At 43.6% G+C, this 288,358-nt stretch overlaps 1 protein-coding gene across 1 annotated transcript; it reads right to left on the minus strand.

Moving 5' to 3' along the window:
• Window positions 1-12,381: 12,381 nt before the first annotated feature.
• On the minus strand, window positions 12,382-149,019 carry LOC126416287 (uncharacterized). The gene is made up of 6 exons (XM_050083937.1): window positions 148,688-149,019; window positions 60,490-60,870; window positions 60,122-60,390; window positions 59,096-59,256; window positions 20,802-22,178; window positions 12,382-12,950 (listed from the first exon to the last, which is right to left on the minus strand). Exons 1-6 carry the CDS (start codon window positions 148,996-148,998, stop codon window positions 12,702-12,704), a joined length of 2,748 nt encoding a protein of 915 aa, XP_049939894.1. The 5' UTR covers window positions 148,999-149,019; the 3' UTR covers window positions 12,382-12,701.
• Window positions 149,020-288,358: the final 139,339 nt, after the last annotated feature.

Consider the following 288,358-nt stretch of genomic DNA (forward strand, 5'->3'; position numbering starts at 1 on the left):
AGATACGAAGCCCACACCTACTACAGCAGTACAAGTTTATATGCCAACTAGCTCTGCAGGTGACAAAGAAATTGAAGAAATGTATGATGAAATTAAAAAAAAATTATTCAGATAGTGAAGGGAGATGAAAATTTAATAGTCATGGGTGACTGGAATTCTAGTGTAGGAAAAGGGAGGGAAAGAAACGTAGTAGGTGGATATGGATTGGGGCTAAGAAATGAAAGAGGAAGCCGCCTGGTACAATTTTGCACAGAGCACAACTTAATCATAGCTAACACTTGGTTTAAGAATCATGAAAGAAGGTTGTATACATGGAAGAATCCTGGAAATACTAAAAGGTATCAGATAGATTATATAATGGTAAGACAGAGATTTAGGAACCAGGTTTTAGATTGTAAGACATTTCCAGGGGCAGATGTGGACTCTGACCACAATCTAGTGGTTATGTACTGTAGATTAAAACTGAAGAAACTGCAAAAAGGTGGGAATTTAAGGAGATGGGACCTGGATAAACTGAAAGAACAAGAGGTTGTACAGAGTTTCAGGGAGAGCATAAGGGAACAATTGACAAGAATGGGGGAAAGAAATACAGTAGAAGAAGAATGGGTAGCTTTGAGGGATGAAGTAGTGAAGGCAGCAGAGGATCAAGTAGGTAAAAGACGAGGGCTAGTAGAAATCCTTGGGTAACACAAGAAATATTGAATTTAATTGATGAAAGGAGAAAATATAGAAATGCAGTAAATGAAGCAGGCAAAAAGGAATACAAATGTCTCAAAAATGAGATCGACAGGAAGTGCAAAATGGCTAAGCAGGGATGGGTAGAGGACAAATGTAAGGATGTAGAGGCTTATCTCACTAGGGGTAAGATAGATACTGCCTACAGGAAAATTAAAGAGACCTTTGGAGATAAGCGAACGACTTGTATGAACATCAAGAGCTCAGATGTAAACCCAGTTCTAAGCAAAGAAGGGAAAGCAGAAAGGTGGAAGGAGTATATATAGGATCTATACAAGGGCGATGTACTTGAGGACAATATTATGGAAATGGAAGAGGCTGTAGATGAAGATGAAATGGGAGATACGATACTGCGTGAAGAGTTTGACAGAGCACTGAAAGACCTGAGTCGAAACAAGGCCCCCGGAGTAGACAACATTCCATTGGAACTACTGACGGCCTTGGGACAGCCAGTCCTGACAAAACTCTGCCATCTGATGAGCATGATGTATGAAACAGGCGAAATACCATCAGACTTCAAGAAGAATATAATAATTCCAATCCCAAAGAAAGCAGGTGTTGACAGATGTGAAAATTACCGAACAATCAGTTTAATAAGCCACAGCTGCAAAATACTAATACGAATTCTTCACAAACGAATGGGAAAACTAGTAGAAGCCAACCTCGGGGAAGATCAGTTTGGATTCCGTAGAAATGTTGGAACACGTGAGGCAATACTGACCCTACGACTTATCTTAGAAGAAAGATTAAGGAAAGGCAAACCTACATTTCTAGCATTTGTAGACTTAGAGAAAGCTTTTGACAATGTTGACTGGAATACTCTCTTTCAAATTCTAAAGGTGGCAGGGGTAAAGTACAGGGAGCGAAAGGCTATTTACAATTTGTACAGAAATCAGATAGCAGTTATAAGAGTCGAGGGCATGAAAGGGAAGCATTGGTTGGGAAGGGAGTAAGACAGGGTTGTAGCCTCTCCCCAATGTTATTCAGCCTGTATATTGAGCAAGCAGTAAAGGAAACAAAAGAAAAATTCGGAGAAGGTATTAAAGTCCATGGAGAACAAATAAAAACGTTGAGGTTTGCCGATGACATTGTAATTCTGTCAGAGACAGCAAAGGACTTGGAAGAGCAGTTGAATGGAGTGGACAGTGTCTTGAGAGGAGTCTATAAGATGAACATCAACAAAAGCAAAATGAGGATAATGGAATGTAGTAGAATTAAGTCAGGTGACGCTGAGGGAATTAGATTAGGAAATGAGACACTTAAAGTAGTAAAGAAGTTTCGCTATTTGGGGAGCAAAATAACTGATGATGGTCAAAGTAGAGAGGATATCAAATGTAGATGCAATGGCAAGGAAAGAGTTTCTGAAGAAGAGAGATTTGTTAACATTGAGTATAGATTTAAGTGACAGGAAGTCTGTTCTGAAAGTATTTGTATGGAGTGTACCCACATATGGAAGTGAAACATGTACGATAAATAGTTCGGACAAGAAGAGAATAGAAGCTTTCGAAATGTGGTGCTACAGAAAAATGCTGAAGATTAGATGGGTAGATCACATAACTAATGAGGAAGTATTGAATAGGATTGGGGAGAAGAGAAGTTTGTGGCACAACTTGACCAGAAGAAGGGATCGGTTGGTAGTACATGTTCTGAGGCATCAAGGGATCACAAATTTACTATTGGAGGGCAGCGTGGACGGTAAAAATCGTAGAGAGAGACCAAGAGATGAATACACTAAGCAGATTCTGAAGGATGTAGGTTGCAGTACGTACTGGGAGATGAAGAAGCTTGCACAGGATAGAGTAGCATGGAGAGCTGCATCAAACCAGTCTCAGGACTGAAGACCACAACAACAACAACAACAACATTTTGCTGCTGTGACTTATTAAACTGATAGTTCGGTAATTTTCACATCTGTCGACACCTGCTTGCTTTGGGTTTGGAATTATTATATTCTTCTTTAAGTCTGAGGGTATTTCGCCTGTCTCATACATTTTGCTCACCAGATGGTAGAGTTTTGTCAGGACTGGTTCTCCCGAGGCTGTCAGTAGTTCTAATGGAATGTTGTCTACTACCAGGGCCTTGTTTCGACTCAGGTCTTCCAGTTCTCTATCAAACTCTTCACGCAGTATCATATCACCCATTTCATCTTCATCTACATCCTCTTCTATTTCTATAACATTGCCCTCAAGTACATCACACTTGTACAGACCCTCTATGTACTATCGGAGCTCTTGATATTCATACCAGTGGTTCACTTTTCTCCAAAGGTCTCTTTAATTTTCCTGTAGGCAGTATCTGTCTTACCCCCAAGAGATAAGCCTCTACATCCTTACATTGGTCCTCTAGCCATCCCTGCTTAGCCATTTTGCACTTTCTGTCGATCTGATTTTTGAGACGTTTGCATTCCTTTTTGCCTGCTCCATTTACTGCATTTTTGTATTTTCTCCTTTCGTCAATTAAATTCAATATTTCTTCTGTCACCCAAGGATTTCTACTAGCCCTCATCTTTTTACCTACTGGATCCTCTGCTGCCTTCGCTACTACATAGGGTGGTGGGGTTTCGGGTGCCGCTGGATAGGTCAGGAGTCCACTACACGCAACAAGCGACTACACGGGTAGCAGGGGTTGTGTGGCGTGGGCTGGGCGGTTTTTTAGGTTAGATGGCCTTGGGCAAGTACAGAAAGGGCATCAGCCTCAACGGGTGCAGGGCAAAGTCAGGACATGCGGGGACCAAGCAGCAATCGGTATTGTAATTGTAAACTGTCGAAGCTGCGTTGGTAAAGTACCGGAACTTCAAGCGCTGATAGAAAGCACCAAAGCTGAAATTGTTATAGGTACAGAAAGCTGGCTGAAGCCAGAGATAAATTCTGCCGAAATTTTTACAAAGGTACAGACGGTGTTTAGAAAGGATAGATTGCATGCAACCGGTGGAGGAGTGTTCATCACTGTTAGTAGTAGTTTATCCTGTAGTGAAGTAGAAGTGGATAGTTCCTGTGAATTATTATGGGTGGAGGTTACACTCAACAACCGAGCTAGGTTAATAATTGGCTCCTTTTACCGACCTCCTGACTCAGCAGCATTAGTGACAGAACAACTGAGAGAAAATTTGGAATACATTTCATTTCACATAAATTTTCTCAGCATGTTATAGTCTTAGGTGGAGATTTCAATTTACCAGATATAGACTGAGACACTCAGATATTTAGGATGGGTGGTAGAGACAGAGCATCGAGTGACATTATACTGAGTGCACTATCTGAAAATTACCTCGAGCAATTAAACAGAGAACCGACTCGTGGAGATAACATCTTGGACCTACTGATAACAAACAGACCCAAACTTTTCGACTCTGTATGTGCAGAACAGGGAATCAGTGATCATAAGGCCGTTGCAGCACCCCTGAATATGGAAGTTAGTAGGAATATAAAAAAAGGGAGGAAGGTTTATCTGTTTAGCAAGAGTAATAGAAGGCAGATTTCAGACTACCTAACAGATCACAATGAAAATTTCTGTTCCGACACTGACAATGTTGAGTGTTTATGGAAAAAGTTCAAGGCAATCGTAAAATGCGTTTTAGACAGGTACGTGCCGAGTAAAACTGTGAGGGACGGGAAAAACCCACCGTGGTTCAACAACAAAGTTAGGAAACTACTGCGAAAGCAAAGAGAGCTTCACTCCAAGTTTAAACACAGCCAAAACCTGTCAGACAAACAGAAGTTAAACGATGTCAAAGTTAGTGTAAGGAAGGCTATGCGTGAAGCGTTCAGTGAATTCGAAAGTAAAATTCTATGTACCGACTTGACAGAAAATCCTAGGAAGTTCTGGTCTTACGTTAAATCAGTAAGTGGCTTGAAACAGCATATCCAGACACTCTGGGATGATGATGGCATTGAGACAGAGGATGACACGCGTAAAGCTGAAATACTAAACACCTTTTTCCAAAGCTGTTTCACAGAGAAAGACCGCACTGCAGTTCCTTCTCTAAATCCTCGCACAAACAAAAAAATGGCTGACATCGAAATAAGTGTCCAAGGAATAGGAAAGCAACTGGAATCACTCAACAGAGGAAAGTCCACTGGACCTGACGGGATACCAATTCAATTCTACACAGAGTATGCGAAAGAACTTGCCCCCCTTCTAACAGCCGTGTACCGCAAGTCTCTAGAGGAACGGAAGGTTCCAAATGATTGGAAAAGAGCACAGGTAGTCCCAGTCTTCAAGAATGGTTGTCGAGCAGATGCGCAAAACTATACACCTATATCTCTGACGTCGATCTGTTGTAGAATTTAGAACATGTTTTTGCTCAAGTATCATGTCATTTTTGGAAAGCCAGAATCTACTATGTAGGAATCAACACAGATTCCGGAAACAGCGATCGTGTGAGACCCAACTCGCTTTATTTGTTCATGAGACCCAGAAAATATTAGATACAGGCTCCCAGGTAGATGCTATTTTTCTTGACTTCCGGAAGGCGTTCGATACAGTTCCGCACTGTCGCCCGATAGAAAAAGTAAGAGCCTACAGAATATCAGACCAGCTGTGGGGCTGGATTGAAGAGTTTTTAGCAAACAGAACACAGCATGTTGTTATCAATGGAGAGATGTCTACAGACATTAAAGTAACCTCTGACGTGCCACAGGGGAGTGTTGTGGGACCATTGCTTTTCACAATATATATAAATGACCTAGTAGATAGTGTCGGAAGTTCCATGCGGCTTTTCGCGGATGATGCTGTAGTATTCAGAGAAGTTGCAGCATTAGAAAATTGTAGCGAAATGCAGGAAGATCTGCAGTGGATAGGCACTTGGTGCAGGGGGTGGCAACTGACCCTTAACATAGACAAATGTAATGTATTGCGAATACATAGAAAGAAGGATCCTTTATTGTATGATTATATGCTAGCGGAAAAAACAATGGTAGCACTTACTTCTGTAAAATATCTGGTAGTATGCATGCAGAACGATTTGAAGTGGAATGAGCATATAAAATTAATTGTTGGTAAGGCAGGTACCAGGTTGAAATTCATTGGGAGAGTCCTTAGAAAATGTAGTCCATCACCAAAGGTGGTGGCTTACAAAACACTCGTTCGACCTATACTTGAGTATTGCTCATCAGTGTGGGATCCATACCAGATCGGGTTGACGGAGGAGATAGAGAAGATCCAAAGAAGAGCGGCGCGTTTAGTCACAGGCTTATTTGGTAACCGTGATAGCATTACGGAGATGTTTAGCAAACTCAAGTGGCAGACTCTGCAAGAGAGGCGCTCTGTCCAGGTTTCGAGAGGGTGCGTTTCTGGATGAGGTATCGAATATATTGCTTCCCCCTACTTATACCTCCCGAGGAGATCACAAACGTAAAATTAGAGAGATTAGAGCGCGCACGGAGGCTTTCAGACAGTCGTTCTTCCCACGAACCATACGCGACTGGAACAGGAAAGGGAGGTAACAACAGTGGCACATAAAGTGTGTTTCTGGATGAGGTATCGAATATATTGCTTCCCCCTACTTATACCTCCCGAGGAGATCACAAACGTAAAATTAGAGAGATTAGAGCGCGCACGGAGGCTTTCAGACAGTCGTTCTTCCCACGAACCATACGCGACTGGAACAGGAAAGGGAGGTAACAACAGTGGCACATAAAGTGCCCTCCGCTACACACCGTTGGGTGGCTTGCGGAGTATAAATGTAGATGTAGATGTAGATGTACATCCCTCAAAGCTACCCATTCTTCTTCTACTGTATTTCTTTCCCCCATTCATGTCAATTGTTCCCTTATGCTCACCCTGAAACTCTGTACAACCTCTTGTTCTTTCAGTTTATCCAGGTCCCATCTCCTTAAATTCCCACCTTTTTGCAGTTTCTTCAGTTTTAATCTACAGTTCATAACCAATAGATTGTGGTCAGAGTCCACATCTGCCCCTGGACATGTCTTACAATTCAAAACCTGGTTCCTAAACCTCTGTCTTACCATTATGTAATCTGATACCTTTTAGTATCTCCAGGCTTTTTCCATGTATACAGCCTTCTTTTATGATTCTTGAACGAAGTGTTAGCTATGATTAAGTTGTGCTCTGTGCAAAATTCCACCATACGGCTTCCTCTTTCATTTCTTACTCCCAACCCATATTCTCCTACTACATTTCCTTCTCTTCCTTTTCCTACTACCGAATTCCAGTCACCCATGACTGTTATATTTTCATCTCCCTTCACTACCTGAATAATTTCTTTTATCTCATCATACATTTCTTCAATTTCTTCGTCATCTGCAGAGCTAGTAGGCATATAGACTTTTACTACTGTCATAGGCGTGAGCTTCGTGTCTATCTTGGCCACAACAATGCATTCACTGTGCTGTTTGTAGTAGCTTACCCGCATTCCTATTTTTTTATTCATTATTAAACCTACTCCTGCATTACCCCTATCTGATTTTGTATTTATAACCCTGTATTCACCTGACCAGAAGTCTTGTTCCTCCTGCCACTGAACTTCACTAATTCCCACTATATCTCTCTTTAACCTATCCATTTCCCTTTTTAAATTTTCTAACATACCTGTCCGATTAAGGGATCTGACATTCCATGCTCTGATCCGTAGAACACCAGTTTTCTTTCTCCTGATAACGACATCCTCCTGAGTAGTCCCTGCCCGGAGATCCGAATGGGGGACTATTTTACCTCCGGAATATTTTACCCAAGAGGGCGCCATCATCATTTATCCATACAGTAAAGCTGCATGTCCTCGGGAAAAATTATGGCTGTAGTTTCCCCTTGCTTTCAGCCATTCGCAGTACCAGCACAGCAAGGCCGTTTTGGTTATTGTTACAAGGCCAGATCAGTCTATCATCCAGACTGTTGCCCTTGCAACTACTGAAAAGGCTGCTGCCCCTCTTCAGGAACCACATGTTTGTCTGGCCTCTCAACAAATACCCCTCCATTGTGGTTGCACCTACGGTACGGCTATGTGTATCACTGAGGCACACAAGCCTCGCCACCAACAGCATGGTCTATGGTTCACGGGGTGGTTGAGGGGGGGGGGGGGGGGGGGGCATTAATCAGCATGCTATCAAAATTTATAAGGTAAAGATTTGTTTTTAACTGGTTCAGTTTATGTTAACAGGTTGGTCTGATTACCCTTTCTAGAACAGTTGACCCACATTTTGTTGTTCAGAGGGTTTCTAAGCCTGAGGCCTGCATGATCTGAAATCCTGATATTTATGTTCTGACTCCAAACTTCTCACAACCTCTGACGAGGGCTCAGAGTGGCCAAATTGTGTGGTACTCAAATTGTGTGACATGCCACATTAGTAGTGGTGTAGATACAATAATGAAAGTGTTACTACAGTGTACAGTACGAAATTCAATTTTATTTGGGTGAAAGTTGCAGATTGAACTATCTAAGCAGGCACTGTGATTCACCTTTTTAGTCTTATACGTAACAACTATGTTAATATTACCAAATATCAGAACTCCACACTTTTTATGTTTTAAGAGTTATCAATTTTTCGAGTTTTCTGTAAATAATTAATCATTAATACTAGGCAAGTAGTATACTGACACCTATTAGTTTCTTATTTGGTATCCACATTGCTAAATCTTCAAAAACTGCTACCATACATAAATAACATACATCTAACACTTCACATTCTAAATTATTTGTTTCTTTGATAAAGACAACCACTACCATGCTTCATATTTGTTCCACACTAAATTTTTTCTAGTTGGTATTGACAAGGTATGCTCAATTCGAGTTCACTATGTGTGCATCAATATTCCTTTAGAAGCGAAATTTTAATTTAATTTTTTCAACCTGTATTCCATTACCGTAAGTTTAGTTTTAAGTTATCATGCATCAATATGCTAAAATACATTTTTGCCTCAATGTTTTTTGTCTGTTTGTTAGGCTGATTGGACATACAGAATTCATGATAACTGTCAGCTGGCTGCCCCAAGTGAAACACATCAGACCACAGCCTACACTTCCATTGGTTGGCTCACCGTAAGTATGCTAAGTTTCCTTCCTTGTGAATGTCATAGGGGGGTGTTATTTCTGCTGGCATTGTTGATGGAGGTGTTGGTGCTGTCTCAGCTGTAATGTGGAAGTGCCAGTTTAAAATGATTTCCCTTTTAGATGTTTAAGTCCTGTTGTTGATAATATTGTTTATGCTTGTAACACGCTATTTTTTTCCCTAGGCTTGTACATGCACATGTGTAATCTATGTGAAGCATGGAATCTATGGCCAACGTTGCTGACATCCAGTATTTCTACATTTTGCAAATGTTTATGTATCACTGACATTTGTTCATTGGTGACAGCAATTTCCTTGTTCACCCATGGCCATGACATTAAGTCTGGTATATTCAGCACAAAAAATTTTGTTTTTTAATTCCAGTTTTGCTTTGTAAGTTTCCTTTTTGTTTATACCATTTGGTGCCCTACAGAGACAAAATCATTGCACCTTCAGACCACATGTGATTACACATTATGGACATAGATGCACCAAGCTTTATGAAGCAATTTCATTTACCATGGGCTGTTTGTTAAGACGAGGAGCAGATCCATGTCAATGGCCATCTGTCACTACAGTTATGCCATTCCTCTGCTCAAGACACATACTGCTTTTAGATAATACACTTGTATAATTATTAACAACAGCAACAACATGTGCAGTTTTTGCAACAATACTTTCACTGTTTTTGTCATTTTCAAGTCTAGCACTTCAGATTTATTAGGATCTAAGATATTGTCATGTTCCTGGGATTTGCCTACTGTATTCTTTAGGAAACAAAATCAGATTCATCATTTTGAGAATTTTTTTTTTCATTCAAATCTGATGACATTCCTCACACTGACACTCCATACATGGTCATTGGTTTAATCATGTTTTGAAGAATCAGCTGTTTCTAAAAATCTTAAGTTACCAGTATTTTTCATTCCTAAATCTAATTTTTACCAAAATACAATTTCCATGCTGTGTAAAGCACATCATGAGGTTCTTAGTTCATCCAGGTATTGAAAGCTGACTCCTACACATTTTTCATACAGCCAGAAGTTGCTCTGAGTACACATCAGTCGCTTCATCACTTTTATACACTTCCTACAATATTGCTATGCAGAGCATAGTATATTTTATGATACCCATTGGTTACATGTCTACATCTACATCATTACTCTGCAAGTCACACTTAAGTGCCTGGCAGAGGGTTCATCGAACCATTTTCATTCTACTACTCTACCATTCCACTCTATAATGGCGCATGGGAAAAGGAACACCTAAATTTTTCTGTCCGAGCTCCGATTTCTCTTATTTTATTATGATGATCATTTCACCCTACGTAGGTGGGTGCCAACAAAATATTTTCGCATTCGGAAGAGACAGTTGGTGATTGAAATTTCATAAATAGATCTTGCCGCAAAGAGAACCACCTTTGTTTCAGTTAGTGCCACCCCAACTCGCATATCATATCAGTGACACACTGACCCCTATTGTGCAATAACATGAATTGGGCTGTCCCTTGCACTTTTTTGATGTCTTCTTCAATCTGACCTGGCAAGCATCCCACAACGCACCGCAATACCCCAGCAGAGGATGGACAAGTGTAATGTAGGCTGTCTCTTTGGTGGGTTTGTCGCATCTTCTAAGTGTTCTGCCAACAAAGCACAGTCTGTTTTGCCTTCCCCACAATATTATCTATGTGGTCTTTCCAATTTAAGTTGCTCATAATTGTAATTCCTAGGTATTTAGTTGAATTGGCAGCCCTTAGATTTGTGCAATTTATTGTATACCCAAAATTTATTGGATTTCATTTAGTACCCATGTGGATGACTTCGCACTTTTCTTTGTTTAGTGCCAACTACCACTTTTCACATCATACAGAAATTCTCTCTAGATCATTTTGTAATTGGAATTGATCATCTGATGATTTTAGTAGAGGGTAAATTACAGCATCATCTGCAAACAATCTAAGGGGGCTGCTCAGATTATCACCTAGATCATTTATGTAAATCAGAAACGGCAGAGGGCCTATGACACTACCTTGCAGAAAAATTCTGTTCCACTCGATGATTTACCATCTATCACTACAAACTGTGATCTCTCTGAGAGGAAATCACAAATCCAGTCACACAACTGAGATGATACTCCATATGCATGCAGTTTGATTAATAGTCACTTGTGAGGAACGGTACCAAAAGCCTTCTGGAAATCTAGGAATATGGAATCAATCTGGATCCCTTGTCAACAGCACTCATTACTTCATGGGAATAAAGAGCTAGCTGTGTTGCACGAGAACAATATTTTCTGAATGTGTTGGTTATGTGTCAATAAGTCATTTTCTTCAAGGGGATTCATAATGTTTGAGTACAGTATATGCTCCAAAATCCTACTGCAAATTGAGGTCAGTGATATGGGTCTGTAATTCAATGGGTTACTCTTATTTCCTTTCTTGAATATTGGTGTGACCTGTGCTACTTCCCAGCCTTTAGGAACAGACCTTTCATCAAGTGAGCAGTTGTACAAGATTGCTAAGAAAGGTGCTATTGTGCCTGCATACTCTGAAAGGAACCTGATTGGTGTACCATGTGGACAGGAAGACTTGCCTTTCTTAAGTGGTTTGAGTTGTTTCGCAACACCTAAGATATCTACTTTTAAGTCACTCATGCTAATGGATGTTCTGGTTTTGAATCCTAGAATTTTTACTACTTCTTTCATGAAGGAATTACGGAAAACTGTATTTAATAACTCTACTTTAGTGGCACCATCATCGGTAACATTTCCATTGCTATTGCGCAGTGATGGTATTGACTTTTTTTTTTTTTTTTTTTTTTTTTTTTACCACTGGTGTACTTTACATATGACTACAATCTCTTCATGTTTTCTACAATATTTTGAGACAATGTTTCATTGTGGAAACTACTAAAAGCATCTTGCATTGATGTCCGCACTAAATTTCAAGTTTCCATGAAACACAGCCTAGGGAAAAAACTACTTGTAAAAACATTTATATCACATGTATTTACTTCTTTACAGGTAGATGCAGCATCTGCAAGAAGTCTGAAGTTGCAATTACGTTGCCTGCTAGGTCCTTAATGTACAAGATCAACAGCAAGAGCCTGAACACAGCTCCATGGAACATGCCTGAACTTACTTCTAAATCTGCCAAGGACTCTCCATCCAAGAGCAAAGATCAATGAACAATATGCAATGAACTGCAGCTGGTGGTATTAACTTTTGTCAGGGGCCCCTTTAACAGCTGAAGAGTTCATAGAATCTGTATGTTTTATTTTGATTTTTTTATACCACTTTTAAGCTGATTTATAGGCATCAGTGCCTAAACATTGACAACATTGTAAAATTTCTGCTGAACTTCATTTCATTATTATGAAACCTGGAGCTTCATAATACCCACATTTGTTCCACTAGCATAAAAAAAATTGAAGTGAGTACTTTCGTTTGAGTACAATACAGATGTCAATGTGCAGGAAGCAATACTCTTTGCAACTACAGGAACGTCACAAGGCAATATCTTTTATTATTGAAAATTGTGTTTTTCTGGAATATGCTACTTAGAACAGGGAGGTTGATATGTGTTTAGTGAGTCACAAATCCCTCACATCTGATTGCTTATTTTAACAAATGCAATACAAAGAAATATGGTGTTTATGCCTTTATTATGTGACATGCAAACTTCCTTTTTATTATTAAAAATTCCGTAACAGTACAATTTATAAATACATGCATGGCAGTATATTGTTAAAAGGCTTAAAATATGTAGTGAAATTTGTGTTTCCTGTTTGTGTGAATCCATGATTCAATTTAATGACAAATATTCTACAGAGCATAAATAAACTAAGGTCTTTACTGCATACTAACTTATGGCTTTCTGAACAACCAAGAAAAAGAAGTACATGTCCAAATCTTCATTTAAATATTTTTTATGGTGTATTCTAAAGCTCAGAATGTTCTCTTTCCTCATCCCCATGTTGGCTTAGGTTCTTTAAATCTTTCATCTTGATCCACACTTGGTGGTGGTATGGCAATGTTTATAAATTTATTTTCTTCTAACTGCTTATCAATCCAGTCTCTGAAATAGGATAAGCTGGCATAGACTGCTGGTGTCCTGCTGCCGCCACAGCCGATGCCCCACGACACGATACCAACCTGAACATAGCGTCCGTCGTCGTCGGTGATGGGGCACATGAGTGGTCCACCACCATCCCCCTGCAACAAAGGGATTTGTTACTTTACTGACTGGCACATACTCTAAGCAGAGGGCTAAATCATTAATATACTCATAAAATGTAGTACTCTCGAAGTGTCTTCTCTAAATGAAAATTAGGACTGCAACATGTTCTACATCTTGAAGGAACTCCTCACTGCAGATCAATTGGAATGAAAGTAAATCTAATCTAATATAATCTAAATCATGTTGCGGCACACCTCAGTCCACCAGGGGACAAGGACATGACACAGTGCAGATTAAGTGCAAGGTATGGAACTTTCTGCGGTGGTAAGGATAACATTTATACGGTACTCTACCTGATCGTCATAACTGGGGAAATGACGTTCATCAAAGGTCACTAGGGAGGAATAAAGCCTCGAGTCAGCATTAGAAGACTGTGAATTTGGTTTACACACATGTGGGGTACGAGTGAGCAAACTCATAGTGCTCAGAAAATGGTTGCTTGAGTACATTTCAGAGACAATGGACCACTCAACCAACAGGCAAGTATGTCAGTGCAAGTCCAAATGGAAGAATAGAGGTCCAAATGGAAGAAAAGAGGTCCTGTGTGTGTGTGTGTGTGTGTGTGTGTGTGTGTGTGTGTGTGTGTGTGTGTGTGTGTGTGTGTGTGTGTGTGGACTGAAAGGAATGTGGGTGCTCCAGTGTTAAGAAGTTGAGTTGATTTAGGTCACATAAGAGGGCACGAAACTGATAAGTTCTGAGAGAGCCCCAAAGGGGATAGTGTGCATTAAAGTCACCAAACAGTGAAAAAGGAGTGAGGGAACTGACCAATAAACTGGAGTATGTACCGATGATAGCAAATGACTGGAGGATGCAAAGAGAAAAGACAAAGTGAGGAAGAATAATATGTACTGCAACAGCTTACAGTTGAGTGTTCAATGAGCTGGTTTGGCTATGGTTGTCATACCAGGTGAGCAGTGTGGTTTCCCTGTGAGATGGAATTCCATCTTTGGGGGGAGGGATCAAACCAGATCGGAAAGAAATGCAAGACGTCAAAGTGGTTCTGAAGACACAATTTTGTTTCTTGGAGGAAGGAAACAAATAGACATTGCAATTCCAATAGCAGCCATAATTCCTCGTTGTGGGATCTAATGTTGCAAACATTTGATTGGAGGAGAGTCATGGCAGGGAATGGGGAAGAGGGAGCAAATGAAGGGTAGTCACATCAGCTGCTACTGAGTACCAGCCTTTGAAGACTCACTGCTATGGTGCGCATAGGCTAGAGGATCCTGTTCCACAAGATCTACAGAGGTGTCTTAATTCTCCCTGGGTTGGCGTGTGAATTACAGGGCAGAAAAACAGTAGGTAGTGTGCACTGGTGAAATGTAGGTCAGCTGCTTGTGGGTATCAGGTGGCAACACCATTTAAGAGCATTTCTGAGTGGGGGGAGTGACTCATTTCTTAGAGCCTTTGCAGTTGGTGGATGAAGAATTTGATGTTTGTTAGCTCAAGGAATGTGGAAAGTGTTCACAGGAGTATTCCTTCTGTCCTTTCTAGCCTTCTGGTTGTGTAGCAGGTGATTTTGCAGCCGGGGCAAAGCTTTGGTGGCTTGTTGCACACTGTAGGAGAAGGAAACAAGGATGCTACCATGAACTGGGAAATTTTACAACTGCAGTGCTGAATTTGAAGTCACAAGTCTGTGTGGCCATGTCCTTTGTGGAGCAAGGCATAGCAAGAATGGTACTGTAAGTGCCAGATGGAAAAATGCAGGGCTTTCAACTAGCCAACAACTTACAAGTGACAGAGTAAGGTAAGGTTTCCTTCATCTGGAACTCCCAGACAGCCTGGTCATTGAGATACACAGGATATTCAAGGGATGAGGTGGCATGGTCACCATTACAATTGATACAGTGAGGAGAAAGAGGTGGGCAATCACCCACAAATAACACATTTGGCCATGTTTTGACAGCACATGCAAGTGCGGTTGTAATGTTGGCACTGGTAGCAATTCATCAGGTTTGGAATGTATGGCTGGACCATGATATCATAGCCTGCCTTTATCTCCAATGAAAGCACTACTCAATGAAACATGAGGAAAAGAGTGATGTAGGTACTAAGGATACATCAGTCTTTTTCATTACCTGATGGACTGCAGTGACACTGATCAGTGAAGTAATTCAGGATTTCTTCCTCAGTCAGACCACCAAGTGGCTGACTGTCAATGACACCACACAAAGAATTGAACTTACAAAGGGCCTCAACACAAACAGGATGCCATGGAGGAGCGAAGCTGTAAGCAGTTATTGGGCTTGAAAGTCAAAATTGGTCTCCAGAAGCTAAGTCCTTTTATGTAAACAAGAGCACAATTTCACAGGGCCTGCATTGCATCAACACCTGTCTGAATAAGTGGATTAGCTGCAGCAAAGCACAGACCAGTATGGGGTAATGCACTGAACCGAGGTGCAGCTGGGAAAGTCTTTGAATCTTTAGCCTCATTCTGTTTAGGTTTAGTAGATGTATACAGATGATGACTGCATTATTGTGAAAAAATCCCCATGACTGATAGCATCTCCGACGGTGCGCTCCTTCAACTAGGATCTGCCCCATCTCAGAGGGAGGCTCACCTGCCTTCTATGATTGACTACATCTCCCAAACTCCTGACAGAGGACCAACTGTCAATTTGGGAAGGTAACAGCTCAGTCAGTCACCCCTCTGGCCCAGGCCTGTACAAGGGGGTACATGCAAACCCTACTTGTTGACCTTGGGCTGGGAATTGTGTGTTACCTAGTCACCTGTTACATGTCAAATGCAAGGGCTGGTCTTCAGGGCCATATAGGAGAGGGGGAGGGGGGGGGGGAGAAGAAAAAGAAGAAGAATGGAGAAAGGATAGAAGATGCATGAAGAAAGAAAGAAAAGACAGATGAGGGACTGTTCTGATGCCAGGCTACCTAAAGTTCAGAACACATTCCTAAAAAATATCCCAGACACATTCCCCAAGGGAGAGGAAGAAGAATAGGGGGAGGATAGATATGCAGCATGGAAAGGGAACAGGTGCTGCAAAGACTTAGGCCCTTTGGTAGCCAAACACAAACTCACCATAAAGTAGTGAGACAGTGGGATGGGGGGAGTATATTGAATGTGATTCTTCCTCTAACTCTTGCACTTATGTCAAAATGATATATCAAAGTAAGTTACCATGAGGAAAAACAGCTACTGAAATTGCTCGAAAGAGGGAAAGTCTGAATTTTATGGAAAACCATTATGATTCTAACACAGTATAGAAAATAATATTGCACCTCTTCCGATAGCAGTGTGCCAGAGGTCTCTGAAGGTGCAAACTGTTCCTAATGATTGGAAAAAGTGTAAGACAACCCATTTTTAAGAAAAGATGTCCAAAAAAATGCACAAAACTATAGGCCTGTATCTTCAACATCTGCCTGTGTGGAATTTTGGAATACTTTTTATGCTTGTGTATTTTAGCATTATTGGAGAATAGAAATCTCCTCTGTATGAATCAACACAAATTTCAAAATACACCAGAAGCAGTCTATAACAGCACGCAGACTGATTCCGTATTCCTTAACTTGCAGAAGGCAAGTGACAGTTCTGTGCTACCATCTAATCAACGAAATAATGAAAGAAGTGTTACAGGGTAGACTTTTCATCTTTCTCCTCATGTAACCCCCCCCCCCCCCCCCCACCCGACCCGAACTGACCCCGTGTGTGTGTGTGTGTGTGTGTGTGTGTGTGTGTGTGTGTGTGTGTGTGTGTGTGTGTGTGTCTCAATTTAGTCTGCAATGACACACACATTTATTCTAATTATTATTACCAGTGACCATTCCTCAACTATGGAAATGTGTTAGCACATTGAACCAGATCATCCCCACAATTACAGTGGCAAAGTGGACCAAAACATAGTTCACGTTTACTCAAGAAAATGACAGTTCACACTTATCACTGCACAATAATACTTTATTGGAGAAGTTAACACTTCAGTAGTTCAATTAATCCAGTCCACAATGAGTTTAATTGAGACCAACAATTACAAGTTTTAATGACAATAAGATACCATTCCCTTGATAATCATAAAGCAATGTGTAGCCACAAACTGAGAATTTTGGGTGACATTAAACTACTTATAGGATGTAATGTGTCTTGCAGGAAAAGGCAGAAATACCAATTATTGTATTATTATATGATTACAGAACAGTCACTGGAAGACATTATATTCATACAATATCTAGGAATAAGTGTGCATAACAATTTGAAGAGGAATAACCATGTACAACTGTTAAGGTACATGACAGACAGATTCATTGGAAGAATCCTCAGAAGTGTTAGTTAAATGATGAAGCAGGTAGCTTACAAAAATCCTCATTTGATTACACTTTAATATTGCTTGTCAGTCTTAGTTCCGTACCATACAGGATTCATGGAGAAAGAGAAAAAGATCAAAATAAGGCCAGAGCATTTCATTACACATTCATTTAGTTAGTATGTAGGCAATGAGGAGAATTCCAGCTAATTCCTTTGGCAGATGTGGCAAGATTTTCTATGTGATGGTGTGGTTTACTGATACATTTCTGTGAGAGTGGGTTCCTAAAAAGAGGCAACAAACACATTGCTTCCACCTACATCTGCCTTGTGGAATGACTATTAAGGTAAAAATATATTCCTGCTCACACTGAGCTTTATCAACAATCCTTCTTCCCACAAAAACATTCTTAATTGGAACAGGAAAATAGGAAAGTGGTACACAAACTATGCTCCAACACATACCACAAGGTATCTTGCAGAGTATAGATGTACACACAGATGTAAAATTAAATATAAGGACCCTGTACTAAGTTTCATTTACACCAATTAATATTTTGGAGACTATAGTTACAAATAAATCTTGAATGCACTCATGGGAAGCATGGCTCCAATTTTTAATTTTTGGATTTGACAACATTAGTGTAGGGAAGTGGGAGGGAGAAGGATAGGTGGTGGATGTGCTTCCTATTGCCACCATTTTCCTCCACTAGGACAGAATGTGTGTACCCTGTTTGTATGTCTAGTGTTATCCAATATGAAAGTGTATGAACTTTCTCAAAAATTTCCTTGGAAATTTTCTAAATGTTTGCAGGTATGTAACTGAGGTGGAGCATGGGTGCCAGCCCAGTATTCACTTAGTCAAATGTGGGAAACTATTTACAAACCATATCCAGACTGGCTAGTAGATGAGGTGACATCATTAATCCACCTGGTGAATTTTATCCTGGTGTTGACATGCTTACTCTTATAACAGAAGTAGTGTGCTATCATGCACAGCTACTCAGTTGGGTCTTTGCCAGAGCCACCTGTGATCAGCATTATCTTCTCATGGTCTTTCACTAGGGAGAATCATGGCAGATATACTCAAATGTACTAGCTGTCTTACAATCACCCTTGTGCCTCAAACTATCAAGATGATAAAATGTAGAAGCAGTTTATTGAACCCTCCAGATTAAATTCAAACGAATTGAAACCTGAGAAGTGTAAAAATGGTACACAAATGTGAACAGCAATCAGTTAGCTGATAACTCAAGGGTGTTATAATTATTGTCCCAAATACTCATAATAGAAAGGCCTCTGGCATGGTCAACTGATTGAGCTCTTACATGGGACCTCTTGTGTATAACCTAAAATGAAGATATTTTGACTCAATACCCCTCTGATTTTGAGAAAAACTATCTGAACAGTCCTCAGAAGGCCAGACAGTTCTGTCTGACTGCAGTGTCATCCTCAGCTGATAGGCATCACTGGATGCGGATATGGAGAGGCACGAGGTCAGCACACCACTCTCCTGGCCGTTTTCAGTTTTTGTGATCAAAGGCACTGTTTCTTAATCAAGTAGCTCCTCACTTGGCCTTACAAGGGTGGAGTGCACCTGATTTGCCAACAGCACTCAGCAGATCTGTGTGGTCACCCAGTTGAATGCTAGCCAAGCCTGACAGCACTTCTAGTGATCTGGTGGAAACTGCTGTTACCACTGTGGCAATGCCATTCACAGTTTTGACAAAGCTGAACTTAAAATTTATAACACTCAACTCAAAATCCACAGGATAAAGATGACTGAAAACTGAGCACTTTCATCATATATAGGGTCCACAACCACATATTTTAATAGAAATCAAAATACCTTTGAGCCTTTCATTTCAGATTGTACACAAGTGACCTGCCAAATACGAGCTAATTCGGTTGGCTATGCCTGAAGCCGTCCCCTTGTCAATCTCAGCAAATGTTCATTACATACCTTTCAGGCTTGTAAAATAATACTAGGTATTCACAGAATGGCTACAGTTACATGCATGCTGCTAACTGATCTGTTTTAGTAATGACAGACCATGTCATACATATCACTCAAAATTTATGACAAAAGAAACATTACACTGGGAACACCCACTATCAGTTTACTAAATATACATTTGACAAAGTCAGCAAAGATGTGACTGATTAAAGGCAAAATTAATTCAAAACAAATCGAAATTTCTTTTGACTATGTCACCTACTTCGCAAATTAATATTTATTTAGAATCTCTCAACATATGCTGTTTGAATTAATAACGCAACTTACTATTGTCAGCGAACTACCATATCTTTCCAAATTTTAAACTATTATCTGGACATCGGCAAATGTGTGTAGCAAAAACAGTGCACAATCTCTGATTTTAAATAATTTTTCTGTGTGTGCAAACTTGGCTAAGAATTATCTTTCACAGCTCAACTACAGTCTTATGAGATTTACCATTAATGTACTAATGTGACTATCGATACGCAAGAGGCAAAATGCTCTATGTGCTCACATACAAATAATGTCCTCGAGTCACATATCAATCCCTTATACCAATATCTATAAAAACTAACTGCTGATATTATGTATAGTAAACAATTTTTGCTGGAAGCAGAGATCAGAATTACAGAAGCATTTAATACTGATTGATGCTGCAGCTTTTGATTAGCTAAGAGGGCTGGGACTGCCACACACTATATAATTCTAATTTATGGCTTATTTAAGGGCAGTCAAATGAAAACAAGAAAAATGTACAAAAAGAGTAAATTTTTTGTTATTGCAAATGTAATCACTATCACTATTAATACATTTATCCCACTGAGACAAGACTGTTAATGGCTTCACAGGCAAGTGTTTGCAGCTGCCTACAGAACCTCAGCTGTATGCAGGAGTGAACACAGTCATCTGAAGCAAATCGATAGTCAGCAGCTTCTTTCTTAAAGGCTTCAAAAATATGGAAATCTCATGGGAAGAGGATGGGACTGTGTGGAGGATGTGTAAGGGCTTCTCAGTGAAACTTCTAAATGTGGGTGCCCACATGTTGCCAAGAATGTTTTGACTTTCCTGCAGAAGTTTCACTCTGGAGCCCTTACACATCCTCCATAGAATCTCCGTGTCCATTCTTTTGGTGCCCCGAAGAAAGATGTTTGTGGCCATTAATTTGCTTTGGACAAAAAGGTAGGCATCCACAAACATTTTTCTATGAAGGAATTGACTGTCTTGCCTCACAGCAGGATAAATGTGTTAACAGTTACGGTGATTACTTTTGAAAGAACAAACAATCCATTTATTTTTTTCCCATGTATTTTGTTTCTGTTTGACTTCCCATTACACTTGCAAATTAAGTTATGAAAAATGATAGAGTCTATAAAATTAAAACTATATAGTGCATTAATTAATAGTACCAATTACTACTCTGAAATGAGCATAGTCTTCTTCTAGAAAAAAATGCATATTTTGCTCAGAAAGTACTGGCATGTTTTAGAGTGACTATGTTTTCAGTCCACATGCATAGTAACACCCTAGCTGAAATGTCAGATAGTGAGGTGAAATTCATTCACCATAGGAACTTACATCAATTGGTGTCACTTCAGTTGAACTCTCTTTGGAATCCTGTGGCCAGGAGTGAGCACTGTCATTTGTTTGTGGCCCTGTGACACCTCCAGTGTAGAGAGGTGTCACTGTATTAGTTGCAGCAGTTGGTGACCATGGATTTTTATGCTCATCCTTGTTTGCATTTTCTTGATATATGTTCGGGCCAGGGTAGTTCTGGTTCGGGCCAGGGTAGTTCTGGTTCGGGCCAGGGTAGTTCTGGTTCGGGCCAGGGTAGTTCTGGTTCGGGCCAGGGTAGTTCTGGTTCGGGCCAGGGTAGTTCTGGTTCGGGCCAGGGTAGTTCTGGTTCGGGCCAGGGTAGTTCTGGTTCGGGCCAGGGTAGTTCTGGTTCGGGCCAGGGTAGTTCTGGTTCGGGCCAGGGTAGTTCTGGTTCGGGCCAGGGTAGTTCTGGTTCGGGCCAGGGTAGTTCTGGTTCGGGCCAGGGTAGTTCTGGTTCGGGCCAGGGTAGTTCTGGTTCGGGCCAGGGTAGTTCTGGTTCGGGCCAGGGTAGTTCTGGTTCGGGCCAGGGTAGTTCTGGTTCGGGCCAGGGTAGTTCTGGTTCGGGCCAGGGTAGTTCTGGTTCGGGCCAGGGTAGTTCTGGTTCGGGCCAGGGTAGTTCTGGTTCGGGCCAGGGTAGTTCTGGTTCGGGCCAGGGTAGTTCTGGTTCGGGCCAGGGTAGTTCTGGTTCGGGCCAGGGTAGTTCTGGTTCGGGCCAGGGATTTTGTACTTCCATCCAAAAGACTGTGGATTACTACTAGTGACATGTGGGTTCCCACTGTTGATGTTAGACCCATGTAAGTTGTTACCATTGTAAAAGTTCCCAGAATTTGTGTTTGGGTATCCATTATAACTGTACAAGGCTCCACCAGAGTTTGGTACATTTTCAGCAGAGTTATGAGGGCCATTTTTGTTATCAAACTGCTTATTTTTCTGAGGAAATTTTCCAGGGGTCAGGGGGTTCGGGTGAACTGTAGAATGTGTGCCTTGAAGGAAGGGGTTCCAGCCATAGAAGACTTGGTTACGCTGATCAGTTAATGGGTTGCCTTGATGACTAAATGGCAGATACTGTGAGAGCCACTGCAGTGAAGGTATATTTGGATTTATTCCCAGAGTGTTAAAGAAATGTGCATATGTTCCTGGAGTACCATAGTTGGGTATATTCTCTCTTGAGCTTACTGCATGTCTTTTATGTCTACCAGAGCCATAAAGACTACGCCCATGATATGTACTGTCAGATAGGCTGTGAATGTCAGTTTTCAATTTGACAGAATCATCGTCATTTTCCTGTAGATGGTTCCTAACGAACGGACGTTCTGCTGGCACTGCTTCAGTGTAACTGGTATTGTGCAGAAGAGAACCCTGAAAAACCACAGGCAAATAGTAGTTTTTATGTTTCCACACCAATTATTTAATTCTGAGAGTGTACCATTGGTATAGAAAAATATGTATGAATTATTATAATTACAGCACAGTGTCATGCTACTGAAACATTCACCATATGATTATGCTAGAGACAATGATGATTATGCTGGTAGTAATTATTTGGAAAACTGAATTTCAGAAATTTCAGAAATTTTAGCATGAAAGGGCACAATATAAAGCACAAAAAAATTTGTTTGCTACAAGAAGACATATCTTAGCACAGCAGTGAATGACAGACATGTGCTACACTGCATAGAGATTAATATATTCCAATTAATGATTTTAAATACTGATGGTGGACACATGGCATTCATTTGGTGAGAATGTCTGCAACTTTTTTATTGCCTGGTACAACCTTAATGTCTAGATTTCTGCCTTTAATTTTTTCAGGAATATAGTGCATAAAAACATCAATATGTTTAGGTCTCATGAAATTCAGGTTTTTTAGCCAGTTCCATGGCATGGGCATTATCAACAAGATGAGCAGGAACAGAAGTGAAATTTCTTCATAGATCTTGGATAGCCATATTCCTATTCTTGGCACTCCACTGGCAGTCACATGTTCTGACTCTGTTGTTGACAGTTATATGCACTGTTTCCACTCAGTAGCCTAGGTAACTGCTGCTCCAATAAATCTTGCAATCACTTCACTGAGTGTCAAGTTGCTGTTTCACTAACAATCAGCATCAGTATACATTTCAGCCTTCTGTTTGTCTGGCTAGCATCATACTTCACACTCAATGACAATGACCTTTTTATATACTTCAGAATCCTTTTTACCAAAGACTAGTGATTTTATTAAGGATTCTCTAAAAATTTTTGTGCGTAACTCACTCCTAATGGTCCATCAAGACCTTGTACTATCAAGCCAAATGAGACCACCAATTGCTTTTTAGTTTGGAGCATTAACTGGTTTATCATTGTTCAACTCACATAGCTGTAGATATTGCTCAGCTGGAACTGACACAGGATTTGCTTCTGTCACATTAAATGGCTGAAGAATGTCTTTAGTATAACTTTCTTGACTAAACTCTATAGGTCCATTCTCATGATATATTAATATTTAAGAAATATCCTACTACCTCAACTTAAATCTTGCACTCTTCTTGAACATCCCTTAGGAATACTTCAGGATCTTTCATGCTTGCAGATATTAATCCATTGTCAACATACAGAACTACCGTCAACCTGTCACTGCAGTCTTCTTGATAGACCAGGTAGCTAAGGGTATGCCTAAGTTTTTATGGGCAGCAGTGATGACCACAGCCATCTGTTTGTTAAATAGAAATGGTAAGAGACATGTGAGTGACAGAACACCCTATGAGGTATTCTGTTGGTGTTTGCCATTGCTGTCCGCATAAACTTAGCCCTTTAGCTAGCAATATGGTTTGAGCTAGTTCCACAACAGTTCTGTTGGTATGCTCAGCACATCCATTTTTCTCTGCGGTATAAGGATTTGTGATGATGAGTTGTGAGTTGTATAACACTTATATATGATTAATTGTTATCTAATCTTTAACTCCAGTATCATCAAATTCTAACTCACCATTACATTGAAATGTTTTTTGTGAATGATCCAAAGATCCTTCACAGTGCTCACCATTTATGCAATCTTCTCTGGAGTCTCAGCCCTCTGCTTGAAAAAATATGCTATGCATAATCTTGAAAAATCACAAGTAAAGCAGAAAAATATTCACCTCTACCAAGTGATCTATACTCCATAGGTCCACACTTCTCCAGGTTGTGTGGCACACTACTATTGTGACTGAAAACTGCTGCAATGCTACTTCACTGTAACAGAAGACTGACAATATTCTTCACCAAAGCCTTCAGCACCACATTGTTTCAAGAATTGTTGGATATGACATTTGTTCATATGACCCAAGTGTTCATGCCAAATTTGCAGGTATTCGTTTCATGCAAGATTTACTCCAGGGTTACAAGAACGAATTTTTTTTACTTGAATAATCATCTTCAATAAGTTTCCATTGAATATGCTACATGCCTTACTATGCCCTTGTTTTGGAACTCACTTGTCTTTTAATAAATAGAAGTAATTTATTGTCCATAGCAGATGATACAGGAAAAAGATTTTTTTCTCCCATCTGCAGTACACAAAACAATATCCATATAGCATGAATTCCATTCTACATAAAAAAAACCTTCAAAATACATAGGCAGCCCCTTTTCCTAGTGTTTTCATTGCCAAATCATTGCTCATGCAGAGCTGAAGTGGTTTTGCAAATTTAGTAAACTACGTATACCCCTCAATTTTCTTATAAAATGTGATATGTTGCTCCACAACCAGTGATCCATGAGTCCTCTATCAATTCTGAACTCCTTACTTCAGCAATGAAAGCCTTTGTATTCAGCCCACTTTTACTTTGGTTATGGACTTTTTTTTTTTTTACAGTTCTGTACTTCTTTTAATATGGCCAGGTATACCACAACCAAAACATTTCACTCCTTTTTGTCTATTCTCTTTTCATAATTATTTGATGAAGTAACATTCCTGCTAGTGGTACCATCTGCATTCTTCATTTCTTAAGATTTTTTTTTGGTAGCAAAGAGTGCAACTCACTCGTCTCATTCCTCTCAATGATAAGCAAGATGACTCATTAGATGGTAACTTGTCCATTAAATGTTTTAGTGTCTGTTGATTTTCAGACCTTGTCCACCATGACTGCCTTAGACTTTCATAGCTGTCAGGCAGTATGTCAAGTAGTCACACCATTAATGTTTTATCAGGTTTCAAACTGAGTTGCTGCATTCAAAGAACTAAGTTATCAAAATGATCAAGCTGTGTCACCCTCTCATTGCCTGATCGCCTGGGAAAATGGAATTCTGGCTCAAAGAGTGTGCAGATTGCTTTGTTTTCTGTTCAAACATGGCATGTAGCTTGTCACTCACTCACTCAAACTCTACCAGCAATGCCATGACAGTTCCGGCAATGATATGACTTGCTACACAATCAACCTTGTCCCAAGCTCTTAGCACAGCATTAAACACACCTATTTCTCAAGACACAAATGAATTAATGACATTAGCTGCCAGTGGGCATTGATTTCAATCAATCGGTAAAGTTGAAAATTTGTTCTGGACCGGAATTTGAACCATGGTCTCCCACTTACCAGGCAGATGTACTGACCACTGCACCATCCAGACACAATGGTAATTGCAACTGCATGGGCTATCCTAGTACGACTCCTGTCAGACCCAAATTCTCAACTTAACCACACACTATTGATGTAGGACCACTGACTTATTTTCATTACACGTGGCATTTTGTCCATTCCTGTATGAGTTAAAACGTGGTGTGGCATCTGTAATGAAGCAAATGCAATGCAGTGAAGAGACGCTCCAGAGACCATTTTGAGTCAGCAGCCACCATGAACCAAGACACAGAGGAATTAAAAACATCAGCTGCCCATGTGCATTGATTTAACTTTCCCCATTGATTTAAATCAGTGGCCACTGGCAACTAATGTCATTAAAATGGTCTCTTCTTTCAGACATGTTCAAAAGAACAGATACCACATCTATAGCATCTGTTTACGTTTATGTCATATACACTGGCAAAGCCACCGGTTTTTGTATATACTTTTAATGTGTCATCTGACACACCTAATAAGTGTCTTTCTGAAAACTTCCATATGGTCTGATTTTCAGTCCCACTCAGTTTCTCAATATCACAGGAATCTAATGCAGCCTCATGGTACCCAAATTTACAGCTGTAAAAATTCAACATGAGAATGTGCAGTAATTTTTCACTTGTTCACAACACAAACTGAAGGCATTGCACAACACATGCTAAAGCATTTCTGGCATCACATAATGCAAAGTTACATCATCCACTTTCTTGAACCACAGACTGGGCCCATGACCTACTGCAGGGGGGGGGGGGGGGGGGGGGGGGAAAAAGACAGAACAAAGCACACACACGATACGGTTTTAGGTTAGTAACAAAACACACTTATGTTACAGTGCATAGAGATTAACATTAAATATTTAATTTCAACAGAGTTAACACTATCTCATTACAGCTTCTTTCACTGATTATTTCCGTGTTACATTAGTAAAATAATTAAAGTAAGTATAGATACAAATATTATTTGATGTTATACCATGAACTGAACAGCTTGCTGCGAATTTGATGGCAGAACTGTACCTGCAGCTCTGGCAGAAATCTTAACATTTCATGTGTGGATGATGAACACTAATATTTTCTGTAAAGCTGAGAAAGCCCATATTTTCTACTGGATGTTACCTTTGTTTTGAATTCTTTGATTTATTAAATTTTTTGTGCATGATGCAAATTTCTAACCCAATCTGAAAATGCAGTATACAAGTTTAAATTCCTGTCCAAGTTGTTTGGTAACCAAATGGCTCTGAGCACTATGGGACTTAACATCTGTGGTCATCAGTCCCCTAGAACTTAGAACTACTTAAACCTAACTAACCTAAGGACATCACACAACACCCAGTCATCACAAGACAGAGAAAATTCTTGACCCCACCGGGAATCAAACCCAGGAACCTGGGGTTTGGTAACCTTTCATTCTTTAGTCGGCCAAACTAATTGCTAGCACATGATTCTCATTGCAGACTCATCCTTTTTTCCCATTACATTTATGTTGACAGTAGTAAGTTAGGAACCTGAATGTGTTCGTGAGGCAACTATATCCCCTTCTATCCCAACTGTGTTCGAAGTCCAAGAAGCATATGATTTTAATGTAACTTTTCTAAATGAGATCAACAGGAAAGTAGATTTAGAGCATCTACTTGAGTCTTTGAAACAGATGACTCTAGTAGATTTTCTGGCTGTGGTTAATAATAACTGTGAATCTCTGACAATTGACTTATCTAAATCGAGAGTAATCTCTATCAGGGTATGTCCAATTTTAAGTGCCCTTACTGATCATGACAGCAGTTTTCTACACTCACTGACATCAGTCTGTGCATTCTTGGAAATCTTTTGGAATATTAAGTGAGGATACAACTATAGTCTGCAAGAGAGACTAAAGTATAGTTTTCGGTGAAACAGATGTACATAAAAAGTATTATAATTCTCAAATGAATTAATGTGTGTCTTTGAAGCTACCTTTCCCAATAAATAATTACAAAGAGCCCTATAATCACTGACAAGAAAACATTGGTCACTGCAGGAATAAAAACATTCTGCAGAACAAAGGGTTTGCTGTACAGACATCTCAAAACTTGTAATGACCCAAGAAACAGCAACACTACAGACTTTACTGTAGCACTTTAAAGAAATCTAAGAGTATGTGCATTAATATAAACTGAAATGTCAGAAACACAACAAAAACCAATTTAGAGTGTGCTAAAGAGGGAAAACTGACAAAAAAGAAAAACATGAAAAACATCATAAGTAGAAATTAAATAATCTTAAATGGTTGCAGAAATAATGAAATATTTTCTGACAGCAGCAGAGAAGGTGAGCTGTAAAGGAACTGTGGATGAAGCAATGGACCTTCACAGATTGTCAACCATATCAAAAGCCACAATAGCCTCAACAATGGTCAGTTTTGGTTTCATTCTGGTTTTTGTACTGACCAAGGAATATTCTCTTTTAATAATGAAGCCTATAATGGAAAAAATTTCTCTAGTAGGTATTTTTGTGGTATCTTGAAAGCTTTCTACTGTGTAAACCATCAAATTTTTTTTACAACAGCAGAGTGTAATGGTTTAGGCAGATTAAAGAAATAAATAAATAAATAAATAAATAAACAAATAAACAAGTAAACAAGGGGAAGCTAGAAAGTCAGGCATGGAAAAAATTTAAAAAAAGGTCTCTTGTTAATATTGTGGCCAATATTGGTAGACCAACAAACTGCCACAGAAGTTCACTTCTGTGACTGGAAATGTCAACATACAGTTAATTTAAGCTACGCCATAACATTTCACATATTCCCATATTGGAAAGTTTTGTTTAGTATCTACACTTTGTAATATTCTTATTATTCTTACAGGCTTTAATTCAGACCATTTCTAACTGAACAAAAGGCTCAAGGTATGTTTACTGGTCATGACCTTAAATAATTCTCTCAGGTACCAATGTGGCTGCATTTTAAACTACTCCCACTTTCCACTGATGTCTGCTTTATGGTACTCAAACTTATGTTTTGTCTTCCTTGTAAGTTATTTCTAGAGTATTAAGAGCTAGCCTAGCAGCATTCAAGTCAAATCTTTTAGATTTATACTTTTATTTTGTATGGAAATATGAAGGTTATGAGCTAGTCTCTTACAGTCAATGAAGCAGTCTCTAGTCTCTCTGTCTTTGTACCCACACACCTTACTCATTACAGCAGATCATAGAAGGTCTTATCTGGGTATAGGATGGCTGGAAAATTTACAGTTTTAACCAGAGTACATAATCTTACTATCAATTCAAAAATGCAAGTATGAAATCTTGGCATTTACATTTGGTTGTAAATCAATCTAATGACAATGACATTTAACATGGTTTCATTATCAACCAGAGTTAAAAGATATATGCATTAATCATACAGGGAGTGTGTTATTGCTTGTATTTAAGTTCCTTAATCATAGTGTTATCATTGGAGGACACTGATGTTTGGTTTGTGGGGCACTCAACTGTGCAATCATCAGCATCTGTACAAAGTCCCAATTTTTACACAGTCCAATATTTTTCACAGTCCAATCTAGCCAAAATCACAAATGATGATGATAAAATGATGAGGACAACAAAAACACCCAGTCCCCACACAGAGAAAATCCCTAAGTCAGCTGGAAATTGAACCCAGGACACCGTGATCCAGAGGCAGCAACACTATCCACTAGACCACGAGCTGTGGACATTGGAGGACACTGATGATCAGTCAGCCAATTGATATGATTTCAGTTTGTTAGAGGCGGGTGTGGCAAGACATCCTATGGCACATTACTAAATGCCTTCTCTGGAAACTACTGCCAACAAATTGACCTGACCTGACCTCTCTGAGGGAGCCTACACAAACTGGTATCAGTGACCATGAGGCAGTTGCAGCCATAATGAATACCAAAACATGAAGAGCAACTAAAACAAGCAGAAAGGAAGATAGATATGGTCAGCAAACTGGACTAAGAAACATTGTCATACCTCAACAAGGAACTATAAATGTTTAACTCAGGACAGGAGCAATTAGATGAACTAATGCTAAAGTTTAAAAGAGCAGTTCACCATGCACTGGATTGATGTGTACCCAATACAACATCCATAATGGGAGAGAACCTCCATGTTGTACAGTCACTGTAAAGAATCTTATAAGGAAACAGAGACTACTACATAACAGGTATTAAACAAAGCATAGGGCTATAGGGAGAGGCTGAATGAAACAGATTTAGCAGTGAAGAGAGCAATGCATGAAGCTGTCAATGACTACTGAAGCAGAATATTCTCAAATCATCTTTCACTAAACCCAAAGAAATTGTGGTCACATATAAAGGCTGTTAGTAGCACCAAAGTTAGTGTCCAGTCTCTCACAGACAAGACAACAACTGAAATTGCAAGTTGCAAAGTAAAAGCAGAAATCTTATCTCTGTTTTCATATGTTCCTTTACAAAGGAAAGCCAAAGAGTAATGCCCAAATTTAATTCTCACCCCACTTGAGCTGAAGCAAGATGAGTATCCACTCTCATCTGCTGTGTGTATGATCTTACATATTTAGTGAGTGGAAGGAAACTTATTTTGACATATTAATGCCTACCATTTGAAAATATATATCTCCAACTTTTCCATCACCTATCTCCAACTTTTCCATCACCTATCTCCAACTTTTCCATCACCTATCTCCAACTTTTCCATCACCTATCTCCAACTTTTCCATCACCTATCTCCAACTTTTCCATCACCTATCTCCAACTTTTCCATCACCTATCTCCAACTTTTCCATCACCTATCTCCAACTTTTCCATCACCTATCTCCAACTTTTCCATCACCTATCTCCAACTTTTCCATCACCTATCTCCAACTTTTCCATCACCTATCTCCAACTTTTCCATCATATATCTCCAACTTTTCCATCATATATCTCCAACTTTTCCATCATATATCTCCAATTTTTCCATCAAGTAGGTATCTAAAATTATCCGAAACTAATTATCTTCGAAATCAGTTAACATTGAAGCTTCAGACCACTGCTAACTTCAGTTAAAAATTATGTCTGAATTACTGTTAGGTTCTGATCTTTGGCATTATAATTTTGTTGACATATTTTTATGTTCAATTTGATGTACAGCATTGCATCAAGCTGTCAATGACTACAGTAGCAGAATATTCACTAGCATTAATTGGAATTTTGAGGGTCATAAAATATTTTATTTAAGATGATTGCCATCAATAATGAATAGTAGAGGTGGGCCAAACGGTTATTCTGGAGTAACCGTTATCACAGTTCCAGTTATTCTTTGATAACCGTTATCGTTAACGGTTATTAATAACTGCCAAGTTATTTTTCGCTAGCGAATACCGATAACTCCGACAGTTAAATAACGACATAGTTGGAATCCATCAGTTTAGTTATCAGTATAACTGCGAGTAGTGTGAAATAGCAGGAATGTCGTATGAATCGTGTCATAACCTTAGCTTATTAACTCCGGGTACATTTTAGTTGATGTTAGAACGATTATTAGTGTTTCATATTATATGTTTGTAGGTTATCGGTCGCTATTAGAAATATTATCTTCGCAGCTGCGACAGAAAGTACGCGGAACTTTGCCAAAGCACTGTTTAAGTAAAATGTTAACAACGTGCGTTTTTAAGTATGAAGTAATATGTAAACTGAGTACTGCAGGTTAAATTCGAAGCTTAATTTCTTGTGCTGCTCACATAATAAAGTGTACAGCCTTATAATACAACAAAAAATATACGTAATGTGACAGATTCGTTTACTCCTGTGCTGTAAAAGCTAGTCCTATTGGGGAAAGTGTGAGTACGCTAATCCAAGTTTTATGTCAGATTTGCAAACTGCTCGATTTCTCCAGCAACAGCATGTTTATAACATATGAAGACATGCAGATCGAAAAGGTTGACAGTGTTGCATTTCTGGGACTACAACTCGATAATAAATTCAGTTGGGAAGTAGCAAAAGTTTTTCGCATGTAAAAGCGTGTAATAAAAATAGTTTGTGGTATCAATTCAAGAACATCATGTAGGAACCTGTTCAAGGAACTTTGTATTCTAACCACTGCTTCCTAGTATATTTATTCCTTTATGAAATTTGTTTCAAGTATTTCCAACCAATAGCTTAATACATAATATCAGTACTAGAAATGGGAACAGCAATCTACATAAAGACCTAAAATTAGTTACCTTGGTCCAAAAGGGGTCCAATATTCAGGAATATGCATTTTCAATAAACTGCCAACAAGTCAGCAACCATTAAAAACTTGGTTTCAGATAAGGCACGGTTTACAGTGTGTTTGAAAGACTATTTGATACAGAAGTGTCTGATTCCACCCGTCATCAATATGCCGGAAATGGCTATTTTAAGTGTGTCTATGACGTCACTACATACACATGGCAACAAACACGAAGATACATATAAATAATACAGTAACATTTCCCACCAAAAATACAATCAAACCAATGGGACAACTGCGGGAAGTTGGGGGTTTTAGGGTGAGGACAAGCTAGTAAAAAAAAAACACACCATGATCCCAAAACACAAAATGAAGAACAAAAAGAAAAAAAAAATACAGCATTCTGCTACACCAACAAAAATCTGCAGGAATCGGACACTTCCCTTGAACAATATAGGTCAACTATAGGTGACCATACCAAAACACCAATACCCACAACTAAAAGTACGAAAATTGGAATCAGACATTTCCCTTGACCTACATAGGTCAACCTCAGATGACGATACTAAAACATCAACACACACAACTATGAAAATGGGAATCGGTCATTTCCGGTGACCTATATAGGTCCATCACAGCTACTGATGCCAAAAAACCAACACGTACAACTGCGAAAAATAAAACCACAATCCCAAAAGTCCACAAATCAATCATCCCTACATAAATTAAATCACATTCAATACTTCATAAATACACAAAACATCACAGCTAGAAAAAAAAAATATTAATTACCACCAGCAAATTCCAGCACTGCAACCTAGATCGACAGCCCCCCCCCCCCCCCCCCCCCCCACACACACACACACACACACACACACACACACACACACAGACACACAAAATCCAACACATAAACACCGTGCCGTAATGACATTCACACACCACAACACCTTTACGTCGAAGCAGACGGGTGGAATCAGACGCTTCCATTGACCCCTCCTTCTACTCTGTAGATGAATATCGTAACAGAGATTGATAGACCAGCTTAGGTAAAAATTCTGCTATATTTCAGTTTTGACAGCACTTGGTTGCAACAGTCAAGATCGGGTATTCTGTGTACGATAAATTTATTAAAAGTACGTAACTGTGTTTTATTCTGTCAGTGTACCAATTCTGTAAATATTAGCAGTTACTGTGATATATTCACATATTTTGACAATCTCCTGACAAATGATGAGGATAATAATTATTATATTCCACTGTATTATGTTATACTTTCTGACATGTTATTTGTCATTCGCGATGGCCAGCGGCTATTTCCGTAGCAGTACGAAAATATTTGTTCGCTCCAGTTACTATCCTCTCTGGAAATATCACCTGGAACTACGACCTTTAACTGGAGTCACTGAGTCAGGAACGTCTACACACACAGTTATTCCGTTACCAGCTTCCAGGTTATCTGTGGTGGTAGCCCGATAACTACCAGAGAACTAGAACTACGAGCCAATAACGATAACTGCCAGAGGAGAATACAGGTCTCTGACAGTTATTTCCATAGTCGCTCGAATTCCTAAGTAACTTTCCTTGTACTACCCGCCCAAGCTAAATTAACACGTAAGGCGGTGGCTTAAGGGAACGACCGTACTTGTTAATGCCCGTAATGCAGCTCCTATCAGCCACGGCTTGGACATTAACTTTATTTAATTGTTTATGCTAAAAGTAACGAAGGCCCACGAAATAGTACACAGTTCTTATCAACAGATGGCGCGCAGTCTCACAGTTATTCCCATAGTCTATAGAACGCCTTCCAAATGCGCAGTACGATCTTCGGTCAACAGATGGCGCGAGGCACTGTTGACACTAAACAGTTATTGAAATAACTGCCAGAATCAGAGGAACGGTTACCGCAGTAACAGTTACTTCTCAGTAACCGGTTATTTCTATCAGTTACGTTATTTTTTGCCACCTCTAATGAATAGTGTAAAACATTGTTCATAGGTGAAACTGCTTATAGACCTAGCACACCTGAGGTCAGGCAGTCTGCAGTGGAGAGTAAAGGGAGCAATATCTATGTCTCTTCTTGTGAGCACTGTGCTGTAGTCTGATAACCAAAATTCCGAAATCTTTGCATGTATTACATACAAGCCATTTTCTTCACTCATGGGTTTAATTTATGATTTCTGTGAAATAATTACTAATTAATTATGAGTGAGAACATAGAAGAGCACAGTGATTATTGACTCCTATGAACAACTGGTTAGCAGGGTAGTGTTGACAGACTTATGGATTATTTCTGTCCACTATCTTAATTGTGTCAAGTTCCTTAAATGTATGCAAGGACAGTGATCTGATGAACTGACACACTGAATTTTTATCTCATCTGTATCATTTTGATGTACTGGACCATGTTGTGTGATTACTGCACTGGGACAATTTAATACTATGAACTAGTGTAGTAGGTAAAAATCTACTTTTCTTTGATTCAAACTATCTATGAGACCCAAAACTGGCCATATCAGTGAATAATTTACACCAAGAGCATAATTAAAGTGTTTTAAATCTACCTCTGGTATTGAACACAATACTGCTATAGACTATTAGTAGAACTAACATATATCACCCAGTTTTGAAGCCAGTACAGTTATCAAGAAGAACAGAAAAGGCTTATGCAGAAGGTAGCAGGTTTGTCACACACTGAAAAAACATTTAGTGAAATAGATATTAGTGTCAGTGGTATTTAGAAACAGGTGAAATCATTGAAACTAATCAAATCTCTTGGGTCCATTGAGTCCTTGTCAGTTTATATATCCCATTTGCAAAGGAGTTCACCTCTCTACTAACTGTAATCTATCACAGATCTCTTTAGCAAAATAGCATCCCAGTAACTGAAAGAAAGCACAGATCACACCTCTCTACAGGAAGGGAAGCAGGAGTGAGCCACAGAGCTGCCATCCAATATCATTGACACTGACTTGTTATAGAACCTTAGAACTTATTCTGAGCTGAAACATAGTAAGATATCTCAGACTGTCATCCATTCCAACCAACATGGATTTCAATAACATAGATCATGCAAAACCTAACTGTTACTTTTCTCACACGGCATCCTGAAAGCCATGAATCGAGGCAGTCAGTAGATGGGCAACAGTCTCTATTTCAGAAAACTTTTGACTCAATAACACACCTATGCTTATTATCAAAAGCATGATCATATGTGGTATCAGACAAAATATGTGACTGGAATGAGCATTTCTTGGTAGGGAGGACACACCATCTTGTTTTGGATACAGTGTCATTGAGAGATGTAGCAGTAACTTTGAATACATCCCAAGGAAGTATATTGGGTCCTTGCTGTTCACTTTGTACATTAATCATCTTGTGGACAATATTAATAGTAATCTCAGACTTTTCATAGATGTTTCAGTTATCTGCAATGAAGTACAGTCTGAACAAAACTGTTCAAATATTCAGGCAGACTTTATAAAATTTCAGAGTGTTGCAATAACTTACAACTTGCTTGAAATATTCAATAACGTAAAATTGTGCACTTAAAAAAGAACAGTATCTTATGAGTATAAGATCACAACATGGAATTATGTAGCCTAGCAGCTGCAAATAACTGTTTGGTACATTGACCCAGGTTTTGATACCTACTAAGGGTGGCTTCATCAGAATGAAATTTTGAAAAAATGTAAAATTACATTGTGGGAAAGCAATGGTCAGAATTTAGAGCAGCTATGCTCAAGTCAGAAAAAAATTACACATTCCAGCCTTTGCTATGTGTGCCTAGCTACAGACAACTAATGTTAATGGAAAAATAAATCTAAGAGCTCCTACCCAATGATTGTTGCTTTGCTGCTCTGCTGTGGCTAACATCAACACAAAGCAAATGGTTACATGGTATGCTGTACACAGCAGTAATGATGACAATGTTGACTAATACCAACAGATGCTTCAGTATGCTATCCATGATTTACTTGCACGTGAGTAGTCAACTGAACCTGTTTTTTCCAATTTTGTTTGTTATCCAATATCTCATAAGATAAGTTTGATAACATCACTGAATACTAGTCCCCCATGCAACCCACCTCCTATGTAACTACTTTACTTTACATCATTTGAGAAACTTCCTCTGTTTATGCATTGGTCTCCCTCTACAGTTTTACCTCTCTCACTTACCTCCAGTACCAAATTAGTTCCTTGATGCCTTAGAATGTATGCCATCAACCAATCCCTCCTTTCTGTCAAGTTTGATATTGTGATTCACTTGTCTTCATTTGTTATTTCCTCTACCCACCTTATCTTCAGCATCCTTCTGCAGCACAATAAAAAGTTTCTATTCTCTCTTACTCTGTTAGATTTGTTGCCCACTCCAGACAAATAATGTTGGAAGAGACTAACACTTAAATCAATTTTGATAAAATCCCGCTGCAATCAGTTCAGTGAAATCTTACCCATATATTTAACATCTCTCTGAAACAAGGTGTCTTCCTTGACAGGATGAAGTATGCTATTGTAAAGTCCATCTATAAAAAAGGCAATGCCTCAGATGTTACAAACTATTGTTCTCTCTCTCTTTTGACTATATTTTCTACAGTCCTTGAAAAATTGATATATTCCAGGATAGTTAGCTAGAAAACTTTGCAATAATTGATAAAAACCAGTTTGGATTTAGAGACCATATCTCCACAACTGAAGCTACGTCTTCATTTGTCAGTAACATTTTGGAATGCCTTGACAAGAAGACATTGCTTATGGGCATATTTTGTGATCTGTCTAAGGCCTTCGACTGTGTGTCATAGAATACTTATAGAGAAAGCATGCCACTATGGGCAATTGGCACAAATCCAGTCTATAGGGCACACAACAGAAAACAGTTTTGGATGGTAACAATATGCAGGCAGGAGAGCAAAGTTCCACTAGGTTCTGTCCTCAGTCCTTTGCTATTTCTCATATACACAGAAGAACCAAGGAAACTGGCACACCTGCCTAATATCATGCGGGGCCCCCGCAAGCACACAGAAGTGCTGCAACATGATGTGACGTCGACTCTACTAATGTATGAAGTAGTGCTGGAGGGAACTGACACCATGAATCCTGCATGGCTGTCTATAAATCCATAAGAGTATGAGGGGTTGGAGATCTTTTCTGAACAGCACGCTGCAATGCATTCCAGATATGCTCAATAATGTTCATGTCTGGGAAGTTTGGTGGCCAGCAGAAGTGTTTAAACTCAGAAGAGTGTTCCTGGAGCCACTCTGTAGCAATTCTGGCAGTGTGGGATGTCAATTATCCTGCTGGAATTGCCCATGTGCATTGGAATGCATGATTGACATGAATGGATGCAGGTGATCAGTCAGGGTGTTTAAGTATGTGTCACCCATCAGGGTCATACTAGGACTATCAGGGGATCCATATCACTCCAGCTACACATGCCCCACTCCATTACAGAGCCTCCACCAGCTTGAATAGTCCCTTGCTGATATGCATGGTCCATGGATTCGTGAGGTTGTCTCCATACTCATACACGTCCATCCACTTGATGCTATTTGCAATGAGACTTGTCCAACCAGATAATGTGTTTACAGTCATCAACAGTCCAGTGTCAGTGTTGACAGGTGCCAGCAAGGTGTAAAGTTTTGTGTCATTCAGTCATCAAGGGTACACATGTGGACCTTCAGCCTCGAAAGCCCATATCGATGATGTTTTGCTGAAAGTTTCATACACTGACACTTGTTGATGCCCCAGCATTGAAATCTGCAGCAATTTTCAGAAGGGTCACACTTCTGTCATGTTGAACAGTTCTCTTCAGTCATCATTGGTCCCATTCTTGCAGGATCTTTTTCTGGCTGCAGCGATGTTGGAGATTTGATGTTTTACCAGATTCCTGGTATTCACGGTACACTCATGAAATCTTTGTATGGGAAAATCCCCACATCATTGCTACCTTGGAGATGCTGTGTCCCATCGCTCATGTGCTGACTAACACCACATCCAAACTCACTTAACCTGCCATTGTGGCAGTAGTCACTGATCTAACACCTGTGCTCGACATTAGTCTTACATAGACGTTGCGTGTTTACCTACCTCTGTATTTGCTGTATTGGAATATGCATGCCTACTCCAGTTAATTTGCCACTTCAGTGTATATCAGTGATCTACCTTTGTTCTCAAACAAAGCAAACAACTCAACAATATATGCAGATGACACAAGTATTGTAATAAACAATAAGACTTCCCCAACAAAAAATTAAATGCCAAACAATTACTTGAGGCTGTTCTGAATTGGTTCACGGTAATTATCTATCAATAAACATCAGCAAAACCTATTGCATTCATTTACATTCTGGTCACAAAATCTGACAGAGAGAAACATTGCACATGAGAGCCAGTGGATACAGAGGGCAGATTGTTTGAAATTCTTGGGCATACAAATGGCAAACAGGCTTGACTGGGAACACCACATCCATCAAACCCTCAAAAGACTAAGTTTGGCAACATTCGTCATCTAGATTGTTGCCAAAATTGGAGACATCAATGTCTCAAAATCTACTTACTTTGGCTACTTCCATTCACTTATGCGTTATGGAATAATCTTCTGGGGCAATTTTATCACTGTTGAAAAAGTCTTTACAAGCCAGAAAATGGTTGTCAGAATTTTGTGTGGATTACCTCTAAAGAGTTCATGTCACAATCTTTTTAAGCAAATAGTAATACTAACCACTATTTCACAATATCTCAATCATGACATTCATGCTACAGAATCTTCCTCAGTATGAAATGAACGAGTCATACTATCTTCTTAACACAAGGAGGAAGTGTGACATGCACTGTGACCTGAAAAATTTGCCTCTAGTGCAGATGCACAAAAATCTTCAGTGCACTTCCAAGTAATAATAAATGTCTATGAGGTAATAATTCACTATTTGAAAGTAAGTTAAAGGAGTTCTTGCTCAGAAAAAGTTTCTATTCTCGAGAGGAATTCTATTGCAGAGATAGCAAGATTATTTATCAAGTATTATTGTGTATTCCTGATTCAATATATCTTGCTGCTGTACTTAGATTAATTGGTGATCTTTAAGTCAAGAAGATGAGTCACCTTGTACCTTAAACTCTGTTCGTGAGTGTAATTAAAACTTACTGATTGTGTTACTTTATAATTATTTTCAATTTAAATTCTTAATCTCTGTTTATTGTCCTTACGGAAATAAATGTAATAAAAAATTAAATGTTTTGACTTGGTCCACATCCATGTGTTACCATGCAAAAAATGTATTTATGGATTATGTACTACAATAAATAAATTAAATCCACGGAAAGTCCGAAGTCCACAATGGAATAAGCTTAAACTTTTAGCAGTCTTTTCATTGTGCCTGTCTGTGACTCAACACCTCTTATGTGACGAATAGCAATATATCCTTTTTGTTATATTGCAAACATTTGAATGTACAAGGTGTTTCATTTATCTGATGACGATCTGGCTAGGGTATTTAAGGCCGGCCACAGAAGCCACGCCTGCCGATCGAATGGGTCCTGTGGGATCGCACTACACTTGCTCTTTTTTTTGTGAGGATTCTTAAGGCCTTACAGACATATGTGCCTCATTGGCTAATGTCATTTGAGCTGTGAAATAGGCATCATGATTGTAACAGTGAAGTTTGTGAATGCAACAATGGCAAGAATGGATTATTCAAGTCCACAACAAGTGTTTGTTTATGATTTGTATGTATGTAAAGAGCCCAATTTTACTGTTTGGAGATTGTTTGAACAGAAGTTTCTAAGTGTTTGAGTTCCAAGTCATCATGCAGTTCACAAATTAGTGAATAAATTTCATGAAACATGAAGTATTCAAGACAAGAAGCATAAATGACAACGTGTAGTGCTCACAGAAGTTCGTCTCTATGACACTGCAAACCACCTGGAAAATTACCCTAGAAAGTCAGACTCCTTTTGCAGCAAACACAAATATCATGCACTTTGTACAAAGAGTAAGCTGCTTGGACTTAGGCCACAAAGTATTAGTAGTACAAGAACATTGAACTGGTGATCCTGTGCATAGAGTTAAGTTTAGAAAATGTGTTTTAAAACAAGTGCATGGCAGTGTTGTTGTTGTTTTGTTTTATTGTGCAAAAGCAACTAGATTCACATGTGTACATGTCAAAACTGTAGAACTCAAACAGAGGAGTTAAAAATGACTACATGTCAAACTAAATCAATAGTAGTAGAAGAAGAAGAAGAAAGTTAGAAACAGGGAAATCGACAAAGGTCTATAAAATACACCATAGAGAAATGGAGGTTCTGAACAACAAATTAAATGGTCTTTGCCATATTGCTACAATGGATAAAAAGTAAAACACAGTCGACAGTCTGCACGTCGTTCGCTAAAACAACTGATAAATCAGACGGCAAACTCAAATGAGAACGTAAGCTGCTAAAAAGAAAAAGGGGCATTACATCAGGAAATGGCAGACCATCAAAAGTTGAGTGCAATGTGCAGAATGTGGAGGGGAAGCACAACTTAACTAATGCTGATGGCTAACAAAGACAGTGTCCAATAGGCAGCCTAGTTAAAATGATCTGCTTGCAGTGAGAGGGCCAAGACGTGGTCATCCAAGCCACTGGGAGAGGCTTAGTAACCTGCAGCTTGTTCCTATGAAGGAAAGACCAGCAGTGAGGCCAAAGAGGCACCACCTACTAAAAGACCAACAGAGAGATTATCAGAGGGAATGTAAGAACTAGCGGGCCGAGATACGAGCATGACACTAAAAACGGTGGAGCCAAAGAATGAATTTGCTAATCTGATTATTTCATCTATTATCTATCTTCGTATATCATTTCCTTGCACTATCCTATTGTAGTTTTCTTCTTTAGCATTCTTACCTTTCTACCCTACCCGGTAGGGGAAGAAATTTGGAAATTGGTTCAAATGACTTGATGCGTGTATATTGTGTGTACTGACGATCGTGGCTCGTTGGTTAATGCGTATCTGCGGTTACTTATCGAAACGTGATGTAAATCTGATTTGCTGTGAGCAAAAGCATCCTAGGAAATAGGGATAATTTTCCCGATTCCTGTTAGATGAAGTTTTGAACGTGAACTGAACGGCACGCTAAAGGGGGTATATTTTACTGATTATTGATGTAACCGAGTAAATGAAAAAAAAAAAAAAAAAAAAAAAAAAGAAGGCTATTATAGAACAATAAGAAAAGGAAAAGCATCAGATTTAAAATACATATAAAATCTAACGTGCTTCAGAAGCACTATTCAGAATAGCAAACACGTTTTTCGTTAGGTCTTGGACAGTAAAAACACACTATGTATGTTTTGTAAATGATCCTTTTATGATAAGTAATTTTAGCATTACCTGTGCTACTCTGTGGTATAGAGATACCTACATGGACACGTATGGATTGCTGCGTGTGACTCACTTAGTAGCATTACAAGTATTCTCACATTGCAATGACTATACAATGACTATCAGTCAAAGGATAGACAAGCTATTGTACTCACTGCAATAGGTGATAGTAGTCATTTCCATCGACGACTGTTCTTCGTCGCTGGTGCAGTAAATTTACCGTCCAGGTTGACCATGTCACCCTGACGAGCTGCTCCAGTACCCATGATTCAACAAAACGCACAATTTTTTAAAAAAAGATTGGTAGCCACTGAACTATCTGCCTCGCAGGACGCGGACTGCCAATGCTGTTAAACTGCCAGTTCGTTACCACGTGACTGAAGCACTGTGGCAACATTCAATGACTGCTCGCCAGCCCGCATTCAACAATAAGCATTCCTCTACATAACGGGCATGAGCGTGCTCCAGGTTTGAGATGAAAATGGACATAAAAATAATAAAACGTTGATAAACTACGCACAATTTTACTATATTTACATGAAAAGGACACTAATGATGACTTTTCCGGAACTATGAAAATTGCTACAGCAATATTGCTAAATACATTGCTTAAGAAAGACCTGTACAAGATGAAACGTGTTTTGCTAATATTTGCTAACCAAGGAATATAAAACCTAGACACAAACCATGGATAATATATAATGTATATGTACATAGTCCATGTAGTAATTTTTATTGTCTTAAATTCTCAATCTATATTCCCTTAGATTAAGATGCTAGTTAATGAGCAAGTCCTAATACAGATTTTTTTCTGTATTTACCTCTAATACAGATTTTTTTCTGTATTTTCATGTGCTGGAACATAAATTGGAATGAGATTAAGACAGCCACCAAACTGACTCATTCATCATTGGTTGGTTGTGTGGGGTTTAAGGGACCAAACAGTAAGGTCATCAGTCCCTTGTTTCAAATGTGGTCCATTCCACTAGTGTGACATCCCAGGAAAGTCAGAACAATAAAAGGGAAAAGGCTACAAACGTAAAAGGGCAGTCATGTTGTCAATGGTAAAAATAAAATGAGGGAAGTCAGCAAGAGAACGAACCCAACACTATGCTGAAGCAGCATAGGCAAGACCACCTGTGACTTAAAAGGTGCAACCGCTAGAATGTAGAGGTACGTATGGGAAAAGAACACTAACCAATCCTTAAAAAAAAAAAAAAGGTAAAAACAGAGTAAAAGGGGAAGAAAAGAGGATCTCGGTCAGGGAGGTGAGGTGAGGTGAGTCGGGAATCTCCAAACATGGCTTACAGTGGGAGACACCCTAACACTCACCGCCCTGCCCCAACACCAGAGAGTGATTAACAACCTTAAAACTGAGAATAAAAACCACTTTCTCAAAAGAAACCGAGAACCAGAGAGACCATCCGGGAATCGTCAGCCAACATCAAAGGTAAAGTGCGGAGGAGTCTGTACATAGCACGCAGGGCCAAAAGAAGGGGGCATTCAACCAAAATGTGGGCTACTGACAGGAAGGCTCCACAACCACAAAGTGGGGGTGGCTCATCACGCAAAAGAAAACCATGGGTCAGACTGGTATGGCCAATGCGGAGACAACACAGTGTGGTCGAGTCCTTTCGGGAGAGGCGAAAGGAAGAACACCACGGGCCTGGTGTCACCTTAATCACACGAAGTTTATTAGACAGGGGAGTAGCCTCCCAAGAATAGGCCCACAACTGTGTGAAGTGGGATTTGATGTGAAGCCGTAAATCCGCTGCAGGAGGGGTTACAGAGAAGGAGGGGTAAGTGACTGCTCTCCCAGCCAAATGATCAGCAAGCTTATTACCTGGGATACCCACATGGCCAGGCACCCAAAGAAAGTCAACAGAACAAGCAGCATGGTGAAGATCAGCGAGATGGTCATGGATGGCAGAGACCAAGGGATGGCACAAAAAACACCGGTCAATAGCCAGAAGGCCACTGATTGAGTCTGTACATAACAAAACGCGGTTGTGTTGGGACTGTTTAATAAAGGTAAGGGCCTGGGAAATCCCATCAATTCTGCAGTAAACAGCCCACATGCACGTGGCAGCAGATGATTTTCCATTCCAGCAGAGGACGTGAAGGCATATCCCACACGATCAGCAGATTTAGAGACATTAAGAGCCATTAGTGTAAAAAACAACAGCATCCTGAAATTCACATAAAATTTGGTGGAAAAAGGAACGGAACACCATCGGGAGGATGGAATCTTTCGGACCTTGGTGGAGATCCATCCGAATTCGAGGCCAAGGAACTAACCAAGGGGGGGGGGAGGGGGGGGGGGGAGGGAGCGAGGAATACAGGACAAAGAAGGAAGCTGGAAATCACGGCAAAGAGACGCAAGGCGGAGCCCAACCGGTAAAGCCGCCAGAGGGTGGGAATTGGGCGGGCGACGTCCATGGTCTGGGAACAGGATAGAATAGGAAGGATGAGTGAGAGAGGAATGGATAGCGAGTGCTTAAGACATCAGAAGCTGGGACTGCTGAACAGGAAAGGGGGGGGGGGGGTGTCCCAGCTTCATCCAGGAGACTATCAACAGGGCTAGTAGGGAAGGCACCGGTGGCCAAACGGATACCACGATGGTGGACTGGATCCAGCACGTGCAGTGTGGAAGGAAGGAGCAGCTGAACCATAAACTTGACAACCATAGTCCAAGCGAGACAGAACTAGAGCACGATAAAGATGGAGAAGGAGGGAACGGTCCGCATCCCAAGAGGAGTGGGCAAGGAAGCGAAGGCCATTGAGTTTACGGAGACATCCTACCTTCAGAAGTCTGATATGGGGGCAGCCAAGTGAGCTTGTTGTCGAAAAGAAGACCCAGGAAGCGAAACTGTGGGACCACAGGCAATCGTTGTGCGTCGAGATAGATCTCTGGATCAGGGTGGACCATAGTACGGCGACAAAAGTGGACCACCCATGATTTTAGAGGAGAGAATTGAAACCCGTGTGAGAGGGTCCATGCAGAGGCACATCGTATAGCTTCCTGGAGCTGCCGCTCTGCAGAGGCCATCGAAGATGAACTAACCCAAATGCAGAAATCATCCACATACAGGGCAGGGGCGACCAAAGGACCAACAGAGGCCACAACTCCATCGATAGCAACAAGGAAAAGGACACTCAAGACAGAACCCTGTGGGATGCCCGTCTCCTGGGTCCGTGGAGAACTAAAAACAGTACCAACCCAGACCCTGAATGACTGATGGAACAGGAACTGGCAGATAAAAATCGGGAGTGGGCCCTGAAGACCCCACTGATGAAGGGTAAGAAAGATGTGATGGTGCCAGGCCGTGTCATAGGCCTTGCGAAGGTCAAAAAATACTGCAACCAAATGGCGGCGCTGGGAAAAATCCTGCCGAACTGCGGATACCAGCGAAGTAAATGATCGATTGGAGACCGTCCCTCTCTGAAGCCACACTGCCATCTGTTCAAGTAACTTACAAACAACATTGGTCAGATTAATTGGCTGATAGCTGTCAGCTGATAGGGGGTTCTTACCAGGCTTAAGGACAGGAACCACGATGCTATCCCTCCACTGAGAAGGGAAGTCACCCTGGAGCCAGATACGGTTACACACCCGAAGATGATGATGCTGTTGTGGAGCACTGAGATGTTGAAGCACTTGGTTATGAATGGAGTCTGGGCCAGGGGCTGCATCATGAGAAGAAGATAGAGCAGAAAAATTCCCATTCAGTAAAAGGTTCATTGTAAGATTCTGACTCAAGGGATAAAACATAAGGGGGAAGCTTCAGCCCACTGTTTCTGGTGAAGGAAAGCAGCCGGATAGGAGGCTGATGCTGATGCCACTACAAAATGGGTCGCAAGATGTTCCACAAGAGCTAACTGGTCCGTACAAAGGCCATCTGGGAGGTGAAGGCCTGGGAGGGTGGACTGCCGATGGCAACCTTGGAGAGAGCGAAGTGTAGCCCATACCCGTGACAGAGGGACGGTAGAACCAAGGGAAGAAACGAATCGTTCCCAACATATCCGCTTGCTCTGTTTGATTAAATAACGGGGTTTAGCACGAAGGCGTTTAAAGTTAGTAAGGCTAGCTACGGAAGGGTGCCTCTTAAAGTGTTGCAAAGCTCGACGGCGATCACGGGTGGCAATGGCAATGGCCGTACTCCACCACGGAACTTGCCGGCGATGAAATGGTGCAGATGAGCATGGGACAGCAAGGCTAGCAGCATGAACAATCATGTCGGACACGTCATGTAGGACGCCATCAATATAACCTGACAAAGAGGGAGAAAACACAACCTGTGCAGTGTAGAGAGGCCAATTGGCACGTTGGAAAGACCAATGAGGTAACCTGTCCATCGGGGAGTGGGAAGGGACATCATTAAGAAGGCACAAGTCGTGGTCTGCAATAAACTGGTCTATGAGACGACCTCGTCTAGATGGAAAGGCACTGCCCCACAAGGGATGATAAGCATTAAAATACCCAGGGAGGAGGAAGTTGCTGAAGAAGGGCAGTTAAGGCAGCAGGTGTAAGAGTCCTGTCAGGAGGGAGATAAAGATTGGAAAGCATGACCTCAGAGTCCAGGTGGACCCTAACAGCTTCCAAATGTAGTTTGAAGAGGAATCCACGTGCTAGCAATGTCTGTACGGACCAACGTACAAACGCCACCAGAAGCCCACAGGGGGTCCGACCCGATTTTGGCGGAAAACACGGAACCCACGGAGGGTTGGTGAGTGAGCATCAGTAAAATGAGATTCCTGTAGAGCCACACAAGCTGCAGAGTAAGACAAAATAAGGGATTTCAATTCTAGAAGGTGCCGATAGTATCCATTACAATTCCATTGGATAACCACAGAACGATGATTTAAATGGGGGCTGAACATGCTGAAGCCAGTCATACCGCCGGGTCCCCACCTGCCACGGACAAGGAGGGGGCGGCATCCATGAACAACAGGTCATAATCCGTTTGTGAAGCCGGGTATGGGACCTCTGGTGACACCAGAGGCTCTTTGTCCCGGGACTTATGTTTCTTCTTCTTTTCAGGCTAAGATCAAGGAGGGCTGTGTGGCATAAAGTAGCCAGCTGCATCAAGATTGGGAACAAAGAGACCAGGTGACCTGGGAGCCGACATACCGCGGCTCTCGCGGTCATCGCATGGCAGCAGACCTTTGGCCTGTAAGGTGCCAGGGAGGGGCATTCCGGGAGAGGCGCCCTTGACCGGCAGACGCCAAAGGAGTGGGACACATCTCCGGCTGGGGAGGGGGAGCAGCACCCAGAGGAGAAGGTGTGGGAGCCACAGGGGGGGGGTGGGGGAGGGAGGAGATGGGTCCAGGATTGGGGTAAGGAAGGGGGAGGAAGGGGTGAAGATGTAACCAAAGCGTAACTAGATGTCGTGGACAAAGGGTGAAGACGTGTATACTTCCTATGGGCCTCTGTGTAAGTTAAATGATTAAAGGAATTATACTCCTGTATCTTCTTTTCTTTCTTATATACTGGGCAATCTGATGAACGTGGAGAAAGATTGCCCTGACAATTAACACACACAGGAGGGGGAACACAGGGACTCCCCTCATGGAGTGGACGTCCAGAGTCACCACAGAGAGGGGTCTGAACAGCAGGAAGATGTGTCCAAAACACAAGCACTTGAAACATCTCATAGGAGGTGGGATGTACGGCTTCAAATCACATGACGGGGGGGGAGAGGAGCAAGGCGGGTGGGGGGGAAAGGAGCAAGGCGGGGGGGGGGGGGGGAAAGGAGCAAGGAGGGGGGGGGAAAGGAGCAAGGCGGGGGGGGGGAAAGGAGCAAGGCGGGGGGGGGGGGGAAAGGAGCAAGGTGGGGGGGGGGAAAGGAGCAAGGTGGGGGGGGGGGAAAGGAGCAAGGTGGGGGGGGGGGGGAAGGAGCAAGGCGGGGGGAGGGGGAAGGAGCAAGGCGGGGGGAGGGGGAAGGAGCAAGGCGGGGGGAGGGGGAAGGAGCAAGGCGGGGGGAGGGGGGAAAGGAGCAAGGCGGGGGGGGGGGGGAAAGGAGCAAGGCGGGGGGGGGGGGGGGAAAGGAGCAAGGCGGGGGGAGGGGGAAAGGAGCAAGGCGGGGGGAGGGGGAAGGAGCAAGGCGGGGGGGGAGGGAGCAAGGCGGGGGGAAAAGGAGCAAGGCGGGGGGAAAAGGAGCAAGGCGGGGGGAAAAGGAGCAAGGCGGGGGGAAAAGGAGCAAGGCGGGGGGAAAAGGAGCAAGGCGGGGGGAAAAGGAGCAAGGTGGGGGGAAAAGGAGCAAGGTGGGGGGAAAAGGAGCAAGGTGGGGGGAAAAGGAGCAAGGTGGGGGGAAAAGGAGCAAGGTGGGGGGAAAAGGAGCAAGGTGGGGGGAAAAGGAGCAAGGTGGGGGGAAAAGGAGCAAGGTGGGGGGAAAAGGAGCAAGGTGGGGGGAAAAGGAGCAAGGTGGGGGGGAAAGGAGCAAGGTGGGGGGAAAAGGAGCAAGGTGGGGGGAAAAGGAGCAAGGTGGGGGGAAAAGGAGCAAGGTGGGGGGAAAAGGAGCAAGGTGGGGGGAAAAGGAGCAAGGTGGGGGGAAAAGGAGCAAGGTGGGGGGAAAAGGAGCAAGGTGGGGGGAAAAGGAGCAAGGTGGGGGGAAAAGGAGCAAGGTGGGGGGAAAAGGAGCAAGGTGGGGGGAAAAGGAGCAAGGTGGGGGGAAAAGGAGCAAGGTGGGGGGAAAAGGAGCAAGGTGGGGGGAAAAGGAGCAAGGTGGGGGGAAAAGGAGCAAGGTGGGGGGAAAAGGAGCAAGGTGGGGGGAAAAGGAGCAAGGTGGGGGGAAAAGGAGCAAGGTGGGGGGAAAAGGAGCAAGGTGGGGGGAAAAGGAGCAAGGTGGGGGGAAAAGGAGCAAGGTGGGGGGAAAAGGAGCAAGGTGGGGGGAAAAGGAGCAAGGTGGGGGGAAAAGGAGCAAGGTGGGGGGAAAAGGAGCAAGGTGGGGGGAAAAGGAGCAAGGTGGGGGGAAAAGGAGCAAGGTGGGGGGAAAAGGAGCAAGGTGGGGGGAAAAGGAGCAAGGTGGGGGGAAAAGGAGCAAGGTGGGGGGAAAAGGAGCAAGGTGGGGGGAAAAGGAGCAAGGTGGGGGGAAAAGGAGCAAGGTGGGGGGAAAAGGAGCAAGGTGGGGGGAAAAGGAGCAAGGTGGGGGGAAAAGGAGCAAGGTGGGGGGAAAAGGAGCAAGGTGGGGGGAAAAGGAGCAAGGTGGGGGGAAAAGGAGCAAGGTGGGGGGAAAAGGAGCAAGGTGGGGGGAAAAGGAGCAAGGTGGGGGGAAAAGGAGCAAGGTGGGGGGAAAAGGAGCAAGGTGGGGGGAAAAGGAGCAAGGTGGGGGGAAAAGGAGCAAGGTGGGGGGAAAAGGAGCAAGGTGGGGGGAAAAGGAGCAAGGTGGGGGGAAAAGGAGCAAGGTGGGGGGAAAAGGAGCAAGGTGGGGGGAAAAGGAGCAAGGTGGGGGGAAAAGGAGCAAGGTGGGGGGAAAAGGAGCAAGGTGGGGGGAAAAGGAGCAAGGTGGGGGGAAAAGGAGCAAGGTGGGGGGAAAAGGAGCAAGGTGGGGGGAAAAGGAGCAAGGTGGGGGGAAAAGGAGCAAGGTGGGGGGAAAAGGAGCAAGGTGGGGGGAAAAGGAGCAAGGTGGGGGGAAAAGGAGCAAGGTGGGGGGAAAAGGAGCAAGGTGGGGGGAAAAGGAGCAAGGTGGGGGGAAAAGGAGCAAGGTGGGGGGAAAAGGAGCAAGGTGGGGGGAAAAGGAGCAAGGTGGGGGGAAAAGGAGCAAGGTGGGGGGAAAAGGAGCAAGGTGGGGGGAAAAGGAGCAAGGTGGGGGGAAAAGGAGCAAGGTGGGGGGAAAAGGAGCAAGGTGGGGGGGAAAAGGAGCAAGGTGGGGGGAAAAGGAGCAAGGTGGGGGGAAAAGGAGCAAGGTGGGGGGAAAAGGAGCAAGGTGGGGGGAAAAGGAGCAAGGTGGGGGGAAAAGGAGCAAGGTGGGGGGAAAAGGAGCAAGGTGGGGGGAAAAGGAGCAAGGTGGGGGGAAAAGGAGCAAGGTGGGGGGAAAAGGAGCAAGGTGGGGGGAAAAGGAGCAAGGTGGGGGGAAAAGGAGCAAGGTGGGGGGAAAAGGAGCAAGGTGGGGGGAAAAGGAGCAAGGTGGGGGGAAAAGGAGCAAGGTGGGGGGAAAAGGAGCAAGGTGGGGGGAAAAGGAGCAAGGTGGGGGGAAAAGGAGCAAGGTGGGGGGAAAAGGAGCAAGGTGGGGGGAAAAGGAGCAAGGTGGGGGGAAAAGGAGCAAGGTGGGGGGAAAAGGAGCAAGGTGGGGGGAAAAGGAGCAAGGTGGGGGGAAAAGGAGCAAGGTGGGGGGAAAAGGAGCAAGGTGGGGGGAAAAGGAGCAAGGTGGGGGGAAAAGGAGCAAGGTGGGGGGAAAAGGAGCAAGGTGGGGGGAAAAGGAGCAAGGTGGGGGGAAAAGGAGCAAGGTGGGGGGAAAAGGAGCAAGGTGGGGGGAAAAGGAGCAAGGTGGGGGGAAAAGGAGCAAGGTGGGGGGAAAAGGAGCAAGGTGGGGGGAAAAGGAGCAAGGTGGGGGGAAAAGGAGCAAGGTGGGGGGAAAAGGAGCAAGGTGGGGGGAAAAGGAGCAAGGTGGGGGGAAAAGGAGCAAGGTGGGGGGAAAAGGAGCAAGGTGGGGGGAAAAGGAGCAAGGTGGGGGGAAAAGGAGCAAGGTGGGGGGAAAAGGAGCAAGGTGGGGGGAAAAGGAGCAAGGTGGGGGGAAAAGGAGCAAGGTGGGGGGAAAAGGAGCAAGGTGGGGGGAAAAGGAGCAAGGTGGGGGGAAAAGGAGCAAGGTGGGGGGAAAAGGAGCAAGGTGGGGGGAAAAGGAGCAAGGTGGGGGGAAAAGGAGCAAGGTGGGGGGAAAAGGAGCAAGGTGGGGGGAAAAGGAGCAAGGTGGGGGGAAAAGGAGCAAGGTGGGGGGAAAAGGAGCAAGGTGGGGGGAAAAGGAGCAAGGTGGGGGGAAAAGGAGCAAGGTGGGGGGAAAAGGAGCAAGGTGGGGGGAAAAGGAGCAAGGTGGGGGGAAAAGGAGCAAGGTGGGGGGAAAAGGAGCAAGGTGGGGGGAAAAGGAGCAAGGTGGGGGGAAAAAGGAGCAAGGTGGGGGGAAAAAGGAGCAAGGTGGGGGGAAAAAGGAGCAAGGTGGGGGGAAAAAGGAGCAAGGTGGGGGGAAAAAGGAGCAAGGTGGGGGGAAAAAGGAGCAAGGTGGGGGGAAAAAGGAGCAAGGTGGGGGGAAAAAGGAGCAAGGTGGGGGGAAAAAGGAGCAAGGTGGGGGGAAAAAGGAGCAAGGTGGGGGGAAAAAGGAGCAAGGTGGGGGGGAAAAGGAGCAAGGTGGGGGGGAAAAGGAGCAAGGTGGGGGGGAAAAGGAGCAAGGTGGGGGGAAAATGGAGCAAGGTGGGGGGAAAATGGAGCAAGGTGGGGGGAAAAAGGAGCAAGGTGGGGGGAAAAAGGAGCAAGGTGGGGGGAAAAAGGAGCAAGGTGGGGGAAAAAGGAGCAAGGTGGGGGAAAAAGGAGCAAGGTGGGGGAAAAAGGAGCAAGGTGGGGGAAAAAGGAGCAAGGTGGGGGAAAAAGGAGCAAGGTGGGGGAAAAAGGAGCAAGGTGGGGGAAAAAGGAGCAAGGTGGGGGAAAAAGGAGCAAGGTGGGGGAAAAAGGAGCAAGGTGGGGGAAAAAGGAGCAAGGTGGGGGAAAAAGGAGCAAGGTGGGGGAAAAAGGAGCAAGGTGGGGGAAAAAGGAGCAAGGTGGGGGAAAAAGGAGCAAGGTGGGGGAAAAAGGAGCAAGGTGGGGGAAAAAGGAGCAAGGTGGGGGAAAAAGGAGCAAGGTGGGGGAAAAAGGAGCAAGGTGGGGGAAAAAGGAGCAAGGTGGGGGAAAAAGGAGCAAGGTGGGGGAAAATGCAGCCCTGGAGAGAAAGAAGGCTGCAATAGCTCGGGACCCCGAACTTGCCACGCACGTATCCACAAAAGAGTTGTGGACTCTCTGGGGGGCCATTCGTCATTGAACCAGTCATCTTTCCTGTTTCCCGACATGACCCAATGGATCATCGAGTCAAGAAATATCACTTCCCCTTCACATAGTGAAATTCCCAGTGTTTTCCACCAGAATGTGAAAAAGTGATCCCCAGTTTTAGTGAAGTGAAAAGTGAAAGTGGATGAAAGAATTCTCCTGTGAAAATCACACGAGTTCATGTCAAATACTCCCAATACAAAGTGAAGAGTGACGTTGCTACGAGAAAGACTGATAAAAGTTTTATGTTGTGTTCAAAATTGGCAGAAATGCACCAATACTGTAATCGAATTTTTTTTCTTGTCGATATTTATGTATATATGTATCTGTACATGTATTTGATTTGTACTTGGATCTATGTTAGAATTTTAATGTTTCTATTGATTGAATGAGAGTAATTCTTGATAACATGTGAAAAAAAGGAACCTATGTTAAATCCTTTAACACTTATGATGGCATCATGCCACAACCAAGTTTGTTAATGATCAAGCAACTGTGAGTAGCTTTGACGGTTAGTTAGTTGGTTGGTTGGTTTGGGGAAGGAGACCAGACAGCGTGGTCATCAGTCTCATCGGATTAGGGAAGGATGGGGAAGGAAGTCGGCCGTACCCTTTCAGAGGAACCATCCTGGCATTTGCCTGGATTGATTTAGGGAATAGCTTTGACGACTTAGTGTGAAACGTATATAACTCTATATGCCTTATGTTGTGTTTGTTTTGCTCCCTGCAAGGAGAGATCGTTAAATACTTCATTCACTAAGTATGTGAATCCAATAATATTATGTCTGCGCGTGAGTCTTAACGATCATTCAAAATCATTACTCGGCCCACTGGAAGCGATGTAATATTATTGGGATTTCCGTAGTATGAAAGCTGTGAGTACCCTTGGAAAGGCATTCACCTATCTGTATGTTAAATGATCAACTTATGAGATGAGACCAATTCTTTGAAAGACATTTGTTTTATATAATTTACGTAACTGTAAAGATGCGCATCTAGTGCGGACGCTAATACATTGATTGTGCAGTCAAAGAAACATTTTAACAGAAGCTGAACTGACGTTCCGCTTCAATCTAAATAAAAGATGACAGTAAAAAACTTTCGTAGATCTTCAGATTTTAATGTACTTCTGCTTGTAATGTGAAAACGTAAAGTAGGTCGACTTTAAGCTATAAAAGTGAGCGGTCTTGCCAGCGTGCAGACACCATTATTAATTAATAAAATTCAAGTAATTTATGTTTGAAACTGTAAATCGGCAAGTTATTGTTATGGAGGTGTTGAACAGTGCAAGAATTGTCTTTAACGAAGGAGAAAAGTAATTTGCTACAAAAACGTGAACCAAGAAACTAGCACAGGACAGGCTGAAATCTGATCACACCATACAGTTAGAAAAGTACTTATGTAAGTTATACTGTTTATAAATAAGCCCTAATTGCTTGTGAGAATTGTTTGAATATATTTAGTGTTTACCAGATTTTTATTCTATTCTTTTCCTTTATATTTTTTTACCTACATGTCATTTTTGTAAATATCAAACAGCCTTTACTACAGCAGAGAATACTGCAGCATCCTGGTCGTAGACAGAAGGCCACTCCTCGTCTTCTATACAACTCATAGCTGCCCCATTTATTAATGATTTCATTTGCGAATGCAATTTTTTTTATTGTTCATTGTTAAAAGTGCCTTAGGTAATTATAAAATTCATCCTGGTTACGTAAAGAAATCCGGGTTGTTCTTTTCCAAATAATAGAAGTCTTTGCGTAATCAAAAACTAGCCTCCTCCTGACAACGATCAGGAGCCAACCAAAGGACGGACGTCTTCGACCGCTTTCGTGTTTCCTGTGGCAAAGCTGTGCCAAACTGGGAACACGACATTCTAGTATGAAACACAAAATATATATATCAAATTAAAATTTTAAAAAATTCAAATATATTTAACCTATTTTTTTTTATCATGCTAGAACCTGTGCAGAAGTAGCTTCTACTGGAAATAAATGTGAGTGGGGTCTGAAAGGAAAGTGGATGCTCCTGTGTTAAGTTAACCGAGAAGGTCAGCCAAGAGGGCACCTCTCTGTGACAGGTTCTGGGAGAACCCCAAAGGGGATGGTGCACATTAAAGTCACTGAGCAGCACAAAGGGGTGAGTTAGTTGCCCAATAAGCTGGAGGAAGTCTGCCCTGGTGACATTAAGTGATGGAAGGATGTAAATGGTACAAAGTGAAAATTTCAAGTGAGTAAGGAAAAGGCAAACTGCAACAGCTTGAAGGCGGGTTGTCAGGGAGATGGGACCACCACCACCACCACCACCACCACCACCACCACCACCACCACCACCACCACCACAAGTTCCCCATGAGACTGAACACCATCCTCAGAGGTGGTGGGGGGGGGGACTGGGAAGAAATGCAAGAGCTGAAGGCAACCATGAGGATGCAATTTTGGTTTCCTGAAGGCAGAGAACAAGTGGACACTGCAATTCTGCAAGCAGCTGTAAATCCTCTTGTTGGACTGAAAACTGTGAATGTTCCATTGGAGGGGAGTCATGATGAGGAAAAAATGAAGGGGTGTCACCTCGGCAGCTGCCAAGTGCCAGCCTTTGAAGACTCAATGCTACAGGGCACAGAGGCAGGATGGTCCTGCTCCATGAGGTCTACAGAAGTGTTTGCATTCTTCTGTAAGCTTGTGGAGTCCAGAGCAGAAAAACAGTTGGTGGTGCACACCAGTGAATTGGAGGTCAGCCAGGCAAGGATATCACATGGAAAAACCAAAGAGGATCTTCAAGTCAGCAATGGAGTAGACCATGTGCCTTCTTGGAGCTTTTTTGGTTGGCAGAGGGAGACTCAGATGTTGGTTGGCTGGAGTACGTAGGAAGTCTTCACGGGAGTATTCTTTCTGTACTTTCTGGCTTGCCGGTTGTGCAGCTGGTGACTGTTCAAATTCAAATTTCAAATGGCTCTGAGCACTATGGGACTTATCATCTGAGGTCATCAGTCCCCTAGAACTTAGAACTTCTTAAACCTAACTAACCTAAGAACTGCTCACACATCCATGCCCGAGGCAGGATTCAAACCTGCGACCGTAGCGATCGCGCGATTCCAGACAGTAGTTCCTAGAACCGCTCGGCCACACTGGCCGACTGGTGACTGTCCCATGAACTGAAAGTTTGGTGTCTTACACATTTTACTAATATTTGAAGCTCCTCTTGATGTTCTTCCATGTTTGTGATTTAAAAATTGGGTTGTTTTGAAAATCGACCTTATCCAAACACAATTAGTTTATTTATTTTTTTTACCAAGACCTGTTTCGACATGTGTGTGTCATTCTGTGGGTCAAATTTTCATTTTTGTAGAGTACAATATCAAATTATAATAATTTAACTGTTGTAGGACTAAGAATTACAATATGTGCAATTTGCTTTGTTTAGTATAGATGCTCACCTCAAAATTATATCACTAAATGAACTGTATTGTTGTACACTGGTTTTTGTTCTCTTTTTTACATTTTTTGATGGCATGTCATCTGTAAACTAACCATGAAGAAAATATTGTGTATTTGTGAAGAGCTGTTTCCTGGGTAGAGGTTATGTGCATTTCTATACTCAAATTTTTCATCCTGTTTTGTGTCTGTTTGGTGTCTTGATGAACTGCTATTCAGTTCAAAGGTCCCACACAGTCATCAGATAAATGGAACACCAGTGTACTTCATCTTAATAAATTACTGTTCTTTGGAATTCCATTAGTCTTGTTTTAGTTTTGTTGGCATTCATCCTAAACTACTTTTAAAGATGGTTTGTATTCTTTTAACTGTTCTTCCATGTTTTAATAACAAGTTTAAATTATGAGTAAATCTGATTTTAATGTTTTTGGTTTATTTAATTATTTAATTTAATAAAATTTAATACCAAATTTTTAATGTTACACTGCACCAAAAAGTGACTATCTCAATAACAACTGAAGACCTAATATTCTGAACATGCTAAGGGCCAAAATTAATCTTTTGAGATATAACAAAAAACAGTATTGTATGACATACAATATTAGAACACACATTTTATTATATTAATGCATTTATTAGCATCCTAAAAACAAACTGTGCTGCAAATACAGTGAAAATCTCACTTCATTGTCCAGAAAAAAAATTTAAAATGTGAGAGTAGAATGTGTCTTACACTTTACCTTATTCAGACTAAATGGGCTAAAGCCAACAGAGATGTCAAGCTGTAATGGTTGAAAAAAAAAATGTACTCAATTGTAACAGATGTAAGCAATAGGCAACAAATATCTTCAGTTTGCACTATAATTCAATTCATTATTATCCATTTTATCACACAGGGTGTTAAAAAAAGGTACGGCCAAACTTTCAGGAAACATTCCTCACACACAAATAAAGAAAAGATGTTATGTGGACATGTGTCCAAACATGCTTAATTTCCATGTTAGAGATCATTTTAGTTTCATCAGTATGTACTGTACTTCCTCGATTCACCACTAGTTGGCCCAATTGAAGGAAGGTAATGTTGACTTCAGTGCTTGTGTTGGACACGCAAATCATTGCTCTACAGTACTAGCATCAAGCACATCAGTATGTAACATCAACAGGTTAGTGTTCATCACGAACGTGGTTTTGCAGTCAGTGCAATGTTTACAAATGCAGAGTTGGCAGATGCCCATTTGATGTATGGATTAGCACGGGGCAATAGCCATCGCGCGGTACGTTTTTATCAAGACAGATTTCCAGAATGAAGGTGTCCTGACAGGAAGACGTTCGAAGCAATTGATCGGCATCTTAGGGAGCACGGAACATTCCAGCATATGACTCATGACTGGGGAAGACCTAGAATGACAAGGACACCTGCAATGGACGAGGCAATTCTTTGTGCAGTTGACGATAACCCTAATGTCAGCATCAGAGAAGTTGCTGCTGTACAAGGTAACATTCACCACGTCACTGTATGGAGAGTGCTACGGGAGAACCAGTTGTTTCCGTACCATGTACAGCATGTGCAGGCACTATCAGCAGCTGATTGGCCTCCACGGGTACACTTCTGCGAATGGTTCATCCAACAATGTGTCAATCCTCATTTCAGTGCAAATGTTCTCTTTATAGATGAGGCTTCATTCCAACATGATCAAATTGTAAATTTTCACAACCAACATGTGTGGGCTGACGAAAATCCGTATGCAATTGTGCAATCACGTCATCGACACAGATTTTCTGTGAACATTTGGGCAGGCATTGTTGGTGATGCCTTGATTGTGCCCCATGTTCTTCCACCTATGCTCAATGGAGCACGTTATCATGATTTCATACGGGATACTCTACCTGTGTTGCTAGAACATGTGTCTTTGCAAGTACGACACAACATGTGGTTCATGCACGATGGAGCTCCTGAACATTTCAGTCGAAGTGTTCGTACACTTCTCAACAACAGATTTGGTGACCGATGGATTGGTAGAGGCAGACCAATTCCATGGCCTCCACGCTCTCCTGACCTCAACCCTCTTGACTTTCATTTATGGGGGCACTTGAAAGCTCTTGTCCATGCAACCCCGGTACCAAATGTAGAGACTCTTCATGCTCGTATTGTGGATGGCTGTGATACAATACGCCATTATCCAGGGCTGCATCAACACATCAGGGATTCCATGCGACGGAGGGTGGATGCATGTATCCTCGCTACTGGAGGACATTTTAAACATTTCCTGTAAGAAAGTGTTTGAAGTCACGCTGGTACGTTCTGTTGCTGTGTGTTTCCATTCCATGATTAATGTGATTTGAAGAGAAGTAATAAAATGAGCTCTAACACTGAAAGTAAGAGTTTCCAGACACATGTCCACATAACATATTTTCTTTCTTTGTTTGTGAGGAATGTTTCCTGAAAGTTTGGCCGTACCTTTTTGTAACACCCTGTATACATGATATAGGACTTGTCATATAGGATTGTCATTACATAAATCAGTAAGAACCTGCTGATGGTGATGTGGTATGAACAGTACCATTGCAAGAATTCCATTCCCTTCCCTTACCCCCCACCCCCCACCCCCTCCGTAGTATACAATCATGGAACATGTGGCAATACTGAAAATTGTGTATGAATGAAACCAACAGTTTTGCCTCTTTATGATGTTTACACTTCCCCACTGTTCAACGTCACTGAATGTTCTTTCAATGTACACTACTCCAGGGGAGGTGATTGTAATTTGTGCAGCAGAACTAATGTGTGGCCTTGTTTTGATGACTATCAGCAGCAACCTGGAAGCCCTCTTCTTCTGTTTTGAGTGTCTTGGATGGTAAAGAAGTGCATGCTGAAGTAATTATTTTCTGCAAATCATCAGGTACATAACAATTATCTTATCGTACTTTTCTATTAAGGCAAAATTTCTATCACAAGATAGGTAACTGTGGCCTGAAACCATATACTTATGCACTTTACAGTCAAACAGGCCACAAGCCACTATTAGCATGTACATATATAAAAATATACAGTTTTTTTTTTTTGTCCACAGCAGTTGTCGTTCCAAATCACAAGTTTTCTTTTGCTATCAGTTACATTGACAGTATTTTTAGTGCAATTTGGGACATGGAACGAACATGATGCTATGTTGTTTGATCCACAAGACCCTTCACTCAGACAAAACAGTATTACCTCACTGTTGTCATGGGCATGAAGGAAGAAGCTGTACTATGAACTCTGGTCTAAATGTGTAAGAGTGGGAATAAACAATACTTGTTGCAGATCAATTGCTGATGTACGTGTGTTACTTCCAGACATAGTTTAAGACATCACATCGTTCTTCACGTTTGTCGTCATACTTTCTGTCTTCCTATGGTACAGTTCTAGTGCTTTCCAAGATTTTCTGTTCTCTGGTGATTGTCCTTTCCCCTCAAGGTGCAACAAGTCACATGTCTTACACATATCTGTTGTTGGTCTTCCATATGATGGATTTGGAAAGAATTTAAGAAATATTCCTGCATACTTCATTTCATTAACTTTTGTCTCTGAAATTGACTTTAAATGGTTTGTATAAGCAACTAATATTATATCACAACTGAGGTATTCTTTAGAAGACTTCCTTCTACTGTAACGAGTCTCCCCTCTTGAAACAACAGTATATGTTGCTTTGTCAGTAAAGTGTAATAGTCAGTACATTTGCAGTTGTATGCAGCTCCTCTTATCATGGTACAACTGTTGATCCATCTTCAGTTTATTGGTTAATATCACAATCACCCTCTTTGAAACAGAAAATATAACCATGAATTTTTACAGTAAATGCTGGAATGATCTTTTCTGTGAGGAACCATGTACATTATACTATATTGATGACAGCTACTCTCAGGTTCAACATATCACTGTGCTGCCTTGAGACTAATAGTATTTTCATTAATCCCCTTAAAAATGAGCCTTTCATTGTTTCATTTTGATTACAGAAGTCACAAAATAAATTTGTTCTTAATTCATTTGACAAGGGCTTGCATGATAAGCAACATTTGTGATTCAACTGAAATGGGAGAGATTGGTTTCAGTATATTGAAAAATAGTTTCTTATTACACTAGATACATTGCCATTCAACAGATTTCACTAAAACACTTAAATGAATACATTGTGCACTGATTCTCCCATCACATTAGAGTCAAACCTAGTTTCAACAAGAATGGAACCATGCAGTTATAAAAAATACATACCTGTTTTTTTCATATTTTGCTGGAATTTTTTTCCCAGAACTTTTAGTATATTCTGTCTTTTTAACACATGCATTATGCCATCAAACTTTCACAGGTAAGCAATGTTTTCAGACATTACTAGCATCCTATTGTTTTTCCATGGCAAAAATGTGCCCACAACACAACAAAAATAATAATATGGCATCTATTAAGTACATGTGTAAAACTGGTGCGACAATTTGCCACTGATTGGCAAGCCTGTTTAGAATGAAGAAGGCCAAGCAGCTAGCTCCAACACCATCTGTTGGTCACTATTACAACTTCTTACCTTCACCGTATGATGAAAAACTTCTAATATAATATACTTGCATGAATGTATCTCCTTTACGGTGAATAAAATAAATTTTTAAAAAATGGCACTTAGCACATTTAGAATATTAGGTCTTCAATTACTAGTAAGCAAAACATGAATGAAAAAAAAATAGTAGTTACAATTTATGCTGTACTTACACGGCAGGTATCTACTTGTGGCTCACCACCAGCACATATAAAGCTCTCATGGAGTTCAAAGTAGCGTCCAAGTCTTGTCATGCGAAGCTCATTTTCACAGTGATCACGGGAAACTACTGGCAGCTCCACTTTCTTCATTGTAGTCTGGACAATCTCAGCATCTTAAAACAATAAATGAAAACTTAAGTTATATCTCAACAAAATCCTCTCCCATATATGTGAAGGAAAATGTTTTTAGATTGTAATGTACATTGCAGGTCAAAGAACTAGAATGATGTTAACAAAACAGTAGAATAATGTATACTGATTTTTTTGTTTTGGTGACTGGAAATATTTTCACCACATGCTAAAGACAACTAAATAAACAATGTGAAGATTCTGTATCACATTTCTACTTATGTACCAGTTCCTAGTATTGGTAAATACTTCATGAGCGTGCTGGTGATGGGGAAGGAAGAGTGGGGAGGAGTGAGTGCTGCAGGTAGGGCTGACTGAGGGTGGGCTGTGGGCTTTCAGTGCAAAGGGAAAGGAGAAAGTCAAAGTGTCAAAACCATGTGTTAGAATTGCCCTAATTTGCAGTGCATGATGAATTCTATAAGAACATTCATATTTTTTCATTGCAAATAGTAGAAATAAGTTATTTCTAAATGTGTAAATTGTTCTTTGTTTCATGTCCTCAGTAGTTGTGTTGTAGACATCCCACTTTTCACATGTTAATATTTATCCAACTTACAGTCAGTAAATTAAGGGGAAATGGTGTAATGCTTTCTGTTGTAGCCTCTACCACTTGGTTATTACAAAAATAAATAAAGATGTCCTGATTATTCCTACTATTACCTGTTCTGATAAGTAAAACCTCATTCAGAATTTACTTTCTATTATCCACTCTTTCCCCATATCTATAGACATTCATGTGCAGTATTTCCCCTTCTGGGAACACCGTATTTCCCCTTCTGGGAACATCTTTGACTTGTGGCTAATAACAGTTTCTATTTTGAGAAAGATGTCATTTGGATGACTAATTACCAGGAGATGATGTGCCCCATCCAGTTGCAATACATCGAAGGCCTGTGAAATCTACTGAAGGGGGAGGCACACAAATAACTTCAACATTCATTGCTTCATCAAAATGTTTATCCAGCACTAGGAGTGCTATGTCATTGAAGAGTGTCTTCTCTTCAAATTGAGGATGTCTTATTATTTTTATCACCCTGCGCTCCTGGTGTGGTAAAGGTTCCGTTGCTGCTGTTAAGTCCCATATTCCAGCTCTGACTTTTATATCTGATGGAATCAACCTGAAATCAGGAGCAATATTTTGTTACTAAAATCTATCACAAACTAATGTACCCTCTTTAATAGTGAAACAGAATTATTACTCGAAAATACAGCCTTACCTTTTAACACAGTGTGCAGCAGTGAGAGCAACTTGTGGGTGCAGAAGTGAAGCTCCACATTTGAAGACAAAGGCAGGTGGTTTTCCATCCCCTGGGAATACAGCTACTTGGACAACCAGCATCCACGGGAATTCTGCAAATGTTGTGCTGTTGTCTGTCGCTGGTGATAGCCCACGCCTCACTCCACAACCAGACTTGACAGGTCCCACAGGAACTTGGATGGGAGGCTTTGGAGTCAGTGTCACAGGTCCAGGCTCCACAGACGGTGGTGTTGACGGCGTCGGTGGTGTAGTAGGAGTTTGACTTCCTGTGGTTTTCCGAGGTGGCTCCTGGCAGCAGTGTTGTACTCCAGGGCACATTTCAACTTTTGGTGTGTTTATTCTAAAAAGAGAAAAAGTAATGGTTAACTATTGTTTTAGTATCATCTGGGAATAAACTGACACTTTATTTGTGGAAAAATTCTATCTACTTTAATGACTGTATAGAAAGAAGATTTTCTTAGATACTAGGAGGACACAGTAATCAAATCTCTGGCATCATCTGTCAACTGCCAACTATGATAGCTTTATTCACTCCAGACTTGTTACCACTAGTGGATAACACTATCAGAGCTATGTCAGTGATGTATCTCAATTCTGACAAATTAATGGATGATGACCTCAGTCATTGTATTTCTCAAGATGTAAAAATTCTAACTGAGGAAACATCTAGCATCCACATATACATTTTACATCTACAAATAACAAGACATAACAATTTATCATTATATGATATTTGACTATGACAGATTTAATATTAGTTAAGGCCAATGGTAGATTTCAAACAATGTAAAGCCCATGACTGAATAACAACAGTATTATGAAAAGCATAGATTACTTCTCAAGCACATAGACAAGCACAGTGAAAAGACTGCTATTCATTTAAGCTTCTAGCCAAAAGTCCTTGTTCCAAAATAGAAACTGATTTGTGCTTGTGTGGATGGGTGTGTGTTTTCTATTTCAAAAGAATGCCTTCCAGCCAAAAGTTTAATGGTATAGCAGTCTTTTCATTGTGGCTGTTTACAACTCAATGTCTCTTACACGGTACCCTTTTTACAATATTTCCTTCATTGGTAGAATACTAGTGAAGTGCAATCAATGTAGAAAGGATAAGTGTTACAGAACATTCATGTGACCCACCTTAAAATATTTCTCATAAAAATGGGATGCATAATAAATTGGACTAACAAGGGATATTTAATGTACTCAAAGAAGAGGAACACAAATTGCTACAGATTTGTTTGACTCCTGGGACATAGTATCTTTACTATCTATCTCTTCTTGTATGACTGCTGCAGATATACTATCTGAAAAAGATGGTACTGCGGCTCTTCTTAAGCATGTTTTTCACTGCATCAAATCTTAAGATTATACCGTCACTATAAAATATTCTGTTATCTACATACGTTTGTAGGGTTTCACAGCCAGTGTCACTTTGGAAAAATAATTTTGGGTATTGAGCCACATCATTATAAACTACCTAAATAACTAGACTGCTGACATTTAAACCAGTTTTCTGTGGTCCTCGTCAAAAGAGTGCCTCTTTCTTAAGAGGAATGCAGTGAATCAGTCAAAACGGTGGCAATTTAGTTGCTTTAGTAGTTTATAATTATGTGGCCCGATACCCAAAATTATTTTATTTAAAATGCTGTCACCTTCTCTTCCCATTCCAGCATATCTCAAGCCCTACAAAAAACTTACATGTATTCCACACAATGAGATGTGAAAGGATTTGTTACTGTTTCAATTGTCACACACAACTCCAAAAATAGAGCAATGGTGTACTCTATCTTTCACTCTCAGTATGGTGTACACTTATTACCATGTTTACAACAACTTGCAACATTTATTTCAGGAGTAAACAGTTCATTATGAATCCATATCAAATCACAATTGTTGAATTTCTCAGTTGTTTCCTGATGTCCAAACTGCGATTTCTTTTTAAATGCTGTGTGTGCTAGGGGAGCTTTTGAAGAAAACTAAGTCTGAACATTTTAGATTAGGCTCCAGTGTGACTTTAGTACTGTACATGAACTGAACATTTAAGTCTATTGTAACCATTCTCTCTATTTTCACTACCAGTTTCAATGTTTTAAACTTCCACTGGGTGGATTTATGTCACTTAATAAGACACATGTGTGTGTGCTTTTGGGTAAACTGTGGCACTGGATTCAGTGGTCACACTTTTGCTTGTCATATTTACACCATGTGCTATTTGCATGCATAGCACACAGATATGGCAATATTGCTATATCCATAAATGCACTAAAACTTCTGTAACTAATGTACTGTAAACATCAGTGTTTACATTATTAAATTACAGTATTAATTTAGCTGCTCTGAACTGCAGATTAATAAACACAATTGCTTGGAAACTTTTGCTTTATCTGCACTTTTTGACTGTAGCTGCATTGGCACAGAACACAGTTTCATACCACACTGGGAGAGAAAGTATGTCAAATAAACCACCACCCTGGCCTCCAGATCAGCACACAGAGAGAGACTGTCAAGTGGAAAACATTCTAGATTGCGTTTCATGATTAGTTTTTCTTCCTGATCACAGAAACAAAAAGCAATGTAATTTTTTTAACCTCTCTGTGGACATTTGCACAGATTAATGATATGAGAGGGGTTATCAGAAGTAAAGAGGAAGGAAGTACCAACTGAAGATTAACATTTTATCAGTTGCATAAGTTCACAACAACTAATACAAATGACAATTTCAGATACATGTGTAAGTTTTATAACATTTTTGTGTGTCAGCAAGGCAAAATGGATGTTTACTCTCTGTAAACAGACCGAATGCTGTATACATCCTACACTCACAGCGAACTCAGTTATAGACAGTCACAGTGTTAATCACTTCTGTCACCATAGCAACAAACATTTGGTGCCTCACATAGCAAAGAGATTGTCAAATGATGTTCCAAATGGTATGTAAAAGTCAACCACACAAAAAGCAAGAGGTGTGATGTCAGTACATTTTGATTACACTCATTTTTCTAATGGCTAAGACATGAGAAATCTTGCTTTCAGAATTTGGTCACCTAGTGGACTTCCGACATGGCACTATCATTAGTACTGAGGATACCTCTGCTCTGAGTGAACTGCTGGCTCCAGGCCAATTGACTGTGGGGTCACATGTTAAAGAAAGGGCCATTGGCAACTATTCCAAACTGTAATATCAGACAGACAGATCACAGTGTAACACATGACACTCACTATTAGTTCTGACCAGCAACTACCAATGAGCAGCTGTACTGTCCAGAGATACAGCCTCATTGTAGTGTACAGTGGACACCAATCAACGAATATAGTTTTGGCCACTGTGTTCCTCTAGACACTGATGAGCACAGTTACAGCAACACTGCCGGTGCATGCTTTGAGCTGTGTAAATGGTTTCCTGGACTGATGAGTGAGTACATTGGTAAATATCAATAAATGAGTGGATATAAGACCATATGATGTGCTATGTATACCAAAATCGTCTCAGTGGTTAAAAATGTGGGACACACTGATGGTATGCATCCATTTGTTCACCAAAAGCACTCTGAAAACAGTCTGGATCTTCAGCAAGTTAACTCACAGCAGAAGAAGATGCTTGTGTGACCTCTCTTGTCACATTATCTCAGTTTTCTTGAGCAGACCTGGGGTGCTATCAAGCAAGATGAGTGCTCCCTTCAGATCCAGTGTCAGTCACTAAGGTGTGAGCAGTGGATGAGTGGTCACAAATCTGAAGAACTCCAAATCCCATTCAGCCCACACACAAACATGTCATAGATGCCAGGACAAATGGAGTTTGCATACACAATAATGAATAAGCATGTGTAATTCAGTTGCACAGGAGTGTACTGTCATCACCACTGAGTGATATGGCATGGTGTCAAATCACTTTACTTTTGTTTGGGAGGATGGTGGTTTAATCTCCACCTGGCCATCCAGGCTTAGAGCTCACACAGTCACTGGAACCAAATACTGAGAGGGTTGTTTTGAGATATGGTCTATTTCTTTACTTGTCTTTCTCCAGCCAGGTCATGTTATCTTTGTCTAATGACTTTTCTCTTTCTAGTCACTTGCTACAGCAACTGAAGCAAACAGTGTACCATTTCAGTTTATTAACATTACATGCATTTCACAAATTGTGTTCCTAGCTTTTTCTATGCTATCAATGACTGAATGCTTAAATACAGTAATCTGATAGACTAGATGTGTTGCACATTCAGTTTTTCCCTTTTTTTGTTCCGTAACAAATTTCTTATTCTTTGAAGTATGTACCATATTTTTAAGAAATAAATATAGATCTATTTTGTATTCCACTCTGATTTTCTTATGTCAACTACAACTGGTTACTATGACACCATTTTGGAAGTCCAAACTGTCTTTTTTTCTGGCTCACTACTCATCAGTGTGCACTGTCAATGTACTATATTTCAAAGTGTCTGTAATATCTCTTCAGATGTAGCTGAGACTTCCCAGCTGAACGTTATTTAAACTGGAATGCCAGGGGTGGAACCTGACCTCTACCCAGAGCAACTTTAAGTCCCTCTTGGGTATCAAACATGGTGGTATATAACTCCTCTCCCCAACTGGCAGCCAGCTGAACTACAGCAATAAGGGATTCAGATGAGAGTAAACAAATCACTCTTAGAGATATTCAGACAGGATCTGCACAACTGTCAGTAGGGTTCCACAGCTGCAGCAAGGCCACAAGATTTATTTGTGGGTCATGGGGGTCAGACTGGTGTGATCGATAATGTGGCGGCACAAGGAGGTGGATTCACCAGAAGACCGAAGTCCTAGACTATTTCATAATCTGAAAGTTATTGGTTGCAGCTGTGGCACTCCGTTTTCTATTCCAGGCAAGAGTGTCAATGGTACAATGTTGGTCTCATGTGGTATTCTGATATCTTTGTTTCTCTGAATGGAAGGTAATCTGATGAAGGATGTTTGAGTTTGTGACAGTGAGAGGATTGGAGAAGGTAATCAAATGTCTGAGCTGATTGACTTTAACCAAGCCAATACTGAATGTTTTAACTGAGGCCACTTTTCTGGAAATAAAGAGAAGGTGTTGATTTGAATGCTTCAGATTGCTATGCATTTGTATAGTGTAATTGAGTAATTGGTGGTGTCTGATCCATAAAGTAGGAGTAACTGTCATTACTTGGAGGCTGTCTGTCTTGTCCAGAATGCATCATTTTCAAGCTAACCCCACATTGGCAGTTCAAGTCTACAAGTCCCAATGCTGATAGTGCTTCTGATCCATTGGCCACACTGTGTGGGGTAGTTAGATGGTGGAATGATCTGCAACTCATGATCTGTTACTGAGGGAAAGGAATGAAGTTTTAATTTTCACATCTGCTTAAAGTATTATATGAGTGGCAATGAACTTCACTTCACGTAAGATACAAATACTAAGAACAGTTAAGTCACAAGCACATGAAGCATTTCATTATGTGTGTGGATGAGCAGTCCTACATTGGCACCAATGTATGACCCAAGTTTCTGCAATGGTAAACTGGAAAGCACATGGATGTACCTCATATCGTGATTTCCTTGTAATGTCATAGTTGGCACTTTGGGACCCTTAATGCTGGGAGAACTATGGCAGCTGCGGAAGTCAACATATAAGGATGGTGAGACTATAGATCCAACTTCCTGTAAGACCATTAGTCACTACTGAGAAGAGGTTTGTACACAGGATAGGAATTAATGATTTGTACTCTGAAAGATTGCTGGAACAGAAATTTTCTGTCACAGACATCATAGTGAACCTTCTGTTCAATAACAGGACAAAAGCTTGGGCTACACAGCATAAATTTGAGGAGACTTATGTCACTGCTGAGTAAGTTGCTAGAATAACTTGTCACTTGCTCTTCAAAACTCCTTATTAACTGATGCATTTTGGGCACAGACCATCACCAAATATCATATTCTGATAATGGGCTGTGCTTGAAATGAATCAATAAACATTAATTTTTGAATAGCAACTGACCAGTTATACAACAACTTATTTAGCAGTAGTAAAAGCCTCCTCAAGTTTACATCACTGTACAGGCCTCTTGTGCGACTGTGTTGCACCTTGTGTACACAGCGTAAGGTGGATGCCCAGAAAGGATTCGTGTGCTGTATCATAGTGAGTAGGGGCAACCATTATTCAGCATAAGGAGTGCGAGATTTGAAAACACTTGTTCTAATAATTTCCCATGGTTACCAGTCTTAGAACTACCCCTTGAAGTGTTATGGACATTAAAATAACGCTGTAAAAGAAAAGTCAGAGATATCCAGGAGACCACGATGATCTGATGGTATGATGGTATGTCGTGTCTCCCTCTGGAAGTAGATGTTGCAAAGGTCAAATTCTGTGTTTGTTCATATGCATCCTGTGACCACTTCTATCTTGGCATTAATAGGTCACCAGAGGTGGTCTCAAGAGCCATTGCAAACAGACACAAGGGACTCCCGCAGGGTCAATTCAGTTCTTATAACAGGCTCAATAATAATGTACAGTAGATGAATGTGTTGTACATCATCTTGTTTTGCTTTGCAAGCCACTGAGTGAATTAGGAGCAAGTGCTTCAGTTCATCAAGGGGAGCAGTTCCACTGGTTTGTGTTTGCATGTGTGACCAATAGCATTGCTAATGGGATGGGATAGTCAATTGCGATTCCATTTGAGTTAGTACCATCTGTTTGTTGCCCTCTAATTGCATGATTTTGATCATGATGGAAGGGGGAAGGAGATCCAGGATAGTGGTGGGGGTCTACTATCACCGTTGGTTTCATTGTCTGTCTTCTTTTCAAAAACGTCCTTGTGGGATTTGGATTCAGTAGGAGAGTACCCATGCACAATGCTGACACAGATGAGGAGTTGGCTGTTCTCTTGTGGTTTGGGCAGAAGGGAGCAGCCTCCTGCTGGTAGACAACAGGAGATTTGAATAGAGGTCACCATCACACAGGGCTTGGTGGTGGGATGTTTGTTTTGTTTTAGGGCACAAAAACAACTGAGGCCCTATGTGCCCATGTCAGAACTTTTAGAACAATATTACAGAAAAGAAGTTAAAAACTATTACACTTTAAGCCCAATCAAGGGAAGGAAAGAGAGCTAACAACAAGGACTTTCTCTTTGAGAGAGACAATGAAGATCCCAAACTAAAGATTAAATGTCCTTCACTAATTGCTGCAATGGATAAAAAGTAAAATGTGGCTGACAGCCCGTGCATCATTAGCTGAAACAGCCAATAGCTCAGACAGCAAACATACACTAGAATGTAAGTTGTTAAAAAAAGGGCATTTTGTCAGGAAATGGTGAACTGTCAAAGATTGCTGACAGTGAACACACAGTGGTGGAGATTTACCACCCAAATAACGATGGCTAAAATGATAGTGCCCAATATGTAGCCTAGATAAAATGATTTCCTCATGGCCAGAGAGCAAAGGGATGATCAGCCAAGTTGGTTGGTTTGGGGGATTAAAGGGACCAGACTGCTATGGTCATCGGTCCCTTTTTCCAAAGACAAAGAACACCCACAGAGAAGAAAAACGAGGAACAGAAGAGATCACAGACGATACAGAACAAGAGAAACTGAGACAAAGACAAGACAAAACGAACTAAAACCACACAGAGTTTGACGGTGGTTGGCCGACCATAGAAATAAAAAAGGAAAAGCCAACCACTTAGAAACAAAGGAAAAAAAATCAGTTGAAAATCATAGGCCAAAGGCTAGAATCAACACAAAACAATAAAATAAAACAGAAACAATCAGATTAAATGATAAAATCCCCCTGCCCGAATAAAACGTAAAACTAAGTCAGCCATAGTGGAGTCGTCTGTTAAAAGGGCAGGGAGCATATCAGGCAGTGCAAATGTCTGCCTGACCACAGCTAAAAGGGGGCAGGCCAACAGAATGTGGGCCACTGTCAAAGCCGCCCCGCAGCGACATACAGGAGGGTCCTCCAGGCGCAGTAAATAACTGTGTGTTAGCCTGGAGTGGCCAATGCAGAGCCGACAAAGGACGACGGAGTCCCTGCGGTTGGCTCACATGGATGACCGCCACACAGTCGTCGTCTCCTTAATGGCACGGAGTTTATTGGGTGTAATTCGATCGCGCCATTCAGCGTCCCAAAGCGCAAAAACTTTTCGGCGGAGGACTGCCCGCAAATCAGTCTCTGGGAGGCCAACATCCAGAGATGGATTACACGTGGCCTCTTTCGCCAGGCGGTCAACATGTTCATTGCCCGGGATACCGACATGACCGGGGGTCCACACAAAGACCACAGAGCGGCCGCAACGCGCAAGAGTATGCAGGAACTCATGGATAGCCATCACCAGACGAGAACGAGGAAAACACTGGTCGAGAGCTCGTAAACCGCTCAGGGAATCGCTACAGATCACGAAGGAGTCACCTGAGCAGGAGCGGATATACTCTAGGGCTCGAAAGATGGCGACTAGCTCAGCAGTGTAAACGCTGCAGCCAGCCGCCAAGGACCGTTGTTCGGAATGGTCCCCTAGAGTTAGCGCATACCCGACACGACCAGCAACCATCGAACCGTCGGTGTAAACAATTCCAGAGCCCTGATACGTGGCAAGGATGGAATAAAAGCGGCGGCGGAAGGCCTCTGGAGGGACCGAGTCCTTCAAGCCCTGTGCCAAGTCGAGCCGAAGGCAAGGGCGAGGAACACACCACGGGGGTGTACGCAGAGGCGCCTGGAAAGGAGGCGGAACAGGGAAAAACCCAAGCCCGCAGAGAAGCTCCTTGACGCGTACGGCGATCGGACAACCCGACCGGGGCCGACGGTCCGGCAGATGGACGACCGACTGCGGGAACAGGACATGGTAATTTGGATGCCCGGGCAAACTAAAAACATGGGCAGCATAAGCAGCCAGTAATTGTTTGCGTCGTACCCGCAGTGGAGGTACACCTGCCTCCACTAGTATGCTGTCCACAGGGCTGGTGCGGAAAGCACCAGTGGCAAGGCGTATCCCGCTGTGGAGAATTGGGTCTAGCACCCGTAACGCAGATGGGGATGCTGAGCCATAAGCCAGGCTCCCATAATCCAGACGGGACTGGATTAACGCCTGGTAGAGCCGCAACAGGGTAGAGCGGTCGGCGCCCCAGCGGGTGTGGCTCAAGCATCTCAGAGCGTTTAGATGCCGCCAACACGTCTGTTTAAGCTGCCGGATATGAGGCAGCCAAGTCAACCGGGCATCGAAAACCACCCCCAAAAACCTGTGGGTCTCCACCACAGCAAGGAGTTCGTCGGCAAGATAAAGCCGCGGCTCAGGATGAACTGTTCGGCGCCGGCAGAAATGCATAACGCGGGTCTTGGCTGCCGAAAACTGAAACCCATGCACTACAGCCCAAGAGTGCGCCTTACGGATAGCGCCCTGTAGCTGACGTTCAACAGCTGCAATGCCAGTAGAGCTGTAGTAAAGGCAGAAGTCGTCAGCATACAGGGAAGCGGAGACAGAATTTCCCAAGGCCGCAGCAAGCCTGTTAATGGCTATTAAAAACAGACAGACACTTAAAACAGAGCCCTGTGGCACACCGTTCTCCTGGACGTGGGAGGAACTATACGAGGCCGCGACTTGCACGCGGAAGGTACGATACGACAGAAAATTGCGGATAAAAATCGGCAGAGGACCCCGAAGACCCCATCCATGAAGCGTAGAAAGAATGTGATGACGCCATGTCGTATCGTATGCCTTCCGCATGTCGAAAAAGACAGCGACCAGGTGCTGACGGCGGGCAAAAGCAGTACGGATGGCCGACTCCAGGCTCACCAGATTGTCGGTGGCGGAGCGGCCTCTACGGAACCCACCCTGAGACGGAGCCAGAAGGCCCCGAGACTCCAGTACCCAATGCAAGCGCCGGCTCACCATCCGTTCAAGCAACTTACAAAGAACGTTGGTGAGGCTAATGGGACGGTAGCTGTCCACCTCCAGAGGGGTCTTTCCAGGTTTCTAAACGGGGATGACAATGCCTTCCCGCCATTGCGACGGAAACTCCCCCTCGACCCAAAGACGGTTGTAAAGATCGAGAAGGCGCCGCTGGCAGTCCACTGAAAGGTGTTTCAGCATCTGACAGTGGATGCCATCTGGCCCAGGTTGGTTGGTTGGTTGGTTGTTTGAAGTTAAAGGGACCAAACAGCAAGGTCATCAGTCCCTTGTTTCAAATAGACTCCATTCCGCTAACGGGACATCTCAATATAGTCAGAAAAATAAAACGGATCAAGGGGAAACGTAAAAGGGCAGTCACGTTGTCATTAGTAAAAACAAATGAGGGAAGTTGGCAAGAGAACGAACCCAACACTATGCTGAAACAGCATAGGCAAGACCACCTGTGACTTAAAAGGGACAACTGCTATAATGCAGAAAGTACGTATGGGAATAGAAAAACTAACCAAGCCTTAAAAAGAAGGGGTGAAAACAGAGTAAAAGGGAAAGAAAAGAGGATTCCGGTCAGGGAGGTGAATCGGGAATCTCTGAACACTGCCTACAGTGGGAGACACCCAAACACTCACCGCCCTGCCCCAACACCAGAGGGAGATTAAAAACTTTAAAACTGAGAATAAAAACCACTCTCCCGGAGGAAACCTAGAACCAGAGAGACCATCCGGGAATCGTCAGCCAACATCAAAGGTAAAGTGTGGGGTAGTCTGTACTTAGCACGCAGAGCCAAAAGAAGGGGGCATTCAACCAAAATGTGGGCCACTGACTGGAAGGCTCCACAACCACATAGCGGGGGTGGCTCATCACGCAAAAGGAAACCATGGGTCAGCCTGGTATGGCCAATGCGGAGACGACACAGTGTGGTCGAGTCCTTGCGGGAGAGGCTAAAGGAAGAACGCCATGGGCCTGTATTCACCTTAATGGCACGAAGTTTATTAGACAGTGGAGTAGCCTCCCAAGAATTGGCCCATGACTGTGCAAAGTGGGATTTGATGTGAAGCCGTAAATCCGCTGCAGGAGGGGTTACAGAAAACGGGGGGTAAGTAACTGCTCCCCCAGCCAAACGATCAGCGAGCTCATTACCCGGGATACCCACATGGCCCGGGACCCATAGGAAGTCAATGGAACATGCAGCACGGTGAAGATCAGCGAGATGGTCATGGATGGCAGAGACCAAGGGATGGCGCGAAAAACACCGGTCAATAGCAAGAAGGCCACTCATCGAGTCCGTACATAACAAAACGCGGTTGTGTTGGGATTGTTTAATAAAGGTAAGGGCCCGGGAAATTGCCATCAATTCCGCAGTAAACACCCCACATGAGGGTGGCAGTAGATGATTTTCCGTTCCAACAAAGGACGTGAAGGCATACCCAACATGATCAGCAGATTTAGAGCCATCAGTGTAAAAAACAACAGCATCCCGAAACTCCCATAAAATTTGGCGGAAAAAGGAACGGAACACCACCGGGGGGATGGAATCTTTCGGACCGCGGCGGAGATCCATCCGAATACGAGGCCGAGGAACTAACCAAGGAGGGGTGGAGGGGAGGGAGCGAGGAAGACAGGACAAAGAAGGAAGCCGAAAATCACGGGTAAGAGACGCAAGGCGCAGCCCAACCGGTAAACCCGCCCGAGGGCGGGAGTCAGGCGGGCGACGTCCATGGTCAGGGAATAGGATAGAATAGGAAGGATGAGCGGGAGAAGAACGGATAGTAAGGGCATAAGACACCAGAAGCTGGGACCGCCGAACAGAAAGGGGGGGGATCCCAGCTTCAACCAGGAGACTATCAACAGGGCTAGTAGGGAAGGCACCGGTGGCCAAACGGATACCACGATGGTGGACTGGATCCAGCACGTGCAGCGTGGAAGGAGCAGCTGAACCATAAACTTGACAACCATAGTCCAAACGTGACAGAACTAGAGCACGATAAAGACGGAGGAGGAGGGAACGGTCCGCACCCCAGGAGGAGTGGGCAAGGAAGCGAAGGACATTGAGTTTACGGAAACATCCTACCTTCAGGAGTCTGATATGGGGCAGCCAAGTGAGCTTGTTGTCGAAAAGAAGACCTAGGAAACGAAACTGTGGAACCACAGGCAATCTTTGTGCAGCGAGATAGAGCTCTGGATCAGGGTGGACCGTAGTACGGCGACAGAAGTGGACCACCCGCGATTTTGAAGGAGAGAATTGAAACCCGTGGGAGAGGGTCCATGCAGAGGCACGCCGTATAGCCACCTGGAGCTGCCGTTCTGCAGATGCCATCGAGGAGGAACTAACCCAAATGCAGAAATCATCCACATACAGGGCAGGGGCGACCAAGGGACCGACAGAGGCCACAAGTCCATCGATAGCAATGAGGAAAAGAAGGACACTCAAGACAGAACCCTGTGGGATGCCCGTCTCCTGGGTCCGTGGAGAACTAAAAGCAGTACCAACTCGAACTCTGAATGACCGATGGATCAGGAACTGGCGGATAAAAATCGGGAGTGGGCCCCGAAGACCCCACTGATGAAGGGTTAGTAAGATGTGATGGCGCCAGGCCGTGTCATAGGCCTTGCGAAGGTCAAAAAACACTGCAACCAAATGGCGGCGCTGGGAAAAAGCCTGCCGAACTGCGGATTCCAAGCGAAGCAAATGATCGATTGGAGATCGTCCCTCTCGAAAGCCACACTGGTAAGGGGACAATAGATCCCGAGATTCGAGGACCCAAGTGAGCCGACGGGCTACCAGCCGTTCAAGTAACTTACAACCAACATTGGTCAAACTAATTGGCCGATAGCTGTCAACAGATAGGGGGTTCTGACCAGGCTTAAGGACAGGAACCACAATGCTATCCCTCCACTGAGAAGGGAAGTCACCCTGGAGCCAGATACGGTTAAACACCCGAAGATGGTGCCGTTGTGAAGCACTGAGATGTTGAAGCAGCTGGTTATGAATGGAATCTGGGCCAGGAGCCGTATCATGACAAGCAGATAGAGCAGAAAGAAATTCCCATTCAGTGAAAGGTTCGTTGTAAGATTCTGACTCACAAGTGGTGAAACATAAGGTGACAGCTTCAGCCTGCTGTTTGTGATGAAGGAAAGCAGCTGGATAGGAGGCCGACGCTGATGCCACTGCAAAATGGGTCGCAAGATGTTCTGCGAGAACTAATGGGTCCGTACAAATGCCATCTGGGAGGTGAAGGCCTGGGAGGGTGGACTGCCGATGGCAACCTTGGAGAGAGCGAAGTGTAGCCCATACCCGTGACAGAGGGACAGTGGAACCAAGGGAAGAAACGAATCGTTCCCAACATATCCGCTTGCTCTGTTTGATTAAATAACGGGCTTTAGCGCGAAGGCGCTTAAAGGTAGAAAGGCTGGCTACAGATGGGTGCCTCTTAAACTGTTGCAAAGCTCGACGGCGATCACTGATGGCAATGGCAATGGCCGTACTCCACCACGGGACTTGCCGACGACGAAATTGTCCAGATGAGCGCGGGACAGCAAGGTTAGCAGCGCTAACAATCGCGTCAGACACGTCACGTAGGACGTCATCAATACAACCCGACAAAGAGGGAGAAAACTCGACCTGTGCAGTATAGAGAGGCCAATCGGCGCGGTGGAAAGACCAACGAGGTAACCTCTCCATCGGGGAGCGGGAAGGGAGCGTGATAATCAACGGGAAATGGTCACTATCACAAAGGTCGTCGTGTGGCGACCAGTGTAATGAAGGGAGGAGAGAGGGAGAAGAAAGAGAAAGATCAATGGCAGAAAAGGTACCATGACCAGCACTGAAATGAGTAGGGGAGCCATCATTAAGAAGGCACAGGTCGTGGTCTGCAATAAATTGGTCGATAAGAAGACCTCGTCTAGATGGAAAGGCACTGCCCCACAAAGGATGATGAGCATTAAAATCCCCAAGGAGGAGGAAGGGAGGAGGAAGTTGCTGAAGAAGGGTGGTTAAGGCAGCAGGTGTAAGAGTCCTGTCAGGAGGGAGATAAAGGTTGCATACTGTGACTGCAGAGTCTAAGTGGACCCTAACAGCAACTGCTTCCAATGTAGTTTGGAGAGGAATCCACGTGCTAGCAATGTCTGTACGGACCAACGTACAAACGCCACCAGAAGCCCGCAAGGGTCCGACCCGATTTCGACAGAAAACACGGAACCCACGGAGGGTCGGTGAGTGAGCATCAGTAAAATGAGATTCCTGGAGAACCACACAAGCTGCTGAGTAGGACGAAAGAAGGGATTTCAATTCCGGAAGGTGACGATAGTAGCCATTACAATTCCATTGGAGAACCACAGAACGATGGTTTAAATGAGGGCTGAACACGCTAAATCCAGTCATACCGCCGGGTCCCCACCCGTTACCGACAAGGAGGGGGCGACATCCATAAACGACAGGTCAGAATCCGGTTGTGAAGCCGGGGAAGGGACCTCCGGTGACACCAGAGGCTCTTTGTCCCGGGACTTATGTTTCTTCTTCTTTTCAGGCTGAGATCGAGGAGGGCTGTGTGGCATAATGGAGCCAGCTGCAGCAAGATCAGGAACAGAAAGAGACCGGGCGACCGGGGGGCCGATAGACCGCGGCTCTCGCGGTCGCCGCGCTGCAGCAGACCTTTGACCTGGAAGGTGCCGGGAAGGGGCATCCCGGGAGAGGCGCCCTTGACCGGCAGACGCCGAAGGAGTGGGACACTTCTCCGGCTGGGGAGGGGGAGCAGCGCCCAGAGGAGAAGATGTGGGAGCCGCAGGGGAGGGGGGAAGGAGAGGGGTCCGGGATGGGGGTAAGGAAGGGGGAGGAAGGGATGAAGATGTAACCAAGGCGTAACTAGACGTCATGGACACAGGGTGCAATCGTGCGTATTTCTTACGGGCCTCTGTGTAGCTTAAACGATCAAGAGACTTATACTCCTGTATCTTTTTTTCTTTCTTATAGACGGGGCAATCTGCTGAACGAGGAGAATGACTACCACGACAATTTACACATACAGGAGGGGGAACACAGGGACTCCCCTCATGGAGTGGACGTCCACAGTCACCACAGAGAGGGTCCTGGGTACAGCGAGAAGACATGTGGCCAAAACGCAAGCACTTAAAACACCGCATAGGAGGTGGGATGTACGGCTTCACATCACAGCGATAGACCATAATCTTAACTTTCTCAGGAAGGGTATCCCCTTCAAAGGCCAGGATAAAGGCACCAGTATCAATACGATTATCTTTAGGACCCTTCTGAACACGCCGAACAAAGTGAACACCCCGCCGTCCGAGATTGTCCCGAAGTTCCTCATCAGTTTGAAGGATGAGGTCTCTGTGAAAAATCACACCTTGTACCATATTTAGAGACTGGTGAGGGGTAATGGACACGGGAATTGTGCCAAGATGGGTACAGGCACGAAGGGCCGCAGATGGGGCAGCCGAAGCAGTTTTTATCAGTAACGAACCCGACCGCATCTTGCTCAGGGAGTCCACTTCGCCGAACTTGTCTTCAATGTGTTCCACAAAGAATAAAGGTTTGACACTGGTGAAAGTATCTCCATCAGTCCTGGTGCAAACTAGATAACGGGGGAAAGGTTTTGCCCCTAGACGACGCGCCTGACCCTCCTCCCAGGGGGTAGCCACGGAAGGGAAGGCCGAAGGGGCAAGAGAAGCAGCACTTGAGGAATCAGTACCACGCAGAGAGACGGCCGCAGAAGAGCGGCCAGAGTTTTGGACCCGTATGCGTTTCATCTGCATAGCGTCCGCCCTGATACCACCCACTCCGATCAGGGGCTCTCCTCACGGGCGCCACCCAGCCACAGCAAGGGCCGTCTGGCACGGCGGCCATTGCCGGGAGTTCCGATGCTCCAGGATGACGAGCAACCACTCCAAGGCATGCATGAGGAGGTCACAGCTCAGGTATCAGAAGTGTGATCCCTGTGTGTTCAGGGGGCTCAACCAAAAGGGTACATAGCGACCCCACCACACGGGCTGGCTACCGTGCTGGCTATGCACCCTAGCATCAGACAACGACGTAAAAGAAAAGGTGGAATGTACTATGAGGGCACACGTCGGAGACACTAGGTAAGGTGCTCTTCCCCAAATGGCTCACACCACGGAAGAGAAATTTTGGAATGGAGGTCAAACCCCAGAGGGGGACCAAGGAACGCCAAAAGGAGGAGATGATTACGCAAAAAAAAGCCGGAGTGTAGAACCAACAGAACCAGGAGGATAGCGGGGGCCAACATAAGCAAGGACACCAATAGAGAGAGAGGAGAGGGCGAGGGGAAAGGGGTATGGAGGGGAAAGGAGGGGAAGGGAAAGGAAAGGAAATGCAGCCCGGGAGAGAAAGAAGGCTGCAATGGCTCGGGGCCCCGTGCTCGCCACGCACGTATCCACGAAAGAGTTGTGGACCCCCTGGGGGGGACACCAATAGAGGATGAGGAGAGGACGAGGGGAAAGGAGCATGGAGGGGAAAGGAGGGGAAGGGAAAGGAAATGCAGCCCGGGAGAGAAAGAAGGCTGCAATGGCTCGGGGCCCCGTGCTCGCCACGCACGTATCCACAAAAGAGTTGTGGACCCCCTGGGGGGCCATCTGGCCCAGGAGCGGTATCAGGGCAAGCAGCTAGGGCACTGCGAAATTCCCACTCACTGAATGGAGCATTGTAAGATTCCGGGTGGTTGGTGCGAAACGAAAGGCTCCGACGTTCCAGCCGCTCTTTAATGGAGCGGAAGGCCTGGGGGTAATTCGCAGAAGCGGAACTCATAGCAAAATGCTCTGCTAAGCGATTTGCAATGACGTCTGAGTCAGTACAAACGACTCCATTCAGTGAGAGCGCAGGGATGCTGGCAGGGGTCCGATAGCCGTAGACGCGTCGAATCTTGGCCCAGACCTGCGAGGGAGTGACATGGAGGCCAATGGTGGACACATACCGCTCCCAGCACTCCTTCTTGCCTTGGCGGATAAGGAGGCGGGCCCGCGCACGCAGCCGTTTGAAGGCGATAAGGTGGGCTAAGGAGGGATGCCGCTTGTGACGCTGGAGCGCCCGCCGGCGATCTTTAATCGCTTCGGCGATCTCAGGCGACCACCAAGGCACAGCCTTCCGCCGAGGGGACCCAGAAGAACGGGGAATGGCAGATTCGGCGGCAGTAACGATGCCGGTGGTGACCGATTGAACCACCGCATCAATGTCATCAGTAGAGAGAGGCTCAAAAGAGGCAGTGGAGGAGAACAAATCCCAGTCATCCTTATTCATAGCCCATCTGCTAGGGCTATGAGAAGAGTGACGCTGTGGTAGTGACAAAAAGAGCGGAAAGTGGTCACTACCACACAGGTCGTCATGCACACTCCATTGGACAGACGGTAAGAGGCTATGGCTACAGATGGAAAGGTCAATGGCGGAGTAGGTGCCATGCGCCACACTGAAGTGTGTGAAGGCACCATCATTTAACAGCGAGAGATCGAGCTGCGACAATAAATGCTCAACGATGGCGCCTCGACCTGTGGCCACTGACCCACCCCACAGAGGGTTATGGGCGTTGAAGTCGCCCAATAGCAAGAAAGGTGGCGGCAATTGGGCGACCAGTGCAGCCAGGACATGCTGCGAGACACCATCATCCAGTGGAATGTAAAGACTGCAGACGGTAACAGCCTGTGGCGTCCACATGTGTACAGCGACAGCCTCTAAAGGCGTCTGGAGAGGGACAGACTCGCTGTGCAGAGTGTGAAGGACATATATGCAGACGCCACCAGACACCCTTTCATAAGCAGCCCGGTTCTTAAAATAACCCTGATAGCCACGGAGGGCGGGGGTTCGCATTGCTGGAAACCAAGTTTCCTGCAGAGCAATGCAGAAGAAAGGGCGAAGGCTGATAAGTTGGCGGAGCTCAGCTAGATGGTGGAAAAAACCGCCGCAGTTCCACTGGAGGATGATATTGTCCATGGCTGACAAAGGCGTGAAAGGACTGGGAAGGCAATTTACGCCGCTTGTTCACTCACTGCCACCGATTCAGTACCCGTACGAGAGGCATCCATGGCGTCTGAGGGACCAGCGAGATCAAGGTCCTCAGCGGACGCTAGAATCGCGACTTCATCCTCAGACGCAGAGCGCGAAAGGTGTGGTGGGGTTGGTGCCACCACAAGTTCTTTGGCCTTAGAGGTCTTTTTCTTGGACTTCTCTCGCTGAACCTTGGGTTTCACCGTCTGGGAAGGCTTCACCGATTCAGTCTCCGGGACAGAGGAGGATCGTGAAGCCCTACGCCCGGCCGCTGGTGAGGACTTATGCCACTGGCGGCCGTCATCCTTCCCGCTGGTGGAACCCTGGGAAGGGAGGGTCCCAAGGGAACTCTTACGGGCGAGAGTAGCCAAAGAAGTGAGACGCTTCTCCGGCTGAGAAGCGGGGATGGACGTCCCCGACGGGTGGGAGGAGGTTGCTCCTGAGGTAGGTGGTGCAGGAACAACCGGTTGGGTAGAGCCCCCCACGGGCAAGGGGGCAGGAGGAGTCTTACTGCTTATCGAGCTGGCTGGAAGGCTCGAAACTGATGGGGCTAGCACAGGTGTTGTAGCAGCTGCATAAGATGATGTCATTCTCACAGGATGGAGTCTGTCATATTTCCTTTTGGCCTCAGTATAGGTCAGCCGGTCCAGGGTCTTATATTCCATGATTTTGCGCTCTTTCTGAAAGACTTTGCAGTCAGGCGAGCAAGGTGAATGGTGCTCCCCGCAGTTGACGCAGATGGGAGGCGGGGCACATGGAGTATCGGGATGAGATGGGCGTCCGCAATCTCGACATGTGAGGCTGGAAGTGCAGCGGGAAGACATATGGCCGAACTTCCAGCACTTGAAGCACCGCATCGGGGGAGGGATATAGGGTTTGACGTCACATCGGTAGACCATCACCTTGACCTTTTCCGGTAACGTATCACCCTCGAAGGCCAAGATGAAGGCACTGGTAGCAACCTGATTGTCCCTCGGACCCCGATGAACGCGCCGGACGAAATGAACACCTCTACGTTCTAAGTTGGCGCGCAGCTCGTCATCAGACTGCAAAAGGAGGTCCCTATGGAAAATAACTCCCTGGACCATATTTAAACTCTTATGTGGTGTAATAGTAACGTTAACATCCCCCAACTTGTCACAAGCAAGCAACCTGCGTGACTGGGTGGAGGATGCCGTTTGTATCAGTACTGACCCAGAGCGCATTTTAGACAAGCCCTCCACCTCCCCAAACTTGTCCTCTAAATGCTCGACGAAGAACTGAGGCTTTGTGGAGAGAAAAGACTCCCCATCAGCTCTCGTACAAACTAAGAATCGGGGCGAATAACTGTTACCTCCATTCTGAGACTTACGCTCTTCCCACGGCGTGGCCAGGGAGGGGAACGTTTTCGGATCGTACTTCTGAGCATTAAATTGAGCCCGAGAACGCTTAGAGACTGCTGGCGGCTGGCCGCCAGCGAGAGATGATGTACCACGCTTCATTGCGGGTCATCCGCCCTGATGCCACCTACTCCGACCAAGGGCCCTCCTCACGGGCGCCACCCAGCCACAGCAAAGGCCACCTGGCAGGATGGCCGTTGCCGGGAGTCCCGATACCCCAGGAGGATAGGCATCTACTCCTTGGCATACGTGGGGAGTTAACGGCGCAGGCATCAGTAGAGCGATCCCTGTGTTGTCAGGGGGCTACAACCAAGAGGGTACATGGCGGCCCCACCACAACGGGCTGGCTACCGTGCTGGATCTTAGGTGCAAAAATGTCACAGGTCGTCGTCGTCGCAGTTAAAAGAAACACTGCAGAGTGCAGCGTGGTAATCGCCCAAGAGATCGAAAACGAGCAGGACACCATTGCAACGACGAGCAGTCCGGCTAAAGGTCTAATTGCACGACGGATACAGTGCACCACGTAAGGCGCCCTTCCCCAATTGGCTCGCTCTTCGGATAAATTTAGAAAGATGGAGGTCAAACCCGAGAGGGGACCATCACATAAGGCCGAAACATGTGAGACTCCTTTTAGTCGCCTCTTACGACAGGCAGGAATACCGCGGGGCTATTCTAACCCCCGAACCCGCAGGGGGGGATCAGCCAAGTCACTGGGTTTAATTCACCAGAGCTTGTTCCCATGAACACAAAACGAGTAGTAATGCCAAAGTGACACTACCTATCGACAGATGGCAACACAGAACACTGGTAGGAATGGAAGAGCTAGTGGGCGAAGGTAGGAGAAATGCAGCCTTGGCAGCAGTGTCAGCAGCCTCATTTCCCATCAGACTGATGTGACCAGAAACCCTCACGAACATTACAGTGGCTCAGACAACAGCAAGCAAGTGGAAGCTTTTTGGATCCATTGCACTAAGGGTTGGACTGTGTACAGCACACACTGGCTCTGAAGGGCATGGAGAGAATCTGAACATATGACAATTAAAAAGCCAGTATCCCCAGATGTATGGTGTGGCCTGATAGGCTGTAAATATTGGGCAGTGTTCTGTATGCCGATACCAAAAATTATCTGTGCCAGTGACAAAGGCACACCTGACACCACAGTCAGTATTACAGCCATCAGTGTACACAAAGGTAATATTAAACTTCCTGGCAGATTAAAACTGTGTGCCCGACCGAGACTCGAACTCGGGACCTTTGCCTTTCGCGGGCAAGTGCTCTACCAACTGAGCTACCGAAGCACGACTCACGCCCGGTACTCACAGCTTTACTTCTGCCAGTACCTCGTCTCCTACCTTCCAAACTTTACAGAAGCTCTCCTGCGAAGGAGAGCTTCTGTAAAGTTTGGAAGGTAGGAGACGAGGTACTGGCAGAAGTAAAGCTGTGAGTACCGGGCGTGAGTCATGCTTCGGTAGCTCAGTTGGTAGAGCACTTGCCCGCGAAAGGCAAAGGTCCCGAGTTCGAGTCTCGGTCGGGCACAAAGTTTTAATCTTCCAGGAAGTTTCATATAAGCGCACACTCCGCTGCAGAGTGAAAATCTCATTCTGGAAAGGTAATATTGCTCATTGTGGGTGAAGGTTGAGAAACTTATGGCGCTAGATCAAATCCGGAATAGTTTCCTTAGGAAGGGAATGAAGTCCAAGGAGAACACGGGCCACTGCATGAAGCCAAGGTGGTGAAGGATTCGTACCAATTGGGATGTAGCAGGTAGCATCAAGTTAAGCTGCTGGAGAAATAGTCAAAAGCAGCAAACTCCAAAGATGGACAGACTTCCAGATCCACAAATGAAGCACCCATAGTCTTGTTTCGAATGGACAAGTGGTCGGTAAAAATGGAGGAGGGTGGTCCGATCCACTCCCCATGAAGTACTGCTTAGGAGACACAGAATACTAAGGGACTGGGTACTGCAATGACACTGTGCACCCACCTGTTTTTAATGAATGCAAGTTCATCATCATAGGACGACAGTTAAAAATGTGGAGAGCATATCTCTGTGCACAAATTGTATTGTGACATACTTCAGTCCACCAAGGGACTCTGACATGGCATGGTGAAGATGAAGTGAGAGGTATGGAATGTTCTGTGGTGGTAAGGATAACAATTGTAATTTATTCTATCTGATAATCACAACTGGGGAAACGATGTTTGTCTAAGATTGCCAGGTAGCAGTAAAATCTCTAGGCGGCCTTAGAAAGCTGCCAATTGGGTTTATATGTAGGTGAGGTAGCCATCAGCTAATGGATAGCACACAGGAAATGGGTACTCGAGTCTATGTCTGAGAGAATGGACCATTCAAGACAATGGGTAAGGTGGGCAGTGCTAAATGAGAGGTCAAATGGGAGTATGTATGTGTGGAGTCTGAAAGAAACGTGAGTGCTCTAGTGTTAAGACAAATGAAGTTGAGTTGATCGAGAAGGTCGGCCAAGAGGGCACCTCTGACAGGTTCTCAAAGAGCCCCAAAGGGGATGGTGTGCATTAAAGTCACCGAGCAGCAAAAAGGTGTGAGGGAGTTCACCAATAAGGTGCAAAAAAGAAAAAGTGAAGTGAAGTGAGGAAGGAAAATGCAGACTGAAATAGCTTCCCACTGAGTGTTCAGTGAGATCCTGTATGAGCAGCACGACTCCCCCACGAGATGGAATGCCATCCTTGGGGGACGAGGAAGGTCAAAGTGAACTGGAAGGAAATGTGAGAAGTCGAAGTGGTCCTAAGGATGTAGTTTTTTCCTTTTCTTTTGGAGGCAGAAAACAAGTGAGAATGGCAATTCCAAGTGCAGCTGGAATGCATCCTTGTTGGATCTAACGCTGCGAACCTACCATTGGAGGAGAGCGATGACAGGAAATGAGGATGAGGGAGCAAGGGAAGGGTAATCACTCTGGTGACTGCCAAGTAGCAGCCTTTGAAGACTCACTGCTACAGGTTGCACAAGCTGGAGGATCCTGTTCCACAAGATCTACAGAGGCATCAGCATTCTCTCTGGGTTGGCCTGCCAAGTTCAGAACAGACACATGATACGCACTGCACACTGGTGAGATGGAGATCAGCCAGGTAGGGTGGCGACATCACTGATGAGGATCTCTGAGTCAGGGAAGGAGAAGACCATTTGTCTTTGATCTAAAAGGGCCTTTGCAGTTAGCAGATGAGGACTCAGATGTTTGTTGGCTGGAGGGACGTAATAAGTCTTCATGGGAGTGTTTCATTTGTCCTTGTCAGCCTGCTGGTTGTGAAGCAGTTGATTTCACCACTGGGGGGAAGAGTAATGGTAGCTTATTAAGCAGCTGCAAGGTGAGGAGATGTGGACACAACCATGTTACTGGGCAATAAACTGCAGTGCTGAATCTGAGGCCAGATGTCTGTGTGGCCACGTCCTCCACGGAGCGAGGTATAACGAGAGTTGTACGGTAAGTGCCAGATGGTAAAATGCAGAGCTTTTGACTAGCCAACAACTTGCAAGCGACAGCCTGGTCATTGAGATACACAGGACATTGGAGGTATGATGCAGCATGGTTGTCAGTACAGTTGATACAGTGGCGAGAAGGAAGTGGGTAATTGCCCTCTTGAGCATCCCTACCACAAGTCACCCATTTGGATGTGTTTTGAGAGAACATGTGAGTTTGGTTGTAACACTGATAATGGTAGCAATGCATCATATTTTGAATGTTGATCTTTGACAGAAGCACTACTCTACCAAATGTGATAAATAGAGTATGTCTAGGCATAAAGATTGCACCAATCTGATGAACTGCAGTGACACCCTGATCAGAGAGGTAAGATTTAATTTGTCCCTTGGTCAGACCATCGAGCAGCCATGTGAAAATAGCAGCATGCAAAGTATTCAGCTTTCAATAGGCCTTGACGCAAACAGGATAGCCATGGAGGAATGAAGCAGCAAGCAGTTATTGGGTTTGAAAAATCACAATTGGTCTCCAGAAGCAAAACCCCATTATGTAAACTAGAGTAGGATTTCACAGGCACCAACACCTTTCTGAATAATAAAAGGATTAACCATAGAAAAGGACCTTCAGTGTGTGATACTCCAATGAACCGAGGTGCAAGTGGAAGTTTTTTGAATCTTTAGCCACATTCTATTTATGTTTAGTAGACATAGACTGAGAGGGTGATTCATTGCGATCAAATCCCCCACTATTGGCAGCATCTCAGTAATGCACTTCTACCAAATGCCGCCCCCCCCCCCCCCCCCTGCAGTGGTGGGCTCACTTGTCTTAGACGACTGTTCACATCTCCCGCTCTCCTGACAGAGGGACCAACCAACAATTTGGAAAGGTAACAGCTCAGGCAATCATCCTTCCCTGGGCCTGGCCTGTACTGGGGGGGGGATTAAATTTTAAACCTACCTGTCGACCTGGGGCTGACAATTACATGTTACCCAGTCACCTATTATGTGTCAAACAGTTGTACCAGCCTTTAAGAGCACACAGGGAGGAAAAAGAAAAAGAGGAACCTCAAACGCTGAAGCGGAGGAAGGGTAGGAGATGGAGAACAGAGAGAGAAAGAAATAATAGTTGAGGGGCTGTTCTGATGTCAGGCTATTAAAACCTCGGAACACATTCCCAAAAATATCCCAGACATGTTCCCCCAAAGGTGGACAAAAATGAATAGCACGAGGATAGACATGCAGCATGGAAAGGGAAGAGGTGCTGCAAAGGCTGGGACCCCACAGTAGACAAGCACGAACTCACCAAACGCTGGTGAGCCCCATGAGAAGGGGGGAGGGGGCTTTAGATGATTCCTTTCTCTCACACACACATTACCAAATAAACTGAAGTGACTACCTGGGCTTATTGATAACTGGTAATATTCATCCTTGTGGTAGACAATTAAATGGTTATTTTTTGGGAGTAGCTTCTTGTCCTCTGGACAGGGAAGAGGCAATTTTACTTTTTCCTTGCTGCCTAATATGTTAAATGATCAAAGATATTGAACTCAGACTTTAAATTATTTTCTTTTGAGGCGACAGGTAAGTAATAGGAGGAAAGCAGAGTGATCCTCCCACAGTTGGTAAGTGAGGGGTATTCATTTGTAGTAGTCATCCTCAATCTCCATATAATCATTCTTCCATCTGGATGACAGACAGCCAAATTTCACACTTCATGGAGTAGGAGGTGGGGTTTGGTTTTATTTTGTTTTGTTTTGTTTTGCTTTAAGGTGCAAAAACAACTGGGGTCACATGCGCAGACGGTCGGTAAATGCGATTTAAGCAACGAGCAGTCATTGAATTCTGGACAGCAGAAGGTGTCGCTTCAAAGGAGATTCATCAGAGAATGAAAGCAGTGTACGGTGATTGTGTTTATGTGAGTACTGTGAATTGTTGGGCGAGTAAGTTTAAAGATGTTGAGGCGGGAGCATCTGACCTGCGTGACAGTTGGATGGCTTGTGACCGCAACCACCGAGTTTCAAAAGAAAAATGTTGACAGATTGATTCAGGACGATCATCGTATCACTCAGAGAGAAATTGCAAGCACAATCGGCATTTCACAAGAACGTATGGGTCACATTATTGCTTTGCTTGGCTATCAGAAGATCTGTGCACGATGGGTACCCAGGTACTGGCTCCTGAAATGAAAGCATGCAAACTTGAAATTTCCCAGGAACTACTCTCGCCTTACGAGAACGAAGGTGACGCCTTTCACCATCCGATTATGACAGGAGGCGTAACGCTAGTCTATAGAATGACACAATGACTCTACCCAGCAAAAGAAATTCAAGACGCAGCCCTCAGCTGGAAAAATCATGGCCACAGTGTTCTGGAACCCAGATAGTGTTATCCATGTTTACTTCCTTGATTGTGGAACAATACATTCAGAGCGTTACATCAAAAAGCTGCGGACTCTGAAACGAGGGCTAAGAAGGATCCCAAAGGAAAAGGGAAATGGAAATGTTTTCCTGCAGCACGACAATGCCAAGAACACTTCACGTGCCACCACTGCAGAACTTCAGAGACAGAAGCTCACCACCGTCCGGCATCCTCCATACAGTCGAAATTTAGCAACGTCTCACTTTCATCTGTTCCAGATAATGAAAGACGACCTGCGGGGACATCATTATGCTTCTGATGAAGACGTTGAGAGAACTGTCAGACTGTGGTTGCGGAAACGGAGTGTCGACTTCTTCCGCGATGGCATAAAAAACTTGCTCATTGTTGGCAGAAATGTATCCAATTGGCTGGTGATTATGTGGAAAAGTGAATATTGGTAATTAAAAATCACATTCTAAATACTATTTCTGCGATTGATTTATTAAAATATTCCCATCCAAAGCCAATTAACGAAGGTGGAGGCATTACTTTTCATTCAACCCTCGTATTTCACTCGTGGGACTAACACCTCCGGATGTCAGAAAGCAGGGTAACAGCAGAGAATGAAAAGAAGAAGCAAGAAACGGGTCGAAAGCATCCGTTGTTCGGAAGTCACACCTAGGCCTACCCACCGTGACTGAAATCCAGAAAAGCTTGCTACTCACAGCTGCAGAAATTCAAAGTTCGTTAGAAGCCCACTGAACTGAGCTGTGGAGATCAAAGTCTCCCAGAAGATTGTGGAGAGCAAAAGAGATATTCTGATTGCTAAAAATTGGACTCAAAGCGTGAGTGTGTCTGTAATTCATATTAAACTGTAATTATTATAACATTGTATTTTAGTGTTTTTTGGACTCAAACGTGCAATAATTACGTTCCATCAGTTTTCTTACATCTACACAGTCATCTATTTTTTGTGTAGCGTTCTGAAAGATCTAGTAAAAAAAACACTTCTGAGAATTGGCACGTTTCGCGGAGACTGTTCCCATTTCGTCCATCCGATGGCTGGCTGTGTGGCAACGCGCGGGACACGGCGAGGCACAGCAGATAGCGGCCGGGCGGGAAGCTGCGGCCGGCGGCCGGCGGCCGGCAGCGCCGCTTTGCGACACTTCCAGCGAGCGCAGCACCAACTTCCAGCATCGCCTTCACCGTCCGGCGTTTTCCTCCCGCAATGCGACTTGTCCCCTAAGGAGACTGAACACCAGCTAGTATTCAATGGGCATCGACTGTGATGTTGACTTGTGAAGGACAGGTTTAGATGGTGGTCGACTCCGTGCTCGGGCCCTGCTACTACATAGGTGGAAGCCTCTCGCTCGCATTGAGTGTAGCTTTAGAGTATTGCGAGCAAATTTTGGCTAAAACTCAGAAATAAACATTAAAGAATAAAATCGGTGCCCTTCATAGCTGTCATTTGAGTATTAATCGATTATACAATAATGTCATATCTTTGTTCTCGAGCTGTTGCGTGTGAGCGAGCAGCGATGTTGTAAGCTGTATCGCAGGGTTAGGTTATCGTCTTTGCTGTGCGCGTAGGTGCAGTAGCGGATAGTGGTTAGCTATGCTAAAGTGAGGAAGCAGTTATGTTTCAAATGTAAAGTCTCAATTTATCTGTGTGTTTAAGATTATTTTGTAACGGTAACTGATCTCAGAAGGAGGAAGTGTAATGGAATCTTATTTACGTCAAGAGGAATTATAAAGCAATTTTTTTGAAGTCACATTTTTCCAGCTCCATTTTTCATCTACCTTTGTCTTACTATTTTTATTTGACCATGTTCGCAGCTCGTGGTCGTGCGGTAGCGTTCTCGCTTCCCACGCCCGGGTTCCCGGGTTCGATTCCCGGCGGGGTCAGGGATTTTCTCTGCCTCGTGATGACTGGGTGTTGTGTGCTGTCCTTAGGTTAGCTAGGTTTAAGTAGTTCTACGTTCTAGGGGACTGATGACCTTAGATGTTAAGTCCCATAGTGCTCAGAGCCATTTGAACCATTTTTATAGTAATTTGAAGCTTTAGCATAGTGACGCGCAAGGCAGGGCAGTACTGCAACGTCTTATCCAGACTTGCGCAGAATAGAGGTAAGGACTAAATATTTCGATTTTTTTTTATTCAATGAGGGCCAACTTATGTCATTCAAAGGCAGTTAGATTTTTGTGTTGTGTATCACTTTTAGTTCTGGGATCTGATCAGTTTTGCAAAAGTAATTGTTGTCGGTTTTATGTTAAAATTCATTTATCAGGCAGTTGATACTGTTAAAGATTCTTGCAGTCAGATTATTCACTTTACCAGCACAAAGGGCTTGCCACCTCATTACGACAGTTTAATTTCCTATTAAGATTGATTATTACTTCTGCACAGCTCTTATTATTCAAAACAGATTACGTCAGACATTTTTATTATTTAAAGAGAACTTTCACCCTGATCACGAAAGTAAAAGAGTAACATTGTATGACCAATTTTCTTCTTTTTAGGTTCAAATGAACCAGTCAGAATAAGGGAGAACAGTGTAGTGTACAAAAAGAGAGATACCGGGAATTAGGATTTCCAAATTCCATTTAATGCTGTAAGAAGTAATGTTTGTTGTAATTTATCGTCATATAGTACGTAACTTCTTTCTTTAGTCACGCATTTGATGAGAAGTACACGTAAAAAATATGAAAAAATAAAAGCTGAACATAGAAATTTCCTGGTAGCCGCGTTTTTGTCGCCTTTCTGGATGTAGAACAGGGAGCGCAAAAATACATCGCAAATACTGTGGACTACTGATCTCGAGTGACACACGTGCAGCTCATCCCAGGTCAATGGTGATGTGTATACTGGAAAGTTATACGATCACGAATGGCTCCACATCGTGGCTATCTCTGTCGACGAGTAAGTGTGAATGAATTAGTGGTCCCATATTCATTTCCTGTACATATAGATTGTTGCGCGTTTTTAATACACTGAAGCACCAAAGAAATGGGTATAGGCATGCGTATTCAAATACAGAGATATGTAAACAGGCAGAACACGGCGCTGCAGTCGGTAACGCCTGTATAAGACAACAAGTGCGTGGCGCAGTTGCTGGGTCGGTTACTGCTGCTACAATGGGAGTTTATAAAGATTTAAGTGAGTTTGAATGTGGTGTTATATTCGGCGCACGAGCGATGGGACACAGTGTCCCTGAAGTAGCGGTGACATGGGGATTTTCAGGTGCGACCATTTCACGAGTGTACCGTGCGAACATTTCAACGAAATATGGGCTTTTGGAGCCAAAGGCCTACTCCTTTACTCATGGTGACTGCATGACACAAAGCTTTAAGGCACGCCTGGGCCCTTCAACACGGTCGTTGGACTGTTGATGACTGGAAACATGATGTCTGGTAGTACGGGTCTCGTTTCAAACTGTACTGAGCGGATGGACGTGTACAGGTATGGAGACAACCTCATGAATCCATGGGCCCTGAATGTCAGCAGGGGACTGTTCAAGCTGGTGGAGACACTGTAATGGTGTGGGGTGTGTGGAGTTGGAGTGATATGGAACCCAAGATACAGCTAGATACGACTGACAGGTGACACGTATGTAAGCATCCTGTCTGATCACCTGCATCCATTTATGTCCGTCCATTGTGCATTCTGACGCACTTGGGAAATTCCAGGAGGACAATGCGACATTCCACATGTCCACAATTGCTACAGAGTGGCTCCAGGAATACTATTCTGAGTTGAAACACTTCCGCTGGCCACAAACTCCCGAGACATGAACATTATTGAGCATATCAGTGATGCCTTGCAACGTTCTGTTCAGAAGAGATCTCCACCCCCTCGTACTCTTACGGATTTATTGACAACCCTGCAGGATTCATGGTATCAATTCCCTCTAGCACTATTACAGATATTAGGCGAGTCCATGACACATTGTGTTGCGGCTCTTCTGCGTGCTTTGGGGGCCCTACTCGATATTAGGCAGGTGTACCCGTTTCTTTGGCTCTTCAGTGTACAGGGCTATTACAAATGATTGAAGCGATTTCATAAATTCACTGTAGCTCCATTCATTGACATACGGTCACGACACACTACAGATACGTAGAAAAACTCGAAGTTTAGTTCGGCTGAAGCCACACTTCAGGTTTCTGCCGCCAGAGCGCTCGAGAGCGCAGTGAGGCAAAATGGCGACAGGAGCCGAGAAAGCGTATGTCGTGCTTGAAATGCACTCACATCAGTCAGTCATAACAGTGCAACGACACTTCAGGACGAAGTTCAACAAAGATCCACCAACTGCTAACTCCATTCGGCGATGGTATGCGCAGTTTAAAGCTTCTGGATGCCTCTGTAAGGGGAAATCAACGGGTCGGCCTGCAGTGAGCGAAGAAACGGTTGAACGCGTGCGGGCAAGTTTCACGCGTAGCCCGCGGAAGTCGACGAATAAAGCAAGCAGGGAGCTAAACGTACCACAGCCGACGGTTTGGAAAATCTTACGGAAAAGGCTAAAGCAGAAGCCTTACCATTTACAATTGCTACAAGCCCTGACACCCGATGACAAAGTCAAACGCTTTGAATTTTCGGCGCGGTTGCAACAGCTCATGGAAGAGGATGAGTTTAGTGTGAAACTTGGTTTCAGTGATGAAGCAACATTTTTTCTTAATGGTGAAGTGAACAGACACAATGTGCGAATCTGGGCGGTAGAGAATCCTCACGCATTCGTGCAGCAAATTCGCAATTCACCAAAAGTTAACGTGTTTTGTGCAATCTCACGGTTTAAAGTTTACGGCCCCTTTTTCTTCTGCGAAAAAAAAAAAAAAAAAGTTACAGGACTAGTGTATCTGGACATGCTGGAAAATTGGCTCATGCCACAACTGGAGACCGACAGCACCGACTTCATCTTTCAACAGGATGGTGCTCCACCGCACTTCCATCATGATGTTCGGCATTTCTTAAACAGGAGATTGGAAAACCGATGGATCGGTCGTGGTGGAGATCATGATCAGCTATTCATGTCATGGCCTCCACGCTCTCCCGACTTAACCCCATGCGATTTCTTTCTGTGGGGTTATGTGAAAGATTCAATGTTTAAACCTCCTCTACCAAGAAACGTGCCAGAACTGCAAGCTCGCATCAACGATGCTTTCGAACTCATTGATGGGGACATGCTGCGCCGAGTGTGGGAGGAACTTTATTATTGGCTTGATGTCTGCCGAATCACTAAAGGGGCACATATCGAACATTTGTGAATGCCTAAAAAAACTGAGTTTTTGTATGTGTGTGCAAAGCATTGTGAAAATATCTCAAATAATAAAGTTATTGTAGAGCTGTGAAATCGCTTGAGTCATTTGTAATTACCCTGTATAATAATGTCTGTAATGTAAGAAAGATTTTCTTTGGAGCGTTTCTGTATCGTGTTCAAATTCCAAACGAATAACGGCTCTCTCCCTGCAACTTTCTGTTACTTAGTTGGTTCTATCTGAAAAAGGCTTTAGAGTTTTCCAGGCAACTCTATTTTCCCAGTCAGGTAAACTGCACTAGGAAATTCGTCTAGTAATGGTACGCCGCAATGAGATTTCATACATGACAACATAAGGGCAAATGATTTAAGAAATTGTGGCAGACATTCATCTAAGACTGTATCGGATTGTTATAATGAACTCCAAGTAAGCCAACTTTAACAGCTAAACAATTGTCTTGAGAGAGCACTTACATGTACAACAACTTAACTACCAGGTGCGTCAGCTCAAAGCTACACATAGCAAAGTTTTCAGATGATGCCACTAATATTTGTATAATGCTGTAATCATGGCAAATACGTTTTCCACAGAAATTTCTTAGTTTAATTGTTAGTGAAGTTTCGAGTATAGAGGAGGAGGAGCCACGCACGGTTGCCGCTCGGTTCGAGGTGCCTTGCCACGGTTCGCGTGGATACCCCTGTCGGAGATTTGAGCCCTCCCTCGGGCGTATGCGTCCGTGTTGTCCTTAGCCTAGGTTAGTTTAAGTTAGATCACGTAATGTGTAAGCCAGGGGACTGATAACCTCAGCAGTTTGGTCCCAATGGAACTTACCGCAAAATATACAGGAGGAGTGGTCAGTATTCAGGAATGTGACAGAAACGATCATTCGAAACAAAAAAGTCTAGTAAACATGGGATCTAAAATGCATACCGTAAGAGTTATGACAACAGAAGAAGCGAAGATGAGTAAGTTGTCATAGCTCTTAAGGTATGCACTTTGGAGCCCATGCTTACAAGACTTTCTTCGAATGATCGTTCCTGGCATACACCTGAATAGTTGTCATTCCTCCTGGGACACCCTCTTTATGTAAATTACTGTTTGTGAACTTCAGTGCGCACATTTGAGCAACTGCCACCTTACAGTCATTTATTTTTACAGAGAACACCTACTGTGGATGAATGTTTGGAATTTAAAACGGTTCATTTCATGAGAATGCTCTATGACTTTTCTCACAAAATTAGGTGCAAATATACTGACTTAATTATCTTTGGAAGTAAACCAAATTCACGATGAAATAAAATAGTTACCAAGCTGCAACTTTGTTTTTTTTGTGAAGCGTTTAATCATCAGGTCTCTGGTTGAATCCCTGCTCGCCCCTAGAATTTTCACCTGTCACTCGTTTGTTTCACTTCTAGCACCATTCGTCAGATTGTTGTGCATGCTGTTATGCCATTCCGTCTCCCAAAGCCGGAAAACCCTGCGGTGTAAGACAGAACGCAGGTCAGCTTCGGAGATGCCTATCTCCACAAATGGTTTCCGGGTCGCCTGTTTGGCCAGTCCGTCTGCGAGTTCGTTGCCGGGGATTCCGACGTATCCTGGGGTCCACACAAACACCAAAGAACTGCAGGACAGTTCCAGGGCAAATATGGACTCCTGAATGGAAGCTACCGGAGGGTGGTGAGGGTAGCACTGGTCGATAGCTTGTAGGCTGGTCAATGAGTCAGTACACAGGAGAAATGACTCGCCAGGGCATGAGCGGATGTACTCAAGAGCACGAGATATGGCCGCCAACTCTGCAGTGAAAACATTGCAGCCAGCTGGCAAGGGGTGCTGCTCAGTATGTCCTCCATTAACATATACGAAGCCTACGTGGCCATCAGCCGTCTGTGTAAACCACTTCAGAGTTCTGGAACACGTCAAGAATCAAGAGGAAGTGACAGAAGATTTTTTTTTTTGTTTGTGGTTTTAGGGCGCAAAACTTCTATGGTCATTAGCGCCCAGCCCGTGACGTAGAAAACAGGAAAAAAAACGAAATTTAAAATCAGCAGCAATGGGAACAAAGTCATAAAATTTGAGAAACTAAAGGCAGAAGGAATGCTTAAAAATCCACTATAGAAAGGGGTTGGTTGTCCCCCAAAAAAAGCTTCAAATGACTGACGTCATTTCACTGTCACTAATAAACTGTAGAACGCGGTCAGCTGAGCGCGTTTTTTTTTTTTTTTTTTTTTTTGTGGTTTTAGGGCGCACAACTTCAATGGTCATTAGCGCCCTGACTACTCTAAGAAGACACCGCGAGGCACAAGTTGACCACAACAACTAAAAGGGAAAACACGATAAAAGACAGACTGACAGGCATAGGATTAAAAAACAGCATCATCAAATGTCCTTAGCGAGGTTTGTCAAATTGATAAAACGAAGAACACGAGCAGCTGCTCGTGGGTCATCCGCTAAAATGGCATCGAAAGTATTTGGCAGGTTAAGATCGAGGCGCAGTGTGTTAAGATCTGGACAGGACATTAAAATGTGTCTAACCGTCAGCAAGTGCCCACATGGGCAGAACGGCGCCGGCGCAGCCGTCAGCAGATGGCGATGGCTGAACCGGCAGTGTCCAATTCTTAACCGTGCTAAAACGACCTCCTCCCGCCGAGAAGGGCGTGAGGAGGACGTCCAAGCCACGGGAAGAGGTTTTAAGGCCCGAAGCTTGTTGTCGGTAAGTGCAGCCCAATCGGCATGCCACAGAGATAAGATGCGCCGACAAATCACCCTGCTAAAATCGGACGAAGGGACGCAACAAAAAGCTGTCCGAGGCTGGAGGACCGCAGCCTTGGCCGCGGCATCTGCAGCTTCGTTCCCAGGGATACCAACATGGCCAGGAACCCACATAAAGCTAACTGGAGAACCGACGTCCACCAGCTGCTGAAGAGAGCGTTGGATCCGGTGTACGAAAGGGTGAACCGGGTACGGATCACTGAGGCTCTGGATGGCGCTCAGGGAATCTGAGCAGATGACATAAGCAGAATGTCGGTGGCGGCAGATGTAAAGAACAGCCTGGTAGAGGGCAAAGAGCTCAGCTGTGAAGACAGAACAATGGCCATGGAGCCGGTATTTGAAACTTTGTGCCTCGACAATAAAGGAACACCCGACCCCGTCATTGGTCTTAGAGCCATCTGTATAAATGAAAGTCATGTCGATGAACTTCGAACGAAGTTCCAAAAAACGGGAGTGGTAGACCGAACCGGGGGTGACCTCTTTTGGGAGCGAGCTGAGGTCAAGGTGAACGCGGACCTGAGCCTGGAGCCAAGGTGGCGTGCGGCTCTCGCCCACTCGAAAGGTTGCAGGGAGTGAAAAATTAAGGTGTTGAAGGAGGCGACGAAAGCGAACTCCAGGGGGTAGCAGGGCAGAGACATACAACCCATATTGACGGTCAAGAGAGTCGTCAAAAAAGGAACGATAAGACGGATGGTCGGGCATTGACAGTAGCCGACAGGCATACCGACAAAGCAGTATATCGCGCCGGTAGGTGAGTGGCAATTCGCCAGCGTCAGCATGAAGCCTCTCTACGGGACTGGTATAAAATGCTCCGATCGCAAGTCGTAAACCCCGATGTTGTATGGAGTTGAGGCGGCGTAAGATGGATGGCCGTGCAGAGGAGTATACGAAGCTCCCGTAATACAGCTTGGAGCGGACGATCGACCGATATAGACGAAGTAGGACGGTTCGATCCGCTCCCCACGACAGACCACTGAGAACACGGAGGACATTTAAAGAACGGGTACAACGGGCGGCCAAATATGACACATGTGGAGACCAGCTAAGTTTCCTGTCAAATGTAAGGCCTAAAAATTTGGTTGTCTCCACGATTGGGAGAGCAACGGGACCGAGTCGTAAGGACGGTGGGAGAAACTCTTTGTAGCGCCAGAAGTTAATACAGACCGTCTTCTCGGCAGAAAAACGGAAGCCATTGGCGACACTCCAGGAGTAAAGACGGTCAAGAGAACGCTGAAGACAGCGCTCCAGGACACGTGTACACTGCGCGCTGCAATAGATGGTAAAATCGTCCACGAAAAGGGAGCCTGATACATCAGCTGGGAGGCAATCCATTATTGGATTGATCGCGATGGCGAAGAGAGCGACGCTCAAGACTGAGCCCTGTGGCACCCCATTCTCCTGGCGAAAGGTGTCGGACAGGACAGAACCCACACGTACCCTGAACTGTCGATCCATTAAAAAGGAACGAATAAAAAGAGGGAGGCGACCGCGAAGGCCCCATGTATGCATGGTGCGGAGAATGCCCGCCTTCCAACAGGTGTCGTAAGCCTTCTCCAAATCAAAGAACACAGCCGCGGGCGGGCGCTTCCGCAAGAAGTTATTCATAATGAAGGTCGACAAGGTAACCAGATGGTCAACAGCAGAGCGGCGCCTACGAAATCCACATTGTACATTGGTAAGTAGGCGTCGAGACTCGAGCAGCCAAACCAATCGAGAGTTAACCATTCGCTCCATCATCACTTTACAGACACTGCTGGTAAGCGAGATAGGTCGATAACTGGAAGGAAAGTGCTTGTCCTTCCCCGGCTTAGGAATCGGGACAACAATAGACTCGCGCCAGCATGCGGGAACATGTCCCTCAATCCAGATGCGATTGTATGTACGAAGAAGAAAACCTTTACCCGCAGGAGAAAGGTTCTTCAGCATCTGAATATGAATAGATTCTGGCCCTGGAGCAGAGGACCGTGATCGGCCAAGTGCGTTTTCGAGTTCCCGCATGGTGAATGGGGCATTATAACTTTCACAATTCGAGGAGCGGAAGTTAGGTGGCCTAGCCTCCTCTGGCTGTTTGCGGGGGAGGAAGGCAGGGTGGTAATGAGCGGAGCTCAAAACCTCTGCGAAAAAGCGGCCGAAGGCATTGGAGACAGCCTCAGGGGCTACAAGGACGTCATTCGCGACCTTCAAGCCAGAAACTGGTGAGTGGACCTTAGTGCCAGATAGCCGGCGCAGGCTACCCCAGACAACAGAAGAAGGAGTAAAACTGTTGAAGGTGCTTGTGAAAGCAGCCCAGCTGGCTTTCTTGCTTTCTTTGATAATACGACGACACTGAGCACGTAATCGTTTATAATTGATACAATTCGCCACTGTAGGGTGGCGTTTAAATGTGCGTAAAGCACGTCGACGAGCACGTAAAGCGTCTCTACATGCCGCGGTCCACCAGGGGACCGGTACGCGACGTGGAGAAGAAGGAGGGTGAGGGATGGAATATTCAGCAGCAGCGAGAATGACTTCCGTGAGGTGTGCGACCTGACGATCGCAGCTTGTAAAGGTTTGATCCTGAAAGGTCGCCCTGGAAGAGAAGAGCCCCCAGTCTGCCTTGGAGATGGTCCAATTAGAGAAGCACGGAGAGGGGGTATGCTGCAGGAGATGGATAACACACGGGAAGTGGTCACTCGAATATGTATCAGAAAGTGCATACCACTCAAACCGGCGTGCAAGTTGGGGAGTACATATAGAGAGGTCTAAATGGGAATAGGTGTGAGATGTGTCCGAAAGAAAAGTAGGGGCGCCAGTATTGAGGCAGACAAGATCGAGCTGGTTGAAAAGGTCTGCTAACAAGGAGCCCCTCGGGCAGGATGCTGGAGAGCCCCAAAGGGGATGGTGGGCATTGAAGTCTCCAGTTAACAAAAATGGTGCAGGTAGCTGAGCAATAAGTTGCATCACGTCTGCCCTGGTAACGGCAGATGACGATGGAGTGTAAACGGTACAAAAGGAAAACATAAAAGTGGGGAGAGTAATGCGGATGGCAACTGCCTGCAGGCCGGTGTGCAACGTGATGGGATCGTAGTAAATATCATCCCGGACCAGCAACATAACCCCTCCATGAGCTGGGATACCTACCACAGGGGGTAGGTCAAAACGCACAGAGGTGTAGTGTGCCAAGGCAATTTGATCGCATGGGCGTAGCTTCGTTTCCTGGAGGGCTACGACGAGCGGACGGTGCAAGCGGAGCAGCAACTTCAAGTCCTCTCGGTTGGAGCGAATGCTGCGAATATTCCAGTGAATAAGTGCCATCGTAAGAAAAGGAAGATGAGAGAAGTGATCACCTCGAAGGCTGCTTAGGGCCTGGCTTCGAGCGAGCACTGCCGCCGCTATCAGTAGGCGGACAGTCATCGTCCATGTGGTCTATAGGGTCATCGGCCATCTCGGGAGGATGGCCGGGAGGGGGAGCTTCCTCCGCCAGTGAACGGCCAGATGTACGGCTACCAGCGGTGCGGCCAGGCGAAACAGATGACGGCCTGGGGCGGCAACCGCTGGGTGGCGCAGGAGAAGGAATGCGCCGTGGCGGAGAAGGAGAACTGTGCTTCCTATGCGCCTTTTTGGAAGGACGTGTAGTGGAAGGACCGGTCGAAGGCTGGGAGGTCGAGGTACGGAGGAAGTCTGCACGGGATGGTTCCTTCTTGAAGGCCCGTGCATCTGACTTCGATGTCTTCGTCTTAGCAGAAGCTGAGGAAGGTGCTCGTGTCTGTGGGGTGATGGGAGGAAGAGGAGACGTCGACCGCGCGATCTTAGCACTGGCCGAACGGACGACCGTGGTGCTGAAGGTCAGATCGCATGTCTGGGTTGCTTCCTCCCGGGTAGTCCGAGGAGAGGCGAGGACAGTACTGTATTTCCCCGCTGGGAGCAGCGTGGGCTTCCTACTAGCCAATAGCTTGCGAGCAGCCGAGGTGGACACTTTCTCTTTGACCCGAATTTCTTGGATACAGCGTTCTTCCTTATAGACAGGACAGTCGCGGGAGGATGCGGCATGGTCACCCTGACAGTTCACACAACGAGGAGACGGAGGTGGACAGTCACCCTCATGGGCATCCCTGCCACAAGTGACACATTTAGCCGCATTGGAACAAGACTGTCTAGTGTGATTGAAACGCTGACACTGGTAGCAGCGCGTAGGTGTCGGGACATAGGGGCGAACAGAAATAACCTCGTAGCCCGCCTTGATGTGCGATGGCAGCTTAACACTATCGAAGGTCAAGAAAATTGTCCGGGTCGGTACAAGGTCATTGTTGACCTTTTTCATGACCCTATGGACAGCCGTCACGCCCTGCTCAGCGAGGAATGATTGAAGCTCCTCATCAGTCAATCCGTCGAGGGAGCTAGTATAGACTACACCACGAGACGAGTTCAAAGTTCGGTGGGCCTCCACCCGGACAGGGAACGTGTAGAGGAGGGTGGCCTGAAGCAGTTTTTGTGCCTGAAAGGCACTCTCAGTTTCTAGTAATAAGGTGCCGTTTCGCAACCTGGTACAAGATTTGACAGATCCGGCTATGGCATCTACGCCCTTCTGAATAACGAAAGGGTTGACAGAGGAAAAATCCTTTCCGTCCTCAGATCGAGAAACTACGAGGAACTGTGGGGCAGGCGGTAGTACTTTTGTCACTGTTGGCTGGTCACGTTTCCGTTTTTGAGTCGAAGTCGAAAGAGATGGAGTAGAATCCATTGCGGAGGAATCCCCCATGATTGCCAGCGTCTCCGATGGCGCGCTCCTTCCTTGTGGGGACCCTCTCAGAGGGCACTCCGGCCTTAGGTGAGTGTTTACACCTCAGGTCACACCTCCCGAGAAACAGACGGAGGGACCAATCGGCATGGTCGGAAGGTATCAGCTCAGGCAATCACCCCTCCCCGGGCCTGGCCTTTACCAGGGGGTACGCGTGTGCCTTACATGTCTACCCAGGGCGGGGAATTACGCGTTACCCCGTCACCGGCTACGCGTGCGAACGCGTGGGTCGGCCTTCAGGCGCGCACAGGGAGGAAGGAAGAAGAGGAAAACGAAGAGAGAGAGGGAGAAAGAGGACAGACTGTCTCAAACGCCGAGGCGGAGACCAGAGAAGGCAAGGAGAAGAAGGTAATGAGAAGGCAAGGAGAAGAAGGTAATGAGAAGGCAAGGAGAAGAAGGTAATGAGAAGGCAAGGAGAAGAAGGTAATGAGAAGGCAAGGAGAAAAAGGCAAGGAGAAGGCAAGGAAAAAAAAGGCAATGAGAAGGCAAGGAAAAAAAAGGCAATGAGAAGGCAAGGAAAAAAAAGGCAATGAGAAGGCAAGGAGAAAAAGGCAATGAGAAGGCAAGGAGAAAAAGGCAATGAGAAGGCAAGGAGAAAAAGGCAATGAGAAGGCAAGGAGAAGTCAAGGGAAAGAGTAAGGAAGACAGTGAGGTCGAGAAGAGCAAGGAAAGGAACCAACAAAAGGAAGGAAGAAACGAGAAGTGAAAAACCAAAAAGACCACGATTATAGGTCGTGGAACCGTCCGTCTCCGGACGCAGGCGCTAACTACCCCCGTGAGGGGGATGGACTCCTTTTAGTCGCCTCTTACGACAGGCAGGAATACCGCGGGCCTATTCTAATCCCCGGACCCGCAGGGGGGAGCTGAGCGCGTGTCATCTGCTAAAATCGACGATAGATCAGGCGATAGCTGTAGACGGGAGCGTAACGGATTAAAATAGGGGCATTCAATTAAAAGGTGTCTGACCGTCCACAGCTGAGAGCAGTGGGGACAGAGTGGGGGAGGATCACCGCTTAAAAGATGTCGATGACTAAAAAGACAGTGCCCTATCCGGAGTCGAGCTAAAATTACCTCCTCCCGACGACGCGTTCGGGAGGAAGAGGTCCAAGCGCAAGGAAGGGCTTTCACTTCCCGCAATTTATTGTGGGGAAGTGTTGACCAATGCGCATGCCATAAATGAGCAACTTGGCGACATAAACCGCTCCGTAGATCGGTAAACGGAAGAGACTGAATAGCTGGACGAAGAAGAGAGACTGCAGCCTTGGCCGCTATATCGGCCGCCTCATTTCCACAGATACCAGCGTGTCCCGGGAGCCAGAGGAACGCCACTGAGACGCCCCCCAGGTGGAGCAAGCGCAGACAGTCCTGAATCCGGTGGACCAGAGGGTGCACAGGGTAAAGAGCTTGGAGACTTAGGAGAGAGCTGAGAGAATCTGAGCAGATTACGTACTGTATCCGCTGATGGCGGCGGATGTAGTGGACAGCCTGGAGAACAGCGTAAAGCTCCGCAGTATAAACCGAACACTGGTCGGGAAGCCGAAAGTGATTTGGGGTGTCGCCAACAATATAGGCACTCCCTACACCTAACGATGTTTTCGAGCCATCGGTGTAAATAAATGTGGCTTCCGTCATTTGTGCACATAGAGCAGCAAATGCCCGACGGTAAACAAGTGTAGGGGTACCATCCTTGGGAAATTGACATAGGTCTCTGAGCAAGTCGATCCGGGGACGGAGCCAAGGCGGTGCTGTACCCCAAGTTGTCAAGAAGGTTTTAGGAAAGCAGAAGGAAAGAGAATGGAGCAGTTGACGGAAGCGGACTCCCGGGGGTAGTAGGGAGGAGGAGCGGCCTGCATACCCGACATCAAAGGAGGCGTCGAAAAAAAGGTTATGGGCTGGATTAGCAGGCATGGAAGACAGATGGCTAGCATAACGACTCAGAAGGACTGCCCGCCGATTGGACAGCGGAGGTTCAGCAGTCTCAGCATAAAGGCTTTCCACAGGGCTGGTGTAAAAAGCTCCAGACACTAAACGTAATCCACGGTGGTGGATAGAGTCGAGACGCCGAAGAATAGACGGCCGAGCAGAGGAGTAGACTATGCTTCCATAATCCAATTTCGAGCGCACTAAGGCGCGATAGAGGCGGAGAAGGACCACTCGGTCCGCTCCCCAAGAGGTACCATTCAGGACACGGAGGGTGTTACGGGAACGCAGACAGCGAGCCGAAAGATAGGAAACGTGGGAGGACCAGCACAGTTTTCTGTCAAACATAAGACCCAAGAATTTAGCGACGTCGGAAAACGGAAGGTTGACAGGACCTAGATGTAAGGAGGGCGGAAGAAACCCCTTACGTCGCCAAAAATTAACACAAACGGTCTTACTGGGTGAGAAACGGAAGCCGGTTTCGATGCTCCACGAGTGGAGGCGATCGAGACATCCTTGAAGACGTCTTTCAAGAAGGCTGGTCCGTTGAGAGCTGTAGTAGATCGCAAAATCGTCCACAAAGAGGGAGCCCGAGACATCGGGAAGGAGACAATCCATAATTGGATTAATGGCGATGGCAAACAGTACAACACTCAGCACGGAGCCCTGGGGTACCCTGTTTTCTTGGGAGAAAGTACGGGAGAGAGTAGTGTTCACCCGCACCCTAAATGTGCGCTCTGCCATAAATTCGCGAAGAAAAAGGGGCAGCCGGCCTCTAAAGCCCCAAGAGAACAGTGTGCGGAGGATGCCTGTCCTCCAACAGGTATCGTATGCTCTCTCCAGATCAAAAAATATTGCTACCGTTTGGCGTTTCCGGAGAAAATTGTTCATGATATAAGTGGAGAGAGCAACAAGATGGTCAACAGCAGAACGATGCTTTCGGAATCCGCATTGGGCTGGTGTTAAAAGAGGGCGATAGCTAGAGGGGAGATGTTTGTCCTTTCCAGGTTTCGGAACGGGAACGACAATAGCTTCCCGCCATCGCCTGGGAAAGGTACTGTCGGTCCAAATTCGATTATAAAGGCGAAGGAGGTAACGCAGGCTATGGGTTGATAAATGCAGCAACATTTGGACATGGATACCATCCGGTCCTGGGGCGGAGGAGCGAGAAGAAGAGAGTGCATGTTGGAGTTCGCGCATGGAGAAAACAGTATTGTAGCTTTCGCGATTTTGAGAGGAGAAAGCAAGATGTCGCACTTCCGCTGCACGTTTCTTCGGGAGAAACGCTGGCGGGTAATTTGAAGAGCTCGAAATCTCAGCAAAGTGCTGACCCAATGAGTTAGAAATTGCGACGGGGTCCACTAAGGTATCATGCGCGACAGTGAGCCCAGAGACCGGGGAGAAACTAGGCGCGCCTGAGAACCGTCGAAGCCGACTCCAAACTTCCGAGGAGGGAGTGAAGGTGTTAAATGAGCTAATAAAGTATTTCCAGCTTGCCTCCTTGCTATCGCGGATGACGCGACGGCATCGCGCACGGAGCTGCTTATATCGGATACAGTTGGCCAAAGTTGGATGGTGACGGAAAATGCGAAGAGCACGTCGCCGCTCACGTATTGCGTCACGGCATGCCTCGTTCCACCAAGGAACTGGAGGGCGCTGGGGCAATTCGGAGGTGCGTGGTATTGAACGTTCCGCAGCTGTGAGAATAACGTCGGTAAAATGTGTGACCTCATCGTCGACGCTGGGAAAGCGACGGTCATCGAATGTCGCTAGAGACGAAAAAGGTGTCCAATCGGCTTGGGCAAACTTCCAGCGTCGCGAGCGCATATATGGCAGTTGAGGCTGCAGTCTAAGAACACATGGAAAGTGGTCACTCGAGTGTGTATCATCAAGGGCGAACCATTCGAAGCGCCGAGCTAGCGGAACAGTACCGACCGCAAGGTCCAAATGGGATAAATTTGCCGTGGAGGCAGACAAAAATGTGGGGACCCCAGTGTTGAGGCAGACTAGATCCGCTTGGTGGAAGACGTCTAGCAATAGTGAGCCACGTGGACAAGAATGTGGAGATCCCCAAAGCGGGTGGTGGGCATTGAAGTCCCCAACCAGCAAATAGGGGGGTGGAAGCTGATCAAGAAGATGAAGGAGATCAGCTCGTACCATTGGTGTAGACGATGGAATGTATACCGTACAAAGAGAGAACGTGTATCCAGAAAGGGAAAGACGGACGGCGACAGCTTGGAAGGAAGTGTTTAAGGGGATTGCGTGATAATGGAGAGTATCATGGAGCAGAATCATGAGTCCTCCATGGGCTGGAGTGCCTTCAACAGAGGGGAGGTCATATCGGACGGACTGAAAATGAGGGAGAACAAAGCGGTCATGGGGACGCAGCTTTGTTTCCTGAAGACAGAAGATGACCGGCGAGTAGGATCGTAAGAGGATCGACAATTCCTCCCGATTGGCGCGAATGCCGCGGATATTCCAGTGGATAATGGACATAGGGTGAACAGAAAATGGAGGAACGTGACCAAGGGTGCTGTCAACTCAACGACTGCTCAGAGCTTGCGACCGACAGCATGGAATGGCATTCAGTAGAAGGCAGAAGATCCTGATCCATAGGTTGGTCAGGAGCAGCTCCTGCCACCAACGATCGGCCAGTTGACCGGCCACCAGCAGTGCGCCTCGGCGACACAGAAGATGGCCGAGGGCGATTTCCGCCAGGTGGTGCTGTAGATGGGACACGCCTTGGCGGAGAAGGAGAGGAACTGTGTTTCTTCGTAGCCTTCTTGGAGGTATGTTTAGATGAAGGAGGAACCAATGGTTGTGAAGTTGCAGTACGTAAAAACTCTTCACGAGAATGCTCTTTTTTCGAAGACTTGGCGTCTGACTTTTGGGCTCGAGATTTAGCAGAACCCGACGAAGGGTGAGCCATAGAGTGGGCAGGCGAAAGAGGTGAGGTTGAACTGGCGATCTTTGCGCTGGCCGATCTGACGACCGTGGTACTACATGTGAGGTCGCAAGTCTGCGTGGCCGCCTCCTTTGTTGGCCGAGGAGAAGCAAGGACAGTGCTGTATTTTCCTTTCTGAGGCACGGTGGGCTGTCGACTGGCGAGTAACTTTCGAGCAGCAAAGGTCGACACCTTTTCCTTCACTCTTATTTCCTGGATCAGCTTTTCGTCCTTAAAAACGGGGCAATCTCGAGAGGAAGCAGCGTGGTCACCCATACAGTTGATGCAGCGAGGGGATGGAGGTGGACAAGCACCTTCATGGGCAACCTTGCCACACGTAACACATTTGGCCGGATTGGAACAGGACTGGCTGGTGTGATTGAACCGCTGACATCGATAGCAACGCGTAGGGTTTGGGACATAAGGGCGAACGGAAATTATCTCATAGCCTGCTTTGATTTTTGATGGGAGCTGAACTTTGTCAAATGTCAAGAAGACAGTGCGGGTTGGAATGATGTTCGAGTCAACCCTTTTCATAACCCGATGAACAGCCGTGACGCCCTGGTCAGACAGATAGTGCTGAATTTCTTCGTCAGACAATCCATCGAGGGAGCGTGTATAAACGACTCCACGCGAGGAATTTAAGGTACGGTGCGGTTCCACCCGGACAGGGAAGGTGTGGAGCAGAGAAGTACGCAGCAATTTTTGAGCCTGGAGGGCACTGTGTGTTTCTAACAACAGGGTGCCATTCCGTAATCTGGAACAAGACTTTACAGGACCCGCAATTGCGTCGACACCTTTCTGAATAATGAAAGGGTTGACCGTGGAAAAGTCGTGACCTTCGTCAGACCGAGAAACAACAAGGAACTGTGGCAACGATGGAAGAACCGTCTGTGGCTGAGACTCAGTGAACTTACGTTTGTGAGCAGACATAGTGGAAGGTGAGGAAACCATTGCGGAAGAATCCCCCATGATTACCGGCGTCTCCGATGGCGCGCTCCTCCCTTGTGGGGGCCCTCACCGAGGGCACACCCGCCTTAGGTGATTGTTCACACCTCAGGTCACACCTCCCGACAAACGGACGGAGGGACCAATTGGCACTTTCGGAAGGTATCAGCTCGGGTAATCACCCCTCCCTGGGCCTGGCCGTTACCAGGGAGTACGTACGTGTCCTACCTGTCTACCCGGGGCGGGGAATTACGCGTTACCCCGTCACCGGCTACGCATGGAAGTGCGTGGGTCGGCCTTCAGACACGCACAGGGAGGAAAAAAGAGAAAGGGAAAGGAAAGAAAAGGGGGTCTCAAACGCCGCAGTGGAGAAAAGGGCAAGGAGAAGAGGGAAGGAAAAGAGAAGGACAGAGGAAGGACGAGGACTTGCAAGTGTAAAAGCAAGGAATTTGGAACAGTTTCGAGCGTCCGTCTCAGGACGTAGGCACAAACCGTACTCCCAGAGGGGGAGAAAGGGAAGGAAAGAGCCAGAGGTGAGGGGGGGGGGGGCGAAGATGGGGGACGGGGAGGGATGCGGGAAGGGAAGGGAAGGGAAGGGAAGGTATGCAGCCCGGAAAGGAAGGAGGGCCACATTAGCTCGGGGTCCCGTGCTCGCTACGCACGTGTCCACAAAAGAGTTGTGGACCCCCTGGGGGGAGTGACAGAAGAGAGTGGTGGGGTTAACGTAGTCCTTAGGGTCGTGAAAAAGGTCAAGACGAAGCTGCGGCCGAGGCGTACACCATGGAGGCATACGTGAACGGACCACAAGTAGAAGTGTTCAGAGAGAAGGGACCGCACGCGAACCGCAATTGTTAGCCCTGATCTGGGCCGCCGATGCGGGAGATGGACTACCGCAGTGGGGAAAAAGGAGACGGCAATTCAGATGCTCAGGGGAACTATGAATGTGTGCTGCGTAACTGGCAAGCAGCTGCGCACGTCTGATCTGCAGTGGAGGGTCACCGGACTCGACCTAAAAGCTCCTGTCGCTAATCGAGCCCCACAGTGGTGCACAGGGTCGAGTAAGCGCAATGCTGAAGGCGCTGCCGAACCATGAACCACACTCCAAGAGTCAGTTCGGGTTTGGACAAAAGCTCTGTAGAGCTGCAGCAGCGTAGAGCGATCTGCACCCCAACTGGTATTGCTCAGGCAACGGAGGGTATTGAGGTGCCGCCAGCACTTCTGCTTAAGCTGAGGGAGCCCAGTCAATCGAGCGTCGAAAACCAGTCCTAGGAATTGATATGCCTCCACTAGAGTGAGTGGATCGTCATTAAGGTTAAGTGCAGGTTGCAGATGAACAGTACGACGCCGACAGAAGTGCACGACACACGACTTTGTGGCTGAAAACTGGAAGCCATGGGCTAGAGCCCATGATTGCGCCTTGTGGATGGCTCCCTGGAGGTGCCGCTCAGCAACAACAGTACTGGAGGAGCAGTACGAAATGCAGAAGTCGTCTGCATATAGAGAAGGTGAGACGTAGTACTCGACAGCTGCTGCTGATGAGAGATGTTTAATCATCTGGCTGTGGATGCAATCAGGACCAGGAGCTGTGGCGGGGCAATGTTCAAGGGCACTGACGAACTCCCACTCTGTAAATGAGGCGTTATAGGATTCACTGTAGCGTGTAGTGAATGAGAGGACGTTTCCTTCCAGCTGCCGCTTGAGTGTGCGAAATGCTGGGGGGTAATTCTCCAACGCAGGGGCTCGAACAAAGTGCTCGGCAATCGGGTTTGCGTCGGTACATTACTCGCCATTTATAGTAACACTAGGGACAGCTGTTGGGTCCTGGTACCTGAAAAGACGTTTGATATTTGCCCAGACTTGGGAAGGTGACGTTGGCACCCACTGGTGGAGAGGTATCTCTCCCAACACTCCCCTTTCCCTTGTTCTATAAGGTAGCGAACACGGGCATTGAGCCGTTTAAAGGCTATGGGGTGCTCCAGGGAAGGGTGCCGTTTATACCACTGTAGAGCTCGCCGACGCTCCTGAATTGCTTCAGCGACTTCCGGCGACCAGCAAGGGACTGCCTTATGCCTCTGGCACCCTAAAGAGCTAGGCATCGTGTTTTCTGCCGCAGAAACAATTGTGCTAGTCACCTGCTCAACCATCACATGTTACCATGTGGGGGAGATTCAGTGGTAACAGCAGAGGTGGAAGTTCGCTGGTGCACCTTGTTCAAAGACCTTCTGGGCAGACGTCTGTGTGCCTGACATTAGGGCAGTGACAGGAAGATGAGGAAGTGGTCACTACCACACTGGTCGTCATGTGCTGTCGTGCTCTCCAGTGGATAGATAGGAGAAGTCATGGGCTGCAAATTGATAAATCAATGGCCGGGTGACTACCATGAGCCACATTGAAATGTGTGGCAGCCCCAGTATTTAAGAGGCAGAGGTCGAATTGCGAAAGTAAAGTTTCGACATCTCTGCCTCAGCCAGTAAGCATGGTACCACCCCACAAGGGGTTATGGGCATTAAAATCTCCCAGGAGTAGGAAAGGTTTAGGGAGATGATCAATCAGTGCAGCTAATGCATTCAGGGGTTCTGCACCATCTGGAGGAAGATACATATTGCAGACAGTTATTTCCTGTGTCGTCCTTATTCCGACAGCCACAGCTTCAAGAGCGGTTTGAAGGGGCACATGTTCACTCCAGACCGAGTTTAGGACATAAATACAAACTCTACCTGACACTCGATTATAGCCGCTACAGTTCCTGTAGTATCCCTTATTAGCCATGGAGGGCAGGGTTCCGCATTGCTGGGAACCAGATTTCCTGGAGGGCAATGCAAATAGCAAGTGTAAAGCTTAACAGTTGCCTTAGCTCAGCCAGGCAGTGGAAAAAACCGCTGCAATTCCACTGGAGGATGACATCATGAGACTGGGAAGGCATGGAACATTCAATGAGGCAGTTTACGCCTCAGAGTCACCTGCTGCTGGGTTGGCGGAGCTGATGGTGCCAGAACTGTTGTAGAATCGGCATAAGACGATTTCATACACACAGGAAGCAGGTGTTCAAATTTTCTCTTAGCCTCAGTGTAGGTCCGTCTGTCTAGGGTCTTGTATTCCACGATTTTTCTTTCTTTCTTGAGAATCCTGCAGTCAGGTGAACAAGGTAAATGGTGCTCTCCACAAAGATGGGAGACGGGGCACATGGAGTATTGGGATGTGATAGGTGTTGCAATCATGGCATGTGACACTGGAAGTACAGCGGGAAAACATATGGCTGAACTTCCAGCACTTAAAGCACCGCATCAGGAGAGGGATATAGGGCTTTACATCACACCAGTAGATCACCACCTTGCCCTTCTCGGGCAGTGTATCCCTCTCAAAGGCCCAGATGAAGGAACCGGTGTCAACCTGATTATCCTTTGGATCTCACTGGACGTGCCATGTGAAATGTACACCTCGCTGCTCGAAACTGACACGCAGCTATTGTTGGACTGCAAAAGAAGGGCTCTGTGAAATATGATACCCTGGACCCTATTTAAGCTCTTATGGGGCATGATGGTTACAGAAACATCCCCCAGCTTGTCACAGGTGAGTAACTCCTGTGACTGGGCAGAGGATGCTGTGTTAATCAAGACTGACCCAGATCTCATTTTGGACAAGCCCTCCACCTCTCCGAATGTGTCCTCTAAATGCTCAACAAAAAACTGAGGCTTCATCGTCATGAAAGATTCCCCATCAGCTCTCGAACATACGAGGTACCGGGGCGAATAGGATCTGCTGCCATCCTTAGTCTGATGTTCCACCCGTGGTGTGGCCAGGGAGGGGAACGATTTGGGGTCTTACTTCTGTGCGTTGAATTGAGCTCGTGATCACTTAGAGACTGCTGGTGTTTCACCACTAGCAAGAGATGGACTATGCTTCATCGTGTGTCATCCGCCCTGATGCCACCCACTCCGGCCAGGGGCCCTCCCGACAGGCGCCACGCAGCCGCAGCTGAGGCCACGTGGTAGGATGGCCATTGCTGGGAGTTCCGATGCCCCAGGGGGATGGGCATCTGCCCCTTGGCATACGTGGGGAGTTAACAGCGCAGGCATCAGAAGAGCGATCCCTGTGTGGTCAGCGGGCTACAACCAACAGGGTACGTGGCGGCCCCACCACAATGTACTAGCTACCGTACTGGATATCAGTTGCAAAGAAGTCCACAGTCATCGTCGACGCAGAAATCGACACTGCATAATTCATGGTGGAAAACGCACCCAGGAAGGTGTCCTCACCCAAGAGATGGAGAATGGGGAGGACTGCAATGCGATGACGAGAAAGTGGGCTAAAGATCTCAATGCACCATGGACACGATGCACCTTGTAAGGCGTCCTTCCCCAATTGGCTCGCTCTTTGGGAAAATTGTGAAGAATAGAGGTCAAACCCTACAGTGGACCAGCACGTAAAGGCTAGAACGTGTGAAACTCCTTTTAGTCACCTCGTACGACAGGCAGGAATACTTCGGGCCTATTCTAACCCCCAGACCCACAGGGGGTGGTGGTGGTGGTGGTGGTGGTGGTGGTGGTGGTCTCCAGCGATCATTTGTTCCACAAAAACCTGGTAGCCCGTAACAAGAGACTTGCTCTGCTGTGGTGAAACATTGCCCTGCTCTCTGCAGTTGACTACTGCACTTAGTATTCCTTGGCTTGTGAACTACTGTCGTGACTGTCATTGTGAGCCGCTCGTCGCCACATTGGCGACTACCAGCTCACAGCTGCTAGTGCGACGCTCCACGGTGGCTCTCTCACTACTTATTAGTTTTGCCAGATACCGGGTAGCGGTACTATACCACCGAAAATACATGTGATAAAGGCAACATTCTCACTGATGATGTCGAAATAAGATCCTAGTTCATGTTTGCCGTAACCTATCCACGAGTGAGCCCATGTCGTGGCTCAGAATACCCCCATAATACACACAATGCACTGCAGGTTAAACGCCTCTTACGGGCATCACTGCACTCTTCACCTCGAATCATTTGAAAACAAGCAAACTCTGAAGTCAACACACGCCTCTAGTCAGCCCCTGTCCATCTGTGTCGTTCAGAGCCCCGAGGACGTGCAGCTTTTTGTGGCACTATTACACTGACATTTCTGGAGGTAGCCAACTCGAAACGTCCACTGCTTGTAATTCTCTTCCAATGTTCGCTTGGAACCCGAATGACAAAGTGTGACACTCTTCTTGGGACTCTGTCTTAGAATCTTTTTACAACTCCCGATCTTTCAACACGCTGCAATACCTGGTCAAAAGTAACCGAACACCCTCGAAAACATACATTTTTCATATTAAGTGCATTGTGCTGCCACCTACTGCCAGGTACTCCATATCAGCGACCTCAGTAGTCATTAGACATCGTGAGAGAGCAGAATGCGGTGCTCCGCGGAACGGACTTCGAACGTGGTCAGGTGATTGCGTGTCACTTGCGTCATACGTCAGTACGCGAGATTTCCACACTCAAACATCCCTTGGTCCATTGTTTCCGATGAGATAGTGAAGTGGAGACGTGAAGGGACATGTACAGCACTAAGCGTACAGGTTGATCTCGTCTGTTGGCAGAGAGCGCCGACAGTTGAAGAGGGTCGAAAGTGTAATAAGCAGACATCTATCCAGAGCGTCACACAGGAATTCCAAACTGCATCAGGATCCACTGCAAGTACTATGACAGTTGGGCAGGAGGTGAGGAAACTTGGATTTCGTGGTCGAGAGGCTGCTCATAAGCCACACATCACGCAGGTAAATGCCAGACGACGCCTCGCTTGATGTAAGGAGCGTAAACATTGGAGGATTCAACAGTTTAAAAAAGTGTGGTGTGACGAATCACGGTAGACGAAGTGGCGATCCGATGGCAGTGTGTGGGTACGGCGAGTGGTCGGTGAAAGTCATCTGCCAGCGTGTGTACTGCCAACAGTAAAATTCGGATGCTGTGGCGTTACGGTGTGGTCGTGTTTTCCATGGAGGGGCCTTGCACCCCTTGTTGTGTTGCGTGGCACTATCACAGTACAGACTAACACTGATGTTTTAAGCACCTTCTTGCTCCCACTGTTGAAGAGCAATTCGAGGATGGCGATTGCATCTTTCAACACGATCGACCACATGTTCCTAATGGACGGCCTGTGGCGGAGTGGTTACATGACAATAATAGCCCTGTAATGGACTGGCCTGCACACTTTCCTGACCTGAATCATATGGAACACATTTGGGATGTTTTGTAACGCGAACTTCGTGCCAGGCCTCGCTGACCGACGTCGATACCTCTCCTCAGTGCAGCACTCCGTGAAGAATGGGCTGCCATTCACCAAGAAACCTTCCGGCACCTGATTGAATGAATGTCTGCGTGAGTAGAAGCTATCACCAAGACTAATGGTGGGCCAACACCATATTGAATTCCAGCATTGCCAGTGGAGGTCACCACGAACTTTAAGTCATTTTGAGCCAGGTGTTCGGATACTTTTCATCACATAATGTACATAGCGGCACACTGTACCTTGTCGATAGATTGGACACGAGCATTGATACCCTAACAAGCCGGGAAATTTCACTCATGGTGTAGTCATGAACTCGTCCAAAGACTTTCTACCGTCTGTCGCACCTCTGTCTGTCAGTCTTGCTGTGCTAATTTCATACAGCCGACCAGCGCCCCTCCGACCCACCACACACACACACACACACACACACACACACACACACACACACACACACACACACACTGGCCTTTTTGAAGAGGGTTACTAATATTTATTTCGTGTGGGATTACTCGCCCTGATGTACAGGCTGTCACAAAACTGTACCGAAGAAACTTCGAAGGGTTGTAGAGGGTGTCAGGAGGAACAAATTGAGGATAGGAACCTATGCCTGGAAATGTCATCCGACGATAGTACAGAGCGTCGAAGTTCTAGGCGCCAGTGCCTGCTGCTAGGCAGTGGACGTGACTTTGCACACTGGCGGACAGTACACCCAACTTCTCGCAATGTTGTTTGTTAGTCAGTGGTGGCGATCTTTGGCACTCTTCCAAGTTCTCAACATCGTAAAAAAATTACTTTGTCGACGAGAAAGTTTAGGGGTACGCGTCCCCCAGCGTTCCCCCAGAAAAAACACCACTTGGGATGACGTTGGTGCCACCAAAGTGAGTCGTCGTGACGGAACGGCCGCGTTGCTATTACTACCGCACTACGTGGAGCAACAGAATGTGGCGGCACCAGCTGACATTATGGCGGACGACGCTGCCAGGAACAGACGTTCTTAAAAAATATTCTGTTCTCAGAAAATAAAATACGCACAGTAGTACAGTATAATGTTTAAATTTCTACTAGAATATTATTTCCAAAAAACTATGTAATACATCAACTGTTCCCTATAATAAGACTGAACACTAAGTTCTGAATCTGTTTTTAAATCAAAGGTCTCGAAAAGTCACTCTTCGTGTAATTCGAGTTATTGCAAATTGGAGCTATTCTGAGTCACAGTTACCTCGAATTATGAAGGTTTGAATGTAATCCAAATTTCTGCTGTAGATTAGCAACAGACCATTTGAATAGAATGGATGGTGTCTTTAATAGAAATTTTAAGCCGAACATAAGTAAAATTACATTAAGAGTAATAGAAAGTAGTCGATTAATTAAGTGAATCAGGCAGTGCCGAGGTATAATCAGATTAGAAAATGAGAAACTAAAGTAGACAGTTTTGCTATTTGGGCAGTGAAATAACTGATGTGCGAAGTATGGAAGATATAAAATGCAAATTGGTTCAAATTGCTCTGAGCACTACGGGACTTAACATCTGAGGTCATCAGTCCCCTAGAACTTAGAACTACTAAAACCTAACTAACCTAAGGATATCACAAACATCCATGCGCGAGGCAGGATTCGTTCCTTCGACCGCAGCGGTCGAGCGATTCCTGACTGGAGCGCCTAGGACCGCTCGGCAACAACGGCCGGCAATGCAGATTGGCAATAGCAAGAAAAACGCTTCTGAAAAGGAAAAAAATTGTTAACACTTAACAAATTTGAATATTAGGAAGTCTTTTCTAAAGAATCTTTGAGTATAGTCCTGTCCACAAGTGAAATATGGGCGATAAGCAGTTGAGACAAGCCCGGAACAGAAGGTTCTGAAATGTGCTGCTACAGAAGGATGCTGAAAGCTATACGGACAGATCGAATAACTATTGAGCAGCTACTGAATCGAACTGGGGGAAACCAATTTATGGCACAAGTTGACAAAAACAAGGAATCGGTTGGTGGGACACGTGGGGAGGCACAGAGAGTAGAGGGGAGGGGAGGGTATAAAAATTCTAGAGACAGACCAAGGTTTGAAAACAAAATGCGGGTTGAAACGAGTGTAGGTTACAGGAGCTACGTAGAGATGAAGAGGCTTGAACAAGGTAGAATAGCACGGACAGCAACAACCCGACAGAGAAGGCTTTCTCTGCCAATTTCCCAGACGAGTTCTCCATTCAGCATCAAGCGTCTTTTGCAACGTTTCCATTGGTCACCTCCAATCGATGTGACACTTCAGATGTTGAGTAGGAAACTCGTTCAAACGTTGCAGCATCACGACCGATACCAGGTCAAGATTTCAACTATGTACACCTTGTTTAAGAATTTCTACGGAAAGCTTCTTCGCCAATCGTGAGACTTCTGTGGCGTCTGCCAGTTGAGTTTCCTGTAAACTAACCCTTTAAGGGACGCGCAGCGCATTCTTCTATCTTCTACACTTATCCCATTAACGTGCAGTCGAAGTTCCAGACCACAAGCCCTGGAGCACAGGTCGAATAAATGTCTGTGAGAGACTTTACCAATAGCTGAAACGGTTGCCTATGCTGCTCCGATGAATCATTACGAGTATTGAGAGACTTGAGCTCGATCAGAGACAGGTCCACTTGCAAGTCCCGATCGAAGTTAAAGAACGGAGCGGTGGCTGTGACATACCGCTGACTTTTAAAGATATTCAGTAGATAAGCTTTCGAAAGTTTCGACAAAATCCTTTTGAACAGTGCTCAAGGAACTACTGCGCTGAAGAGAATATACGTCGAGGCTACAGCAGGATAGCGAGAAGACCAGAACGGAAAGCCCAGAGCGGCAAGGGGATTGAATGTCACCGAAACACGTCACAGCGCTGCTTGACAAGTTCTCTAAACTTAAAACCAGAAGGAAGCACAGGCGTTACTGGAAGGTAACCGGACCGTCCTCATTCTGTTCATGACGTTCGTTCTGTCTTCCTCAAGAGCAGCCCAAGTTCAACAACGAATGGGAGACATTGACAGAACAAACTAGAAAGGAGGTTCGAAATTACAGCCAGATTAAAATAATGGGTAAGCAACGTTCAGCAAAGGAAAATAGCTCAAATTCACAGTGACGTCACGGAACCAGTTGCTTTTGTTTCTGTTTAGAGCAAAGATTGGACGGACGACGTAAACCAATAGTGTTAAAATGTGCCTAATGTTTTCTATAAAACAAAAATTTACAGTTGTCGCGTGGCGTGCATGAAGTAGATGGGGATAAAAACTCAAAATATCTCTGAATGAGTAGGCCTACGAATCGCTCTTCCACAATTCAAATGTTCAAATGTGTGTGAAATTTTATGGGACTTAACTGATAAGGTCATCAGTCCCTAAGCTTACACATTATTTAACCCAAATTGTCCTAAGGACAAACACACACACCCATGCTCGAGGGAGGACTCTAACCTCCGCCGGGACCGGCCGCACAGCCGCGGCTAATCCCGCACGGCGCTCTTCCACAAAAATTGCGTTAATGGTGATGGCTCGAATCTCTAACCATTCTGCTGCAGTAATGTTCAAAATCGGCTTAACAATTCTTGCGATGTTCGTACCTGTAAGTGCTTCGGATAATTTTTCGGCTGTTAGAACACGTGGCAGTACGTGCAGTGTGGCCAGTTAAAGGCTGCAAGCCATACGTCGTCTTTCTCTTTTCGAATAACCACACTCTCGGCGTGACGAATCGCTATTACTGTGGCCAGACGATGGCGATAATATCGTTTTTGCTTCACACACACTAAAAGTAATCCACTGAACTAGCGATGTGAACATACGCAGGGTGAAGGTTCCCGGCGGGAAGCGCTGTGCCAACAGGGTGGCCGCGGCGTAAACCCAGCCCGGGCACCACAGGGCAGAGGGCAGAGCCCCCGGCGTCCAGTTGGCCTTCCCAGCCCAGCTCGCCTCGTCTCCTCAAACGAACGACTTTTATGACCAATCGATACGGTAGAGGAAATCAAAATAACGACAGTGTTTCTGTATGTATTGCATTTATTATGAAAGCAGTAGATACTCTTACGAGACACAATCGTGACGGAATTACGTAGTTTCTTCTATGAAAGAGTAACAAAACAAGGCTTTTGTATTTCTTCGAAGGAAACTGGTATAAAGGCACTCATTGTCTTGTTGTGTTATTGCACTGTTGGTATTTCGTCCAACCACCGTTCTCTTTGATTACCTCAAAAATTCTTGGCCGAGCGGGGTAGCCACGCGGTCTTAGCCGCCTTGCGCGGTTTGCGCGGCTCCCCCCGTAGGAGGTTAGAGTCCTCCCTCGGGCATAGGTGTGTGTGTGTGTGTGTGTGTGTGTGTGTGTGTGTGTGTGTGTGTGTGTGTGTGTGTGTGTGTGTGTGTGTTGTCCTTAGTGTAAGTTACTTTAAGCTAGATTAAGTAGTGTGTCAGCCTAGGGACCGATGACCCCAGCAGTTTGCTCCCAAACGAACTTACCACCACCACAAAAATTCTAGTCAGCATTGATTTTATGGCTTTTAGTTCTTGCAGTGAAACTGTCACCCACTCCTCTCGTATCCCTCTTTTCAGCTCTCATACGACCTCAGATTACCTTCCATTGCGATAAACACGCTTCGCGAGCATTCCCCGTAAGTTTTCCACGAGGTTCAAACCCAGGCTACGTGCAGGCCACGCCAAGACATCGATATCTTCAAACCGCTTATTTTGTTGTGCAGAAACCATCACAGATGCATTCTCTTCTTGATACATTATTCTACTTTCGTCCCCTAGCCCCTCTTATGTTCTAATCAAGTCTGTCTATGGCATGTCAGAGTACGCGTTAAAATTTATTCTATTGTTCACCCAAGAAATGCGTGTTTCACCTTTAATACCGAATACTGCCCAAATCTTAACACTTCCACGAACAACATTTCTGCTTATTGTTACCTGCTGCTCTCCCCTTACATCATGTGAATCTTATTGAAATCCATCCGCACCATCTAAATTTAACTTCTCATCACTGAAAATCACAATCCTATTTTCAAGTCCACGACATATATTTTTCAACAAAAGTCCAGTCTAGCATGTTTATACATGGGCGTCAGAGCAGCTTTCTGTATTCGTTTCTCGAATGCAAGATGTTTTCATTTGGAAAAAAAACTGTCGTACACGTCTGGCAGTTACTGGCGACTGAATTAGCAACAAGTTGAGAAGAATATCGATTTGTTGTCGTTGCTTTGCGCAAAAGTAACCTTTCCGATGCCTCCAACAATTTTCTACTTTACACATGTTTTCCGCTCTATTCATATCGTGCGCCGAATCTAAGCAAATTATAAATTTCTGTACTTCAACGGTTCAACTTCTTGGCAAGTTAATGACTGGAGTCACATTTTCTTCTATGCACCAGTTTTTGCTTTTGCATCACACCGTCTGGCTATGTCACTATCTTAGTTTACGCACAGAATACGCACTGTTACTAATGGTGTGTTTCCTATGTGCAGGAAAGGCGTGTAACGCACAGCACAGCCGACTGTCTTTATACCGAGTTTCACCCTCTACCACCTGAATCTGTGTCTTGTTATGGACTTTACTACTGGCATCAAATTGATACCATTTGGCTGAATTTGTCAGTACGCTGGATCTCCTACTATTGCATATACACTGTGCGCAACTACACCAACCAAAAATGTTAATTTCCCTACATATACCCATGCCTTTACACTCATTTCTGCCAGTGTACAGGGTGTGTCAAAAAGGGTGGCGCAGACTAACAGTGCTGAAAGTGCACGATAGTAGCAGCACAAGTGTCGAGTACACACTGGGTCTGAAAAGCACACCTTAAGAGCTATGAGATAGTCTTTATTACCAATATTGTGAAATAAATCTCTTCTACGGCAAGGAGGTCTTTGCTTTCCATATTTTGGGGAGTGGTAGTATGAACGAAAACAAGAAAAAAAAAGACCAGTAAACATGTGCTCTAAGACGCATGCCTTAAAAGTTACGAGCATTTGTTCATTAGAAGAGTTGTGTTCAAAAGTACCGAAGATCAACAGGTGCTCATAGCTGTTAAGGTATGCATTTTAGAGTACATGTTTTTTCTTGTTTTAGTCCATACCACCACTTCCCAAAATACGGAAAGCAAAGAGCTTGCAGTATAAGAGATTTGTTTCACAATATTGAAAATCAAGAATATCTGATAGCTCTTAAGGTGTGCGTTTTAGAGGCCCAGTTTACTTTACATTTGTGCGTCCATTATCGTGTACTTTCAGCCGTACAAGTCTGCGCCATCCTTTTTTATACACCCTGAATAGAAAGACCGGCCGATGAAATGACCCAGTGCATCCCCTCGTCACCACATTTCTAGACTAGTTGGCCAGAGTCTTTACTACCAGTTCCAGAAGGCAAGAAACTTGCACCATGACATGCCACAGTGATGAGTGTCCCCAGTTACCACTGCGCCAACGCTAATATTTGCACAGTTTTCCTCATTTGCAGTGCACGATAACACACCGTGAATCAAAGCAGTAACTTAATACGATTATGAAATATAAGTACAGGAAGTGACAATTACTAAAGTCTGTAACACACTTCGGGAAACCTCACTACACACCTCTAAAATTACTTCCTCCAAATATTCCCTTGTGCCTGGATATGCAGGTGAAGGTATCGTGACAAAGTTTCCATGACACGCCTTAACACGTCCTTATTTCACGGAGAACTGCAGTCTTAAGTCTGCCAATTGTCTGCAGACGATTGGCCAAGTCCGTTTCCTTCACACAACCCCCGAAAGAAATTAGCAGTTGTTTAATCGGGGAACGGGATGGCAACGTCACATCACCAAAACGGGATATCACACGGTTTGGAGATGTTTGAGCCGAGCCCTACTTTGGCTTGCTGTGTGAACAGTCACACCATGTTGCTGGCCGCCAGCCTCGGGAAGGTGGGGACCACACGCCGACTGTACAACACACAACTTTTTGACTCTTTTCGCGCCGCGCGGAGTGGCCGTGCGGTTTGAGGCGCCATGTCACGGATTGCGCGGCCCCTCCGGCCGGAGGTTCAAGTCCTATCTGGTCCCTTAGGAATTCAAACACATTTGAACATTTTATTGACTCTTCGAGATTTTCATGGAAACGTAGATTTTCTTCACACCGATACTGTAAATATTACGTCTTAACTTATACAGTGATGAAAAAGTTTGGTTCATCGGACAACAGCAGTTGTCCGAGAAACACTGCAAGAACGTCAGCGTAGTTCGAAAGTGCTTTGCCTATTAATGTCTGCCCATTCTTCAACAACCGCCCTCGTTCCGGGCTGTCACCCCTCGGAACACTGGCGTGGTGCCTGTCGGTGAGCGCCTCTCTGCCTCGGCCGGCCCGGCCTCTAGGCTACAGCCAAGTGGCGGTCGCTACTTCACCGTCGCAATACCCGCTGAGCGTCCGTGGCGGAACCACTTGGCATGAAGTGTGCCGTGTGCCCAGACCGCCGCGCCCCGCCACTACTACTAGGCTAGAGCTCCTGCTCATTCAGCGACATAAGCGTGCGTACCATTCAACGCGCTCTTCGCTAACTAAATTGTTCAGACGCTGCTCGAGTACCTTATTTTCGCTTAGTAACACGAAACAAATTGTGGAGTATCTGAGTCGACGTCAAATATTCAGCTCTCAGGGAGAAATTGAGAAGCACAAATGGATAAAATTCAAAATCATCTGTGTGTCGATGAATGCTGTGAGGGATAGGGAAGAGAGACAGTGGTCATTAGCCACGTTAGCGCACTCTACGAAAGCAAAGAGAAATTTACCACAGATTTAAGCTCAGGCAAAGCATAGTCAAACAAAGACTGAAAGAAGCGAAAATGAGTAAGGAGATGTATTCGATGAATTCTGTAGTAAAAATTTTGCCAATCGATCCGAAAAAAGCACCTAGTGTTAAGTGTTAACCCAGGTTTCGGCGGAGATAACTACACCTTCTTCAGAACAACAATAAAAACCCCAAGTGCCTAAGAAGACCTTTGTCAATGATTAAAAGAACACCATAGCTATACATTTATAAACGAAAAAGAAAAGGAAAACACAAACAGTACATATGTACAAATTCAAAACCACTACTTAACTTAATGGTGTACCCTCCACCTCACACCGGCCTATGTTCGATGGGCCATGACCCGCCATAAACTGCAGCTACAAACGGTCGCTCACTTACTAGCCTGACCCGCTATCTATGCACGTGCGCAACACAAGGGAAGTTACTTGAATGCACATGCACATGCGCATACGAATACGAGAAAGTTTATACATGGGTTGGGGCTAAATAGCCCATACATTCCCAACTGTGGATCAACGTATAGCAAAAAATGGAATGGATAGAACAAGAGACGAGCTAAACAGGAGATGAAACCTAAGAAATAGAAATTCTTTTGAAGGTTTCGCGCCTTTACTTCGTACCGGTAAACCTGATGATCTGGGGATTGTGACATGCGCGCGCTGATTGGCGAGCGCGGTTGGTCAAGCTGTTGACCTTTCTTTTTATCCTCATTTTCATTTTACAATGAAGGTGATTTTAGCCCGTTGAACACCTCACGTTTTATCCCTATATCTGTATTACCACGACGTCTTTAGATTACGTCCCCTCAACCCCCCCCCCCCCCCCTCTGGTTAACTACTGGCTTTAGGTATAGTTTTTAACAGTCCCTCCTGTTGTCATAGGTAGCTTCATATATAAGCTTCTTTACTAGCATTTTATCTCCTATTTAGCTCGTCTCTTTTTCTATCCATTCCATTTTTTGATATACGTTGATCCATGGTTGGGAATATATGGGCTATTTAGCCCCGACCCATGTATAAACTTTCTCATTCGTATGCGCATGTGCATGTGCATTCAAGTAACTTCTCTTGTCTTGCGCACGTGCATAGATAGCGTGTCAGGCTTGCAAGTGAGCTACCATTTGTAGCTGCAGTTTATGGTGGGTCATGGCCCATCGAACACAGGCCGGTGTGAGGTGGAGCATACATCATTAAGTTAAGTAGTGGTTTTGACTTTGTAGATATGTACTGTTTGTGTTTCCTTTTTTTTTTTTTGCCGGCCGCGGTGGTCTAGCGGTTCAGGCGCTCAGTCCGGAACCGCGCGACTACTACGGTCGCAGGTTCGAATCCTGCCTCGGGCATGGATGTGTGTGATGTCCTTAGGTTAGTTAGGTTTAAGTAGTTCTAAGTTCTAGGGGACTGATGACCACAGATGTTAAGTCCCATAGTGCTCAGAGCCTTTTCTTTTTCGTTTATAAATGTATAGCTATGGTATTCTTTTAATCATTGACGAAGGTCTTCTTAGGCACTTGAGGGTTTTATTGTTGTTCTGAAGAATGAGTAGTTATCTACGCCGAAAGCTGGGTGCTTTTTCGCAATCGAGGCGGGTTTTCAGTTTTTTAATATATTAACCAACGATTGCTGACGTGCTGCGATGTTGAAGCTTCTTAGATTTAGTCTGACGTGTTTAGAAATTGGATCGCAATCGTGTATTCGAAACAGATGACAGAAAAGGCCGAAATCCTGAATTCTCTCTTCAGAAATTGCTTCACCGCAGAAGATCGATCGAAATACGGTTCCTCTTTTCAATCATCGAAAGAACGCTGAAATGGCAACCTTCGGATAAATCATCGCGGAAAAGGAATTCAAAATCACTCAACAGTGGAAAGTCTTTCGGATCGCATGGGAGACGCGGGATTTCACGGAGAATGTGCGACAGCACGCGCTGCCCTTCTAGTGGAAGCCGCCGAAGCGTTGAAGGCGATAAAGGCCCACATTGCTGGCTTCAATCTGTGTTAGAATTATAGGTGGTCACAAATTTTCGCGTTTTTGGAGAATTAAGATCATTACAGGAGCCAGCACGGCTTCCGCACAATGTTGGACTGATGTGTAACGTCGGAAGCTCCACTAGCCTTTTAGTGGATTGTGATTATGTATACAATAAGGTCTCAACGCCAGAAAATTAAAGTGACATATAGGAAGACCTGTAGAGAATTAGTTCTTCGTACGGGAACAAGCAGTTGACGATCATGTATTTAAATGTAACGTGTAATATGCTGGTCATAAACAGGCGGAAACTTCCAATGTTGTTCGGCAGCATCATTAGTGATAAATCGCTGGAGACAATAACGACCGTGAAACACCTGGGAGTATGCCTCCGGGCGACCTAAAGATGAAATAACTCCCAAAACTAGTTGTAACGAAAGCATGTGCCGCCAAGAACGTTAGGGAAATGTGATTCAGTTCAACTGTCATCAAGCTAGTATTAACAGAGGAGATGCAGAAGAAAGTGGACACAAGGGCGGCGGGCTTGCCCATGGGTTTGTTCCGTGAGGGCGAGAGGTGCGAATCCACCTCGAGGGGTGTGTCGTGGCCGTCGCTACGGGGATAGTTCTGATGTCTGCTGTTTTAATTCCGGGAGCGTGCGTCCCGACAAGTCGAGCAACTTATTACTTCTTCGTACGTAGTATATCTCGTAAAGCAACCACGACCGGAAAGTCAGAAGATGTTGAGTTGATACGAGAGTTTGTCCCGTTCATGGAACAGAAAAGACGTAGATAAGAGAAGTGCCCTCCGCCATACAATGATTTAAATTAGGCACTTCGAAACTTTAGACTGACTAAAAACAAAAAGATACAAAGACTCGTTTCAAATAAGTGATCTGCGCCAACGATTTTCGAACGACTGAACCACAGGCGTTCGACAGACGCGAGACTAACGTTGCATGTATAAGGACAACGGAAGCGTAGTGTTCTCCGTATACGCAAACTTCACCATAGATGGTCACCGGCGTTCTCAGACTGATCGTTAACAATATTAGACTGATCGTTAACAATACTGCTGTTTGTATAATTTTGACAAAAATACAACGCAGCTTAGCACTTTTTCTTGTACTAAAGGCCACCTCTTCTTAACTGTGGATAATTCCAAGCTAATGTCAACAAACAGGGAAAGGGGCGGCATAGTATCAACATACTACGAAGCTACGTGTAATAAATAACTCGTGACATCAGCAGTAGGGTCGGCAAATGCAGGGTTTAAATCTGTTTTAACAGTTCTTGAAATTGCAGTTCAGTTACTGGACCCGTATTTATAGAAGCAGAAATATAACAGACTATGGATTGAGATGCTAATAAGCTTCTTAATCACGCAGCTTTGCTTAAATAAACCGGGCCCCGCGGCGATGCGAATCCAGGTTTACAAAGTCACGTGGTTCAGTTCTGTTTCAGGTGTCGGCTTTCTATTGGCGAGCGCAGACTAACGTGAGGTGGTCCCGCCGCAACCGAAAGCGTCGATTGGTCCAGAAAACTGCCAGCCTAAGCCGAGCGCCCCTGAGCGAGTTCACTCTCGTTCGCCTCTCATCGATCAGAGACCGACTGCCAGCTCATAATCGACATCTAATAGCTTGTTTCAGTGGGAAAGCTCTTTGTTCACTGTTATCTAAGTGACTCTGAGAAGGCTCGTTCTGATACGACTAACACTCTCTGCAGAAACGTACTTTAAATTCTGTTCTTCGTACCAATCATTTTACTTACACTTCTATCAGGGCGCACAGTGTGTTTCAAGTTTTTGTTTTTCCCTTTTTATATAGTAAGCCAAACACTACAAACACTGTTAAAGAGGAAGGAGGAGTAGGCAAAGGTTCATGGCAATGTTTTCTTTGGGGTGGGAAACTGCTCCCTAAGGCGGAAGAATCAGCAATGATCAACGGCATAAGGATGCGGAAGGCAATGGAAACCACTGCAGTAGACACATAACATGTACCAACATGACATGTGGCCTGCAATTGAAACAGTGTCATGATGATCTCTCCGTTGGGGAAAGATTCCGGAATAGTCCCCCATTCGGATCTCCGGTACGGTACTGGCAAGGGGAAGGTGCCCATGAAAGAAAGATTGAATAACCAACGAAAGGATAACGTTCTACGAGTCGGGGCGTGGAATGTCAGAAGCTTGAACGCCGTATAGAGGTTAGAGATTCTGAAAATCTAGAGAGAGAGAGAGAGAGAGAGAGAGAGAGAGAGAGAGAGAGAGAGAGAGAGAGAGAGAGTAGGGGTCGGTGAAGTAAAATGGGAAGAAGGCAAGCATTTCTGGTCAGATGAGTATAGGGTAATATCAACAGCAGCAGAAAATGGTATAACGGGAGTAGGATTCGTTATGAATAGGAAGGCAGGGCAGAGAGTGTGTGTGACTGAATAGTTCAGTTATAGAGTTGTTCGTACCAGAATCGACAGCAAACCAACACCGATAAGGATAGTTCAGGTACACATGCCGACGCCTCCAACTGAAGATGAAGAGGTAGAGGAAGTATATGAGGATAGTAAAAAGGTAACACAGCTGGTAATAGTCATGGGGGACAGGAATGCAGGTGTAGGGGAAGAAGTCGAAGAAAGTGTTGGAGAATATGAGCTTGGGGCAAGGAAAGAGAGGAGAAAGAATGACTGAGTTCTGTAATAAATTTCAGCTAGTAATAACGAATACTCTCTTCAAGAATCACAGAAGTAGGTGGTATACCTGGAAAAGGCCAGGTAATAGGGGAAGATATCAATTAGATTACATCGTGGTCAGACAGAGATTCCTGAAGCAGATACTGGATTATAAGGCGTACCCAGGAGCAGACTTAGATCACTACGTAGTAGTGATGAGGGGTAGGCTCAACTTCAGCAGATTAGTCAGGAAGAAAGAAGTGAGACACGTAAGTACTAAGGAATAACGATCCCTAAGGCTGTAGATAAGGCAACATGGAATAGCTCAGTAGGCAGCACAGTTGAAGAGGAATGGACGTCTCTAAAAAGGGCCATCACAGAAGTTTGAAAGAAAAACTGTTACAACGAAGGTAACTGCGAAGAGACCATGGCTAACACAAGAAATACTTCAGTTGATCGACGAAAGAAGAAAGTACAAAAATACGCAGGATAATTCAGGAATACAAAAATGCATGTCCCTTAGCAAAGAAATACATATGAAGGGCAGGGAAGTTAAACGAAATGGCTGCTTGAAAAATGTTAAGAAATCGGAAGGAAATGATCGTCTGAAGTACTGACCTAGCATTTAGGAATATAAAACCAACCTTCGGTGAAATTAAATGCAAGTGTGGTACCATTAAGAGTGCAGTGGGAATTCCACTTTTAAATGTGGAAGAGAGCATTCCGCCTCCGCTCACCCCCCCCCCCCCCCCCCTCCCCCCGTCTTAACTGCATCTCTCTCCTAAATGCCGCGATTGTTAGGTGTTTTGCCGCCCTAGGCGAGAATTGACAATGACGTCCCGTCCTTTTTATTGCATCGCTGTCACCGATCTCTCTCCTCTCAAACTACTACACCACCACCAAAATACACCACCACAACAATATCAGTCTCATATTATACGTTTAATCATTAAACTAAGGTGATCAGTTGTCATTTTTTTCTCCTCAATTTTTTCGCTGTCAGATTTGAAATTAAATTTTTTCCGACCTTTGCCGCCCCTAAAGTTTTGCCACCCTAGGCTGCTGCCTATTCTTCCCTAACAGTAGAACCGGCCCTTACATTTTTACATTTTGCTTTTCGCTTTTTCTACATGAAGTACAGAAGAACATTTTCCACATTAACAACAACATGTGATCTTGTTTAGAACATTGTTATGAATGCTTTACTTTTATGTCACATGACTAATTTTTTCATCCCCAGATATGAAGTAGTCTATTTAACGCTATCGAAAACGGTAAAGTAAAAACAAATATTACTGCGTGTGTATAAAAACCTATTTTAATATTCTGACATAGTCGTCTCGAAAATACCGCAGTTCATAAAAACTAAGTCAGCGCCAGCATAAGAGGTAAGGCGACTAATCTGTGAGCACATAGGCCTCAGAAGCAAAGTCACTCGAGTTTACGATTCGCAGACATCCTGTATATACACCAAGCGGAGCACTCGCGCTTCCGAAGTTCCCAGCTGACGCTGCATAATCCGAGAAGCAAGCATTCGAGTGCTCTATCTCTACGTGTTCTCCAGAGCCGACGTCCAGTATTCCGATATCACAGTCCAGCAAGGAACACAGGGGACCAAGACGTGCCTTCTCACGGTACGCACCGGATCGGCTCCCGTCGCCAGCAACAGAGGCCAGGTCTTCGCTTGTAACGTATGGTTGTGGTGGTGGTGGTGGTGGTAATCGTCGTTTCGGATTTTCTTTTCAGCTCTCTTGCTACCGGTATTCACTTCTCATACAGAAATGAACGTTGAACTGAAATGTGTATTTTAAAAAGCAATCTTGTCTACTTTACTGTCGCTTTGACGTAACTCCAAGACATTTCGTTAAGAATTGTTCCTCGAAGTTTAAAAAGAATGTTGAGAACAAACAGAAGAGGGTTAAATATTTTGAAAACAAGTTTCGATGAAGATACTTTCAAGGGAAACTCCCCATCGCACCACATTCCCTCCCCCCCCCTCCCCAATCCCCTCAGAGTTAGTGGTAAGATGGCTCAGTGGATACCCCGTGAAAAATTGAACACAGGTCAAGCATAAAAACAGGAAGGAGATGTACTGAACTGTGGGGGAGGAGAGGGAGAAGCAAAATAGAAACAGTGAACGGTCCAAGCTTAACAACTGCAATACTGAGCCGAGATGTATCACGCGGCGTCGGGGTGAAGTGGTCACGGTGTTGGACTGCAAAGCGGACGGGCCGTGTTCAGAGCTCCTTCGTCCCTTTTTTTTGTCTCCCTTCCCATCATCTGTCCGTCCGGTCACTGAAATGTTTGTTCTCTTTTAGTGGTCTTGGAAGTTGTCATACTATACTGTGGTTAGGGGATATGAGTCATGTGATAAGAATACGCAACCGTCGCAAGTAAATGTGATGAATAGCGAGAGCAGGCGAGATACCACACAGACGTCTCACAGAAATGTAAACCGCAAATCACCGGTGTGAACTATATTAGAACAAAGGAATTCGAGGGTCAAAACTTCCGAAACGGAAAGAAACTTCAAAAACGTTAAAAAGCTGTTTTGACAGAGGACAGAGAAACTGTGATTGTGAAACTCTTGCGTTCGTTTGTCGCAGGTTATGTGGTAAACTATTATATTTTCATCATTTCCTTGGGAGTGATCACATTCACATTCATACGAACATCTAAACTGGGCGAGGAGGCACATCTCTCTCACCTACCAGGCGTACAAATTAGGTGCGTCGGCATCGACAGATTCCTGTGATATGACGCACGTACTGTCACTAATCCCGTGTTTGACACAACACAGGTGTTTTCCGGCGGAGGATGAGGTTGACTTGCGCCTTGTCATCGAACGTTTGCCGTTGCCATTCGAAAGACACCTCCTTTCTGCTGCTAATTAGTTGTGTAGAATCAACTGTCATTGTTGGTCCCTTCCTTACACATCTTACTGTTGCAAACGGGCGATACACCACGACTTAGACACAAATATGAATTCAGCGAACAGCGAGGAAAAAAAATTGGCATGAGGGAAGTTGGACCGCGGCTCGCCCCGCCCGCACGTCAGCCTAACCCCACTGCGCGGTTGGTCTTTCCGACTTCTGGTCCTTGGGCCGGTCGCTGTTTCTATCTTGCTTTCTCTCGCAGTTCAGTTCAGTGTACCTTCTCCCTGTCTCCATGTTTGAGCTGTGTTCAGTTTTTGACGGGCTGCCCACTGGGATCCCTTACCACTAAATCTGAGTGCGGTGCCATCGGGGAGTTTCCCCTGTCAGTTGTTCGATGTCGTTTTCAGTTCTGGACGAAAGTTCCCAAAAATTCTTTAACCTCACTTACAGTGGAGAAAAAAAAACACTTCCTGTACAAATGAAAGTGCGTGCAGCTGTTGATTGGAAATTAATTGTCGACAAACAACTTTAACTACAGTGCGGCTTAAAGCTTAGTCGGATATGGTCACCAACAATCAAGGTTCTTAGAGCGAGCCTAGAACTCGAAAAATCTTTTTACCGAATACTGTAGTTTCCTCAAAATCACATGAGAGACTGGAAAGAAAACCCGCTAACACAAAATCGATCATTTTTACATAAAATTAAAGGCTACCAGAGAAACTACGAGGGTCGTCCAATAAGTAATGCCAACATTTTTTCCCCGGAACACCTTTGTTGTTAAGAGTCAGAATTTGGTAACAATATACATCAACATGTCTTGTATATGCTCTTTCTTTTTTGGTACGCCAACGTTGTCGAAGAGCATGTGTTCCCTTGCTGATAAAAGCTCTTGTCCTGTTAGTATAACTATGGTTTTACTGCGTGAGTGACTCTCTCGTCATCTTCAAAGTGTGTTCTCCGTTGAGAATCTTTAAGCAGCCCAAAGAGATGGCAGTCCGAGGGTGAATGTCTAACCCAATTTGGCGGTGTGTTTCCGGGTTCTCTCATCGCCCAACTGTACTATCCACTGCAGCATCGCCATACACTGTACACAAACGTTTGTGGATGTTCACCAGTCTCTTCTTTCTGCACACAAGAATTTAATAATAGCAAGCTGCTTATAACTTGAGTCGTATGTAGACGCCCTTTTGACGATGTACTACGGCTCTGCCATCTGCCAGAACGGTTCGAAACTTCACGGGCGCAGAGAACAAACATCAAAAGTGGAGCACCAACAATGACGTTTGTCTATGTATATTACTGTTGTCTTCAGTCGTGAGACTGGTTTGATGCAGCTCTCCATGCTACTCTATCCTGTGTAAGCTTCTTCATCTCCCAGTACGTACTGCAGCCTACATCCCTCTGAATCTGCTTAGTGTATTCATCTCTTTGTCTCTCTCTATGATTTTTACCCTCCACGCTGCCCTCCAATACTAAATTAGTGATCCCTTGATGCCTCAGAACATGTCCTACCAACCGATCCCTTCTTCTAGTCAAGTTGTGCCACAAACTCCTCTTCTCCCCAATTCTATTCAGTACCTCCTCATTAGTTATGTGATCTACCCATCTAATCTTCAGCATTCTTCAGTAGCACCACATTTGGAAAGCTTCTATTCTCTTCTTGTCTAAACTATCATCGATGTTTCACTTCGATACAAATACTTTCAGAAACTACTTCCTGACAAATCAATACTGGATGTTAAATTTCTCTTCTTCAGAAACGCTTTCCTTGCGACTGCCAGTCTACGTTTTATATCCGCTCTACTTCGACCCTCCCCCCATGAACCATGGACCTTGACGTTGGTGGGGAGGCTTGCGTGCCTCAACGATACAGACAGCCGTACCGTAGGTGCAACCACAACGGAGGGGTATCTGTTGAGAGGCCAGACAAACATGTGGTTCCTGAAGAGGGGCAGCAGCCTTTTCAGTAGTTGCAGGGGCAACAGTATGGATGATTGACTGATCTGGCCTTTTAACACTAACCAAAACGGCCTTGTTGTTCTGGTACTGCGAACGGCTGAAAGCAAGGGAAAACTACAGCCGTAATTTTTGCCGAGGGCATGTAGCTTTACTGTATGGAGAGCTGCATGAAACCAGTCTCAGGACTGAAGACAACAACAACAACAACAACAACAACAACAACAACCACCACCACCACCACCAGTTATTTTGCTCCCCAAATAGCAAAACTCCTTTACTACTTCAAGTGTCTTATTTCCTAATCTAAATCCCTCAGCATCACCCTATTTAATTCGACTGCATTCATTATCCTCATTTTGCTTTTGTTGATGTTCATCTGATATTCTCCTTTCAAGACACTGTACATTCCGTTCAACTGCTCTTCCATGTCCTTTGCTGTATCTGACAATTGCAATGCCATCGGCGAACCTCAAAGTTTTAATTTCTCCTGCATGGATTTTGATACCTACACCGAACTTTTCTTTTGTTTCCTTTACTTCTTGCTCAATATACAGATTGAATAACATCGGGGAAAGGCTACAACCACGTCACACTCCCTTCCCAACCATGCTTCCCTTTCATGCCCCTCGACTCTTGTAACTGCCATCTGGTTTCTGTACAGATTGTAAATAGCTTTTCGCTCCCTGTATTTTACCCCTGCCACCTTCAGAATTTGAAAGTATTCCCGTCAATATTGCCAAAAGCTTTCTCTGAGTCTACAAATGGTAGAAACCGATTTGCCTTTCCTTAATCTAGCTTCTAAGATAAGTCGTAAGGTCAGTATTGCCTCACGTGTTCCAGTATTTCTACGGAATCCAAACTGATCTTCCCCGAGGTCGGCTTCTACTAGTTTTTCCATTCGTCTGTGAAGAATTCGCGTTAGTATTAATGGCTTTAAAAAATGTGGGGCGTTATTTTTGGAACGACCGTTGTAATTCCGGAACGGGACGTAGTTCTGCTGCTCTTAGACCAAATTGCTTGGCTCAGAGGGAGCGGCTGGCGCACAGTCGGCTGCGTCGTTCTGCGTGTCGAGGCCACTGCGCTGCCGCTGCCGCTGCGACCTCGCAGGAGTCGCGGCTGCCGCCTGCTGGGAAGTACCGCTCAGCGGCGGCGGCGGCGGCGGCGGCGGCAGCGGCCAGAGTGACGTCGCCAGCCACGGCTGTGCCGTGCTTGTGAAACGGGCGTCCCACGCTGCTGCGAGAGCGCCTGATGCTCTCCGCCGAGCCGGCACTACGTGTGTTCGGGTATTAGGCAAGCTATTAACACATGCGACGCGCTTTCTGTGGGGCGCAGGAACAATGACTAGAGTATGATCGGGACATTCGGATTTCTGTCTACGACTTCACGTTCAGCAGCCACGTCCGTGAGGGGCGCAGCACTTGCGAAATAATTATTATTGCTTGCAGCTTAAGACGTGGGATTAAAATTCGGAGAAACAGGAGATTACTTATATATGGTGAAGGGAAAGATGTCTGATGTAAAGCTTTGTGTCGAATATGAGGAGCAATTCTAAGAAAAGTTTATACTGTGAGGAAGAAACTGACACCTTCCTAGTATCGTGTAGGGCCCCTTCGAGCACGCAGAAGTGCCACAGCACCACGTGGCATTGACTCGACTAATGTCTGAAGTAGCGCTGTAAGGAACTGACACCACGAATCCAGCAGGACTGTCCATAAATCCGTGAGAGTACGAGGAACTGGAGATCTCTTCTGAACAGCACGTTACAAGGCATCCCAGGTATGCTCAATTTTCAGGTCTGGGGAATTTCGTGAGCAGCGGAAGTGTTTAAATTCAGAAGAGCGTTCCTAGAGCCACTCTGCAGCAATTGTGGACGTGTAGGGTGTCGCATTGACCTGCTGGAATTGCCCGAGTCCGCCATAACGCACAATGGACGTCAATGGATGCAGGTGACCAGACAGGATGCTTACGTGCGTGTCACTTGTCAGAAACTTATCTAGACGTATCAGGGGTCTCACGTCACTCCAACTGCATACGCCCCACACCATTACGGAGCCACCACCAGGTTGGTCACTCACCTGCGACGTGCAGGGTGAAGAGATTACTGAGGTTTTCTCCATACCCGCACACGTCCATCCGCTCGGTACAATTTGAAACGAGACTCGTCTGACCAGCCAAAATGTTTCCAGTCGTCAGCAGACCAATGTCCGTAATGATGGGTCCAGGCGTGGCGCGAAGCTTTGTGCCGTGCAGTCATCAGGAGTACATGAGTGGGCCTTCGGCTCCAAAAGCCCATATCGATGGTTTTTGTTTAACTGTTCGCACGCTGACAGCTTTTAGGCCTGCAGCAATTTGCGGAAGGGTTGCACTTCTGTCACGGTGAACGATTCTCTTCAGTCCTAGTTGGTCCTCTTCCTGGAGGATCTTTTTCCGGCCGCTAAGATGTCGAAAATTTCATGTTTTATCCGATTCCTGATATTCACGGTACACTCGTGAAATTGTCGTACGGGAAATTCCCCACTTCATCGCTACTTCTGGGATGCTGTCCCCCAACGCTCTTGCGCCGACTATAACACCACATTCAAACTCACTTGCCTTGTTAACCTGCTATTGTAGCAGCAGTAACCGACGCTTGTCTTGTACAAATGTTGCCGACCGCAGCGCCGTATTCTGCCTGTTTACATATCTCTGTACTTGAATGCGCATGCCTATATCAGTTTCTTTGGCGCTTCAGTGTGTATACACGGTCGCTACCAGTGCGTTAAAGACATGGCTAGTATCCATGCGCGCTGTAGTGAGAAGCTGGGAAAGTGGAAAAATAACTGAAAGTGACTGGGTTAAGATGCCTAATGCAAACTCCTCGAGGTCGGCGGGCGGACTGGTGACTGCTTGCTGCGTGGGACGAAGTCGGGACGGGAGGACACTGGTGCCGATGTCCACAGTACTTCTCGAGGTTGTTCGGCTAATTCGCGACGACCCAGTTACTTTTATTCTGTGTTTGTATCTCAGGGGCGTAGAAGTATGCTTAGACGATATTTGGTACCGCACAGTTTTATTTCCGTACCTACGCACAGAGTAACCACTGATGTCAGCCAGCGGCTATAGTCGTACTGTTTCCGATCGCATGTCGTCAGCCGCAGCACAGGCCGGATGTGTTTAGCATAGGATAAATGTCTTTACCTACGCCTCAGTTTCCCCGCAAGTTTCGAAAATGTGTGAACAATGAAAGATTTCTGTAGGAATGCAGCGGCGGCGTGTACAGATCAGGACACGAACCCGTCGCCTTCGGCGGTGCGCGCTGAGCCACCTAGAAATTCCTCGGGACGCTACCCTCCAGCTGCTACCTGCCTGGCGCTTTTCAGACTTTGACACTTCTCCTGCGTACTTTGCGACACGGGCACCCCTGAAAGACAGCGTGCGGCGGAGACGCGACGGGGTCGCAGGTTCGAGTCCGGGACCGGCACACAGTTCCAATGTGAGTCTTCTGTATTCACACCGTATTCTGATTTAACTGCGTTACACAAGGTTTGGAGGAATGAGAGCCTAAGGTTTGCCTTTTTGATAGTAGTTGGACGAATTAGGGAGCGACGCTTATCCAGAAACCAAACCGTTCGGACCTACGGAGTGCTCTTGCAGCCGCCCTGCGTTTACATCTACACTGAAGCGCCAAAGAAACTAATATAGGCAGCTTTATTCACTTACAGAGATATGTAAACAGGCAGAATATGGCGCTGCGGTCGGTCTATATAAGAGAATGTGTGTGCCGCAGTTGACAGATCGGTTACTACTGCTACTCGTACAGTGCCACGTCATCATTTAAGTGAGCTTGAACGTGATGTTATAGTCTGCGCACGAACAGTGGGACACAGCAACTCCGAGACGGCGACGAAGTGGGGATTTACCACGAGTGTACCGTGAATATCAGGAACCCGGAAAACGTCAAATCTCAGACATCGCTGCGGCTGGAAAAACATTCTGCAACAACGGAACCAATGACGACTGAAGAGATTCGTTCAGCGTGACAGAACTGCAAACTTTCGCAAATTTTTCTATATTTCAATGCTGGGCCATCAACTAGTATCAGCGTGTGAACGATTCAACGAAAGGGCCTATGGAGCAGGAGGCCCACTCGTGTACCCTTTATGACTGCATGACACAAAACTGGGCCCGTCAACATCGACATTGGACTGTTTATGACTGGAACCATGTTTACCTCGTCTGACGAGTCTCGTTGCTGATGGACGGGTATGGGTATGGAGACAGCCTTATGAATCGATGGACCCTGCGTGTCTGCAGGGGACTGTTAAAGCTGGTGGAAGCCCTGTAATGGTGTGGAGCGTGTGCAGTTGGACTGATATGGGACCCCTGATACGTCTCTGACAGGTCACACGAACGTAACCATCCTGTGTGATCACCTGCATCCGTTCATGTCCATTGTGCATTCCGACGGACTTCGGCAATTCCAGCAAGACACTGCGACACCCAATACGTCCAGAATTGTTTCGGAGTGGCTCGAGGAACACTCAGTTTAAACACTTCCATTGGCCAGCAAACTACCCATACATGAACATTATTGAGCACATCTGGGTCGCCTTGCAAAGTGCTGTTCAGAAGAGATCTCCACCCCCTCGTACTCTTACGAATTTATGGACAGCCCTGCTGGATTCAAGGTATCAGTTCCTTCCAGCGCTACTTCAGACACTAGTCGAGTCAATGCTACGTGGTGCTGCGGCACTTCTGCGTGCTCGCTGGGGCGCTACACGATATTAGGCAGGTGTACCAGTTTATTTGGCTCTTCGGAGTACACCTACATCGACAATCTGTAAATCACACTGTCAGAAGGTTCATCGAGCCACCTTCACAATAATTCTCTATTACTCGACACTAACGGCGCGCGGAAAAACGTGCATCTACGTGTTCCCTTGCGAGGTTTAATTTTCCTTCTTGTGTTGATCGTTTCTCCCATGTAGGTCGCCGTCAACAAAATACTTCTGCATTTGGAGGAGAAAGTTGGCGATTGAAATTTCGTGAGAAGATTCCGCCGCGACTAGAAACAGCTTCGTTTTAATGATGTTCACCCCAAATTCCTTATGACCGTGAAACTCTTAAAAAACGCGTTGACCTTCTCTGAACTTACTTCATGTAGTCCGTTAATCCTATCTGGTAATCATGTCACACCACACAGCAGTACTCCAGAAGACGACGGACAACCATAGTGAGGCATCCTCTTTAGTAGATCTCTTACATCTTATAAGTTTTCTGCCGTCCGCCCCGGTAGCTGAGTGGTCAAAAAAAGTGGTCAGCGCGACAGAATGTCAATCCAAAGGACCCGGGTTCGATTCCCGGCTGGGTCGGAGATTTTCTCCGCTCAGGGACTGGGTGTGGTGTTGTCCTAATCATCATCATTTCATCCCCATGGTCACGCAAGTCGCCGAAGTGGCGTCAAATCGAAAGACTTGCACCAGGCGAGCGGTCTACCCGACGGGAGGCCCTCGTCACACATTTCATTTTTTCAGTGTTCTTCCACTAAAACAGTCTTTGGTTCGCCTTCCCCACCTTTTCTGTGTGTTTTTTCACTTTAAGATTTTCGTAATTGTAATTTCTAGGTATTTAGTTGAATTCACGACCTTCAGATTTCACTGATTTATCGTGTACCGAGAGTTTAACGGATTCCTTTGACCTCACACGGTCAATTGGTAACATTCGCACCATAGAGATACCGTTTCTAAATCATTTTGGAATTTGTTTTGATTTTCTAATGAGTTTATTAGATGATAATCGACAACGTCATGTGGAAGCAACCTAAGAATCCTGGTCAAATTGTTTCCTATTCAGCTTATACTGATAAGCAACAGAGGAGGACCTGTAATATTAACTTACTGAACGCCATAAATCACTTACGTTTTAATCTATTTTCCATTGTATAATGGCTAATTTTTCCAGTAGCACGAATGTTTGCGTATAGTCAAAGACTCCTTACGACTGCGAGAGACAGATTATGTCTGAATCCTGATAAAGAGCCGGCCGCGGAGGTCTCGCGGTTCTAGGCGCGCAGTCCGGAACCGTGCGACTGCTACGGTCGCAGGTTCGAATCCTGCCTCGGGCATGGATGTGTGTGATGCCCTTAGGTTAGTTAGGTTTAAGTAGTTCTAAGTTCTAGGGGACTGATGACCACACCAGTTGAGTCCCATAGTGCTCAGAGCCATTTGAACCTGATAAAGAAACTCTGGATGGAATGTGGAACATTACGTGCACAACAGACGGACTACTTCTGATTGAGAATCGCTGAGAGTAGGATCGCAGTGGAACTATAATGAACGGCATTGTTGTAAGCTGCCATCTTGAACATGGAATGAAATTTCATTAATTGCGACAACATTCAATGTCATACAAGAGGATGATATATACTGGAATATAGCTACGAAAATAGTTTGTGGAAAAATATGATTTCATGAATGAAAAAGGTACGCCCAATTCTTTGGTTATTTTAGCTTCTTCCTTATCTGTGGCTCGGGGCATCAGTTAGTGTGCCTTAACACGTAGGAAACTTTGTATCCTGGGCCTGCACCACGGTCATTTATGCTCTATTTTAAGATCTTAAATTCTGTACTTTCTCGAAATTGAAACAACTTGGACACTGGTTCCCGTGTTGCAGAGTGAGTACGCCATAGCACCCAAGACGGCTTCCCCACAACGTACAAATGTGCCTCCGATTATTTTAAGAATTTTCAGAGTCGACGATAGCCGGAAGAATCAGAGGTTTTATTCCATGTGGAGTAATTAATTTTATACCTGGAAGAGTGGGAGATAGTTGTGTAAAAATATTGGTGAAACGACTTCTCTTGCCCAAAAGTTTCGATTCGAGTAACTATATACAGGGTGCGTTAAAAAATGTATACACACTTTGAACTGTCATAGACAATTTATTTCCCATTCTACAAGGTTAAATATCTGTGAGAAAGTAATGTTATGTTTCTTCAACAGGTGGCAGCAGTGCAAGGAACTAACTGCAACATGGCGGACGAGCGTTTGACCTTTGAAGCGCGGAAGCAGATAATTAAGTGGTACTGGAAGTTTGAGAATGTAGCTGCGGTTGGAAGACAGTGGAGAAGTGAGTATGGTACAGAACCACCTTCAATGTTAACAATTACACGTCTACGAGACAAATTCGAAATTCATGGAACAGTGTGTGATGTGCATAAAGGTCGATCAGGGCGACCTCGTACAGCTACAAGTGCTGATTCCACAACTACGGTCTTGGAACTGTTTCAGCGTTCGCCCCAAAAATCTTCAAGGCAAGCGGCACGTGAGAGTAATGTGCTAGTAGTGGGCCACGCATTCTGAAGAAAGGCAAGTTTCGTGTGTGCATTCCAAGGCTGGTGCAACATCTAAGTGACGACGATCCAGATCGAAGGTTTGAATTTTGCGAATGGGTTCAGGAGATGGTGAGACGTGAACCGGGATTTATGGGTAGCATAATTTATTCGGATGAAGCCCAATTCAAACTCAATGGAACTGTCAATAGCCACAATTGTGTGTACTGGGCTGAAGATAATCCACACATTAGTTGAAAAAGCTGTGAATTTGCCTTCTGTAAATGTGTGGTGTGGTTTGTCTGCAAGGGGACTCATTGGGACTTTCAGCTTTGAAGGTACTGTTACTGGAGAAACGTACCTAACAATACTTACCGACTCTATATTCCCTGGCATTCGTGTATTATACGGTAATGAAGAGTTATTTGCAACAAGATGGCGCCCCGCCGCACTATCATAGGGACGTACGAGCATACCTGGATCACAATGTGCCAGGCGAGTGGATAGGACGCAGGGGACCAATCGAGTTTCCTGCGCGCTCTCCAGACCTCACGCCGCTAGATTTCTTCTTATGGGACACAGTAAAAGATGAGGTGTACGAACCTAAACCACATAACCTGGACACACTTTGGAATGAGATTCAGGCGGTGTGTGCAGAAGTCTCATTGGACACTTTGGTACGATGTACGGAATCAGTGGTGACTCGTACTCAGAAATGTATTGATGCTGAAGGCTACCAGTTCGAACATTAATCACATGTGCAAAGTACATTTATTTTTCCAATTGGACTTTAAGCTTTCCATTTCCAGAAATTTAACATTGTAGAACGGGAAATAAATTTTCTATGACGCTTCAAAGTGTGTATACATTTTTTTGACGCACCCTGTATATTCAGCCAAATTAACTTCAGATTCCGAAAAAAAAGGGGGGGGGAGGAGCTGAACTGTCGGTTAATATGACCTGTTTGTTACCCCTCTGACAGAAAATCGGGAATCAAGTCACATAAGAAACGATATTCCACAAGCAAGCAATTGGATTACAAGTCGCTTGTGAGGTTCGGTGTCTGAGGCCTCCTGGAGATCTATAAATACGGAATCAATTTGAAATCGCTTGTCAATAGCACTCAACACTTCGTGCGAGTAAATAGCTAGTTGTATTTCAGAAGAACGATGCTTTCTAAATCCCCGTTGACTGTGTATCAACAGACCGATCTCCTCGAGGCAGGTGCGACTCTGGCCCGGCGCTGGGTTTCCCCACTGCGCGTCCTTCCCACACTGACGCTCTCCGCAGTTACTGCCGGCACCTCCTGGGGCCGAGTCTCTTGTCGCGCAGCCGCCGGGAGGCTGCAGTCCAGCCAGGCGCGAGCGACACGGCAGTGCCCACGTACACACGTACTTCTGTACCGCGCTTTACGGCGTCTGAGGTGGACCTTTTCCTGTTCCAGTGGCGAATGTTTCGCAGGAAGAACGATAATAGTGCGAGCTAGCGCGGCCCTTCACGGTTCTCGGTAGAGGTGTGCGCCGCCCGCCGCCCGCCGGTCGCTCACTGAGCGGTGGCGTGTGGCCAAAAGACGTCGACTGCGCTGCTTCGTCACAGCTTAGCGCCATTCTCAACCGTAGGAATGAATCTGCGCTCAGGATTTGTAGCTGTCGATTTACCGCGTTTTCTTCGGAGACAGTGAACGCTATGTACCTGAGATTCTTCAAGTATTACCACTGCGACCGAATACGATCATGCCTAGCGAAATGTAAAGTGATAATCGAATATTGTGAATTATTTAAGGGCACTCATTTGGCTGTCATAATAGAACAATATACGAAAGTTTACTAATTAAATTCTCAGACGTTAAGATTTGTAAACTACACTCATGCTCATAAATCAAGGATAGTGCTTATACACGGTGAAACAACGCTCTAGTGGGCGGTTTGCAGGTTTAGAACACCTCGGTGTACGACCATGCGGTGCATTTGACCTGCGGTCGTCGCACGGTGGCGCTGGCAGCGGTCCATATACGCAGAGGTGTGTTGGTCCATGTCAGAGTACGGTGCAGTAAGTAAGTGCGCAGACGTTTTCATACATGCTATTAGTGACTGTGTGTTGAAAATGGCTGAAAGAACGCAGATAGATGACGTTATGAGGGTTAGAATACTAGGGCGGCTGGAGGCTGGTCAAACACAGCAGGTCGTAGCACGGGCCCTCCGTGTGGCACAGAGTGTGATCTCAAGATTGTGGCAACGATTCCAGCACACAGGAAGACCTGCAAGGTGCATTCCACTGACCCCTGGTAACAGGAGAGCCCATAAAGCCTGGTGTCAACCACACAGTACAACACAGTACACCCCTGCATGTCTTCAACGGAGGAACTGTAACAGGTCAGGCGTATCGGGACGTCATTTTGCACCAGTATGTCCGCCTTTTCAGGGGTGCAGTGGGTCTCACCTTCTTCCTGATGGATGATAACGCACGGCCCTACCGAGCTGCCATCGTGGAGGAGTACCTTCAAACAGAAGATATCAGGCGAATGGAGTGGCCTGCCTGTTCTCCAGACCTAAACCCCATCAAGCACTTCTGGGATGCTCTCGGTCGACGTATCGCTGCACGTCTTCAAACCCCTAGGACACTTCACTTCAGGAGCTCCGACAGGCACTGGTGTAAGAATGGGAGGCTATACCCCAGCAGCTACTCGACCACCTCATCCAGAGTTTGCCAACCCGTTGTGCGGCCTGTGTACGTGTGCATGGTGATCATACCCGATATTGATGTCGGGGTACATGCGCAGGAAGCAGTGGCGTTTTGTAGCACATGTGTTTCGGGACGGTTTTCTCAACTTATCACCAATACCGTGGACTTACAGATCAGTGTCGTGTGTGTTCCCTATGTGCCTATGCTATTAGCGCCACATTCTCCAATTATCCTTCATTTATGAGCATGAGTATATACAGAGTGAGGTAGGAATTTCGTTCCGATTTTGTTTAGAAAACAATTGCACCGTCTTTGTCAGCTTCCTGTATCACTTTCTCGTTGGCTTTCTCTGTCTGAACTACTAACGTAAGACGCTGTAACGGGACAACATCCTCTAGCATTACCTTTCCTTGACAGTGGCTGTCGATACCAGTATTATTTTTCGAATTTTGTTCAGGTCAATATTACATCATTTGCTTTTCTGAAAACTTTCATATAATTTTATATCGGTATATTTCAAGCTAAAATTTATGGGAAGGAATAACTTCAGAAAATATTTCAGTTTCGATGTTATTATCGGTAAGTACTAGTTCTGAATGTACAGTCAAAATTACTTTTTCAGATACATTTGAAATGACGTATTATTAGCACAGTTAAAATTTCTATTCTTAATTACTCAATCCTGTTCTGTTTACTAAGTTTATTTCAGCCGGCCGCTGTGGGCGAGAGGTTCTAGGTGCTTCAGTCTGGAAACTGATAACCTCAGATGTTAAGTCCCATAGTCCTCAGAGTCATTTGAACCATTCGTTTATTTCAGGATTCATTTATGAAGTAATAATCGATATTAATATCTAAGGCTAGTGGGAATTCATTATTTAGGAGAAATTGTTAACTCTTTGGAATAGTTATTTCCGCAGTGTGTGGGAGTCTTAAGCATGCCTCTGATGTGATCGGACTTATTTTTGTACTTTTGTGCGAACAATAAAATTTCCGCTTTGTTAATGTGAAATATCATAATACTATATGATATACTTAAATGTGGGGAAATCTATTTACGCAAAAAAAGGTTGCAACAACAATCTTCAGATTTATTTAGTTCAAACAACCGTTTAAGATCTGATATGATATTTTCGGCTTCAAGAATCACACCCCTAGACGAGAAGAACTGGAGCCAATCAACACGACAAGCTAGGAAAGTTTATTGCAATCTTCACTCCTCTCAAATCTTCATAAAATACATTACTTATTAATTACTTCGACTGGGCGTTGTTTAATGTGGGCAGTAGATGGAAGTAGGAAGTATGGAGAGATTAGAAGGTGACTGGTTTCTTTTTCTTTGTATTACTTAGACTACTAACATTTACTTGACAGGTATATGGTTTCTAATTAATATTATTAATACTTGTCCTTACTTTGATATTTAAGTATTTTTGCAGCCTCTTAACGGCCATGTTAAGTCAGGCGTTACTAATATGGTGATACTATTGACTGGCCGCCATCGCTGTAGCCTTTAAAGTACTTCGCATTTATTCTAAATTCATCTTACGAAATCTGGTACCTTTTAAAGAATCATTACAATATAGAGCAAATACTGGCATTAAATTACTGATATTTCTTCCCACTGTTAGCAACAAGCCAACAATCACAGATTACGCTGGTTTCCGTCTCAGCTCCCGTCAGTAAGATAATTCCGCAATCACTTCTTACTAGCATCCAAATACACTCAGCTTTTAATATTCAGTTCAAGAGGAAGAGTGATTATACTGTGGAAGTGTGAATTTGTGTGAAGGAAAGTTGAAGAAATAAGGCTTGCTTTCAGTCTCCAGCTAAAATCGCACTGACGTTGACACATATATTGGATAGAACAAACTAAACACTCATGTTGACGAGCGTGGCAACTGATAATTCTGTACTTTGATTAGAGAAACAAAAAATTTGAATCCAACTGTGCAGTAGCAAATCGAGAAAATGAACTAACAGGACACGTTGCAGTTGTTAATATTGACTGTAACGACCGATGTTTGAGATATAGTAGTAAGCAGAGATGGGTCACACTATATTCACCCAGTATTTCGGAATGTGAGCACCGAATGACTTGCTACAAACTTTGGCTATAACTTGAAACCTTTTCTATATGTTTTCTCGCTTACACGCTAGATGTAATTTGCCTAGAAGCAAGCGATATTTTTATTGACTCCTCTTGGAACATATGAATTTTAATAGTAAACCACACTCCTGCAACGTTTGTCTCTGGGCTTGGTTGAGCTATTCTTGTGTACAGATGGCTTCAGGAGGATTGATCAGTACTAGGGGAATAAAAAAATTCACTAAACATAGACTCTAAAATGCATATTTCAAGAGCTATGACAACTTGTTCAGTCAAAGAGGTGCGTTTCACAGTAGCGAAAATGAACAAGTATTTGCAGCTATTAAGGTACGCACTTCAGAGCACATGTTTACTAGACTTCTCTTCAAATGATCGTTCCTGACAAAAACCTGAACACTGCCAGTATTCCTGCTGGGATACCGGTATACTGTGGAACTAATTGTCCTGTTACACTAATCTACGGTACGTCGGAAGTTACTTCTACGTCTGAAGATTTCTCTCCGCTGAGAATGACATACTTTGTTCTGTTTCGTAAGCATTCTTCAGCCACGCAGCTGATCCGATATTCCGCACGCTCGTACCTTGTTCATCAGCTGGCAGTACGGAACTACACCGAATGGCTTCTTCAAGTCAACAATACGGCGTGTAACTCTGAGCAGGTATGTTCTGCGTAGAACAGAACTATCTGGGTTAAATCGTTACATAGATGCCGAACGGCCTTATGATCAGTGATTGCCTGTTACACGCTAACTGAAGGTAAGAGTTCTTGCTTGTTTATAACCAGGAGATGTAATACGTGACTTCGAGAGTCGATTCTGTGATTAGCTGCTCAAGTAGTTTTCGGATAAGGTATGTAGAACGATTTCACACGATTCCCTATTCCCGTATCTGCTACCCGCTCTGAGCACTTGAGTCACTCAGTGTGCGGCTGCCAAGTTGAAATCTCCCCTTAATTTAATTATGATCGAGAAATTTACGCGCAGCCGTCTCTTTAAGTTTTCGCTCAAATGTCCCGCCACTACCGCTCCTCAGGCATGGGGTCTCTAAATGCACCCGATGACCACGTCTGATCCACCTTTAACACACATCTAGACCCAAATTACTTTGCATTTGTAATATGCAATATAACCACTACATATTAACGTATTATTTACGGCATAAAAATCTCCCTCGCCGCCGGCATTCAGTCAGTCTTTGCGATTTACATTCAAATCGTTATTTGATTTTTATTATATCTGTTACCACAGCCATTATGCTCTCCTCAAAACCAGAAGTTTGTCAAGACATTTCAAAATAAACATCTGCAAAGCACTCCTACAGCCTGTAGTACTATATGGATGTGCCACCTGGAGTACAACCAAGCAAGATCTGAACAGACTGATGATATTTGAAAGGAAAGCCCTTAGGAATATTTTTGGACCAGTTTACGACAATGAGTTTGGAAAATGGAGGATTCGTCACAATACAGGATTGTGTGATATTTACAAAGAGCCGAACATCGTGGCGATAACGAAGACACGCCGACTCCAGTGCGCAGGGCGTGTTGCTCGAATGCAGGAAAACCGGTGGCCGAAAAACTGTACTCAACACCAGGCCAACCGGCAGAAGGCTCGTACGAAGACCTAGAACTCTATGGAGTGACTGCGTATCCAAAGACCTTCAGAGAGTGGGACTGCTGGAGGGATGGCAGAAAGGACCCGAAGACAGGCCGAAGTGCCGGCCTCTGTGGCCAAGCGGTTCTAGGCGCTTCAGTCTGGAACCGCGTTGCTGCTACGGGCGCAGGTTCGAATCCTGCCTCGGGCATGGATGTGTGTGATGTCGTTAAATTAGTTAGGTTTAAGTAGTTCTAAGTCTAGGGGACTGATGACCTCAGATGTTAAGTCCCACAGTGTTCAGGGCCATTTGAACAAGCCGAAGTGGAGGCAATCTCTCAATGCAGCGCGTGGTCCATTGGGCCTGATCGCGTAAAGCAGTAATCTTGTTCCAGCCACCTTCCTGTCCTTAGTACTATCTGGGAATTATTACCATTTATGAGTGAGACTATTTCCTGGACCTATCTACGGATGTTCCTGCATGAACTGTTGCTGCGATCTTCCATGACATATCAAATGGCTCTGAGCACTATGGGACTGGTCATCAGTCCCCTAGAACTTAGAACTACTTAAACCTAACTAACCTAAGGACATCACACACTTCCATGCCCGAGGCAGGATTCGAACCTGGCGACCGTAGCAGCAGCGCGGTTCCAGACTGGAGCGCCTAGAACCTCTCGCGGCCACAACGGCCAGTTCCACGACAGATACTTCACACTTTAACTACTGTGGCTTTCATTCTTCCGTGTACGAAAGCAGACAGTATCTTATGGGGCCGATGTAGGGTTTGTGTACCCTAAAGAACCACGTAAACACACGTGCTCCACTACCCTAGCAGCCCCTCCCTGCTGTAGTACACGCCTGCCCTATCCGCGTCCGTCACAGAATCCTCCGAGTATATGGTTTGGGCCTACACTGGGCTCCAAACCAGAGGACCGCGATCGGTTCTGGGAAAGATGCTGCTCCATCATTCGGCGCAGGAGGCAAGCTGACATCAGATGAACAAGCCAGCCGAGGCTGGCCTCTGAACGAAGGCGCAGACACACACACACACACACACACACACACACACACACACACACACACAAGTCTTACGCTTCCCACTTTCGGCTATATTCGGGGATGCTTTTATATTAGCGTCGTTCTGTCCTCGCGATATGTATGGTTAACATACGGAGGGGACGAGGAATGCGTTTACATTCCAATCCGAAAGTCAGTTCTGAACTTTGTAAGTTTTCTCCTCGTGTCATTCTGGGAGAGAGGGAGAGGGCCGGATAACGTTCCGGCCGCCACCGTTACATTCCCCAGGGAGACAAACAGCCGGCTATCTGCAGGAGTTGCCACACGCGCCGGACTTGGTGAGCTGTAAACAGGGCGAGTTGCGGCGTCTACTCAGCAGTTCGGGACATCGAGGCGAGGCTTCCGGGAGATAACAGAAAGCAGCGGGCCGCGTTCCTGTTGCCCGGTTAGCGCTGCCATTAAGTTTCGTATTAACAGACTCAAATATCTTATATGGGACGACGTACTTGTTTAAAAGGCATTGTAGAGCTCACGAAAAGACAACAGTGACACTGTGCTCCTGAAACTTTTCAATGGGCATTTGAGAAATAGGGCTATGAAAGTAACGAGTCAATTTTAAAACTCTTCTATTCGGTACACATTACAACGTATTCTTTACTTGCGTTACCAAAGACACGCCGCCATGTGTGTGCTGTGATTAGCTGATGAGAAATTAGCCGGTGCACGCGCCACATTCCATTGCATTTTATCGCGGGTACTGCATTCAGCCTTTTTAGCAAACCACATATTAAGGCCACTGAGTGAAATTCCACTAAATATCCCGTTTAAGATTCCAAGTTCCAACGCTGAACTATGACTTCTGAGTCGGCACCTAATTTGCTGCACCCCCGTTCCAGCATCATTCAGAAGAGCGTCAAATGTTTCTATACTCTGTTTTATTTCTGCTAGTTTTAAAATTTTCCGGGCGAACTGGACGTTCAAACAGATTTCGCGCTTGCAGCGGGTCGTCACTCAATTCTTCGCACGATGTTTCGACTGGGTAACTCCAGTCACCTTCAGGTGACCAGGACAAATCATTTCACAAAACATTTTACTTTTTTCATTTTTTCTTCATGTTTATTAAGAGTGTACAGACCAACAGAAAGCAGAGAAGTTTTCAAATTTATAATGTGACTCGATATTTTTTGACAATTCTTTTCCAGAGCTAGCAGCAGTTGATTCCAGTTTACCCTCAGATTACTATACAGGTTTCTTAAGAGCTCTAATTTCTTTCAAGCAATTGGAAAATTAGACGGCCAGTTGGAAACTTGATAACTCATTTATCACTTTCCGTTTAGCTATGAAAATTCTGAATACTATGCATTGTACAATTTCTAGGGAGTCTTTTTTTCATTCCGCTCAAACGTTGGATCACAAACCACTGCTTGATGGAACAGCAAAAACCAGGAGGAGGATTAAGTTAATTGTCCTTAACTGACGTGCTTTTGTATTACAGTTTGCGTTCAACGAAACTCTGATTACCGATGCATTATAGATTAAAAAGGCGCGTAGTTTTCAGGACAATGCTCGAAAATAAAATGGCAGTAAAAGGCAGAGATTGCGTTCTATTCGGATATCTTAATGGAATTGACAGTGGATACAGCTGAAACTGTTTGTAGCAATATTTAAAATGAACTTTTAAAGAAACGCTTCTGCAAACATCAGCTACTGTGTAATCCGTCTACGTAGGCACATTTAGAAGCTAATATCAGCTGTTATTAAGCTGCTGCAGTATGCTTATCTTGGTGGAATGCACACAAAACAAGTAGTTGAGGCAACGTGACAATCTTTTTCCATTCATACGTTAACATTTCTTACAGTCGTGCATCTGGTAGATGAATCGATTGTAGTACATTGGTTTCTCTCACCTAACTATCAAATCTGCCAACTGTGTATTTGGTACCACTGACGAAATGCACCAACAATACCACCGACTTCCACGTCCATGCGCTTTGCACAAATATCACTTTACAGTACCCTCGTCTTACTATACTGTCAGAGTACCGAGTGGTATTTGTAAAACAAACAAGGAATAAAATGATTCCGAAATAATATTTCTGTGCAGAGTTGACACAATCAAAAAATGAGTTTCGAGTACGAAACAATTATTTACCATAAGAAAAACACAGGCGCGCGCACACACAGGCATCTAAACCTATGTATATTAAGCTATCTGTTTGCAGGCCAAACGCGTCCCTCTCATGATGAGAGCGGCTTCACCGAGTACAGAAACGCAATGATACGGAATACGTGTCCGTGACTCGTGTGTTGCAGCCGAGACGCCAGCGTCAGCCTGAGACTCGGTAACTGGCGCAAAGTAATGACTGCAGGTCTGGCAATGAATTGCACCCGGCGAGACGCCGGGTCTGCGCTTTGAGACTGGTCGAACACTCAGTTCCGCAGAAAAATGCGCTAAAACGAAAGGCCCGAGGGCTGTGTGATGTGTGAATACAGCTCTTGTGTAGTTTTGTCTTTATACGCAACAAGAAGACTAAGGAAACTGACGTAAAACTTATTTGCGGTTGGCCTTACGTTATACCACAGAGGTACTGCGCCAGCTACGGTGTGTGTTAACATCTAGCACAGCGTAGTGTTTACAAAGAACTTAACATCTACGTAGGCCTATTTCGTCACAACTAATACATACTGTGTGTAACGCATTACGTCCAACTTTGTGTTAACACCGCTCTGGCGGATTCCTGGCCCTTTGTCTTAGTTTTAATCAATTTCTCAGATTTTTCCGCGAAAAATTTCAATGCCATTAGAAAGTATACCATTTCATTTTAAACACCACACTTTCTCCCGTACCTCGGTTGATACAAGGTTTAATTTGAACTGTTCAGGAACCGAAAGGGGTGTTACACCTTAGGCGCCTCAACACACACGTATAACGGGTCCATGACACAAGCGGAATACAGGTCCTACTGAACGGTGATTCCGTTATGCGCTCTGTCCTATCAAGAGGTTACGTGAAACAGCTGAAATGTAGCTTATCAAAATGTGCAAGAACGCTACTGAAGCACCTACGCTATCACGTAGACACTATCACAAACTGACAACAAAACTTACTGGTCTTATCATCTGTCTCTTTTGGTGACTGTTGGTTCGGAGTTGGGAGGTATTACTTATACTGAACGACCCGTAAGGCAGTATCTTAGCCAGTCCTAAATTCAGTTTCTGAGTCGTCCAACATAGAGTCTTTCCGCAGCATGACAGTCCGGCTTTGAAAAATTTCTTAAAATCTTAACATTTGCCGGAAGGCTATATTTCCTCGAGACTTAAATGGAAAGACTTCAGTAAGGCTTTCGATTGAGACTACGCCGACGGCTGAAGGAAATATGGCTGTTCCGTACAATCGTGAGACTGCGTTGGTAAGGTTGTTGGCGGACAGAACGCACTGAAATAGTTTAAGGTGTGGTCTCGGGGTGTAAAGATAGGGTAATTATCGTTAATGATATAAAGCGATGGACTGAGTATTACCTGCGGTCTCAGACATTTCGTGGATAGCACGGTTAGATATGAATTCTTGTTGTTGTGGTCTTCAGTCCAGAGATTGGTTTGATGTAGCTCTCCATGCTACTCTATCCTGTGCAAGCTTCTTCATCTCCCAGTACCTACTGCAACATGCACCATTCTGAATCTGCTTAGTGTATTCATCTTTTGGTCTCCCTCTACGATTTTTACCCTCCACGCTGCCGTCCAATACTAAATTAGTGATCCCTTGATGCCTCCTAACGTGTCCTACTAACCGATATCGCTTCTTCTAGTCAAGTTGTGCCACAAATTTCTCTTCTCTCCAATTCTATTCAACACCCCCTCATTAGTTATGTGATCCACCCATCTAATCTTCAACATTCTTCTGTAGCACCACATTTCGAAAGCTTCTATTCTCTTCTTGTGTAATTATTTATCGTCGACGTTTCACTCCCATACAAATACTTTCAGAAACGACTTCCTGACACTTAAATCTGTACTCGATGTTAAATTTCTCTTCAGAAACGCTTTCCTTGCCATTGCTAGTCTACATTTTATATTCTAAATTTTATCATCAGATAAGGCAAGAGGTCAGCTTAGGTCGAAAACTTGGATTTATGGACAGCGTTACCAATTGTGTTGGTGTGGACACGTTAATAAACCTACGAGTTTAATTACTTGAACAAAAGCTAACGAGATTGCGGTCCTAACCAGTCAGAGAAAAAAATAATGTTTTTAGTTGTATTGGTGACGAGTGTAAACACTGACTACGATTTATGTCATCTGTTGATGACATTTTTTCTCTAATGAGGGTGAAACTGCGACGTAATTAAATTAATACTATTCAGTAAATAATTATAGTATCAGACAAATGAACTATTACAAAATACAGAAGTCTACGGAATTTTGACTCCGAAATTAAGAATTAATGGTTTAACTAAAAGTTTGAGGAAAGCAGTATCAATAATTGAAAGTAAGTGCGAAGTGTACCTGAGTTAGATGAGGTGTGGGTGGGCCCAAGGGCTAGAGTGAAGGAGTGGTGTTAACCGTGAGCCAAGCCTGCCGCAGTGTGTACCATCTGAAGTGTGAGATCAAGTGTAAGTAGTTAACGCTCTCATGATGTTCTTTATTGCCTTCGGGATTTTCAGTTGAGCTAAGTCAGGTTATGTTTTCGGTACCAATTATAGTTGGTTAGCGCTAGTTGGGCGTTTCTTCGTTTTTGGTACGAGCAGTAGCTGTTTGTTTAGGTATGTATATTGGAGTATTTTCGTGATTTCACAGTTATTTTTTATTTTATTGTCGCTTATTTTGCACTTGCAATGACGTCATTGTTGAAAGTCGACGGGTGGTACGGAAGGGTGTTACTGGATTTGCATGTCAGACATGGAATGGTAAAGTCGTATAAACCAGTGGGTAACAGTGGATTTAATTGTTATGTAGGCGTACTTGTTGGTAAAGCAAACGGAAGGCGCTAGCTCACTGATAGCGTGCTGGGAAACTGGATCATTTGCGGAAGAGATTAGCTGAAAAACATTTGCTATATCAGAAGAGTGTTCAGATCCGCTGATCAGACTAATAGGCTAGACCGAGCGTGTAGAAAGAGCTGATTCCCTCGCTGGAGGGTAACAAATGCCGGGAAATTCCAAACGACCTACTCGGCCGCACGTACAATATGCCGCTACAGCTACTGACATTGATGCAACAACCAACTATGGGAACCGATCCTACAAAATTATTCGCCTTTTCCATACAAATTCTGAATCCAAGATAGGCCAATAATAACCACAGTACATAGCCTATGCTGTAGGTCAACTCACTGTCCATTCGTAAAGGAAAAGCTGGGAAACCTTATCTTAAATTAGAGCAGAAGAACCGCATCCTCTGCAACGCGCTTTAAAATAATCTAGAAGTGGCGGCTACTGTTGACAACTTTCCGAGGTCGCACGCACGTGTGCAGTGAGACGTTACCAGGCGTGGGAAAAAATCTGCACACAAATAGCATTTTAAGCAAAGACCGGCAGGTTAGCCTGAACGTAGGTGTAATTCAATCCTGCAGCCTCCACGATGTTTACACCAGCGGCATTCACCCACTGCAGTACATCTTTCCAGTTGAATTACCAACTCAGTGAATTTACGAAGAAAGCAAAATTTTTCAAAACGAACACGAGTAGGGTTAAGCTACACACAAATGAGACGGTTTGGAAACTCGCTTCAATAATTTCTGTAATTTTGTTTGGTCTGTGACCCTTATTCAGTTAGACTGACGGAACGGGTAGAATATTCAATGTCTGTGTACTCTTCAAGAGTTGGTTCAGGCGTGATAAGGGTGTTGTGCATCGCGTGAGGATTCAGATTGTGTGCAAGTGGGTCAGGAAACATTCCTCCCGTATGTCGAATAATGATGACAGAAAGGGCACCTTCCACGTCGATTGTTGACTGTGTTTATTTACGAAGGAAATATTTCGCGAGAAGTATGTCGTCTTAACAAGATTGAATATGCACTGACGCAATTGATTGCGAACTGTTGCTTAAAGATTCTGTAGCTGAGATCACTATCAGAAACAAACAGTACGTATAATAAACGTGTCGGAACTGTCATTTCTGCAGCATTTGGCCGAAATAAGACAACAGTCTATGAAATTAGAGCTAGTCTGGCTCGGATAGAAAGAGCCCGCGAATGGGAGAGGAAAGGCGGGCCGCGGCGCCCTCGCAGCTCCACCCACCTGTCATCGAGCAGGTCGAGTCCGGTAGTCACGATGGTGCCGTTCTTGCACAGGTAGTAGAGCACGCAGACGCACGACTTGCCGGGCCCGCACTCGCACGGCTCGTAAGTGCTCTGCCGGAGCGGGTCCACCGTGGACGCGCCGACGCCGGGGCCGGGGGTGGAGCCGCCCCCCACGTTGTTGTTGGGCGCCTGGGTGACCGGGTTGTAGTCGGGGGCGGACAGCCCCCACCACCAGGGCAGCTGCTGCGCCGCCGCCAGCGCCAAGAGGTAGGTCGCCAGGGCGAGCCGCGCGCTACCTGCTGCCCGCATCGTGTCTGCTGTCGCACTGACCGCGGGGCCGCGGCGCGGCGGGCCCAGCGGGCACCGGCCGTCTTCAGCCAACCGGGCGCGAGGTGCGCGCGCACCGCCGGAGCCCGCGGCTTTCCGGGTTGCGACACTCGGCAGTCGCACGACACGAATCTACTAAAACCCAGAAGGCCAAAATTGACTCACCAGCGGTGAGCTCCGCGACCAGAGGACAGAAGATACGAAACTGTTTCTTCTTAGCTTGTCGTCTGAACTTAATGAAATGAATGAGCAATACGTAAAAATATTCGAGCGTAAAGTATTACAGCTAATCGAGGAAATCGCGACATTTGGCAATTTGTAGTAAACTTCTATGGGACCAGACTGCTGAGGTCATCGATCCCTAGACTTACGAACTACTTAATCTAACTTGCAATACTTTCGCTAAGGACAACACACACTCCCGTGCCCGAGGGAGCACTCGAACTTCCGACGGGTGTAGCTACGCGAACCGTGACGAGGTCCTACGGACTGCGCGGCCACCCCACGAGGCGACGAAATCGTGAACCGGGCACCTACTCCACCACTGTTTGTCCCAATAGCTGTTACGCAGTCGTTCGGATCCCAGTCAATCGATGTTACTACTCAATCAGGCGAAGATACCGAGACAATAGCGCAGCCAGTCAGTTTTACGAGGTACTTTGACAAGCAATTGGTCAACGATCGACGGAAGATTCTAGTGACAATGCAGCTTGAAAGTTAGTTAAGAAATAGACGTATAAAACATAGTAATCCGTATCTACAGTCAATGAAATATTATTAGTGTATAAAATACAGGGTGATAATAATTAAACTTCCAAAACGCTGTAGAAATAACACCACTGGTCGGAATGAATTGCAACGAAATATTATCGGAGAAGGGGGAAAACTGATCAATTGATTACGCTGTATGTGTTAGAACACGTAAATGAAAACACGTGTCATGCGCACGACCCATTGAAGTCGGTATAAACACGCCGGTACACGGCTTTTCCTGCTTTCGGTTCTGTGACGTTCGCCATGACTGTCACAATGCAGGATTGCGCTCTGCCTGTAAAGCTGTATTACAAGAAAGATGACTGTGCACATGTGACTTCTCAACTTTTCCCGGCGTATTTCTTCTTCTAATAATTTTCGGGTATGCAGCCGGATCCCGTCGACATTCTACCACGATATTTCGGCCGAGAGACGTCCGGCCATCAGGTGAGTACACAAGTCGCGACTGCACCTGGTTTCTTCAGTAGTTGTGTACTCACCTGATGATGGCCGGACGTCTCTGGGCCGAAATATCGTGGCAGAATGTCGACGGGATCCGGCTGCATACCCGGAAATTATTAGAAGACTGTCCACACGTCGCCCTGCAGAAGATCCGAACACTGAAGGGTTTGAAAATATATGCTGGTCCGATGACTTCCGTGGGTCCGAGAAAAATGATTCGGAATTAGAAAAGACTTGTTATTTTGGTGTGCAACCTGGTAGAGGGAGGAAACGAATTGATTCGACGTCAGTGGAAGCAGTGGCCACTACAATGCAGGAGACGAGTGGTGGTGTGCAAATGTATAGTGCACGGAGAATTGCCCGAACATTGGAGATACCCGTAAACGCGGTGCGTAAAATCCTACGAAACATCCGTCTTTTCAATTTTGTGATATGATGACACGATGGAGACCGTGACTGTTGTTTGAAGACAAATGTTGATGGTGTTCGGACAGCAAACACTCCAAACCGAAAAGGAACTGAAAGTAAATTTGTGGTTGGTTGCTCTCCGAACACCATCAACATCCTTCTTTGCCATCCATTCAAAATTACCCATGTGCACGAGTTGCTTCCTGTTGACCTGCCAGCAAGAGAGACCATATTTTTAGAATTTCTTGCTCGAATGGAAGTGGACAATGACTGGCCGTGGAAGATTTTGTGAACAGAGGAAGCCCATTTCCATCTGATAGGATGTCAATACACAGAATTCTCTAATGTTGGAAACGGAAAATCCACACGCAAATCAACGGGTACCACCTCATCCTGAAAAGATCGCTGTGTGATGCGGGTTTACGGTTTCATTTATCATACGGCGATATTTTTTCGAAATGACAGGTGCTTCCGGTCCCGTTACCTGTACCGTCACTGGTAAGTGCTATGAGTGTCTTTTGCGCAACCACGTAATTCCAGCTCTCCAACAGCGTGCATGGAATCATTTTCATGCAAGGTGGAGCACCTCCGCGCATTGCAAATTCACTTAAGCAGCTGCTGAGGCGCCATTTCGGAAATGCTAGAATCATCAGCCGCCATTTCCGTACAACTTGGCCGTCTCGATCACCTGATCTTAACCCGTCTGGTTGTGGGTCTATCTGAAAGATGTTGTGTTCAGTGTCCCGATTGCAAACTTAGCTGCATTGAAGGCACGCAGTGTGCAACACATTCTGAGCGTGACCTCGGAAACACTTCGATCAGTTGTGCAACTTGTTGTTTCTCGATTACAACTTGTTGGACAGCACATTGAACATGTTTTGCGCCAGTCACACGCAAATTAAGAATCCGATTTGATTTTGATTGATGTTTTTTATGCGGTTTTTGGCCTCAGGACAATTAAAAACCGATGTGATTGATGCTTTTCATCCCTTCTTTGACCTCAGGACAATTAAAATCCGATTTCTCCCATTCGATGTGATATGACCTTGCCGTGGTGGATGGGCTTACGTAACAAACAGTATCACACCTGTACGCTCATGCACACTCAGTAGTACAGTTTCTTTAACGTCAAACGTACACCTTAGGCATTGTTGTATGATTCATTTGTCATTTGTAGTCGACCACTACTAAATTGTGATTCTTGCAGCGCCATCTGTTGCTCCTTTTTGTAACTATTTATTTTTCTTCTGCCATACGTTTCCCCCTTTCTCCCGTAATATTCCGTTGCAATTTGACGTCATTCTGACCAGTGGTATTATTTCTACAGCGGTTTGAAAGCTTAACTTTAATTATAATCACACTGTAAATTAGAACCCTGTTATCTCAAAGTGATGAATATCCATTTTTCTGCACTGACACATTCCCTCATTTTCATATTTTGCTGTATTATGGCCGGAGAAATCACTTGTACCAAATCAGCAATTTACTCATTTAAAAAAAAAAAAAAGACAGAGAGAGAGAGAGAAGAAAATTAATTTCCAGTCTCTTTGTTGCAGCTCCTTTGCTGCTACAAACAGCCTGGAGTTTATGTTTCTGCGAATGTACGGATGAACCTAGAATTTCCTTCTCTTTTTCATTCGTAAGTAATAATAACAGAGGACCACATCTCCTTCTGTGCTCGAATCTGTACTCCACATGTCCCGCGTAGTCAAAAGATGCCCAGGTACAGCAAACAATACTCGTCCTCCACGCTTGCAAACGGAAACTGCAGTTTCTCATGGCACAGTTGCACCGTGTGTGGAACTGCACTGCAAGCTAGTCTGCAACCAGACATCGCTTTTCAGTCGCTGCGTGTGGGGAGGGCCTAGCAGAATACCCAACTGCGGGTGTGCTCGGTCGCTCAAGCAAACCACAAAATTTCATTGGGTATGGGCAGCATATACAGGGTGGTCCATTGGTCGTGACCGGGCCAAATATCTCACGAAATAAACGTCAAACGAAAAAACTACAAAGAACGAAACTTGTCTAGCTTGAAGGGGGAAACCAGATGGCGCTATGGTTGGCTCGCTAGATGGCGCTGCCATAGGTCAAACGGATATCAACTGCGTTTTTTTAAATAGGAACCCCCATTTTTTATTACATATTCGTGTAGCTTTACTGTATGATTACATGATGATGGCGTCCTCTTGGGTAAAATATTCCGGAGGTAAAATAGTCCCCCATTCGGATCTCCGGGCGGGGACTACTCAAGAGGATGTCGTTATCAGGAGAAAGAAAACTGGCTTTCTACGGATCGGAGCGTGGAATGTCAGATCCCTTAATCGGGCAGGTAGGTTAGAAAATTTAAAAAGGGAAATGGATAGGTTGAAGTTAGATATAGTGGGAATTAGTGAAGTTCGGTGGCAGGAGGAACAAGACTTCTGGTCGGGTGACTACAGGGTTATAAACACAAAATCAAATAGGGGTAATGCAGGAGTAGGTTTAATAATGAATAGGAAAATAGGAATGCGGGTAAGCTACTACAAACAGCATAGTGAACGCATTATTGTGGCCAAGATAGATACGAAGCCCACACCTACTACAGTAGTACAAGTTTATATGCCAACTAGCTCTGCAGATGACGAAGAAATTGAAGAAATGTATGATGAAATAAAAGAAATTATTCAGATTGTGAAGGGAGACGAAAATTTAATAGTCATGGGTGACTGGAATTCGAGTGTACGAAAAGGGAGAGAAGGAAACATAGTAGGTGAATATGGATTGGGGGACAGAAATGAAAGAGGAAGCCGCCTGGTAGAATTTTGCACAGAGCACAACATAATCATAACTAACACTTGGTTTAAGAATCATGAAAGAAGGTTGTATACATGGAAGAACCCTGGAGATACTAAAAGGTATCAGATAGATTATATAATGGTAAGACAGAGATTTAGGAACCAGGTTTTAAATTGTAAGACATCTCCAGGGGCAGATGTGGACTCTGACCACAATCTAGTGGTTATGACCTGTAGATTAAAACTGAAGAAACTGCAAAAAGGTGGGAATTTAAGGAGATGGGACCTGGATAAACTAAAAGAACCAGAGGTTGTACAGAGATTCAGGGAGAGCATAGGGGAGCAATTGACAGGAATGGGGGAAATAAATACAGTAGAAGAAGAATGGGTAGCTTTGAGGGATGAAGTAGTGAAGGCAGCAGAGGATCAAGTAGGTAAAAAGACGAGGGCTAGTAGAAATCCTTGGGTAACAGAAGAAATATTGAATTTAATTGATGAAAGGAGAAAATATAAAAATGCAGTAAATGAAACAGGCAAAAAGGAATACAAACGTCTCAAAATTGAGATCGACAGGAAGTGCAAAATGGCTAAGCAGGGATGGCTAGAGGACAAATGTAAGGATGTAGAGGCCTATCTCACTAGGGGTAAGATAGATACCGCCTACAGGAAAATTAAAGAGACCTTTGGAGATAAGAGAACGACTTGTATGAATATCAAGAGCTCAGATGGAAACCCAGTTCTAAGCAAAGAAGGGAAAGCAGAAAGGTGGAAGGAGTATATAGAGGGTCTATACAAGGGCGATGTACTTGAGGACAATATTATGGAAATGGAAGAGGATGTAGATGAAGATGAAATGGGAGATACGATACTGCGTGAAGAGTTTGACAGAGCACTGAAAGGCCTGAGTCGAAACAAGGCCCCCGGAGTAGACAATATTCCATTGGAACTACTGACGGCCGTGGGAGAGCCAGTCCTGACAAAACTCTACCATCTGGTGAGCAAGATGTATGAAACAGGCGAAATACCCTCAGACTTCAAGAAGAATATAATAATTCCAATCCCAAAGAAAGCAGGTGTTGACAGATGTGAAAATTACCGAACTATCAGCTTAATAAGTCACAGCTGCAAAATACTAACACGAATTCTTTACAGACGAATGGAAAAACTAGTAGAAGCCAACCTCGGGGAAGATCAGTTTGGATTCCGTAGAAACACTGGAACTCGTGAGGCAATACTGACCTTACGACATACCTTAGAAGAAATATTAAGGAAAGGCAAACCTACGTTTCTAGCATTTGCAGACTTAGAGAAACCTTTTGACAATGTTGACTGGAATACTCTCTTTCAAATTCTAAAGGTGGCAGGTGTAAAATACAGGGAGCGAAAGGCTATTTACAATTTGTACAGAAACCAGATGGCAGTTATAAGAGTCGAGGGACATGAAAGGGAAGCAGTGGTTGGGAAGGGAGTAAGACAGGGTTGTAGCCTCTCCCCGATGTTGTTCAATCTGTATATTGAGCAAGCAGTAAAGGAAACAAAAGAAAAATTCGGGGTAGGTATTAAAATCCATGGAGAAGAAATAAAAACTTTGAGGTTCGCCGATGACATTGTAATTCTGTCAGAGACAGCAAAGGACTTGGAAGAGCAGTTGAATGGAATGGACAGTGTCTTGAAAGGAGGATATAAGATGAACATCAATAAAAGCAAAACAAGGATAATGGAATGTAGTCTAATTAAGTCGGGTGAAGCTGAAGGAATTAGATTAGGAAATGAGGCACTTAAAGTAGTAAAGGAGTTTTGCTATTTGGGGAGCAAAATAACTGATGATGGTCGAAGTAGAGAGGATATAAAATGTAGGCTGGCAATGGCAAGGAAAGCGTTTCTGAAGAAGAGAAATTTGTTAACATCCAGTATTGATTTAAGTGTCAGGAAGTCATTTCTGAAAGTATTCGTATGGAGTGTAGCCATGTATGGAAGTGAAACATGGACGATAAATAGTTTGGACAGGAAGAGAATAGAAGCTTTCGAAATGTGGTGCTACAGAAGAATGCTGAAGATTAGATGGGTAGATCACATAACTAATGAGGAAGTATTGAATAGGATTGGGGAGAAGAGAAGTTTGTGGCACAACTTGACCAGAAGAAGGGATCGGTTGGTAGGACATGTTCTGAGGCATCAAGGGATCACCAATTTAGTATTGGAGGGCAGCGTGGAGGGTAAAAATCGTAGAGGGAGACCAAGAGATGAATACACTAAGCAGATTCAGAAGGATGTAGGTTGAAGTAGGTACTGGTAGATGAAAAAGCTTGCACAGGATAGAATAGCATGGAGAGCTGCATCAAACCAGTCTCAGGACTGAAGACCACAACAACAACATTCGTGTAGTACGTAACGAATTATGAATGTTTTAGTTGGACCACTTTTTTCGCTTTCTGATAGATGGCGCTGTAATAGTCACAAACATATGGCTCACAATTTTAGACGAACAGTTGGTAACAGGTAGGTTTTTTAAATTAAAATACAGAACGTAGGTGCGTTTTAACATTTCATTTCGGTTGTTCCAATGTGATACATGTACCTTTCTGAACCTATCATTTCTGAGAACGCATGCTGTTACAGCGTGATTACCTGTAAAAACCACATTAATGCAATAAATGCTCAAAATTATGTCTGTCAACCTCAATGCATTTGGCAATACGTGTAACGACATTCCTCTCAACAGCGAGTAGTTCGCCTTCCGTAATGTTCGCACATGCATTGTTAATGCGCTGACGCATGTTGTCAGGCGTTGTCGGTGGATCACGATAGCAAATATTCTTCAACTTTCCCCACAGAAAGAAATCCGGGGACGTCAGATCCGGTGAACATGCTTCGACGACCAATCCACCTGTCATGAAATATGCTATTCAATACCGCTTCAACCGCACGCGAGCTATGTGCCGGACATCCATCATGTTGGAAGTACATCGCCATTCTGTCATCCAGTGAATCATCTTGTAGTAACATCGGTAGAACATTACGTTGGAAACCAGCATACATTTCACCATTTAGATTGCCATCGATAAAATGGGGGCCAATTATCCTTCCTCCCATAATGCCGCACCATACATTAACCCGCCAAGGTCGCTGATGTTCCACTTGTCGCAGCCATGGTGGATTTTCCGTTCCCCAATACAGCATATTATGCCGGTTTACGTTACCGCTGTTGGTGAATGACGCTTCGTCGCTAAATAGAACGCGTGCAAAAAATCTGCCATCGTACCGTAATTTCTCTAGTGCCCAGTGGCAGAACTGTTCACGACATTCAAAGTCGTCGCCATGCAACTCCTGGTGCATAGAAATATCGTACGGGTGCAATTGATGGTGATCTAGCATTCCCAACACCGACGTTTTTGAGATACCCGATTCTCGCGCAATTTGCCTGCTACTGATGTGCGGATTAGCCGCAACAGCAGCTAAAGCATCTACTTGGGCATCATAATTTGTTGCAGGTCGTGGTTGACGTTTCACATGTGGCTGAACACTTCCTGTTTCCTTAAATAACGTAACTATCCGGCGAACGGTCCGGACACTTGGATGATGTCGTCGAGGATACCGAGCAGCATACATAGCACACGCCCGTTGGGCATTTTGATCACAATAGCCACACATCACCACGATATCGACCTTTTCCGGAATTTGTAAACGGTCCATTTTAACACGGGTAATGTATCACGAAGCAAATACCGTCCGCACTGGTGGAATGTTACGTGATACCACGTACTTATACGTTTGTGACTATTACGGTGCGATCTATCACAAAGCGAAACAAGTGGTCCAACTAAAACATTCACATTTCTTTACGTACTACACGAATATGTAATAAAAATGGGGCTTCCTATTTTAAAAAAAACGCAGTTGATATCCGTTTGACCTATGGCAGCGCCAACTAGCGGGCCAACCATAGCCCCATCTGGTTTCCCCCTTCAAGCTAGACGAGTTTCATTCTTTGTAGTTTTTTCGTTTGACGTTTATTTCGTGAGATATTTGGCCCGGTCACTATCAATGGATCACCCTGTATATGCCGGGGGTATGACGAAAAACGTGTATCGAGAGTCAGAAAGAAAATAGCTTAAGTGGCCTTCAAAGTAATCACCATTATCTGTAACACACTTCTGACATCGGTTGTAAAGCCGTTGGAGACTGTCAGCAAATGCATCTTTTATGAAATCACTCGTAGCGTCGTGGTAACGCCTTGTCGGATATCCACAGCACTGAAGGTAATGACACTTGGTGCTGCCGCTACGATCCGAAGACCACGCGACAGTCAATCGCATGGTGGTCGTCTTCTTGAGTGTCCCCCACGGGCAGAAATTCGTGATGCTTCAAGCCGTTGCTGTCGAAAAAGGTGATCAACGTCATCTTAAACTTCATTTTTTTCAGACGACTTTATTTTGGGAGGCAAGGAAAACGATGAGCACAATGCTATTGATTGTCTCTTTGTGTCCGAGTCATACTGGTAGCAACAGGTCTCATTTTCTGTAACGATGCGGACATCCAGTAACGCGTGCTCTGGGTGGTTTGAGCGATTCCAGAAAACGCGTTTACTGACAGTTGGCAATAGCCTTTCAACAGACGCCAGAGGTTTGTTGTAGATGAAACTGATCACGTTGAAGGCCAGTAAAGCTACTTCGTTTGTAACTCTTGTTTTCTTTATTTTCTGACACCATTCACCGAACTTTTCAAAAAATGGTTCAAATCGCTCTGAGCGCTATGGGACTTAACTTCTGAGGTCACTAGTCCCCTAGAACTTAGAACTACTTAAACCTAACTAACTTAAGGACATCACACACATCCATGCCCGAGGCAGGATTCGAACCTGCGACCGTAGCGGTCGCGTGGTTCCAGACTGTAGCGCCTAGAACCGCTCGGCCACACCGGTAGGCTGCGAGCTTTTCAGACGCACCTTATATATGTGTGTGTATTATAGTGGAAGTGGACGTTTCGGGGAAATTATACCATCACTTGTGATAGTGCACCTTCACTGGTCCATTTAGTGGAAGTGATTCACTGATTCCTAATCTGTCAAGCAACACACATTGACTAGGGATAGTGAACTATCACTAGTGAATGTATACCTTCACTGCCATGAGGTAAGTTGCATTTATCACCTGTAGATTAAAACATAGTCATATTATGTAAAATTCATTTATCGCAGCATGTGGTTGCATTTGAAAGTCGATGACATCAACTTGGCATCTGGAATTTAGCTCCTTGAACAGCAAAGGCTTCGCTGCTATTCCTTTTTTCTGACCTTTTTGCTTTTCTAAACAAGTCTCACACAAACTAAGATAAATTTGGACATCTCTGTATGCTATATTACAGAACTTTGATTTCAAGTATTCATCTTTCGGTCGCGTCCACCGTGGCCAGTCATTACATGAGCGTCATGCAGAATATCATACATTTCTTCATCGTAAACATAGTATTTAATCTTACCTTGTTCGGTTACAGGTTGCATTAAGATGGTTAATCCATTCACTTCTAGCACTTAATATTCTTCCAAACTTGTAGTCGTTTCCGACCCTCTTTCATCCACATTTTAGTGACTTAGCCTTGCTGATAAGTGACTCATTCTTCTCTCTGTCCACGAAGACAGAATTATAACTGAGATTTTGAAAGGTGGCTACACTGAGCCACAGCGCCAGAGATTGCGCCAAAGAGTATTATTCAGCCGCCTCCACTGGCAGTGCTTGTTGAGAACTCGTGGTAGGCAGTTTTGTTGAGAAGTAGCGGAGTGCAGTGCTTGTCGAGATGTGGCAGTAGTTAGTTCTTGTTGAGATGTGGTAGTAGCGAGTCGGTGTGGAGATATTGTAATGATTAGAGTGCTTTTCATCAATATAAATGAAGGTAACGAAACTCCTTTTCTTTTTTTTTCTCATTATTTCAATGTCCTGAATAATGCGTCATTACAGGTTCAGTCAACAAAGCATCTGGCTTGTGTTCTTGTATTAGAGTGTAATTCTGGTTTTCTTGCGCAATTATAGTAGTTCTATTTTTTTAATTACTTCAGTATAAATGATATTTAAAATTTCTTGTCTTATTGAAGAAGAGCCGTGCCAGATGTGTACGTTGAGTCATACTTCCACACACAGAACAGTTATACTTGTGCTTTGGTTTCGTAGGTTTTATAGTTGCTGGGGACTTAATTAATTAATTGTGTTAACGAAAATTTTCATTTCATTCTTTATTGTTGTTCTATGCAGTCAGATTGCGTACTAAAACTAGTCAGGGCCAACCGTTTACGAGACTACGTAATCGGACATACAGCTATTAAATCAAAAAATTATTTTCAAACTTAATAATTAAGCCCCCATGCACGTGGCGACCGCTGCTTCGGATCGTCCCTTGGAATTCTTCTGATTGCAAAAATAGTAGACAGTAGTATTGTTGTAGTAATTTGTAGTTTAGTAATTGTAGTCTATTTTGCATGTGTAGATTTGGTAATTGTCATTCTTCTAATGGTATTTTTTCTCAGAATTTGATTTGTTGTCTTGTATACGCGTTTGACAACTTAGTGCAATTATTTCAATTGTTCGTTAATCGTGTTTGAGGGAAACATTTCGTGTGAATGGTATTGTTGGAGATAAGGAGGCATTGTGTGTAATTTTCGTACAGTGACGAGTTTTGTATGTTTTGTAAATGATTACGCGATCGATGAAAAAGGCAAAAATGATGGATAGTGTGAATGACGAAATTGTTGACATGGCGAACTCGCCAACACAGGGGAACAGTATGATGAATAATGAAGTGGAAAACAATTTAATAAGTCGGGAAAATAGTCCGGAACCATTTCAAAATTTTTCACAATCAAAAAATTTTCAGAATCCGAGATTAATGACAGAAGATATGGAGCAGTTGATGAGTGCAATATTAAATTTGGGATCTGAATTAAAAACAATGGGATCACAGTTACGATCTGAATTAAATAGAGATGGAAGCAATGGCAACACAGTTAAGTTCACGAATAGGGACATGTTTCAAAAATATGAAAGATGAATCAAAGAAAGAAATTAGAGAAGAAGTACAACCGATTTTGAATGCTCACAATAACAGTTTAATTTCAACAGAAATCAGACAAGAGGAACAGGACAGAGAACGGGAAGAAAAAGATAGCGTGATAGTACAGACATTTTCAGAGTTAAATTTACAACGCGCACACGATAAGGAAGAAATATTTGAGAGAATCGAGGAATCCGTACCAAATGACAGAATAAATAACCTAACACAACAATATCAACAGTTAACTACCAAATGTGTTAATAGTGAAACCCGAGTCGCGACACTTACGGAAGACGTAAATAAACAGAAAGAACAAATAGGTGATTTATCGGAAAGAGTTGAGGAGATTTCAGATAAACTGACAAGTCTTAGTTTAAGTGGGGACAGAGATTCAGATGATACAGCACCATTGCCATTTGCAGAAACCGAAGAGTATCAGAACATAAATAAACATGTTGAAAATCAGGGAAAATTTAATGAACGCGTTAAAAGGGAAGTTGAGGCATTACGAAAGCAAGTCAAACAAATCGAAGGCGAAATTGTAGGAAAAGACAGCAAAAGAAATTTGGAATCACAGATAGCAGAGGGGTTTGAAGAAAATAATTTGTTTCATTTACGGGATGCGACAAGAGAGCGCCAGGCGCGCGAACTTGACAATAATCAACATTGGGACTGGGACAGACGCGGTAGGTCTTTGTCGCCACGAGGCGAAAACTTTGACTATAAACACTTTTTGACTGTTCGGAAATTTAAGATCTTCCGCAATTCTAAGAATGACATACATCCATGTTCATGGCTAGATCAATTTATGTACGCACTTCCACCATCTTGGCCACTAAGTCACAAACTGGAATTTACGTGCGGCTATTAATGTCCTCAGGGGATTCACTACTCTAAGTGAATATGTGCCGTAGCGTGCATAGGGCCCCGAGCTGTAGTGGTGCTATTTCCCTTTTAGTTTTCTGCACCGCTGCCTACTCTCTTACTATTCTTTGCATCTGTCAAAACAACTCTTCGACTATAAATCTATCTAGAGAGTAAGTAAACAATAACCGGATATGACTATTTACCCAAAAGTGTTTTCGGAAATTACCGTTTGGACTTACTGTATCTTCAGCAGCATTCATTCGTAGCTTAAACGAAATTTTACCTGCTTATCTTCGTGACAATATTACTTCATATGTTGACGATATTCTTATTGCTAAACATTCTTGGAGTGAGCACAACAAAATTTTGGATTCATTATTACGTATTTTTGCAAGAGTTGGCATTACAGTGAACTTGGAAAAATCTGAATTTGGACGTTCACAGGTGAAATTTCTTGGTCACATTATTTCTACAGAAGGTATTCTTCCTGATCCAGAAAAACTAGATGCTATTCGTAATTATGCTGTTCCTACCACAAAACGTGAGGTTCGTAGTTTCCTTGGTGTCTGTAATTTTCTTAGACGCTTTGTTAAATTTGACGATTTGGCCACACCTCGTTTATGTGAACTATCCGGAAAGAACTCTAATTGGTGTTGGGATGAGGAAGCTCAATCAGAATTTGAACAACTTCGTGATGCTTTAGTTGCTGCTCCACTTTTTTCACATCCGGACTTATCTAAAGATTTTTGCTTGGCGACGGACTCATCACACAAAGGCCTAGGTGCACATTTATTTCAAGAGATAGAAGAAGACGGCGTTGTAGTACAGAAAACTATTGCATTTTGAAGTCGTGTTCTCTCTAAATCAGAAAAGAATTATTCGATTACGGAACTCAAAAAAAAAAATGGTTCAAATGGCTCTGAGCACTATGGGACTTAACTTCCAAGGTCATCAGTCCCCTAGAACTTAGAACTACTTAAACCTAACTAACCTAAGGACATCACACACATCCATGCCCGAGGCAGGATTCGACCCTGCGACCGTAGCGGCCACGCGGTTCCAGACTGTAGCGCCTTTAACCGCTTGGCCACACCGGCCGGCAATTACGGAACTTGAAGCTTTGGCGGTTGTTTGGGCTTTCACAAAATTTCGCACATTTTTGTTTGGCAGACAGACTAAAGTTTACACCGATCATCGAGCTCTGGAATTTCTTATGTCAACAAAATTAACTCATGGCAGATTGTCACGATGGGCGTTGTACCTACAGGAATTTGATTTTAGTATTGTTTACATACAGGGTTCTTCAAATATTGTTGCTGATGCCTTATCACGTGCACCTGTGGGTTTGAAACAAAGTGCTGAAGAGGACTGCATAGAAAACAATTATTGTTTGATGTATATTCAAGGTGTTGCGTTTGAGAACTTTATTTCGTCTTCGCTCCAGGACATCGCTAAGGAGCAAAATAAGGATCCAATCTGGAAGGACATTAAGGGGAAGTGGAGGAGAAAGGAAAGCGTAGCGATTAGACAGCATTATTTAGTTCGCAGTGATATTCTTTTTAAACGAAAATCGGTCGACAACTCTGTTTGGTTAGTTTGTATTCCTGATGAGTGGGTCAATAAATTGATTTGGTACACACATTTCAGTTATGCGCACTTTGGTCCCAGAAAATGCTTTCATAAATTACGAGAAAATTGCTACTTCAGTAATATGGAAAAACGTATTCGATCTGTTCTTGCCAAATGCAAATTATGTCAAAAAGCTAATCCGCCAACTATTTCTCACAGAGCACTGTTGTTTGCTATCATTCCAGCGAAATTAAAGGACATGGCTGCAGTTGATTTGTTCGGTCCAGTGGTTCGTTCTACTAATGGTTTTGTGTACATTTTCGTAGCAGTGGAACTGACGTCAAAATATGTGTGTCTTACACCTTTACGCAAAGCAACAGCTTGTTCAGTATCTAATGCTTTCATCAAACATTTTCTTAAAGAAGTGGGTCATGTTGATAAGGTTATATCAGATAATGGATCACAGTTTCGCACTAAAATTTGGCTTCGTACTCTACGGCGTCATAAGATTAAACCAATCTTCATTTCACTTTTTCACCCTCAATCTAATGCTTCAGAGAGATGGATGAAGGAAATCAATAAATTGTGTCGTCTTTATTGTCATCAGAATCACAGAACGTGGGATCAGTACCTTCATATTTTTCAAAACATCTGAATGAACTTCCTAATGACTCAACTTCTTTACCGCCTATACTGATATTAAAAAACAAAGCACCGACAAATCGCATTTCTGAAATCGTTCCTTTTCCACCTACACGGAAACTGTGGCATTCTGAAGTTGTCAACCTGGCTCTAGAAATATTGAATCTGCGGCTGCTAGAAGAGAGAAATCAGCAAAACGTCCTGGTCGTTTAAAAACTTTTTCAGTTGGCCAAAAGGTATTAATTAAGTCTCATCGTTTGTCTCACAAAGGAAAAGGCTTGTGTCGCAAATTTTTTCTGCTTTATAACGGTCCATATAGAATTCGCAAAATTATTCATGATAACACTGCTGAAGTAGAAACTCTTAAATCTCGACGCTCTAAGGGAATACATCATATATCTAACGTTAAAATTTTTGTGCAATGATATACTTTTGAAAAATTTTTGTGGAATGACATACTTGTGAGAAACTAACAGCCACATGTAAACACGCAGAGAATACAAGGATACCGCGCTGTGTTTTGGCGGCGGCATATACTCAAAGCAACAGTCAAGTCTGCGCGCCGCACAAGGCAGTCCTTGACCGCAAACAATTGCTTCCTACGTCACGCGCCTACAGCTGATCGAGCGCTCAGTGCGAATGCACTGACAGCCGTAAACAAATACACAGTCTAATTTCTCCGACTAAATTCAGTATAAAGCTATAGTGACTTGATGAATTATGTTATTAACGTTCAGTATTTTTCAGGATACGGTTGTATAAAATATTTAAGAACTTCAGGTAAATTCTGTGTGTCTCCGACGTTAAGTGGACTTGCTATCGAGAAAATTTCAGAAAGAATGTAATTTCCAAGAAGAAACTAATAAACTAAAAAGGTAACTATTAATTGAGTTTATTTTTTCAGGTAACATATTTCCACTTAGGTACGTACTTTAGACGTAATTTGCTGCTCGCAATTCCGTGATTCATACTTTGTGCTAATTTCATGTTCTATGAATTTACTTGTGAAGCGACGTGCTTGCGTACATTTGCTGATTTTTGTTAATGTTTTATTAATGAACAGGGTTGTTATTTGTATATATTATGCATCGCTTGGCTGCACTGCTTTTTCACTGATGTCATATTTTTTAATTATGTGCCTGCTGTGCTTATTTATTTAAATTATAATTGTCACCTGATTAGTTGTGCTGTTATGTATGTAAGTTATACTTTGTGATTTATCTGCTTGCGCCTTCATGTTTACTTATTAAGATGACATATGAACATTTATTTGCTTATGCTGATATGATGCTAATGACCTGTTTAGTACGTAAGATATATGTTTGCTGCTATGCGTATGGATTGCATATTTATACATTTCTGTTTGTTGTTATAACTACTCTTTAATTTGGTATATAGCAATGCTGATATACTGTGTACAGACGTAGAGTTTAGGTCACACTATTGTATTAATTATAGATTGTTCGCTTGGCAGAGCCTCGTTGTAAGAATTGTGCTGCATCCTCTTGTTGACATTCTGTTCTCTACTGGTATATTTACTCGCTATTGCATGTTTTGCTTATGCTCAGTGCCTTATATTTTTAAGATAGGAAAATGAACTGCTATAATTCGACATAAACGACATTAGTACAAGAAACTTCATAGAAGTCACATGAGCTGGAGGTTTTATTGAAGCTGTATAAATTTATGCTAATAGGAAGGAAGCTACCGACATGACATACCAAAACTAGGTTTAGACCATTGACAGTTATTACACTGCATTTTTCGTGAGCAATTGAAATAGGAAGTGACACTTGACACAAGAAATACTCCACATGTTTGCTTCTGTTTGCCATAATTCATGAAGTGGTGTACACACTGTGAAATATTATGATCATTCACACTCCGTAATCGTACTTAATTACTGAGAGTTATTCGAACTAAGTCTGTTAGAGGTCATGTATGCATTTCTTTTATTTAATGATGGACAAGGTAACCAACATCCATCTTATAATTTATAATGAGTAGAAGACTTGGGTCAGATGGATTACACAGAGGTTGTGTGTTGACAGTGTGTCTTCGGATTGTATGGGATGATGAGGTTTGCATTAGGATTTTATCTGTACTTGTTCGAGGAGACTGACTAGAGGAAAGAGTTGTTATGGAAGTGAAATGATATTGGCGATGAGGTTTATATGTGTCGACGTATTGAAGAGGTATTATTGAGGTATTGAAATTATATGAAGTTGATGATTATTGGAGTTTTTGTGGACAAGAGGTAAGGTAAATGATATTGATGATAAGATTTATATGTATCGACGTAAGAGGTATTATTGAAGTATTGAGATTATGTGATACTGATGATTATTGGAGTTTTGGTGGATAAGAGGTAAAGTAAGTGAGGTGCATATTTTTTTTTTTTTTTGTTGGTCTATATGGAACAAGGAGGATGAAGATAACAGACTAGAACACTCAAGTAGAAGGAAGATTGTCTACACACACTTTGTTAAATCAATAAGCAGTTTTTTTTTTTTTTTTTTTTTTTATGGAGAGAGGAAGTAATTGCATATCTTGGCTCACTGACAGTTGTTCAGCAACCGTACATTTTGATCTGGCTTGGCAAACATTGATCTTGACATGATGACTATGATGTTGACTTAACTATTATTGACTGTTATACATTGCTGGCACTACTACTTGATACACATGATGAACATCAAATTTTGACAGAATTGCATTTACACAGTTAACACTATTCAATTACACAGTAGTACTTAATGTGGATGAAAGATGAGTGAGTGTGTTTTGTGTGTTTTCCTTTCCTAATCCTACCCACCTATCTCCTAAATATTATTTTATTTGTTTGTAGTGGTTTGCACTGACACCCATAAATATTATAGGTTTACTGATATTTGAGTATTTGTAATAGTTAATATGACAATTATCTGATATCATTTGTGTGTTTATTAGAATTTGTATGTTTAGTGTAAGAGCATTGAGAATAATTTTGTAAAAGCATTTGTATGTGCATTCAAACTATTGTTCATGCCTGAACTGTCTGATTAGTGATGGTGAATATTATGAACTGTTACCTGCACTTGTTCAACATTGATGTGTGACACTTAGAAATGTTTAATTTCTGCTGATGAACTGTGTGATTAGTGATGGTGAATATTATGGACTGTTACTTTCACTTTTTCTACATGATTGGTGCCACTAGGACATGTTTAATTTCTGCTTATAAACTCTCATGAACAGTGTGATCAGTGATAGTGAATATTATGGTCTGCTGTATGCACCTGCTCAACATTGCTGGGTGCCACAGATGGAACTGCTTCTACTGAAATAATGTCACTTGTTGCTGTCTGCACCTGTTCAACATTGCTAGGTGCCACTGATGAACTGCTTCTACTGAGATAATGTCACTTGTTGGTGTCTGCACCTGCTCAACATTACTGGGTGCCACTGATGAACTGCTTCTACTGAGATAATGTCACTTGTTGGTGTCTGCACCTGCTCAACATTACTGGGTGCCACTGATGAACTGCTTCTACTGAAATAATGTCACTTGTTGCTGTCTGCACCTGCTCAACATTGCTGGGGGCCACTGATGGACTGCTTCTACTGAAATGATGTTGCTTCTTGCTGTCTGCACCTGTTCAACATTACTGGGTGCCACAGATGGAACTGCTTTTACTAAAATGATGTCACTTGTTGGTGTTTGCACCTGTTGACCATTGCTAGGTGCTACTGCTGGAACTACCAACTACTTGTTCTTTTTTTTTTTTTGAATCATTAAAATCATTTTATGTGAACATTTGTATAAACTGATTTTTTGTGTATTGTGTAAACTGTTATGTAAAGTCACATATATGAAAGAATTTGTATTACTTACTGTATTTCATATATTAGGTTATTGAAAGGTCAGTGCAAAGCCAAAATTTTATCTAATTATGTGATATTTACGTATTAATATTATCTTTTTTTTGTCTGTATTCTTGTGGACGAATTTGGTGGTATTTTCACCACCAATGCTGGCAAAAATACCATCAAATTATGGCCCGTGGAGGAAGGGCATATGAAAGGTGGCTACACTGAGCCACAGCGCCAGAGATTGCGCCAAAGAGTATTATTCAGCCGCCTCCACTGGCAGTGCTTGTTGAGAACTCGTGGTAGGCAGTTTTGTTGAGAAGTAGCGGAGTGCAGTGCTTGTCGAGATGTGGCAGTAGTTAGTTCTTGTTGAGATGTGGTAGTAGCGAGTCGGTGTGGAGATATTGTAATGATTAGAGTGCTTTTCATCAATATAAATGAAGGTAACGAAACTCCTTTTCTTTTTTTTCTCATTATTTCAATGTCCTGAATAATGCGTCATTACAGGTTCAGTCAACAAAGCATCTGGCTTGTGTTCTTGTATTAGAGTGTAATTCTGGTTTTCTTGCGCAATTATAGTAGTTCTATTTTTTTAATTACTTCAGTATAAATGATATTTAAAATTTCTTGTCTTATTGAAGAAGAGCCGTGCCAGATGTGTACGTTGAGTCATACTTCCACACACAGAACAGTTATACTTGTGCTTTGGTTTCGTAGGTTTTATAGTTGCTGGGGACTTAATTAATTAATTGTGTTAACGAAAATTTTCATTTCATTCTTTGTTGTTGTTCTGTGCAGTCAGATTGCGTACAAAACTAGTCAGGGCCAACCGTTTACGAGACTACGTAATCGGACATACAGCTACTAAATCAAAAACTTAAAAAGTATTTGCATATTAAATAGTTAAGCCCCCATGCAATTTCCCCGTTCCATTCTGAGATGTTCGTAGAACTTGACTGAATCAACCAAAGGTGGAGTGATGTGAACCGTAACTGCACTACTGTCAACCACAGCTGCTCTACTGTCAACTGTAACTGCACTACTGTCAACCGTAACTGCACTGCCGCATGACATAAGAATAACGAGCCGACGGCGACTACATTCACGCTGAAGCGCGGTAGCGTTGTTGGACACACCGTTAATAACCCGGGAGCAGTGATGATACACCTTCACTAGTGGAATATATGCTACTGTACACTTTCCCTAGCCGAGTACACTGATGGTTAACCTCACTAGTGGATGTGTTTTTTCAATTTATGGTAAGCTCTCACTGATCACTCTCGTGATGGTGTACATCCACTAGGCAACGTTTACCTTCCCTAATCAATCACATCCACTATAACGTACATATCGGCTGTAACTCTTGTTTCCTTTATCTTCTGAGACCATTCACCGAACTTTGCAGATGCACCTTATATATATACTATGTGATCAACAGTATTTGGATACCTGGATGAAAATGACTTACAAGTTCGTGGCGCCCTCTATCGGTAATGCTAGAATTCAAGATGGTGTTGGCCCCCCCTTTGCTTTGATGCTAGCTTCCACTCTCGCAGGCATACGTTCAATCACGTGCTGGAAGATTCCTTGGGGACTGGCAGACCATTCTCCACGGAGTGCTGCTCTGAGGAGAGGTATCGATGTTGGTCGGTGAGGGCCTGGCACAAAGTGGTGTTCCAAAACATCCCAAAGGTGTTCTCTAGGATTCAGGTCAGGACTCTGTGCAGGCCAGTCCATTACGGCGATGTTATTGCCGTGTAACCACTCCCCCACAGGCCGTGCATTATGAACAGGTGCTCGATCGTGTTGAAAGATGCAATCGCTATCCCCGAATTGCTCTTCAACAGTGGGAAACAAGAAGGTGCTTAAAATATCAATGTAGGCCTCTGTTGTGATAGTGCCACACAAAATAACAAGGAACATTCCAGTATTAAGAGATACTCTGTCAATCCTCAAAGATTTGAATTCATTAATTCGTGTTTCACCCAAGATGCTAGGAAAATTCAGAAATCTTTGCTTTCAGATTCTCATAACGCTGAACTAGGTCAAGATTTAAGACCTTTCTGTACAACAAGATGGTGCGTGCGTGTTGTGTCGCTGTTGTGCATAGATAATAATTATGAAGTTCTTTTGCAATTTCTTAATGATAAGGAAGATGAAAGAAGGGATGCTGGTGCAAAAGATAAGGGATTTCTAAAATGTCTGCAAGAATTGGAAACTCTGTATTCCAAAGATTAGAAAAACTTAATGCAGTACTTCAGAAAGTTACACTAAAATTCCGCCTTGCTCATAATTCTGTAGATGCTGTTTTGTCTTCAGTAGAAGGAGCCGGAAACACAGTTACATTTTTATCACTTTGGGAACATGCTAAATTAAAGTGTATGCATTACATTTATGTCTCCCCACTGTTTCCCGCCCTAGAAAATTACCATTAAAATTGATGACAAACAAAGTTCATAAGGTATTCAAGAAAAGTTTTCTGAGCTAGTGGATCAAACAGTAAACAGCTTTAAAATCAGATTTCCACCCGAAACAATGTCACACCTTATCAAAATAGAACAGTTTTCTTAGGGAAAGAAGATTGTAGTTACGTTACTTCTTTTTACGGTACGGTTTCGACTGTGTAAGACTGATTCTTCGTAGAGATACTTCCCTGGTTGTGGTTAAACAGCATAATGTTACACTAGATAGCTTTGATAGTGTAGTGCAATACTTGAGTAGGACACAGAATGACAAGTGTATAGCTCTGAAGAACATGCTACTAGAATATGTAAAATTATTGCGACTTCTTTTAATGAGATCTGTATCCACGTGTACTGCAGAACGTTCGTTTTCTGCACTTCACAGACTGAAAACTTACACCAGAGCCATCATGAACCAAGACTGGCTAAATCATGTAGCATTATTGAACTTCCATTCCAATCTCGCAAGGGAACTGAACCTGGAACCTCTAATCAACGAATTCAACAAAACAACTGTCAGGTGGAGCACGATCCAGTCTATCCCAATTTTTGGGTGAATGATCATGTATTTTAAATTACTTCTATAGCATGTGCAGTTACTATAATTATATAGGTGATAGTTATGGGTTATAACGTGTCACATGTTACCCCAAGATTTTAAAAAGGCGACTCCTATGCTTCCCATCCGTATTCGCGCAGGTCTTTGGCTACAACATCGCCGAAATACGGGCGAGCATTGTTGTGGAGAATGAGTGGGCCAGCCTCGAGCAACTGAGGTTTTGTGCATTTTTCTGCGCAGGTTTTGCATGAAGTTACGATGACACACTGCTGTGACACTTGTTCCACATGGGACTCTATCTTTCACGATTATTCTCTAATGATCATAAGCAAAAGTCATCATTTGCTTGACGTTTGATTGAGCGCGTCGAAATTTTTTTGGACTATGAGAATCTGAATCTCTCCTCTCATTGGGCTGTGATTTCAACTACGGTTCAATGTCTCTAATCCACATTTCATTAATAGCGACAATTCGACAGAATGACCTTCACGGTCGAATCGTTGTTTGAGCAAGGTTGCAATGTCCAGGTGTTTCTGCTTCTCATCAGCAGTCAAACGGTGTGGTACCATTTCGCAGAAACTTTTCTCTTCTTCAAATCATTTGTCAGAATACGAAATGCTGATGTTAGGGGAGTTTCCGTGGCTTCAGAGATTTCCTCGAAAATCGCACTTTCATCTTCTTCAATAGCAACTGCCACAAGTTTCACACTTCGTTCATCTGTTGACGTTTTTGGCCTCCCGGGTCTTGGACTATCGTCTACGCTCATACAAGTACCACGAAAACAATCAGGCTAATGTGAAACTGTACTATGGTACACTGTAAACTCACCACTAACTTCACTCAACGCACTGTGGATTTTTGTCTGGTTTTTGCCGCGTAAAGTTTCGATGTTGCTGTACGACTACTGGTCTTCAACGGCACAGTACTCAAGACCCCTGAAGCATCCATTTCTACCTCTCTCCAATTTTATGTTAAGAGTGCACAGCGATAAAACGAAAGCACGTGCTTCTTCCTCTGGCTCCCAACTACATCTGACGTAATTTTCATCGTTGTTACATCAAACAACCCACAATAGTATCAACCTGTGCATTATTGCCGCGTGGAATGGTCGTGTGGTTACAGGTGCCATGTCGCGGATTGCGTGGCCACTCTCGCCGAAGGTTTGAGTCCTGCCCCGGGCATGGGTGTGTGTGCTGTTCTTAACATAAGTTGGTTTAAGTAGTGTATAAGTCTGGGGACTGATGACTTCAGCAGTTTGATCCCATAGGAATTCACACACATTTGAATATTTTGTGTATTATTTATGTAATGTCCCGCGCACGCAAGTCACACGTGGAGAGACTGGGGTTGCATGGAGGGTGTGCGCGGGCTTCGCAGCGAAACTTCTGCAATGTAGTCGAAACAACCTTGACAACTAGTGGACGAGCATTATCCCGCAACAGAATAATGCTGTCCGTCAACATTCCTGGGCGTTTGCACCTGATCGCGGCGCTTCAGTTTATCCAACACGTCCTCATACCGCTACTCGTTAATTGTGGCACCACGTTCCAGAAAGTCAATGGGAAAGATCATTACTTGCTCGGATCTGGCGTGCCTGTTGTTTTCACAACGCTGCGGAATTTTCGCCGGAAAGCCCATACACGTCTTCCAGTTAGGATCTCTCCCCGTGCCACGCGGTCTGGGGCGCCTTGCCACGGTTCGTGATGCTCTCTCTCCCCATACGATTTCAGTAGCTCTGGAGCCCTGAAGAGAAACACAGGTGGTTGCCGATTTGCTTCGGACAAAGAGGTGTACGCTTGGGTACAACCATTCCTCCGTACGCAGCTGCAAACATTTTTCCACGAAGGCACTAACCGCCCTCTTTCACAGTGGCGTAAAAGCGTCAACAGCTATGGCGATTACTTTTCAAATAATAGACAGCTGACCAACTTTTCTCCATCTGTCATGTTTTCATCTGACTGCCGCTTATACCGCTTATACAAAACTACTCTGCAGTTTACTGTAAGGTGCCTGGCAGTGTGTACATGGTATCAGCTTCACACTATTTCTCACTGTTCCACTCTCGAACAACGCGCGGGGAAAACGAACACTTCAGCTTTTTCATGCGGGTTCTGATTTCTCTGTTTCTATTGCGATGATCATTTCTCCCTTCGTGGGCTGGCGTCAACGAAATATTTTCACATTCGGAGAAAAAAGTTGCGGACTGAAATTTCGTGAGAACATCTCGCTGTAATGTAAAACTCCAACGACAACGAAAAACTCGCAGATCTGGAGAAGAATACAGTAATTCCATTTCCAAAGAAGGCAGGTGCAGACATGTATGTGTAATGTCGAACCAACAGTCTAGTTGCAAAACACTGAGATGATTTACAGAACAATGGAACGACTGCTACAAGTCGAGAGAGAATCAGTCTGGCTTCTGCAGATACGTAGGAAAAAGCGAGGCAGTACAGCTCCTGCGACTGTCTGAGCAAGACCGGTTGAAGAAAGGCAAAGCTAAGTTTATGGAATTGGTACATTTTGAAACTTCACCTTTGAATGTAAAGAGAGACTGTGCTGGTAAACGTCTGCGTTATTTGATACTGGGACAGCTCAGTAAAACTGAACGTACTCAGTTTTGTCTTTACTTATTCTGATCATTTCTAAACTGACACAAAATATTTTAGCGCAACGGAATCTGACTTTCAATAATCCTTCCAAAAGAATAGCCCTGACTAACAATAACCTATCCTTTATGAATCACTTTCCTCACCAAAATCTTCGTTACTCGAACTACTGGAATACAGCGAGCGCGAATACTGCCAGCTAAATAAAAGACTGTAACTACTGAAGGCACTAACTACTGATAGACATATAGTTAGAAAATGAAAGATTTTGATAGAGAACAAACAATGTATTTACCTTAACAGTGTTCAAAAGTCATTATGTATAAAAGTTCGTGACATCCAGTTCGACAAAATTCCTTTTTCGGACGGACATACGTCCAGATCGTCCGCTCATATTAACATCTCAAAACTCTGGCATCTCTCTCCCAACATCCACCACTCCTGGCGGCTCACCTCCAACTGCCCAAAGCTACGCGCTGTTCACATCCAACTGCCCAACACTACACTAACGAATAATCCAACAATGAGTCCAACCAGCCATAGACTGCACACAGTGCAGTCAGCGATTTCAATACAGAGCGCTACGTGGCGTCACCAACATAAAAATCTAAACAGCCTACTTACATAGCCCCCATGCTCCCATAAAAAAATTTACAAACTGTTTTTGTCAGTGGCCAATACTGATTTGCTGAAATTTTTCATATTAACGATAACAAATACATCAAATGCACACACTTATTGATACACTGTTGGTCAAAAGCAAAAATTGTCCCCACAGTCCATAAAAACAATCCTGATCATTCATCACAGTAGTAATTACAGTTTTATGCACAAAGTCTGAGCAGTAAAAGAAAATGTACGCGGAAGTAGTGGATTTCCATGCAGTCTTGAGAAAGTAGGATTGTCCTTCCAACGGGAAGACAGTCCTTACTCTTGTCATGCAGACAGGTAAGGGGCCACAACAGAGCAAACCCACAGCAGAGTCAGTCGAAGTTTTGAAGAATATTGGTAGGTAGCTCATCACAGAGCAGACACACAGTATTTATTGTAGAGATAATGGTATTGGTGGGCCACCAAAGGGGCAGTCCCACTGTAGTCCTTATAGAGATGGCCAGCAGCCATCCATTGCCACTGTGCGGTTGCACAATCACCTTTGAAGAGTCTTTCGTATAATATAGCAAGTCCATGAACCACCACTTGTGCACTTACAAACTTGTTGGAATGTACTAAGAACCAGCAATGCTCTTAACCAGTCCCTTGCTGAATTATCAACACATGTGTGAGCACTAACAATCCTTTTTTTTAACTTCTCACATGTTGTGCATATACTATGACCAACAGAAATGTGTGCAGTGAAATGAAACCCTAGTATGTACTTAATTTGCAGACATGGTGTCTAATTTTATAACATGAGAATACAATTACAAAGATACAAAAAAAATTATTAAAAATATGATGATAACATTAGTAGTAATCCAGGGGCTATAAAAGAGTAGAAATAAGCATATACATGAGTGTTATATGAATTGTGACATAAGTAAATAAATGAAAAAATGAGAATATTAATTAGAACATCAAATTGATACATGAGCATAAAAAGGAAACATAACAAAATGGTTCAAATGGCTCTGAGGACTATGGGACTTAACTGCTGTGGTCATCAGTCCCCTAGAACTTAGAACTATTTAAACCTAACTAACCTAAAGACATCACACACATCCATGCCCGAGGCAGGATTCGAACCTGCGAACGTAGCGGTCGCGTGGTTCCGGACTGTAGCGCCTAGAACCACTCGGCCACTCCGGCCGGCGAAACATAACAGAATAAGTAATATCTAAACATATTTATCAAACTAATGAACAGGTTGTATTTGAGGATAACAGTACTTCTCATCATAGTAAATGCATCTTAGTATTAGAAAAACTCTACAACATAACTCTTATCATATAAACACATAAATACAGGTAGAATATAGACACACAAGGGTACACATAAACACATATCAGAATAACACAAAAGGAAAGGACAGGGTTTGTTTTCAGTACAACATTTGGTACTGCAGTAATTATCGTATTTCATTTGCAAACAAAACATTCTTTACTTCTTGGAGATCTCCCTTATTTCATCATTATTCCCAAAAAGTCCTATCTATGCATGCTTTCTGTATTAGTATGTTCACATATTCATTACCTCCTTATTTGTTTTCAAGAAAATCCTACTTACCCCTGTTGTCCCTAAGCCCTACTTGTCTATTCATATCCTTATTCAGAATAATTATTCTTCATCGTACACAACCTTTTTTGGCCAAACCTTTCTCTTATAGCTTCTCAATGCATTCTTTCCCTATTCTTCATAATTAGTTTCATATATAGTATCCCCCCCCCCCCATCTTGAGCTAACTTAAATCTACTGAGCTCAGATGCATAAATTAAGGGACAATGCAATGCAGTAGCATGAACATTAACACAAACAAGAATGAGAAAAAAAAACGCAAAGTGGCAAAGCAAGCAGCAATAAATATAAATTAGCAAAGCAAATGCATCATTACAATGACAAGAAAAATAAATCAGTTGTAAAATTGGCTCAACAGAGTAATAGAAAGTGAAATTCAGTAGGACAATGCCTGACAAACAGCAGCAGCAAAAGCAATAAACTATACCTAAACATGACAAAGCTCAAGCAGAAAAATATCTCAGTAAAGATAGGAAATGTCTAATACCTATGTCACATTTTAACACTAGAGTGATGCATCACAATAACTAACTCTACCAAACAAGCTACAAAGTCGTTAAAAATTATGTAAGCAATTCCTGTGAAGGGAAATGTCTATTAATTCCTAACATCTATATCAGTTCTTCTTCCTGTACTTCTTTTGTTTCCTAGTACTACCCTTTTTTTTAAGAAAGTGGATCATAAAATTATTATTTAATAAATGTGTAAACAGAAAATATTTACATTAGTGCATGTAATAAATTTTATTTTAACCAATGCTTCAGTGCACCTAGAATGGTTCAAATGGCTCTGAGCACTATGGGACTTAACTGCTGTGGTCATCAGTCCCCTAGAACTTAGAACTAGTTAAACCTAACTAACCTAAAAACATCACAAACATCCATGCCCGAGGCAGGATTCGAACCTGCGACCATAGCGGTCTTGCGGTTCAAGACTGCAGCGCCTTTAACCGCACGGCCACTTCAGCCGGCTGCACCTAGAAACTAGATATTAAACAAAATAACCAAGTATATACAAGGTGAAGCATAAAGATGTGATTCACTAGCCATATGACATTTCATAAGGCAGTAAAAAAATCTCTCATCTAGAAAGACAGTAATCAGGTGTATAGATGTAAAATATTTCTCATCTTTTTATAGGCATTTCAGTAAATATCAGGAAGTACGAGCTCCAAAGTGTAATCATATGTTTTCAAGTATGAGCGTGTCGTATTTGCCATGCTTTCTACAAAGAAATGTCAAAAGCAAGGTTAATGGCCTCTGTTTCAACATCTGTGCCTCTGAAAGGCACACACTAATGGTTTTTTTCCAGGTGACTGTCATGCAGCTGGGCACCCACAGTGCATTTTGTCAAGGTCACTTACCTTCTTTACCGAAATATTTACGACAGCAGTTTCTGCTACAGTGACAGTTAGCAACAAAATTTCACAGGTCGAAAAATTTCAATAGAAATGTGTAGAAACGAAATCTCATGAATAGCTGTGTCTAAAAATTTCTGTCGGCATTGTGATACTCACATTCACGCATGTACACACATTTCATAACTCTTAAAGTACAATTCTTGGTTTCCAACATCCTTTTCACAAACCAGAGTCCCTTAACACTACTCATTATTCCTTATCTTATTACACATTTACATATTCGTCGACACTTTTTCAATATTTCATCATAATAAATACGCAGCATAATCAAATTCCTCATATAGCATCATCTCATTGACCATAAACATACCTCAAATGCATAATACACATCGTTGTAGTAACAACATCATCAGAACAGATCAATCACATCTTAAAATCATTGTAGCTTCTTCCAATAATTTCAAAACCTAAAAAAAACTTCTCTGCTCGTTTCAATAGTGGCATCTACCTCAAACATACTTCAAAGATTATGATCCCATACAAAATACATCATTCAAAGCTCTCATAGTATCACAATGGTTCCAAAAAAATACGAACAGTTCACAAAGTACAGACAAAATATAATTTCATAGGTGTGAAGCTACCCAACTGTGTAATTGTGTAAACATGTGTCTCTGACACAGTAGCAAAAGTGTTTGTCTTTCTTTTAAATAATCAGATAGCTGTGTAATTCTGTGTTAGAGAAATATGGTACTGATGTGTGAAAATGAGTAAGCAAATACCATATTAGCTAGGGCTCCTAGCACTTGCCACATGCTTAGTGCACAAAGTAAACATGTGCCCCCCTGAAGGTTAATGTAATTATACCATGAGGTGTTGCAGATTACAGCAATGGAATGAAATGTACTACTGAAAACCTCCTTTGTGTCTTTGTAATTCAAGAATGTTTCAGAAAAAAATGTTATAAGTACAAAAATTAATCACTCAAATGTGTGTCCTTTAGGGCAAAACTGTGCATCTTGCTGTAAGATAATTTCTGTCATTACTGAAAGGTAAAAATGTGCCAAGTGTCGTAGTTATCGTCGTCTGTAAGCAAATATCTATAGAAGTCAATATACTTCCCTTGTCATAAACAAAAGTGTAATGTGATGTGTATAGATGTTATAGTTATTACATACTTTACTGTGACCAAGAAAGTACTGTATGTAATGTATTGTTGTGTTGTGAAAAAGGCTGTCTCATTGTAGCTATGCCACATAGGTTACTACTAAAACATATTTTACTTTCCAGAACAATGTAGAAAAACTGTGCAGATATAAAACAGATACAGCACAAAAGCAATAATGTAAATTGTGTTACTCATTAATAGCGACATGATATAATCGTGTAGCTGTCAAATAAACTAAACACTTTGTCATCTGTTATCTCTCAGAAAGCACCTTAAATCCAGAATATCTTTTCAAGTAAACCAAAATTTTGCATTTAAACCTCATTAGCAGTATATGTTCTAAGTATGTAAGCCTTATAGTTGTTACATAATTGTATACCGAACAAGCAAGAATGTACACACAATAACACTGTCATCTGTCCACTACAAAAATGCATTCGTAATTACTGTCTAAATAAGTTTCCTAGGTTCTTGACTGGATAGTTAACTTAGAAGCTGTTAACATGCAACAATGTTTTGAAGTGTGACAAAGCATCTAGTAATGTGAAGTGAAAAATTTTATGGGAAAGACTAAGTTAAAAAGCCGATTATCTCTCAATAAATGGTTTCACATGTGAAATGTGGTGTAATCCTTTACCTGTCCTAGTATGCAGAGTATCAACTTCAATGCAATTATCATATGGTATATGTCAGATTCTGTAAGGTCCATTGTAAATCAGAAATAATTTGTGACTCAAGTGTTTCTTCTTATGTGACAATGAATGAGCTTTAATGAAAACTTTCTGACCAATATATAGTTTCTTTGCATTTGCTCTACCGTGTAGTTTTCTCCTTTTGTCTGCAGCAGAATTTATATTTTTAATAGCCATATCAATTAGGTATTTGTGTCGAAGTTTACATGTATTCAGAAAAGGTACAAGCTCTCTGATCCTGTTTGGTGATTCTTCATTTTTCAGTACAGGAATAGGTGGTAAAGCAGTGGAGTCATGAGGCATTTCATTCAGCATGTTATGAAATAAGTGTAAATGTCTGTCCCAATATTGATGCTTTCTGTGACAATAAAGTCTGCAAAGCTTATTGATTTCTTTCATAATCCGTTCAGACAGGTTATAATGTGGTGAGTACACTGAAGTAAAGACAGGTTTGATTTTACGATCCCGTAGCATATGTGACCAAACAGCAGATCTGAATTGCGATCCGTTATCTGAAATGACTATAGCAACATGTCCAACATCATGTAAGAAATTTTTCACAAAGGCGTTGGAAAAAGACCGACCAGTGGCTTTACGTAACAGTGTGAAGGAAACAAATTTTGAAGTAAGTTCAAAAGCAACTAAAACATACGAAAATCCATTCGATGTTCTGACAAGGGATCCCAAGAGATCAAGAGCAGCAATTTCTTTTAATTTAGAAGGAATGATGGGAAACAACATAGCACAATGTGAGATTGTAGATGGTTTAGCTTTTTGACTAAGTTTACAAATAGACAAGACTCTTCGAATTCTCTTTTCCGTATTTAACAATATTTAACAAGTCGTCCGAAGAATACGAAAACATTTTCTTGGACCAAAATGTGTGTAGCTGAAATGAATGTACCAAATGAGCTTATTAACAAAATCGTCAGGAATGCAAAGTACCCATAACTTGCCATGAACAGTGCAACGTTTGAAGAGTATGTTGTTTCTAACCAGATAATAGTGCTGAATTTGTGTGTGTGTGTGTCTTTTCATGCCATTTACTTTTGATGTCTTTCCAAATCGGATCTTTATCTTGTTCATGAGAAGTGGCCTTTAAAGATGTGGTGATGAAGTTTTCAAAGGCGACTTTCTGAATGTAAAGAATACTGAAATTTTTCTCGAGGTTGGCTTCTGTGTTACTTTTCTCAAGCCCAGCCGGTGCACGTGACAGTGCGTCTGCACCAATGTTCTCCTTGCCAAGAATGTAGACTATTGTGAAGTGGAATTCTTGCAGAAACAATGCCCAATGTTTTAACCTGTCATGATTTAATTTTGAAGACATAAGAAATTGTAATGCACGATGATCACTGTATACTTTTACGTGCTTACCAGAAAGAAACGGAATTTGTTAAGTGCCCAAACGATAGCTAAAGCTTCTTATTCAGTAACAGAATAATTTTTTAAAGATTTTGTTAGCACGTGGCTAGCAAAAGCGAAGGTTTTCTGAACAGTAGTGTCATTTTCTACGTCTTCTTGAAATAAATGGGCACGAAGACCAACTTTAGAAGAATCCGTGATAAGGCAGAAATCTTGTGACAGATCTGGGTGAGCTGGGTTTGGTGCGTTTAAGTATCGCTTCTTTCAAAGAACTGAATTCCAACTGTGCCTGTTCATCCAGCTCCAAATATCATTTTTTCCAGTGGGAGAACAAAGTTTTGGTGTTACTAGAATTTGCATATTCAGAAAACGACGGTAAAAATTTACGAGACCTAGAAAACTGCGGACTTGTTTTCTTGTGGATGGAACTGGAATGGCTCTGATTTTTCAGGACCCAGCTGAATACTTTTTGAAGAAATAATGTGTCCCAAAAACTTCAATTTTGTCCTATCGAATTCAGACTTTTCCAAGTTAACTCTAATTCCAGATTCTGCAAAAATACGTAATACAGTGTTGAGGATGCGCTTATGTTGTTCCCATGAGGCTTCTGCTATTATAATATCGTCCACATATAAGGTGATATGACGTTTTAAGAACTCAAGTAATATGGAATGTAGCCCATGAATGAATGCTGCCGAAGAATTTTTCAAACCAAAAGGAAGTTTCCGAAATTGATAACAAACGCCAAAACAAGGAAAAGCTGTGTATTTTCTACATTCTGGATGAAGTTCGATGCGATAAAATCTGGATCTGAGATCAATATAAGACAACACTTTCACACCATTAAAATTTCGAAGAAGTTCTTCCAACATTTGCAGTCTGTCTGTTTCCGGAATGATGATAGTATTTATTTGTTTCGAATCCAACATAAGCCTGATCGATCCATTTTTCTTCTCAACAACATGTAAAGGATTGTTGTATGAGCTTACTGCAGGTTCAATAATGCCCTCGTTAAGCGTAGGTTGTATTTCTATTCTAACATGGTCCCTGTAATGTGCCGGAATTATGTATGGTTAAACGGAAAATTTAGTATGCTCACGAACACGAAACTGGTGATAGTTCCTGTTTTGTGAGTAAAAACTGTGGAATGTGCTTGTAAAATATAAAAAATGTACTGCCTATCAGTGTCATTACAGTTCTCAATGGTTTGCATTTTGTTCTGAATTAAGTCAATAGTGTAAAATACGTCATCGATATCATCCCTGTCAATACTTACAAAGAGATTATTAGTGTCAAGTTCTGTCGAAAGTTCCGAACTGTTGTCAAACAAGAAGTAAAGCCGATTAATTTCCTCATCATGGTTTGAGAGCCAGTCTTCAAATTTCAAAGCTATTGACTTACTTTCTTTCTCTAAACTTATTTCGGCATCGTGAAAGTTTAAGATTGCTTCGTATTCAATCAAATAGTCTACTCCCAATATAATTTCCGTCGACAATAATGGAACGATTAGAAAGTTCAAAGCGAATCTGTGGCTTTGACAAAATTATTCTAGTTTGTTGGTGTACATCTACACTTTTTCCAAGAATTGCACCTTGTAATTTCACCTTACTTAAAGGAAGTGTGGGGCAATCGTTCGATTTGTTGTCAGTACAGCTGTAAATTTTATGTCATTTACCGTAATGTGAATTACAAGATATGCAATGTTGTTCTGTTTTACGTCGTGTTCCTGGAGTAAGATGTCCCTATCTCTTCCATTCTTACGTAATTAATAGCCACGGCAGCTATGTCGTCAGCTTCATAAGTACGTTTTGTGGCTGCTAGCAGTGTGAGTCATTGTCTATTGTCTCTTTGTTGTCGAGCATTGTTATTGGGATTTGGAGATCTAACCTCTACCCTGTTTGAATCACGCAAATTTTGGTTAAATTCTGGTCCATTGTTAAGATTATATTGTCTGTTGTCTTGTCTTGTCGGAATTTCTCCCAGAGTAGTAATTGCACGGTGGACCGTTGCGTCTGAAGTTATTCTGTCTCCCTTGATAATAATTATTTTTGGTTCTCATATTGTCTGTTTCTATTATTGTCTCCATCATAGTCATTTCCGTGGAGAGGTGATCTTTCCCTGTAATTATTATTCTGCCAATGGCTGTGATACGGATGGCGCCTGTTTTGATCACGATTTGTGTTGTGAGAATAGCCTTGTCGCGTCCAGTTATTATTTCCGTCATCACGAAATTGAGATGGATGTGATCTGTAATTGTTGTTTTCCTGTTTTCGCATCCCGCGACAGTCTGCGTCCATTTCCAATTCTTGTAAAAGTCCTTGAAAAGCTTCTATGACGTCTTTGCAACGTCCTGCCAAAATAATCTGTCTTAAGTGTTCCGGAAACTTAATTAAGCAAATGCGAATAAGTTCTGAGGGGCTGTAAGGATTTGTCAAATACTGATTTTTGCGCAACATGTCTTCAAAATATTTTACAAGACTGGAAAAACTCAGATTGTTCGAAATGTTTCATCATTATGATGCTATGTTTTACTCAATCTTGAGTAGCTTGAGACCAATATGCTGAGAGGAAGGCATGATAAAATTCTCCTTCACTGTGACAATCACGAATGACAGATCGCTTTCTTACAGCTGGTTCACTCTTTAAGTAGCCACACATAAATTATAATCTGTGCTCTAATGACCAGTTGGGAGGAAAACAATGAGAGAATTGATGAAGCCATGCTTGTAAATGAATGTCATTGCCGGAATTCATAAATGTTTTGAATTTACGTGCAGTAATGAACAGCATATAGTCAGTCATCATGATGGCGAGTCGCATATCGGTCATTATTATGTCGTGTCGACGGTTCCATTCTCGGAATCTGGTGCATCTTTCAAAATTTCCAAAATACCCTGTATTGTTACTTTGTGACTTTTCCTTATTTCTGAATCCCTCTTCTCATGTCGGAGTGCGAGTGTAATTCTTGCATTACGTGTGTCAACCGTTCTTGTTCGTGATGCATTTTTCTTTTGTACTGTGTATTGATTTGATTCTGATTTTGGTTAAATTTCTTAATTTGTTCATACTCTTCTATGTCAGTAAAAGCTACCGGTCTTGTGTCATTCAGATCATCATCTACCTTTGTAAATAAGTTAGTGAACTGATTCGAAAGTTCGGCAGCTTTCTCCGATAATGAACTGAATTCCTTCGTGTGTTTTTCTGAACCAAGTTTCAGAGTGCCCATTTGTGTCGAAAGCGTATCTACTGGTCCTTTTAAGTTTTTCTGAGTTTTTGCATGTTGTGTAACCGAATCGGTAGATGCAACTGAGGCAATTTTAGCCTGCAAGGTGTCGTGCTTTTCATGAACAATAGTTTGCAGTTCTTTTATGGCTGCTTCGCGATTCTGTAATCCATTTTCATAACGCAAAAAAAAGGGTTGAAAACGCTCACAAATTTGCGTTTTTACATCATTACAGACTTTTTGACATTTAGATTCGATTTTAAGTAACTCAGCAGTTAAATCTTCGCGCGTTTGTTCAAGCATTGTGTCTAACTTATGAAGCTGTTGCTGTGTTTGTGCTTTTGAAGCTTTTGTTCCGTTTCTTTTTGATTTTGTTTCATTTGTTGCATTAATTGCAATAACAATGTATTAGTGTCCGGAACCTGTTCCTCTATTTTTCGGCTGTGAATTTGCACTGGCACCATTCGCATTTTGAAAAGCAGAAACTGTATATTGACTTGATCGAGAAAAAGGTAATGATGCAAAACCTGAATCTACAGTACTTGAAAGATTTTGTCCTATCATTTCAGATTCCTGAGGTGAGCTATTGCTAACTGATCGATCGACAATACTACACTGTTCACTAGCTGTTTCACTGTCTACGCCATTATTTACTGCCTGGTCCATTTCCCGATGCACAATTACCAAATTATTATGTTGAACATTAGTTAATTCATTACACAATAGCGCTGACATGCTACACTCTTCATCACTGTCATTTCTCAATTTACTTTGCAGCCTACTGTTACGTTCTTCACACGCCATAATTGTCAAAATATTTCACACAATAACACAGAAAAGCACAATTTGAAGAGCAAACTGAAAATAATATCTAATTAACTGCAAGCATGGCTGCAAAATATTTGGTGTAAATCTAGATGCATGCCACAACTGTTTTACTGTACAACAATGAAAAACTACAACTATAAAGGAGATTGTCTCTGCAATTACATGCTAGCAATAAACAATAACTACACTAATTACTCAAGCTACAAGAAAAAATCAGAAAATTCCAGTGAGGTATCCTGGCAGGGTCGCCGTACAAAACTTCCCCTTTGACTGTAAATAAAGACTGTGCTGATAGACTTCTGCGTTATTTGATACTGAAACAGCTGAGTAAAACTGAACATAGTCAGACAGTTTTCTCTTTACTTATTCTGATCATTTCTAAACTGACAAACAATATTTTAACGCAACGCATTCTGACTTTTAATAATCTCTACAAACGAATAGCCTTGACTACCAATAACCTATCCTTCATGAATCACATACCTCACCAAGATCTTCGTTACTGAAACTACTGGAATTCAGTGATTGCGAATGCTGCCTGCTAAATAAAAGATTCTAACTACTAAAGGCACTAACTACTGATAGGTATACAGTTAGAAAATGAAAGATTTTGATAGAAAACAAACAATATATTCACCTTAATAGCGTTCAAAAGTCATTATATATATATATATATATATATATATATATATATATATATATATATATAAATTCGTGACATCCAGTTCGAAAACTTTCCTTTTTCTGATGGACACACGTCCAGATCGTCCGCTCATATTAACATATCAAAACTCTGGCATCTCTCCCCACATCCACCACTGCTGGCTGCTTATCTCCAACTGCCCAACGCTATGCACTGTTCACATACAACTGCTCAACACTATACTAACGAATAATCCAACAATGAGTCCAACCAGCCACAGGCTGCACACAGCACAGTCAGCGTTTTTAAATCAGAGCGCTACGTTGCGAAACGTGGACGATCAGTAGTAAATGGTAGAAGAGAATATAAGTTTGTGAAATGTGGTTATACAAAGAATGCTGAAGATTAAGTAGACATATTACATAAGGGGTTTGACAAAGATATGGAAACAGCCTACTTATAGTTTACGAGAATGTTACCTAGAGTGCACTGTTTGAGGCGCTCAACACAACAGGGATAGAATACAAGACCGGTAGCCTTATATGCAAGCGAAACGTGGACGATCAGTAGTAAATGGAAGAAGAGAGTATAAGTTTGTGAAATGTGGTTATACAAAGAAGCTGAAGATTAAAGTAGACATATTACATAAGGGGTTTGACAAAGATATGGAAACACCAAAAACAGAACATACCACCATGCCTAATAAGGAGTAGAAAAACGTTGGCATTCAAAACAACTTCTAGTTGTCCCCGAATGCTTAAACACAGATCGTGTTTGGTTTTCAAGGGAATCTCATGCCATTTTTTCTAAAAAAATTATGCCAAGTTCAGACAAAGATGGTTGAGATGGATAGCGATCGGGTACACTTATCTCCAAAGTAGATCAAAAAGGCTCAATGATGTTGATATCTGGTGAGCGTGATGGCCAAAGGACATACTACAATTCATCCTCGTGATCATAAAACCCTTTTCTGTGCGATGCGAGCTTCGTAAACAGGGATCCTAGCGTCTCGGAACACAGCATCACCATTGGGGAAGAAGCATTGTGCCGTAGGATATACGTGATCTGCAAAAATAGCCACACAGTCCTTGGCAGTAATGCCACCTCGCGGAATAGCTATGAGATCACGTAATATGGCTGCCCAACTTCACTCTTTGGATGTATATTCAGAAACAGTGTGGAAGAAGACGCATCCGACGAGATGACTTTGTTCCATTGATCCATTGTCTGGGTTTGATAGCTTCGGCACCACGTTTTTCTGTTACAGGCATTTCGAGCACCGATGAATGATTTTGTAATTCCAGCTCGCCCTCCAGTTCCCTGCTTGTGGAGCCCCCTTCGTGTTGTTTTGTTGTTGACCGGGTTCGCGAGTGGGACATTCAGTTTAGCAGCGACATTTACAGCTGTTTCGTCACAATTCTCTTGAATGACCGTAAGTCAAAATCACACAACACACACCTTCCTCCGCTTTGTGACATGGCGGATTATGTTTTCCTCTATCCTTGTGTACGGTATAAATGTTCGATGGTGTGCCTGTCGAAACACCGAGCACTTCGGCTTCCTCGGTTATGGAAGCACCGACCATACCAGCGACAACAATTTGCCCACGCTCTGACATAATGCACTCACAACTACACAAAATACTCTTCTAATGACGACTGGGACCCTATCGAGGGCATTCCATAGGTGCTGTTGGTCAAATACAACAGCAGAACCTGTAGTCCTGGCTAACATACCACCGGTATAACAGTTTCAAATTTCGTAGCTGCGTTGGGAAAGTACCAGAGCTCCAAGCGCTAATAGAAAGCACTGATGTTCAAATCGTTATAGGCACTGAAAGCTGACTGAAGCCGGATATAAGCTCAGACGAAATTCTTGCGAAGAACCTAACGGTGTACCGAAAGGATAGGCTGAACAGTTTTGGCGGTGGCGTGTTTGCTGCTGTTAGATGTAGATTATCTTGTTCCTGTGAGTTAGTATGGGCAGAGGTCATTGTTGGCAACCGGAATAAAATCATAGTGGGATCCTTTTACCGACCTCCCAGTTCAGATGATACAGTTGCTGAAAGGTTCAAAGAAAACTTGAGTTTGACTTCAAACACGTACCCGACTCATACGATTGTAGTTGGTGGTGACTTTAATTTACCCTCGATGTGCTGGCGAAAATACATGTTTAATTCCGGAGATACGCCTAAAACATAATCCGAAATTGTGCTAAAAGCATTCTCTGAAAATTGTTTCGAGCAGTTAGTTCATGCGCCCACGAGAATAGTAAACGGTTGTGAAAACACACTTGACCTCTTAGAAAAAAATAATCCTGAGTTAATAATGAGCGTCAAAACGGATACAGGGGATAGCGAGAATGAATATTGTAACCCCCAAACCTTCCAAAAATAAACGAAAAATATTCCTATTCAAAAAAGCAGATAAAAATTCACTTGACGGCTTCATGAGAGACAATCTCCATTCCTTCCAAGTTTATAATATAAGTGTGGACCAGATGTGGCTTGGATTCGAAGAAATAGTATTGCCAACAATTGAGAGATTTATACCAAGTAAATTAACAAACGACGGAGCTGATCCTCCTTGGTACACAAAACGGGTCAGAACACTGTTGCAGAAACAACGAACCAAACATCCCAAATTTAAACAGACGCAAAATCCCCAAGATTGGCCATCTTTTACAGACTCTCGAAATATAGCGCGGACTTCAATGCGAGATACTTATAACAGTTTCCACAACGAAACTTTGTCTCGAAACCTGGCAGAAAATCCAAAGAGATTCTTGTCGCATGTGAAGTATGTTAGCGGCAAGAAAGAATCAATGTCTTGTCTGCGCGATAGAAATGGAGATACTATCGAAGAGAATGCTGCCAAAGCACAGTTACTAAACACAGCCTTCCAAAATGATTTCACAAAAGAACACAAAGTAAATATTCCAGAATTCAAATCAAGAACAGCTGCCAACATTCGTAACGTAGAAGTATATGTCCTCGGAGTAGTGAAACAAATCACTTAATAAAAGCAAGTATTCTGGTCCAGAATGTATACCAATTAGGTTCCTTTCAAAGTATGCTGATGCATTAGCTCCTTACTTAATAATCATATACAACCGTTCGCTCAAAGAAAGATCCATACTCTAAGACTGGAAAGCTGCACAGGTCACACTAATGTTTAGGAAGATAGTAAGAGTATTCCACTTAATTACAGGCCCATATCATTAACCTCGATATGCAGCAGGATTCTGGAACATATATTGTGTTCGAACATTATTAATTACCTCGAAGAAAACGGTCTATTGACACATAATCAACATGGTTTTAGAAAACATCGTTCTTGTGAAACACAACTAGCACTTTATTCCCATGAACTGTTGGGTACTATTGACAAGGAATTCAGACGGATTCCGTATTTCTGGATTTCTACAAGGTTTTTGACACTGTACCACACAAGCGGCTTATGGAATATCGTCTCAGTTATGTGACTAAATTTGTGAGTTATCTGGCGTTCACCAAAGTAGTGTTATAGGCCCTTTGGTGTTCCTTATCTGTATAAACGATTTGGGGGACAATCTGAACAGCCGTCTTCGGTTTTTTGCAGATGACGCTATCGTTTATTGACTAATAAAGTCATCAGAAGATCAAAACAAACTGCAAAACGATTTAGAAAATATATCTGAATGGTGCGAAATTTGGCAGTTGACCCTAAATAACGAAAAGTGTGACGTCATCGACATGAGCGCTAAAAGGAATGCGTTAAACTCTGGTTACACGATTAATCAGTCAAATGTAAAAGCGATAAATTCAACTAAATACCTAGGAATTACAGTTTTGAACAACTTCAGTTGGGAGGAACACGTAGAAAATAATGCGGGGAAGGCTAACCAAAGATTGCGTATTATTGGTAGGACACTTAGAAAATGTGACAGATCTACTAAGGAGACTGCCTACACTAGGTTGTCTGTCCTCTTTTAGAATACTGCTGCGCGGTGTGGGATCCTTACCAGATAGGGTTGACGGAGTACATCGAAAAAGTTCAAAGAAGGGCAGCACGATTTGTATTATCGCGAAATATGGGAGAGAGTGTCACTGAAATGATGCAGGATTTGGGATGGACATCATTAAAGGAAGGCGTTTTTCGTTGCGACAGAATCTTCTCACGAAATGCGAATCACCAACTTTCTCCTCGGAATGCGAAAATTTTAGTTGACATCGACATACATAGGGAGAAACGATCACCACCATAAAATAGGGAAATCAGAGCTCGTACAGAAAGATATAGGCGTTCGTTCTTTCCGCGCGCTATACAAGATTGGAATAATAGATAATTGTGAAGGTGGTTCGATAAACCCCCTGCCAGGCACTTAAATAAGATTTGCAGGGTATCCATGTAGATGTAGATCTGCAGTTATGTTCGATCAAGCTTTTCTCGCGGTGTTTTCATAATTTGTTATTCTTTATTTTATTTTATTTATTTATTGGAACCTCCGTAATGAAGAGGTACTGGGGAGAATTGGGGGAAACATATGGTGCAACTTGGCTGAAAGCGGGGCAGGATGGTTGGGCACGCGCTGCGGCGTCGACCAACCGTCGCTTTGGTAGCGGAGGGGAACGGTGGGGGGGGGGGGGGGGATGAAAATTGTAGGAGGATAGCCTCCGTCTGCCGCCCGCCCCCTCCACCTCTCAGGGCTCGACTATTACAGGCAGGTTCCTGCGATCGTAGGCTGCAGCAGGTATGCAGAGATAACGAGATTCGCAGAGGGTAGACCAGCGTGGGGAGCAGTGTCACACCAGCTATCACACAGTAGTTGGCCTCGGACACATCGCAGCCCGCTCCCGATCGGGAGCGCTCAGTGGATGGAGGAAACAGCCCAGCATTCCTCTGCGGTCCGCCCCTGCGAGACAGACAGGGCGCGACGCACAGGTTCAGATGAACCAGTGACCGTCCCGTGCGCCACGCATACTTGTCGCGAGTTCGCATCTGTCCGTGACACCGACCGTGCTCGATTTCGAGACCTGTGGTCAACATCTGAGCGCTTTCGCCTTGTTTGAATACACGATACGAAACAGAGAGAAAGACTGTAACGAGCAGCACTGAAGGCGTTGTATTGCAGCTCGAGGATACTGCGAAGTACAGTCTTCAGGAACATTTTCACTCCGAAAGGCACCTGTCGGTTCGCGGTGGAGGGTAGGCCTACATCCGGTACCACATAACCTCCTCCCTTCGTGTTCTGTCATCAAAGTAATTCTCGCAACGAGCTGTAACTTCGTACGACCCGCGAGACTGTACGGTGGAAAAGTTGTGTGTCGCCCTGGCCCTACTCACGACGAACTGTTTTCGCAGTTTCAGCAAAGAGTGGATCACTATAAACAGACGTCCCGCCACTAAGTGTCGATACTGTTCAGATCTCTCCGCATTTCTCTTCAATTTTTGGGCGTCGAGTTTTTCCTGTAGACTACAGCATCGTCCGCAAAAAGCCTCTGCGACGGGCTTCCGACGCTTTTCGGCAAAGCCACCAATTACTACCCGTTCTCTGACAGCCTCTGTGCTCCCCGCAAACTCACTCTCATATATAACTACTTAGTCACCTCTATGAGATGTGTTCAAAAATGGTTCAAATGGCTCTGAGCACTATGGCACTTAACATCTGAAGTCATCAGTCGGCTAGATTTAGAACTACGTAAACCTAACTAACCTAAGGACATCGCACACATCCATGCCCGAGGCAGGATTCGAACCTGCGACCGTAGCAGAAGCGCGGTTCCGGTCTGAAGCGCCTAGAACCGCTCGGCCTCTGCGAGCTGTGTTCAGTTCTCACTGTAAGCAACTCGTGAATATACACTGTTCAAAATAACTAGGGGAACGCGTGTATCGGCCTCCACTGTGTTAGATCATTTTGATACAGGCGACATCTATGGTCTTCTTGCGCAGCTTGAGATCCTCTCTTTCAATGTAAGCAAGAACTACAATAAATTGCCGTTGGCGGTGTTGTGCATTACAGTTTCAGGTGAGCCCCCAAGGAGGAAATGAGTAACGGTGTCCGAGTTTACTCTAGTGACGTACACAGACGGCATTTGTCATCTACGGGCGTTGTGTTCAATGGAGCACAAGCAGTGCAACATGTTAATGCAGTGCAAGTTGCAAGAGGGGTCTGTTTGGTCCAAAAAGTGTGGACTATCGGCCATGTTGCTGTACACGCCAATTCTGCCAGTGTCATCCCTAGGTGGTGGCCACACAGTAGGAGGAAAGCCAAGAATTCGTCTCGTGGTGCGCGTCCAGGTCCGTGTTCCACAGTTCCACTGCTCGCTTCCTCCACCTCCGTGTCGCGTTGTCTGGCCTCAAGGAGGGGGCAAGCCGAGGAAACTACTAGCACTGCATGCGATTTCATTTTATGTTTCACATTTCTCAGCAACATATACCATAAACAAAACAAATTTTCAGTATTATTAAATTATTTTTGGCGAACTGAAGATATAATTTTTATCTGGCACAAACTTTGGGTATACGGTCAGACGCAGACAATTTCCCAGATTTTCGCAAGCAATTTGCCACGTAATCGTGGCTTATTTAGTTTCATAGTCGAAGAAAAGTCTTTCATCCAAATATGTCGATCGAAATATTGTAGCACTTCTGCCATGTCATTATGGAGACGTGGAAATTCTACCTGGGGAAAGTAATGTAGACGTTCTGTAAAGTCTTAACGTAACAGAATTTCTCATCGAAACGGTAATTTCCTAAAGATTAATCTACTACATCTGCACATGCACAGGGGCGCGTCCAACTGAAACCGCAAATGGTCATGAAAACTGCTCGAAAACAACTGTAAGGCTGACATTGTCATAAAAACGTTTAGGTAACTTTCATTGTAATTCTTTCAAGTACAGAAAGAATTCTTCAAACCTCGTGTTTTCTGTAATGGCACTGAGATTACGGAACTGGGCTATATTTGCCAGAATGTGTTCCTACACAATTTTCTTCTTAAAGACATCTTCATCAGATCAGAAGTAAGTTATTTCTCACCTTGGAATGTCTTAGTGAGAGCAGTGTGCAGTCCAATCCACTTAAAATGCGAGATAGTCATCATTTGGATTTGCAGCTCCTTGTGTTTACTATCTTTGCAGTTTAAATTGTTGGATGTAAGATCCGCCAGTTGTGTAAAGCACCGTTTTTTCCAAGCTACCTGTAGAAAATGATATACAAGTGGTACTGAAAAAAACAGGCTAACCCAGTGCAAAGATATTAACAAAAAAGAAACGAATAGTTATACGACTAAATATCTACATAATTTTGTAATCATTTAGTAAAAATGTTTGGACTACAGATTAAATAAAACAAAAATCCACTGATGATGGCACAGGGGTGCTGAAACATGTTTGGGAACTTGGAGAAAACGGTGTTTTGCATAACTGATGGACCTGACATCCAACGATTTTGAAATGTGTGTCCTGCAATTCATTCTGGATATCCTAATTTTCGTTTCTGCACTCCTTTTTCCTTCATAACTTCAACAGTAGCGAATTTTTAATCGAAAAATTGTTTCAGGGTTACCCCTTGACTTAGCCAACGTACTTCTCAGTAATATATGAAGTCTCCGTACTCTTCGTTCAATTTCATCAAAAACAGTTGCAACTAACAGTGGAATAATGTCAGCGACTTCGGATATTTTACTGCACATACCACCAATATCTTCACGTGCTGCCTGCCTGCCGATTTAGCACAAACTGCGTCTTGATGTACTGAACAATGAATCCCATTTGTCGATCATTGTAATTCTTTGCTCTTTCGTTGTCAATTAATTTTTTTAGTTCCTTTTGTACGGTATTGTAATATCGTTACCTAGCACATTTGCAGTACACGCCTGATACGCATCTGCATAATTCGTATTGAGATTTATCATTCCCCTCTGTTGTCCTTCCCATTCATTTTTGAATTCGTGTGACGATATGTTGCTAGACTGCCTCTTTTTGTTGTGCAAATAGCCACTAGATTTGAGAACGTCCTCCATACCGTGAACAAACAGCGGCGGGTGAACAGCGCTGACAATCAAATTGCCCCCAACTGAAGAGAGTTGCGGAGACCGAAAAACGCCGCACCGCGGTACCAGAGGAGATGTCGTGGCGTATCGAGGAACGAACCGCGGCCTCGGCCCAGCCGCGGCCCGCGTGGAGTCTGGCCGCCGCTGCGCTACACGGAGACAGGTCAGGCAGTGCACGACGCGAGTCGGACAAGGTCGCCGACGCATTAAACGTTCACACGAAGACCGACATCTGACCATCTCTGCGTTGCGGAGTCGTGCGGTTACTGACACAGCACAGGAAAATGATCTCAGAAGGACCATTGGACCTGGTGTACCCGATCACACTTTAATGAACAGTTCACGAGAAAGGACCTTAGACACACACTCCTGTTAGAGTACCCCGCTTCACAGTGCAACATCTTGCAGCTCACCTTCAGTTCTGCCGTTCGCACGTCAACTGGCAATTTCGTTACTGGCGAAATTTGTTACTGACAGACGAGTCGAGTCATTCTCCGAAGCAAGGTAACTCGAGCCCGTATTCATTTGCGGAGACCCGTGGTCAGTGGTACCCGCCAGATGTTACTAACGGACGAAAGTGAGCTCTGCAACAAAGGTGGGACACTGTTGCATGGCGGCTTGATTACGAATATTAATGAATAAATGCAGTAATTTTAGTAGCTGTTGACCGGTTACGAAGTCTCGTAACCGGTTGGTCCTGACTAGTATTAGCACGCAATCTGACTGCTTAAAATAAAAATAAAGAATGACAAGGAATTTCCATTAACACAATTGATTAATTAAGTCCCCTGAAACTATAAAAGCTGCGAAACAACAAAGCACAAGTGTAACTGTTCTGTGTGTGGTAGTGTGACTCAACGTACATGTATCTGACTCGGTTCTTTCTCAATACGACAAAATATTTTAAACATCATTTACAACGAACTAACTGAAAAAGCAGAAATACTATAATTGCACATAGAAACCAGAATTACAAGTTTAATAAATGAACACGAGCCAGATGCCTTGTTGACTGTACCTGTGAGCAAGAGGCATTGTTATTAAAGAAAACTGTAATTCCTTGTTACCTCATTATGATGATGAAGTCCCATACTCCGTGACGGAGTGTAGGGCAACGATGTACTAGGCAAGGTCCTAGTGGAGGTGGTTTGCCATTGCCTTCCTCCGACCGTAATGGGGATGAATGGTGGTGATGATGAAGACGACACAACACCACCTCGAGGCAGGAAAAATCGTTGACCTCGCCGAGAATCGAACCCGGGACCCCGTGCTCAGGAAGCGAGAACGCTACCGCGAGACCACGAGCAGCGGACACCTCATTATATATTGACGAAAATTTTCCATTACACCAGCATCATCCTTTCTCAGATACACTGTAACAATTGCAACTTCTTCCATCTACACATTACATCAACTGAACAGCATCTACTGTCTCGCCCAACAGAACAACAACTGCTCTCGACATCCTCTCAACTACTACTGCACCAGTGGAGGCGGCGGAATAACAATCTTTGGCGCAGTCTCTGGCGCTGTGACTCAGTGTAGCCACCTTTCAATGTTCTCTTGTGTAAACAAACCAGCCACTTTAACTAGCTTAATTTAATGACCCTTACATAAACAAACTGTTCACTTGGGCGCATTTTCGTCTATTTAGGATATAATTAGTGGGCAATAAGTGTCACAATAATAATTTATACGCAATCATAATTTATACGCAATATGGCGACCTAGTATTGGACTTGGGTTCATGTTTTGCCAGACGCTTTTACCTCAAAGTGATAATTGTCATTTTAATGATGGTAATTCGTGACCCCAAAGAAATGACCCCTCCCCCAATACCGCCACCCGCCCCTACTCCCCTGCTGCCACACGCTTCTGCTGGCCACGCCCCCACCTCAGTCTCCTCCCAGCATCCTGACATTTTCATTCTTACTCTGTAGCTCGCTCGAGCAACAGCAGCAGCAGCAGCATCAATAAATGCAGGTGGTCCTGCAAATTTCCAGCGTAGTATACCACCCAGCGGTATTGGCCTAGTTTTCGCAAATGTTTGGCATGCATCCTTTTCTTTTAGCAGCATATGAATTTATTTACTATTTTTGTGGCATGGGGTGTCTGGGAAACTTGCTTTCTCGGATCGCTAGACAACATTCAAACAAATCGGATTAATGCGCTTTATTACAAAAGGAAAAATTACAATACTTAACTTTGTGTTAAACAGATGTGTTGCTAGCAAAGGGCGACAGACAAATTAAGCAATTTTCTTCGGTATAGAGGATGCTACATAGGAGAAGCGGAATGATTAGTCTCGAAGTTATTCTTGAACTAGGGCGCGGCGAGTCGGACGCGGCGCTTATGTTCTCTTCGCATAGAGGCCGGTGCTGTTACGTTGTCGTCCTGGAGAGGGGCCGGTCAGCGTGCGACTGGCTGACGTCACGTTCACAGCCGTCTCTGCTCTCTCGCTTCTGACTGCCGTGGCGGCGCTCGACTTTACACCGGAACAATTGCTGTTTTACTGAATTCACCTGCTTTTAAGCTAATCTTACCGATTTTCTTAAGACAACACCAGTTAATACCGACTTTGCCGCTTTTTTGTCGATGTTCAGCAGACACACCTAAAATATTCAGCTTTAAATGTCTAATAACTAACAGCATCTATTTACTCTTATTTACAACTTTCAGATTAATTTTATCGATTTTCCCCCCAGTGTTCCGCAAATAACTAAAATTTTAGCGACTTTTTAAGACGGTACACGTAAATTTGGGCTTTTCACTAAAATTTTATAGATTTTCTCCGCAAATAGCCCACAACAGCAAGAAACATGCAGCAGACCGACGTTTTACTTAAACTGAACTTATGACCCACACTTTGGTGTGTGACGTAACTAATGGCTCCCCTAACACTGTATAATTGTACTGTACCTGAAAAAGAAAAAAAAAAGGGGGGGAGGACGTTTATACAGAGAAAGATGTATACTTTGCTAGTATTCTTCACACTTGCTCCGCTACCGCCAAGTTTCTTGAGTATAGACAATACTGAAGAAGGGGTCGGTTGGTAGGACATGTATTGAGACATCAAGGGATCACCAATTTAGTATTGGAGGGCAGTGTGGAGGGTAAAAATCGTAGAGGGAGACCAAGAGATGAATACACTAAGCAAATTCAGAAGGATGTAGGTTGCAGTAGGTACTGGGAGATGAAGAAGCTTGCACAGGATAGAGTAGCATGGAGAGCTGCATCAAACCAGTCTCAGGACTGAAGACAACAACAACAACAGACAATACGGTAAGAATAGGAGAGCTGTCCACTATACTTAAAAACAATAAGTTACTGTACACCTGACAGTGTAACCTATCGCAATGCACAGGAAGCTCCAAAGTGTTTCACTTGATATCACGAGCCGCGCGGGATTAGCCGTGCGGTCTGACGTGCTGCAGTCATGGAGTGTGCGGCTGGTCCCGGAGGAGGTTCGAGTCCCCCCTGGGGCACGGGTGTGTGTGTTTGTCCTTAGGATAATTTAGGTTAAGTAGTGCGTAAGCTTAGGGACTGATGACCTTAGCAGTTGAGTCCCATAAAATTTCACACACATTTGAACATTTTGCCGGTCGGTGCAGCCGTGCGGTTCTAGGCGCTTCAGTCTGGAACCGCGCAACCACTACGGTCGCAGGTTCGAATCCTGCGTCGGGCATGGATGTGTGTGATGTCCTTAGGTTAGTTAGCTTTAAGTAGTTCTAAGTTCTAGGGGAGTGATGACCTCAGAAGTTAAGTTCCATAGTGCTCAGAGCCATTTTAACCATTTTTGAACATTTTGATATCACGAAGGTTGTGGGTAGAGGTCGGCAATTACTCCTTTATTTAAAACTGAAAAAATGCGACAGGAGATGCCCCGGTCCGTCAGCCGGCGACTGGAGCTTCGGCCACTGCAGCGCTTGTCGCAGCCCGCCGGCCATCGGCGTGTACGCGCGTGGGAAGTACGCAACGGCGAGAGCGCACGACACGGAGTTGTCTTGATCGGCGGGTAGCCTCCTCAGCCCTCCCTCCTCCCTCCCATTCACGCATCCAGTTCACAGGGGGTAGACAAGCGAGGCGTCTACTGCTGCAGCCATCCCCTACGAGCGGAAAAAAAACAGCAATGCGCACAGTTTCCACTAGCTCTGCATATTCGGGCAGACAGTAAGAGCGTGAGTGGCAGCCCTCCAAGTCGCGAGTAGCGCGATAAAAAAAAAAAAAAATCCAGACACATTTGCCGCGCAGCTGCCTGTCCAGGTCTTGGCGTGTATGACGCTTCGCCTTCCACGTAACGCTATTGCATGGCACGGGAGTTCAGCCGCCAGCCTTAAAAACGCCCACACACACAATAAGAATTTTCAAAAGTATCTTGCCTCTTAACTCCTGAAATGAAACGTATTCAATATTTCATTATACTGCCGCATTTTTCACTCTACCACTTTATTTATTTTACTGCAGCTTAGCATATAACCGGTAATAAGTGTCGAGGTAACGTGATTGTATGCCATAATTGAGCAGTTGAAAGAAAATGCTAAGTTACGAGTCAGTTCTGTGTTTCCAACGTTTAACATTTTCTTCTACAAGTCATCAAAAAACCTCGGAAACCTTCGTCTATTTATGTCAATGCCAGAGTCCAAGCAGGACACAGTGGACAGTTCTGGGCGAGTTCATTCGTTTGTTCGGAAGGGGAGGCCGACAAATGTCCACCTTGCGGTCGGTCGGCGATGACGGAATCGAGGCGCATGCCCTGAACTCTTCCTCAAACGATTTTACAGAAATTATTTGCCAAAGGAAAAAAATCATTTTTGCTTTATTTATAGCTTTATATGTCAGGTTCATGATGATGTCCTCATCATTTCGTTACTGGTCATAGTTACTGTGATATTTAAGCGGAAGTAACACACTGCGCGTAATTCCGAAAAGTTTGCAATGAAAAATAGAGGTCGCTGTGATTTTGCTTTTCGTGCATATTACATAATATATTGCTGCGTATGCAATTTATCTAACATATTGAATTTTTCTTTGGATTTGGGTAGATGTATCTATCTATCACCAATCTCGAAGAAATTGGTCTGACATGGAACACTTATTTGCGACCGCACTGCGCCAGCGATAAAGCCGGAGTGAAATATCCACAACATTCCTCATATTGAATAAACGGTTTCAGATATGAAAATGAGATTTTGGCAAATGATAGCACGCAAAGAGGAGAGATTTTTACGATATCGTTATTATGTACGACTTCATTATCTACTGTGATATTCTACTGAATACAGACTTTTTCCATGACAGACTGTAATTTTCAAGGGCCATCGATACCTGGTGAAACGAGGAATGCTACGGGTTTTGGAACAACGTAAGAGTAGACATTACACGTATTTTTGTTCCGAGGATGTGCCGACCGCCCCTGCTTATCCTCTGTTTCTCTGTTAACAAACTTCGCAATCCTCTCGCGATTATGTCTGCACAACTTGTCAGTGAGGTGATGCGCTGTAAACTCCGCTGTGTTTTGGAAAAAGAAGTAAATTTAAAAAACGCAACCAGTAAAATTGCAGACTGTACTGAAAATTCGCCACTCGTGACGCTTCTCTCAAAGTTACAAATGGGTAACAAGCCAGGCGAAAATAAATCGCTGCATTGTCAACAGAATTCTTGTTAGATACTAACGAAAGCAGAGGTGACAGTAAAATGACTCTGAGCACTATAGGACTTAACATCTATGGTCATCAGTCCCCTAGAACTTGGGTTTAAGTAGTTCTAACTAACCTAAGGACATCACACAACGCCCAACACCCAGTCATCACGAGGCAGAGAAAATCCCTGATCCCGAGAGGTGACAGTAGATCGTTTCGAAAGGTCACCGCGCAAGTGTGGGTGTGGAGGGCCCCACTTAATTTTTACAAGAAATGTGAGCGTGGACTCGAATGACCACACCATTCTGCCCGTACCATACATGCTGCTTCAGACTATTTGTCCAGTGACATTTATTACATAATCATCATTTAAGGACTTTAAATATCGTGCAAATACGTCAGAACCTGCTATCGTTGCTAATTGGTTGATTCATTTGCTCTACGTTGGCAGCTGGAAAGAATGCCCACCTGTCGATCAAAATGTTTGAGCTGCAGATCAGTACCATAACTTTATTCACAGGACTTCGTTTATGAGCCAAAAATATAACTTTAGTCTGCCTATTAAAAATCAGTCCATCTTTTTGTAAGCACACTAAACTCATGAAGAAAAGTTATCTCTTGCTGCACGATTTGCATCTAATTTAAAATGTTTAAAGATGTATTACTGGTTCAGCACAGTCAGTAGCGTGATTGCAAAAAGAGCTTTGCTAAATCAGTCTTACATTTTATATGGAAATATAAAGATGAACTAAAATAGACTTTTATTTTTTAATCCGATACCGTCAGAGCACAGTTTGGTAAGTGGTGGGTCATCAGTCACCCGCTGCTCTTTCGTGGATGACATACCTTTCCCCTATATACTCACCTTAAACAGTTCCTTCATTAAAGAACTTCAACCATCGATATATAAATGTAAAAGGCGGCAGTAATGTCGCCTTTTTCTCTTCCCTTTCCACGCAATTAGACTCTAGGATTATTCCACTTGAAAAGAACGTAAAAGACTTAATTGTAAAGTTTGACAGAATTGAACAGAATGTAGAGGACTTACATGTAAAGACTGATAGAACTGAGCGGGATGTGTATAAGGCGCAACCTGCGAAGAAGTCTGCTTAGTACATAACAAGATGTTGACAACGCATAAGGTCACTATGGCACAAAAGGCTACTCAAGAAAAGCTACGGACGTTAAATTTAGAACATTTGTATCGAGAGCAAAAGTAATGACAACAAAGCTACCACTGCGATAATAGAACAGAAAAAATATTCAGTTTCAGCGGTGAAAAACTGCACATTTTGGGCATGCAGCTTGTAAGTTAAAACACACTCACACACACACACACACACACACACACACACACACACACAGTACAGATAGTTGATAGGGAATTTCAAAGAACAACTGGACTAATGAATCTAATTTTCCTAAATCCCGCAAAATTTGTAAATGATTCATCCAAAGATCTTGAGATGCATGGTGGAATACTGCAAATGACTGATGTACATAGGAAAACAGGAAACCGACGCAGTTACAATATACAGGAACTTATGCTCGATGTAGCATAGTTGATGCTATTGGCATCCAGTACAAAATAGTCAGCAATCAACCGCCACAATATATACAGGGTGGTCCATTGATCGTGACCGGGCCAATTATCTCACGAAATAAGCATCAAACGAAAACACCGAAACTCGTCTAGCTTGAAGGGGGAAACAAGAGGGCGCTATGGTTGGCCCGCTAGATGGCGCTGCCATAGGTCAAACGGATATCAACTGCGTTTTTTTTTAACAGGAAGCCCCATTTTTTATTACATATTCGTGTAGTACGTAAAGAAATATGAATGTTTTAGTTGGACCACTTTTTTCGCTTTGTGATAGATGGCACTGTAATAGTCACAAACGTATAAGTACGTGGTATCAAGTAACATTCCACCAGTGCGGACGGTATTTGCTTCGTGATACATTACCCGCGTTAAAATGGACCGTTTACAAATTCCGGAAAAGGTCGATATCGTGGTGATGTGTGGCTATTGTGATCAAAATGCCCAACGGGCGTGTGCTATGTATGCTGCTCGGTATCCTCGACGACATCATCCAAGTGTCCGGACCGTTCGCCGGATAGTTACGTTATTTAAGGAAACAGCAAGTGTTCAGCCACATGTGAAACGTCAACCACGACCTGCAACAAATGATGATACCCAGCTAGTTGTTTTAGCTGCTGTCGCGGCTAATCCGCACATCAGTTGCAGACAAATTGCGCGAGAATCGGGATTCTCAAAACCGTCGGTGTTGAGAATGCTAGATCACCATCGATTGCACCCGTACGATATTTCTATGCACCAGGAGTTGCATGGCGACGACTTTGAACGTCGTGTACACTTCTGCCACTGGGCACAAGAGAAATTACGGGACGGTGGCAGATTTTTTGCACGCGTTCTATTTAGCGACGAAGCGTCATTCACCAACAGCGGTAACGTAAACCGGCATAATATGCACTATTGGGTAACGGAAAAATTCACGATGGCTGCGAGAAGTGGAACATCAGCGACCGTGGCGGGTTAATGTATGGTGCGGCATTATGGGAGGAAGGATAATTGGCCCCCATTTTATCGATGGCAATCTAAATGGTGAAATGTATGCTGGTTTCCTACGTAATGTTCTACCGATGTTACTACAAGATGTTTTACTTCATGACAGAATGGCGATGTACTTCCAACATGATGGATGTCCGGCACACAGCTCGCGTGCGGTTGAAACGGTATTGAACAGCATATTTCATGACAGGCCCGCACGTTCATCGGATCTAACGTCCCCGGATTTCTTTCTGTGGGGAAAGTTGAAGGATATTTGCTATCGTGGATCACCGACAACGCCTGACAACATGCGTCAGCGCATTGTCAATGCATGTGCGAACATTACGGAAGGCGAACTACTCGGTGTTGAGAGGAATGTCGTTACACGTATTGCCAAATGCATTGAGGTTGACGGACATAATTTTGAGCATTTATTGCATTAATGTGGTATTTACAGGTAATCACGCTGTAACAGCATGCGTTCTCAGAAATGATAAGTTCACAAAGGTACATGTATCTCATTGGAACAAACTAAATAAAATGTTCAAACGTACCTACGTTCTGTATTTTAATTTAAAAAACCTACCTGTTTGTGTAAACTTGTGGGCCATATGTTTGTGACTATTACAGCGCCATCTATCAGAAAGCAAAAAAAATGGTCCAACTAAAACATTCATATTCCTTTACGTACTACACGAATATGTAATAAAAAATGGGGGTTCCTGTTTAAAAAAACGCAGTGGATATCCGTTTGACCTATGGCAGCGCCATCTAGAGGGCCAACCATAGCGCCATCTGGTTTCCCCCTTCAAGCTAGACAAGTTTCGATCTTTGCAGTTTTTTCGTTTGACGCTTATTCGTGAGATATTTGGCCCGTTCACGATCAACGGACCACCCTGTACACTACGATGATCCCAATGAGCTAATAGATTGACTGCTCGTGGCATCAGCTGCTGTTGGTAATACCGTTTATTTAAACGAGGTTATTTCAGTAATTTCAAAGCTTAGAGAGATAATCAGATAAGAGAGGACATAGTAGATTAAGAACTGCACAAACTAGTGCACAAAACATACTTTTGTAGGCATGTTATGGTTAAAGGTTTGGATGATTTATTACAGGCTGATTTTACAGACATGATGGAATATTCACATGTGAATAATGGATTCAAATATATGTTACTGGTCATTGATACATACTCCAAATTCACCTGGGCGTTACCACGTAAACAAAAACAGGGAGGGAAGTTGCAGAGGGCTTTGAGTGTTTGTTGCAGACAGTAGTAGCAGCACTAATATTAGTGGTAGCTTTATTCATCCGTAGATCACTTTTTACAAGGCTATAGAACATGTCAAAGTATTTACAAGCTTAGACTAATTTAAAATAGACTTCTAGTTAAAGACAATAAGTAGATTTACTCTTGGTATACAATTCTTCTTTTACAAATGGTGGCGAGCTTTTCAACAGGTATTTCAAGACCATGATGCAGAGATATGGAATACATCACTACTCAACATTCACTCACCTGAAGGTGAGTACAATGGAACGTCTGAACAGGACAGTACAAGAGTAGATGTGGATGTGTTTCAACCTCCGTGATTTATAGAAATGAAAATACATCTTCCCAGAAATAACTGCACAGTATAATCAAACCAAATGTAGCACAACAAAAATGAGACTAATCGATGTTCGTAATTGTGGACTCATGGATGCGGAGTATGTCGCATTAAAACGCTAGATTCATGTAAACAGAAATTTAATGTAGGTGATCTGCCAATACAAGACAGCATGTAAGAAGTCATACCTCCAAAACTGGTCGAGTGAGACATTCACAATTTCCAAAGTGCACAGAACAAATCCCAGAACTTACACCTTAAAGGATAGCAGTGGCACTGAAATTTCAGGATGCTTTTACACATGTGTTTCTATAGACCATATTGTATGATTGAAACTAGTTAAATAGTTTATTTTCCTGCAACAAAAAACAGTTGAATTGATGCTGATGATCTGCTATGGAATGCGGTGCACATAGCACAACCAGCACAGTTACATAACAAGCATGGTAGCAGGCACATTATAGGAGGTGCTGGTATGCGCGACAAACTTCCAATTGGATTACACGTTCCGGAGTATAATCACTGTGGACCTGGTGCAAAGTTTCACAAATGATTGGTTTGTTAGGCTGATAAAATCAAGGAAAGGATATCGATGTTAGGCATTATACTGCAGCATTTGTTGTTGATAACACCTTGCAAGACAAAATTAAAATGGGCTTGGGTGTGAATTTCAAGAAAGTTATGAACACTGCACATCGTGCACTGAAGAAGAAGAATAAGACAACGATGAAGGAGAAACCACGCCAGGGATGTTTTAAAAACTGTATCCTGACAGCAATGTATGTGGCTAAAAGTGCTCTGAAGCATATATGGCCGAGCATCCCAGATTTTACCGGTACCCAAGACATCAGGTGGAGCGATCCCCTTGCTCATTCCTGTCCTCGCAGGTCTCCCAGTGATGCGGTCATTGGCTGGTGGTGCTGCAGCTATAGCAAGAATAGAACTCTCTGGAGCAGCTAAGGGAAGCAAGAAGCCGTAACTGCATGATGCAAGCAGCAGCCATCAGAAAAGGACTATACCTTAAATCACACAAGAAAGGCCTACATCTCTTCATAAACAAAAACAAAACAAAAAACATTTAATCATCCTACCGGATAGACCACTTACAAATGCAGGTCTGCTCAAGTTTATTAGGGGAAAATCTGGAACTCCAAGATTCTGAGGTGTATTTATGCAGGATACATAACCGAAGACTATGTGGAAAACAAGAGAACGTGCAACCGTGAATTCAGATGTTGCTGGAGGACCCCGAGCCCACTGGGGTTGCGTATGTTAAGAAAAAGCACATAATGTCTGATATTTCGACTCATCTGGAGACCGGCAGCAACCAGAAGAGTTACAGCGATACTTTGCTTGCAGAGGACGTCTGTTCTACAATTTTCATCGCTTCCAAGACTTCAGTACTTACCTGTGTGAACATCTGTGCATAACGTTCCTCTTAATGCTTACAAAGAAACATGTATATAAGGATATAAGGAGGTGCATAGGTATCCAATCGTCAGTCGAGGTTCAGATGCAACGCTGTATACCCCACCTTTAAAAGGAGGATCGTCAGTATTACGCGCGAATTACTTCTCGCTGATCGATTTCAGCAACAGAGAGTAGAGTATTGCTATGATTGAACTGGAGACATACAATAGCATCCCAAATCTCGCAGAGGCTAACAATAAACTACATCTGAAAAGTAATGGTAGGATAGAAATTGTGGAAATAGAATCTGATGCATACGATATTGGCGATTTAAATGCATTTTCAAATGGTTCAAATGGCTCTGAGCACTATGGGACTCAACTGCTGAGGTCATTAGTCCCCTAGAACTTAGAACTAGTTAAACCTAACTAACCTAAGGACATCACAAACATCCATGCCCGAGGCAGGATTCGAACCTGCGACCGTAGCGGTCTTGCTGTTCCAGACTGCAGCGCCTTTAACCGCACGGCCACTTCGGCCGGCTAAATGCATTTTAAAACAGTGTGGGAAAGGGATTGTGCTATGTGCAAACATCAATACACGTAAATCTGAAATAAAGACATCAAATGCAACGATTGACTTTAACCACAAAGGTTCAGTAGGAGAGCTACTGCCGGCCGCGGTGGCCGTGGGGTTCTAGGCGCTGCAGTCCGGAACCGCGGGACTGCTACGGTCGCAGGTTCGAATCCTGCCTCGGGCATGGATGTATGTGATGTCCTTAGGTTAGTTAGGTTTAAGTAGTTCTAAGTTCTAGGGGACTGATGACCTAAGATGTTAAGTCCCATATTGCTCAGAGCCATTTGAACCATTTGAACCATTTGGAGAGCTACTGGGTTTCACAAAAGTACAGCTTTGAAGAAGGATCCTAATAAATTTTACACATCATATCATACCGTGGGTAAATTTCCTGTCGGCACAATCTATGTTCGAGTGTAACATTGCAACAAACTCCTATCTCAAGAGTAGATTGTTTCATGCAATTTACAGATTCTTCCCATCATTAGGAACTGGGTGTAAGATCGTTGAGATCCCTATCAACTCTATATACCTCCCAGTAACAGTTCAGACATTGGACTATTTGGAACTGCGTATTGTAGATAAGAATAATCAGTTTGTTGACTTCCATCGTGGGGAAATGTGCAGAAACCTGTCAACGACAACAACCTTCAACTTGCTGTAACGTGTCAGACACTGGAAGCGGTTGTGGCCTTCAGCAGTCGAGACTCGCAGCAGTCAGCAGATTCCCTGCACCCATATATTGCCAAGGTGGTGGGTGGGTGTAAGGTATAAAATCACCGCCACAAATCATAGCGTGGCTCTTCACAGCAGAAAAGAAAGGTGCTAACATGTGGTAACTATGAGTTTCTTAAATCAGTAGATCTGGAACCTCGCAATGACGTCGTTCGGCATAAGCAGCCCGGTGGATCATGATGAGCGTATTATACACCAGGAATACTTCTCGCGAAAACCTTATGCTTCAGCCACATTTAACAAGCACAATGAAGTTAGGATAGTCATTCAGTACCAAGATGCTTTAACTCTCCCATGCAAGAGCTTCATATATCTGGAGAGGGAATTTAAGAAAAAGGATGGTAATGCTGCAGTGGTATCCAAGCTCCCATGTAATGCTTTAGCGTTCCTGGTTCGTGAGATATGGTATATACTTAATGGGGTCGACACTGACCATACACATAGTGTGAGTGTATCATTAACTCTTAAAACATTTGTCTCTGTTTCTAGGATTTGAACAGTTTCGAAAATGCAGGATGGTTCGTAAATGGTCCAGAAAGTAGAGCTGCTGTATAGCTACATGTATAGCTCTAAGACTGTTTATGGGTTGCTTTAAGGATATGCAGCGAATTTTTACTAACGCTAAACAGGAACTTATCCTGGTATGGAGTGCGACAGATAACAACTCATACGTTTAAGGAGCAAATGAGGAGAATGAGATGGCCATTAGTAAACTAATATGGAAAATGCTGCACATCATTATATCTGACGAGCAGCGTTTGAAGGTTCTAAAAGTTCTGAATGCAGTTGTATTTCTGCCATTAATTTTCTCTTGATGGAAACTTTTCGGGTACCCACTGCTACAGACGGCAAGCAGACAAATGTGGGCTATTAAAACTTCTGTTCAACTGGAGAGGCCCAGATTCACCATACTTGCGTTTCAGACCAATAGAAGAGGGGGTGTAGCAAATGATTCCACCAAATTTCACGTTTGCAGGTTAGCTAATGTCAGAGCCTACCTGAACTCAGAATTCTACCTGTATGATAAATGGGATGGAAACATGTACAGTCTATCATTTTACATATTTGCAAGCTTCCATACTTCTTATTGCGGAGAGGAAGGATGTCTACTCTGTCCACAGGAATTCAAGCATCTGGCACTGATCATCATAATACACTGCCAAAACAGGACGAGATAATTAAGTCTAGACTTTAGATGTGAAAACTGAGTTTCAATCTTCTGCAAATTTCCTAGAACACACTGCAGTGTATGTTCTAATTAGTCTAGTTCTAATGACCATGTGCTTAATTATTGCCCGCTCACCGGTACTGTACAGTGAGCTGAATAACTGGTGAGGCATTTCAGAATGGGATCTCAAGGTATGAACATCATTGCAGACGTACAGGGTTTCCATGTTGATGAGCCTGGACGGTTCATATTCAGAGATGTTGTATTTGCACCATATACAGAAGATGCTGGTGTAATAGAGACATTCTCAGCACGAAATGCATCGCCAAATTCTTTCGAGGATGTGAAGTGTGCTAAAACATGGAGGAGTGCAAAATAGTTAACACATTTTTAACATGGAATTCACTCTGATGGTCCTAGTATACTCAATAAAGATATGGTGACATCACTTCGATTATTCGACCACAACTGACACCATCGCCTACGTCAAATGTGAGGACAAGATCAAATGGATGCGTCGAATCTTCAACTTTGCTGCCGTTCAAGACCTGGAATTCTACAGTTGCTCTGCTTTCCATCGACTCAAGATGAAGAAGAAGTTGGTGTTGCTGTGCCTGCTTACGAAAATGTAAAATTAATTTTAAGTTGGATGAATAATAAATGAATTTTTACCTCACAGTCTGTGTACTTTATTTCTTTCACACTTTGTTAGTACGTAACTTTACCTGTATACATCATCTGTGATTCTCCTAAAGCATATGCAATATAATTTTAGACATGTCTGCCCTCTCTCCAGCAGGGGGAAGCACGCCCTATGAAACCGTAGGGTTCGCAATTCGTGAAAATGCGATTGGCTTACTTAAAGCGTCCTCAGTCACAACACAGTTTAACTCTGGCGTGACATTACTAACCTGGTGGTTAGTTGGATGTTGTACGGGAGAGGACCCTATTATAGACCTGTTGCTGACCACTATTACGGGGGGGGGGGGGGGGGGGGGAGTATTGCTGACAACCACAGAAGCACTACGACTGTGGGACAGTCCGCGAGTACCTGGCCAGGGACGATGCAGGACTACCAGGTGAAGCAGCAGCGGCGCCTGCTGCAGTACGCTGCTGTAGGTCTCCGACGCCGCGGAAAGAGGTGTCCGCCGCAGACGCCAGAGCGGGACTGAGGAGGCGGCGGAGGCGGCACAGGCAGCTGCAAGCATCGTCCTGCACGATGAGGTGTACCTAATAAGGTATTTCAAGGACAACATCTGAAGAGTACCTGCAGACATGGTGTAACTGACACGTCTGTACGCAACGTAACAGCAATGTCCAGGGGGTGGGCAGCGACATTCCCAGTGACAACGAAAACAGTGACACTGAAGAGGAGCATGAGGAGGAGGAAGACGAGGTGTAACAGTAAATAAGTGTGAGGTGCTGGCCATCTAGCCGAGAAAGCACCCAGCGGTGTACACGGACGAGCGCCTAATGTTAATGCACAGGATTAGCAATGCTATTTCTTTATTACTAACTAAACATTTTTGTTGTGACTGGGGGTCAGCAGCTCGAAGAAACCATTCTGAGGTATTCACTGCCAGTCACAAATGGTAATGGCACTAACAGTTCTCTCCTCTTGTAGACAGAAACTAACAAAAACAAACAAAAAACTACAAAAAGATGAAAAACGAAAATTGTAAGATGTGTCACCTGTTTTAAAACATCAGGTAACAGGTCTTCAGTTATACAATAAATAAATAAATAAATAATTCCTGAAGGGGCCACATTTTGCTTGGCACCACCATCTGTTACTGTACCCACACCACAGTGTAGTGTGATGGTGTGACTGAAGACACAGGAGGAGAACAGGTACACATGTGAACGCACCTGCTGCTGGTGTAAAGAATGGACGAATACCGGTTTTATACATGTAGTGTAGACAATTGCCTAGTTCCTCATCTCTCCAAGACATAATGTCCTCCCGTTGCTCATTGTCATCTGGGACGCATTCTGCCCACTCAGGCATTGGAGGGGAGCTGGGGGTCACAGTAGCCCCACTTGCACACCATGTTGATGTAACATGGACAGCTGGAAACATTTTTTTTTCTAAATATATACTACAAAACCTAATTCTTCATGCACTCACGTGACAGCTGTGAAGGAGGCTGCTCACTGCCGTAGCTATCAAGTAACCTCTCAGCCTCACTGAAGTCCCATACTGTAACGCGAACAAGAACTGTACACTTCCTCTAATGAGAATATATACTACGAAACTTTGAACACTAAATTATATACTCACATACCTGATCTGCTGATGGAACAATAGCCGGATGCTGTTCCATGATCTGAGGAGGCTGAACAACCGCATCAACCGATCCTCTTTCAGCGACCAACTGCCGAACCAAATCCTCTCGAATATCGTACATGCAGGGTGTAACAAAACAGAAAAAGAATTTGAATAACATAGTAGTTGTTTTAACGGAATCTGTGAGTTATGAAATAAAGAACTCAAATTACGAAAAAACATACTAAAAGATGGCGGTGCCTTCCGGACAGGCCACTGCCGTGGCAATATCCGCGAGGCACCTCCCCTTTCATTTTGTTTCAGTGATTGTCATACAATTTCATTCACCTTTGGTGTATCGAAATTTTCCCTGATTGATATTAATCTCGTGTACTATTAGTGTTAGTGTAAACCAGTACTTCCATGACTCAAGTAGCAGTAGTAGAATTAAACTCGGTTATAGAGACAGATTTTTGTGCGCTGGAGGTGACCATTGCATTAGGGCTAAATTTAGAACTTCCCCGAGCAGCAAGCCAGATTCCATTGGAGTCACTGAAACGGGCCGTGGGTCTGACAGGGCAGTGGTTAATGGGCCGCCATTCTACCGGCAGGTCTTGTTCCGCTAGTGCGAAGCAAGAGGGTGGGAACGCCGTGGCTGAATGCGAAACGACACTGCTTCAGAAACTGACGGTGCCGTGCACCCTGGCATTGGCCTAATCGCTTTATTAGCGAGTGGACGCGCTGTGAGAGTCTGGTCTCCTTATTGCGTGTCCGGGTCCAGGCGAAGCGGCGTCAGGCTGGCGCCCGGCTAATGTGTTTACTACGAGCACAGCGCACCTTGGGACGATGAATGTCTCTGGATATCGCGTTTCTTAGATGCCACTGCGCCCCTCCAAAACGGCCCCCATTAAATCGTTTTATGGACGAGACAGAGCTTCTTTTCACGAGGAAACATCCCTCATCTTGTGAAATGCGCCAGCGTTTGGCAGCAGGATCTCCAGGCACTGTGTGCTGTTTTCTCGGAGAACAGAATGTGTACTGTACTGCTGTGAGTGGCTGAGGAAGATCGGGTGCCCTTTCTAGAAAATATGATTGGCACAGTAACCACTGCTGTGCCATGATATATTTATTCAAGAACACCGGGGGAGGGGGGGACAGATGTTTTTTGGAATGTTTTGAGTAAAAGGGAGAGGGCAAATTGCTTCTCGACTGTTGCAGAGTAAAGTCGCTAGAGCTCTTACAAAATAAATAAATAAATAAAATAAAATATTAATTATTAATTATGTATGATAGTGATTGGTTGTAATTAATATTTGATTATCTGGAACGTGGACGTTTAATTATTTGGTATCAGACGCTTGACAATGGCTTTTCGTAAATGCAACGTTATTCGTAGTTGACCGTGAAATAAGACTCAAATAATCGGACTTCGTATTTAAATCGTTTCCAAAGACTGCTGCGGTAGGTGCGGACTTAAAATCTAAATCTCAATATTGGAATAATTTGCCAGCCATGTCAATACGTCGTACAGAGGTGACTGTCTACTACACATAAAAAAATTTACACAGTTAGTTAAATCAGATATACACAACGAATAAGCCTACAGTTAAATAATTCTTACTTTCATAAATCTAAATTCTTTACAGAATCGAGTGCCTAGTAAGATTGCAACTCGCAGTGTTCTTATATAACATCAAATATGGCAGTGTACCAGTTAATAAAATATACGTGCTTCCCCCACCAGCTATTCTACTCGACCTACTTCTTGTTAATGAAACATAAGAGTGTTTGTATTTTGTTTTATCAGCGGCATAGCGCTGCAGTTCTGTGACATAGGCTTTATTTATTTGTCAGAGATTAATTATTTAATTAAGATTTCGCGTTTCTGAGGAAACTCACCCATGGCATGCAAATGTGCCTTTATATTGCCCCCTGAATTGCGAGGCGAAAGGACATACCTGCAGGCGAGCAATTCACCTAAAGGCACAAGAAAATCTAAATTATCTACAACTATTTACATGACATACATTATACGGTATATTATATACAAAATTTGAATGACGCGCGTCCGCCGTAAAAGTTCTTATGTTGGCAAAATAGAGTGCGCGCATGCGCAGAAGCGTCTATGTGACTCCGGCACTGCCGTTATATCGTAAATTTACATCACGCGGCACAGTATTGCAGTTCATATTGTTCGTGTGCGCGCGCGTTTCTTAGTCATTGCATAAAGAAAATATTCCACCAAGATTACATATGAAGAGTACATTCTGTGACAGGTAACTTAATTTTAAAATTACAATATTTGTTATAATACAATACAACTTTAGATTGTTGAATGTTCTTAGTTACATAGTATTGCATTGAAATGCTTCAAAGAAAAATGTCTTTTTGTTTCAGGTGCGTTGACCTATACACATCGTGTCGTTATTACAGTTTATATTCATCTGCTGCACAGTAATGTTTCACTGGTTAGTGTCGTCGTGGTAAAGTTTTTTGATCACGGTAACATCGCTGTATAACAACGTAATTGATACATAAGCATGTCCATTTCCTATTTCCATTATACTCGTTGTGATGCAGTTCGTTGTGAAAAAAAGCATTGTTTATTACAGATCGGACGTGACCCGTCGAGTAATTGGTCCATATGCATTTCGTTTTCGATATTCCGTGGAAGCTTGGTTGCAGAACCTCGGACGGCACATAGTTGGCGTCGATCCTTGGATAGTCCAGGTAAGTGTGTCCGTCACATTTCGAGAACATTCCACTCCCTGAAGTTCCAACCAAAATTCTTCCACTCGTCGTGTTGTTTTCTGGACAGGCACGTTGTGACCATTTAATCCGGTTAACATCTTGAAGTTAATACTGTAGTAATGTCACTAGACGATGCACCAATTATGCACTTCACCTTTTTCAGTTTTTTGTTAAATATAGCTCACCTAAATGTTCGTAGTTACTTATTAAAGAAATCGTTCATCGCGTTTACAAAGGTACGATGCATGATGAATGTCATTAACAGTTTCTTTCACATAGGTTTATGCGTAGTTGCAGACTTAGTAATGTACGTTAATGTCCGTGAACAGTCGTTCACTACGCAATTTTTTTTTTGAAGTTTTTCACATTTTGGCACTCGTCATCGCTCAAATTTTCACATAGTAACAGTTACATTATACATCATTTTTCAAAAAAACATAAGGAATCATACATATACACGTCACACATTTTTCTTAGCATAAACATAATACAGTTACACATAAACATGTTTACATCATAATTACATAGTTATAAATTATTACATTATGTCACATTTGATTACATGAATTGCAGGTATTTACGTTCTCTTTAACAGTTTTGCTGGGTTTTTATCGATGTTTTATGTGATGTCATCTGAAATTAAGATAGGTTAGACACAACATTCATTACATCAGTAGGCAAGGCCAGGCGTTTTAACTACTCAATAAATATTCAGAATAATAAGAGACGGAAAACTGTTAGATTCCTCGCGTTTTGTGCGTGTGTGTATAGTGTCTGTGTGGCCTTGGCTACTGGTAGATGCTTTTCTTGCTGAGAGATGTGCGTCTAATCCATTTCTCGAAGTAAAAGGTCCCTTCACAGATGACGTCTGTCGGTTCGTCAGGTGTCATACCAAGTCAGTGGTACCTACAGTCACGAATGTTCCGTGAAAAATTAATATATCATTCACTGTTACGTAATCATAAATTTTACCTTAATATTCAGTCTTCTTCATAGTGCCGCGGCGTTGAAAGAAAAGTTCTTCTGTCTTCAACTGCGTCACTGGTACAGCTGAAATGAAAATTTCTATACTACTTATTATCTATGTTGTAGTAAATAGAGTTTTGCGAGTTGCTTAGCAATGTTTTCATGGATATTACGTTGACATTATTTAGCATGAAATACTCTAACAAGGGAACCTCCCCATCGCACCCCCTTCAGATTTAGTTATAAGTTGGCCTTGGAAAAACTGAACACAGATCAATCGAGAAAACAGGAAGAAGTTTTGTGGAACTATGAAAAAAATTAGTAAAACATACAAACTGAGTAGTCCATGCGAACATAGGCATCATCAAGGACACTCGGAGTCAAGGAGCGCCGTGGTCCCATGGTTAGCGAGAGCAGCTACGGAACAAGAGGTCCTAGATTCAAGTCTTCCCTCGCGTGAAAAGTTTAATTTCTTATTTTCAGTTTATGTGACAAACTCTTATGTTTTCATCACTTTTTTGGGAGTGATTACCACATCCACAAGAAAACCTAAATCGGGCAACGTAGAAGAATCTTTTTACCCATTCGCCAAGTGTACAAGTTAGGTGGGTAGACAACATATTCCTGTCACATGGCGCACATGCCGTCACCAGTGTCGTATAGAATATATCAGACGTGTTTTCCCGTGGAGGAATCGGTTGACGTATGACCTTGCGATCAAATGTTTTCGGTTCCCCTTTCGTCTACTAATCGCACGGTTTTGCGGTGCGGTCGCAAAACACAGACACTAAACTTATTGCAGTGAACAGAGACGTCAATGAAGGAACAGACGGATCATAACTTTGCGAAAATAAAGAAAGTAAAATTTTCAGTCGAGGGAAAACTTGAACCAAGGACCTCTCGTTGTGTAGTTACTCACGCTAACCACGGGACCACGGCGCTCCTGAGGTCAGAGTCTCCTTGATGTAGCCTATCTTGCGCATGGACTACTCAGTTTGTATATTTTACTAATTTTTTTCACGGTTCCACACGACTTCGTCCTGTTTTCTCAATTGATGTGTGTTCAGTTTTTCAAGGCCTATCCACTGTGCCAACTTATAACTAAATCTGAGGGGCGTGCGATGGGGAGGTTCCCTTGTAAGATGTCGGTGTGCGTATAGCCCAATAATTTTGTTAATTCTAGGATGTTGTAACAGATACGCACCAGGATGCGGCATGTCAACAATAATATAAGGTCCTTCATATAGCAGACGCCATTTAGCATTGCGTCGCTTGAGTGCTACAGATTTATAATGAGTACGAAGTAGTACAAGCATTCCTGCCTTGAATTTTTGTTTTCTTTTTATTATGTTTGTGTGATGTTTGTTTCGTATCTGTGCGTGATGTGTCAGTGTAGTCAATACTTCTTTTATTTTCTGTTCAGGTGTGATTTCCTTGTCTGACAACTTAGGTAATGGTTCAATGATTTTACAGTCTAACATTTGCTTTAGTTCTTGCCACACAGCAGGTCGTTGAGATAACGGAACGTTATATGTCTTGTGGTAGAAGATCTTGTGAGGCTTAACTTCAATCTTGTACACATATGTGTTGATAACACCTAATCGTTTGGTAAAAACTTGTAAATATTTGGATAACACTTCCTGTAGTTTCATACGTCCATGTACACTGAGAGCTGTAGCTTCATTTATCTTATGATCAAGCAATGTTTTCAAGTCCATTAGCTCTGCGTCAGATGAGTGTGTTTGAATGTCTTGAATGTCATTGTCAAGTACTAACTGAAACTTGTACCCTGTACAGTGTTTGTCATGCTTTAGAGTTCTCCTATCCAAATCAATAATAATTACACTGCCTTTACCATTTAAAATACATTTACCTTTGGAGAAGTCTATAATGCAGTTCTTCTCGCTCATAATATCTAATCCTAATATGCAATTTGTCACAAGGTTTTGTACAACCAGGAATGGCCATTGTACGGTTCCATTACCTATTTTAAAGTTTACAAAAACTTGCTTCTTAACCCTACATGACTTATTACCTAGAGCAGTAGTTATTTTACAGTTTTGGGCAGGAAACTGAGGCACAGGCTCCAATTCACACATCTTTTTATAGAAATTAAAAGACAAAACGCTCAGAGCTGCACCTGTATCTAAGATAATAGTAGTTGGAATCCCACAGTAGTAGAGGCTAAAACAATTTGTGTTTGAACGACATTGTGTACTGTCTTGCAAAAGTTCATCTGAGATATTCTCATTGTGGTTGTATCTTATAAATAAAACAGGTAGTTTTTGTTTACAATTATTAGGCATATCAATATTTTGTTGTTCAATGGTGGTGTCAAATAACTGATTACCATTGAAGTCGCCCCCCAAGAAGTGACTGTTTCTAGTTTGTTGGATTAGCATTTATATTAGGTTCTGATACAGATTGAGGTTGTGTATCAGGTGTCACTTCTATTATATTCACATTCGGATATTGCCTGTTGTGATCTCCAAACTTTTGCGGTTGTTGTTGCTGTTGCGCATTATGACTTACCACGTAACCGTAGCCCTCCTCGAAACTGACGCCAGGGGGGCGCCAAAGAGGTTCGCGATCTCCGGGTGCGCAGAATCGCTCACGAGAACGCCCTGGAACTGGAATCACTGAAGACGAAACGGTCGATCGGCCTCCACCACGTGAAGCACTTCCTAGACTGTGGTCTTCATAATGGATCACACATCTATTTAGTTTACGTCTTGTAAATGTTTTTTACGTCTTGTAAATGTATTTGTGTAAACATGAGGTGTTATATAGGGTTTATGTTTGGTTATACTGGCTGAGTGTAAACAAGGCTGTATTGGGCATTTGTGTCTGCCTACTGCATTTTATCTTTGTCATCTTTCAGCGTCACATCCATCTCCTTGATGGGCGAATCGACATCTGGCATGTGTGAAACATGGGCCGGCCTTTAGTCTCTGGTGGTGTTGCAGGGTGCTTACCACTCTTACGAATGCTTACGACAGTGAGTGGGGCACACACTCGTTATGGTGCACCTATCTTCTGGTGCGCCCTTGAGCGTTGCGCAATTTTTTTTTATTTCGAGTGTCCTCAGCTACGCCTCAGTTGCTTGTGCTGACTTCGGGTTCGTGAAATACTATGGAGGCCGCCGAGCCCACCCTCGCCGTCGTGCGCTAGGTGATGCTGTCGTGTTGCAAGAGGTTTCAGTCACGTGTGTGTGTGTGTGTGTGTGTGTGTGTGTGTGTGTGTGTGTGCAACCTCATTGAGGAGCAAAGGTAGTGGAGAATAGTGATTCGCACTCCAGCAACGAAACCGAGACATGGGGATGGACTGCGTATTCCTCATGCATATCAGTTACAGCGATAGTTCCGTTTTATTGATCGTGTTTCTTGGCTCTTGCTAACCCTCGTCTACTGTTAGATATTAGAGTAATTTTTGTAATTTTTCTTGTCTATTGCTAAGTGCCACATTTTTGTATTTTGTTTTATCTATGTATACAGTTTTTTTTTTTATTTATTATCGAGTTGAGCCTCTATGGACTGCGTGGTAACAACCAAATTCATTGTAGTCTCTAGGTCTTGTTCTTGTTCCAGCTCTGACTTCCAGCCAGTATCTTCTGAGCCCACCAAGAAGTGCCTGTTAATGCTCTTCGGATAATGGTCCTCTCCGTCTTTTGGATATTGATGTCATCTTAAAACCTCGGTAGTTCTTCACCAATCTTCTAAATTCGTTCCTGTCAGGAATTTCTCTTTCTGAGATATTAATCTTCCTAAGATCTTTTTCACATTCTTCGAACCATCTTGGCCTTGTTTTCTTATATTGGATGAAACTGGATATTCTTTTAGTTAGTCGGTCACCGTCCATCCTCTTGAGATGACCGTAAAATAACAATCGTCTCTTCTTAATGGGAGCTGTGATAGGTTCTCTCTTGCTGTACAGGTCCTCATTTGCTCTCTCTCTGCATTGTCAATCAAGCCGTCTGTTACCTAGGATTTTCCTTAATATCCTACGCTCTCGCTTTTCCAGCCGCTCAGCTTGACGTTGTCTATTGATAGTCAAAGTTTTGGACGCATATAAGCCCACATGTCTTACAACTGTATTACGATGTCGGAACTTGGCCCCTATACTCGTAGACTTTTTGTTATAGGTATTTTATGTCAGTTATCTATGAATAAATATTTTAATCCTTTTTGTGTTATGGGTGTGTGTGATTGCCTTATGTTGCTTAGGTTGAAGTAGTTCTAAGTTCTAGGGGACTAATGACCTCAGATGTTAAGTCCCATAGTGCTCAGAGCCATGTGAACCATTTTTTTCTCTGTCGGAATCTGACGCGCTACTGTAACAATGTACAAGACATTGTACAAGGTGTGGATAGTGTACCAACTGGGTTTCGGTGAGGACTGTACAGGCAGTTCATGGAGGTATAAGGAGTCGGAGGAGAAACAGGCCGCCACGGGACGAAGACGAGGCCATCGAAGAGAAGCGGGTGGTGTAACACGCCAGGCAGCCGGCACAGCGGACAAAGCTGCGACACGCAGACGGCCAGGGGCACCGCTGCGGCGAGAAGCGAACGCACCGCGCTCACTTTCGCCGGCAGGTGAGGCGAGAGGAGTGACCTCGGGGGACCCCACAGCGCGGGCCGCCGTCTGGGAGGAGCCGACGCCAGCCGGTGGTCTGGCCCGACCAACTGCGCCTGGGGCGCGCCGCTGCCTGTCAACAACGTCCACGGAGAGGCGTCTTCATCGGCCTTCGGACACCCTGCAGCTCCTCGTAAGTGCACGTGTGGGCGTGGTCCGCGTGACCGCCTGCAGTCTCTTCCGGCGACCGGCAGCACGCAACTCAACCAAACTTGCCACCCGGTCCTCCCGTCGTCGCGCCAGCTGGAGGGAGACGTCAGGTGTAACACGTTGTGCCGAACGGTGGCTGTCACGTGTACAGTTGGTCCCCACGTGGGCACGGTGCGTGTGACCGGCCGCACCCCGCCACGTGCCTCTAGCACCTAGCGCCTTGCGTCACGGCCACCGACGCCCACACCCTCGCCTGTAAGACTGCCCGCGACTGTCAGCGAGACTGCTGTGCCGTCAGCCTGTGTTATGTAGTGTCTTGTGTAAAACAATTCTGTCGAGACCTACACGACATGGGTCGAGCCTAAGGATGCTTCCGTGCACAACTTATCCCATAAACCAAAGAAAAAAATGTATTTAATTGTTGTTGTATGCACAAATGTTCAGTGACACTTAGTTTCTTGTCATCATCTATTTCACTGATCAACATTACACACTATAATTTTCTGTTTGCTTCCTTGCCATAGATTTAAGTGGGTCTCACTTCTTTGGGTAACCACTAAATCACAACCGGCCACTGTCGGCCAGTCCCTGCTATAAACATCACTAGTTTCGTTTTTTCATCTAACGTTACTATCAGACTTCATTTGTTTCTTTGTTTTGGTACTCTTGATAATTTATTTTCGTATATATCCTCACCAGTTTTTCACTTACTGTTAGTTTTTTAATACAACATATTTTTCATGTACAAACTGTGACACACGTTTCGTAAATCCAGCTACACTAGTGTGTCCTCCATGTATTAATGAAAGGTGGATGCAAGTTGCGTAATAGTCACGTTTCATGCACGAATGAGTGCGGAAGGACATTAGGTCACATCACTATGGCAGTCACCTTTGTATGCTCAGGGATGGGCACTTTTAACATAGGAAGGAATACCCTTTGTAAGGATTTCCCTATGCCTTCTTCTAGTGAATGGGTGTGTTTGCCCTGGGCACAATTAAACAATGCATTGTTAACAAATTAACGCTGGATGATGTGGTCCATGGAAGTGACAGCGCCAACACCCAGCAGTGCTCAACTTTCTTGCAACTGGAGGAGAGGGTGTATGTGTGCACGTGGGTATCCCTGTGGAGGAGAGGGTGTATGTGTGCACGTGGGTATCCCTGTGGGGGAGAGGGTGTAAGTGTGCACGTGGGTATCCCTGTGGAGGAGAGGGTGTATGTGTGCACGTGGGTATCCCTGTGGAGGAGAGGGTGTATGTGTGCGCGTGGGTATCCCTGTGGAGGAGAGGGTGTATGTGTGCACGTGGGTATCCCTGTGGAGGAGAGGGTGTATGTGTGCACGTGGGTATCCCTGTGGAGGAGAGGGTGTATGTGTGCACGTGGGTATCCCTGTGGGGGAGAGGGTGTAAGTGTGCACGTGGGTATCCCTGTGGAGGAGAGGGTGTATGTGTGCACGTGGGTATCCCTGTGGAGGAGAGGGTGTATGTGTGCGCGTGGGTATCCCTGTGGAGGAGAGGGTGTATGTGTGCACGTGGGTATCCCTGTGGGGGAGAGGGTGTAAGTGTGCACGTGGGTATCCCTGTGGAGGAGAGGGTGTATGTGTGCACGTGGGTATCCCTGTGGAGGAGAGGGTGTATGTGTGCACGTGGGTATCCCTGTGGAGGAGAGGGTGTATGTGTGCACGTGGGTATCCCTGTGGAGGAGAGGGTGTATGTGTGCACGTGGGTATCCCTGTGGGGGAGAGGGTGTACGTGTGCACGTGGGTATCCCTGTGGAGGAGAGGGTGTATGTGTGCACGTAGGTATCCCTGTGGAGGAGAGGGTGTATGTGTGAGCATGGGTATCCCTGTGGAGGAGAGGGTGTATGTGTGCGCGTGGGTATCCCTGTCAATGAATCAGCGTCACTTGAGGTGTGAGAGTAAAACTGGCTGTGAGGTTGGTAATATTCGCCTCTGTGATCTCTGGCCTTTCTTGATTCACCACGATTAGTGGCTGCGATGATGTTTTAACTGAGACATTTTCCTCGTGTTGTGTCACACTGTCCCTTGCCTTAGATGAGCCACAAACGGTGAAAAGTAATCTACTGTGAGTGGGGGTTGCGCTCTATCCCCTGTTATCTTTAACCTATACATTGAAGAGGCGCTGCAAAAAGTAAGGGAAAATTCACAGACAGGTGTAGTAATTAATGGCCAACGAATAGATATGACAAGATATGCCGATGATACAGCAGCCCTAGCTGAAACGGAAGAGGATCTTGTAGTACTACTGAATAGAATGGATAAAGTTATGGGGGAAGAATATAATATGAGAATTAATAAAGCAAAAACAAAAGTAATGGCATGCAACAAGTCCAAGTCCAAGTTCATGTAGGCAATGAACTGCTTCAACAAGTTGATATATGGGCAGTAATATTACCAGAGATGGAAGGAGCAAGGCAAAAGTGAGAAGCAGAATTGCTCAAGCAAAGGCTGCTTTTAACAAGAAGAAAAACAGCCTTTAAATCAGGAAAAGATTTTTGAAATATTATGAGTGTAGTGTGGCATACTATGGGTGTGAAACATGGACTCTCGGTACAGAGGAAGATCGGAAGCTAAATTCTTTTGAAATGTGGTGCTCTAGACGCATACTCAAAATGAAATGTATCGACAAGGTCACAAACGAAGTGGTTCTGGAAAGAGCAGGTGAGAAGAGAAGCTTCTGGAGTTTCATTGTTAACAGAAGAGTGCGATTTACAGGCCATCTATTAAGACATAAAGTACACCGTGCATGTGACGAGGCATGGGCCTTGTCGGCTAGTGAGAGCAGCTAAAGCGCCATAGCCGTTCTGACTGCCTCTGGCAACTGTTCGCGCCATACATGTTGCAGCGTCGCAGCTGGCAACTCGGGGTCGTCCACCAAGCTTCGCAGGTGCCACAAAATTCCGAAGGCGACTCGTCTCTGTTTCCGCCATGTAATGTTTGTTGGGTGTGTTGTTCCACCGACCAGCCGCTCAAGGAGTAACTGTTTAAAATGCTTGTACTTCTGCGCGGCAGGCGGGGTCTTATATCTGCGCGATCGTCGGTGTTTCATTTGTCCAGCGCACTAACGGCGATCATAAATTTGGTGTCTTCGTTTACAATGTCGTTGTGCTGCGAAGTCAGATAGAACATTGCAACCCATAATCCAGGTTTATAAGGAATGAACTGCGGTTGGCGTTATCTTCATCTTGCTACTATTATCCGCCGAACGGTCGTTCCTTGATGCAATAGAAAAGTTCAACGCACCAGGAAGGTTTTCAATGTCGCGTCGTAAATCTTAGATGTACTTCAACGCAGCGTCTACAACGGAATTCAGTATACGGGCTCACCACTTTAGCCAACTGCAGCCTATCTGTCTGCTAAAGAGATCCAACGAGGTAGTCAGGCAATAACTTCAAATTTTTTAAGCTCAAACACCAGTCGCTGAAAAACCAAAGTCAACGCAAAGAGTAGTTATGAAAATCGAAGATTAAAGCAGATTGTCCATGCGCTCGTCGCCACAGATTAATGCTGCGCTTCACTGTGCATTCACAGGTGTTCTTGTGGCCACTCCCACAACTTCATGCAACATTTTTTATAATTATGGATTCGTCATCTGACAGTGAAACAAATTGTGTGAGTGGCGAAAAAGAAACAAAAGTTGAAACGAGTTTCAAAAGTGAACGGTATAAAGTTCACTCGTCTCTTCGAAATGGTGCGGGGTAATCACAATGCCCCTCCATATTTCAGTGTTTCTCATGGAGGCGACTATAACGTTAAAGAGAGGTAAATACTTTAACAAATAGAACGTATACTCAACAGTCGACCTCGAAAACGTAGAGGAATGTAAGTTCTTTTTTTTACCTCTCATGAGAGAGTAGAGCAAAAAAAAAAAAAAAAAAATAACTGCTGAAGCACCCTTTGTATTTCTCTCAGTTAGATATAGCCATAGTTAGCCCCTATGTTTCCGTGGACTGCTGTAGTAATTTGTTCCAGCAGTTGTTTCCAGATTCACAAGTATATTATTTCGTCAGTACATTGGTCCTGAAATAAAACAACCCTTTTATTTTACATTCCTGTTTTGAAAGTTCTGTAATTCCAATGGTATCTAATAAGTACATTCCCGTTTTGAAAGTTCCATAATTCCAGTGGTATCTAATAAGTGATTTCACGTAATACATTAAATCTCATAAAATTTATTATTCCATTTGGTTACTATTAGGTCATGCATGTCCAATATATGTTCGCAATATTTTCCATTTACAAATGAAGCCATAATTAAGAATATTTAGGTTAGCATTTTTATCTTCCAGTATTTTATACAATATGATGTATATCCTATGAAAAAGTCTTTTTTCTATTGTATAGCCAGTTTCAGCATAAGATAAGAAAGTTTTGTGGATAGTTACTCATAAAAATGTTAAACATTTAATTGTTAATTTAATAAATTTATACTGTAGTTTTATCGACTTGATTATTAAAAAAGCCTATAAATAGGAGGAGCACAAGGTTCAAGAATGGTCAGTTGGAGACAGGTTTGAGACGCAACAATTGTGTCGCACGTCTGTGCAATAATCTAGTTGTTGTAATACAGTATTGTGCCTATGTAGCCTGTTATGTGGAGTGGGCTGCACTAAGAAGAAATGGTGCAGCGTATCATAAATAAACCACTATAAAAACGACTTGGTACCTGGATTATTTCATGGAATTCACGTAACTTGATCCAGTTAGCAGACGAAATGGACCGAGGCAACGACTACTTCAGCAGTAGCAACAGCAGGAAGCAGATTACCCCGAGTTACACCGAACTAAGATACGTATAAGAAATAAACTGAACTATATATGTGTCACTGCAGAACTAATTAATAAAGTGTAATGTTTTGGAAACTGTTCTAGCTGTAAACAGTTGCATTTATCTCAAAGTAAATCTTTGAGTGGTGGAGGCCAATGTGATCAGTAAGAAACAACCCCCATGATCACACGTTTCTTGATGTCTGTGGAACACAAGAACAAAAAACTTTTGAGGTTTTTTGTTTAAATCAAATAATCTCTTTTCTATGTTGAAAATATTCGCCCCAGAAAAATACCACTGTTTTCCCCACGTAACAACAGTTTCGTAACAGACCGCATGCAAAAGAGCGAACAATTAAGTTGTTGGACAACTCCGTTTATTATCTGATCCTTCGGATGAATCTGACAAAAGACACGTTAAAACTTTTCCCTGGTTGTATGTTATTTTTCTCAGTTTACAGCAATGATAGTGAAGCGTCTGAGTCGACTGCAGCAGGAAACAAATGTGAGCTTACCAAAACATCTTTACCGCTGAAGAATGTCACTGGTTTTTCTGCTGACAACGGCTCTGTTAATTTTGTTTACTTCCAGCTATGCAAAGAAAATACAAACTTGGCAGCAGCGCATGTAACTGTCATCTCTGGGCACAAATCCACTTCGAGTTGATGTAGAAGCCCTTCTTAATAAGGTACGAGGGGCGTTCAGTAAGCAATGCAATTTTTTTTCTGAAAGCAGGTTCGTTTTATTCAGGATTCTAACATACCATATCATTCAACACTCTTTTGGCTACATAACCCTTTTCTTCAACACAATCTCCTTTCGATACACATTACGCCACCTTACTGGGAAGGCCTGTACACCAACGTGGTGCCAGTCTGCTGGTCACGTCGGAGCCAAAGTCTCGCCGCGTCAACAACCTCCCCATCGTCCACGTACTGCTTCCCCCAGAGTGTGTCCTTCATTGGACTAAACCACTGTGTCATTTGCACACACCATACCCCCTTCTGATTTTAAATTACCCGTACCTAACAGTGATGTTTGTTTCCCGCTCACTGGTTATGTAACACTTACAATTTAATTTAAGTGTGTATGCGGTTCCGGTTTGGGGATGTTATCAGCGAGGTTATCAGCGCCCTAACAATGATTAAAATAAACAAATCTGGACAAGAAGAAAAACGGTCGTACACGCACGCACACGAAATGACCTCACAATTAGTCTGTCACACAGGCACAGGCGCACTCTCACATGCACTGAAACCAATGAGGAGGCAACATAGCTAACCAAGAAATTGAAACAGAGGGAAAGCAAAACACAGAAGAGCTGAAAGAACAGCACAGGGAAATGTGACTGGCTGACCACTTACAAAAACTTGGGTGACCCAGCCAACCTGTTGACACATTAAAAACATGTCTCCAAAATATTGTTAAAAACGTGCGACAGTTCACAAAACTTTAAACCGCGAACCACATTTGTTTGATCATTGCATAGAACAGACTGCAGATCCGCCTGCAAATTCGCTGCAGTCCACTTGTCACCAAATAAAATGCAGTCCAATTAAATGTGGTGCACCGTGATCTGCACGCCACAAGTGTGGTGTGACCGCCAGACACCACACTTGCTAGGTGGTAGCCTTTAAATCGGCCGCGGTCCGTTAGTATACGTCGAACCCGCGTGTCGCCACTATCAGTGCTTGCAGACCGAGCGCCGCCACACGGCAGGTCTAGTCTAAAGAGACTCCCTAGCACTCGCCCCAGTTGTACAGCCGACTTTGCTAGCGATGGTTCACTGTCTACATACGCTCTCATTTACAGAGACGACAGTTTAGCATAGCCTTCAGCTATGTCATTTGCTACGACCTAGTAAGGCGCCATATTCAGTTACTAGAATATATTCTGAACTGATAATATTGTGAATCATGTACCGTCAAGAGCGACGTTCATCATTAATCGATTAAAGTTAGGTATGAAACTAATTACGTCCGCTTTCTGAATTCTCATTCCTTGTCATGTTCCAGACCTCACGTCAGTATAGTTCTTCCCTCCTCACGCCAGCCTGTGTGAGGTAAATCGCGTGCACTTCGGCCTCCACTCGTAACACGGTGTTGGCTCTTCTGCCAACACAACAACAAGCACCACACATCGGAGGGTCCTCTCGCCGGAGTAAAAATCCGTGCGTCATAGGGCTGTGGCCGATGCGAAGACGAGTAAGGAGGACCTCGTCCCGTCGACGTGGCTGGAAGGAAGTACGCCACGGCCGAGTTTTGGACTTGACGGCAAGGAGCTTGTTGTCGGTCACTTCTAGCCACTCATGCTCCCATCGACAAGGGACTTTATACCGCAACAGCGAGGTGAAGGCATGCAGGGGGATAGCACACAAAGACCTGACAGTCACGACACGCCTCCTTGGCTGCTCGATCAGCCCTTTCACTCCCCAGAATTCCCTCGTGCCCTGGCACCCAGCAGAAAGACACCTCCCTCCCCAGTCTCTGCGGTTGGAGGAGAGCGTCCTGGATAGTCTGGGTTACTTTATCTGCTGGGTACAAACGCTGGAGACAGTAAGGGGCGCTCAAAGAATCTGAACAGACGAGAAATCTAACACTGGGAGAATGTCTCATCTGCCCGCAAGATTGCATATAATTCTGCGTCAAAGATGGTAAATTCGGGAGGCAGTCTGACCTTGAGGACACGATCCGGGAGGACGACAGAGCAACCAACGGAGTCACCCTGCTTACACCCATCCGCAAAAACAGCTACATGGTCGTGGTGCTCAGATAAAACAGCAGAAGAGACCGCACTAAAAACGGAAGCAGAAGGCTATCTCTCCTGTATCGCACCAAATCTAAAATCGCTCTGGGCAGCTCCAGTAACCAGGGTGGCAGACGGTTAAAGCCCTGGACTTGGGGTCGCACTGGCGCCACACCGAGTGACTCCAGCACATGCTGCACACGGATCCCAAATGGCCTCGTGGCTTGTGGACGGTTGGAAAAAAGGCGCTCCAGATGTGGACGAACAACAGTGTGGTGTGCGGGTGAAGTTGGAGCTGCGAGTGACTTACATGCCTGACTCATCATTAGCAGCTGGCGCCGGATGGTAAGTGGCGGTTCCCCAGCCCCAGCACAGAGGTTGGGTATGGGGTTGGGTTGTTTGGGGCAAGAGACCAAACAGCAAGGTCATCGGATTAGGGAAAGATGGGGAAGGAAGTCGGCCGTGCCCTTTCAAAGGAACCATCCCGGCATTTGCCTGGAGCGATTTAGGGAAATCACGGAAAACCTAAATCAGGATGGCTGGACGCGGGATTGAACCGTCGCCCTCCCGAATGCGAGTCCAGTGTGCTAGCCACTGCGCCACCTCGCTCGGTGGCTGGGTATGTGACTCCTCCGATAAGCGGCCGTGGCCAGCCGAATTCCCTCGTGGTGGACAGCATCAATGATCCGCAAAGAAGAGGGCCTCGCTGGCCCATACCCCGTGCACCCGTAGTCCAGCCGCGACTCCACAAAAGTCCGGTAAAACTGGAGGAGACGCGCGCTGTCCGCTCCCCAAGATCTGTGGCTGAGGCCCTGAGGATGTTCAGCGCTTTCAGTGTTCGGGCTTTTAAATCTCGCAGGTGCGGCAACCACGACAATCTGGAGTAAAAGGTGAGACCCAGAAACCGCACTGTGTCTTTTGCGGAGCCGTACCACAGACCGTATTAACACACTGTTACTATAAACACGTTTGCTCATTAATTTTAGAAAAAGCGTTATGTATTTAAGCTTTGCAAATTGTTTCAAACTGAATCGTCGTTTAATGTTGCCATTGCTGCTTTCATATAAAGTCCGCTGTCCCTTACTTGCGAGCTTCGAGGCGAGTGGAGTGGCACACGTGCGACAGTGGTGCGTGAGCGGCGGAGTTGAAATTCACCCCCGGGCCCCGGCAGTGAGCAGCCAAACCGGTACCTCCGCGCACACTTACCGTTACGCCAGATTTTGATTGCGGTGTGGCGGATGAACGCGTACGTGATAAAACCACTAAGCAGTGCAAACTGAGCAATAGGAGACGGGGTTAGACAATCTACTTTATTAGCCGCGGACCACGTGGGTCGAGGTTAAAACAGGTTTCCCAGTAACTGGCGCCGTTCGTTCGTCCTCTCGCACCTGCCAAAGATAAGGCGATCTCCACACGTTCCCGCTTCAGTAGCGTTGTTACTGAGTTGAGTGCGTGCAGGCCCGTAAGAACTTCGGAATTTCAGCATGGTTTTCAGACAAAGAAAAACTTCGTCGTCACATTATCAGATACATGTACAAACATCGGCACTCAGGATACTAGCAATGGTGCTAAGAGAGTTAAAACAGACAGTGAATCTCAAAAAGCGAAACGTTAATGTTGGTGCTAACAAAGAGAAAAAGAGTTAATCTTTCGAGACAGAAAACTGTGAGAAGTCTCAAAGTAGGAATGGGAGCTAGAAGTAGACTTATAATTATTTTCGGAGATTGTGTTGCATTATCGCGTTTTAAAAACTGGCAAAAGACTAAGCCGTAGCTGTCCGTAAATGACCAAAATTTGGTAATATGCACCGTGCGTTCAGAAGTTCGTGAACTTAAAGTCGAAAGCATGGAACGTGTGCATATCGATAACGCGTTTTTAGCTGGTGTTCCTGCTAACAATATAAAAAAAACTAAATGATAAAATCAGTAATCATGCAAAATGCAAATCGCACATGAAATACCGTTTGGATAATGCGCGAGCGTAGGGAAAACTTAATAAAAACTGTTCACAACTGCTTCGTTGTTCAGAGCTGCACATTTAATAGCTAAATAGAGATTATCATTCAAATTATATTCTGTAGTAATCGAACTATCCCCCCACCCCCCGACCCCACATCCTGAACCATGGACCGTAGGTGCAACCACGACGGAGGGGTATCTGCTGAGAGGCCAGACAATCGTGTGGTTCCTGAAGAGGGGCAGCAGCCTTTTCAGCAGTTGCAGGGGCAACAGCATGGATGACTGACTGATCTGGCCTTGTAACATCAACCAAAACGGTCTTGCTGTGCTAGTAGTGCAAACGGCTGAAAGCAAGCGGAAACTACATCCGTAATTTTTCCCGAGGGCATGCAGCTTTACTGTATGGTTAAATGATGATGTAGTTCTCTTGGTTAAAATATTCCGGAGGTAAAATAGTCCCCCATTCGGCTCTCCGGGCAGGGATTAGTCAGGAGGACGTCGTTGTCAGGAGAAAGAAAACTGCTATTCTACGGATCGGAGCGTGGAATGACAGGCCCCTTAACCAGGCAGGTAGGTTAGAAAATTTAAAACGGGAAACGGATACCTTAAAGTTGGATATAAAAATTGGGAATTAGTGAAGTTTGGTGCCAGGAGGAACAAGACTTCTGGTAAAGTGAATACAGGGTTATAAATACAGAATCAAATTGGGTTAACGCAGCAGCAGGTTTAATAATGAATGAAAAACTGGATTCCTAGTAAGCTGTGGTCAGCGTAGCGAACGAATCATTGTAGCCAAGACAGACACGAAGCCCACGCCTACCACAGTAGTACAAGTTTATATGCTAACTAGCTCCACAGATCACGAAGAGATTGAAGAAATGTATGATGAGATAAAAGAAATTATTCAGATAATGAAGAGAGACGGAAGTTTAATAGTCATATGGGACTGGAATTCGATAGTAGGAAAAGGAAGAGAAGGAAAAGTAGTAGCTGAATATGGAACGGGGGTAAGGAATGAAAGAGGAAACGCCTGGTAGGATTTTGCACAGAGCATAACTTAATCTTAGCTAACATTTGACTTAAGGATCATGAAAGAAGGTTGTATACGTGGAACAGGCCTGGAGACACAACAAGGTTCCAGATAGATTATATAATGATAAGACAGAGATTTAGGAACCAGGTTTTAAATTCTAAGACATTTCCAGGGACAGATGTGGACTCTGACCGCAATCTATTGGTTATGAACTGCAGATTAAAATTGAAGAAAGTGCAAAAAGGTGGGGACTTAAGGAGGTGGGACCTGGATAAACTGAAAGAACCAGTGGTTGTACAGAGTTTCAGGGAGAGCATAAGAGAACAATAGACAGGAATGGGGGAAAGAAATACAGTAGAAGGAGAATGGGTAGCTTTGAGTGATGAAATAGTGAAGGCAGCAGAGGATCAAATAGGTAAAAAGACGAGAGCTAGTAGAAACCCTTGGGTAACAGAAGACATATTGAATTTAATTGATGAAAGGAGAACATATAAAAATGCAGTAAATGAAGCAGGCAAAAAGGAATACAAACGTCTCAAAAATGAGATCGACAGGAAGTGCAAAATGGCTAAGCAGGAATGGCTAGAGGACAAATGTAAGGATTAAGAGGCATATATCATTAGGGAGTAAGATAGATACTGCCTACAGGCAAATTAAAACAGACATTTGCAAGAAAAGAGAACTCATTGTATGAATATCAAGCGCTCAGATAGAAAACCAGTTCAGAGTAAAGAAGGGAAAGCAGAAAGGTGGAACGAGTATATAGACGGTCTATACAAGGGCAATGTACTTGAGGGCAATATTATGGAAATGGAAGAGAACGTAGATGAAGATGAAATGGGAGACATGATACTGCGTGAAGAATTTGACAGAGCACTGAAAGACCTTAGTCTAAACTAGGCCCTTGGAGTAGACAACACTTCCTTAGAATTACTGATAGCCTTGGGAAAGTCAGCCGTGACAAAACTCTACCATCTGGTGAGCAAGATGTATGAGACATGACAAACACCTCAGAGTTCAAGAAGAGTATAATAATTATTTTCGGCCATAAATGCTACGTTTGTGAACCGTGACTGTCTGGGATAATTATTTATTTGTAATTTATGTTGCCATTCACATTTTTATTTTATGTTTTATGTTCATCTAACATAATACAACGCGTTTTGAACATGTTCTGTTTCATCTTCAAGCGTTTATACATACAAACATAAACAGAAATGTTACTTAAAAACCGTCTTAAACTAGATAAACCTAGAACTCTTTTTCCATTGTTTGCTACTGCAGTGGCTGGTGTGGCATTTGGGGCGGGGGGGGGGGGGGCGGGGGAATAGGGGGGGAGCTGGTAGAGGGGCTGTGGATGGCCAGATATCCATGTCAGTGATGTGTTCTGCTGGTTTTTTTCCCTTGTGGTTGACTATGTATGACATCGCAGCCTGTATAGGATGCAGATAGTCTTGCATCAGTTGTGTGTTGCGAAAATAGCGTGAAAGGCTTTTATTTGACAGTTGTTCACTTGCTATTTTATCACCTAGCAGCTTCACGTGCATCACTGATGTAATGGCGGAGCTGTTGAGTAACATTACACTATTGGAAATTGTATTTTGTCACTGATTTGCGACGCAATTCACTGCACAAATTGCTTCGACATACATGTAAACATTATGTAGATAGCCGTGCGGATTGGCCGTGCGGTTTGAGCCGCTAAGTCAAGGATCGTGCGGCCCCTCCCGCCGGAGGTTCGAGTCCTACCTCGAGCATGGGTGTGTGTATTCTTTCTATCATAAGTTAAAGTTAGTTTAAGTAGTGTGTAAGTCTAGGGACCGATGACCTCAGCTGTTTGGGCACTTAGGAATTCACACACATTTTAAGGTTATGCACATAAAACAAGATAGCGGACTTGTAGCATGTGAGTCAGTATCGATTATCGAGGTTTTGTATCGATAATCTTGGTACTGTCAGATTTGAAGTTTACATTAACACATCTTGAATCTATTAAGTTAGAACTGGTTTAAGATTGTTGAAGAGTTTTGAGTTTTTTAATTCAGTTATCTCATTAAGAATGTTATCTATATGCTGTGTATTATGTATGCAAATTTCCATTTCTTCCTATGTCGTGTAAAATTTCTAGGTTGTCTTCGATTTTCAATGGGATGCCTGTGTCTTTAATGTGAATTGCTACTGCTGATTTGTTACATTTGTCAAGTCTCTATCAGTCTTAATGTTCTTTGAATCGATATCTGAAATTTCTGCCTGTTTGGCCAATATAATTTTTATCACATTGGCTGCAGGTAATTTTGTTAATGCCACGTGCATAAAGACTTTTATCTATTGGTTTTATTTTGTGAATGAGCTTCCTATTTAGGTTGTTGTAGGTGCTGAAGCTTATTTTTCCTTCTGTGTTTTTGAATAATCTATCTGATTTGTCAGAGACTATTCAAAAATATGGCATTTTTACATATTTGACTGCTGGGGCACTGTCAATTGTCAGTGTAGTTTGATGTTGTTTGTTCAGTTAATTTTTATATGTTGTGACATGGTTTTAATTAGAGAAGGATCATATCCATTGTTTATTGCAGTATATGTTATGGTTTCTATTTCTTTTTGGAATTTTGTATGTTGAAGTGGAAATTTGTGTGTTCTGTACAGCATTGACCTATAAGCAGCTTTTTTGTGGGAGGAGGGATGTGTAGAGGAGTTTGGTATCGTGGTGCCAGTGCAAGTACGTCTTTTTGTAAGCATTGAAAGCTACCTTTTGGTTCTGTTTTGATATTTTTATGTCAAGAAAAGGTATGGCGTAGTTCTCTTCCTGTTCAAGGGTGAATTGCATATTTTTATGTAGGCTATTGAATTTGTTGATAAAGGTTAGTCACTTGATCCTCTGTGCCATCAAATAGAATGAGGATGTCATCTACATATCTATCATAGAATTTAACTTTGCTTGTGATGTTATCATTTAGTGTCAGTATTTTATTTTCTAAATGGTTGATAAATATTTCAGCTATTAGGCCACTGAGAGTCCTTCCCATTGCTAGGCCTAGGTCTTGCTTGTAAATTTTATTGTTAAAAGAGAAGTAATTATGTGACAGTACTAAATGAAGTACATCTATAGGTTCTATGATTTATGATTCGCTCATTGTCTTGATTCTCAATAGGTTCATTCTTATTATCTCAGCTGTTTCATCTAGGTATACCGCTGTAAAGGTTTACAATATTTAGGGATAGAAGCTTAGCTTCAGGTGGTATTGTCAAGTCTTTCAAACTGTTAATAAGTTCATACCTGTTCTTTATGGAATATAATTTTTCAAATGTGTTTAATAGGTCACAGCTGCAAAATACTAACATGAATTTTTTACAGACGAATAGAAAAACTGTTAGAAGACGACCTCGGGGAAGACCAGTTACGATTCCATAGAAATGTTGGAACACTTGAGGCAATACTGACCCTACGAATTATCTTAGAAGATAGAGTGAGGACAGGCAAAGCTTTTGACAATGTTGACTCGAATACTCTCTTTCAAACTATGGAGGTGGCAGGGGTAAAATACGGGGAGCGAAAGGCGATACAATATTTATACAGAAACCAGATAGCAGTTACAAGAGTCGAGGGCAAGAAAGGGAAGCAGTGGTTCGGACGGGACTCAGATAGGGTTGTGGCCTATCCCCGATGTTATTCAATCTGTGTATTGGGCAAGTAGTAAAGGAAACAAAAGAAAAATCTGGAGTGGGAATTAAAATCCATGGAGAAGAAATAAAAACTTTGAGGTTTGTCAATGACATTGTAATTCTGTCGGAGACAGCAAAGGACCTGGAAGAGCAGTTGACCGGAATGAACAGCGTCTTGAAAGGAGGATATAAAATTAACATCAAGAAAAGCAAAACAAGGATAATGGAATGTAGTCATTAAATCAGGTGGTGCTGAGGAAACTAGATTAGTAAATGAGACAAAGTAGTAAATGAGTTTTGCTATTTGGGGAACAAAATAACTGATGATGGTCGAAGTAGAGAGGATATAAAATGTAGATTGGCAATGGAAAGGAAAGGGTGACTGAAGAAGAGAAATTTGTTAACATAGAGTATAGATTTAAGTAAGTGTCAGGAAGCCTTTTTTGAAAGTTTTTGAACGGAGTGTAGCCATGTATGGAAGTGAAACATGGAAGATAAATATTTTAGACAAGAAGAGAATAGAAGCTTTCGAATTGTGGCGCTACTGAAGAATGCTGAAGATTAGATGGGAAGATCACGTAACTATTGAGGAGGTACTGAACGGAACTGGGGAGAAGAGGAATTTGTGGCAGAACTTGATTAGAAGAACTGATCGGTTGGTAGGACATGTTCTGAGGCATCAAGGGATGCCAATTTGTTATTGGAGGGCCGCGTGGAGGTTAAAAATCATAGAGGGAGACCAAGAGATGAATACACTAAGCAGATTCAGAAGGATGCAGGTTGCAGTAGTTACTTGGAGACGAAGAAGCTTGCACATGATAGAGTAGTATGGAGAGCTGCATCATCAAACCAGTCTCTGGACTGAAGATCACAACAACAGCAACAATAACAACAATCGAACTACAAAAAGTTAATAGTTTTCGGTCGGTAATATTCTTTATAGTGTTCATGCATGTCGAGACGTCATTATGTTTATACGAGAAGAAATGAAAAAAAGTCTTGGTCACTTCCTTACAGAATCGGGTACAAATTGTAGTATCATGATGGACGAAAGTACAATCACTTACAGTAAAATCTCTTTAATTATAGATGGACGTTTGTCGTTTGAGGGAGTTGCCTGCAATTATTTTTTCGATATAGTTGCATTAAAAATGAGACAGGAGAATGTATTTTCAGTGTGCGGTTAGCAGCTCTTGAAAATATGATATGCTAAAGAACCATCTTGTAGATATCGTAACAGATGGTGCAGCAACAATGCTTGCATCTTATAAACACGTAGCCGCTTAACTGCGTAATCATTTACGAAAGGATTTAACTGTCGCGCGCTATCTGAACCACAAAATGGAACTATTTGTCCACGATGGTATGAATGATGTAGCAGATGTATACTAGGCCTATATACAGGATTTTTTTTAGGTTCCTTAGATACTGTGTTTTCTCGAAGTCTCGAAAAATCACAGACTACTACAGGGTGTTTCACAAGAATTTTCCTCGCAGCTGTCAAAACTGAGTCGTGTTTTTCACGTACGTTGGGTTTCTTCCACATTTAAAGATATTCGAGCTCTTCTTGAAAGTCACAGTTTTCTTTTCAGTCTTTTTGAGAAACTGAGCCATCCCGATTCCCGATCAACGCATGAAAGATCTAAATTTGAAGGGTTGCTAAAACATCACGCAAAGTGTTTGCTTATAATGCAGTTAGTTGTGTTTTATGGAGCCCTAGAAGTTCTGCAGTTATTATCACTGTTTATCCAAAACAGAAATTCTTCAGTCCTTAAAGCGAAACAAGAAATTGACATAGTTGTAAAACCTCTCAAAACATCGAAAAAGCAGCGAATGAGGATGATAGTATAAGAGTTGGATGAAAAGCGCACATTCAAAGTAGGATTAATTAACGAACCATCCTACGATGAATGTAAGAAATTTCAAACGCTTCGGAAGAAATTTTTTCATTGTTTTGTAGAAAATACAAAAAAAGACCCGCTTTGAAGACTAGGATTTCTTTTCAGTGCAGTCGTATTAAATTCAGAAAAATGGCCTTCAGACGATTACGAACTTGCGTTTATCGGGGACACGTCAATTCTTCGCATACGTAAGAAGGTGCATTTTATATCAAATGAAAGCAGGTGAGCGTCACTATTTAAAGATTTTCGGTTCTATAAAGAAAATTTTCAACACTTTCCCACTTTTATGAAAGAATCTGTGAAAGCAATCGAAATTATACCTTTATCTACAGCTGAATGTGAACACGGATTTAGTGCCATCTAACGTTGACTGATCAGAGCAATTATTTAAAGAGTACGACTCTTTCAAGTGTACTTTTTATTTCAATAAATGGACGTCCACTACATTGCTTCGATGCAGAGAAATTTTCAGCGTGATTGATCGGGTCCCACAACACCGTCGTTGCGGCCTTGACAAACCAAATGGCGAACCATCGAATCTTCAGCAGCAGTCTCATTCATCTTGTGTGTTCATCTAAACTCTGTAACTGTGTATGTTAATTGTGCAAAGTTATTTTTATAAAACTAAAAATTTTATGAAGTTAACTAACCGTCACATTATCACTATCAATATCCCTCAAGTACTTCGCAGTTTCGGGAATAATCGCTGAAATGCTTTATCTACATCTACATTGATACTCCGCAAGCCACCCAACGGTGTGTGGCGGAGGGCACTTTACGTGCCACTGTCATTACCTCCCTTTCCTGTTCCAGTCGCGTATGGTTCGCGGGAAGAACGACTGTCTGAAAGCCTCCGTGCGCGCTCTAATCTCTCTAATTTTACATTCGTGATCTCCTCGGGAAGTATAAGTAGGGGGAAGCAATATACGTATTCGATACCTCATCCAGAGACGCACCCTCTCGAAACCTGGCGAGCAAGCTACACCGCGATGCAGAGCGCCTCTCTTGCAGAGTCTGCCACTTGAGTTTATTAAACATCTCCGTAACGCTATCACGGTTACCAAATAACCCAGTGACGAAACGCGCCGCTCTTCTTTGGATCTTCTCTATCTCCTCCGTCAACCCGACCTGGTACGGATCCCACACTGATGAGCAATACTCAAGTATAGGTCGAACGAGTGTTTTGTAAGCCACCTCCTTTGTTGATGGACTACATTTTCTAAGCACTCTCCCAATGAATCTCAACCTGGTACCCGCCTTACCAACAATTAGTTTTATATGATCATTCCACTTCAAATCGTTCCGTACGCATACTCCCAGATATTTTACAGAAGTAACTGCTACCAGTGTTTGTTCCGCTATCATATAATCATACAATAAAGGATCCTTCTTTCTATGTATTCGCAATACATTACATTTGTCTATGTTAAGGGTCAGTTGCCACTCCCTGCACCAAGTGCCTATCCGCTGCAGATCTTCCTGTATTTCGCTACAATTTTCTAATGCAGCAACTTCTCTGTATACTACAGCATCATCCGCGAAAAGCCGCATGGAACTTCCGACACTATCTACTAAGTCATTTATATATATTGTGAAAAGCAATGGTCCCATAACACTCCCCTGTGGCACGCCAGAGGTTACTTTAACGTCTGTAGACGTCTCTCCATTGATAACAACATGCTGTGTTCTGTTTGCTAAAAACTCTTCAATCCAGCCACACAGCTGGTCTGATATTCCGAGACACGAAAGAAATAGCTCAGACTAATAAATGAATCACCAGTTGCAGGTAACGGAGTGCTATTTCCAGCCCCATCTCCACAGAAATTGCGTTTCACGTAACAGTGTCTTGGCTAGAGGTACGTCTTTCAGTTGCATAACCAAAGACTTAAAATCTTGCTGTGACATTCATGTGAATTTTTCAAACAAAACACCGTCGTCATTTTGTGTATCTCACTGTAAAGTGGCCCTGTTATTTAGATCCCTTTACCTTTATTCGCCTTTGCTTCTATTCTACTGTTTTATCACAATAAACACAGCGCAAACTGCCGAACAAAGAGTAAACGTGTGGACGCCAGAGCGCGCGCTCGTACGCGCACTTTTACACTGAATTTTGCTGCATGCGCTTTTGTTCTCGTGCATCCGCGGTTGCGCTTGAGGAAAGAGGCGTCATCTTGAAATACCTCACTCCTTCACGCTAAGAAGGTTGCTTTACTGTGGATGAAATTTGTAATTTGGAGTTGAGATATGTTATATCCCGAATTAACACATAGGTTATACAGGGTGAGTCACCTAACGTTACCGCTGCATATATTTCGTAAACCACATCAAATACTGACGAACCGATTCCACTGATCGAACGTGAGGAGAGGGGCTAGTGTAATTGTTTAATACAAACCATACAAAAATGCACGGAAGTATGTTTTTAACACAAACTTACGTTTTTTTAAATGGAACTACGTTAGTTTTGTTAGCACATCTGAACATATAAACAAATACGTAATCAGTGGCGTTTGTTGTATTGTAAAATGTTTGTTACATCCGGAGATATTGTAACCTAAAGTTGACGCTTGAAACCTCCGACGTTCAGTTGCGTGTTGTAACAAACACGGGCCACGGTCGGCGAGCAGCATCTGCAGGCACATGTTTACGATGACGACCGTGTTTACGAGTGTGGCTGTAGTGCACTGTTGTGGTTTGGTCTAGCTGTCGCAGTGTCCGCACGTAGCGCTTGCTGCTATTGTTATTCTGCATTCGTCTCCGCACGCAGAACAACAATAGTACACCGTGTTACGAGACGTCTGTGATAGTGTAGTGTTGTAGGAACTGTGACCATGGTGTATTCGAACTCTGAAAAGGTGGAGATGATACTCGTCTATGGCGAGTGTCGGCGAAATGCAGTTGAAGCCTGCAGGGTGTATGCAGAACGGTACCCGGACAGAGAGCATCCAACGTGCCGCACATTGCAAAACATCTACCGCCAACTGTATGCAACAGGTATGGTCGTAGCACGCAAACAGGTCCGTAACAGGCCCTTCACAGGAGAAGCGGGTGCAGTTAGTGTGTTAGGTGCTGTTGCCATGAACCCACACATGAGTACACGGGACATTGCGAGAGCCGGTGGACTGAGTCAAAGTAGTGTCATGCGCATACTGCATCGTCACCGCTTTCACCAGTTTCATGTGTCGGTACATCAGCAATTACATGGTGATGTCTTTAATCATCGAGTGCAATTCTGTCAATGGGCATTAACAGAGAATGCGTTGCAGTTCTACCTGTTTACCGATGAAGCCGGTTTCACAAACCACGGGGCAGTGAATCTACGGAACATGCATTACTGGTCCGTGGACAATCCTCGCTGGCTCAGACAGGTAGAGCGACAGCGACCGTGGACTGTAAATGTATGGTGCGGAATCACTGGCGACCACCTCATTGGTCCTCACTTCATTGCAGGGGCCCAAACAGCTGCAACATACATCGCCTTTCTACAGAATGATCTGCCAACGTTGCTCGAAAATGTCCCACTGGAAACGCGTCGACGTATGTGGTATCAGCATGATGGTGCACCTGCACATTCCGCAATTAACACTAGGCTGACCCCTGACAGGATGTTCGACCGGCGTTTCATAGGACGTGGAGGACGCATAAATTGGCCAGCCCGTTCTGCTGATCTTACACCTCTGGACTTCTTTCTGTGGGGTACGTTAAAGGAGAATGTGTACCGTGATGTGCCTACAACCCCAGAGGATATGAAACAACGTATTGTGGCAGCCTGCGGCGACATTACACCAGATGTACTGCGGCGTGTACGACATTTATTATGCCAGAGATTGCAATTGCGTGCAGCAAATGATGGCCACCACATTGAACATCTATTGGCCTGACATGTCGGGACACACTCTATTGCACTCCGTAATTGAAAACGGAAACCACGTGTGTACGTGTACCTCACCCCTCATGGTAATGTACATGTGCGTCAGTGAAAAAGACCAATAAAAAGGTGTTAGCATGTGGACGTAATGTGCTGTTCCAGTCACTTCTGAACCTAAGGTCCATCACCGTTCCCTTTGGATCCCTACGTAATTCGGTGCTCTCCGATACACACGATCGAACAGCGGAGAAGTGGTACTCAAGCGTCAACTTTAGGTTACAATATCTCCGGATGTAATTAACATTTTACAATACAACAAACGGCACTGATTACGTATTTGTTTATATGTTCAGATGTGCTAACAAAACTAACGGGGTTCCATTTTAAAAAAACGTAGGTTTGTGTTAAAAAACATACTTCCGCGCATTTTTTTATGGTTTGTATTAACCAATTACACTAGCCCCTCTCCTCACGTTCGGTCTGTGGAATCGGTTCGTCAGTGTTTGATGTGGTTTACGAAATATATCCAGCTGTAATGTTAGGTGACTCACCCTGTATATAAGTGGAAACTTGATACCATATTGTGATCCGTCTATCACCTCGGATGAGAGTGTCCGCACGTTCCAATGCTGCAAGATTCACAGCTGTGTGCGGCCGGTAGGCACGTGGGAGACCGGACAGATTTGGGCGATGATGACAGGCTCCTGGCCCAACGAATCAGAGTGCTTTTGTTCACTGCCAGGTCTCCGTAGACATTCTGCAAGCGCCGGTCAGTATCTGTGTTGCTCTGGTTTTCCACCAGAGGAAACTCATTGACAGCTGTATGCTTGGAAAGCTCCTCCGTTACAGACGCCATTTTTAATGCTACATACAGCGCCGCCACGTATCGCAACTTCATAAAAATATAGGGGCTGAAGCGGGAAAATTCCACGATGTTCCACAACACATTCCGCTTTATTTAGACCGAACTTGGCTGCCTTACTTACTGAACGCCCCTCCTATATCGTGAATTCCACAGGTCTAATAAGAGTTAGTGAACTAAGGGAATTTTTTTCCTCGGATAGACACTGAATGGCACAAGATTTTAACACATGCTGGCTATCGCTCACTCTGGCATTCCAGAGGGAATACGAGAAAACTTTGAACCAATCAAGCCGTACTTCCTCCCGCAGGTGTACACACCAAACACACAGAGACTTTTTCGAAGATGAATTATCTTTGTCATAAAAAAATGTTCAAATGTGTGTGAAATCTTATGAGACTTAACTGCTAAGGTCATCAGTCCCTAAGCTTACACACTACTCAACCTAAATTATCCTAAGGACAAACACACACACCCATGCCGGAGGGAGGACTCGAACCTCCGCCGGGACCAGCCGCACAGTCCATGACTGCAGCGCCTTAGACCGTATCTTCGTCATATCTGGGCTTTATAATTAACATTGGTGGTTATTTTGCATCATTAAAATCAAAACTTATACCTGGTGATGCACTTATAGCAGACTTACCTGACTTTACGAACCGCTTAGGCACCACCTTAAACAAAGAAAAGATCAGTTTTATGGCTCTATGGCATCCTCGGTCGTCTCGAAGCCAATAAATGACGATCTTGTCAAAACATTCGAAACAGAAGAAGCTGATTACTTGCAGCATGCTTCAGACTGTCTTGACAAACGATATGACTTCGAAGCGAGAGCCTACAAAGCTTTCAAACAATATCCACTAACAGGGAACCAGTGCTCAGTTTCAGAATTCGTAAAAGTGACTTCTCGATATGAACCACGTGTAGATGACGATTTGATGTTCGATGAATGTGCACAATTAAATGCCTTTCTCAAGGACGAAGGGGATAACTTTCCTAGGCTGCCCCCCATCGGAGGTTCGAGTGCCGCCTTGGGCATGGGTGTGTGTTGTCCTCAGCGTAAGTTAGTCTAAGTTAGATTAAGTAGTGTGTAGCCTAGGGACCGATGACCTCAGCAGTTTGGTCCTATAGAACTTACACAAATTTCCAAATTTCTTAAGCTGAAATCTGGTGGTAAGTGGACCATATTTTTCGTCGTCATGAGATCAGTGGAAACCTTTTCAAAGTTGTATGTTTCGTGTTTTCTATACTTCATTCCACTGCTACCCCATAAGAAACACTTGGTGATCTGAGAGAAACCGCGTGTCAGTGGTTCCATTAGCAGCTGAATTGATGATGAACATAAATTACTCATTTATGTACCTACAGTTTCGTCGTTTTCCTGACGGGGAAGAAGGGAAGCTTCCACTAAAGAGGTTGAAAACCGAGCAGAAATACCGAGGTAAAAAACAGTGCTTTGTTATATCGTATTTTGGATATTAAGCCTATGTGAGTTTTGTCTAGATTTCGTAAGAAATCCTGATTGTGTTCAGAATGAACATGGGAACCTTGACTGGGGCACACATGCCTCCCCATCTCGGCAAGGTCCGTAATTTATTGTGAAACGTATCAGCAGAGTTTTGGGCAATCTCGTTTTTTAGAAGAGACATGTTAACCAGCTCTTAGCTTAAACCGAGCGAGGTGGCGCAGAGGTTAGCACTGGACTCGCATTCGGGAGGACGACGGTTCAATCCCGCGTCCAGCCATCCTGATTTAGGTTTTCCGTGATTTCCCTAAATCGCTCCAGGCAATGCCGGGATGGCTCCTTTGAAAGGGCACTGCCGACTTCCCTAATCCGATGAGACCGATGACCTCGCTGTCTGGTCTCCTCCCCCAAAACAACCCAACTCTTACCTTAAATATAGTAGAAGACAAATCATCAGTTACAGCCCTGAATCCCAGTGGTGACCCATAGTGAAGAAAAGATACACTAATGGCCATTAAAATTGCTACACCAAGAAGAAATGGAGATGATAAACGGGTATTCATTGGACAAATATATTATACTAGAACTGACACGTGATTACATTTTCACGCAATTTGGGTGCTTAGATCCTGAGAAATCAGTACCCGGAACAACCTCTTCTGGCCGTAATAACGGCCTTGTTACGCCTGGGCATTGAGTCATACAGAGCTTGGATAGCGTGTACAAGTACAGCTGCCCATGCAGCTTCAACACAACACCACAGTTCACCAAGAGTAGTGACTGGCGTATTGTAACGAGCCAGTTGCTCGGCCACTATTGACCAGACGTTTTCACTTGGCGAGATCTGGAGGATGTGCTGGCCAGGGCAGCAGTCGAACATTTTTTGTATCCAGAAAGGTCCGTACAGGACCTGCAACATGGAGTCGTGCATTATCATGCTGAAATGTAGGGCTTCGCAGAGTTCGAATGAAGGTTAGAGCCACGAGTCATAACACATCTGAAATGTAACGTCCACTGTTCAAAGTGCCGTCAATGCGAAGAAGAAGTGACCGAGACGTGTAACCAATAGCTCCCCATACCATCACGCCGGGTGATACGCCAGTATGGCGATGACGAATACACGTTTCCAATGTGCGTTCACCTCGATGTCGCCAAACACGGATGCGACCATCACTTTGTTGTAGACAGAACCTGGACTCATCCGAAAAAATGACGTTTTGCCATTCGTGCACCCAGGTTCGTCGTAGAGTACACCATCGCAGGCGCTCCTGTCTGTGATGCAGCGTCAAGGGTAACCGCAGCCATGGTCTCCGAGCTAATAGTCCATGCTGCTGCGAACGTCGTCGAACTGTTCGTGAAGTTGGTTGTTGTCTTGCAAACGTCCCCATCTGTTGACTCAGGGATCGAGACGTGGGTGCACGATCCGCTACAACCATGCGGATAAGATGCCTGTCACTACGACTTCTACTGATACGAGGCTGTTGGGATCGAGCACGGCGTTCCGTATTACCCTCCTGAACCCACCGATTCCATATTCTGCTGACAGTCATTGAATCTCGACCAACGCGAGCAGCAATGTCGCGATACGATAAACCGCAACCGCGATAGGCTACAATCCGACCTTTATCAAAGTCGGAAACGTGATGGTACGCATTTCTCCTCCTTACATGAGGCATCACAACAAGGTTTCACCACCGGCGCCAACCTTGTGTGAATGTTCTGAAAAGCTAATCATTTGCATATCACAGCATCTTCTTTCTGTCGGTTAAACTTCGTGTCTGTAGCACATTATCTTCGTGGTGTAGCAATTTTAATGGGCAGTAGTGTATCTGTATGGCGCGAAAATTAGCAATTGGTCCTAAGTAAGGAAAAGTGAGGTCATCCACATTAGTGATAATGATAAATCTATGAAATCTGAAGGCCGTGAGTTCAACTACATACCCAGGACTTACAGTTAAGATGGCCGAGCGGTTCTAGGTGCTTCAGTCCGGAACCACGCGGCTGCTACGGTGGCAGGTTCGATTCCTGCCTTGGGCATGGATGTATATGATGTCCTTAAGTTATTTAGGTTTACGTAGTTCTAAGTCTAGGGGACTGATGACCTCATATGTTAAGAACGGTAGAGCTTAGAGCCATTTAGCCATTTGAACCATTTAGAATTAAGAACAACTTAAATTGGAAAGACACGTACAGAATATTGTGGGGAAGGTGAATCAAAGACTGCGTTTTACCAGCCGAACGCTTAGAAGATGCAACAGATCTACTAAGGAGGCTGCCTACAATACGCTTATCCATCATCTTTTGGAGTAATATTGCGCGGTGTGGGATCCTCACCAGTAGGATTAATGGTGTAGATCGAGAAAGTCCAAATAAGTGCAACACGTTTTCTATTATTGAGAAATAGGTAGAGAGTGTCACGGACATGGTACAGGATTTGGGATGCACATAATTAAAACAAAGGCGTTTCTCGTTGCGCCGGGATCTCGCGAAATTTCAATCACCAACTTTCTCCTCCGAATGCGAAAATATTTTGTTGGCGCTCACCTACTTAGGGAGAAACGTTCAACATATTTTTAAAATAATGGTAATCGGAGCTCTCGAGGGAAGATATGTGTTTTCGCTTTATCCGCGTGCTGTTCGATAGTGGAATAATAGAGACCTATTGTGAAGATGGTCGATGAACCTCTGCCAAGCACTAAAGTGTGATTTGCAGAGTATCGTTGTAGATGTAGACCTGTGGGTTGGTGTCACATTCATAACGCTCCTTTTCTTGTTATTAATAGTGACAATAGTTGTAGCAGTCAGCTAGTAACTTTCATAAACCTGACGGTTTGAAAACGGTGCAAACTCGATATTTGTGGCTCTGTGAATAGACGGGGAAATCCCTGTCCGGAGAGATGAAGGGGCTTCGCTTGCAGAGGTCGGCATGAGGTGACGGGTTTTTGGCAAGGGTTTCGGCAGGATGAACGTTCTGGGAGATGTAAGAACCACGAGAAAGAACACAGCTTCTTCAAGGGACTGGTCGGGGCAAGACGACATGGTAAAGTTTTCTGCTGCACTGTGGATCACCACTGAGATTCAGGTTGATGATTTTCCCGTCTCCTCTGAGTTCAATTTACTTAAACGGTGTTTTACGTTATTTCCAGTGTTTCGTAGTTTCTAATCTGTTAAATCAGTTGATGTCTCTCGTGATTCTGATCATGTATGGTCAGATGAATGTTGTTGTGTCTCGATGTTGCGATCAGCGCTTCTTCTTAAATATATTTGCTTAAATCTTTCTGATTGGTTTACGTAGTACCAGACAATGATTCGTGTAAAATGGTTGAAATGGCGCTGAGCACTATGGGACTTAACATCTGTGGTCATCAGTCTCCTAGAACTTAGAACTACTTAAACCTAACTAACCTAAGGACATCACACACATCCATGCCCGAGGCAGGGTTCGAACCTGCGACCGTAGCGGACGCGCGGTTCCAGACTGAAGCGCCTAGAACCGCTCGGATTCATGCAATTCAGCGTGTTAAATAGCATGCAACGGTATCTTTTTCTTGACTTCAGTTGATTAACACCTGATCTTACATAAATTCCTTCAATTTGCTTGTGTAATTTCTTAGTCTTTATCACCTTTCTTTTGTTGGTTAACACACGTAGTACTAGAAAAAACTTTGAACGTCGCATGGTTTTTCCATAGGTACATAATGTGCTCCTTTTGTTCCTCAGTTTTGTTTTAATGATGCTGTAATGGCACTCACGACGTTCCGCGAAAAAGAAATTGACGCAATTTGACTACTACTGTGAATACTTCGTGAATGCTGCCGTGTGGGGATATGTAGGCGCCTTTGATCCTTGCAGCGGGAGCTAAGATCCTCTGGCATGTTTCCGTTATTCCCGAAGTACAATAAAATCAGTAATTTCCCCGCACGTGCGCTTGCGCATGGAATTATCGTTTCATCATCAGTGTCCTCCCGTCCCACCACCCGGGTGACTAGTTTGAGATACTGTAAAAACGATGATATTTTGTCGCGTTCGGTGAATATAGGATCTGAAAATCACAATTCTGTAAATAAGGCTAGTGCGTGCGTTATTCGTACGAATAAATATTGAGTTAATTTCAACTTCTCTCTTTTACTCTAAGATTAAAGATAACGTTCCCTTTTCTTAACTGCTTCTAATGGATAAACTGAATATACCGCTGTTCTTGTACGTCACTGACTATAATCAAAATAATTACATTTTCGAGTTATGTGCATGAATAAGGTTGCAGCATACACCCGAAGGTCCTTCAGTAAGCAATGCCCCACATTTTAAAAAAAGAAAGCCATTTATATTCATAGACCGACGTAGTGTTGGTGCATCACATTTGATGTTTGATCTTTGCGACGGTGAAGTTTCGAACCGCTTTGGCAGATGGCAGAGCCTAGTAGAGCGTCAAAATGGCGCCTACATACGACTCACGTTACAAGCAGCGTGCTGTTATTGAAATCTTGTGCGCAGAAAAAGAAACCGTGGTGAACATCCATAAACGTTTGTGTGCAGTGTATGGCGATACTGCAGTTGATAGTACAGTTGGGTGATGAGTAAAGAAAGTTACAGACTCAGGAAATGCAGAAACAGAACTCCGTGATCAGCCGCCCCCGGGACGTCATGTCACAGCCACTGCTCCAGGCATGCTGAATCGTGCGGACGCCATTATTTGTGCCGGCCGGCACATCACAACTCGACAGTTGGCTCTACGGTTGTTGGTCAGCATTGGAAGTGCGTCTGCAATTATCGAGAGTCTCGGATATTCACAGAGGTGCTCACAATGGTTGCACGAATTCTCACAGCGGACCGTAAGATTCAAAGGCCATTTCATCTGAATTGTTGGAGACTTTTGAGACCGACGGAGAGGCGTTTCTGCCACGGATCGTTACGGGGGACGAACGCTGGGTGCACCACTTTGCGGCGGAAACAAAAAGGCAGTCCATGGAGTGCCATCATTCACCACAAAAGAAGAAATTCAGAAGAACCCCCTCTGCCGGAAAAGTCATGGTGACAGTCTTCTGGGACTGTGATAGCGTCATCCCGAGATGGTCAATCGTCAATTCAAAGGTATATGTGCAGACTCTGAGTAAACTCGAGAACCGTTTCCGACGTGTTCGATCTGACAAGAATCCAGCAGAAACCTTGCTCCAACACGATAATGCACGCCCACACACAAGTCTTGAGAACCCGGGAACACATCACCAGATTGGGCTGGACATCATTGCCTCATCCACCCTACAGTCCAGACTTGGCACCCTCGGACTTCTATTCTCTTTTGGCCGCTTAAAGGTTCTCTGCGGGGAACACATTTTCAAGATGACGAGAGTGTCAGTCATGCAGTGAAAACATGGCTACGCCTACAGGAAAAGAGCTTTTACCACGAGGGAATACATGCTCTTCCACAACGCTGGCGCACAGCCATAGAACGTGGTGGAGACTACGTAGAAAAATAGAACATGGGCAAGACATGTTGATGTATATTGTCACAAAAGTCTGACTCTTAACAATAAATATGTTCTGACAAAAAAATGTGGAGCATTACTTATTGAATCTCGCATTTTTCTTGTACTGTGCTGCAGAAGCATAGTGCGTAGAATTTCGTTATTCGTTATCCTTTCCGGTATCGAAATTTGATTGGCCATCAGAGAAGACACTGCCGTGAAAAATATTTCTCTGAGTTTTGTTTGTAGCTTGACGCGAATATTGCAGGCGTTGTTCTACGTCTACACCTACATCTACATGATTACTCTGCAATTCACATTTAAGTCCTTGGCAGAGCGTTCATCGAAACACGATCATACTATCTCTCTACCATTCCACTCCCGAACAGCGCGCGGGAACAACGAACACCTAAATCTTTCTGTTCGAGCTCTGATTTATTTTATTTTGATGATCATTCCTACCTATGTAGGTTGGGCTCAACAAAATATTTTCGCATTCGGAAGAGAAAGTTGGTGACTGAAATTTCGTAAATAGATCTCGCCACGACGAAAAACGTCTTTGATTTAATGACTTCCATCCCAACTCGCATATCATATCTGCCACACTCTCTCCCCTATTACGTGATAATACAAAACGAGCTGCCTTTTTTTGCACCCTTTCGATGTCCTCCGTCAATCCCACCTGGTAAGAATCCCACACCGCGCAGAAATATTCTAACAGAGGACGAACGAGTGTAGTGTAAGCTGTCTCTTTAGTGGACTTGTTGCATCTTCTAAGTGTCCTGCCAATGAAACGCAACCTTTGGCTCGCCTTCCCCACAATATTATCTATGTGGTCTTTCCAACTGAAGTTATTCGTAATTTTAACACCCAGGTACTTAGGTGAATTGACAGCCTTCAGAATTGTACTATTTATCGAGTAATCGAATTCCAACGGATTTCTTTTGGAACTCATGTGGATCACCTCACACTTTTCGTTATTTAGCGTCAACTGCCACCTGCCACACCATACAGCAATCTTTTCTAAATCGCTTTGTAACTGATACTGGTCTTCGAATGACCTTACTAGACGGTAAATTACAGCATCATCTGCGAACAACTGCTCAGATTGTCACCCAGGTCATTTATATAGATCAGGAACAGCAGAGGTCCCAGGTCGCTTCCCTGGGGAACATCTGATATCACTTCAGTTTTACTCGATGATTTGCCGTCTATTACTACGAACTGCGACCTTCCTGACAGCAAATCACGAATCCAGTCGCACAACTAAGACGATACCCCATAGGACCGCGGCTTGATTAGAAGTCGCTTGTCAGGAACGGTGTCAAAAGCTTTCCGGAAATCTAGAAATACGGAATCAACTTGAAATCCCCTGTCGATAGCGGACATTACTTCGTGCGCATAAAGAGCTAGCTGCGTTGCACAAGAACGATGTTTTCTGAAACCATGCTGATTACGTATCAATAGATCGTTCCCTTCGAGGTGATTCATAGTATTTGAATACAGTATATGCTCCAAAACCCTACTGCAAACCGACGTCAATGATATAGGTCTGTAGTTCGATGGATTACATCTACATCTACATCTACATCCATACTCCGAAAACCACCTGACGGTGTGTGGCGGAGGGTACCCTGAGAACCTCTATCGGTTCTCCCTTCTATTCCAGTCTCGTATTGTTCGTGGAAAGAAGGATTGTCGGTATGCTTCTATGTGGGCTCTAATCTCTCTGATTTTATCCTAATGGTCTCTTCGCGAGATATGCGTAGGAGGGAGCATTATACTGCTTGACTTTTCGGTGAAGATATGTTCTCGAAACTTTAACAAAAGCTCGTACCGAGCTACTGAGCGTCTCTCCTGCAGAGTTTTCCACTGGAGTTTATCTATCATCTCCGTAACGCTTTCGCGAGTACTAAATGATCCCGTAACGAAGCGCGCTGCTCTCCGTTGGATCTTCTCTATCTCTTCTATCAACCCTATCTGGTACGGATCCCACACTGCTGAGCAGTATTCAAGCAGTGTGCGAACAAGCGTACTGTAACCTACTTCCCTTGTTTTCGGATTGCATTTCCTTAGGATTCTTCCAATGAATCTCAGTCTGGCATTTGCTTTACCGACGATCAACTTTATATGATCATTCCATTTTAAATCACTCCTAATGCGTACTCCCAGATAATTTATGGAATTAACTGCTTCCAGTTGCTGACCTGCTATTTTGTAGCTAAATGATAAGGGATCTATCTTTCTATGTTTTCGCAGCACATTACATTTGTCTACATTGAGATTGAATTGCCATTCCTTGCACCATGCGTCAATTCGTTGCAGATCCTCCTGCATTTCAGTACAATTTTCCATTGTTACAACCTCTCGATACACCACAGTATCATCTGCAAAAAGCCTCAGTGAACTTCCGATGTCATCCACAAGGTCATTTATGTATATTGTGAATAATAACGGTCCTACGACACTCCCCTGCGGCACACCTGAAATCACTCTTACTTCGGAAGACTTCTCTCCATTGGGAATGACATGCTGCGTTCTGTTACCTAGGAACTCTTCAATCCAATCACACAATTGGTCTGGTAGTCCATATGCTCTTACTTTGTTCATTAAACGACTGTGGGGAACTGTATCGAACGCCTTGCGAAAGTCAAGAAACACGGCATCTACCTGTGAACCCGTGTCTATGGCCCTCTGAGTCTCGTGGACGAATAGCGCGATCTGGGTTTCACACGACCGGCTTTTTCGAAACCCATGCTGATTCCTACAGAGTAGATTTCTAGTCTCCAGAAAAGTCATTATACTCGAACATAATACGTGTTCTAAAATTCTACAACTGATCGACGTTAGAGATACAGGTCTATAGTTCTGCACATCTGTTCGACGTCCCTCCTTGAAAACGGGGATGACCTGTGCCCTTTTCCAATCCTTTGGAACGCTACGCTCTTCTAGAGACCTACGGTACACCGCTCCTGCTACCCTTCTTAAACACTGGTGCGACCTGCGCAATTTTCCAGTCTGTAGGTACAGATCTATCGGCGAGAGTTTGCCACCACATACTGTGGAACACTGGCACGTCAGTCCACAGCTGAAGGCGTCCTCCATGTGCTCGCCGGCCATGACCTTCCAGGCGGACGGCAACGTCCTCGTGTGATGAAACTCGCTTTCCTGCAGCAGCTGAGGGCCGTTCTGGAGGCCGGTTGCGACTACGAGCGCTCGTAAAGGGCAAGCAGGCCTACTTCGGCTTGGGCGGTTAAGACCGAACACAAATTATTTTAACATAACACCGTGTTGTGTGTGCTGCACCACCCATCAAGGTAATTTATTTGTAAATCTCTCCTTTTGAGTACATTAAACATTTGAAGAAACAATTCCGTTAATCAGTCAATATTGACCAGCAGATCCACGAGGTCAGTAAATGAGGTATGGTTTCACAAAATTTTAAACATTTGCTTGAAATAATGTTGTATGTTAACACATGCGGTATTTACGTAGTTATAGCCCGCAAAGAAAAGTCGGTGTACATTCTTCCATTACTCGGTATCAAAGTGCAAATGTAAAATTTTTGTGAAGTAACTGAATCACAGAGGAATGGAACAGCTGGTGGCAAAGATCTGTAAAATATGATCGATGTGGCTCTTGACACTGAAATAACACACTGCAGATACACCGAAAATGATGTAGTATGTCTACGTGATGGCCTTGTCAGGTGGAGTTAACTGTTTCATTCTGCAGAGTTTTGACAGATAAGTGACCTCGATGGGTGGCAGAAGAGACACGATTGTGGACTGTTGGTGCCATTTATGCAATATTCGATGCAGTTACTGTTATATATATATACTAATTTCAATATAACTGAAGTTTGCAAATTAATAATAAATACAGTGATTAGGTGCAACATTTTCAGGACGTAAATCCTTTACGTTACAACCATTTACCACCACAAGAAATGGCTGGATCATCGCTATTAACACGTGCCCTGTTCAAATAACTATTACGTAATAGTGAATGTCGATCCATCACTACCACTGAAATGATAGAACAAGATGACCATTGTATTGATGACAATCTCGCAGAGTCGACAGTAAAGGTGGAGGGTACACGCGATCCCACTCAAGATTGTCGCCAAATCTCCTTATGTAAACAAACACGTATTGCATTAGAGTCATCCTCTCCATTCCACTAATACCTTCCCCTTCCGTACTTCTGTAAGCCAGCTGGGTGGTATATAAATTATAATCATGTTCATCGGAGGTGAGGGTATCATCTGGAGTGCCCCAGGGAAGTGTGGTAGGTCCGCTGTAGTTTCCTATCTACATAAATGATCTTTTGGATAGGGTGGACAGCAATGTGCGGCTGTTTGCTGATGATGCTGTGATGTACGGGAAGGTGTCGTCGTTGAGTGACTGTAGGAGGATGCAAGATGACTTGGACAGGATTTGTGATTGGTGTAAAGAATGGCAGCTAACTCTAAATATAGATAAATTTAAATTAATGCAGATGAATAGGAAAAAGAATCCTGTAATGTTTGAATACTCCATTAGTGGCGTAGCGCTTGACACAGTCACGTCGAGTAAATGTTTGGGCGTAACATTACACAGCGATATGAAGTGGGACAAGCATGTAATGGCAGTTGTGGGGAAGGCGGATAGTCGTCTTCGGTTCATTGGTAGAATTTTGGGAAGATGTGGTTCATCTGTAAAGGAGACCTCTTATAAAACACTAATACGGCCTATTCTTGAGTACTGCTCGAGCGTTTGGGATCCCTATCAGGTCGGATTGACGGAGGACATAGAAGCAATTCAGAGGCGGGCTGCTAGATTTGTTACTGGTAGGTTTGATCATCACGCGAGTGTTACGGAAATGCTTCAGGAACTCGGGTGGGAGTCTCTAGAGGAAAGGAGGCGTTCTTTTCGTGAATCGCTACTGAGGAAATCTAGAGAACCAGCATTAGAGGCTGACTGCAGTACAATTTTACTGCCACCAGCTTACATTTCGCGGAAAGACCACAAAGATAAGATAAGAGAGACTAGGGCTCGTACAGAGGCATATAGGCAGTCATTTTTCCCTCGTTCCGTTTGGGAGTGGAACAGGGAAAGAAGATGCTAGTTGTGGTACGAGGTACCCTGCGCCACGCACTGTATGGTGGATTGCGGAGTACGTATGTAGATGTGAAGAAATGCAAATGGACATTATACTATTGGCTGCGGATATGAATGCGGCCTGCATTGTTGCTAGATCTCCCAACCACTTACTTATACTCTTAAGTCATATTTGAGCATGTGTAATTTATAACCCAAATGTAAATAAACAGTGCGGCAATGGCTTATCCCTTTATTTATGTAAGTCCCAGGTGTTTATAAATCCGACCCAATTTGCCGCTTGCCCCACCCGCTCCTCCCCCTGTCTTCTCTTCCACTACTCACATTTTCTTATTGGTTACAAAAATACCAGGAAATTCAAATGACCTGTTTGATGAATTACACTGAACTGACAAAAGTCATGTGACACCTCCTAATATCGTGTCGAACCTCCTTTTGCCCGAACTATGAGATGTAGCGAGTTGAGTTCCAGTCTCATCTGCTGTGTTTTTCTGTCTCATAAGATTCTCTAAATTTTTTCGTGTACTATGATAAAGACAGTATGATAGTATACCTACTACCCAACGGTCCCATGGTACTTTCAGATTCATAAATGAGCTTAATCCAATTGAATTCTATTGCTCATTACATACTACTTGCTAACATAGTGGCAGTGATCAGAAACTTTGTTAATTTTGAAATTGTAAGACGTCGTGGTCTCCTGACTTTCATTGCTTACATATTTCGCCCTTACAATCATATTCTGCACATCAAGGTGCTACATTCAAACACAAACTCGATAAGATAAAGTCAATGTTTTATGAATTCATGTAAACGATACGCAAATAACAAGTGCGCATCGGGGTTGAGATAATCGAGGCTGGCATACACACTCACATGCAAGACACAACGGCCACAAGAGCTTTTAGTTTGGGATAGGGCGACCGCACGCCGAGAGGCCGGTCCCTTCAGAGGACGATTCAGCCTATCTACATCAGACGGCGACCGCCTGTGGAGCGGACGGCATTTGCCCGAGTGAAAGGGGAGAACGACCCCATGTTCGGCTAAAAAGCAAATTCCGCTACATTGTGTAGGAGCGCCCAGCCTATGCATTCTTTACAAACATAGCATGCAGTTTCAGAGGTTTTCACAGGGAGACAGCAAACGCCAAACGCCGATGCTACAGATTTCCGGATTGGTCGGCTTGAACGAAACGTCATTCTCCCGTTTTAGAAGAGCAATGCTGATTGGCAGACGATATTCCTGATGCCTTGAGCTGAAGGAGTAATGGAAGAGACCAAAAGATATTCCCCTTCATGTCTGGCGTGGAGAGGGACCGTTCCGTTGTCGCCCTTTGAGCGAGGACATGTAATGAGAGCGTGTGTGCTCATACGTTTACTCAAAGAGCGAGGAACAAGTCTCTCCACAGTACTTCACTGGGAGAGCACCTCTGTCGAGAGCGAATCAGAGTGCGGCTCTATAATGAGTCCTTCCGATTAGGCATTGTTCACCGTGTTGGCCGCCACACTTATTCTGCGGTGTCAATGGACAGAGTTATAGTTAAATGCCTGCGAGCGAATTTTTGAGTGGCATCGCGGTGGACTGGTTATCTGACCGGTGTACCACGCCAATAGTTAGACTAGGGGCGAATAGGAGTCGTTGAATTAATTAAGGCATTGGGAGAGTTTGATTGGCAAAGGTCAATCCAGATAGAACGAGAGTTATCTTATTTGTCAGTAGCGAGCGGCACAGACAGCAGTCATCCCAGCTTACGGTATTGTTCGCTACAGCTTTTGCGAGCCCCATATTTCCTCCACAACAATAAACTTCACAGCATTTCATACGGGACAGCCTTGAGTGTACCTAGCAACATTCTAACGGATAATTATTCAAGTTGAGTAGGCGCGGCTCTCAGCCATTCTGCCAAGTCAATAACAATCTTAAACTTTGTATAGAAATTTCACTAGCGAATCCTATCCTTTAGAGGTAACTTCACATTCCGAGAAGAACCTGGAAATAACTTGTTCAGTTCATAACTAAAAGTGCCATTGTGATTTCTCAGCATTTTTGCAAAATAAATAATAATTTTCGTTAGTTTCATGTTTTTCTTACACTAACTAGCACTACTCCAGTACCCAGGCATTCCACTAGTTACGTAAGAAATTTTGTGAATTTTTGTGTCATTTCCTTACAGCGGACGACTCCAGAAGAGATTTATTGCTGAAAGTTTTTCAGGCATTTCTCTTTAGAACGTTAGGAGCTTCTGTCTGACTTCTGTAGTAGTGTGGGGGTGTAGATTGCATCTTGCAGGAGCCACAGGTAAAGGGTACATCTCAGATTGATCCATTGCACAGAATGACAATAGCACCCACACGCTCACAGAAAATGGCGACCCTTCCAGGACAAGTAAAATAGGTAAGCTATCAGAATAGTAAAGTGTCAGGATAGTTATATATTGCAGGTCGCGGCAGTAGCACTTTCAAGAACTTTCTTTCATGTATTAAATAGCTATTTGCAAAGATTGGGATCAGAATAGATATAGGTAGTGAAAAAGCAGAATTGTAGGGAAAAGGGCGTGTGTTATTGTGTTGGAAAATTTTGCATTTTTTTACGATTTTTGTGTAGCTGTTGGGGCATAGGATTTTCAGGTGATAGGCATGGACGCAAGGTGACGCAGAGACGCAGTGTGACGTAGCATCATATAAGCTAGAATTAAGAAATTACATTTTTCTCCCTTTGCAAGCACTCAGGTGGAGATTGGAAGCTGTAGCAGAGCAGACAGAACATTAGCCGAGAAGTCACGACGTTGTTGTTGCTGTTGGTTCAACCAACTGGTAAGTGGTCGTACAGTTTTGTAGATAGGGTTGTGGTGTGTTGAAAGGATTTCCATGTTAACGAAAGTACAAGCCAAAAGGTTACGTGAGAGACAGCAAGTAGACAAGATGGGGGAGAATCAACCAGCTAGACAGCAAGTAAACGAGCTTATTGAAAATAGAACAGAAGGTGAACCTGGGAGTAGGACAGACGGTGAATCAGAATAGGACAGTCGGGGAGCTGCAGAATCAGCAGGCTCAGTTAGACAGGGATAAAATTGAGACAGATCAGACAAAAAAATGGTTCAAATGGCTCTGAGCACTATGGGACTCAACTGCGTAGGTCATTAGTCCCCTAGAACTTAGAACTAGTTAAACCTAACTAACCTAAGGACATCACACACATCCATGCCCGAGGCAGGATTCGAACCTGCGACCGTAGCGGTCTCGCGGTTCCGGAACAGATCAGACAGATGGGAATCGAGGGGACAAGAACATCGAATTTCCAGAATATGAAATTCCAGGTAGGGCACATTCTGAGCCAGAAATAGGCAGCCGACGTAGGAAATGGGAAAGATTAGAAGCGAAACGAGCACAGGAAACGCGTTTGTTTGCCGCATATCCAGGGACAGAATACGCGTCAATATAGTCAATGAACCGGCAGTTAACTAACGTTCAAAGAGAAGTAGGCAGTGAGGAAGGGGGGGGAACATTTAGAATACGTCGAACCTATCGTACACATTCTAAATATGCCCCAACAACAGACACAGAATTTTGCGGAGTTACGAGCACCATGAAATGGTTCCGTAACAGACGCAACTGTACCCGTAAACACAAGACATACACAACAGAGGGCAGAATGCGGAGTTGTTTGCGCCACGTAATGGTTCAATGACAAACGCAACTAGTCCTCAACACAGACAGCACGGGTTATTGCAGTTATCAAACTTAGAAACGCCACAGCATAGCCCAGTAAACGACGTAACTGACCGAGTAGAAAACAATAGATCGAGAATACATAGTTCAGCAGAAGGTAGTGTTACAGGACAGGACGCGATCGTGGAGATGTTACAAAAAATGAACGCTAGTATGACGAAACAGAATCAGGATATTAATAATATTAATACACAACGAAACATAATACACAGTTGACAAAACAGTATCAGGAATTGAAACAGGATAATCAGGCTATTAAGACACAGATCCAACAGGTCAAAAATCAGATGGAAGAAGGGACCGCTGGAATTGATAGATCACTCAGATAAACAAAGACGCGAAAGAATCTAGAGAATGAATTCAGGTACTAACTCAAGGTCAGCAGCAATTACGCACTGACGTGCACAATGTCCAATTGGACATCGCAAACGTTGACAAAAAGTGGAACGTTTTACGAAAAAAGCCACTCGAACAGCAATACAAATTTCGGAAGAACAAGCAATTCAAAGCAAGGTCGCAAAGGTTGCACTGAAAAAATATGATCAGCGAATCAATAAAATAGAACTTAAAAACAAAGATCAGTTTGAAAAGCTTCGAACAGAGTTGATACAAACTATCAAGGAAAAGATCGAGACCGATTACACCTGTAGCGAGACAACTGACACGCCAAGCATTAATTCAGTACACGAACACGCGCCGTCTAAGAAAGTTCAAGTAGAACCAAGGCTAGACGTAACACTCGCGCAGAAATCGAAACAGAAAACCCCGATTAAAGTAATACATGACATGCCACAAGACCAGGCATAGTATCTAGAAAAATGCAACACACTCATTCCGCCGATACCAATCGAAGACAGGCAACTGAACCAGTAAATCCAACGACAACATAATAGCAGCACAGGTACTATACCGCGAACGACGAGAGTAGAAACACACGAACAACGCTTTTGGTCACCAATGATACGATATGACGCGGATATGAGTAAGGAAATTGAGAATAAGCAGCAGGAAGTAGATTACCAGAGAATAAACACGACGACACAAGCAGTCGCAGATTATTTGAGTCCATGAATCAGCCACAAACCGGATTTATGAGTAGATATGATACAGACCACTTCCTTACAGTTAGAAAATTTCAACATTTCAAGGAAGTAAGCGGTAGCTTGCATGCACGCACATTCATCCATCAGTTTCAAGTAGGCTTACCAAAACACTGGAGCGTAGCTTACAAACTTGACTTCATTTGTGCACACATGTCAGGGACAGTAGCAGAGGTGATGCAAAAGACTGCGGCTACCTGTACGTCTTACCTACAGTTCAGAACAGCATTTCTCGAAAGATATTGGTCCAAGGAGGCGCAAAACAAAATTAAATACGAATTACTTCAGGTGACACCATATGAAAACTCTGGAGAGAAAAGCGTGGTAAAATTCTTTGATACAATGGACAAACAAAATCAATGCCTAGACAAAACACATAGTAACGGAGATCTGATACGTCTATGTAGAATGAAATTACCGGTAAAGTATCAACAGGCGACAGTAGGAAAAAATAGTAATACCGAAGAATTCAAAGAGGTTTTAAGGGAACTTGAATTTATGTCTAAAGAAGACGGGGTGAAAGAAAAAAGAAAGGAAAGAGAACAGCAAAAGGAGAAGACTAGGAACGAATATTCCAATAGTAATAGTTGTAATCCTAACACCAATAATTTCAGGCAATTTAACAGACAAGGACAGTGGCACAATGGAGACAACTGGCATAGAAACGATAACCAGAATAATTGGTACCGAAATAGGAACGGCAATGGACACTCATACAGTGGCAGACATGGGTTTAGGAATCAATATGCCAACGGTCAAGGGTACTTTGAAAGAGGTCACGATGTCAGAAACAGCAACTGGCGAGACCAGGGCGCGAATAATTACCGAGGAAATTATGGTCCTCAGAGACAAGAACAACACAGCAAAGAGAAACCAGATGTAGAAGTTAGGCCACCGAATATTGCAAAACGCAAAGATTGAACTGAAAATTGTACTAACCACTAAATCAAAAAATACATTAAGAATCAACAAAATAACACATAATTAAAAGAAAAAGAGACAATACACACTAACAATCTCTTGCAGTATCAAGTACACTACAACATGCACACAAACAATGAATGGTACACAACAGTTAAAGGAACGAAGAAGTGGTAGGACATAATTAGAAAAATGAAAGGAATTCATATATATACAATAATTTTCGCATTATATAAAATCAGTTTTTTTGCAAATAACAAATATATGTAAAACAAAAATTGTAAATATATCTACGCGTCAGAGGAACATCGCCACCAACACCAATCACCAGCTCCCTTAACACCAGATGCTTCGAGATAGCGACGGAGAGGGTACAGACATGTTGAGAAAGCACTTAGGGCAATAACAACATGAAGACCAACGCCACACTGGAAATGCAGGCTGCAACGAGGTTGGACTTCAGGAGGACAACGCGCAGCACGGACATTTCATATGTCACGACACTACTACACAATGGAAGAGCGTGGGGAAAATCATAATACGACGAGACGACAATGAAGGTACAAAAAAGTACTAAGATCTACAAACTCATCAAGTAACATTTGGAAAGGCAGTTAGATCCTACAAATCCTATTATCACTTCCACTTTTGTGTTAGCAGAAGAGCCAACACCGTGTTACGAGTGGAGGCCGATATGCACGCGTTTTAGCTCAAGCAGGCTGGCGTCAGGAGGGAAGAACCATACTGACGTGAGGTCTGGAACATGGCAAGGAATGAGAATTCAGAAAGCGGACATAATTAGTTTCGTACTTAATTTTAATCCATTAATGATGAACGTCATTCTTGACGGTACATGATTCACAATATTATCAGCTCAGAATACATTCTTGAAGTAATTATAGTAACTGAATATGGCGCCTTGCTAGGTCGTAGCAAATGACGCAGCTGAAGGCTATGCTAAACTGTCGCCTCTGCAAATGAGAGCGTATGTAGACAGTGAACCATCGCTAGCAAAGTCGGCTGTACAACTGTGGCGAGTGCTAGGGAGTCTCTCTAGACTAGACCTGCCGTGTGGCGGCGCTCGGTCTGCAATCACTGATAGTGGCGACACGCGGGTCCGACGTGTACTAAAGTGCGCGTCATATATCTTGGCGGCTGAGTTTAGGTTCGTTCTGCGCATCTGACGTCACAAAACACAGTCAGCCAATGAACAGAGAACGACGTTGCCAGATCTCGACAGCAGTGCAGAGCACGGACGAGTGTCTTCAGTTTTAGAAACGTTCAGTCATAAATAAAGTAATAGAACAAAAGCAATGTCTTGATAGCAGACTTTCTTTTACAGAAAGTTTGGAAAAAGCATTCTTTATACCAATTGCTTCATATTCTATTAATTAATTAAACCAAACAAGCAATAAGACTCCTAATTCAGGCGATAGCAAGGAAAGGTGTTTGTTTCAATCTCACGAACTGCTTTTTCGCAATAAAGAACAGCGGTAATTGTTTATTTCCTATTGTACTTCGACGAAGCGTGAGTAGTTCATAGTCATACCAACAGTGTTTATAAGTAGTTGCGTGAGGTGTTAGAGTCCTTATGGAGTTACACTGTTCAATGAACTGAGGTAGCGGACCGGTTAAGGTGTTGGGCTGCCCAGTGAAAGGTTATGAGTTCAAATCTTGTGCGGTGATTAATATTTTCTTTATTTAAAAACATTATTGGAGTGCCTTACTTCACGAATTTTATTCGTTTGAATGAAATTCCTAGTGCTTTGCCTCTTCATTAACTTTTTCACTGCTGCAGACACGTGCTCCCCGCATTCCGCACTGAGCGCGATTTTGTCATCATTGCACTTCTCGCCTGTGCAGACGCATGGTGTTCCCACTGCTTTGACACACTTATCATTCGATTTCACAAAAACTATTTGGCCAAAAAATTTGATTTTTACACGTCTTCTTGCCTGATACCTTCCCCCCATAAATGACTTAATTTTGTTTTGATGTGCAGCATTAAATGTAGTAAACCATTGCACGAAATTTTGAAGAGTTTGCAGAGGTAAAAGTCCATAGTGTATACTTTCTGTATGGTCGATTTTAGTTGCCACAATGTTGAGAATGAAATGTTGACAAGATACCTAAATTTCATATAATATTTACTGTATAACAATATCTCATTTAATTTAAGTACCACATAGGTGTCGTATGTAATATTGAGAAATATTCCGTCTTTCGCGACTGTAATAAAAGTTTTGTATACACACGGCGCGTTTAGCTTTATTTTAAAGCACTTCCATCGGTGAAAGGTATGGCACATACACAATGGTATTCATGTTCTATTTCTTGTTTTTGTTCCACAGTCGCAGTTTTACCAATGGTATTGAAATATATCCCTCTTCTGCAACTTTAATAAGCGACTTATTTAGACCAGACGCGTTTCTCTCTTTTGAAGCATCATAAGAGGACTGTATTTTGTGTCCTCCATTGCCAAGTCACCTTTCGTAGTTTTGTGCTGCGGTAGCACAATATTCAACGTTTGTGTTGGCTCATCAGTGTTTTAGCAAATAAATGCTGTTTGTGTGTGCCACACACAAAATTATGTTTGACATAGCTCTGAGCACTTCACTGACAGACGGTATATTCAAGTCCTAATGTTTTTGTGAGTCCACAGTTTTGTTTAATGTATTTTGTCTACTTCCTTTTGATTGATTGAAGTGCTTTAAAATAAAGCCAAACGTGCCCAGTGTAAGTAAAACTTTTGTTACAGTCGCGAAAGGTGGAATATTTCTCAATATTACATACGACACTTATGTGGTACTTAAATTAAATGAAATATATAGGTATCTTGTCCACACTTCATTCTCAACATTGTGGCAACTAAAATCGACCATACAGAAAGTATACTCTATACACTTTTACCAATGCAAACTCTTCAAAATTTCGTGCAAAGGTTTACTATATTTGATGCTGCATAATAACTGCGTTGAACATCGAAACAAAATTAAGTCATTTATGGGGGGAAAGTATCAGTCAAGAAGACATGTAAAAATCTAATTTTTGGGCCAAATAGTTTTTGTGGAATCGAATGATAAGGGTGTCAAAGCAGTCGGAACACGATCTGTCTGCACAGGCGAGCAGTGCAGTGACAAAATCGCGCACAGCGCGGAATGCAGGGAGCACGTCTTTGTAGCAGCGAAAGGGTTAATGCGGCCGTAGTGGCTTTACTTCATGAACTGCGCGCTCCCCCCTACACGTAAGCTTGCGAACTATGCTATACTATGGCGCTGCTTCTCTTGGCGCGTGCGTCGTGTGCAACTGGCAACGCAGCAATCTCCAGCGTCTGGGCGGGCATGCGCGAGCCGCCTAGATAAAAGAATTGAACTATAACGGACCGCGACCGATTTAAAGGCTCCCACCTAGCAAGTGTGGTGTCTGGCGGAGACACCACACCTACACTAAAATTCACATATTCCTAGCCCAAGAAGAACAGAAGAATGCAAGAAAGAAGAACAGAAGATGCGAGATGAAGAAGGGCAGAAGACAGCAAGATACCTTTCTCTCCTATCCTACAAAGCAAATTGCTACAAACGTCTTTCCATGAACTTTGAGGCATGGCAACTACCACAACCACCTCTCCAAAAATAAACCTTGAATCGTCAAACAAATACAAGCGAATGGCAAACAAAATATTAAGTAGTACCAACCAACATTACCTAGAAATAGATTCAGCAAAATGAACAGTATTCTCCCTACCACGTCATCAAATCGCCATACCCAACCAGGTGTGAAGTACCAAGATGTCACAGCACAACATTGGGTGACGATCGTCGGTAGTCAACTACAATCATTGAGCTGCCATACCACACAAGGTGTGACAGTAAAGGAGTACAAGGACATCACTGTATATTCAGTAAACCACAGTCATGAACAACCATTGCTTAGAATACCACTTCATGATGACAACGTCAACAAATAAGACCCGGCATCGCATGCTATAGTGCTTCTCACATGATTTGTGACACCCATATAAATGAGTTCACACCTTGAAGTACTTCAATGGAGATTGTCAAGCACAGAAACTGACAGAGCAGCACAAAACAAAAAGACTATTTCGAAAAATAAATAAATAAATAAATCCTCTCTGTACTAAAACAAGTGTAGATTTATGAAAACTATATACATTTGTAATATGATATTTTTCTTCTCTTTCTTTGTAAAAGTAATTATTTTTATTATGTACGTAAAGTCTGTAATTTATAGATACCTTAAAACCTTTTGTAAAGAAATGTAGTTAGTATAGTTATATAATCTCACAAACTCATGGAAAGTCTATTTATTTCTTTTTTATGTAAAATTAGAAAATGATTTATGCAGGATTTTTCTTCTTTAAGTAACATTCAAAAATACCTTTTTGGGATAATACCAAGGATACAATTAAGAGGAAACGCTTCTTCGTTCTTACAAAAAAGGAAAAAAACTGTGACACGTAAAGAAAGAGATAATGCCTAAATAAATAAAACAAAGTAACACAACAGAGCTTTTGCGAACATTTAAGCAAAGCCTAACTGAAGAAAAGACATAATACACTGTACACTTCCAAGTGTAGAAAAATTAATATTGTAAAAACAATTTTTGGAAATGGAAAAGAAAAACAGAGACAGGTACTGGCAACAACAAAGATTAACAACCTTTGTAAAGTCCATTTTTGCCTAACAACAAACCATAAATTGTAGAATTAAAAAAATAGAAACAATAGCGATGAAGAAATCATTAGACAAAAAATTGTTAAGAATGTCTGAGAAAAGTTTATTGGAAAATCTAAAAGGACAATTTTTGCCTGACTTTGTCAACGTTTTCCTCGGCATTGACAAACCCCAGACATAAATTTTGTCAGAAGGAGGGAGGTATGTAAGACGTAGTGGTTTCCTGACTTTCATTGCTTATATATTCCACCCTCACAATCATATTCCGCACATCAAGACACTTCATTCGAACCCAAACTCAATAAGATAAAGTCAATGTTGTATGAATTCATGTAAACGATACGCAAAAAACAAGTGTGCACCGGGGTTGAGATACTCGAGACTGGCATCCACACACATGTGCAAGACCCGACGGCCACAAGAGCTTTTAGTTCGGGAGAGGCGGACCACATGCCAAGAAGCCGGTCCCTTCAGAGGACGATTCAGCCTATCTACATCGGATGGCGACCGCCCATGGAGTGGACAGTGTTTCCCCAAGTGAAAGGGGAGTTTCAGAGGTTTCCACAGGGAGACAGCAAACGCCAAACGCCGATGCTATAGATTTCCAGATTGGTCGCCGTAAACGAAACGCCATTCTCCCGTTTTAGAAGAGCAATGCTGATTGGCAGACAATATCCTGACGCCTTGAGCTGAAGGAGTAATGGAAGAGACCGAAAGATATACCCCTTTATGTCTGGCGTGGACAGGGGCCGTTCCTTTGGCCCCCCCGTTGAGCGAGGACATGTAATGAGAGCATGTGCGCTCATACGTGTACTCAAAGAGCGAGAAACAAATCTCTGCTCAGTACTTCACTGGGAGAGCACCTCTGTCGAGAGCGAATCGGAGTGCGACTCTATATTGAGTCCTTGCGATTAAGCATTGTTTACTGTGTTGGCCGCCACACTTATTGTGCGGTGTGAACGGATAGAGTTATGGTTAAATGCCTGCGAGCGAATTTTTGAGTGGCATCGCGATGGACTGGTTATCTGACCAGTGTACCACGCCAATAGTTAGACTAGGGGTGAATAGGAGTCCTTGACTACATCAAGGCATAGGGAGAGTTTGATTGGCAAAGGTCAATCCAGATAGAATGAGAGATCTTATTTGTCAGCAGCGAGCGGCGCAGACAGCAGTCATCACAGCTTACGGTATTGTGCTCTACAGCTCTTGCGCCGGTCTGAGTGGCCGAGCGGTTCTAGGCGCTTCAGTCTGGAACCGAGGGACCGCCACGGTCGCAGATTCGAATCCTGCCTCAGGCATGGATGTGTGTGATGTCCTTAGGTTAGTTAGGTTTAAGTAGTTCTAAGTTCTAGGGGACTGATGACCTCAGATATTAAGCACAATAGTGCTCAGAGCCATTTGAACCATTTTGAACAGCTCTTGCAAGCCCCATATTTCCTCCACAACAATACACTTCACAGCATTTCATACGCGACAGCCTCGGCCGAACCTAGCAACATTCTAACGGATAATTATTCCAGTTGATTAGGCGCGGCTCTCAGCCATTCTGTGAAGTCAATAACAATCTTAAACTTTGTATAGAAATTTCATTAGCGAATCCTATCCTTTAGAGGTAACTTCACATTCTGAAAAGAACCCGGAGATAACTTGTTCAGTGCATAACTAAAAGTGCCATTGTGATTTCTCAGAATTTTTGCAAAATAAATAATTATTTTCGTTAGTTTCGTGTTTTTCTTACACTAAGTACCACTACTCCAGTACCCAAGTATCCCACTAGTTACGTAAGAAATTTTGTGAATTTTTGTGTCATTTCCTTACAGCGGACGACTCCAGAAGATATTTATTGCTGAAAGTTTTTCAGGCATTTCTCTTTAGAACGTTAGGAGCTTCTGTCTGACTTCTGTAGTAGTGTGGGGGTGGAAATTGCATCTTGCAGGGGCCACAGGGTAAAGGGTACATCTCAGATTAATCTGTTGTGCAGAATGACAGAATAGCCCCCACACGCTCACAAAAAGCTGTCAATTGAAAAGGTTCAGACGGTACGACCTTATATATTTAGTGAGCAGTAGGAAACGTATTTCGGTATATTAACGCCTGTCATTTGAAATTACAAATCACCAACTTTTCTGTAAGCTATCTAATACTATCTTAACTAATTATCTTCCAAAGTAATTAACGTTAATGCTTTAGATCATTACTAACTTCAGTAACAAATAATGTCAAAGTTACTGTTTGATGCTGAACTTTGGCATTATAATTTTGCTGATGTATGAGTAGTGCAAAATGTATTGTTCATAGGCGACACTACATAGAGGCCTATCACAGCTGAGGTCAGGCAGTCTGCGGCTAAGAGTCACGTGAGCAACACCTGTGTCGCTTGTGGTGAGCAGTGTGCCCTAGTCCGATAACTAAAATTCTCAACTATCGAATACATTGCGAATACTTCGTTTTCTTCACTTGTGGGTTTAATTCATAACTTTTTGACAGTAATTACTAATTAATTCCGTGTGAGAACTTAGAAGAGCACAGTGTATGCTGATTCCTATGAACGATGACTGGTTAGCAGGGCGGTGTTACTGATTATTTTGGTGTACTGTGTTAACTGTTTCTAGTTCCGTAAATGTGTATGAGGGTATTGATATGGCGAACTGATGCGTTAAATTCTTGGCACCTGTGAAGTGTTTGAACCACTAGACTCTGTTGTGTGATTACTGCACTAGGACAATTTATCAATCTATGAACTAGTGTAGTGGTAACAATCTGCTTTCCTTTAGTTTGAACTGCACACACCCAAAAAAAGTTTTACGTCACCCCGGTTACCAGAACTCCTGAAGATAAACGTTGACTGTGGATACTGTACCACAGACACGGTCCCTTTGACTGTTCAGAGATGTCACTAAACCTGCCCAAAGATGTAAACAACCATGGATAAGCAGCGCATGTTAGATGGAGGGGGTCCGACAGCCGACCAGTTCCAGCATTCCACCAGGAAGGAGCTAAACAGCTCGTGTTGTCTGTAGTTCAACCGTGCCTAAACGGTCAATATTGCGGTTCGATCGCGTCCGCATTGTTACTTTATGCCAGGAAGGGCTCTCAATAAGGGAAATGTCCAGGCGTCTCGGAGTGAACCAAAGCGGTGTTGTTCGGACACGGAGGAGATACAAGGAGACAGAACTGTCGATGACATGCCTCGCTCAGGCTGTCCAAGGGCTACTACTGCAGTGGATGACTGCTAACTACGGATTATGGCTCGGAGGAACCCTGATAGCAACGCCACTATGTTGAATAATGCTTTACGCGCAGCCACAGGACGTCGTGTTACGACTGAAACTTTGCGCAATAGGCTGCTTGATGCGCAACTTCACTCCCGACATCCATGGCGAGGTCCGTACAGATAGGCCCAACAACATGCCGAACGGACAACTCAGGATTGGCATCACGTTCTCTTCACCGCCGAGTGTCGCATATGCCTTCAAGCAGACAATCGTCGGACACGTGTTTGGAGGCAACCCGGTCAGGCTGAACGCCTTAGGCACGCCGTCGAGCGAGTGCAGCAAGGTGGAGGTTCCATGATATTTTGGGGTGGCATTATGTGGGGCCGACGTACGCCGCTGGTGGTCATGTACGATACGTGAATGCTGTCCTCCGAACGATTGTGCAACCATATTGACAGCATACTGGCGAGGCATTCGCATTCGTGGACGACAATTCGCGCCCGCATCGTGCACATCATGTGAATGACTTTCTTCAGAATAACGACATCGCTCGACTAGAGTGGCCAGCATGTTCTCCAGACATGAACCATATCGAACGTGCCTGGGATGGATTGAAAAGGGCTGTTTGTGGACGACGTGACCCACAAACCAATATGAGGGATCGTCGCCGAATCACCTTTGAGGAGTGGGACAATCTGGACCAACAGTGCCTTGATGAACGTGTGGATGGTATGTTACGACGAATAGTGGTATGCATCAATGTAAGAAGACGTATTACTGGGTATTAGAGGTACCGGTGTGTACAGCAGTCTGACCACCACCTCTGAATGTCTCGCTGTATGGTGGTACAACATGCAATGTGTGGTTTTCATGAGCAATAAGAAGGGCGGAAATGATGTTTATGTTGATCTCTATTCCAATTTTCTGTACAGGTTCCGGAACTCTTGGAACCGAGGTGCTGCATTTTTTTTTTTTTTATGTGTATATATGCGAGGTCTGATTAGCAGTGATTACTTTACACCAAGAGTGTGATTAAAGGGGTTTAAAGCTACATCTGGTATCGACGACATTATTGCTATGGACGATTAGCAGAACTAACATCTTTCAGCCAGTTTTGGTGCCAGCGCGGCTACCGAGAAGAACAGAAGGGGCTTATGCCGAAGTGAGCAGGTTTGTTCCACGGTGTACAGCAGCTCGACGTAGCATGGACTCGGCAAGTCGTTGGAAGTCCCCTACAGAAATGTGCCTCCATAGCAGTCCGGAAGTGCGATAGCGCTGCCGGTGCAGGATTTCGTGCACGAACTGACCTCTCCATTACATTCCACAAATGTTGATGGGATTCATGTCGGGCGACCTGGGTAGCCAGAGCACTCGCTCGAATTGTCCAGAATGTTATTCCAATCACGAACAACTGCGGCCCGGTGAAATGGCGCATTGTCATCCATAAAAATACCATCGTTGTTTGGGAACATGAAATCCATGAGTAGATGTAAATGGTCTCCAAGTCGGCGAATGTCCACAGTATCCAATTCATTCCATGTAAACACAGCCCAGACCGTTATGGAGTCACCAACAGCTTGCAATGTGCCTTGGTGACAATTTGGGTTAATGGCTTCGTGGGGTCTGCGCCACACAGCTCTTACAAAGTGAAATCGGGACACATCTGATGAGACCACGCTTTCCCAGTCGCCTAGGGTCCAACTGATACGGTCTAGAGCCCAGAACAGGCGATGCGCGCCAAGTGCTGCTAGCACCGGCACTCGCGTCGCTCGTCTGCTGGTCGTTTGTGGACAACGCTGAATTTCGCCACATCGTCCTAGCGGATTCTTTCGTCGTACGTGCCGCATTGGTTTCTGCGGTTATTTCACGCAGTGTCGCTTGTCTGTCAGCGGTGTTGCTTTCTGTCAGGACTGGCAGCTCTGAGCAAACGCCGCTGCTCTCGGTCGCTAAGTGAAGGTCGTCGGCCGCTGTGTTGTCCGTGGTGAGTGGTGATGCCTGTGATGAGGCATTCTCGGCACACTCTTGACACTGTGTAATACTGAATTCCGTAACGATTTCTGATATTAAATGTCCGATGCGCCTAGCTCCATCTACCTTTTCGCATTCAGTGTCTGTTAATTCCCGCTCGTGCGGCCGTAATCACGTCGGACACCTTTTCACACGAATCACCCGAGTACAGATGGCAGCTCTCCCCTCGTATACAAGTTTGCTGTACCTGTATAATTAATAAAAATTCTCTCATGTCAGCATCATCCTTCGTTTACTTTTGGTTGAAAAAATGGCGCGAAGTGCACTGCCCTTTTATACCTTTTTGCACGCGACCATCTGTATATGTGCATATCGCTGTACCAGTATCCTCAGAGTTTTACGACGATGTGCTGAAAAGTAACGCCTCCGAATTTTTTATGCGAAAACTTTTGAAGCTTTTTAAATAAAACAAGTCGTAGTGAAGGTTCTACATCTTTATTCCTCGTGTCTACATACGTGTTTCTGAACATAGTCACCCTGGCGGCGAGCACGCTTTTGCAAACGAGAGACACCAGTTTCTCGATACCGCCAGTACAGAATGTTGGAGACATTGTTGACTGAGCCACAACCGCACCTCTGCTTGCACCGCTTCATTACTATCGAGACGAAGTCCTTGAAGGTGTTCTGTAAGTTTTGGAGACAGATGGAAATCGGATGAGGCCAAGTCGAGAGTGTATGGAGGATGGTCAATGATAGTGAACACGGGGCATCGGATTGTTGGAAATGTCGCAGCGCTCGTGGGTAGTCTGGCATTGTCAGGTTGACGAAAGGAGTGCTCCATCTGCGGAAGGACTCTTCGAATCTTGATTACAGCATCTGTGTCTTACCCACCGACATAGATATGTTACGCACCGCCATGTTACGCACTAAAATTCGGAGCCCTGTAGTCGCAGAGGACTCCAAATATGTAGACACGAAGAATAAAGATGTAGAATGTTAATAACGTATGCTTTATTTAAAAAGCTTTAAGAGTTTTCACGTAAAAATTACTTTTCAGCGCGCCCTCCTATAATTTACATCAGATGCTTTGTCATTACAGTGGTCCTGCATCTTCCAGAAAACACACCAGCACAGCGCTAATATCTAATTATAACTTTTTAAAAAATTTGAGGAGGTCGTTCTTGCATTACATACTGAAGTATTACGATCGTTAGAAACATGTGAAGCACTAGTTATCGTATTATCAGCGTGTTAAAATACATCACATTTCACTTACTGACTTGTGTGTAGCGATGGAGTGCAGAATACGTACCCCTGCTGTCGCTTCACCTACGGCACTGGGACGCCACGAGACATCGGAAGCCCGTGCGTGTCACGATACGCAGATGTTTATAAGGCACGCATCAGCTACCGCCTTATAAACACGTACAAGTGCCTCATTCTACAGCATCTGTAAGTACTACCTCTTGTGAAGTAGCCAGATAGCCAACAAGAAGTGCACACTGCTCCGCTCCACTACAGTGACCTTTCTACATGTTCAAGTTCTTTGCCTAGACAGAGCAGATGTCACATCACAATTCTGGTCAATCGGTATAAATATATACGATATAGTGCTGGCATTATTATGCACAGTGGATGTCTCCTATCAAAGTTTACAACAGCCGTCAGCGTATTTATTCACTATAAAACACCAAGGAAACTTTATAACATCCACCAGTCCATTCTTTTCACTATATAATGCATGCATTCTACACTCAAGAGCCAAAGAAACTGGCACACCTGCCTCTTACAGTGTAGGGCCCCCGCTAGCACGCAGAAGTACTGCAACGCAACGTAGTATGGACTCGACTAATGACTGAAGTAGTGATGGACGGAACTTACACCAAGGGTACGAGGGGCTAGAGATCTCCTCTGAACAGAACGTTGCAAGGCAACCCAGATCTGCTCAATAATGTTCATGTCTGGGGAGTTTGGTGGCCAGGGGGAGGTGTTTAAACTCAGAAGAGTTCGTTCAAATGGCTCTCAGCACTACGGGATTTAACTTCTGAGGTCATCAGTCTCCTAGAACTTAGAACTACTTAAACCTAACTAACCTAAGCACATCACACACATCCATGCCCGAGGCAGGATTCGAACCTGCGACCGTAGCGGTCGTGCTGTTCCAGACTGAAGCGCCTCAGAAGAGTGTTCCTGGAGCCACTCTGTAGCAATTATGATTGTGTGGGGTGTCGTCCTGTCTTGCTGGAATCGCCCAAGCCCGACGGAATGCACAATGGACATGAATGGATGCAGGTGATCAGAGAGGATGCTTACGTATGTACCATCTGTCAGAGACATATCTAGATGTATCAGAGGTCCCAGAGCCTTAGCAGCTTCACCAGTGGCCTGCTAACATACAGGGTCCATGGATTCATGAGGTTCTCTCCATACCCGTACACGTCCATCCGCTCGATACAATTTGAAACGAAACTTGTCTGACCAGGCAACATGTTTCAAGTCCAATGTCGGTGTTGACGGGCACAGGCGAGGCGTAAGGCTTTGTGTCGTGCAGTCATCAAGGGTACACGAGTGGGGTCCTTCGGCACCGAAAGCCCATATCGATGATGTTTTGTTGAATAGTTCGGACGCTGACACTTGTTAACGGTCCGGCACTGAAATCTGTAGCAATTTGCGGAAGGGTTCCACTTCTGTCACGTTGAACGATTCCCTTCAGGAACGTTGGTCCCGTTCTCTTTCCGGCCGCAGCGATGTCGAAGATTTGATGTTTTACCAGATTCCTGACATTCACGGTACACTCGTGAAATGGTCGTACGGGAAAATTCCCACTTCATCGCTATCACGAAGATGGTGTGTTCCATCGCTCGTGCGCTGCCTATAACACCACGTTCACCTAAGTTTTAATAACTTGCCATTGTAACAGCAGTAACCGATCTGACAACTGCGGCAGACACTTGTCTTATATAGGCGTTGCCGACGGCAGAGCCGTATTCTGCCTGTTTATGTATCTCTGTATTTGAATACGCTTGCCGATACGAGTTTTTTTGGCGCTTCAGTGTATCTGCACAATAGGTCTCTCATCGTAAAGTGTATTTATGTACTGCACAAATGGACTCTCACATAGAAGTTAAAGATTTCCTGCAGCAGCACATTTCAGTACAACAATGCAGCTGAATAAATAGTGGTCCCTCACAGTGACGTCCTGTGCACCAAGCAGTGAATGTATTCCGTAGTACACGACATCACTGTACATTTTATAAACTTCCTGATCATTGTCAAGTCCTCCAAACACTGACTACATTCGATAGAACAAGGCGCCTCCCTCATGTACAAGTTTGCTGTACGTGTATAAATAAAGGTTCTCTCATGTTAACATCATCCCTCGTTTCCTAATGGTTGAAAATATGGCGGGAAGTAATTACATTGACTGGTTGCATGGGTATCCTACTCCCTCTGCACAGGCAATCCAGAGAGAGGACTGGTTAAAAAATACTCGTGGGAAGTCATTCCATTAGCTGCAGCTCGAGCATCCTGCTTCCAGCCTCCACCTCACGCCTGAGGCTGTAAATACGGCATGCTCGACATTCTGAATTCTGCATGGCTCCATCTGTCAGTAGCATCAACCTCCGCAAGTAGTTACGACGCAAACCCTTCATCGGTCTGGTCACAGCAATGACGGGAGCAAGCGCCGTCACTTGAATGTTGACGAAGCTGCAGTTATGTATCTGAAAAATTTTATGTGTGTGTGTTTTTCGCTGTCCATGTGTTCGTGTATAGCCATGATCTGATGATATTTTCCCGTTGCTACAGATTGCAGTATACTGTCTTCATTGATGGATGGCTACGTGTTAGAGCTTTTAATGGAGTTCGTAGGCTCTACTGAGCAAGGTAGGTTTGGAAATTACCAAACCAGCACCATTAACTAACAAAGATTACCATCGCGAGTACGCATCCTCACACATCTGTGAATATTTTTGTTTTGCCATGGCTATCTGACAGATTGCTTTCTTTTACGTGGGATTGTTGAACTAAGTTTGAGATATGCCAAAGAATAATCGTAATTATCACTGAATCACTGAATCCAGTGCGATGGCTGCCCCAAATAAGCGCAGTCAGCCCATTAACGGATCGCGAAATGCGCAAGTCTCTTCTTCTCTCTCTAAATATGTGTGTGGGTATTTGCAAGTCATACTTACGGTATGTAAGTATGAATGACTTCGCTCGCGTTGGAATGCATGTGAGAGTCACACTATTTGCTGTAGATTCACGTAAGTAGTATGTTTGTCTAGATGTCTCCATATATTTCCACATGATACTCACACACTGTCGTCTGTTGTTTTATAGAAATACCGAGGGCTGGTCACGTCTCCTCGTGTAGACGATGTGCAGTTCATGACGCGATTTTCAGCCCTGAGGAGGATGATAAAGTAACGGCTTAATTCTTCTGGTGGTCAGAAATCTCAGAATGAATTAAACTAGTGGACCCTATACCAGTTTTTTTAAACCCATGCAACCCAGTGCGTGGCACCCCCTACTGCAGCGTCTAAATTTACCATATCACATTCTCTAGACTTCCACAATCTTTTTGGCAATGTAGTCCTCATAAACACTAAACAAAATTTTGGAATCTAGAATTTGTGACGAAGTTAAGCAGATGTATATTTGTAAGTGGACTATACGTAGTAAAGCTAGAAGCGTTAAACATCTAACTCCTTTCCTGCGTGGTTTAGTACAGTCCTGTCATGATAGCAATATATTCCATCATCCTGTTGTATCTTTTCATCCTTGTGCGCTTTGCACATTTTTCAGAGTTCAGGCAATGAATGCTACTCCCCTGGCTAATCATCTGACAACAGATAATAAGAAGTGGACTGTATGTGCGTCATATATACGAAGGTAATCCCAAAGGTAAATTACAATTTGATCTCTGACACATCGAGGTATACTAATTTCTTACAATCTCCTCTTGAATGTCTAACAGACATAGCGTTTCTGCAAGATGAGTCAGTGGAAAGTACACGCCCGATTGTGCGGACGATGTACATAAGGAGTACAATGATGGCCACATGTGCTTAACAAGTGAAACTGATACTGGAGCAGGTGAGGCACTAACGTGGTTCATCGCCCTTGTCGGACGGGGAGCCACAAAACCCCGCCTCCCGTGAGATGTAGTAAAGGACAATCGTTGTCCAAGAAGCGGTCGCTAAACATAGTTACATACATGGAATATCCGCAGCGTAGTAAAAAGAACAATTATGAACAGATTTTTAATAAGTATGCGGCAATATGACCGTGTAGTGCATAAGAAGAACTACGGATATTCAAGGGAGAACGAGGTGCATGTATTACGAAAGCTGCAAAGCCGCATTTCAAAGATGCTCAATACAATTTACAGGATCTATTTGATAGTAACCTTCTACGTTATGAACATCGAAATGCGCGTGACACAGATTACAGTGATTTCAAGGCAAGCAGTGGCGGGTTGGATAATTTCAAACAGTGGTACAGAATTGGAAGACGCAAGGTAACGAAATTTCAAACAAAATTTGTAGATGAGATAAACAAACTCAACCCATCGTCCAGCAAGGAATTTGTGTTCAACTCACCAATCGGAATTTGAAGAGGAAATGCGTATGAAAGAAACCCCGCAAATTACAGGTACTAAGAGCGTTGTATCAAGATCAACTAACATCACTGCTTTAACACATTCGTATCCGAGAGGAAATGCATATAAAAGGAACCCCAGAAATTAGAGGTACCAAGAGAGTTGGATCAAGATCAATTAATATCATTGCTTTACCGCATTCGTATACAATTACGCCGGCCGTTAATCTGGGTGGTAAATTGGTTGGAAAGTTATTTATTGTTCTGTGAGAAGCTGTGATCTTGCAAGGGCCCTAGGGAATATTTTACATCACAGCAAGCAAGAGTCGGAAAGTGGGCCTAAGAGAACTACAACTACGGTATGAGAACTGCTTTTGGCCAATACCAGATCAAAATAAACTTGCTTTTGCTTCATTCCAGGTCTGTGCATAAAAATCATACCCCTTTAGAGAAAACTATTCCTCTTGAAAAGTGTATGACGTTGCAGTTCATCCCACCTGGAACCAGTGGACAAATTCAGCCTCTGGATGTGTTTTTTTTTTCTTTTTCATGCCTACAAAACATATTACCGCATTATATGCAGCTGTGCTTTAAAGGATAGCCAGTTTCATGATAAGCTCAACGCCAGACTGTTTCTGTTTCGGTTGCATACGATCACATTCCGTCAGTTCTCATCACATCTTTCCACCAGTAAGATGCTTCATGCATTCTTTAACCCTTAACTCACGTGGTGTGGTCGGATCGCGCCAGAATTTTCCAAGTCGCTCTCGTGGGTCAATTATGTCGGAACGTTTTTATACACCACCTACCCTCTTTTAATCACCAGCCCTACAAATTGATATTGTCAGTTGCGCTATCGCTTAGTTTGATTGTTGTTGACATGTGATGGGGTCTCCTGGACTGCACCTCGTGAACTACGCACCTGCTTTCGTCACTTCAAGTTCGATGAAATTTTTAGTCAGTGGATGGAGAATGATGTCAATGATATAGAACAAGAAGTAGACGAAGAAGACAACGACTTTTCAATAGCCAGTGATCACAATTCTGCTGGCGAGCAAGAGGACCATTCAGACGAAGAACTTCAGGACAATGGTGATGAGGACCTTTATGTTTATCCAACAAAACACTTAATGTTTGTTGTGGACTGGCAAGACAGCCAATCCACAGTGACGGGTAACCGAAAGGCACGCGCTTAAACTCACGCAGGCTGGCGTGAGGTCTGAAACAGGATACGTAATGAATGCTATAAAGAAAAGTACGTAGCTGCTGGAATACTTAACTTTAATCCACAATTGGTGAACATTGGTCTTGTTACTGTACATGCTTCATTAGATACATAGCAAAGGATAAACGGCGCCTTGCTAGGTCGTAGCAATTGACTTAGCTGAAGGCTATGCTAACTATCGTCTCGGCAAATGAAAGCGTAATTATCAGTGAACCTTTTCTAGCAACGTCGGCTGTACAACTGGGACGAGTGCTAGTAAGTCTCTCTAGACCTGCCGTGTGGTGGCGCTCGGTCTGCAATTACTGACAGTGGCGACACGCGGGTCCGTCGTATACTAGCGGACCGCGGCCGATTTAAAAGCTACCACCTAGCAAGTGTGGTGTCTGGCGGTGACACCACAGTGTTAGTTAAAATTAAATGAGTTCTGAGTGGTGGTAAAGAAAGATGTAGATCTCAGTACTGAATATTAATCCTGCAGCCTTTCTTTTTCTGGCTATCGAGTTGTTTTTATGAGCGAGTTTAAACCCCGGATATCAGTTTTGCGCGAAAATTTGCTTTCTATAGAGATACCATAATTTTTCAGAACGTAAAATTCTGTTCTCTAACCGCTCAATTTGTGTACTATTGAAAAAACTTCATGAAAGTATGTGATTTTTGCTGGATACAAAAATAAAATACTGTTGGCTTTATTTAGTGCAATAAAATCAACAAGGAGTATTTAAACAACACTTATGTAGTTGTAACCATAAATTAAATTTTCAAATGATTTACAGCTTAAAACTTAGTTTAAAGATAAGGGTCTCAGAGACCGCACCTCGTAGTATACGTTTCAGAAAAGTCACCTCGTGTGTTACGGGTTAAGGGTGGTTACCTATCTGAGCGTCCTGCTCGGTTTGTAATTCCCAAGGAGTTAATCTTCAGTCTTAACGGCACGTGTCTTTGTGATCACTGTGACGAGTCATTTTTCATTCGGTGTATATAGAGAAAGTTAATGATTTGTTTTAAACATTTGTTGTACACTGACAACGTCCATTTCGTGACGTTAACACATGCAGCCCATAGTAGGTAGATTTCTGCACCTCCCGGAGACTACTTTTCTGTCGCCCTCTTGGCGCACGCGGTGAGTTATTAACAGCTAATATTTTTCCTGTCATAAGTGTTAGCACAACGCTTTCAAATGAATCTTACTAATGATTGAACTTGTGACTCAAGAGGTTTCTTATGGGTTAAGGTAAATCGTATCATTGGTTAGTTTACAGTTGTTGAGTACGCTGGAATCCTTTTTCAGATTCCCCTTCTTGTTGGTTTTCTGTGCCAGTATAATGAAATGAACAGCACAGTCAATAAAATTCTTCTGGGTTTGAGGCCGCATTGTCAACTATCAAATTCCGACTTTTCGGCGACTATTGAAAGACACCTTCCTCAGGGTGTACTGCAGTTAGCAGTTAGCAGTACACCTTGAGGAAGGCGTCTTGCAATAGTCGCCGAAAAGTCGGAATTTGATAGTTGACAATGCGGCCTGAAACCCAGAACAACTTTGTTGGCTGTGACAACGGCCATGGAAGCCTACGTTTACATTTAACTGAACAGCAGCTTTACTGGTCCATATCTGTCTGACTGCAGTCAGTACTGGAAATACAAAATGTTCTGATGAATGTAAAGTTAATCGTTGTAGTACACCATTAAAAGTGCAAAATCTTCCTCTTGAGTGCAAGCTTTTATTCTCTTTGGGCTCACCCTCCTGAGTGATTATCCATCGCACTTCGTACCAGACTTAGTTCTTGCTTTGCTTTCTTGTTAAAGCATTTCAAGTCTTCAAAGTACACCATAAGCATCTTGGATGGAATACACGCACTGAAATGATTGTGGATACTTATCGATTCTATGTCCGCCCCTGGTAGCTGAGTGGTCAGCGCGACGGAATGTCATACCTAATGGCCCGGGTTTGATTCCCGGTTGGATCGGACATTTTCTCCGCTCAGGGACTGGGCGTTGTGTTGTCCCAATCATCCTCATTTCATCCCCATCGACGTACAAGTCGCCGAAGTGGCATCAAATCGAAAGACTTGCACCCGGCGAACGGTCTACCCGACGGGAGGCCCTAGTCCCACAACATCGATTCTATCAACCATCCTGCATTTTGTACAAAGTTCAAAGTCGGTGCGGAAAAATATGTTTTAGGGGTTGAGGTGATTTCATCGCTTTTAGTATGGTCACTTTTGATCCCATTCACTCCATGTCTTATTTACTGAAACATGGAGGTGAAATGAAGTGTCGTGCGGGTGGGTCCTCCCGTCGGGCAGAGCTGTCGCCTGGTGCAAGTCTTTTGAGTTGACGGCACTTCGGCGACTTGCGTGTCGACGTGGAATGAGAAATAAGACGGCGTAAGCATTACGTTTAAGTTGTGATATCACTGTAGGTCTTCCACCTTTTTTCATAATCTTTCCCTTCAAGGATAGGAAACTGTTGCTTGAAATTTTTGATGCATTCTGGTGTTGAATGAGACTCCTAATCTCATCACTAATACTAAACATCACCACAGCAAAAGGTTTGTGGGAGAAATGTTTCTGACATATCATTTGCTCGTCGTACTGAAATGGGGCTTTTATAATGAGTGGTGCCATTGTAAAGGTTAAAGCTTGTGGATGTAAGTCTCCAACGTATCATGTTGCGCTTTGTTTGCAAAGTGGTGTACTGAGAGCTGTGTGCACTGGCTTTACACCTTATGCTCCACGCCTGCTTCTAGTGTTGGTGCACTGTGACTCTTCACCACAAAAGTCGACTTGATGCTCATACCTGTCTCTAGTCTGGACGGTTACTGGAGGGTATATTGCACTGGCAACCACCTCAACGATTTTGTACCCTTGGTTTAGGAAAGACTCCACAGATTGTGTGAACCAATCCGTTGTTGAAATATGTATTTACTGCGATATTGCACCCAGTTAAAATTGTATTAACTGGCAGTATATCCACTGGTTGTGTCAACTCGCAAAATTTATCAGTATACTTGTCCATAACTTGAGTCCTTGAGAAAACTTGTAGTTGCCAACTGAACCTTCCTGGCTAACGTCTATTGTCGCTTCTATTGTTTTTATCTCTGTTTTAGAGCTGTTAACGTTTGCACATAACTCAAACTTATTACAGTTTGTTTTATAACAGCATTAAAATCATCAATATAATATGAGCCGTGGCTAGGGTACCCGTGCCCGTATGATAGCTTGAAGGGCGGGGGAGGAGGGGGGGAGGGGGGGGGGGGGGAGCGAGGAGGAAACTGACTTGTAGATAGCCAGAAACACTTCCGATCGTGTTAAAAACCTGTGTAATACCAATACCGACTTTGAAGTCATATTCTTGAAACAAAACACCTGATTGCACTACATTTTTCCTTTCCCTGAGAGCTGGAAGGGGGAGGGTCCATGCCACCCTCCTTGTCCGTAGGTACGGGCACCCTTGCGTAACTTTATCACTTCCAGGAAATAGTTTATTGTTCCCCTTAGTTACATGGTGACTGCTGTTGTACGTTTCCAGCCCAATCAATGCAAGTACTCCATCCCCCCTTGCTTAGATAAACTGGAGGGAAGTAAGCTGCGTGTAGAGCTGATGAACGTTCTTTCAAGTAAGTCTGTATGACCCTTAACTAATGCTGTGATGTACGTGCTGCTTGTTTTTGTGCAGTCATTAGGAGGAACATGAAGCAGAAATCTACACACCGATATGTGCCAAAAGTCTTGGTAGCATCGGAAATAGCAAACGTGGAGGATGATAAAGTAACGGCTTAATTCTTCTGGTGGTCATAAATCTCAGAATGAATTAAACTAGTGGACCCCATAACAGTTTTTTAAACCCATGCAACCCAGTGCGTGGCACCTCTACTACAGCGTCTAAATTTATCATATCACATTCTCTAGACTTCCACAATCTTTTTGGCAATGTATTCCACATAAACACTCCACAAAAGTTTTTAATCTGGAATTTGTGACGAAGTTAAGCAGATGTATATTTGTGAGTGGACTATACGTAGTAAAGCTAGAAGCGTTAAACATCTAAGTCCTTTCCTGCGTGGTTTAGTACAGTCCTGTCATGATAGCAATATATTCCATCATCCTATTGTATCTTTTCATCTCATCAAGTAAATCTTGTGCGCTTTGCACATTTTTCAGAGTTCAGGCAATGAATGCTACTCCCCTGGTTAATCATCTGACACCTGAAAGCCAGTGCAGGAATAAACAATGGGATAATTCCACTCATGTTTCAGGAATTGGTAGAACTGAGGTGCTTTAAACTCTGTATTTGAATACGCATGCCTATACCCGTTTCTTTGGCACTTCAGTGTACAACAGTATAGCAATGTTTGTGGGTGACGTTCTTCTGGAACGTCATGTCTTACATGCCATCTTCTCTGTACAATACTTAGCTGCATAATACCAAGAAGTGTTCCCTGTTGCTCCAACGTGCATCTGTAGAAATCCAAGAACAGCCGTTGTTTATGTTCAGCTGACGAAGTATGACATTCTCTTTTACACTTGCATTCTACTACTACTACTACTACTACTACTAGTAGTAGCAGTAGTAGTAGCAGTAGATGTATCATTATCTGATTGCAAGACTGAGAATACGGATGTAGGTTATGCTAGGAGTATGAACATAACTTACATTTACATGAACTTTTGTAGGCTGTTTTGCTGCCACAGTGTTTGGTCTGTAGTTCTTGTAGGATTTTCCACTGTTCCTTACTATCTTCTTTTGCCTGGAAATACCTTCAGAGTTCCTCTTTCTCCCTTTTTAGAATGCTGACTTCACGACTGGAAGGCATTTTGTGCTACCAGCAGTAAATACGCTGAGGTCAACAGGTGAGAACAAGCGGCACTTGGATCCTTATTAACCACGTTAACCCTCAGGCATGAGAGTGAATTAATCATCCCTTTAATCATATTAAAATCATATATAATTGGACCCTGTTTTATGTAATCCATAAAAATAAGTCTAGGATTAAGAAACTTAATAATGAAATGATGAAAAATGAAATGATCGTAAGGCATTGTTGGCCGGCAGGCCCCTGTTCGGGGGAGTTGGGCCGCCGTATTGCAAGTCCTCTTCAGTTGACGCCACTTCGGCGACTTGCGAGCCAATGATGATGAAACTGATGGTGAAGGACACACAATACTCATCCCCTGCCGGGAATCGAATCCGGGCCCCCTGCATGGTAGGCGGTAACGCTACCGCTACGCTACGGAGGCGGACAGAAAGGTGATAATATTGTTTTTAGTGTAGGGAAGGTTCTACAATGCTATCCACATAATGCATGTAGGGAGCTTTTCAGGCCCGTTTGTAATCTAATGCTTTAGCAAGAGATTTTCTGTCCGTCTACGAATCTTGATGCTTGTGATATTTTATCCTGGCAATTGTTGCACGTGCTAGACTCTAGCAACAACAATGGACTTCCTCATCATTGTTGAAGTTGACTTCGGAAGTTACAGGTGTTCCTCTCATATCTAACCTACGTAATTACGTTTGTTATCCTCTCTGTTTTTCTTTCTTCTCTCTTTCTGTGACAAAGTAACTACTAAGACATTCTTTCTAACCAAGGAATGTTTCTTGCTGTATAGAATCATCTAGTACTTCTGGAAAAAGACAACCTACTTATATTATAAACGCAGATGATCCAAACGCTTCAACGGTTATCTCTAAATGTTTGGAGGAATGTGAATCTAGTACCGCTTCCGAATGTGAAATTGACCCCACGTTTAGATCTATGTCGGACAGCTCAGATTCTGAAGAAAGTACTGATGAATCTTGGGATGTAATGATTCAGACTTACCAAGGATAGTCAGGCCAGCTAATACAGCGCAACCAAGAAATTAAAATAACGTAGCAGGTACACCCCAGCATGCAAATACAACTAATGTATCAAGTACAACCTAGCCTGAAAATATAAATAATGTAGCAGGTCCAGCCCAGCCTGAAAAAGTTTTCATCGGCGGCGACGCAACTCAGTGGAGCAAAACACCACCTCCTTCTAGCAGAACGCTTACTCATAATGTAATGAAAATTTCTCCAGTTCCTGTTAGGGGAACAAATACACAAATGCGAAATGATGCTTGGAGTTACTTCATCACAAATCATGTTGTGGATGAAATAGCTCATTGTACACGACTGGATGGACCACGCTCAGCAGTTATGAAAGCCAAAAATGGCGTAATGTCACAGACGAGAAAATCAATGCCTTTTTTCGAATTCCATTACCTGACAGTTACAGAAGCTGGGATGTTCATATGAGAGAGTTATTTCACGACTTTTTCTATAAACAGGTTTGAAGAAATAAGGAGAACCATAAGGTTAGAGGATAGATTCAGCCGACAAGGTAGGAGCTAAGATGATAATATGGCGGCTTTCTGCAATGTGTGGGAACTGCTCGTAAACAACTGCAGACAAAGACTTCATCCAGAATATGAGCAGCTAGTGTTTTTCAAAGGTCGTTGCAGATTTCTACAATTTATTCCAAGCAATCCAGGAAAATATAGAAAAGAAATATTCTGGCGCGTGACTACTTCACAATTGTTTCAATGTTTTAAGATTTGTTGAAGGATAAAACTGCGGCAGTTGGTAGTCTCTGCCATAGCAAAACACAAATTCCATCCTAAATGAAACCAGGTAAGACACGAGGGGTTCTGTCTTCGAAATTCAGATTCAGAGATGATTTGACTATTGTAAATAAAGTACCCAAGTAGAATAAGAGTGTGTTTCCACTAAGTTCCGTGCATCACGACGCCACAGTTGAATCCAGAAATGATTTTATTTCAAAACAAAACAAAAGCAGGTTTGGATTCTCTTCACTAAAAGGTACATACTTACTTTTGCAAATGACAGAGAATGAGATGACCGTTTGTCTTACGGGCTAAAGTAATGGATGTTGCAGCTATAAACGCCGCAAGGGTGTGCCAAGTCATGTTCTCCAGTGTCGCCGCAATAGGCGGCTGCCGGAGCTGGCGTCTGTGTCTGCGTCAGACACTGTGCGCTGTTCCACTGCACTCTCCTGGGCAATTACAAGAGTAGAAAATAATTCAAACTGACAGAAATTAAACAACGGAAATCTTCGTTAAGTGCAAACTAAATTTTGCAAATTTTGCAATCAAGACGGATTATAAGTAACATTGCAAACTAAATAATAACTGTGATTACTTGATATTACGACGAAAATCAATCACAGCCGATTAACGGATATTTGTCCGAGTGCTGGAAAGTATGATGTATCATGCACGTAACTTGCTGTGACAGTGCGAGAGAGAGAGAGAGAGAGAGAGAGACAAAGATATTGCTTATTACTCTGTGGCGGTCAGCGCTCACATAATTATTCTTAGGATATAGAGCTTTTGTTCTTGTTAAGAGTAATTTTACAAGAAGAGAGCCATTCCTGTGATGTAAAAATCGACGCCATTGCGAGTTTTTGATTCACATTGTAAAATATATGTGTATATGGAAGGAAATCAGTTAATAGAACAATAAAATATTGTTCATTTCAAGAAGGTACGTGTTATTTTACAACCAGCGTATACTTCTACTGTGATTTAATAATAAATACCAGCTTGAGAACAGTTCCGACGGAAGCGTTCAGTTCTAGTGAAACAGTTCGACGCTTTCTTCGGAAAAGAAGTCACTTCATGGACCATTCAAATCCACAATTGTACCTGGTCATTTATCAGAACTGAAAGCAATCTGATTGCTAAGCAACAGAGCCCCGAAGAATATTTCTCCGTACTTTGGTTACCACTTTCAGCTCAACACGGTATCTGCAGCATCTGGAGCAGATTTCTACAACAGCGGAAGCGTGTAATCACTATCAGTTTCACACATCGTCCTGTGTGCGCTGTGTGTATTTACCCACAACAGTGAACATACAGTTACTCACACACATAGAAAGACAATGCAACGTGGTGTGGGGAAACATTTCAGTATAAAGGTCCTGTAGAGCTAAACAGTAATTAGCCTAGCAGTAGTAGTAAACAAATTATTTTTTTTTTTTCAAAGGAGCCTTTATAAAAGCTATTGGCCTACAGTCCTCAAGTGAAAACGCACAAGAGCCAACAAGAGTAACGTTGATTCATAGTGATTTTAATAACACTATAGCGATGTTAGTTCAGCACATACTGAAGGTGGAGAGTAACGTCAAAGTGTGAGAAAGCAGTACTGAAGAGTCATTGGTTGCTATGGCAGCAAGAGTACTGCGCTATTATCAACCAGAGCTCTAATCGATAATTTTCGACATCGTTAATGTGGGAAGGTATTTTGAGCTCACAGTTTAATCGCACGATCGGTAACAGAAATTGCTAAATTCTTCGGATAACAGTGAAGTACCAGTAGCGAGTAGCTACTTTGATACACGCACGTAGCGACAGACATCAAGCTAACTTGGCTCACAGAACGGTCGTATCACTGCAGTTGCCAGGTAGCAGTAAACGCAGCCAGCCTTGCCTGAGGAGGTCCTCCGCTGAATTCCAAGACTGTGACGTAATCGTAGGCACGCCGTGACGTCAACAACGCTGCAGTCGAAGACCGCAATGTGTAGGATCGTCTGCGGCAGACATTCTTCAGCAGTGAGTATCAGGTGAACGATGGTGATGGTGATGATGATGATGATGGTGGTGGTGGTGGTGGTGGTGAGACCAACGAAAGTGTGACGGCGATTTTTGGCAGCTTCATTGTGATTAGTGGAAGAACAGGAAACCCTGATGCGTAAACTTAGAGTACCGTCCACGCGTGATTTTTTATAGCGGGGGGAGGGGGGCATATCTCGGGTTCTACAGATAACAGAGATGAGAGGTGAAGTGTTTTGGACAGCCCATGGCCTTGGGACCATTTGTATACCTATCGGAAGAACGGTCATACTGTAGCTGTCCTATGCTACAAGGTCAAAATCTGCACATTACACGCTTCCTCTAGCACAAGTAAATTGGGATGGACCTTAGGCGGCTCTTAAAAGCACCAATTCTTCACGGGCAGTTCATGAGAAAACCCCGAAAACTCTCCATTTTTGGGATACGAGAAGTCCGATTCTGGGGATGGTCACTTCTATAATTTCTCTTCGAGATATACCACAAAAATTTTCGACATATGTTCTTGAGATGGGGATTTCGGGAAACTTCTAAACTTTTTTCGATATTATTATGCGTTACCGAGAGGCAGACGTTCAAATTTACCGTACTCATACACGTACAGTACGCACTTAATATCCGACCTGAGGCGTAAGTGCAGTTTTAACTGACGTAGTGAACACATAACCAGGGCTCTAGGGTCATCGCAAGGGTTCTGAGGCCACCAAACTATCTTTTTTGTCAGGATTTCTTCAGCAATAGAAATTTATCACGCGCTGTCTCTATATAAGAGGCGCTTCACGCCTGTACAAATATGCCTAAAGTAGTATTGCAGTGGTTCTGCTAAAATGATCCTTAAAATGCCTGAAAAGAACTTAAAATGACCGCCAATCATTATGTAAAACTGAAAAGACCGCAAATTCAATATAATATTTCTAATAACATTATTATTCTTTTAGGATAGAAATCATGATCCGGACACTTTCGATAAAGTGCGATAGATAACAGCAAAATATCCAGGAAAAATATAAGGCGAAAGGTTTTGTGTTAATCACATGTTATACATATTATTTGTAGTTTATATGTATCGAAGTATTCAAATGGGTCATATAAATGAATAGTCAAAACTTTACTGACGTACAGAAGTTAATATAAGCAGCACTCCTTGCTGTAACAGGGAAGAGAAGGGAACCAGTTGAAGAATGCTCCTGCTGGAGCGCAAAAAGACGAATATACTCCTCTTTGAAGAACTCAGAGACAAAAATGGGGCCGGCCGTTGTGAACGAGTGGTTCTAGGCGCTTCAGTCGGGAACCGCGCTGCTGCTACAGTCGCAGGTTCGAATCCTGCCTCGGGCATGGGTGTGTGTGATGTCCTTAGGTTAGTTAGGTTTAAGTAGTTCTAAGTCTAGGTGACTGATGACCTAGTCCCATAGTGCTTAGAGCCATTTGAATCATTAGAACAAAAATGGGGAACCAGCTGCGTCAACCTCTTTTGCCTTAGTCACCAAAAATTTTGTGATGCGGACATATTTGTGATTTTTTGTGCTGAAGAAGGGGAGCATAGAAATAGCGACAGTGGAAGAGAGATGGAACAGTACCAGTGGGAGAGAAAGAGAGAGGAGACAGTGATGTGGGAGAGAGAATGTGGCATTGGGAGACAATGAGAAATGAGTGAAGACGGTAGCAGTGGGGGCCAAAGAGAGAAAAGATAGTGATGTTCAGGGATAGACAGTAGCAGTAAAAGGGGAGAAGAGAAATATGGAGATCGTAGCTATGAGATCAAAAGAGAGAGGAGACAGTAGAAATGAAAAATACAGATGGACTACTGAGATGATGCATAGAATTGGGAGTGGGAGGGGAGGAGGGGGGGTTGTCTGGCCGCTGTCCCCCCCAGACGGGCTGCCTTTGACACATAGAAATGTGCCGACTTTCCTTCATCCCCTATACCTACGTTTTAAAGTTTCCAGGTCTAGGGGTCACAACACCAAGCAAACTTTTTCCAAGGACATGTGTGGAGAAGAGTCTATGGTGATTGCAGAAAAGGGCAGCAGACAGTAAGAGAGAAAGTAAGAGACAGTGGTAATAGGAGAGAATAAGAATGGAACAAAGACAGTGCAGTTGAAGAGAGAGGCAGTGAAAGAGACAGAGAAGGAGACAGTGGTTAAGGAAGAGCGAGAGAAAGGGATGAACACGGTGTCAGTGAGAGGCACAGACAGATGAAAGTATGAAAGGGAGAGAAAGAAGACAGTGGGATGGAGACATACATACATGGTGATTTCGTGAAGATGTTTCATGGATGATGGGGAAAATGTATCAAAGTGAGGTAAGTGATTCTCGTCTAGAAATGACCGAGTCGAAGTTATAAGAGAAAATCGTTCTGATACTTTCGACAGTGGAGTACACATATCAGTACTACTGTTGCTAAGATTGTAGGGGAGGTAACGTTCAGGGGTGGTGGTGTGACCAAACTAATGTCGAGTAAACTTGGGCCCTAGAATGCTTAACTCAAGAGCTATCAGCAGCTGTTCGTCTTGGATAACGTGAAACATTTCTTCCGAACCGATGCCCATAGGTCTTAACGTATGCATTTTACAGCTCATATGCACTGGTCATTTTTTTCTTGCATTGGTCCATATTATTTCCTCCAAAAAATGGAAACCAAATAGTTTGCAGTAGAAGAGACGTATTGTGCAGTATCGAAGATGAACAAGTGGTAATAGCTCTTACGGTGTGCATTTTAGAGCCCATGTTCAGTAGACATTTTCCTTCTTGAGGTCCGTACTACCACCTCTGGAAGGTTGACTACCCAACAGTTTCAGCAGTAACAGACCAGTAAATGTATTCCACTGTCATAGGTATAAAGATCCTCACCTGTAACTTTCGACCAGCGTCCGATACCTCTAATTGATCCAGTTATCCTTCTCCATCGTACCTGAAAGTTTGTAACAGTGTCGCGGAATCGCCACGTACACAGTGGCACTGAGAGGGAGCTGCTGAGGTGATTGCTTCATTACAAAGAGGGAACAGCTAAAAGCATACAGAATGCTGAGTCACGGCTCGAATGTGTTCGCATGCCAATATTTTTGCTGAGGAAGTCGGAATGAGGAATGAGGCAGCTGTTCCCCCGATTTTCTGTGAGAATCTTTTAATGATGATGATGATGGTTTCCGGGGTGCTCAACATCGTGGTCATTAGCGGTCTTGCAAGTTCCCAATTGCTCCATTTCCTAGTCTCGCCACGTCCCGAAGGATGCTGCGAACACGAGTAACGTAGAAGTAAATATCCTCGGAATAGTGAAGCAACTTAAATCACTTAATAAAAGCAAGTCTTATGGTCCAGACTGTATACCAATTAGGTTCCTTTCGGAGTATGCTGATGCATTAGCTCCATGCTGAACAATCACATACAACCGTTCGCTCGAAGAAAGATCCGTACCCAAAGACTGGAAAGTTGCACAGGTCACACCAATATTCAAGAAAGGTAGTACGAGTAATTCACTAAATTACAGGCCCATATCGTTAACGTCGATTTGCATCAGGATCTTAGAACATTTATTGTGTTCGGACATTATGAATTACCCCGAAGAAAACGGTCTATTGACACACAATCGACATGGGTTCAGAAAACATCGTTCCTGTGAAACACAACTAGCTCTTTATTCACGTGAAGTGTTCTGCTTTGACAAGGAATTTCAGATCGATTCCGTATTTCTGGATTTCCGGAAGGCTTTTGACACTGTACGACACAAGCGGCTCGTAGTGAAATTGCTTGCTTACGCAATATCGTCTCAGTTATGTGACTGGATTCGTGATTTCCTGTCAGACAGGTTCGTAGTAATTGACGGAAAGTCATCGAGTAAAACAGAAGTGATTTTCGGCGTTCTCCAAGGTAGTGTTTTAGGCCCTTTGCTGTTCCTTATCTATATAGACGATTTGGGAGACAATCTGAGCAGCAGTCTTCGGTTGTTTGCAGATGACGCTGTCGTTTATCGACTAATAAAGTCATGAGAAGATCAAAACAAACTGCAAAACGATTTAGAAAAGATATCTGAATGGTGCTAAATTGGTAGTTGACCCTAAATAACGAAAAGTGTGAGGTCATCCACATGAGTGCTAAAAAGAACTCGTTAAACTTCGGTTACACGATAAATCAGTAGTATTACAATTACGAACAACTTGAATTGTAAGAAACACATAGAAGATGTTGTGGGGAAGGCTAACCAAAGACTGCGTTCTATTGGCAGGACACTTAGAAAATGTAACAGACCTACTAAAGAAACAGCCTACACGACGCTTGTCCGCCCTGTTTTAGAATACTGCTGCGCGGTGTGGGATCCTTACCAGGTAGGACTGACGGAGTACATCGAAGAAGTTCAACGAAGGGCAGAACATTTTGTATTATCGTGAAATATGGGAGAGAGTGTCACAGAAATGATACAGGATTTGGGCTGGAAATCATTAAAAGAAAGGCATTTTTCGCTGCAACGGAATCTTCTCACGAAATTCCAATCACCAACTTTCTCCTCCGAATGCGAAAATATTTTGTTGACACCGACCTACATAGGGAGGAATGATCACCATGATAAAATAAGGGAAATTAGAGCTCGTACGGAAAGATATAGGTGTTCATTCTTTCCGCGCGCTATACTAGATTGGAATAATAGAGAATTGTGAAGATGGTTCGATGAACTCTCTGCCAGAAACTTAAATGTGATTTACGGAGTATTCATGTAGATGTAGATGTAGATGATGAGATTATGGGGACAACAGAAACACCCATTCCTCGTGAGGAGAAAATCCCCGACTGGCCGGGAATTGAACCGAGGACCCTGTAATCCAGAGGCAGCAAGGCTAGCCTCTAGACCTCGAGCTGTGGACAGAATCTTTTAATGAGAAGAGTCTTCGCATTTTTTGTGCTCCGACATGAGAGTGTTTCAAGTAGTAGATTGTTCTTCAGTTTTCCTGCCTCTGAAGTACACTTTGCGTAAGTATTGGATAATGGGCGTGTTAACGTTGATAAGCTCCGTCCAGCATGCGCTGCAAACTCAAACAGCATAGAGTTAGGGACGGGGTGTTTTTAGTATGAGACTCGTATACTGAGGTTTCTTTCCGCCCGGATTATGGATGGAGCTTGTGAACAATGGTAGCTTACAAACTTCTGTGCGAGCCATCACTGTTCTATACTAATAATAATATAGTGTGGCTGAATGGCTTGGTCAGGTCTGTTAATTAGACGCCTCATAGCGGCTCCCATGTCCCTGACATAGTCCGGCAATTCTGGGGACCCGAAGTTTATCGATGAATCCGATCCAAGTGTTATTCATAGAAGATCTTCGCTTCATTGAAGGTGAATGCTGATGGAAACTTCTGTAGTCCGACCAAGAGTCGATCCACTGACCTTTCGCTATCCGGACACACGTTTTTCTAGTAGACTAGCAGCTCCGAAAAATGGTTCAAATGGCTCTGAGCACTATGGGACTTAGCATCTGAGGTCATGAGTCCCCTAGAACTTAGAACTACTTAAACCTAACTAACCTAAGGACATCACACACATACATGCCCGAGGCAGGATTTGAACCTGCGACCGTATCGGCCGCGCGGTTCCAGACTGAAGCGTCTAGAACCGCTCGGCCACACCGGCCGGCATCAGCTCCGAAACTGCTATCTCAAATCAATTTATATGCCCTGTGACTCCACTCGACTCCAGCTTACAACGCAGAGTCTGCTCCCAGTTCAAGACAACGAGGACTGGGAATAAGAAACGTGTGGATACGTGTAGTATATTTCGGAAGAAATTGCTCCACCGTGGATAGACTGAAACATATGTTCCAGTGCACTGTTGAAGCGACATAACTGGTAACATCTGCCGACAGATCATATACAGGGTGTTACAAAAAGGTGCGGCCAAGCTTTCAGGAAACATTCCTCACACACAAATAAAGAAAAGATGTTATGTGGACATGTGTCCGGAAACGGTTAGTTTCCGTGTTAGAGCTCATTTTAGTTTCGTCAGTATGTACTGTACGTCCTCGATTCACCGCCATGATTTCGTACGGGATACTCTACCTGTGCTGCTAGAACATGTGCCTTTACAAGTACGACACAACATGTGGTTCATGCACGATGGAGCTCCTGCACATTTCAGTCGAAGTGTTCGTACGCTTCTCAACAACAGATTCGGTGGCCGATGGATTGGTAGAGGCGGACCAATTCCATGGCCTCCACGCTCTCCTGACCTCAACCCTCTTGACTTTCATTTATGGGGGCATTTGAAGCTCTTGTCTACGCAACCCCGGTACCAAATGTAGAGACTCTTCGTGCTCGTATTGTGGACAGCTGTGATACAATACGCCATTCTCCAGGACTGCATCAATGCATCAGGGATTCCATGCGACGGAGGGTGGATGCATGTATCCTCGCTAACGGAGGACATTTTGAACATTTCTTGTAACAAAGTGAAGTCACGCTGGTACGTTCTGTTGCTGTGTGTTTCCGTTCCATGATTAATGTGAATTGAAGAGAAGTAATAAAATGAGCTCTAACATGGAAAGTAAGCGTTTCCGAACACATGTCCACATAACATATTTTCTGTCTTTGTGTGTGAGGAATGTTCCCTGAAAGTTTGGCCGTACCTTTTTGTAACACCCTGTATTTGCGAAATATATTTCAAAGTTTCAGTACGTAAAAATATTTATTTGTACCGATACATTAAACAAATCTTGCTGTAATTGCTCTCCATGGGAGAAGCACAACAACATTAATACGTTATTGATTATTAAAATCGCAAAACGATTGAGGCGGCATGTAACAAACGTCAGAGTGGGGTCAATGGTCCAACGTGCTTGGATATGCAAATAGTTAGTATTCGAGCGCTACTCCATCAGTTGCACACGAGTAATGCCGCCTACATTCTGTGTATCAGGAAAGAGCATGCAGCGGGTTGTGCATTCAGAAATCACATTTCAATGCCAGCTGTTTCTGTGGAAATGTCATCGTGACTCGCGTAGGGAGGAGAAACGCGAGACAGCTAGTGTCGGAATTTTAATGCGGCAGGGGGGCGGCGTGTCGATGCCGTGGCTCACCGTCCTGCGATACTGCCACTCGCGTCGGTCGGCGTCCTGCGACTGTCGCGCGAATGTGGAATCGATGCGGCCAGGAGGGCCGTGCACGAGTTGAACGGCGCACGCGACTATCGCTCGAGAGGACGTACTTATTGTCCACTCGACCGTGCAGAATCGTACAGCCTTGTCGCACACCGTGAGCCAGAAAGTGACTGGTCTGCAGCCGGAACAGCGTCCACGAGGACTACGTCTGGAGCACCGGGGCCTGTGGACGAGACGGGCGGCCCTGCTGCTTCCCTTGAGGCGGCTGCACAGGTGAGCGCCCAGCGACGACACGGAGCAGAGAGGTGTTCTGTCTACAGCATTAAGATGGGCATGTCCAC

The sequence above is a fragment of the Schistocerca serialis genome, chromosome 8 (assembly GCF_023864345.2).
Source record: "Schistocerca serialis cubense isolate TAMUIC-IGC-003099 chromosome 8, iqSchSeri2.2, whole genome shotgun sequence".
In the NCBI taxonomy this organism is placed as follows: Eukaryota; Metazoa; Arthropoda; class Insecta; order Orthoptera; family Acrididae; genus Schistocerca; species Schistocerca serialis.

Coding starts and splice junctions, on each gene's coding strand:
- LOC126416287 (XM_050083937.1), bottom strand. CDS start 148,998: ATGCGGGCAGCAGGTAGCGCGCGGCTCGCCCTGGCGACCTACCTCTTG. Junction 60,871..148,687: donor CTCGACCTGCTCGATGACAG/GTGGGTGGAGCT, acceptor TTCTCTTTTTAG/AATAAACACACCAAAAGTTG. Junction 12,951..20,801: donor CTGAAGTGACACCAATTGAT/GTAAGTTCCTAT, acceptor CCTTTGTTGCAG/GGGGATGGTGGTGGACCACT.